General features: G+C 31.7%; 5 protein-coding genes and 2 non-coding genes across 11 annotated transcripts; 4 read left to right on the forward strand and 3 right to left on the reverse strand.

The window, feature by feature from the left end:
* Nucleotides 1-80,445: 80,445 nt before the first annotated feature.
* On the reverse strand, nt 80,446-151,984 carry LOC143072357 (uncharacterized). 2 transcript variants are annotated; one of them, XM_076247250.1, is made up of 26 exons: nt 151,868-151,984; nt 146,364-146,612; nt 138,574-138,675; nt 138,048-138,226; nt 133,551-133,635; nt 132,783-132,923; nt 131,899-131,982; nt 131,022-131,096; nt 129,411-129,494; nt 128,600-128,816; nt 127,668-127,816; nt 99,203-99,301; nt 98,531-98,672; nt 97,649-97,716; nt 96,561-96,670; nt 95,277-95,366; nt 94,694-94,817; nt 94,195-94,341; nt 93,494-93,556; nt 92,733-92,908; nt 91,263-91,334; nt 90,223-90,373; nt 89,529-89,619; nt 88,399-88,503; nt 87,068-87,100; nt 82,280-82,417 (listed from the first exon to the last, which is right to left on the reverse strand). In XM_076247250.1, the coding sequence occupies exons 2-25, from the start codon at nt 146,550-146,552 to the stop codon at nt 87,081-87,083; spliced, it is 2,763 nt and encodes a 920-aa protein (XP_076103365.1). In that variant the 5' UTR covers nt 146,553-146,612; nt 151,868-151,984; the 3' UTR covers nt 82,280-82,417; nt 87,068-87,080. The 2 variants fall into 2 exon arrangements, with proteins under 2 accessions (XP_076103364.1, XP_076103365.1); XM_076247249.1 differs by lacking the exon at nt 87,068-87,100 and having other exon boundaries at nt 80,446-82,417.
* An 87-nt stretch (nt 151,985-152,071) lies between these two features.
* LOC143072356 (limbin-like) lies at nt 152,072-209,967 on the forward strand. Of its 2 annotated transcripts, XM_076247248.1 has the most exons (31): nt 152,072-152,181; nt 154,751-154,895; nt 156,079-156,252; nt 159,516-159,738; nt 160,840-160,952; nt 162,507-162,584; nt 165,542-165,676; nt 166,464-166,549; nt 167,226-167,303; nt 168,233-168,476; nt 168,932-169,012; nt 170,805-170,915; nt 173,329-173,553; nt 174,700-174,779; nt 175,605-175,764; nt 181,428-181,500; nt 182,774-182,965; nt 183,974-184,083; nt 185,055-185,152; nt 186,672-186,764; nt 188,777-188,885; nt 191,122-191,268; nt 191,788-191,889; nt 192,558-192,683; nt 193,136-193,189; nt 194,460-194,629; nt 196,371-196,458; nt 197,369-197,529; nt 200,169-200,252; nt 201,101-201,149; nt 204,149-204,206. In XM_076247248.1, the coding sequence occupies exons 2-31, from the start codon at nt 154,758-154,760 to the stop codon at nt 204,200-204,202; spliced, it is 3,636 nt and encodes a 1,211-aa protein (XP_076103363.1). In that variant the 5' UTR covers nt 152,072-152,181; nt 154,751-154,757; the 3' UTR covers nt 204,203-204,206. The 2 variants fall into 2 exon arrangements, with proteins under 2 accessions (XP_076103363.1, XP_076103361.1); XM_076247246.1 differs by lacking the exon at nt 201,101-201,149 and having other exon boundaries at nt 152,073-152,181; nt 204,149-209,967.
* Nucleotides 209,968-214,328: 4,361 nt separating this feature from the next.
* On the reverse strand, nt 214,329-218,641 carry LOC143072358 (podocan-like). Of its 2 annotated transcripts, none has more exons than XM_076247251.1 (2): nt 218,494-218,641; nt 214,329-217,165 (listed from the first exon to the last, which is right to left on the reverse strand). In XM_076247251.1, exon 2 carries the CDS (start codon nt 217,159-217,161, stop codon nt 215,098-215,100), a length of 2,064 nt encoding a protein of 687 aa, XP_076103366.1. In that variant the 5' UTR covers nt 217,162-217,165; nt 218,494-218,641; the 3' UTR covers nt 214,329-215,097. The 2 variants fall into 2 exon arrangements, with proteins under 2 accessions (XP_076103366.1, XP_076103367.1); XM_076247252.1 differs by having other exon boundaries at nt 218,504-218,578.
* Nucleotides 218,642-231,070: 12,429 nt separating this feature from the next.
* On the forward strand, nt 231,071-231,288 carry LOC143073937 (small nucleolar RNA U3). The gene has a single exon (XR_012977707.1). It is a non-coding gene; the product is annotated as a small nucleolar RNA U3 (small nucleolar RNA).
* A 3,623-nt stretch (nt 231,289-234,911) lies between these two features.
* LOC143073924 (small nucleolar RNA U3) lies at nt 234,912-235,133 on the forward strand. The gene has a single exon (XR_012977695.1). It is a non-coding gene; the product is annotated as a small nucleolar RNA U3 (small nucleolar RNA).
* A 2,681-nt stretch (nt 235,134-237,814) lies between these two features.
* LOC143072361 (C-type mannose receptor 2-like) lies at nt 237,815-261,259 on the reverse strand. The gene is made up of 14 exons (XM_076247253.1): nt 261,151-261,259; nt 252,869-253,032; nt 251,758-251,888; nt 250,711-250,838; nt 250,228-250,391; nt 249,226-249,353; nt 248,788-248,915; nt 246,021-246,187; nt 242,180-242,301; nt 241,573-241,700; nt 240,647-240,819; nt 239,579-239,718; nt 238,556-238,707; nt 237,815-237,996 (listed from the first exon to the last, which is right to left on the reverse strand). Exons 1-14 carry the CDS (start codon nt 261,188-261,190, stop codon nt 237,932-237,934), a joined length of 1,830 nt encoding a protein of 609 aa, XP_076103368.1. The 5' UTR covers nt 261,191-261,259; the 3' UTR covers nt 237,815-237,931.
* Nucleotides 253,614-259,802, forward strand: LOC143070649 (uncharacterized). Of its 2 annotated transcripts, none has more exons than XM_076244866.1 (10): nt 253,614-253,739; nt 254,020-254,150; nt 255,674-255,788; nt 256,000-256,105; nt 256,475-256,699; nt 257,279-257,385; nt 257,698-257,800; nt 258,306-258,459; nt 258,762-258,851; nt 259,337-259,802. In XM_076244866.1, the coding sequence occupies exons 2-10, from the start codon at nt 254,066-254,068 to the stop codon at nt 259,708-259,710; spliced, it is 1,359 nt and encodes a 452-aa protein (XP_076100981.1). In that variant the 5' UTR covers nt 253,614-253,739; nt 254,020-254,065; the 3' UTR covers nt 259,711-259,802. The 2 variants fall into 2 exon arrangements, with proteins under 2 accessions (XP_076100981.1, XP_076100982.1); XM_076244867.1 differs by having other exon boundaries at nt 258,306-258,453.
* Nucleotides 261,260-278,838: the final 17,579 nt, after the last annotated feature.

Here is a 278,838-nt window from a genome sequence, read left to right on the forward strand (position 1 = left end):
CATTTAGAGAGAAAATTATTTCAATTGAAATATTTTCTATAGAAGGATAAATTTCAATCATCTCAATATGTTATGGTTCGCCTTGTTTTTGCTCACGTTATAAAATTCCATTTTATCATTGTCAAATATATTTGCTGTGGTGTTAACGGAAGCATGGTATTTGTAACTCATCTCAAAACAATTTACAAAAAGATACAGAAGATTATTTCTTTGACGTTGAAAAATGTACATTTCATTGAATAAAAATGAAATGGAACAAGCTCATCAAGATATCTGTCAAACTCAATTGAAAACATTATTCGAAGCAAATATTGAGGGTAATTTAGCATTTAAGACGATGTCTTCCGTATTTACACATCTTTTAGCTAAACAAAGACTCATTATATTTGTTTCCCCCTCTTTGACCATAGGTTAAATACGTTCAAATTACATTCCATCATTTGGTCTGAGATTTTTGCGATGTTGCTATTAATTTTTGTCATATTCAAATTGAATAATCGACATAGACGATTTTGTTTGATGCAATTTAATACCATTATATTGATAGTTAAGTCTTGCGTTTTTACATTCCGATACAATATATGTGTTTGTAAAATGTTGATGGAAAGATTTTATTCCATGCTTAGATGAATATTATTTGTCGGTTGACGATCTCAACTTCCACGTAGCAGAAAAAGAATTTTTAAGTGCTGGAATAAAATGTCTTGTTTTGTAAATCCTGTATACATATGTAGTTTGAATATAAGAAAGCTTTTTAGTTGAATACAAATAAATGCTTTCTTTGAAAAAAAAGTTCAACAAATATTTTTATCCTAGGATATATCATATGCGTTGCAAGTTGCGCAAACTTTTGTATTTTCGAGTTTATTTAAGTATTGATGAGTTTTTCCTATCCTTTTCCCATTTTTTTTTACATTGGTTAATCTTTTTAATGTTTCAAATATTACTTTCAATATGTATATAAATTCATTTTAACACTTAATTAAGGCTAATATAATTTTTGTATTGATACTTTTGACAATTAGTTATAAAATCATTGGTATATAATATGAGCATTTGAGCTATGACAAAGAGAAACAAGGGAAAATATTTAATCCTATTTTGTTCAGTATTTATTTAAATGACCTCGTATATTTCAGCAACAAGTAAGGATTTCACGCTGGTTAAAATTAAACTGAACTGTTTATCATATAAATATGTATTATATAACATTTGCTACTGGCAAGGGCAATCATTCAGGATACAAAATCAAGTACCTAAATACACGTTTGTAAAAAATTGATGGAAAGATTTTATTCCATGCTTAGATGAATATTATTTGTCGGTTGACGATCTCAACTTCCATGTAGCAGGAAAAGAATTTTTAAGTGCTGGAATAAAATGTTTTGTTTTGTAAATCCTGTATACATATGTAGTTTGAATATAAGAAAGCTTTTTAGTTGAATACAAATAAATGCTTTCTTTGAAAAAAAAGTTCAACAAATATTTTTATCCTAGGATATATCATATGCGTTTCAAGTTGCTCAAACTTTTGTATTTTCCAGTTTATTTAAGTATTGATGAGTTTTTCCTATCCTTTTCCTATTTTTTTTACATTGGTTAATCTTTTTAATGTTTCAAATATTACTTTCAATATGTATATAAATTCATTTTAACACTTAATTAAGGCTAATATAATTTTTGTATTGATACTTTTGACAATTAGTTATAAAATCATTGGTATATAATATGAGCATTTGAGCTATGACAAAGAGAAACAAGGGAAACATTTAATCCTATTTTGTTCATTATTTATTTAAATGACCTCGTGTATTTCAGCAACAAGGAAGGATTTCACGATGCTTAAAATTAAACTGTACTGTTTATTATATAAATATGTATTATATAACATTTGCTACTGGCAAGGGCAATCATTCAGGATACAAAATCAAGTACCTAAACACACGACAAGATTACTTCTCGACATTTTCTACTATTTTGTTTATGCACGAGTATTGATGCATCTCCTTGACATGAGTGTTTTAAAGTTGTTTGGTGGTGACTTTATAGTCACTTATTGTGTATTTATTGAATAATCTCGGTATATACTCAATCAAATGTATGTATTTTTACATTTTAAATATCTAATTTAATGATTATGCTTAACCTTATTATTGTAATGCTCGTCCTCCCGAAACCCGATTGAATGATTCAATGTCTATCTATGCTGTCATAATTCCATTAATTTGGTTGTATCATATATGCAAACATAGGGGGAGGGATGATAAATTTGTTTCCTGTCAACTAAAATGAGACGGATATTGAAACATTTCCAGAAGAGACAAAAATATGTCTGATTGAATAATGATAATGATAACGTGGTGTTGACGCACTTGTCAAAATCTAACGACCTATGTTTGTTGATGAAAACAAATAACAAAAGCGCCAAGATGAACAAGATTTCGAACTAAAGTCTACATGGCCACCAGATGTCTCTTTCTCTAGCTTGTCAGCCATATTTCCCGCCCTAGACACCAATGTGATTAATGAACAAATATAAAGTGTTATAACAGCGATTTATAGCATATCTAACATAACTTTGGAAATCGTATCCGTAGAGGGTCGCTCCGTATTCGTGACAACCAAGGTATTATCTAATCGGCTGTACAGTTATAAATTGAATGTTTAAGAGCGAAAGTTAATTACAAGGCAAGCTAACAAATTTATTTGCCGTGTAAATATAAAGCGACTCCGTTTTGACTATATCTCTTTCAACAAGATACACAAATTAAATCCCGCCTGGGTAAGTCACATTTAAGCTAAGAATGGACTCCAGGTCTCTATTAATATCAGACTTATCATGTATTAATAAGAATTTATTGGATATTGAAAACTAACGCGTGCCAAAGGATTAAGATTTCTTATAACTTTAGTCCAAACAATCGTCATAACATGTTCATCCTTTTGATGATTATCAATGAATGATTACAATATTTGATCTATCCCAGGAATGTTAGCAACTTCCGGTAGCCTGATCTAATATTGAACATAGTAAATAACCAGAAGGACGAATCAATCAATGTGGATAAAATTATCACGAGAGGACATTTATATCGTCGTTGTAATAATGGTATATATCTATATTTATGGTTTCAAAAACAGAATTTCAAAGGTATACAAAAGGTAATAACTTGAAGAAGATCAAGTTACTGCTATATCATAAAATATATTAAAACGAAACTGTGACACGAGTCTCTAGAATAACCATGAATAGTTACGCTGCATACCGAACATTTTGCATAGAAACACAGTATATATGTTCAGACCATATGAGTATTTGGACCGTATGCGTTAACTAGTACAGTCAGACCATACTCGTACGGTCGGACCGTATGAATATACTCATAATGTCTAGCACGACCATGACCATACACTTATTTGGACCACATGGGTTAATATTAGACAAACATTAATCAAAATCTTTTATTGAGTTTTACAAATTAATATTATGAATATTAGACAAAAAAAGTGAAAAAGTGAACATTCAATCATTTTTGAGATTACACATTTATTTAATTGGCTATTTAAATTCTATTTTGGCACTCTCGGGTGACACTTGCTGCCACGAGGGACGTCAGAATTGTTTTCATTTACATGTTTTTTGTTCATGCATGTTCCTTTGCGTCTTGATTCATTGCTATAAATAGAAAAACGTGCTTGTTTTACAGCAACAGGCAATGAAATTCTTTCAGTTTTGCAATGCCTTAAAAAATAAGAAGTTATCGTTCAATTTATAATTTTGGCCTATCAATGATAATACATTTCAACACAGAAGTGCTGACTACTAGGTTGGTTAAATGAAAGTATTCTGTAAATGCGTAAAGACATTCCTTTCCTGCATTTATAGACTGAAACTCATCACCAAGAGATAAAATGAGGCAAACTAAAACTTAGGGAATCGCATCAAATATAAGAGGAGAACTACTACACAACAGAAACACAACATTAAAATGTAACACAAACAGAAACAAACTATAATATAACAATGGCCATTTTCCTGACTTGGTACAGGACATTGTAAGAAAAAGTGGTGAATTGAACCTATTTTCAAATATAACTGTGATTTTCTATAATATCAACAATAGTGTACTGGTGTTTAGATCTAATGAATAGATTAAGAAATACCATGGTAACAAACACAAACTAAAAGAATCACACTCTACTCCAAAAGGACCGATACTGGGTTCTTTGACAGTGTGCGTGTCCTGCTATGCATGCATCACCCGTCACTACACAAATATTTCACAATCGGGATTAGGGCACAGTCAGAAAACGAAATTCTGTATGTGGTATAAAGTAGAGACAGAAAATAGAAAGATTGTTTATACCTTTCAACTATAACAAATGACGTTAATCATATAAAAATGGGTAAATAAACACAGCTCGCTATCAGACATGCAACTATAACTTGATATACTGGTATGCCATGAATGCCCTCGACCACAGCCTTAAGGCAAAAAGTCGTTCCACTGGCAATTAAGAAAAGTAAGTTTAATCTATTAGTCATCATTTTACAATAAAGTTCTTGAAACAAGCACGAGATTTACAGGCAATTATAAAATGAGGACAGAGACAAAAGATAATAGGAATTTTTTATAAACTAAGACAGTAGAGCAGACTATACAAAACATAAACGCCCTACAACTCTTAAGACGGACGAAAACAACGAACACCACTTGGTACAGACTATCTGACATGTTTCGTCATCCTTTAACAGTATGTACTGAAATCAGCTGCAAATCACCAGGGGATACATACTAAAGTCTGGAATGCAAAATATGCATATCCGAGATTCAGAAACAGAAGTGAAACACAAACTGAGTTTGTACATACTTGTACATAGAGGCAACAGTAGTATATCACTGTTCAAAAGTCATAAATCAATTGAGAGAAAAACAAATGCGGATTTAATGTAAGTCGTCATTATAATAATAATTTTATTTGCAAACTACACCCATATGGGTCGAACAAAAAAAAGTCTAAAGTTGCTTTTCCAAGTCATCAACTGCTATCAAAAGTTTAGTTTCAGAATTTACTAGTTGTTTTAGCTCAGTCGCGGAACACTATAACCAGATTTTGATTTTTTTTATTCCTAATTTATTGAAACATAGTTAAGTTTACAATCTAGCAAAACATATGGTATTTATCATCAAGTTTATTACTAAATTCCGCATAACCTTTGGTCTCTTTTCAACCTCTAGGTTATAGTCAGTTACTCAAAATGTAGAGAGTAACTATGGGTAGTCCACTATTTTTATCTCAGATTTTGTTTAGCTATAAGGAAATAGTTTATGTCTGTCTGTAATGGAAGAACGTTTGAATATTGAATATGTAGACGTTATGTGATATTTGTTTAATCTTCATCTTTAAAGGAATATTTGATTTTTGTATATGGTTTATCATAGGTTTCAAATATGCAGCTTCTAATCCTGTTTCTTTAAATATACCTAAAGCAAACCTTTATGAAATATGAATACCATCAGTATGCAGTGTATTTAATTCACGTGCTTCTTTTTAACAGAGGGTTGATGTAACATCAACATCAGCAACGTTATATATCACATGAAGGTAACATCTAAAATCCCTATTTATTTCAAAAATCAGTCTGTTCCTATTGTATCCTACAGTTACACCAAAACCATTGCACAACCAAAGTATTTAACTATAAATAAGCATTGCAGCATATTGATTTAGAACAATACATAACAAGAACCTCTGACATGTGATTGTTCCCAATCGTCTTATAATTACAGCCCCTATGGCCATGTTATTACTGGGGATCTAAACATACTGTTAATTCAATATTATTCGTTGGATACGAATTTTCGAGGATTTCGTGGATACAGGGAAGCCACGAATTCTAATGTACAACGAATTACAAATTTGCTGTATACTTAAATCCAAACTTTAAGAAAACCACGAAATCAAATATCCACGAAAATGCCAGTTTTCCTCAATCCACGAAAATTGGTACCCACGAAAATAAATGATACCACAGTAATTTAACAGGAAAATCCCCGAAAGGTGAATTATCATGGTCCTTAGTTTAGAGAACCCCAACACATCAATTGGAACCATAACTTCAAAATAATTATGAATTCCATTGAGGACTACGACAGATCATGTGCTAAACGAGAAGAATTTGAACTGGACACTTTGTCAGAATTGATCAAAACAATCAGGTCTCTAATAAATCGTCGCATGCATAAGTTGAAAAACAGTGTGAAAAGTAAAATCACAAAAATACTGAACTCCGACAAAAAATTCAAAACGGACAGTCCCTAATCAAACGGAAAAAATCAAATAATAAAACACATACAACAAATGGTCAACAACTGGCATATTCCTGACTTGGTACTGGCATTTTCATATGTAGAAAATGGTGTGTTGAAGCCCTAAACCTCTCACTTGTATAACAGTCGCATCAAATTCCATTATATTTACAACGATACATGAACAAAACAAACATAATAGGTAAATAAGTATAATTGTCAAAATAGGAGTACAACAATCATCACCATGTCACAATCATGTGACTGATCGACCAAAGTCCATATTTAGAGACAAAGAGGCTGTGAAATGTCTATCATTCCTTCATGATAAGTGTGTTGTTGTTCCTGCGGACAAAGTTTCAAATGATATTGTCTAAGTATGTAAGTCATATTAATATGAGTGTCTTGTAAAAGAATAAGGAATAAATGAGCACTCGTGTAATCCCCCATACAAACACATATCATTTGACAAGGATGGTATTTGGGCGAAAAATAAGTCCTTCATGGCTTTAATGAACATTACAATGAACAACTAATCTGAGGACTTACCTTGTTTGCATTGGATACCTCAGGTTTACAAAATTCCGTACAAACACCGTTACATTATAGGTACATCTACATGTTTGACTAAAGAATTTGACAATAATTCTGTTTGCTGTGGAATAATGCCTTCAGAAAAAACGTGAAACGGCTAACTCGCGAAGTGGTATTATAACCATATATGGATTCTAAAAATCTCAAAAGAACATCTGGTTAATTTGAAATCTCGATCTTATTCTAAAATAAGTTCCATTAAAACATTTGATTTTTCAACCCTGTATACCTGCATTTCCCATGTGAAATTGAAAAATCGTCTAAAAGAAATAACCCACAATGCTTTTTAACATAAAAATGGTAGCATTGACTATAAATTTATTACTTTGGAATACCATACGGCATATTTTTTTTAAAAGTGAACAAAAAGGTAAAACGTGATCAGTATGCTGGAGTTTATGTTTATTGAATTTGGAGTAGACTTTTTCGACAAATTGTCGGCATTCCTATGGGAACAAACTCTAAGCATATCCTCGCCGATCTTTTCTTATGTTCACATGAATAAAGACAACAGTAATATACCGCTGTTCTAAAATCATAAATCGATTGAGAGAAAACAAATCCAAGTTACAAACTTAAACCGAGGGAAACACATCAACTATTAGAGGGAAACAACGAAACAACAGAAACACTGAAGTGCAACAAACACAAACGACAATGCAACACACAGAGAAACGAACTATAAGATAAACTGTCATTTTTCTGACTTGGTACAGGACATTAAAATAAAATGGTGGGTTGAACCTGGTTTTGTCCCTAGCCAAACCTCGCTCTTTTAATGGCAATGTTAAATATAACACTAAAATGACAACATTACATAACAGGACTGCAGTACAAATAAATGCTAGAACATGCAGGACAGACGAATACACAAATAAAATTACAATAGTACATTTCGACATGCTAATAGTTATCAAAGGTACCAGGATTTTAATTGAATACGCCATACGCGCGTTTCGTATACATAAGACTTATCAGTGACGCTCAAATCAAAATAGCAAGAAAGTCAAACAAGTACAAAGTTGAAGATCATTGATGATCCAAAATTCCAAAAAGTTGTGCCAAATACGGATAAGGTAATCAATCTATGCCTGGGATTAGAACATTCTTAGTATTTAGAATAATTCATACTTTTGAATCGGAGTTCCTGCAGACACTTGTCAGGTTATTTAATTTCCCATTCATATATATTGATGAGTTTTTTTCCATTAACAATCCGAGTTCCATTGATATATCCCGCAGAACATGAAATTGAATAAAAAACAGACACGAATTCCTCCACCTCATTTTTAGACGTGTACCTGGAATTTGACATGCACAAACATCTCAGTACTATAATCTATGACAAACGACAATCATAATTTTAACTTCTCAATTTTACCCATCTTAGTTAGTAGCAATTTACCAATTTCTCCTGCATATGGAATATACATTTCCAAACTTATTCTGTCATCAAGAGTATGAAGCTCCTATTCAGACTTTGCTAAACGTCACCAGTGCCTGAGTAGATAGTTTATAAACCAGGGGTATGTCAAAGAACGTCTCGTCATTTTTCGGAAAAAGTTCATGTGAAGGTACCAAGACCTTGTTGATAAATATTCCGTATCAACTTTTCAAGTAATACACGATGGTCTTGAAGTATAGATTCTTAGTACTGACGTTGTTTATCATTTTAATATAAACGTCTCATAGTATTCTTTTATTTGTCTTTATTAATATTACTTTTACTGTGTAGTGTGCACTATTATTGTATTATAATTGTATACTAATTTTTCTGTAACTATGTATGTTTATGAGAATAAAATATTCATAAACATTCGTATTCTTTTTTGGTGATGTCCATTTGACGTGACTCTGTACTTATACATCCCATCATTGTGTTATTGTTCTAAGATATTTTTTGTATTCTTGTCTTTCGTGTTTGCTAATGCACTTGTCTATGTGCTTTTTTCTGCTTTTATACATATTTGTTTATTCTTATAGTGATTAAGATTAAAACACAACGTTGACTGCGGTTCCCCTATTTTTGACATTTTTAACATATTATGTCTGTTTATTTTATTCAAACATCGTTGTCAATATGAGGGAATTTGATGCGACTGTCATACAAGTGAGAGGTTTAGCTAGCTATAAAACCAGGTTTTAATCCACCAATTTCTATATGAGAAAATACCTTTACCAAGTCAGGAATATAATAGTTGCTGGCTGATTTGTTTTTGTACTCGTATGAAGCAGAATTCATTCAAAACCTTCTAAAAGACAAAAAGAAAAAGCACCTTGCGAAATTCTTTAATTTTACTTTCCGATATATTGATGATGTTCTATCATTGAATAACCCATACTTCAGCCAATACTTACATCTCATATATCCCAATGAACTTGAAATTAAGGATACTACTGATACTAGAAGGACTGCTTCATACCTTAATCTTTTCCTCAATATTGACGTAGATGGACGACTTCACACGAAAATCTATGACAAACGGGACGATTTCAACTTCCCAATTATCAATTTCCCATTTCTCAGCAGTAACATACCATCTTCCCCTTCGTATGGTGTTTACATATCACAATTGATACGTTATTCACGTGCATGTTCACACTATACGGACTTCATATACAGGAGTGTGCTACTTACGCAGAAACTTCTCCAACAAAGTTATGAGGAGGACAGATTAAAATTGACACTCCGTAAATTTTATGGACACCATCACGAATTGGTGGATCCATACGATGTGTGTTTAACCAAACTAGCTAAGGACATTTTTACCTCATGGTAGATTGTGGTTTGTCATTATGTCGTCTAATCTTTTAATTACCAAACGTGACTTATTCCCGATTGTGACTGTTTTGCTGAGTGTAAATTCGCATTACTATAAGACGTGTTACGGTACTTGTCTATCCCAAATTCATGTATTTAGTTTAAATGTTTAATGTTATATTTGTCGGATTTTGTCAAATGTGTTGACGTCTTTTCTATTATATTTATGTGTTATGGAAACAAAAATTAATCACCGCCGTCATTTATTAGATTTAATTTTGGTCAATATAATCTGTACGATAATTTACGTTTGAAGTTGGATTCATAACATACTGCACATATATATATATTATAGTTAATTGCTATTAATAAGTATTGCAATATGCATTGTGTTTAAATGCAATATCAGTATTTAGTTCTATTTTAATCTTTAATCAATCCTAATTCTATCTTACTTTTGAGATATAGTTTTTCATATGTTCAAATGTGACGTAATTTTTAATGCCTTTTCACCATCGTATGTGACGTAATTTTTAATGCCTTTTCACCATGGTATGCGACGTCATTTTCATAATTTACTGCGTTGAGGCCTGGACTGAATCGGGTGTGTCTATTCTGTGTTGGTCATTCATTATGTATTCGTGTTTGTTTTATGTAATGAGTTAATACTTCAGTTTCATTATGTATATCTGTTATATTCATTTGATAAAATTTACTGTTTGCAATAGCATTGATTAATTTAAAATAAAAATATCATAACATGTCATTTTTTATATCGCATGTATTATCAGCCCTCTGTCAATATCAGCCCTCGAGCCATACGGCTCTTGGGCTGATATAAAACCTAGGGCTGATAATACATGCGATATGAAAAATGCCATGTAATAATCTGATATTATCACATGGCAAAATTTATCATCTAAAGAGAATATATTACAAACAGAGCCATTTTGTTCTGAATGTGGAAAAATAATTTCCCATAAACCAGACCTATCATATTATACAACAGGTCTCATCGAATAGTTCGCATGATATATTAAGAGAGATGAAATGAAGTTTCAATTAAAAATCTACATTTCAATGTTTTTTTTTACCTTCAATCCATTTTTAAATAGCTCCTGGTTAGCCTTTCAGGTTACTAAAATTTCATAAAAATTCTTTTGTTTCATTTAATCCTGGTACCTTTGATAACTATTAATTGGATATTTTTTACAAATTACCACTAGTAATTCTGAGAAGTCGAAACTTTAAGTATTAACTGTTAATTACCATTCATCACTATATTAAAACACAATGATGTCCAGCAATGATTATTAATATCTGCAGTTGTACAGAAAAAAAGGTCGGTTAAGAGTTTGATTCAAAATGGACGGAATGATGGACATCAATGGGTTTAACTTTGTGTCAATGATAATTAGTTGCAGCGACACGATTCAAAAGATCATAATGTTAAAAGGACAAATTTAGATATATGCTCTCTTATGAATAAAAACATTTGAGTACAGGGTTGGTGCTATATTATGCAAACAAATAGACTGTAAGTTTTATAGTTAAAATCTAGATAGTAAGCCGAGATGGGTGTAGGAAGAACAGTTTGAACTGTCACCCGAAATAATTATATATACGAAAACCCAGATTAAACGATTGGATGTGGCTGCTTATGTTAAAACACAGCGTAGTGGACAGGTAGGTTTTTTACATTAATTAGGCCGTTAGGTTTTCTCGTTTGAATTGTTTTCCATTTGTCATTTCGGGAACTTTGTAGCTGACTATGCGGTATGGGCTTTGTTCATTGGTGAAAGCATAGGTGATCTTTAGCTATTAATTTATGTGTCATTGGGTCTATTGTGGGGAGTCGTCTAAATTGGAATCATACAAAATCTTTTTTATGGATAGAATCTGAGAAAGAAACAAGGACATATTGCTTTATCTTTAAGTTTCCTAATTAGAAACATATTCGTTATCATGTGCGAAACAGATATTCCAAAACGGTCACCCAACTCTTTGTGGCGTCCATAATACTTGCGAAGGAATGATTTCAACTTCACCATTCGGAACTCTTGGTTTAATACTTCATTGGCAGTAGCAACACTCTATCAAGGAAATTTGAAGTCAGCAATATACCGATGTTATGTACCCAATACAGTGATGAAAGACACACTTCTTCATCTTCGGTTAAATTACAAACGAACACAAAACTAACCTATAATTATACAGGATTTCCTCTTCAGTATGTGTTGTGTTGAGTTTCAAAGTGAATTGTCAGTACCTAATTCATTTAGCAAGCAGTTTCTGTAATGAGATTTACAAATAAAAACGATGTTGTTTAAATATAACAAATATTTGGCGTGAGCGTTCCTGGTGAGGGTAAATCCAGATTTGCGCTTCAAGCTCATATTCAAGTCAGTATTTTTATCTCGCAAAGAATTTAAGAGATTTTACATTGGTAAACTTCTGTTGCCGTTATATATATTCACATTTCTCTACAAATGATTTGAAACGTGAAATAAGACATCTCAATTCAAGCTTTTAAAACAACTGGGGCATCGTCTTAATGTCGTACCTTTTCGACATCATGTCACATAAGTAGTCCCATGGTCAGCAAAAGGTTGCAGTCAGTACTATGGTAATACAAAGGGTATCAACACAATTACTGAACTCCAAAGTTGATTCAAAAGAGGAAGTCCACAATACCTGACAAAATCAAGCACTACACTATATCAACCAGCGAAACGTATGTAAAACAACTGCATATCGATTCCTGACTTGGTAAAGCTGTACAGGCATTTTATGAAGAAAATGGTGGTTTAAACCTAGTTTTATAGCTAGACCTTCCTCTTGTATGACGGTTGTTCATACTTTCGTTATATTACAAATAGGGTAATAGATGTTACAAATTAAAAAAATTTGTTAAACAGCATCAAAATAACTATACCACTTAAAATTAATTATAGGTTGTGTATTTCTGTTCTAATGTGTGTGTGTTTTTTTAAACGATTTATGCTTCTTAATTATAGCGCATTTATGAAACGAATAGAAAAACCTTGTAATCCATAATTTTTAGATGTTTCGGTATACTTCAGTCACAAAGTTTATTTAATTTTGGTTTTCGGTCTTTACATAAAAAAAATGACTTTGCAAGCAAATTCTTTTATCAGTGTTTTGCACTAAATAATGTTCATGCAAGAAAAAGCATTATACTATTTAAAGCTAATAATTTCTTTATATTAGCCTCAAAGATGTAACAAGGCAAAATGTCTGTCCCTATCCAATATACCCTCATTGTCCAGTGGCAGTCCAAATTTCTCCGACCATCATCCCAGATGACTTCTATTATTACAAGACCTACTTGTTGTATTTATTTTTAACTTGTTTTCGTCCTCAACATTTATGAAATTTATTTGCCACTGGACGTTAAGCAACCAACAATCTGAGTAAATCAATCGTTATTGTATCTTAAAAGCGTTGTTTTTAATATTTTTAATATTTTTAAATAGAAATGTTTTATACGGGTCTATAAACTTTAATGACAGCATATATATTTTCTATAAATGTAAGGTGACCAAGAGTTGTGTTTTGGGCTTTGTCTAGGATAGATGCCGTCAACAAATAAAGAATCTTCTATTGTGATAAAAAATAAAACAAAAGAGTAATAAATCACATTTTCAATGCTAAAACATACAGTTTTTCGCCTTTTTATGTAAAAATAATTATAAAACACTTAAATTGATGTAGAAGGTCAATCATCAATCAATACTAATATGTTTTTGAAACTGCTTAATTGTGGTAATCATTCAACACTAATGTGTTTTAGAAGCTGCTTAATTGATGGTAATTATAGACAAGTACATCATAATAACAGCAGCAGTAAATTTAGATGTTATTAAGACTGTGTGATGTTTATTTGTTCTACACGTCAAATAGTTTGGAATGATTCTAGTATGGCTTTTCCATGTGTTTATAGAACAATAATGTAAATTCTTTATTAGCTAACTTATAAAACACAGACCGCCAATGTAGATGTAGTGAAAAAGTAAACATTGTATTCTAAGGATTTTGTTTTTCCACGTGTCGCATGGAATACAAAAACATAACTATCGTTAAAAAGCCAGTTGAGGAATCAATTACACAGGTTGAAGAATGTTTCTTATGTCATATGGTGTATATTCTAGCCATTTGATCTCCTTGCCTATAGTATTGTGTATTCAATTCCCAGTTAAAGCAACAATATATAGAGTTGTTTTGTTGTTTTTTCCCTATACCACGTTCCTATCATTACACAATTTGTACATTTTCATTTAATAGTGATGACAAATACAAGACTTCAGGGTGTTAATTATAAAAGCATATGGATGGCACAATTAAATTTTCATTGTTTGGTTTAAAATTGGTTACATGTGGGGACTATAATGATGGTTTGATGTATTCATTTCTGAAGTGAAAGCAGTTAGTGATGAATTCCAACTCAAAAGTATGATCATTTAACAAATGCCGTTAATGTTAGCATATATTTCTGTCCGAGAGTTTTTTAAACGGATATATTTTTTTCATAAATATGCCAATATCGTAACAATTTGCTATATTTGTATGTATTTCATTTTAATGTGAATGGTTCATCTTTAAACGGAGTTTAACCAGTAAACAAAACAAAAAGCATTCCGGGCCCAAATAATAGAATTTTAATATCGTATTTAACAAAATTAAGACGTTGACACAATAAAAATATGTTATTTAGAGTAGAAGTGTTTATAACAATGATAAAAAGAATCTATTAATATTTAACAATCTTTACTTAAGAAAAACAGAAACACAGTTTCTTCAAAGGTTCAATACATCGAGACAATAGAATCCCAGGAATTGTTTTTAATTTTGTATTATTAAAGAATTATTGAGATTCATTAATACTGAGGAGTAAGTTTATCTCGTGAAGCTGCTGTCGGTTTTGGGAATGGGACATGGTTTAACAGAATCACATTGTTCCATTTCTAATTTTGACTTTTGATTAGGGACTTTCCCATTTGAATTTTCCTCGAAGTTCAGTATTTTTTGTGATTTAACTTTTTTCCATTGATATAGCGCAGTAAGAAATTGTCGGGTAAATCCCTGATGTGTGCTAGGTAAGGGATTAGTTAAGAATACTTTAGAATATGTTGTAACAATAGAAGCAACAAAAACAATTTTTTTAAGTTAGCTCTCTAATAAAAACTAAGGGGTCTCGGTGACCAAGTGGTCTAAGTATTACTACTGTAACCACTAGCCAGTCAACATTAAGGTTGTTAGTTCGAACGCCGCGTGTGCGTGTGCACTCGACTCATGCAATCTTAATTGATTATAGGATTGTCAGTTTTCCTATCGAAGGTCGGTGGTTTTCTCTGGGCACTCCGGCTTCCTCCACCAATAAAAACTGACCGCCACGACGGAAATATTTCCGTGGAGATTTCAACCAAATCAAAAAGCGTTCTCATACATGTATCATGATATTGATTCATGTAGAAAATACTACAGATGTAAAATAAACATAATTGGCTGTCAACTAAGGAAAACGGTTTGACATAATAAGCGTGTACAATTTTTTGTTTGTAACCGTTTTTGCAGCTTTAGATTCAAAACGAAAATTGTTATGCTCAAAGAGCTGACTATGTGTGTCAATTTCATTTTGTACAGACGGTCAAAATATGTATTGATTAAAAGAAGAGGCGGAATAGATGCAATAAATTGATATCTCATCTAGCAAATGAAATTTAAAAAAATCTATTCTTACAAAGTTAAAACATTTATTGAAGGTATGAGTACGATAATGAAGTATGATGACTTTTGTGCAGAAATGTTATTTTTTTATATGTCGCTGTGACGTTACAAGCATTACATAATGATATCGGAGTAACAAGATTATTTTTTTGTATATTTTTTGGTAATATAAAATATTAACCGAACTCGAATTTTCTTGTTTGCATATGAAATAGTGTCGTAATATTTCAAAAGAAAAAAAATTGTAGTTTTTGAATGAAATTCTTCAATGCAAAAATTAAGTTTGAACCACACCAACAAGCGACAACCACTGAACAACAGGCTACTGACTTAGGACAGAGCCATATAAATGCAGTAATATAACAGGTCATTACCATGACCCGGGACTGTAGTGTAACATTATAAATATGAGTTTGTAAATACGACGACGAGAGTTGTTTTCGATTTGAATTTATAAAGGCAACAGTAGTATACCGCTGTTCAAAACTCGTAAATCGATGGAAAAAAAACTCGGGGTAACAAACTTAAACTGAGGGAAACCCATTAAATATAAGAGGAGAACAACGGATTAAGCATTAGACAAAATCCTGTGAGAATAACATACATAACATCAAAACCAAATACATGAATTTGAGATAGAAAAAATACCGTGACACGTCTTATAGTAATGTGAATTCACACTCAAATATAAGAGAAAACAAACGACACAACGGAGCGGAAACACAACGTTGAAATATCAGATTTGAATATATCTGGTTAATGAACATCTGAAGAATAATTTCGATTTTTATCTAATTTTAAGAAGTCAAAACAAATGATTCTCCTTTCCTAGAAATATAACTACTGGTATATAATTTAAGCATGATAAACTGACAGTGATGATATGCACTTTGGGAATTATCTAATGCCTGTTGAGTCGTCTCAGTATAAAACACTGCCAAAAAGTTTGACCTGTACGTGAATTAACACTTCAGTTTTGTTTTATTTCATCGGTTTCAATATTCTTAAATCTGATGTCACTTTTTGAAAGATGGTTTGTAGAGTATCTTGTAGTATCTTATCATAATATACTGTGTACTCTTATTTCGTACTAACAAACTTGAGGGTATAACATGCAAATATATTGTGATTGTTTTTTTGTTGTTATTTTTTGAGTTTCGTCAAGTGGCAAATTGTTTTATAGAGCTTCTCTTTGTCGTAAACGCTTCAACAAAAGATCAACGAGATTAGAGAGTATACTATTCTTCAATTAGATATTTAATCACAATGAACATGCCTAACAAATTATTTAATGATAGACGCACACGGTGCATAAACACATGAAAACATATCTCGAATTTTAAATGATTTTTTTTTTATCTGCAAGTATTTTACCCTTCAAGAGGATATTGTCAAAAAACATAAAAGCGTAGTTGGGTAATTTGTAATACTTATTTGTAAGATATTAAATGGATAATATAATCTCATTTTGTAGATTTAAGCCAAGAAATGTAACTCGTAGAGTAAAATGAAAATATTGAAAAAATAATCTATATGGTCCGAGAACACAATTATTTCGTAGTGCATTTCTTTTAGAACATAAATGAAAATAAAAAAAATCCCACCTGCGCTTTCTCGAAGAAATTTTTACAGTGTGTTGTACTACTTTTGGGACAAATTATATCAAAATCATAGAAAACTTCATCGGCTCTAACTCAAAATATGGACAATTCTATTTTTAGGGCGTCTTGAAATGGTTTGACAGCTTCCGAAGTGCTAATTTTTAACCTTTTTCAGCTGGACCAAATCACTACTTTCCTTTAAAATTATGGACCCAAATTTTTTTACAGTGTAATTTCACCCCCTTACTTGCAATTTGAGGCATTAAACATGGAGAAATAAATTTGGAAGGGGTATAAAAATTAATGGCAAGTAATCCACTGTCAACACTAGGGATAATATTCGTGAACAAGGGACGACAATTGTGGTCTCGGACCATATGGTGTTTTAGAAATGTTCTCAAGCAGTAAAAATCATACTTCACATAGAAATTGTTACACAAAAAATGTTAAACAAAACATTTTCTTTTAAAATGCACAATACTCAGAAAGACGAGGAAACATATTCGGATTTTTTTTTATGAAAATATAGATAATTATGATGAACTTGTAAAAAGAACTAAATAGAGTTGTTAACTGTGTAGCAGTTTTTGGTAAATTGCTAACAGCAAAAAAATATTTATCAAGTCTGTTTATGAGTTATCATCTAAGAAAGGTAACTCCGAGTAAAAATGTATATGTAATTGTAAAATGATTAGAAATAATTGTTCTATTGTTATTTGCGTGGTGTCTTGTTGCTATTTGTTTTTGTCCTCAAATCCTCAACAAATAAATGTTCGCAGGAAAATTAAGATCAGTGAGATTTGGAGAATATATGCGTCAAGAAAATACTTTAAATATTTTTTAAAAAGCCGTAATAGCTTCTAAATTTTTATGAATAATTTACAATCTGATTTCATGGTTACTACTAGATAAAGTTGACTAATTATTTTGATTAGAAATAGAAAATTCATTGTGTGTCATTAAACAACTTAAGAAGCACTCAGATGAACTAATAAACCTAGTAAAGATCCGAGTGAGTTTTAAAAATATACTATGCTTCAAAAAGAAAGAAATTAACCATAATTTGTCGAACAAAACATTAAACTTGCGATACAAGCTTTTTAAATCCAGAAAGTATAGCTTAAATATTCAGGATGTTTTTCACTCCAAAATTTAATCATCAAGTTAGTTCTTTAGTTATAATAAGCTATGTAAACAGTAAAATCACAAAAATACTTAATTCCGAGGTTAATTTAAAACGGAAAATCCATAACCAAATGAATCAAAAGCTTCACCCGGAGTAAAAACAGTAAATATTGTAAAATGATTTGTGTATTGTTTTAGAAATAATTGAGGGATTGCTGTTTGCTTAACGTCCAAAGACAAATTGTTTTGATTAGAAAGTGAGAGATTCTTTGTGTTTTTAAACTCATCATCTAGCAAATGTCTTTATACATAATAAGGTTCACTGAGCTTTGAATAAAATTTGCTTCAAAAAGATTTTGAATTGACAATAAATTGTATAACAATGTTCATAAATACAAAATGTATCCTCATTTTTTTTTTTAAAGAAAACTTTGAAATCTGATATCATTTTTACCATTCGAGATGATTACCAAGTGTCGTTCATGCATTACAGTATAATTAGTTATCATAGATACCAGGTTCATAATTAAATACGCCAGACGCGCGTTTCGTCTACATGAGGCTCATCAGTGACGCTTAGATCAAAATGGTTAGAAATCCGAAAAAGTATAAAGTTGAAGAGCATTGAGGACCAAAAATTCCAAAAAGTTGTGCCAAATACGGCTGCCTGGGAAAAGAAAATTCATAGCTTTTCGAATTATTCATACATTTGCAAACAGTAAATTTTTTTTTAAAATGAACATATAATTGATATTCATGTCAACACAGAAGTGCTGACGAAACGTCCACCACCAGCAGTGGCATCGAACCAGTTGTGTAAATAGTTGATGACCCAAAATTCCAAAAAAAAAAATGTGCCAATTACGGCTATGGTAATCTATGCCTGGGACATAAATGTGGGCAGATATTAACAAGATAGAACATTCTTAAAATCAGTTATTTACGAGTTGTAATACAAGAAAGGTAACACAGAGAGGGAAATAAATTTTAAAATATCTGTATATTGTTGTTGAAATGATTGTTTAATTGTTGTCCAGTGACATAATATTTTGATTAGAAAAAGACAGATTTTGTTTATACTAAACACTTCAAACAAATGGTCTCCTAAATAATTAAGATAAATTAATTAAAGAATAAACTATGCTTCAAATAGAACTTAATTCACAATTGTACAACATAAAATCATAAAAAAAAACCACAGAAAATATGTTATTGGTTGTGAATAGTTATCGAAGGTACCATGCTTATAATTATTGAAGCTTCATAAAAATTGAAATCTAAAATTGTTGGTACCCTACAAGATAATTTTGTCAAGAAGTCTAAACCAGGTTTGATTGATTTGCAGCAAATTAAAAAAGTACACAGTGAGCAGTGGTCGTTACATACAAACGGTCACCTAAATTGTCCCAGTCAATGATTAATTTAATGTGTCAATCAATGGCCACAGCCACGCTGTTTTGAATTTAATTCTATAATAGTCAGTTATAAGCCAAGAAATGCAACTCAAAGAGCATAAAGTAAATATTGCAAAAGGGATATTCTGAGTCTCTTTTTTACTTTTGTTAATGTGTGTGTATGTGTGTGTGTGTGCGTTTTGTGCCAATAACACAAGTCATGCCTTTTCCAACTTTATAGCACAAAGTGGGGTTAATTTTTTGAAGATTAGAGAAAAAAAAAGTGAAAATTAAATGTTTATAGAATATCAGAACCCCCTTCCTCCCCCCTCCCCCCATCCAGACCCTCATATATGTATCCAGTGTAGGAATGGATACATTTTATCCTACATATAGATCTGGGCAAAAAAAACAACATTTCTTAGAACTTGCTTTACCGGTAAGTTGTAGCGGCAGTGAGATTCGAACACCCGACCTTTCCTACTTGGGATAGTCAGCATACCCCTGTACCACTGGCATCGTAATGAAAATTGTTGAAATTTAAGTACTTAAGTCTACTACTCAAAAATAAACGAAAAAACTTAAGAAGATCCTCACCCAGTTTGCTTTCTTTGAGAAATTATGTGTTCAGATGATATATTTTTTGTTTCTAAATGCATTATTTTTACGCAAATATAGGAAGAATCAACTCCTTAGTCTGTCGTTTTCCCATTGAAATATACATGTTATTTTATCTGAACAAAAGTGTTTTTCAACTTTATCATATCCCAACACTTACGAAACTCTGTTTTTGTTACATCTATTTTAACTTTGGCCAAAAAAATCACGACATTTTGTGATTTTTGTCTCTTTTACCATAAAATCTTTAAAAAATGACTTCGAAGTTTTAGCGTATTTCAAGTTTGCGTTTGCGCTGGTTCACTAAAAATACATGTCATTAGAGTAGACATGACTGTAAACCGATAGTGATAGAAGTTTGATGCACTGTAAATCACACTTCTGGTTATCTGGGGATTAGTTTGAGCCTTATCTTACGTCAACAAATGGCGATGAAACAAGTCTAAATGCCCCCTCCCCCCCCTTCCCCCAAAAAAATATATCTTAGAATTGGCTTTACCGGTAAGTTGTAGCGGTGTGAAAGAGATACATGTAGGGTTTAACACAAATCTGTGTTAGTTCCTATACTCCGAAATATAAATTATATTTAACATCGGAGCTGATTTTTCCACCACCGGCAGTGAGATTTGAACACCCGACCTTTCCTACTTGGGATAGTCAGCATACCCCTGCACCACTGGCATCGTCTTGAAAATTGTTGAAATTTAAGTACTTAAGTCTACTACTCAAAAATGAACAAAAAAACTTAAGAAGATCCTCACCCAGTTTGCTTTCTTTGAGAAATTATGTGTTCAGATGATATATTTTTTGTTTCTAAATGCATTATTTTTACGCAAATATAGGAAGAATCAACTCCTTAGTCTGTCGTTTTCCCATTGAAATATACATGTTCTTTTATCTGAACAAAAGTGTTTTCAACTTTATCATATCCCAACACTTACGAAACTCTGTTTTTGTTACATCTATTTCAACTTTGGCCAAAAAAATCACGACATTTTGTGATTTTTGTCTCTTTTACCATAAAATCTTTAAAAAATGACTTCGAAGTTTTAGCGTATTTCAAGTTTGCATTTGCGCTGGTACACTAAAAATACATGTCATTGGAGTCGACATGTCTGTAAACCGATAGTGATACTAGTTTGATCCACTGTAAATCACACTTCTGGTTATCTGGGGATTAGTTTGAGCCTTATCTTACGTCAGCAAATGGCGATGAAACAAGTCTAAATGCCCCCTCCCCCCCAAAAAAAAAAATATATCTTAGAATTGGCTTTACCGGTAAGTTGTAGCGGTGTGAAAGAGATAGGGTTGAACATAAATCTGTGTTAGTTCCTATACTCCGAAATATAAATTATGTTTAACATCGGAGCTGATTTTTCCACCACCGGCAGTGAGATTTGAACACCCGACCTTTCCTACTTGGGATAGTCAGCATACCCCTGCACCACTGGCATCGTCTTGAAAATTGTTGAAATTTAAGTACTTAAGTCTACTACTCAAAAATGAACAAAAAAACTTAAGAAGATCCTCACCCAGTTTGCTTTCTTTGAGAAATTATGTGTTCAGATGATATATTTTTTGTTTCTAAATGCATTATTTTTACGCAAATATAGGAAGAATCAACTCCTTAGTATGTCGTTTTCACATTGAAATATACATGTTCTTTTATCTGAACAAAAGTGTTTTCAAATTTATCATATCCCAACACTTACGAAACTCTGCTTGTGTTACATCTATTTCAACTTTGGCCAAAAAAATCACGACCTTTTTGTGATTTTTGTCTCTTTTACCATAAAATCTTTAAAAAATGACTTCGAAGTTTTAGCGTATTTCAAGTTTGCGTTTGCGCTGGTACACTAAAAATACATGTCATTAGAGTCGACAAGACTGTAAACCGATAGTGATACTAGTTTGATCCACTGTAAATCACACTTCTGGTTATCTGGGGATTAGTTTGAGCCTTATCTTACGTCAGCAAATGGCGATGAAACAAGTCTAAATGCCCCCTCCCCCCCCCCAAAAAAAAAATAATCTTAGAATTGGCTTTACAGGTAAGTTGTAGCGGTGTGAAAGAGATAGGGTTTAACACAAATCTGTGTTAGTTCCTATACTCCGAAATATAAATTATATTTATCATCGGAGCTGATTTTTCCACCACCGGCAGTGAGATTTGAACACCCGACCTTTCCTACTTGGGATAGTCAGCATACCCCTACACCACTGGCATCGTCTTGAAAATTGTTGAAATTTAAGTACTTAAGTCTACTACTCAAAAATGAACAAAAAGACTTGTCTACTACTCAAAAATGAACAAAAAGACTTAAGAAGAACCTCACCCAGTTTGCTTTCTTTGAGAAATTATGTGTTCAGATGATATATTTTTTGTTTCTAAATGCATTATTTTTACGCAAATATAGGAAGAATCAACTCCTTAGTCTGTCGTTTTCCCATTAAAAAATACATGTTCTTTTATCTGAACAAAAGTGTTTTCAAATTTATCATATCCCAACACTTACGAAACTCTGTTTTTGTTACATCTATTTCAACTTTGGCCAAAAAAATCACGACATTTTTGTGATTTTTGTCTCTTTTACCATAAAATCTTTAAAAAATGACTTCGAAGTTTTAGCGTATTTCAAGTTTGCATTTGCGCTGGTACACTAAAAATACATGTCATTAGAGTCGACATGACTATACACCGATAATGATAGAAGTTTCACACTTCTGGTTATCTGCAAAAAAAAAAAAAAAAAAAAATAATCTTAGAATTTGCTTTACCGGTAAGTTGTAGCGGTATGAAAGAGATAGGGTTTAACACAAATGTGTGTTAGTTCCTATATTCCGAAATATAAATTATATTTGATAGAAGGGACCGTTCAATATTTATCAGATGGATGGGCCGGTGCAAAATGGGGCGGGGCAAGAACTTTTTTTGTGGAAATAATTGGATGGGCAAGAACTTTTAAAAAAATATTTAGTGGATGGGCCAGAACATATTTTATAAGAAAAATTTTGCTATCAATTTTATTAGTTTGTAGGATATTTCTTTTGCGGGCACTCAAAACATGTCTCAACAAACTGGTAGCTTGGCTCATTTCTGTCAATTTTTAGGATTTAATTAAGGAATAAAAAGCTAGAATTTTCTGTTCAGACTATCTTTTAAATTATTTTGACCTTATAGAATACCAAATTGTTTAATAGTTTGGTGTATTGCGGTAAAATTTATGGATTTAAGTAATAGGTAAGAAAAAAAAGCTCAAATTTTTAGATAAGGCTAAATTCAGATAGTGAACTTTAAATTTTTTTATAACTTTTTCAAATCAACTTGGAAATTCCTAAAACTCTACAGTTATTTCATTTATATATTGATCTTATAGAAAGTCAGGTTGCTTGGTAGTTAGGTGTATTGCTGTTAAATTTATAGATTTAATTAATAGGTAAGAAAAAAAACTCAAATTTTAAGTTTAGGCTGAATCTAGATAGTCATCTGATTTTTTTTATAACTTTATTTAAATCAACATGGACTTTTATAAAACTCTACAGCTATTTCATTTATATATTGATCTTATAGAATGCCAGGTTGATTGGTAGTTTGGTGTATTGCTGTCATTCTTATGGATTTAATAAAAAGGTTAAAAAAAAAGCTCAAATTTTCAGTTTAGGCTAAATCCAGATAGTCATCTTTAAAAAAAATTTAATATTTAAAAAAAAAATATTACTCAAACAACAGTATTTGGGAACCATAGAAAAACACATTTAATGATCAAGCGCGTAGCTACGTTTACGTCAAAACGCCCGGGCGTACACTTGAATTTTGAAAATAAAACAAATAAATAATCGACATAGAATAAGAAAAACTGGTCAAAAGCACATCAGCCTTGTGCTTCTTTTTTCAATGGATTGTAATTTTGAATAAAAAGGGACTAAATTTACTCAAATAGATCATTTAATATATTTGTTCGAATCTTTTGTAAAAGTTTTAATCTACTATGAATTCTACGTACTTTTCTTTTCAAAGCAATTCACTATCTGCTCAGATTCGATATGCTGTTTGTATTTTTGTCGAGCCTGTGATTTATGTCCCAAAAGCGAGACAAAGCGGCGTCAATATTTAGGTTCCGAATGTGGATAAAGTCTTTTGGATGACTCTCCGTGAAATTTTACGAAAGTTGGACAGAAACTGTTTATGATTTTTTAGAAGGTATGAATGAGAGCTTACCAAATAAAGATATTATTGAAGTTCTACATACTATAGAGAGTGACCACATTAGTCAAACAGTATCTTTAAAGAATAATGTCCAATCAGTGCAAATTGGAAATAACCAAATTCTAGAAATAACAAAACAATTTGACACTAAACTTGAATCACTAGAAAAAAGGGTTTTTGAATCAAGTAATGGGAAAATACTAGAAAGAATAAATAAATTGGAAGTAAAAGTTGATCAGCTTATTTTACTTTCTGAGAAAATAGAACACAACATAGACAAAAATAATGTCAATAGTACAAATCATAAATGTGAAACTGACCATGATGACTGTGGTAAATTTATTGAAACACTGATTGAATTAACAACAAAAATTTCAGGCTTAGAAAGCAAATTTGAAAAATTTGACTTTAAAAATAAAGCTTAACAAGATATAGAAGATGAAACTGAGTCAAACATTCAGGTAAATGTAGACCTGCATAATAAATTTAGTATATTAGAAAATGAACCTGAAGAATCAGAACCAGGAAATAATCATGTTTCTTACATAAGCGAGAAAACATTAACAAATAATGAAAATGAGAGTTCAAAGACAGAAGAAAGTAAAAAGAATGAAAGATGTGACTTAAATGACAAATACATCACAACTGACTTATGGATCATTGGATCTTCAGTTACAAAACACATAAATCCTAAAGTCATGTACAAAGACAAAAAATTAATAGTTGCAACGCTTAAAGACAAAACAGTTGGTGGTGCAAAAAAACACATAGAAAATGAGGGTATAAAAGCTACGGTAACCCTTTTTCAAATTGGTTCCAATGATTTGAACAAGAAAGTCCCAAGTGAAGTATTACAAGAAGTTGAAGACCTAGTTTATTTATACATACCAAAAATGTATACCAACAACAAAAATTGTACTTTGTGAATTACTTCCTAGATTCCAGAGGAACACAATCTGGAGAAAGATGTATGAAAAAAGGAGGGTAGAGTTCAACTTAGGATTAAAGGAAATAAGTGATCACTATAATTGTAATTTGGTTACTAGTCCACCTCTAAAAGAAGACGATATAATCGATGGAATTCATCCTTCAATCGAAACTGGTGTCCCAAAACTAGTTAGAGCATACACAAAAATTCTAAATAAAATGATGGGGCTGAAGGAGTACTTTGATAATTGGCCGAATAAATATACTAATCAAAATTACCAAAACAGAAATAAACATGTAAATAAGCCAAGATACGATACAGATAGATATGGAGAACCTTACATGTATACAAGAGAACAAAGAAATAACTATAATTATGGAAAGAATGAACAGCAAAATAGCTATATGTACAGCCAGTCTGGACCCTCAAATCAGAATCACAATTAATATTGGCATGATAAAAGTAAAATGCAGGAATCCTTCCATCATAAGGATGAAAATACTCAGGAAAAGCTTAAATGGGTTTTAACATCTCTAATGAAAGAATTGTACAACTAAATAGTTAGATATTATATTTTATTATATATGTTATAGCTACATAGAAATTTAAACTCATTATTCATAGTTTCTATTTTGGACTTGAAAATATAACAGAAAAATAACAGAAAAATAAATAAAAATGTTATTGAGCTCAGTATCATGTGGTATTGGCAATAATTTTATCATCTAGTCATAATATGAACAAATATTAACTTACAAATAAATAGAATAATATTTATAAAAATATATATCAATATAATTCAACTTCAAGTACTCCATTCCTTATGAATTTGCATTAAGTACACAATATAAGACATTCATGTGAGAGCGCCCATTACCCACTTCTGTCTAGCCCGCCATCACTCCCGGTCCAAATACCTGAATATAATTATTATTGTAAGCAAAGAACTAAAGCTAATAAAGCAAAAAGTAATAGTGGTGGTATTATTGTTTACTATAAGAAAAAGTTTGAAAAAGGAATTACTTATCTAAAAAATGTAACCAAATCTCAGAATAGATTGTGGATGAAACTTGATAAGTCATTTTTTGGACTTCAAGATGATTTGTATATATGTGGCATTTATATTCCACCAAAGAATTCCCCGCATTACAATAATGAATATGAAGGTTTGGAATCAGAAATAAGTTTTCTTTCTAGTAAAGGAAATTTTTTGTTAATGGGTGATTTTAACTCAAGGGTATCTAATTATTCTGATTTTGTAGCAAATGATGAAAACAACATAAATTTGACTCATATTTTACAAGATAACTACAAGTCAGATTTTCAACTGACTAGAAAAAGTCGAGATAAAATCATAAACCCACAAGGGAGGGATTTACTAGACCTCTGTGTTTCTGCCCAACTCCGTATTCTAAATGGGAGATTTATTGGAGATTTGTTAGGAAATATGACATTTTTTAGCATGAAAGGATGCAGTGTAGTTGATTATGCAATAACTAGTGAAAGTCTACTCTCCTCAGTGAATTATTTTATAGTTAAAACTCCATCATACTTTTCAGATCATAATCAAATTGTTACCCATTTAAAATGTGATGGAAAACTGCCAAATATAAATAACATTTATAAAAAAATAGATTTTGAATTATAGTGGACAAACACTTCAAAACTCTTGCTTGAGAATGAGCTTAATGAAAAATATATATATGAAAAATTAAACAATTTTCAACAAACAAACTTTGAAAATACTATGGACTGAACAGAGCTACAGACTTAATTTCAGACATTTATATAACTTTATCACATAAGTGTATGAGAAAAAGATATTTTAAAAAGAAAAGAAAAAGAATATCTAACTGGACAGACTCAATTTTTTTTGCATTAAGAAGTACTTTTAATATGTATAGTAAAAAAATAAAGTTATCTCCCTTTGACCAATCTATAAGACTGAAATACTTCTTTTATTCAAAACAATTAAAAACAGTTTCTAAACTTAAAAAAAGAGAATTTAAACTCAATGTTCTGAATAAACTAGACAACATGTCACCAAATGAAAGCAAGGAATTTTGGAAACTATTAAGAACAATAAAAATTAATAAGGACAAGAATGATGATAATATGCTGGATTTAAGTCAGTTTGCAGATCACTTTAAAAATCAGTGTAAACCTGAAAAGATAGATAAAAATTTTGAGAAAAGTATTTTTGAAGTATTATGCAAAACAGAGAAGTTGCTAACATCAAAAGAAAGTGATACACCAATAACTATATCTGAAATAAAAACACAAATTAAAAGATTAAAAAGTGGGAAAAGTTGTGGACCAGATAAAATATGCTATGAAATTATAACTATATCCTGAAAATTGGAATAAATCATTTATAATTCCTTTATTTAAAAGTGGGGATCATCTTAATCCTTCAAACTACAGAGGAATTTCTCTGATGAGCTGTCTGAGTAGAATTTACAGCAATATGGTTATAAATTGTAGGTTACTTACTTTATTTGAAAATAATATATGTCACCATCAACTAGGCTTTAAGAAGAATAGTAGGACTTCAGATGGTATCTTTATTGTAAAGACTCTGTTTAATAAATATATAAATTATAAAAAGAAAAAGATTTATGGTTGTTTTGTAGACCTAAAAAAGGCATTTGATTCAGTGTGAAGGTTAGGTCTTTTGTACAAAATAAAAAAAAAATGAGAATATTGGTGTAAAATTTTACAATTTGATAAAAAATATGTATAAGAATACTGAAGCTTCAGTGAAATCAAAGGAGAATATATCTGAATATGTCTCTATTGATAGAGGAGTGAAACAAGGGGATAATATGAGTCCAAACTTATCTAATGTTTACATAAATGATCTACCAGAAATATTTGATGAAAGTTGTAAACCAGTGACTCTGCAAAATATGTCAATGAACTGCCTTATGTTTGCAGATGACATTTTGTGATTATCTGAAACTCCTGAAGGTGTTTACAGAACTCTATAAATAAACTAAATTCTTATTGTAATAAGTGGCAGCTCACAATTAATACACAAAAAACTAAAATAATGGTCTTTCAACAGAAAAATATTTTATATAATAAATATGATTTTTACTCAAATGGTGACAAACTAGAAAAAGTTTCAAAATATAAATATCTTGGAAATATAATTGAAGCATCTGGGAAATTGACTTCATCACACACTGAATTGGCTAAGAAAGGTACTAAAGTTTTGTTTTCTATTTTTAAGTATCTTTCTCCTTTAGAAAATGTGTCTATAAAACTATACAAAAAATTGTTTGAATCACTAGTTAAACCTATTCTCATGTATAACTCTGAAATTTGGTATATGGATTTTTATTAAAAAATAATAAAGCTGAAAGACGAGCACAAATTAAAGACACGAGTAGATTTGATATTCTAGCAATGATTGATAGTAGCCAAGTGGAGAAGACACATTTAAAATTTTGCAAATATGAAAACAATCTGTCAGTATAGCTGCAAGAGCAGAACTAGCTCAGTATCCCATAGATGTCTTTATTAAAGTACAATCATTGAAGTACTTAGCAAGAATTTCTAGTGATGAAAATAACCCTTTATTATATGATGCTTTCTGTTTATCTAAATGGCTTAGCACTAACGGTATATTTTCATGATTCTCATATGTAGAAAATATAGCCAATGTAAATAAATTAGACATAAATAAAATACAGGATATAAACTATAAACAAGAGAAGAGTTCATTCTCAAAAAATATTAAAAAAGAACTAAAAGATAGCTTTGAAAATATTTTCTTTGAAAAATTAAAATTAACTAATGAAACCAGTAAAATATTCTTGTACAGTAAAATAAAAACAAAATATGAAATAGACAAATACATTTCTAAAAATAGTTTTGAAAATAGAAAATTATTATGTAAAATGCGAGTAAGTGACCATTTCTTGGAAATAGAGAGGGGTAGATATAAAAGAATTCAAAGAGAAAATAGAATATGTAAACAGTGTAATATAAATGCGGTTGAAGATGAAACCAACTTTTTCTTAAAATGTAAAATTAATAAATCTTTACGTAATCAGCTTGAAAAAGATATAAATAATATATGTCCAGAATACTTTACATTGTCTGAAACAGATAGATTACAATTAATTCTATCTTCATTTGATATTATGCAGCTTACTGTTCCGTTCCTTAAAAAGTCATTTGCATTGAGGGGAATGGACACAACACCTGCATAAATATTACTGTTTTATCATTTATATATGATGTTTAATATGTTCATTTTTCCATTGTGTATATTGTATTGTATAATTGTTTGTATATGCCTTCAACCCCCAGGGGTATAAATGTGCATTTCATGAATAAAATAAAATATGATCAATAGAGTATTCAGAGCAATATATATAATAATGCAATTACATCTTTAATTTTCCCGCATTTTAGGGAGAAAATGTATATCTTTCTGCAATTAATAAGTGGTTGCAGTTTGGGCTTACATTTTGTTATTTCTCAATTACATTAACTACTTGTCGAACCTTCATCGAATTTTATGAAAATGCCGAAGAAGCTTTTTCTATGACAAATGTCTAAAGCTAAATTTTGAAAGCATTTGTTTTCGTTCATTTTTCTGTTCTTTTCTGATAGACAGATAGCCGGACTCTTCTTTACGCAATTAATTTTTTTACATACTCAATTTATAAACCTTCGTAGATTGTCGTGAAATATTCCAGATAAAAAAAAATATTAAAAGACAATTTTAGATTTTTTTTTTAAATCCCTGTAAAGGAATGATAAATTGATTCACTTTTTGTGGGAAGAAATCCTAGGTGTTCCAGAAGGAATATTTTTTTTCGTGTTCATTAAAAGATGCTTTTGTCGATTGTATGCTCACTCACGGCACCATTTAAACTTATTTAAAAGTAATATTTGTTTTGACGTTTTCTCTAAAACCAATGACCATTAGGCTAGCTTCCAGTTTAACACGATGAATAAGCTAGCCGCTTAACATATTACAAAATTTAAGCAAAACAAATAAACCATTTAGATTCAAAAGTATGTTGCTATCAATGATTTTTTACTGACAGGAATCATTACGGTATCTCATTCTCGATAGCTTTCGGGGGCTTCGTCCCTTTCGAACCCACTACCAGCAGGTACTTAAACATTGAGCGGTTGGCTACCCTCATATCCCTCGTCAAGGTTCGGGCGTACACGTAAAAATGGTTTATTCCTTGAATGCCAACATCCTTTGATCTACCGACAATTTACCTGTAACATTATGTTGGCGTTCAAGGAATAGGTGCAAGTAGTTATCACAACAACAGTGCATGCTTATCAAAACAAGCATACTAATTAAACAGATACGTAAATACAGGTAGCTATATCTAGTTCATGTTTGGACTTTGAAGGGTTTTTTCAATATTTCTATAGTTGTGTGTGCTGTAATATCCTGTAATATCCTACTATATCACAGATTAAATTTCTTGAAACTTTGTATCTCGTGTTAGATTACTATTTTGTTTATTTCAGTTTCGTCCGTCGTCGTCGTTATCTTTTACAAAAATATTCTCCTCTGAAACTACTGGGCCAAATTAAACCAAACTTGGCCACAATCATTATTGGGGTATCTAGTTTAAAAAATGTGTCCGGTGACCCGGCCAACCATCCAAGATGTCCGCCATGGCTAAAAATAGAACATAGGGGTAAAATGCAGTTTTTGGCTTATAACTCAAAAACCAAAGCATTTAGAGCAAATCTGACAAGGGGTAGAATTGTTAAACAGGTGAAGATCTATCTGCCCTGAAATTTTCAGATGAATCGGATAACCCGTTGTTGGGTTGCTGCCCCTGAATTAGTAATTTTAAGGAAATTTTGCTGTTTTTGGTTATTATCTTGAATATTATTATAGATAGAGATAAACTGTTAACAGCAATAATGTTCAGCAAAGTAAGATTTACAAATAAGTCAACATGACTGAAATGGTCAGATGACCCCTTTAGGAGTTATTGCCCTTTATAGTCAATTTTTAACCATTTTTCCTAAATCTTAGTAATATTTTACAAAAATCTTCTCCTCTGAAACTACTGGGCCAAATTAATCCAAACTTGGCCACAATCATCTTTTGGGTTAGTAGTTTTAAAATGTGTCCGGTGACCCGCCCACCCAACCAAGATGGCCACCATGGCTAAAAATAGAACATGGGGTAAAATGCAGTTTTTGGCTGATAACTCAAAACCCAAAGCATTTAGAGCAAATCTGAAAGAGGTAAAATTGTTTATCAGGTCAACATTTATCTGCTCTGAAATTTTTAGATGAATCGGACAACCCGTTGTTGGGTTGCTGACCCAGAATTGTTTGTTTTAAGGAAATTTTGCTGTTTTTGGTCATTATCTTGAATATTATTATTGATAGAGATAAACTGTAAACAACAATAATGTTCAGCAAAGTAAGATTTACAAATAAGTCAACTTGACCGAAATGGTCAATTGACCCCCTTAGGAGTTATTGTTCTTTATAGTAAATTTTTAACAATTTTCATAAAATTTGTAAATTTTTACTAACATTTTCCACTGAAACTAATGGGCCAAGTTCATTAAATATAGATAGAGATAATTTTAAGCAGCAAGAATGTTCAGTAAAGTAAGATGTACAAACACATCACCATCACCAAAACACAATTTTGTCATGAATCCATCTGCTTCCTTTAATATTCACATAGACCAAGGTGAGCGACACAGGCTCTTTAGAGCCTCTTGTTTTTTTTGTGTAAGTGATTCGTAAAATAACACCGTTTAGTTGTTTGTCATGTTTGCAACTCATCTGAATTCTTGTTGCCATATTTCATGAATTTTCTTGAAACTTTTGTAGAGTTTCCAGCTTAGATGTTATCAAATTAACTTGATTATTTTTATAATTTAATTAATTGTACAACTGAAATCTTCTTTTAGTTTATATTAACTAATAAAATATATAAATTGATATGGAACTTAAACAAATCTCTTATATCCTTTATTTAGTTTGAAATAATCGTATTAAACTAAAATTTCATTAAAATTTTTAATATTTCTTATGATATTAACATATTCCTTCCAAACATTTTTTTTTTTATAAAAAGTAATAAAACGTTTTAATTTTCTTTATTTCTTTAAAATTTTTAATAATTTAACCCTAAAATCTACTATTTTTCCTTATGAGAAAGTGATAAAATGTTGCATTTCTATAAAATTCATTAATTATTTTAACAGTTAATAAATACTTATAAAAACACCTATTGTTATTACTTAAACATCTATTGAAATATTTTTGTTGGCATTCAAGGAATAGGTCACATATAAAATGTTGGCATTCGCGGAAGACACCGTAAAAATGACCCAGCTACGCCACTGGTGAGGATTAAAACTTACTGATACCATTAATCATTGTTTGAGGGTCGACACAGGGTTCAATGAATTTGTTCCGTTAATTAAAAATATTATCTTGTCAACGTATCTCTGGGAATTATCGATTTTTATGTACACAAAATGTAACAAAGAGTCATGTTCTGACGGTACAGAGATGGGAGAGTGAATAAGATTAGTTAAAAACGTATATCCTACATAATTATGCATTTTAAATTTTAAATGACAGTTAACCACAAACATTCGAATTGTATTCTAAATTTCCCGGGTGGCGCTCTTAATAAAAATATATTTTTTGTTTTAAACTTAGAAAGCCACAAAATCAAACAAGATACCGAATAATCGAGTATCATTTTGGTAATCGATACTACCGAGCGATACTCTAGTACTCCCTAGAAATTACGTCAAAAATATAGAAGAGAAGATGTGGTATGATTGCCAATGAGACAACTATCCATAAAAGACCAAAATGACACAGACATTAACAACTATAGGTCACCGTACGGCCTTCAACAATGAGCAAAGCCCATCCCGCTTAGTCGGCTATAAAAGGCCCCGATAAATAAAGGCAACAGTAGTATACCGCTGTTCAAAACTCATAAATCTATGGACAAAAAACAAAATCGGAGTAACAAACTAAAACTGAGGGAAACGCATTCAATATTAGAGGAGAACAACGACACATACGGGAAGGATTGTGCCTGATGTTCATATGATGAAATCATAATCTTTCAGTCAGTTTAATTGAAGTCTGGAGCTGGCATGTCAGTTAACTGCTAGTAGTCTGTTGTTATTTATGTATTGTTGTCATTTTGTTTATTTTCTTTGGTTACGTCTTCTGACATCAGACTCGGACTTCTCTTGAACTGAATTTTAATGTGCGTATTGTTATGCGTTTACTTTTCTACATTGGCTAGAGGTATAGGGGGAGGGTTGAGATCTCACAAACATGTTTAACCCCGCCGCATTTTTGCGCCTGTCCCAAGTCAGGAGCCTCTGGCCTTTGTTAGTCTTGTATTATTTTAATTTTAGTTTCTTGTGTACAATTTGGAAATTAGTATGGCGTTCATTATCACTGAACTAGTATATATTTGTTTAGGGGCCAGTTGAAGGACGCCTCCGGGTGCGGGAATTTATCGCTACATTGAAGACCTGTTGGTGACCTTCTGCTGTTGTTTTTTTTCTATGGTCGGGTTGTTGTCTCTTTGGCACATTCCCCATTTCCATTCTCAATTTTAAATTTAAGAACATTAAAATGTAACACACACAACAACGGACTAAGCATTAGACAACATCCGATGATAATAACCAATATAACATCAAAACCAAATACATGAATTTGGGATAGAAAAGTACCGTGACACGTCTTATAGTAATGTGAATTCACACTCAAAAATAGGAGAAAACAAACGACACAACGGAAACACAACGTAAAAATGTTACACACACAGAAACGAACTATGATATAACAATGGCCATTTTTCTGACTTGGTACAGGACATTTTTAAAGAAAAAAAATGGTGGGTTGAACCTGGTTTTGTGGCATGCCAAACCTCGCACTTTGATGGCATTAATTGTTAAATATAACATTAAAATGACAACATAATAATACAGGACTACAATACAAATAAATAGCAGAACGTATTAATAGGCATAGAAACACACGAATAATAGATAACAAAAGGCATCAGGTTTAAAATTCAATGTAAGACAATGTAAAACAATTCAAACGAGAAAACACTCGGCCTTATTTATGTAAAAAAATGAACGAAAAAAAAAATATGTAACACATAAACAAACGACAATCACTGAATTACAGGCTCCTGACTTGGGACAGGAAGTTCGAATGAAAAAAATGAATGCAAGGTAACCTATAGTTGTTATTGATAATTTCTGTGTCATTTTGTGTTCTGTGAAGAGTTGGCTCATTGGCAATTTTCCCACATCTTTTTTTTATGCTACAGACATTTCTAGACAATGACAAATACGGACAGACAAAACAGAAAATAGCCCATAAAACAGGTAAAATATAATTTTGATGTTCTTATAAACCAACTTTGAAAAAGAACTTAGTCATTAACAGTCTAACAATGAATATTATTGCACAATAACTTTAATATTTGAAAAATCCGCCAGTGCCAAAATTGCAAAATTGATTTTCTTCCCTTTCGGAACATCTGAGATCATCCCAGGTTTTGTTGGGTTACGTGTTGCTAAGTTTTTTGTTTTCTATGTTATGTGGACTGCTGTTTGTCTTCTCGTCGGTTACCATTTTCTCTATGGCTGTGTCGGTTTGTTTTCGACCTCTGAGTTTGATTGTTCCTTTGGTGTCTTTTGTCTCTTTTAAAATGTAACCTCTCCTTGCAAAAGTAAAGACACGTATTGTACATGGAGGATTTTTTGTACAGTTAAAAATAATGATGCCAATATATTTTTTGCCGAAGCAGAGTTATGAGAGTTAATCAGATCTGCACACAGTTTTAGAGAATCGTGTAGCAGTCATGTGTTCTCTTGTATGCTCTAGTAGAGATCGAAGAGTGGTCGAATGTGGTTGCGAAGATATCGGGTATTGGTCGGGTTGGTCTGGGATAAAAGTCGCAGTGTTCTGGAAGCGATCGGGCATTAGTCGAGTTAGTCTAGAAATGATCGAGTACTGATTGGTAAAATGTTTGTATCCCGACCAAACTCGATCTCTACACAATCCTTTCCCGATCAATTCTATCGCTACTCGACGAATTCTCGATCTTCTCTCGAGTGACTTGCTTCTCGATCCTTACTCGAATGTTATTGACATGTCAAAAACTCTCGTCAGTCAGATCGATAATGAGCTAGGTAGACTATCCCGAATATTCTTGTCGATTGAGTCAGACCAGTCTCCCGATCACGTAATATGTCTTGATCGGGCTTTATCGAGTTGATCTGATCGGCAGTGTGAATCTAGCTTTACCGTAACTTTGAAAGATGACCGCAACTCGAGTATTTAAACGAACTTTTATTAAAGTATTTTAAAAGTAAAAGTAATAAACTCAGATTTCATACTATTATATGGTTTGCTACAAACAATAGTATGTGTAACTCTGATCATGGAGATAATATTTCATATAACCTCCTTGCTCTGATAATGGCATTCAGAAATTTCGCTAAAGAATTATGTAGCATACACAGTTCTGATGAATTCAAAACGGCCATAATTTAGGAGTAACAGTCGACTAATCAACTCATATTAAGCCAAAACGTATGTTAGGGTTGGTATTAATATATATTTTACTGCACGTTAAGGCATAAAATTGTTAAATACACGTGTGTATTCCCTCATATTTGTTTTAAGGTTGTTTTTTTTATTTACGACTTTTTATTATCTACAATAATGTCGGTAGATGATTATTGAACGTACAATTTTGAACAATCATCTTAAACTTTTAACCAGCTATTGCAGTTCTTGTTAACCATTGGCTTCAAATATTCGGCTTTTGGTCGTTCATGATGAAATTAAATCCAAAAATGCAATTCGGAATCCTGGAGTTTTTAAGGGCGCATTACGTTTGCGCGCATTTGGGGATTAAAATGTTTTACGTTTGCGCGCAGCTTTTGATTACATTTGATTACTTTTATAAGGGTATATAAATATAAATAATATCAAAATATAAATAACTATAATTTTCATAGAAGATATGACTAAAATCATTAACTTTGAATTTTTTTATTTATATATTGTTTATATTGAATTCTAAGACAAAATAAAGTGTTCATGATAAATTCCGTTATAACTTAAAATCATTAGTATCTGATAGAATTTAATGCAACCGACTTATCCTGCTTGAATCCCACTTCCACATCCTCGTGGGTGAGTAGGTGACTTAGACTAACAGAAAGGGTACTTTTACTTAAAAATAATTGAATAAATTTATAAATAAATAGATAAATATTACCTGAGCTTACCTGAGTTTTCCTGTCAAATAAAAAGTTGTAATCAAAAGCTGCGCGTAAACGTAATGATTTTTGCGCGCAAATGTAATGGTAATGCGTGCAAACGTAATGCACCGGTTTTTAACGTGTTGTCTTAATTTTTCATCAATTATATAACGAGTGGGAATATTATATCTTTATTGCAAAATTACACCCATAAGGGTCAAGCAATACAAACAAACATTTATACATTTTAAACACAATGCAATATAATGAAATACAATACAATATAATAGAACATATTTTAAGAGTTCAAATTATAAATTGATGTATAAAACACAATCATGAGCTTGTCTGACATGGGTCTGACCCCTCAGTTCTAAAGACTGCTTAATGAAGACTCCAATATGACAAACAAGTTCAGGGATGGGGTTTAGAGTGTGTTTTAGTTTATTAAATGTATCAAGATGTTGAAATAATGGTACATATTCTTTTAGATAAGCAAAAAAAATAGAATAATGATATGTTAATGTCACAATAAAATTGTTGATATATATTTAACACTGCTAAAGTTCTATCTTTTAATATTATCCTGGTTACAAGCTAGTCATACATGTATTTGATTCCTTTCTTAAGTTCAGTCTGTATAGTGGATAGCAGTGTAAAATAGATAGATATCAACAACCTCCTTCGTTCGAAGCCAACACAAGGTTGATTTCGACTCCATGGATTTTCAGTATTACAAACCCATGACAAGAAATGACTAGTGCGAAGCTAGCCGGCGTTTATTATATTCATGAGGAGTGCTGTCGATGTATTGACGATGCATGAGAGCAGTTTTTAAACGGCTGTCAACGCTCGGTGTGCGCACTACAGTGTCTTCATGGTGGTTCCATTCGAATACTGTTTTTACGAAAAATGAGTTAGAATATTCTGTTTTTTTCGGCTCGTTGAGATCTCAAACTCTTTGTGTAGTTTTTGATCTGCATGTTTTTTCACAACATTTCTTGACTGATAATTGTTAAATCGGGCCCTTGGCAGCAATTCAGTGTTCTTTTTTGACGAGCTTTTTTTTAAAATGTCTGGTTCTATAGCACTGAGAAACTAGCCCTTCGGCCACCTCGTACAGAAATATTAGCTTCTGGCTTGAGCGTCTTGCCTGTATGTCTTGTAGTTTCAGTTTGGAGAGCGTGTTTGAGACGCAACCTACTTTGTTGGATTTGTAGTCTCCTGTTATAAATGTCGCAGGTTGTCGCTGTATTCTTTCAAGCTTATTGATGTTTGAAGATGTGTACTGGTCCCATACTATTGACCATATGATATCACTTTATTGACCTGACCATTGAAATATATACGGTTTTCTTGCATTCCGATGGACAATATCTCAAATTTCTTATCAGGAATCCTAGTATTAATTTTGCCTTCTTGGCTACGTTGGAAATATTGGTAGTCATTTTAGGTCCTCCTTTAGTTTTCTGATTCCTTTAGATTTTATTACAAAATAGTGCATACACAGTTTTAATATATAGTATACATTAACTAAGTGACTCATTTAAGATAATTTTTCATTCAGTTTGTTTTGCAAAGTACAAATATGATAAAATAAAAGATTTTTATTTTTCTTAATCAGGAGCCAAATAAATAAAGATTGTTCGTCCATTTGCTTCTTGTATTAAAACATATCATTAGATGCAGGGGCGGATCCAGCCATTCTAAAAAAGGGGGTTCCTAACCCAGGATAAAAGAGGTGGGGGTTTCCAACCACATGTCCCCATTCAAATGCATTGATCGTCCAAAAAAAAAAGATGGGGGCCAATGCATTCAATGAGGAAATGGAAATCATCTTCAATTCCATCCTTTAAAATTGGACAAAATCTCTGTTCTAAAGGTATATCTACCAACTTCTATTAGTAATTTGCTATTATCATTTTAGAAATAACACTTTTGTTAAGGTCCAGTAGAAGATATTTTTCTAATTCAAAATTATCTTTAACTTTGTGATATGTTTTTAGTATAGTTGTATGTGTGAGTGTATGCGAGTGGGAGAGAAAGGCTTTTTATTTTTACTTTATGTGATTACATGCTTGTTATGAGCCCTATGATTAGGAAATAAAATATCTTTATCTTATCTTTATCTTTATATTACCATGACTATCTTTATATCTTTATGAGGATTTTACGAATTCCTCTCAGTCTACTTTCTTTTGAAATGAAAAAAAGTAATTTTGTCTTTGACACAGTATTTCGATTTTCCCAGACATGCTGAAAACCAAGTTTACATAATAACACTTTTAATTTACTAAAAAAACAATTAGGAAAGCCTGAGTTTAAGTTTTCATTGTATGCTTTCTTTACCACACTCACTGAAATAGATGCACATTCAAATACACAATTAAAAAGTACATAGAATACGCATACATGTATTATAAAATGACACAATTATTCTACAAGTATTTTTTTACGTAATAACATTCAAAACGACAACATAGTTTTGTTTGTCTAGACAGTTACTTCAATTTGATTGGTTGTTAGAACAAAAGATCACATTCCAATGTAAAATTATCGATCGCACCTAGGTGTGTTTGACTTTTGAAAATATTTTGGAGTTGTCTCGCTTTCAATATATAACGTGTATTGAATTTGTCCACCGTCATATACACTGTTTTGAAAAATGAATCACCATAAAATAAATACAAGGGACATGTATGCTATATATTTTTTTAATTTTTAAACGTGTATCATCTAGATGTATTTTATGTTTTACTAATTTAGGAGGATAATTTCTAACAACTCTGTATATAGAAAACTTCTCACCAATGAGGGGTGTCTCATGGTGACAGTATGTATTTATGTAATATATTTTTGTTTAATATTTACAAGTGTGGACACAGATGAGTGTGGATAGTTTGGATGTTTGACAGTGTCTTATGACAAAAGGAGTTCTATGTTTTTTTCCTATATGGTGTTATTAACTGTCTTGCACGATGACAACAGAACTGAGCATTAGGAGTGTTATCTATTTATTTTTTTTATGTTCAAGACGGGCATGGAGGAGACAGTAATAACATTAGTTACCAAATGATTATGATAGAATATGCTCTACATCTTTGATTTTGGATACATTTTGTAGCTAGGAGAGCAACACATAATAGGTTCATTTTTCAAATCTTTTTTTTTTCTAAATGGGAGATGATATCTAGATTTGAGAACATGATATAAGGAGCCTGTAACTCAGTGGTTGTCGTTTGTTTATGTGTTACATATTAGTTTTTTGTTTATTTTGTAACATAAATAAGGCCATTAGTTTTCTCGTTTGAATTGTTTTACATTGTCATTTCGGGGCCTTTTATAGCTGATTATGCGGTATTGGCTTTGCTCATTGTTTATGGCCGTACGGTGACCTGTAGTTGTTAATTTCTGTGTCGATTTGGTCTCTTGTACAGAATTGTCTCATTGGCAATCATACCACGTCTTTTTTATATGTATTTGCTTACTATTGGTATGGTTCTATTTATATACTTTGTGGTGGATCATCAGTATCATTAGTAAATTTGTTTGTTAAAATGTCGAATTGTTCCTCAGATTAGAATAGTACATTTATTGGTTTTTAGTAATGGCAATGCCTGACATGATGCTTGGGGCTAGATGAGCTAGGAAGTAAACTTCTGTGCTGATTTATACCAATTCTTTGATTATATCTCCTCCAAAGCTGGTCGAAGCAAAGACAAATTTTGACCAATATGAAAATGATTTCACCAAAAGAACCTTTGTGATCATGCTTCAAAGACTCATAAGTGCTCCATAAGTAATCTGATACAATTTCAACCATGTCAAGCAGATATTATCAACATCTACTTAATTAGACTTAATATGTCTAAATATCTAAAAAGTTATAGTATTCAAAAGGTATTGCAAAATTATTCTTTTCATATTTTGTTTTGTTAAATGGATACAAATATAAGTGATACATGTACCAATACAATATTTGTTGTGGTATGAAAGTGTAGTAATTAACATTTACTGTAACAATGATAATTCACACAAATTAAGAAATAAACAAATGAATGGAACAGATGCTCTGCAGGGTACAGCTTTATACGACCGCACGATTCCCGAACGGTTGGGGCTAGTATGGACACAACATTCAAGCTGGATACAGCTCTGAATTTGGATTGTGATTAAATATTTGACACAGCTTAGGTTTCTGACACAGAATGGATGTGGTTTAATGAACTTAAAATATTTTTTTTTGCTTTTGAGCAATTCACCAAGCTATTGAATATTAATCCTTTCAAAAGAAATATACTTGAAGAAATTTTCTTTTAAATTTCTGAAATCTGAAATGAGAAAAATTGACCCCCATCTCCCCCAATGTTTTTTTACCTCCCCCTTTCCCTTATTCCAAAAATGATCTCTATTTAAATTTCTAATGGAGTTTGCAACAATAACTACTCATTTAAATACATCATAAAATATTAGAATATAAAATGTCATACAGTCATGGTGATGATGCCCCCGCTAGCATATAACGTTATAAAGGGACATAAATCAAGAACTGTAAAAGTGAAGCTGCCAAATATTGAACTGAAACCAAGTTTAGAGGTAATAAGCATTATATAACATACACATTTCACTAAATTGAGTTGAGACAAACTTAAGTTAAGAGAACAGAAACTTAATAATTCTTCAATTTTTTCATTTGTAAAAGGGCATAACCCTAGAATGATAATTAAAGTGCTTGTAATTACTGAATGGTTATTAAAGACTGCTTTAATTTATCAGTTGGTATCAAAGTTAATTTTGCAAATGTATATTGTATATAGCATTGATTTGAGTTGATTCAACTATCATTCTGGACAAAGAAAGATAACTCCAACTTTCAAAGAAGATTTCATTAAGTATTGGTTTTAGGTAATTCAACAACCATTCTAGACAAAGAAAGATAACTCCAATTTATTGTCTTGAATCTACAAAAATGCTTGTTTTGGCCCTTAATTCCTAGACTGTTTGCCCCATAACCCACAAAATATACCCCAACCTTCTACTTATGGTATTAAACATTGTAATACAATTTCAGAACAATTAAATACTAATACACAACTTTTTGTACTGACACTAGATTAAAGCTTGCTTTGGGCACCTTTGGAACACTTATTCCTACACCTTAGGGACCATAACCCCCAAAACCAATCCCAAGCTTCCTTTTGTGGTTATAAACATTGTGTTATAATTTTATTGATTTCTTTTTACTTATACTAATGTTATTATCCGAAAACCATCCGTCTTCGGACGACGCTGACGACGACGACAGGATACCAATTTACCACCGCAAAATTTATGAAATATAGTTTTAGAAATCGATTAGGCTAGATAGGCCTTATATTTTTTTTTAACATAATTGAAGGACCATTTACACTCATGACCAAGTCATCAGTAGGCAGTACAGATGTATTAAAACAACCTAGCATCATATTGCTAGTAGCGGGAGTAGCATTCTCGGGTAAATTTGTTCTTTTTTTATAATATGTTTGGTTCAAATCAAAATAGATTGCGTTTATCTCCCTAATACTTACATTGTACATAGAGGTGATACTACTTTGACAAATCCTTGTGCATGAGAATTGTCGGTCAAATCTTTATTTCACAAAGAATGAATTGCATAACAATGAACTGAGCTCAAAGCAAAGTACTTTAATAATACACTTAGACAAAGAGCTAAATCCAGTGATATACTTTGTCCTTCAGGTCCTTCATGAAAATCCATCGACCAAAACCATATCTCAAGAACATTCCATACTACATGGTTGGATTCAGAAGTCCTTAAAAAGACATGATTTTTTTTTTATCGTATTTTAAGTATATATGCACAGGTCAAAACTTTCTTGTGGTAAAATCATTCAGTATCTAGCAACTATCAATTTGCTTCATGCACATATTGATATAGGTTGAGTGTCCCTCTGTTGGAAATAAGAACACACCTCCATTGGTAAACAGTCAGAAACAATCGCTATTGATAATCCTTCCACGCATGACAATAGTCAAAAGCACAATCTTCTGTGTTCCTCTGATATAAATAACAACGAGGCCGAGATTGAATACTAACTTTTGTGCAAGCTCGTGTCGTGACGTGGTTTCGTTAATTATTCTATACTACACGAAACACTCAAAATAATTGATAACTGAAGGATGGCTTGAATATAGAAATACGAAATATGTTGTATAGTTTTAAATAACACAACTGTCCGCCAAAGACAAAACGACGGTGATTCAAACAAACAAGTTGATATAAGGCTTCAACAATGAGCAATATACATACAATAACATGTAGAAATGTTTAAAGTTTGACGGGTTAAGATGCAAACATTATATACACATGTAACAAGAAACATAAATACATATGTACTTGTACGACAACGAGAAAATTTCACTTAGGACTACGTACGATTGGGCATCTTTGTTAAGAGTATCTTAAGATTGTCTTAATATATACATTCGATGGACAGTCTGAGATATATCATAAGGCAGTTGTAGGGCTGTCCTATAATTTGTCCGAAGATATATCTTAAGACAAATCTTAAAACACTTTCGATGACACGGCACCAGCCCCAATTTCTCAGTCCCATTTTAACTGCATATTAAGTTTCAATACTAAATATTGTGTTTATTACTGAAATAGTTTTTCCTTCATCAATAGCTAATATCCAAATTTATTAAATCGAGCAAAAGGGTTACCTCCTCCCCCCGAACCGGTTAAACAGAAAAACATAAAGGGTCGGTGCTTTAATATTAACAAAGTGTTAAAAAAGTTCTTGAATCTTTGGCTAGATTGGGTATCATTCTGCAATAATTGACACTGTATAGATGACTGACTTACACACCTGCATTATAGGATTTTATAATTGGCATGAATGTATAATAAATAATTCATTGTAATATCAATTATTCATTCTTTATTTCATGCAATATTTCACAATTTCATAGAATGAGTGGATCATATATTCAAAGGAGTAAGTCCGGTAAGACCCCTTTTTGGCCCCAAAATATAACGGTTTTACAAAATTGTTAAAATGTAAACTTTTAGTTATTTATTGGACAGTTGAATGCTTCTGCCACATAAATATGAGCTGTTTTTGACTATACAATGCACATATATCGGGTTGTAGCGCCATTAAGTGATGCTAAATTACTGAAATCTTCAAAATTCTAGCATTTTAGTTAAATTTTAGACGGTTTCCGTGTAAAACGAAAGTGGCCGCATTCGTGTTCATCCTTAATATTGAAATGTAAGTTGTATTTTATGATAATACATAACATATATAAAGGTTATGGATGAACACGGATGCGGCCACTTTCATTTTTGACAAAAACCATCTGTAAAGTGACATTTTTCAGCATATTTGGTAGATTTTTCATATTTCAGCTGGAATCGGATCGTTTTTAATGACTAAATCAGTTAAAATCTTTCACATAAACTAATTGAATCAAGTAGAATAGACACTTAAGTGTTTAAAAAGTGGTCAAAATCTTTCGTCAGATGAAACTGAAATTTAAGGCCAAAATGAGTCCTTACCGGACTTCTCCTTTATGCCAATAAGATATAACCATTTAGCAAAAAGTAGGCTGCTATTGTAGATCATTGTAGATTTATCAATTTATTCTAGCATTAAATATAATAGTTTTAAAATAAGTGATACGAATGGAAAACAATGTATATACAATTACATGCATGCCATACACGAAATTTCTGAGCTCCTCAATACCCCCTCAATTTCAAAGACATGTCATTAATTACCCTCTGTATGATTCTTACAAAGACCAACTAAAATGCATTGGTCACTATTACATGTATATATGCATAGTTTACAAGAGTATAATGCAGGTTCTCGGGGTTGAAGGTTTTACTGTCTTACATGTAGATTAAAACTTTTACTTTAGGGGTATGCTTTAATATCTGAACCAAATCATGTTTCATAAGTTGGTGAAATACCTTTGTACGACTTTGCACCCCCCCCCCTTCCCCCGCAGAGCTATAGAAAAACAGTACATTAACGGGTATTGTCAAATAAAATTATTTTTGTACACAACCAGAGTTACTCAAGTGTGAAGTGAGTAAATGTGAGTGAACAGATTAATTACTAATTTGATCATGTGATCGAAAGGCTAGAAGAAGGCCCCTTTTTAGTTTGATCTTTATTGGACAATTAAGATATGCATTTCATATTAAGAGTATTTTGAGGAGTTAAAGGTAGTTACAATATAATATGTATAATGAGAGGCTTCAAGTTAACTGTTAAGAATTTTAAACTGTTTAGTTTGAAAAAAAAAATGCTTTTGAATAAACAAAATATTTCACAATTTGCCTTGCCCCTTATGAAACTACATTTATGGTTAATGATAACTTTTTAACAGTTCTACTCCATTTTTTTCTTGTTTTTGTAGTGGTTAAGAACAACCTACTGAAAAAAAAATATTTTGACCTTTTTTAATATTTAACAGTGGCAGATCCAGGGGGAGGGTTCCGGGGGTTGGAACCTCCCTTTTTTACACGATCAAAGCATTTGAATGGGGACATATAGTTGGACCCCCCCCCCTTTTGTCCTGTTTTGGGAACCCCTTCTTAAAATGACCGGATCCGCCCCTGAAACATTTCTGTAAAGGATAAAAGCCAATAACAGTCCATTCTGTAAAAAAATGTTTTGGGAATAAACTTTTTATCCTACATGTTGGCCCCATTTAAAAAATACAGTAGCTCGTCTTAAGAGCCAGTCTGCCATAAAACCATGCAAAATTGTCCAAACCCAAAATATTCCAATCAGACTGATATTTTGTATTTTAGATACCTTATATGTAATAACTATTTGTGCAAAATATTTTGAAAAAATATTCAGCCATTTTTTGTGTATGCCAAACATTCGATAATTGTCCATTTCTGTACTGACAAAAGGTCATTTTAAGCCTATTTTAGGGTATTTTGACCTGATTTTTTTTAGTTTTATAGAAAAATTACAGCTTAAAAAATATCTTAACAAAAAAACTTAAAATGAAAGGAAATTATGATAATTCAAAAAGTTGTGAGGTTTCTCAATACCCCTACTGACAGGTTGAAATTGCATGGTTTTGAAAAAGTGCCGGTTCAGCAAAATTTGTATATTTTTGAAGACTTGAATCTTGTAAGATCATGTTTTATTTTTAATAAAATGTAATATTTCATGAAGCTTATATATCTATTTACAAAATGCAAGAACATGGTGCTCGGCAAATGATACCTTCTTGCGATAAAATAATAATTAAAGATAGGCATGATGGCAATTTTGCCGAATTTTTGATTTTTTTATCTGTTTCAATAGAACCTTTTCAAAAGTATGGGATAGTCAAAATATAAGAAAAATAATGACTGAACTAATGTTTACTGGTTCTATTAATTGAATAAACCAAGTTTAACTTAGTTTAAATTAGAAAATATACTGAAGAAGTAAACCCGGGGAGACCCTTTTTTTGCCCCTAAACTGCGCATTTTTACAATATGTTTAAAATATAAACTTTAAAGATATAAAGATATAGCTTTATGCCAAATATAAAGAGACTACTCCTAATAGTTCCTGATAAAACTGCAACTGAAATTTTGTGTCGCTGACATGAACCAGTTAGAAATCCCTATGTCAATTCTGGGAGAACAGTGGACATAACAGTAATGTTAAGTTTCCTCCTAGAATGTAATCTCTAGCAATTTGAGGCTTGTGAATAAGACATGTAAAATACAGTTGGCCTAATACTACCAGCTGAGACAAACACAAATATTTCTAATTGCAATAAAATTTATTTCATAACCACATGTAATAACCAGATACTCCGCAGTGCGCAGCTTTATACAGCCGCAGAGGTCGAACCCTGAATAGTTGGGGCAAGTATGGACACAACATTTAAGCTTGATACAGCTCTGAATTTGGATTGTGATTAAATAGTTGACACAACATAGGTTTCTGACACAGAATGAGTGGGGTCTAAGAACTTAAACTTAAAAACTTGAAAAAATTTGATTTGACATTTACCTGTTATGGTCCAATAAATACATGATTAGATTCAGCATATCATAGAACCCCAAGAATTCAATTTTTGATGAAATCAAATAATGTTCAATTGTAGACCCTTAAGACCTCAATGTGAACCAATTTGATAACCGGGCCCAAATATTAAAAATCTAAATACATGGTTAGATTCAACATATTGAAGAACCCCAAATATTCAATTTTGTTGAAATCAAACAAAGTTTAATTTTGGACCCCGATTTGGACAAACTTGAAAACTGGGCCCATAATCAAAAATCTAAGTACATTTTTAGATTCAGCATATCAAAGAACCCCAAGAATTCAATTTTTGTTAAAATCAAAATAAGTTTAATTTTGGACCCTTTGGACCTTAATGTAAACAAATTTGAAAACAGGACCAAAAATTAAGAATCTAAATACACTGTTACATTTGGCATATTAAAAAAAACCCAATAATTCATTTTTGTGATGAAATCAAACAAAGTTTAATTTTGGACCCTTTTGGTCCCTAATTCCTAAACTTTTGGGACCAAAACTCTGAAAATCAATCCCAACCTTCCCTTTGTGGTCATACACCTTGTGTTAAAATTTATAGATTTCTATTTACTTTTACTAAAGTTATTGTGCAAAACCCAAGAAAAATGCTTATTTGGGACCTTTTTTGTCCCCTTATTCCTAAACTGTTTGGACCAAACTCCCAAAATCAATCCCAACCTTCCTTTTGTGGTCATAAACCTTATGTTAAAATATCATAGATTTCTGTTAACTTGTACTTAAGTTATTGTGCGAAAACCAAGAAAAATGCTTATTTGGGCCCTTTTTGGCTCCTAATTCCTAAACTGTTGGGACCAAAACTCCCGAAATCAATCCCAATCTTTCTTTTATGGTCATAAACCTTCTGTTTAAATTTCATAGATTTCTTTTTACTTATACTAAAGTTATAGTGCGTAAACCAAATGTCTTCGGACGACGACGAAGATGACAACGACAACGTCCTACCAATATACGACCAAAATATTTCAATTTTTGCGGTAGTATAAAAACAAATATATACAGATAAATGGTTAATCTGTTGAGCAGACATACAATTACCCGGCCACGACCACTTGTATTCTTGTCCATCTGATTGTTAAGCCTTTTTCAACTGATTTGTATAGTTCGCTCTTATGTTTTACTGTTATACCACTGTCCTAGGTTAGGGGGAAGGTTGGGATCCCGCTAACATGTTTATCCCCGCCACATTATTTATGTATGTGCCTGTCCCAAGTCAGGAGCCTGTTAATCAGTTGTTGTCGTTTGTTTATGTGTTACATATTTGTTTTTCGTTCATTTTTTTAATATAAATAAGGCCGTTAGTTTTCTCGTTTAAATTGTTTTACATTGTCTTATCGGGGCCTTTTATAGCTGACTATGCGGTATGGGCTTTGCTCATTGTTGAAGGCCGTACAGTGACCTATAGTTGTTAATGTCTGTGTCATTTTGGTCTCTTGTGGACAGTTGTCTCATTGGCAATCATACCACATCTTCTTTTTTGGATTGTCATTAAAATAGTTATGATTTTACTGTTTATATACATGTAATATTATGGTGGTCTGCCGTAAAGAAAAACGTGCAAAATGGTCTATATACAAGTTTTTAGTTATGAATGAACATGATGAAGGTATTAGCAAAAAATAGTAAAAGTTTGATAGATCTGAAAAAAAATAACATAATAAAGTCATCAATATCTATTTTAACTAAATATCAAACAATTTTGCAGCATCAGAGTTGAGAAAATTTTGATAAAAACAAGCATTCTGTGAGAAATGCATGGCAATACATAGTCCCCATTGGCCAACTCGTTACACATTTATTGTAATGGAACACAATTTTAACTTGATCTATAATTTGTCATGGTGTAAACTACATAAAAATATCTACACAAAATCTATAAGCAAAACGAAAAAAAACTTGTTGAATTCTGACTATCTAAGTGATTTTTTCTATGTCCAAAGACCACAAATCTGCACACAAATATATCCGACTGGGACAAAATTGAACCAATAAATACCAAAGAAAAGAAAAAACATCCAAAAATGTCATTTTGTCTTTAAAAAAATGAGTTATTTCCGTTTGAACAGAAATCTTCTAATGAATAAGCATTTCATCTAAAGTGTAATTCTAGAGAAAGGGCTTTAACTGAACATAAAGAAAAGCTTAAAGCGTGAAAAATGAATTTGACCTGTAACTTGTCATGATAAATCGAAGCACAAAAAAGTCTCATTTGCAGAACTGACAGATAGACAGACCGACAGACAGACAGACGCAGTGCAAACCTAAGTCCACTTCGACGTTAGCTGTTAGGGGACTAAAAATCAAAATCAACAGGAAAGAGATAATATTTGGAGAGGGGACATTCAAGATAGTTTTGGAAAAGCTTTCGATTTTGAAGAAGTAGGGTCACCTCAACTGTCTTTCTTTTATCTGGATTTAATCTGAGATATAAATCACAAACTTTTATATGGCTTATTATTTATGCACATATAAACTGTTTTCGTAGATAAAAAAATAGCCATTTTTTTTTACATACGCTCTAATAGCCAACTTTCTAATCTAGACACTCAATTAGTGATTGCCCCTATAATTGGTTTCATTCCAATCAAAAGTTTCAAAGAGGAAGATATTTTGAAGTACAAGTATTTTCACAACTCTGTTTCATATAACAAGCTTTTTAAAAGACTATCATCAATTGAAAGTATGTGAAACCCAGGTGCTCCGCAGGGCACAGCTTTATACAACCGCAGTGGTTGGATCCTGAACAGTTGGGGCAAATTAAATTTGGTCACAATGTTCAAGCTTGATGCTGTCTGAATTTGGATTGTGATTGAATTTTTGACAAAATAAAGGTTTTTGTTACAAAATATATGTGGTCAAGGATCAAACAAATCTATTGCACAATACTGTGCAATTGAAGATTTCTTCTTGAAACTTTTCAAAATTTGAAATTTGAAAATGTTGGAAAAAAAAAGAAATCCCTTAATAGAATTGAAAACAAATCCCCCCACTCAACTTATTGAAACCCTCCTTTAAGCAATAACCCTTAAACTCAATCCCATCCTTTCCTTTACAGTATAGAACCTTGTAGTACAATTACAGAGAGATCCATACACTTAAACCCAAGTTATTGTTTGAAAAATAGAAACATGCTTCTTTTTGGCCCTTTCTTGGCCCCTTATTCCTACATTTTTTGGGCAATAAATCCAAAACTAGTTCCCAGCCTCCCGTTTGTTATATGGAGCATTGTGGTATAATTCTAGAGAGATCCATACAATTACACTCAAGTTATTGTCTTGAAACTAGAAAAATGCATGTTTTTGGCCCCTTTTTGACCCTTAATTCCTAACTTTGAACCCATGACCCATTAAATGAATCCAAACCTTCTACTTGTGATTTTGAACATTGTGGTACAACATCAGAGCAATTGAAATACTTATACACAAGTTATTATCCTTAAACTATAAAATGCTTGTTTTGGGCCCCCTTTGGGGCCTTAATTCCTAAACGGTTGCGACCATCATCCCCAAAATCGATCCCAACCTTCCTTTTGTGGTATTGAACCTTCTGAAGAAAAAAATCATTAAGATCTTTTCACTTAAACTAAAGTTATTGTCCGGAATATAAGTCTACTTTGATCAGTTTTAGCTAAAATATTAAGGGACAAAACTATTACAATTAGTGCATTTTATAGATACTTTGGGAGCATTTTTTACTAGCTTCCCATTATTTGCCAGGCTAAAGTTTTTTACTAGTCTTTAATAGAACTGACATACACCTTTAAAAAATTCCTAAAAGTAAAAAAAAAATAAACATGATCTTAAGAGAAAACACCCACTGAGTACTTGTACTACATACTAGTTATCTAATACATCTGTTGCACGAACCTCTCTGGCAACCTGTCAAAAGGTAAAAAAAATCTCAAAATGCATTTTTAAATTTTTTTTTATGATGTTCTTTGCAAAATATAACAAGATAATGTTATATTTAAGAGATACATCAATTATCCAGACCTTTAAAAAGTACCTAAATATTGTGATTTTTTTTGCATTTTTTTTTTAATAATTCACAAATATGCAAATTAGGCTGTTAAATTGAAAATAGTGTGAATTAACAATTTTTTTTTTTAACTCCTAAATACCCAAATATTTTGGAAATATATATAATGTTGCCAAGTTGTAGCTACCAATTTGGGCGAAATTTGAGATTTTGCATGGTTTTATGGCAGACTGGCTCTTAAACAATAGACAAAAAGAAATTACAACTGAAATTTAACAACATGAAGATTAAGGATGTACGTCGCTTAATATAGGTAGATATCCGAACACACCCTAAGACACAAGGTATGTTTATATAACTGCGTGCGCAAGGACTTCAATATTTTAAGTGAATACCTTTACGTGCGTTTTATGTTTTAGAATGGATATAGACAATGGAATTATATTCTTAGTGCAAAAAACGAAGAAAGTAATGACGTTATCAGTGATTGTGTTGATTCAAACTGTGGATTAATTTCAAATGTGTGTTCAGATATATTCGATTTCATTGTGGATTACAAAGATGATATTGTTATCTGTAGCAGCTAATAATGGTAAGTTTTTTAAATATTATTTTTGACAATGCAGTCGTCTGCTATTAGTTTCTTGTCTTCTCGGGTTTTATTTCTTACAAGGTGAATGAGTGACAAAAAAACCGTGAATACATGTTCACGTTCAAACCATATCGAGTGCACCGCAGTTTTTTTTTAATTTCAATTATAATAATGAACAAATGAAGATATAAAAACTAAAAGTTGCAATCATTTTGAATTATTTTGCTGTTCATCAGAATTTTCGAGAGCCTGTTAATGTTTTCAAAAACAGTACCAACTTAATATACCCCCTTTTTAGATCACCTTTTCTCATCACTTGGAGTCCGTCGTCTGTCAACAGTCGTCTGTCATTGTAGTCCCTCGTCTGGCGTCCGTTGTCTGGCATCCGTCGTCTGTCGTCCAGCATCCGTCGTCCGGCATCTGTCGTCTGTCGTCCAGCATCTGTCGTCTAGCATCTGTCGTCTGTCATCTGGCATCTGTCGTCTGTCATCTGGCATCTGTCGTCTGTTGTCCGTAAAATTTAACAAAAGTTGCCCCCATTTTCCTCTAGGTTGTGAGTCCCTATTTTTTTTCCTTTAGGTTGTGCGACCCAGGACTTGGCCATACCAGATATATATGTTATTGTTAAGGTTTTTGTGTATATGTCTTGTCTTTTTTTTGTCCTTATTTTTTTTCCTTTAGGTTGTGCAGCCCAGGACTTGGCCATACCAGGTATATATGTTATTGTTTAGGTCTTTGTGTATATGTCTTGTCCTTTTTTTGTCCTTATTTTTTTTCCTTTAGGTTGTGCGACCCAAGACTTGGCCATACCAGGTATATATGTTATTGTTACGGTCTTTGTGTATATGTCTTGTCCTTTTTTTGTCCTTATTTTTTTTCCTTTAGGTTGTGCGACCCAGGACTTGGCCATACCAGGTATATATGTTATTGTTAAGGTCTTTGTGTATATGTCTTGTCCTTTTTTTGTCCTTATTTTTTCCCCTTTAGGTTGTGCGGCCCAGGACTTTGCCATACCAGGTATATATGTTATTGTTAAGATTTGTGTATATGTCTTGTCCTTTTTTTGTCCTTATTTTTTTTCCTTTAGGTTGTGCGACCCAGGACTTGGCCATACCAGGTATATATGTTATTGTTAAGGTTTTTGTGCATATGTCTTGTCCTTTTTTTTCCTTTAGGTTGTGCACCCCAGGACTTGGCCATACCAGGTATATATGTTATTGTTTAGGTCTTTGTGTATATGTCTTGTCCTTTTTTTGTCCTTATTTTTTTCCCTTTAGGTTGTGCGACCCAGGACTTGGCCATACCAGGTATATATGTTATTGTTACGGTCTTTGTGTATATGTCTTGTCCTTTTTTTGTCCTTATTTTTTTTCCTTTAGGTTGTGCGACCCAGGACTTGGCCATACCAGGTATATATGTTATTGTTAAGGTCTTTGTGTATATGTCTTGTCCTTTTTTTGTCCTTATTTTTTCCCCTTTAGGTTGTGCAGCCCAGGACTTGGCCATACCAGGTATATATGTTATTGTTAAGGTCTTTGTGTATATGTCTTGTTCTTTTTTGGTCCTTATTTTTTTCCCTTTAGGTTGTGCGACCCAGGACTTGGCCATACCAGGTATATATGTTATTGTTAAGGTCTTTGTGTATATGTCTTGTCCTTTTTTTGTGCATATTTTTTTCCCTTTAGGTTGTACGACCCAGGACTTGGCCATACCAGGTATATATGTTATTGTTAAGGTCTTTGTGTATATGTCTTGTCCTTTTTTTGTCCTTATTTTTTTTCCTTTAGGTTGTGCGGCCCAGGACTTGGCCATACCAGGTATATATGTTATTGTTAAGGTCTTTGTGTATATGTCTTGTCCTTTTTTGTCCTTATTTTTTTCCCTTTAGGTTGTGCGGCCCAGGACTTGGCCATACCAGGTATATATGTTATTGTTAAGGTCTTTGTGTATATGTCTTGTTCTTTTTTTGTCCTTATTTTTTTTCCTTTAGGTTGTGCCACCCAGGACTTGGCCATACCAGGTATATATGTTATTGTTAAGGTTTTATTGTATATGTCTTGTCCTTTTTTTTTCCTTTAGGTTGTTCGGCCCAGGACTTGGCCATACCAGGTATATATGTTATTGTTACGGTCTTTGTGTATATGTCTTGTCTTTTTTTTGTCCTTATTTTTTTTCCTTTAGGTTGTGCGGCCCAGGACTTGGCCATACCAGGTATATATGTTATTGTTTAGGTCTTTGTGTATATGTCTTGTCCTTTTTTTGTCCTTATTTTTTTCCTTTAGGTTGTGCGACCCAGGACTTGGCCATACCAGGTATATATGTTATTGTTTAGGTTTTTGTGTATATGTCTTGTCCTTTTTTTCCCTTTAGGTTGTTCAGCTCAGGACTTGGCCATACCAGGTATATATGTTATTGTTAAGGTCTTTGTGTATATGTCTTGTCCTTTTTTTGTCCTTATTTTTTCCCCTTTAGGTTGTGCGGCCCAGGACTTGGCCATACCAGGTATATATGTTATTGTTAAGATTTGTGTATATGTCTTGTCCTTTTTTTGTCCTTATTTTTTTTCCTTTAGGTTGTGCGGCCCAGGACTTGGCCATACCAGGTATATATGTTATTGTTTAGGTCTTTGTGTATATGTCTTGTCCTTTTTTTGTCCTTATTTTTTTTCCTTTAGGTTGTGCGACCCAGGACTTGGCCATACCAGGTATATATGTTATTGTTAAGGTTTTTGTGTATATGTCTTGTCCTTTTTTTCCCTTTAGGTTGTTGAGCCCAGGACTTGGCCATACCAGGTATATATGTTATTGTTAAGGTCTTTGTGTATATGTCTTGTCCTTTTTTTGTCCTTATTTTTTCCCCTTTAGGTTGTGCGGCCCAGGACTTGACCATACCAGGTATATATGTTATTGTTAAGATTTGTGTATATGTCTTGTCCTTTTTATGTCCTTATTTTTTTTCCTTTAGGTTGTGCAGCCCAGGACTTGGCCATACCAGGTATATATGTTATTGTTTAGGTCTTTGTGTATATGTCTTGTCCTTTTTTTGTCCTTATTTTTTTCCTTTAGGTTGTGCGACCCAGGACTTGGCCATACCAGGTATATATGTTATTGTTAAGGTTTTTGTGTATATGTCTTGTCCTTTTTTTTCCTTTAGGTTGTTCGGCCCAGGACTTGGCCATACCAGGTATATATGTTATTGTTATGGTCTTTTTGTATATGTCTTGTCTTTTTTTTGTCCTTATTTTTTTTCCTTTAGGTTGTGTGACCCAGGACTTGGCCATATCAGGTATATATGTTATTGTTTAGGTCTTTGTGTATATGTCTTGTCCTTTTTTTTCCTTTACGTTGTTCGGCCCAGGACTTGGTCATACCAGGTATATATGTTATTGTTAAGATTTGTGTATATGTCTTGTCCTTTTTTTGTCCTTATTTTTTTTCCTTTAGGTTGTGCGACCCAGGACTTGGCCATACCAGGTATATATGTTATTGTTACGGTCTTTGTGTATATGTCTTGTCCTTTTTTTGTCCTTATTTTTTTTCCTTTAGGTTGTGCGACCCAGGACTTGGCCATACCAGGTATATATGTTATTGTTAAGGTCTTTGTGTATATGTCTTGTCCTTTTTTTGTCCTTATTTTTTCCCCTTTAGGTTGTGCGGCCCAGGACTTGGCCATACCAGGTATATATGTTATTGTTAAGGTCTTTGTGTATATGTCTTGTTCTTTTTTTGTCCTTATTTTTTTTCCTTTAGGTTGTGCCACCCAGGACTTGGCCATACCAGGTATATATGTTATTGTTAAGGTTTTATTGTATATGTCTTGTCCTTTTTTTTTCCTTTAGGTTGTTCGGCCCAGGACTTGGCCATACCAGGTATATATGTTATTGTTACGGTCTTTGTGTATATGTCTTGTCTTTTTTTTGTCCTTATTATTTTTCGTTTAGGTTGTGCGGCCCAGGACTTGGCCATACCAGGTATATATGTTATTGTTTAGGTCTTTGTGTATATGTCTTGTCCTTTTTTTGTCCTTATTTTTTTCCTTTAGGTTGTGCGACCCAGGACTTGGCCATACCAGGTATATATGTTATTGTTTAGGTTTTTGTGTATATGTCTTGTCCTTTTTTTCCCTTTAGGTTGTTCAGCTCAGGACTTGGCCATACCAGGTATATATGTTATTGTTAAGGTCTTTGTGTATATGTCTTGTCCTTTTTTTGTCCTTATTTTTTCCCCTTTAGGTTGTGCGACCCAGGACTTGGCCATACCAGGTATATATGTTATTGTTAAGATTTGTGTATATGTCTTGTCCTTTTTTTGTCCTTATTTTTTTTCCTTTAGGTTGTGCGGCCCAGGACTTGGCCATACCAGGTATATATGTTATTGTTTAGGTCTTTGTGTATATGTCTTGTCCTTTTTTTGTCCTTATTTTTTTTCCTTTAGGTTGTGCGACCCAGGACTTGGGCATACCAGGTATATATGTTATTGTTAAGGTCTTTGTGTATATGTCTTGTTCTTTTTTTGTCCTTATTTTTTTTCCTTTAGGTTGTGCCACCCAGGACTTGGCCATACCAGGTATATATGTTATTGTTAAGGTTTTATTGTATATGTCTTGTCCTTTTTTTTTCCTTTAGGTTGTTCGGCCCAGGACTTGGCCATACCAGGTATATATGTTATTGTTACGGTCTTTGTGTATATGTCTTGTCTTTTTTTTGTCCTTATTATTTTTCGTTTAGGTTGTGCGGCCCAGGACTTGGCCATATCAGGTATATATGTTATTGTTTAGGTCTTTGTGTATATGTCTTGTCCTTTTTTTGTCCTTATTTTTTTCCTTTAGGTTGTGCGACCCAGGACTTGGCCATACCAGGTATATATGTTATTGTTTAGGTTTTTGTGTATATGTCTTGTCCTTTTTTTCCCTTTAGGTTGTTCAGCTCAGGACTTGGCCATACCAGGTATATATGTTATTGTTAAGGTCTTTGTGTATATGTCTTGTCCTTTTTTTGTCCTTATTTCTTCCCCTTTAGGTTGTGCGGCCCAGGACTTGGCCATACCAGGTATATATGTTATTGTTAAGATTTGTGTATATGTCTTGTCCTTTTTTTGTCCTTATTTTTTTTCCTTTAGGTTGTGCGGCCCAGGACTTGGCCATACCAGGTATATATGTTATTGTTTAGGTCTTTGTGTATATGTCTTGTCCTTTTTTTGTCCTTATTTTTTTTCCTTTAGGTTGTGCGACCCAGGACTTGGGCATACCAGGTATATATGTTATTGTTAAGGTTTTTGTGTATATGTCTTGTCCTTTTTTTCCCTTTAGGTTGTTGAGCCCAGGACTTGACCATACCAGGTATATATGTTATTGTTAAGATTTGTGTATATGTCTTGTCCTTTTTTTGTCCTTATTTTTTTTCCTTTAGGTTGTGCAGCCCAGGACTTGGCCATACCAGGTATATATGTTATTGTTTAGGTCTTTGTGTATATGTCTTGTCCTTTTTTTGTCCTTATTTTTTTCCTTTAGGTTGTGCGACCCAGGACTTGGCCATACCAGGTATATATGTTATTGTTAAGGTTTTTGTGTATATGTCTTGTCCTTTTTTTTCCTTTAGGTTGTTCGGCCCAGGACTTGGCCATACCAGGTATATATGTTATTGTTATGGTCTTTTTGTATATGTCTTGTCTTTTTTTTGTCCTTATTTTTTTTCCTTTAGGTTGTGTGACCCAGGACTTGGCCATATCAGGTATATATGTTATTGTTTAGGTCTTTGTGTATATGTCTTGTCCTTTTTTTTCCTTTACGTTGTTCGGCCCAGGACTTGGTCATACCAGGTATATATGTTATTGTTAAGATTTGTGTATATGTCTTGTCCTTTTTTTGTCCTTATTTTTTTTCCTTTAGGTTGTGCGACCCAGGACTTGGCCATACCAGGTATATATGTTATTGTTAAGGTCTTTTTGTATATGTCTTGTTCTTTTTTTGTCCTTATTTTTTGTCCTTTAGGTTGTGCAACCCAGGACTTGGCCATACCAGGTATATATGTTATTGTTAAGGTTTTTGTGTATATGTCTTGTCCTCTTTTCCTTTAGGTTGTTCGGCCCAGGACTTGGCCATACCAGGTATATATGTTATTGTTACGGTCTTTGTGTATATGTCTTGTCTTTTTTTTGTCCTTATTTTTTTTTCCTTTAGGTTGTGCGACCCAGGACTTGGCCATACCAGGTATATATGTTATTGTTAAGGTTTTTGTGTATATGTCTTGTCCTTTTTTTCCCTTTAGGTTGTTCGGCCCAGGACTTGGCCATACCAGGTATATATGTTATTGTTAAGGTCTTTTTGTATATGTCTTGTCCTTTTTTTGTCCTTATTTTTTCCCCTTTAGGTTGTGCGGCCCAGGACTTGGCCATACCAGGTATATATGTTATTGTTAAGATTTGTGTATATGTCTTGTCCTTTTTTGTCCTTATTTTTTTTCCTTTAGGTTGTGCGACCCAGGACTTGGCCATACCAGGTGTATATGTTATTGTTAAGGTTTTTATGCATATGTCTTGTCCTTCTTTTTCCCTAAGGTTGTTCGGCTCAGGACTTGGCAATACCAGGTATATATGTTATTGTTACGGTCTTTGTGTATATGTCTTGTCTTTTTTTTGTCCTTATTTTTTTTCCTTTAGGTTGTGCGGCCCAGGACTTGGCCATACCAGGTATATATGTTATTGTTTAGGTCTTTGTGTATATGTCTTGTCCTTTTTTTGTCCTTATATTTTTTCCTTTAGGTTGTGCGACCCAGGACTTGGCCAATCCAGGTATATATGTTATTGTTAAGGTTTTTGTGTATATGTCTTGTCCTTTTTTTTCCTTTAGGTTGTTCGGCCCAGGACTTGGCCATACCAGGTATATATGTTATTGTTATGGTCTTTGTGTATATGTCTTGTCTTTTTTTTGTCCTTATTTTTTGTCCTTTAGGTTGTGCGACCCAGGACTTGGCCATATCAGGTATATATGTTATTGTTTAGGTCTTAGTGTATATGTCTTGTCCTTTTTTTTCCTTAAGGTTGTTCGGCCCTGGACTTGGCCATACCAGGTATATATGTTATTGTTACGGTCTTTTTGTATATGTCTTGTCTTTTTTTTGTCCTTATTTTTTTTTCTTTAGGTTGTGCGACCCAGGACTTTGCCATACCAGGTATATATGTTATTGTTTAGGTCTTTGTGTATATGTCTTGTCCTTTTTTTGTCCTTATTTTTTTTCCTTTAGGTTGTGCGACCCAGGACTTGGCCATACCAGGTATATATGTTATTGTTAAGGTTTTTGTGTATATGTCTTGTCCTTTTTTTTCCTTTAGGTTGTTCGGCCCAGGACTTGGCCATACCAGGTATATATGTTATTGTTATGGTCTTTTTGTATATGTCTTGTCTTTTTTTTTGTCCTTATTTTTTTTCCTTTAGGTTGTGCGACCCAGGACTTGGCCATATCAGGTATATATGTTATTGTTTAGGTCTTTGTGTATATGTCTTGTCCTTTTTTTTTCCTTTAGGTTGTTCGGCCCAGGACTTGGTCATACCAGGTATATATGTTATTGTTACGGTCTTTGTGTATATGTCTTGTCCTTTTTTTCCTTTAGGTTGTTCAGCCCAGGACTTGGCCATACCAGGTATATATGTTATTGTTAGGGTCTTTGTGTATATGTCTTGTCTTTTTTTTGTCCTTATTTTTTTTCCTTTAGGTTGTGCGACCCAGGACTTGGCCATACCAGGTATATATGTTATTGTTAAGATTTGTGTATATGTCTTGTCCTTTTTTTGTCCTTATTTTTTTTCCTTTAGGTTGTGCGACCCAGGACTTGGCCATACCAGGTATATTTGTTATTGTTAAGGTTTTTGTGTATATGTCTTGTCCTTTTTTTTCCTTAAGGTTGTTCGGCCCAGGACTTGGCCATACCAGGTATATATGTTATTGTTAAGGTCTTTGTGTATATGTCTTGTCTTTTTTTTGTCCTTATTTTTTTTCCTTTAGGTTGTGCGGCCCAGGACTTGGCCATACCAGGTATATATATTATTGTTTAGGTCTTTGTGTATATGTCTTGTCCTTTTTTTGTCCTTATTTTTTTTCCTTTAGGTTTCGGACCCAGGACTTGGCCATACCAGGTATATATGTTATTGTTAAGGTTTTTGTGTATATGTCTTGTCCTTTTTTTTTTCTTTACGTTGTTCGGCCCAGGACTTGGCCATACCAGGTATATATGTTATTGTTACGGTCTTTGTGTATATGTCTTGTCTTTTTTTTGTCCTTATTTTTTTTCCTTTAGGTTGTGCGGCCCAGGACTTGGCCATACCAGGTATATATGTTATTGTTTAGGTCTTTGTGTATATGTCTTGTCCTTTTTTTGTCATTATTTTTTTTCCTTTAGGTTTTGCGACCCAGGACTTGGCCATACCAGGTATATATGTTATTGTTAAGGTTTTTGTGTATATGTCTTGTCCTTTTTTTTCCTTCAGGTTGTTCGGCCCAGGACTTGGCCATACCAGGTATATATGTTATTGTTAAGATTTGTGTATATGTCTTGTCCTTTTTTTGTCCTTATTTTTTTTCCTTTAGGTTGTGCAACCCAGGACTTGGCCATCCCAGGTATATATGTTATTGTTTAGGTCTTTGTGTATATGTCTTGTCCTTTTTTTGTCCTTATTTTTTTTCCTATAGGTTGTGCGACCCAGGACTTGGCCATTCCAGGTATATATGTTATTGTTACGGTCTTTGTGTATATGTCTTGTCCTTTTTTTGTCCTTATTTTTTTCTTTAGGTTGTGCGGGCAAGGACTTGGCCATACCAGGTATATATGTTATTGTTAAGGTCTTTGTGTATATGTCTTGTCCTTTTTTTTGTCCTTATTTTTTCCCCTTTAGGTTGTGCGGCCCAGGACTTGGCCATACCAGGTATATATGTTATTGTTAAGGTTTTTGTGCATATGTCTTGTCCTTTTTTTTCCTTAAGGTTGTTCGGCCCAGGACTTGGCCAAACCAGGTATATATGTTATTGTTACGGTCTTTGTGTATATGTCTTGTCTTTTTTTTGTCCTTATTTTTTTTCCTTTAGGTTGTGCGGCCCAGGACTTGGCCATACCAGGTATATATGTTATTGTTTAGGTCTTTGTGTATATGTCTTGTTCTTTTTTTGTCCTTATTTTTTGTCCTTTAGGTTGTGCAACCCAGGACTTGGCCATACCAGGTATATATGTTATTGTTAAGGTTTTTGTGTATATGTCTTGTCCTCTTTTCCTTTAGGTTGTTCGGCCCAGGACTTGGCCATACCAGGTATATATGTTATTGTTACGGTCTTTGTGTATATGTCTTGTCTTTTTTTTGTCCTTATTTTTTTTCCTTTAGGTTGTGCGACCCAGGACTTGGCCATACCAGGTATATATGTTATTGTTAAGGTTTTTGTGTATATGTCTTGTCCTTTTTTTCCCTTTAGGTTGTTCGGCCCAGGACTTGGCCATACCAGGTATATATGTTATTGTTACGGTCTTTGTGTATATGTCTTGTTCTTTTTTTGTCCTTATTTTTTGTCCTTTAGGTTGTGCAACCCAGGACTTGGCCATACCAGGTATATATGTTATTGTTAAGGTTTTTGTGTATATGTCTTGTCCTTTTTTTCCCTTTAGGTTGTTCGGCCCAGGACTTGGCCATACCAGGTATATATGTTATTGTTAAGGTCTTTTTGTATATGTCTTGTCCTTTTTTTGTCCTTACTTTTTCCCCTTTAGGTTGTGCGGCCCAGGACTTGGCCATACCAGGTATATATGTTATTGTTAAGATTTGTGTATATGTCTTGTCCTTTTTTGTCCTTATTTTTTTTCCTTTAGGTTGTGCGACCCAGGACTTGGCCATACCAGGTGTATATGTTATTGTTAAGGTTTTTGTGCATATGTCTTGTCCTTCTTTTTCCCTAAGGTTGTTCGGCTCAGGACTTGGCAATACCAGGTATATATGTTATTGTTACGGTCTTTGTGTATATGTCTTGTCTTTTTTTTGTCCTTATTTTTTTTCCTTTAGGTTGTGCGGCCCAGGACTTGGCCATACCAGGTATATATGTTATTGTTTAGGTCTTTGTGTATATGTCTTGTCCTTTTTTTGTCCTTATTTTTTTTCCTTTAGGTTGTGCGACCCAGGACTTGGCCATACCAGGTATATATGTTATTGTTAAGGTTTTTGTGTATATGTCTTGTCCTTTTTTTTCCTTTAGGTTGTTCGGCCCAGGACTTGGCCATACCAGGTATATATGTTATTGTTATGGTCTTTGTGTATATGTCTTGTCTTTTTTTTGTCCTTATTTTTTGTCCTTTAGGTTGTGCGACCCAGGACTTGGCCATATCAGGTATATATGTTATTGTTTAGGTCTTAGTGTATATGTCTTGTCCTTTTTTTTCCTTAAGGTTGTTCGGCCCTGGACTTGGCCATACCAGGTATATATGTTATTGTTACGGTCTTTGTGTATATGTCTTGTCTTTTTTTTGTCCTTATTTTTTTTTCTTTAGGTTGTGCGACCCAGGACTTTGCCATACCAGGTATATATGTTATTGTTTAGGTCTTTGTGTATATGTCTTGTCCTTTTTTTTCCTTTAGGTTGTGCGACCCAGGACTTGGCCATACCAGGTATATATGTTATTGTTAAGGTTTTTGTGTATATGTCTTGTCCTTTTTTTTCCTTTAGGTTGTTCGGCCCAGGACTTGGCCATACCAGGTATATATGTTATTGTTATGGTCTTTTTGTATATGTCTTGTCTTTTTTTTTGTCCTTATTTTTTTTCCTTTAGGTTGTGCGACCCAGGACTTGGCCATATCAGGTATATATGTTATTGTTTAGGTCTTTGTGTATATGTCTTGTCCTTTTTTTTTCCTTTAGGTTGTTCGGCCCAGGACTTGGTCATACCAGGTATATATGTTATTGTTACGGTCTTTGTGTATATGTCTTGTCCTTTTTTTCCTTTAGGTTGTTCAGCCCAGGACTTGGCCATACCAGGTATATATGTTATTGTTAGGGTCTTTGTGTATGTCTTGTCTTTTTTTTGTCCTTATTTTTTTTCCTTTAGGTTGTGCGACCCAGGACTTGGCCATACCAGGTATATATGTTATTGTTAAGATTTGTGTATATGTCTTGTCCTTTTTTTGTCCTTATTTTTTTTCCTTTAGGTTGTGCGACCCAGGACTTGGCCATACCAGGTATATTTGTTATTGTTAAGGTTTTTGTGTATATGTCTTGTCCTTTTTTTTCCTTAAGGTTGTTCGGCCCAGGACTTGGCCATACCAGGTATATATGTTATTGTTAAGGTCTTTGTGTATATGTCTTGTCTTTTTTTTGTCCTTATTTTTTTTCCTTTAGGTTGTGCGGCCCAGGACTTGGCCATACCAGGTATATATATTATTGTTTAGGTCTTTGTGTATATGTCTTGTCCTTTTTTTGTCCTTATTTTTTTTCCTTTAGGTTTCGGACCCAGGACTTGGCCATACCAGGTATATATGTTATTGTTAAGGTTTTTGTGTATATGTCTTGTCCTTTTTTTTTTCTTTACGTTGTTCGGCCCAGGACTTGGCCATACCAGGTATATATGTTATTGTTACGGTCTTTGTGTATATGTCTTGTCTTTTTTTTGTCCTTATTTTTTTTCCTTTAGGTTGTGCGGCCCAGGACTTGGCCATACCAGGTATATATGTTATTGTTTAGGTCTTGTGTATATGTCTTGTCCTTTTTTTGTCCTTATTTTTTTTCCTTTAGGTTTTGCGACCCAGGACTTGGCCATACCAGGTATATATGTTATTGTTAAGGTTTTTGTGTATATGTCTTGTCCTTTTTTTTCCTTCAGGTTGTTCGGCCCAGGACTTGGCCATACCAGGTATATATGTTATTGTTAAGATTTGTGTATATGTCTTGTCCTTTTTTTGTCCTTATTTTTTTTCCTTTAGGTTGTGCGACCCAGGACTTGGCCATCCCAGGTATATATGTTATTGTTTAGGTCTTTGTGTATATGTCTTGTCCTTTTTTTGTCCTTATTTTTTTTCCTATAGGTTGTGCGACCCAGGACTTGGCCATTCCAGGTATATATGTTATTGTTACGGTCTTTGTGTATATGTCTTGTCCTTTTTTTGTCCTTATTTTTTTTCTTTAGGTTGTGCGGGCAAGGACTTGGCCATACCAGGTATATATGTTATTGTTAAGGTCTTTGTGTATATGTCTTGTCCTTTTTTTTGTCCTTATTTTTTCCCCTTTAGGTTGTGCGGCCCAGGACTTGGCCATACTAGGTATATATGTTATTGTTAAGGTTTTTGTGCATATGTCTTGTCCTTTTTTTTCCTTAAGGTTGTTCGGCCCAGGACTTGGCCAAACCAGGTATATATGTTATTGTTACCGTCTTTGTGTATATGTCTTGTCTTTTTTTTGTCCTTATTTTTTTTCCTTTAGGTTGTGCGGCCCAGGACTTGGCCATACCAGGTATATATGTTATTATTTAGGTCTTTGTGTATATGTCTTGTCCTTTTTTTGTCCTTATTTTTTTTCCTTTAGGTTGTGCGACCCAGGACTTGGCCATACCAGGTATATATGTTATTGTTAAGGTTTTTGTGTATATGTCTTGTCTTTTTTTTGTCCTTATTTTTTTTCCTTTAGGTTGTGCGGCCCAGGACTTGGCCATACCAGGTATACATGTTATTGTTTAGGTCTTTGTGTATATGTCTTGTCCTTTTTTTGTCCTAATTTTTTCCCCTTTAGGTTGTGCGTCCCAGGACTAGGCCATACCAGGTATATATGTTATTGTTAAGATTTGTGTATATGTCTTGTCTTTTTTTTGTCCTTATTTTTTCCCCTTTAGGTTGTGCGGTCCAGGACTTGGCCATACCAGGTATATATGTTATTGTTAAGATTTGTGTATATGTCTTGTCTTTTTTTTGTCCTTATTTTTTTTCCTTTAGGTTGTGCGGCCCAGGACTTGGCCATACCAGGTATATATGTTATTGTTTAGGTCTTTGTGTATATGTCTTGTCCTTTTTTTGTCCTTATTTTTTTTCCTTTAGGTTGTGCGACCCAGGACTTGGCCATACCAGGTATATATGTTATTGTTACGGTCTTTGTGTATATGTCTTGTCCTTTTTTTGTCCTTATTTTTTTTCCTTTAGGTTGTGCGGCCAAGGACTTGGCCATACCAGGTATATATGTTATTGTTAAGGTCTTTGTGTATATGTCTTGTCCTTTTTTTGTCCTAATTTTTTCCCCTTTAGGTTGTGCGTCCCAGGACTTGGCCATACCAGGTATATATGTTATTGTTAAGGTCTTTGTGTATATGTCTTGTCCTTTTTTGGTCCTTATTTTTTTCCCTTTAGGTTGTGCGACCCAGGACTTGGCCATACCAGGTATATATGTTATTGTTAAGGTCTTTGTGTATATGTCTTGTCCTTTTTTTGTGCTTATTTTTTTCCCTTTAGGTTGTACGACCCAGGACTTGGCCATACCAGGTATATATGTTATTGTTAAGGTCTTTGTGTATATGTCTTGTCCTTTTTTTGTCCTTATTTTTTTTCCTTTAGGTTGTGCGGCCCAGGACTTGACCATACCAGGTATATATGTTATTGTTAAGGTCTTTGTGTATATGTCTTGTCCTTTTTTGTCCTTATTTTTTTCCCTTTAGGTTGTGCGGCCCAGGACTTGGCCATACCAGGTATATATGTTATTGTTAATGTCTTTGTGTATATCTCTTGTTCTTTTTTTGTCCTTATTTTTTTTCCTTTAGGTTGTGCCACCCAGGACTTGGCCATACCAGGTATATATGTTATTGTTAAGGTTTTATTGTATATGTCTTGTCCTTTTTTTTTCCTTTAGGTTTTTCGGCTCAGGACTTGGCCATACCAGGTATATATGTTATTGTTACGGTTTGTGTATATGTCTTGTCTTTTTTTTGTCCTTATTTTTTTTCCTTTAGGTTGTGCGGCCCAGGACTTGGCCATACCAGGTTTATATGTTATTGTTTAGGTCTTTATGTATATGTCTTGTCCTTTTTTTGTCCTTATTTTTTTCCTTTAGGTTGTGCGACCCAGGACTTGGCCATACCAGGTATATATGTTATTGTTAAGGTTTTTGTGTATATGTCTTGTCCTTTTTTTTCCTTTAGGTTGTTCAGCCCAGGACTTGGCCATACCAGGTATATATGTTATTGTTAAGGTCTTTGTGTATATGTCTTGTCCTTTTTTTGTCCTTATTTTTTCTCCTTTAGGTTGTGCGGCCCAGGACTTGGCCATACCAGGTATATATGTTATTGTTACGGTTTGTGTATATGTCTTGTCTTTTTTTTGTCCTTATTTTTTTTCCTTTAGGTTGTGCGGCCCAGGACTTGGCCATACCAGGTATATATGTTATTGTTTAGGTCTTTATGTATATGTCTTGTCCTTTTTTTGTCCTTATTTTTTTCCTTTAGGTTGTGCGACCCAGGACTTGGCTTTACCAGGTATATATGTTATTGTTAAGGTTTTTGTGTATATGTCTTGTCCTTTTTTTTCCTTTAGGTTGTTCAGCCCAGGACTTGGCCATACCAGGTATATATGTTATTGTTAAGGTCTTTGTGTATATGTCTTGTCCTTTTTTTGTCCTTATTTTTTCTCCTTTAGGTTGTGCGGCCCAGGACTTGGCCATACCAGGTATATATGTTATCGTTAAGATTTGTGTATATGTCTTGTCCTTTTTTTGTCCTTATTTTTTTTCCTTTAGGTTGTGCGACCCAGGACTTGGCCATACCAGGTATATATGTTATTGTTAAGGTTTTTGTGTATATGTCTTGTCCTTTTTTTTCCTTAAGGTTGTTCGGCCCAGGACTTGGCCATACCAGGTATATATGTTATTGTTACGGTCTTTGTGTATATGTCTTGTCTTTTTTTTGTCCTTATTTTTTTTCCTTTAGGTTGTGCGGCCCAGGACTTGGCCATACCAGGTATATATGTTATTGTTTAGGTCTTTGTGTATATGTCTTGTCCTTTTTTTGTCCTTATTTTTTTTTCCTTTAGGTTGTTCGGCCCAGGACTTGGCCATACCAGGTATATATGTTATTGTTATGGTCTTTGTGTATATGTCTTGTCTTTTTTTTGTCCTTATTTTTTTTTCCTTTAGGTTGTGCGACCCAGGACTTGGCCATATCAGGTATATATGTTATTGTTTAGGTCTTTGTGTATATGTCTTGTCCTTTTTTTTCCTTTACGTTGTTCGGCCCAGGACTTGGTCATACCAGGTATATATGTTATTGTTAAGATTTGTGTATATGTCTTGTCCTTTTTTTGTCCTTATTTTTTTTCTTTAGGTTGTGCGACCCAGGACTTGGCCATACCAGGTATATATGTTATTGTTAAGGTCTTTGTGTATATGTCTTGTTCTTTTTTTGTCCTTATTTTTTTTCCTTTAGGTTGTGCAACCCAGGATTTGGCCATACCAGGTATATATGTTATTGTTAAGGTTTTTGTGTATATGTCTTGTCCTTTTTTTCCTTTAGGTTGTTCGGCCCAGGACTTGGCCATACCAGGTATATATGTTATTGTTAAGGTCTTTGTGTATATGTCTTGTTCTTTTTTTGTCCTTATTTTTTTTCCTTTAGGTTGTGCGGCCCAGGACTTGGCCATATCAGGTATATATGTTATTGTTTAGGTCTTTGTGTATATGTCTTGTCCTTTTTTTGTCCTTATTTTTTTTCCTTTAGGTTGTGCGACCCAGGACTTGGCCATACCAGGTATATATGTTATTGTTAAGGTTTTTGTGTATATGTCTTGTCCTTTTTTTTCCTTTAGGTTGTTCGGCCCAGGACTTGGCCATACCAGGTATATATGTTATTGTTATGGTCTTTGTGTATATGTCTTGTCTTTTTTTTGTCCTTATTTTTTTTCCTTTAGGTTGTGCGACCCAGGACTTGGCCATATCAGGTATATATGTTATTGTTTAGGTCTTTGTGTATATGTCTTGTCCTTTTTTTTTTCTTTACGTTGTTCAGCCCAGGACTTGGTCATACCAGGTATATATGTTATTGTTAAGATTTGTGTATATGTCTTGTCCTTTTTTTGTCCTTATTTCTTTTCCTTTAGGTTGTGCGACCCAGGACTTGGCCATACCAGGTATATATGTTATTGTTAAGGTCTTTGTGTATATGTCTTGTTCTTTTTTTGTCCTTATTTTTTTTCCTTTAGGTTGTGCAACCCAGGACTTGGCCATACCAGGTGTATATGTTATTGGTAAGGTTTTTGTGTATATGTCTTGTCCTTTTTTTTCCTTTAGGTTGTTCGGCCCAGGACTTGGCCATACCAGGTATATATGTTATTGTTACGGTCTTTGTGTATATGTCTTGTCTTTTTTTGTCCTTATTTTTTCCTTTAGGTTGTGCGGCCCAGGACTTGGCCATACCAGGTATATATGTTATTGTTAAGGTCTTTGTGTATATGTCTTGTCCTTTTTTTGTCCTTATTTTTTTTCCTTTAGGTTGTGCGGCCCAGGACTTGGCCATACCAGGTATATATGTTATTGTTAAGGTCTTTGTGTATATGTCTTGTCCTTTTTTTGTCCTTATTTTTTTTCCTTTAGGTTGTGCGACCCAGGACTTGGCCATACCAGGTATATATGTTATTGTTAAGGTCTTTGTGTATATGGCTTGTCCTTTTTTTTCCTTTAAGTTGTTCGGCCCAGGACTTGGCCATACCAGGTATATATGTTATTGTTAAGGTCTTTGTGTATATGTCTTGTCCTTTTTTTGTCCTTATTTTTTTTCCTTTAGGTTGTTCAGCCCAGGACTTGGCCATACCAGGTATATATGTTATTGTTAAGGTCTTTGTGTATATGTCTTGTTCTTTTTTTGTCCTTATTTTTTTTCCTTTAGGTTGTGCGACCCAGGACTTGGCCATACCAGGTATATATGTTATTGTTAAGGTCTTTTTGTATATGTCTTGTCCTTTTTTTGTCCTTATTTTTTCCCTTTAGGTTGTGCGGCCCAGGACTTGACCATACCAGGTATATATATTGTTAAGAACTCATGTTGATAGAAGCCGTGTCCTTGGATTGTTATCATGTTTAACATTTGTTAAGAACTCATGTTGATAGAAGCTGTATCCTTGGATTGTATGTCATGTTTAACATTTGTTAAGAACTCATGTTGATAGAAGCTGTATCCTTGGATTGTATGTCATGTTTAACATTTGTTAAGAACTCATGTTGATAGAAGCTGTATCCTTGGATTGTAGTGTCATGTCTAACATTTGTTAAGAACTCATGTTGATAGAAGCTGTATCCTTGGATTGTATGTCATGTTTAACATTTGTTATTAGAACTCATGTTGATAGAAGCTGTATCCTTGGATTGTAGTGTCATGTTTAACATTTGTTAAGAACTCATGTTGATAGAAGCTGTATCCTTGGATTGTATGTCATGTTTAACATTTGTTATTAGAACTCATGTTGATAGAAGCTGTATCCTTGGATTGTAGTGTCATGTTTAACATTTGTTAAGAACTCATGTTGATAGAAGCTGTATCCTTGGATTGTTATCATGTTTAACATTTGTTAAGAACTCATGTTGATAGAAGCTGTATCCTTGGATTGTTTGTCATGTTTAACATTTGTTAAGAACTCATGTTGAGTTCTTAACAAATGTTAAACATGACTTACAATGTTGAGTTCTTAACAAATGTTAAACATGACATACAATCCAAGGATACAGCTTCTATCAACATGAGTTCTTAACAAATGTTAAACATGACACTACAATCCAAGGATACAGCTTCTATCAACATGAGTTCTAATAACAAATGTTAAACATGACATACAATCCAAGGATACAGCTTCTATCAACATGAGTTCTTAACAAATGTTAAACATGACATACAATCCAAGGATACAGCTTCTATCAACATGAGTTCTTAACAAATGTTAGACATGACATACAATCCAAGGATACAGCTTCTATCAACATGAGTTCTTAACAAATGTTAAACATGACACTACAATCCAAGGATACAGCTTCTATCAACATGAGTTCTTAACAAATGTTAAACATGACATACAATCCAAGGATACAGCTTCTATCAACATGAGTTCTTAACAAATGTTAAACATGACATACAATCCAAGGATACAGCTTCTATCAACATGAGTTCTTAACAAATGTTAAACATGACACTACAATCCAAGGATACAGCTTCTATCAACATGAGTTCTTAACAAATGTTAAACATGACATACAATCCAAGGATACAGCTTCTATCAACATGAGTTCTTAACAAATGTTAAACATGACACTACAATCCAAGGATACAGCTTCTATCAACATGAGTTCTAATAACAAATGTTAAACATGACATACAATCCAAGGATACAGCTTCTATCAACATGAGTTCTAATAACAAATGTTAAACATGACATACAATCCAAGGATACAGCTTCTATCAACATGAGTTCTAATAACAAATGTTAGACATGACATACAATCCAAGGATACAGCTTCTATCAACATGAGTTCTTAACAAATGTTAAACATGACACTACAATCCAAGGATACAGCTTCTATCAACATGAGTTCTTAACAAATGTTAAACATGACACTACAATCCAAGGATACAGCTTCTATCAACATGAGTTCTTAACAAATGTTAAACATGACATACAATCCAAGGATACAGCTTCTATCAACATGATCCTTGGATTGTTATCATGGACATGTTCCCATCTTTTCTACAAAACAATTTTAATTATTGGAACTTCTATTGAACTATTGAAAATAATAAGTAAATAATTTCTTGAATACAACCAAAATTTGGAAATCTAACTTCACTTGAAGTTCTCTTAATTATCAACAATATAGAGAACAAAAATATTGGTTTGACCATGTAAGTTAAATTTTTGAAATTTTCCATTACCTGATGCAGACGATTCGTACACATTACATCCCTTAATTTGAGAAATCAATTTGGCTCTCCATCAGGGTATTTATACTTAATCATTTATTCTTTATCAGGGTATTTATTTTATGAAGTTGAAGTCCAATCAACTTGAAACTTAATTAGTATACATGTTCCCTATGATATGATCTTTCTAATTTTAATGCCAAATTAAAAATATTGACCCCAATTTCACTGTCCAATGAACATGTAAAATGATAGTGTGAGTGGGGCATCCATGTACTATGGACACCAAACTCCAATGGCTTGAGATATGATAAAATGAAATCTAATAACAAATATGATAAACAGCAAACAATGACTTTTTCCATCGTTTTGTGCCAACAAAGACGGATAGTTTAAATGATATGTCAACATGTCACTTAAAGCATTAGTGAACTAAGTAAAGAAATGTTAAATTGTTTATTTACTCAGTTAATTATTCTGCATTAAATATTGTTTCAATTATTTTTAAGATAGATTTTCCATGTCGCAGAGCAATATTCCATTGAAGATGCATGTTAAAGAAATCTTCAACCAAGTCAGAAATTAGTCTGCAGCTTTACCTAGAAAATAAGAGAAGCAAGTTTATTTAAGCCTAACAATTTCTATACATGTACCAGGTATATCAACAAGATTTACTATTAAAATTATAAAAAGTAAGCCTGCAGATTGGAATATTACATCCAAGGGGAGACAACTTCAACCAAGTCAGGAATTAGTCTGCAGCTTTACCTAGAAAATAAGAGAAGCAAGTTTATTTAAGCCTAACAATTTCTATACATGTACCAGGTATATCAACAAGATTTACTATTAAAATTATAAAGATTGGAATATTACATCCAAGGGGAGACAATTTCAACCAAGATTTGTTAATTCAATAAGAGATAACTCAGTAAAATAATGAGATTTTTGTGCAGTGGAAATTCAAGTCATTATTATTTTACTTTTTTTTTTTTGGATTTAACATCGTTATATGTATTTTACAAACTTCAGTGTTGATATAATACTATTCTGATTATGTATTAAGAAATCATAACAATATTTAGTAAATTTTTGTTATGTTGATAATAAAAATGGATTTGTAAAATATTTAATGTATCCATTTTATTTTATTTTTGTGTTCTTTCAGTGAGATGTTTTCATGGTGTTGGCAATAAACTTGGTAGTCTTATACATCTAATACAAAGGTACGTAGAAGTTTTTTATTTTGTTAAAAAAAAAAAAATATATAGTTGGTGAGAAGTCTACTCGCATTTATCAGTACCATTATATTAGTAAATTAAAGGATATCTTCTAATTGCATAAATAATTGCTGTGTTGCTGGATAGCTGTCTAATCCATATATTCTCATCATTTATTACACCTTTATATACTAATCATTTTTTTATGATTAAGCATGTCATTTATATTTTAGGTTATCATCACAGCTTGTCTATTAGGATTGAGGCTGGATATGGCCATTGGAGCTGACCTTTATCAGGTGAGAATCAGTAGATAGATTTATGAACTATTTATCTTAAATGAGCATGTCAATGATGATTTTTACCACTATAATAAAATTAAGAGATGCAGTGTGATTGCCAATGCAATGAGACAGTTGACACATATGACAAGGATTTTAGCAACTCCTATCACTTTACCAACTTTAACAATGAGAAAAATCTATACTGTATTGTTAACTATAAAAGTGCACAACATGAAAAATGTGAAGCATTCAAAGGTAAAACAAAAGGCCTGATGAATGATAAATCAAATAACTTGTTGTTCATGCTATTTTGCTAAAAAAGACTGGTGATTTAAAAGTTAATAATGCTACCAAATCATTTTAAAAAAAAGTAAAAGAAGAGTTATGTGTAAATATATTATTCTTATTGTTATTATGTCCAGATAATTATTCTCTTGAATTAAATAGTGTTTCAATTATATAGTTTTGTTAGAGATATGTTTAAGAATCTATATTTCTTTTTCAGGTAACTTCTACTGTGGCTGCATAAAAGGTTTGTGTCGGATAACTATAACAAAATTCAATGTAAATCAGACAATTTTTGTGTATGCACAACAGACTTCATGGAGAAAACTCTGACCTAAAGCCGCAGCAGAACCAATAGCCAAATGAATTCCACCGGTTGAATCCCTCACTAAACAGGAAATCGTAGCAGCACCATCTAAATACCCAGCCTCAACTCTGGTTAACACACAAAAGACACCAGAAAAATTAACCATAGATGTACTGACAGAGAATACTTACACCTCAGCAATCCTGAAGATTAAGATGACGATGTAATATGTGTTGAAACCGCAGGATCGCAGAAATACAGTACAAACCACTACTGCTATTTAGTGGAAGAAGAACAAAAATACCAGACTACCAATAGTTATAAAAGATACAAGGGACCAGTTCAAAGCTCAAGCCCGAAACAGTATGAAGAGATAACTCTCCGAGGATAATTAGATGACACAATAGTAACAGTATGAGGAATGTATAACATCTTCATCATTTGAAAACATTGGACAATAACATTTTAATTTCTAAATTATTTTTATTTAAAACTTTGCAACTTTATTAAAATATTTTTCAACCCAATACATTCAACACATAAGTAACCCATAATAATAGAGACAATAGATGGAACATTATGATGTAAAAAACTTGATACCATTTTTATAGCTTTATGATTTTACAATAGACATTTTTACATTTTGTTTTTTATGACTAATATGTTTGTCATTTTATTACACATGTTACTGTATAATGTTTATTTTATATCTTTTTTCATTTCGTCCCTTTATTTGTAAGTAAACAAACTAGCATCTTTTCTTATATTAATTTAATATAATTTTATCAAATTATTTCTCACAATATCTTTTTATTGTTGCTTTAAATCAAGCACCAATTGCTTTAATTTGTTTTAAATTATTCCACATTTAGTAACTGTTCCGTGAAAAGTAATACAAGATAAAACTTTCAATAAAACTAGACTACAATGTTCTTTAAATGGGGACTAGCTACGAGATATATAAAAAACTATAGTAAGATTTTTTTTTTGTTCAATCAATAATGAAAGTGAAATAGTGAAATAATAATACGCTTTTAGCATCCAAAATGGTTCAATTTTGTCAAATTAAGCGAAGAAACATTGATAATTACTCAATCACTTGCAAGTGAATTAGTCGACCTCATTAAATCCGTATTCATGTGAACTTCAATTTAACCCCTTGCTAGAGACTGACAACGCATGCATTGTATGTGTACTGGTTATTTAAAGAAAAAGAATGTCAACAATGAAAGTGAAACTACGGTAAATCATTTGATTACTGATTAGATCCATATAAAATCACTCTTGTACGGTTAAAAACAATGATAAACATATATTTTTAATCTATAAAATAAACTCAAACAGCCCCAAAATCATCCTATTGCACGTGTTGGTTTAATCTATTCATATCTTTATTTATGTTTACATCGCTTATATTGTCATCTGAGGTCAAATCGGTAGTTAATTAGATGGGGTCTGGGCTAAAATACACACGAAACGAACATTCATATTATCTACCCCATGCTCTGTTAACTGTTTATTTTAGACTTTCGGTAGTTAGGATAAATGTTTTACATTATTATAAATCAAATATGAAAATTTGAGTCGAATCAGTGACCATGAATTTGACAGCTAGTGCCCCTTTAAACTCTGGAAATCTCAAGCAGGTAGATGTAAATTACGAAAAAATTACGGACATATAAATTACAATGTCAAATAACATATTAAAGGTACCTAATTGTCTACAGAATATAATCCTTTTCCTTCTCAAATCCCAGTATAATCGTACTATTTAAAACACAAATTATGCAGAATGTAATATAATTTTTAGTTCCAAAATTTTCCTGCCACTTCGACTAACTGGAACTGAAGTGCCTTTTGAGATCATATGACATGATCAGGGAAAAGTATAACTATAGTATTTGCGTTTCTCCCTAATAAGGACAAAGAGTTATGCCACTTTCCATGACCTAGTTTGCCAAAAAATAATTTTTAATAAAAATTAGCATATACCATCAAGCTTCAGTTTCCACAGAACTTCCTTGAAATTTTATCTCTGTGCCATTTATCATATATATTATCTCAATTTTTGGCATCATGTCAGCATTAATTAATATCACTTCCCCTAAAAAAATTGATAGTCCACCATGCCAAAATTGATGTTACTTGCATTTTTAAATAAAAGTTTAAACAAAATGTTTAGATCAATAAAATTCATTTAAGATAAAATTATGCCTTTCAATGAAATAAAAAAGATTGGTCATTATTTAAAAAAAAACATGCATAAAAAATTCTGCTTATTTTTATAAAAAAAAATTATAAACTGCATGACTACTATGGCAATCCTATCAATTAATAATTAGAAATGCATTTTACTAGGAACAAAATATATCAAACATTACAAACTATAACCATACAAAATCAGAACCTTTAACATATTTATTGAGTCTTTTATCTTTTGATCAGTTAGCAACTTAGCAGTATTATTCCTTCAAAGAAAATTTGAATTATTCTAATCATATTCATTCATTTTGTTTCACATAAACTCTTATTAAATCATCCACAAGTTCTGCTACAATCCACTATTCAACCATATTTTATGTATACAAACCACGATTTGGTTCAACTAAAAACTTAACTTAATGAGCCATTAATACATGTCTAATCTATAAAAGTATTCAAATGTTAACTTGAAAAGATGTACTAAAGGGACGAAACTCACAAGGCCATACCGACATATTAAATTGATTTTTTTCGTTAGAATATTTTGTTCATTATAAATGAAATCTATGTTTATTAAATATTCAAAACTATCTCTAAAACAATTTTTCACAATTTAGACTTAGTCAACCTGGCCTTAGGGGTATAGGCAGTACTAACTTTTCAAAAATCACGATCAAATTTTTATTTGAGCAGTCACCAGAAAGTCATTCTCTGGATTTCAACTAATTGAGTTTCATTTTTTTGTTTTTGATAATATTGATGTGTGATTAACACCTACTGATGAGTCCTAAATTCACACATCCATATTACAATACTTTGTTATCAATTTCTATTCATTCCAGATTTTGATCTTTTACAACCTTACTTCCACCCATATAATTAACATTTTGCAATTATTTTCACCAATCAGGATGTCGAATTTTGTGTTACTATATAATGGTGTTTTTTCAATCGCTTCACTTTCTAGCCATTGTTCAACATAGTGATTAAGTATAAGGGCCTTTTTATAATTGTTGATTGCAATATTACAGTTGTTTTTCTAATTTTTTTTATTTATATACATTTTTGCTAAATAAAGGTGTGGTCCGACACTTTTATCCTGAGATAGGCTCGGATATAGGTTTCCTTTCATATTCATGTAAATATAGATGATGATTGTTGGTTTTCCTGGACAAATTGACTATTTATGAAGGGTAAAAATTCAAAAAAAATAAGCAAATACACTATTGATACATTGATATTGTTTGATATTTGTAAAATGTGTGAGTGCTGGAAATTATTTATGATATAAATTAAATATTGCGTCTATCACATTCGACGGGCTGTCAGCAAATTTACATTTGGGTTTTAGTTTTATTTAGTCATGGAATATAGGTAATTCTCATTAAAACCCTGTGTCCTCACAAGCTGTCCAAATTATCAGAATTATATACACTTATGCGCGCAGCATAAGTGACTTTATGGTACAATGAAAGATTGTAATTTTTAATTGTATCCAGTCATGTGTTATCATGTTTTGTAAATTTTAGAAATATGTAGAAAACAGTTTTGGTATATATGTGCTTATCTAACTTAAAACTCATTAGAATTTTGTAATTGATAAGGGGGCACTACTGTAAGCACATGTTTTAATATCGAGCCTATTGTCTAAATAGTTGCCGAAGGAAGAACACTGAAATTTGGTGACATTTAATTTCATAAAAGATTTTATAAAAAAAAAAACTTGAAAAGAGGTTGGTTAATTGTTGAATTAAAAGTGATAAAAAGAGCGGTATCTGCTCCAAAAAGTTGAGGTGTTACACAGTTACACTATTGTTAACAAATTTGTAGTCAAGGGGAGATAACTCTAAATTGATTGACTTTTAAAAAAATTCAATTTCAATAATTGATGACATTAATTTTGTCATTTCATTTATTACATAATATGCTCATTGGTTCTGACTGTAATGAAAGTATTGTATATTTAAATTCACAATTGGTACTTATAATTGTAGTGTATGCAAATTTTGTACATGTATCTTTTGATATGATTGATTTTGAAACATAAACTGTCACATCTGTGGCCTGCAGCATCATAACATGTGTTAGTTTTTATTTAGACTTTAGCAGACCATAAAGATATATATTGTTTGATTTGTTTAAGCCTAAATATTTTAGGGGTAGAAGTGATAGTAAATAGATATTAGAAGATGTGGTATGAGTGCCAATGAGACAACTCTCCATCCAAGTCAAAATTTGTAAATGTAAACCATTATTGTAAAGCTTTCAACATAGAGCCTTGGCTCTCATTCAACAGCAACTATAAAGGGTCCCAAAAATGGCCACTGTAATATAATTCAAACAGGAAAACCAATGGTATAATCTATTTAAAAAACAAGAAATGAGAAACAATTATGAATCACATCAACAAACAATGAACATCAGGTTCCTGACTATGGACAGTTGCAAACAAACGCAGCAGGTTTAAATGTTTTAATTGGCGCATAAAAATACAGGTCCAGTCAAATTTGTATTTTACAATAATTGTTCAAGAGTTGTGGCTTGCCTTTGAACATGGTATTTCTTATATTTCTGGACGATAGTTATAGTCCTACTTGACCCAATCCTTTGGAAATTGTACTGTGGATCATCGAATGCAGTTTAAGGTCTTTTTTTTATGTCTTTTGTACAGCCTGTTACTTCTATCGCAGCAAGCTTGACATCATAGTGATCTGGCAGCAGTTTTAGTTAACTATTAAAAGCTCTATATTTTAGAAGGTGGTTGACCTGGATGCTAATCTTACTAAACAGATGTCTTATGTTAGGAAGTTTCCGTCTGTCACATGTCCATTGTCCTTGACCTCTTTTACATGGTTCAGTGACTACTTTCATAAAAATTGTTTTTTGTAATGTTAGTTTGTCTCTTATTATGAGAAATATGTTAACTATCTTTGGTATGTGCGTACCTTGTAAGGTATCATGCCTGTCAAACTTTTTTCACTTGACCCTGACCTCACTTCATGGGTCAGTGAACACTTAGGTTTAGTTTTGGTTGTCAAGTCTCAGATACTATAAGCAAAAGGTCTAGTATATTTGGTGTATGAAAGGATTGTACAGTGTACATGTACAACTGGCATGTGTAATCTGTTTTGATCTCATTTTCTTGGTTCAGTGGTTATTGTCAAACTTTTGTGTTTTGGTCTGTTTTTCTTAATGATGCAATTATTATAGTGACCAAGGTCTATAATGTTTGGTGTATGGAATGATTGTAAGGTGTACATGTCTTAACTGACTGGCAGGTGTCATTTGATCTTGACCTCATTTTCATGGTTCAGTGGTCAAATTTAAGTTTTTGAGTTTTGGACTTTTTTCCTAATACTCATATGCAATAGGTCAACTATATTTGGTGTATGGAAATGTTTTATGATGTACATGTTAGTATCACAGGTTTTATTTGACCTTGACCTCATTTTCATGGCTCATTGATCAGTGTTAATTTTTTGTGTTTTGGTCTGTTTTTCCTAACTACGGGTATAAGCAATAGGTAAAATATATTTGCAACATGGAAGTAATGTAAGCTGTACATGTCTGCTTGGTATGGTTCATCTGACCTTGACTTCATTTTCATGGTTCATTGGTCAATTTTCAGTATTCTTGGTTAAGTCTAAGACTAGTATTGCCACATGTTTACATATTTATGATCATTCAATTAAATCCATAAAGGATATCCAGTACAGAAATTGCTAACAAAAGCACATGAGATTCACATGTGAAGCACATGAGATGCACATAAAAATTGTATGCAAATCTGATTGCTCACATGATCAAGTCCAGATTTCAGAAAGTCTTGATTTGCAGATTTCCATTTTGTATAAGAATATATAAGTATTCAAGTAACAGGTTGTTTATAAGTGTTTGATCTGAAAATGTATAAATAGTTGACAAAGGCTCATCAGTGACGCTCATATCAAAAAATTTTATAAAGCCAAAATAGTTCAAAGTTGAAGAGCATTGAGGATCCAAAATTCCAATAAGTTGTGCCAAATATGGCTAAGGTAATCTATGCCTGGGATTAGAAAATTAGCTTTTTTCAAAAAATCCAAAACTTGGTAAGCAGAAAATTCAAAAAATGACCACATAAAACAGTATAGCATGATCACATGAAACTAAATTTCAGGAAACTCTTATTCTTAGTCTCTGCAATAATGAAAAGGAAGGATTGACAAAAACATGGACGGACAGAAGGATTGACAGCCAGAAGGAAAGAATGACAGATAGACAGACATAAACCTGAACTTATCCCTCCTCCTTTGCAGTAGGGATATACAAATCAATTCACTAACTAATTTGTTTGTTGCACTCATATTCAGTAGCTGTGAGAAAACATATATACAATATCTCATGTGTAGACTTTATTTATTAATACAATGACAAGTACACAAAATGTAACAATATTAAACAAAATAACTAAAAAAATTGTCCTGTACATATCACAGACAATAGAAATAAATGGACGGACATAAGATGTAATAACAAAGGACACGATGTGTCAAGAAATGTCCCTGATACATGTACCCTTAAATATTAAAACTTTTTAGTTTTGAGAGAACATGGTGCATTAAATATTTAATTAACTGTTACCCTCCCTCAAAATTTGGCATTTTCCAAAAATTCTTTTTTTTTTTATACAAGTATCAGGAATTTCAATTACTTTTCAAAACATAGACATAAGTTAATCTAAGAAATATATATAAATTAGAGAGTGGTGTGTTTAAAATAAATCACTGGTTTTGTTTGTGGAATAATATAAATAATACAACAGTTAAAAATTGATATCAAAATCAGGTTTTTTTGTGTGGTATGAAAAAAAACCACACATTTTCAGCATTTAACAAACAAATGAAAATACTCAGAGTCCTAAGAAATATTGCATTTTGTCAAACGTTTACAAATTTGCCAACTTTTGCAATTTATTTATAAAAGGGGTTAAATTGCTCCTTAAAATACCTTATTCCTTCTTTGAAATGAGAATGAAGAATTTCTGCAACACAGTTTTACACTTACTTTGTAGTATATGTAGACTAGTTTAAACTTTCAACATAAACTTTCAAAGAAACAGAAATACAATTTGTCATTTTTCTGTCAGTGCTATGATTTATAACATGCATTTTAACAAATTCAATGTTGATAATTTTGTATTTTTTTACAAAATACTAATATTCCAATTTCCCCTTAGCAAAACCTGATTTTGGACAGATTTGAATACCTTTTTTTTAATGTGTCAATCAAATATTAGCTTGCCTAATTTCTATAATTTTTGGTTTTATTCGATCACTTTTAACATACACATACATATATACAGAATCAGTACAATAAGTAATAATAATTTGATTAATTGTTGATAAATTTATACCATCATAGTCCATTATGAATAAAGTGTGGTGATATTTTGATCAGTAGCATTAACAGTGGGTCTTATTGGGGTTTAAGCGTGATGCGGGATTGCTGATTTTTCGTAAACGTGAAAAGTGAAAGTCAAATTATTGTGTTGTGAAAACGGGAAATGAGGTCTTGCATGACCAGGAAACGACAAAAAAAAAATTGCTTACGCACATAGTGTATGCGGGATCCGGGATCGGAACTGCCGATGAGACCCCCATAAAAAAATATGTATAAATGTTTATCCATCCCATGCGTGTCCTGTATTTTGATTATTTTTGTCTGGCAAACTTTCTATTTCTCTACTTTATTGAATCACTAGAGAAAACCGGGTTTATTTATAATAGTATAAATTTAAAAGGATGAAAAATAAAACAATATTCCTGAGCAATAAAAATATTTTTCTTAAAAAAATATTCTAGAAGTTTTGTAAGGGGTGCAATTACCAGTAAATCAAATTATGATCTTCAGAAAAAAAATTAATGCCATGCAACTTAAACATGTCATGATGAAAAAACAACTGCATTGTATATAAAACAATAGGATACAATATGCCATACTTAACAATATTTGCAAAGAGAGATTGGTTATTATATGTTTATAATATCAACCTCATTTGACTTTTTGCATAACTGCATTTCACGTCACAAGTTTTATTCCTCACTATAATTTTTATTTTTTTACATCTTAAACAATCATTTATGATTTATAAAGAGAAAGTAAAAACACAACATACATTTGATTTTTTTTGTTTTATAAAAAGAAAAACGTAAAAAACATTCTCAATCAAGAATAATAATTTCATTTATCTGTTTTATCCTATAAATGTAAAAGTATGTAAAAAAGAAATAAACTTGCTAATGAAAATAAAATCAGCTTTGTAAAAATGTCAATGTTGTGGTCAAGATCATTTAATTAGACAATCTTCAATAATGTCTTTCAATAATATATATAAAAAAAAAACAGAAGGGGAGATAATTGAGCAGTAAAATAAATTTGAGTACAAATCCTTATAAAAATCAGTCAAACACCAGTTAATGTAATAGAAGTCACAGTAATACAATTAAAATACATTTTTTTCAATTTTCATAAAATCTATAACCTATAAATTAAAAATCATTCAAGTCTAAATGTTAAAGCTTATTTGAACATTAAAATCAGAATTTAGAATTTACTAGTTTATCTCCCTTTTTGTGAACTAATCTACATATAAATAAAAAAAATGTGGTATAATTACAAACTAGACAATGAGACAACTATCAATCACAGACGAAATGATTTGGATGTTTACAATAATAGATCTCTATAGTCAAGACCATATGAGATCCTCATGGGTAGTTGATTAGGTCACTGTACAGCCTTCAACAATGATCAAGAGCTGTACCATATGATATGTTATAAAGTCCTCAACATGACACCATGTGAAACAGTTCAAATAAGAAAACAGCCTGATTACTCTTGTACCGGTATTTTCTTGGTTTATAAATTATCTAGATAAGTTCATCTTTATTTCTTACAGTGTGATGCTGTCTAGCAAATCTGTAGGCAGAATTGTATTAAAATGTCTATGCCTATACTAATGCCCTTTAACTTCTACATATGGTAGATAAATGTCAATGTGGCACAATCAAATGTATAACTAAAATATACACATTCTTACAAGTTTTGGTCATCAGTCCAGTTATACAAACACTGAGATTTATTTATCTACAAGCAACGATATAGATTAACCTAAAAATACTATCTATCTAATAAAATGATGACAATATTGAAATGATCAGAGTAAAAAATATAATAATAATCTATAAAAAAAAAAAATCTTCATCACCTACATGTATAACAGACAATGGCAAACACTCAGTCATGATAAGAATGTTTCCATGGGAAATAAATATTCACAATTTTACAATAAAAAGGAAACCAAACATTATTAGGTGACACATGCTTCTTAAATATTTAGCTGAGGTCAACAGGTTATGCATGAAGATTTTTAAAATGACAGTAGATATGATGATGATGGACTTGCAATGTGCCTTTCAATTGTCAATAGCTATTAAAGCAATTTCTTAATTTTCAAATGCGAAAAAGAACTGAATTTTGGCATTACATGTTTAATTAGTATAAAAGACTTATTGGAAAAAATTAATAAAAACAGTGCTATTGGGTAAATGTAAAAAAAAAAAAAAAGAAAATGCAGTATAAAAAATATTTTATATTAAATGTCCAATTTATATAGTTGCCTTTCCTATATAGTAAAAAAAATATGAATATCAAATAATAAGCTTTTTTTAAAATCTTTCTTCTTTTTTTGTCTGGTAATTTTTTACTGAAATCATACTTGTAAATATGGAATGTGAATGTACAAATCAAAAAGTAATGATGAATGTTTATCAAAGTAATTCATCGCTATCATAATAGTCTTGATGCGTCCAACTTTCCTTTGGTTCCCTAGGATACACAGAGGTCTGAGACTTTTTCCCTTTTTTCTTTCCTTTTTGTTTTATAACTGAACCTGACATTGGTCTAATAGTGTCTCCTTGGTAACCAGAACTAGGTCTTCCTCTTATGTAATCTAAAAAGTAACAGTATAAATGTTAATAATGATATTTTCAATACTATTCATATGGAATTATAATATTAAAAAAATAAAGGTGAATAAAATACTCCACAGGGCACAGCTTGATACGACCGCAGAGGTCGAACTCTGAACAATTGGGATCAGTATGGATACAACATTCAACCTTGATACAGGTCTGAATTTAGATTGTGGTTAAATATTTGACATAGCATAGGTTTCTGACACAGAATGAATGTGGTCTAATGAACTTTAAAAAATCAAATTTACCAATATCCAAAATCAAAATACATGGATTGATTCAGCATATCAAAGAATTCCAAGAATTTAATTTTTTATGAAATCAAACATAGATACCCTGTTGACCTCAATGTGGACCAATTTGATAACAGGGCCTAAACATAAAAAATCTATAGACATGGTTAGATTTAGCATATCAAAGAACCCTATATGTACATTCAATTTTTGTTGAAATCAAACAAAGTTAAATTTTGGACCTCAATTTGAAGCAATTTGAAAACTGGGCTCATAATTAAAAATCTTAATACATGTTTATATTCAGCATATCAAAGAACCACAAGAATTCAATTTTTGTTTAAATTAAATGACGTTTAATTTTGGACCCTTTGGACATCATGTGGACCAATTTAAAATCCAAGCCCAAATTCCAAAAAAAAATATTACACGGTTAGATTCAGCATATCAAAGATATCAAAAACCAAAAAAAATCAAGAAATAAGCAATTTATACAAAGTATTAGAAAAGTATTTTTTCAGGCCCTTTTTGGACCCTAATTCCTCAACAGTTTGGGCCATAACCCCCAAATTCCATCCCAACCTTTTGGTATGGAACCATGGTACAATTTCAGAAAGATCAATACACTTACACACAAGTTATTGTCTGGAAACTAGAAAAAATACTTCTTTTGACCCCTTTTGGGCCCCTTGTTCCTAAACTGCTGGGACCGTAACCCCCCAAAATCAATCCCAACTTTCCTTTCGTGGTTTCAAACCTTGTGTTTAAATTTCATAGGGATCTATTCACTCAAACTAAAGTTATTGTCCATAACCTAAGTGTCTTTGGATGACACTGACACCAAATGATGACAACAATGTGATACCAATATACGACAAAATTTAAAAAAAAATTTGCTGATGTATAAAAGCAAATTCTTTGATTTTAAACAATATATTATTTTAAAAAAGTCAAAGGATAAATAAACAACTAAAAACAAGAACAATTTATATAAACCTATCTCCTTTATGAAGATTCTTACACAGAAAATTTCTGCAAACATTAGAGTTATACTTTTAAAAGTCATTATTAATAAATGTCACTCAGTTCATGCATTTTTGTAGGGCTATAATGTTGTTTATGTACAAATTTCACTAATACCATTTTCTGCTCCAGATTTGAGCAAACAACTTTATTGTACAAAACTAAAACAATTGAGCTTTAAAAATGTAGAAATTACAAACTGAATTTTTGTTTATGTGACATATGAAATATTTTAAGCAAATGATGTTTCTGCTTTTCATTAGTTTTCATATACATGTAATAACAAGAATGTGTCCACAGTACACGGATGCCCCACTCACACTATCATTTTCTATGTTTAGTGGACCGTGAAATTGGAATAAGTTGTCTAATTTGGCATTAAAATTAGAATGATCTTATCAAAGGGAACATGTATACTAAGTTTCAAGTTGATTGGACTTCTACTTTATCAAAAACTACCTTGACCAAAAACTTTAACCTGAAATTTGCACTATCATTTTCTATGTTCAGTGAACCGTAAAATTGGGGTCAAAACTATAATTTGGCATTTAAATTAGAAAGATCATATCATAGGGCACATGTATACTAAGTTTCAAGTTGATTGGACTTCAACTTCATCAAAAACTACCTTGACCAAAAACTTTAACCTGAAATTTGCACTATCATTTTCTATGTTCAGTGAACCGTAAAATTGGGGTCAAAACTATAATTTGGCATTTAAATTAGAAAGATCATATCATAGGGCACATGTAAACTAAGTTTCAAGTTGATTGGACTTCAACTTCATCAAAAACTACCTTGACCAAAAACTTTAACCTGAAGCGGGACAGACGGACGAACGAACGGATGAACAGACGGACAGACGGACGAACGGACGCACAGACCAGAAAAAATAATGCCCCTCTACTATCGTAGGTGGGGCATAAAAATCAAGAAACTGCCATCAAATTAATATAAATAAGAACATAAGGAGCTGTAGCATAATTGTTAAGTAACCCAACAACATAATAAAACCAAATCTATATTATTTCAAAGTCAAACTGCATCCAATAAAATAAGCTACAAATTTACCCTTTAAATTTGAGCAAAAATAGAAATGATGTGTACATGGTTATATGATGTGAATGAAGTAAAATATATTCTAATGCTTTTTTTCTCTCAGATATTCTTGAACTTAGTGGTGGCTGCATATGGAAACAGTATTATCGCTATTTTGTGCATTTTTCCTTTGATCTTTTTTTGTGATAATTTTTCATATCATGCTACTCGCTTGAGATGAAAATTATCGCTAGAAACTAAGCAGTCACGTGGCGTTGCTAAGGAAATTGACATGAAAGATCGTGAAATTGACAACTCCGTCATAGGTAAAATAGCGATAAATAGATTATCATTGGTCATCTCAACTTGATTGACTTTCTCGCTTTCGCGGTCCCGGCTCAAGCGAGAAAATCAATCTCGTTGAGATGATCAACGATAATCTATAAATATCGCTAATATTTAAGACAAAATCTTATGTCAAGCAATAATATGTTCTTTTACAGGGATCTGCTCTTCTAATTTTTTTTTAATTGAAATTAAACTTATTATTAAACAAGAATGTTTGCATAGTACACAGATCATTTTCTAATGGGGTGAAAACTCTAATTAGGCATTAAAATTAGAAAGATCATATCATATAAGTTTCAAATTGTACGGACTTCAACTTCATCAATAACTACCTTGACCAAAACTTTAACCTGAAGCAGGACAGACGGACAGACAAACAGATGCACAAACTTAAAAACTATAAACCCTAGATAGGGCTTAAATTAAAAAAAAATTGTTGTTCAAATTCATTAATGACTGTTTATTATTAAGAATTGTGTCTAGGATGATACTATTCCATTTCAAGCATATAAATCTATATACATGTTACCACTGAACTTTCTTTTCTTGACTGAATAAAGTTTTGAAGGATGGATAGATGGCTCTTTAATGCCCAGTGTCAAATTAAAATACATATTAAGAATGAGATCATGTTGCTGTGAGATGAATATGAACCCTGCTTTGTATTAGACTGACATGCTGAGCAACTTTTAAAATACTAGTTCACAGGAAGAATTGTCACCCTACTTAGAGACATTTTATCTGACTTCTGGTCAACTAGTCTTTTTTTTTCACTGCTAAAATGTGGCATGCTTAGCAAATACCAAGATTTGACCTGACCAATGGTCTGGCCGAATAACTCCTGCACCTGTAAAGCAGGCTACCACAAGACCATCAAGGTGGTTATTTAGAATTTGAGTACTAGAGTACTATCCTATATATAAACAAGAATGTGTCCTCAGTACACGAATGCCCCACTCGCACTATCATTTTCCATGTTCAATGGACCGTGAAATTGGGGTAAAAACTCTAATTTGGCATTAAAATTAGAAAGATCATATCATAGGGAACATGTGTACTAAGTTTGAAGTCGATTGGACTTCAACTTCATCAAAAACTACCTTGACCAAAAACTTTAACCTGGAGCGGGACAGACGGACGAACGGACAGACAGACAGACAGATGGACGGACGAACGGATGAATGGACGAACGGACGCACAGACCAGAAAACATAATGCCCCTCTACTATCGTAGGTGGGGCATAAAAAGCTATACAATGCTTGCTATGAATGGTTTGATTAATTCCAAAGTTTACAGAATTAAGATAAAATTTCTACGCTACATACAAAATATGCTTCCGTCAACACTTTTACAACCCTATAAAATTATAAAGAGAAATATTTTATTATTAAAAAATATGCTTGATTTCATTTTTATGCTTTAATATGAGGACCATTATCTTTTTATTTTGTAAATTCCTCTGAAAATCCACAAATTTGGTTAAATATATATATTATGCACTTTTTAAGAAGAAACTTTGGGCGATAGAAAAACCTAGTTTTTAACAACATCATATGAACTTGACTTATTCCTATTTTTATACTTATCCCAATTTACCTTTTTTCAATATGAATATAAGGGGAGAAAAGAAATGGGATGAATATCACACAACCAGCAACCAAACAATGATATATGACCTTGAGATGAATACCAACCAAACAATGATATATGACCTTGAGATGAATACCAACCAAACAATGATATATGACCTTGAGATGAATACCAACCAAACAATGATATATGACCTTGAGATGAATACCAACCAACTAATGATATATGCCCTTGAAGGCTTACCCTAATGAAATGATGAAATGGTTTGAAAATATATAACTGAATGCAAGGATTAAGTGTTATATTACAAACATGATACAGGAACCAAATCAAGAATATAAGTAACACTCTGTGCAGTTTTATATTCACCAACATAAAAAACATTAACTTACAGAAATAAATATATTACATTGAAGGAACTGGAACTGTAAAAAAGTGGCATTATTTATTGTTAAATTCATTCTTTAACGAAGAATTGGTTTCACAAAAAAAACTTCCTACTGAGATTGATTTGAAGTAATGAACAATTTAGTATACTTATGACTAATCTTAGTCGTAAGTTTTTTTGTGAAAACAACTCTAGACTTTAACTCATCTTACAGTAAATATGTGTAAACAGATGTTCTATTTTCTACTGGGTGTTTCTATTTCCATGGAATTTAATTTAGGAAAACAGTAACCAATAAAACTGTACTGCATAAATTATCTCCCTTTTTAACTATCTGAATTCTTTGTGTTACCATTTCATGCAATTTATTTCTAGTCTTTAACATTTTTGCTTTTGTTTTGAAAAAAAAACAATATATGAAAAACAATATGTGGTAAGATTGCCAATGAGACAACTATCCACAAAAGACCAAAATATCAGACATTAACAACCGTAGGTCACCGTACGGCCTTCAACAATGAGCAAAGCCCATACTGCATAGTCAGCTATAAAAGGCCCTGATAAGACAATGTAAAACAATTCAAACAAGAAAACTAACAGCCATATTTTTGTAAAAAAATGAACGAAAAACAAATATGTAAGGCATAAACAAACGACAACCACTGAATTACAGGCTCCTGACTTGGACAGGCACATACATAAATAATGTGGCGGGGTTAAACATGTTAGCGGGATCCCAACCCTCCCCCTCACCTGGGACAGTGGTATAACAGTACAACATAAGAACGAACTATAAAAATCAGTTGAAAAAGGCTTAACTCATCAGATGGACAAAAATAAATACCTACTACAAACTACACAAGTACAACCAGATGGTTCAAAAGTTAGAAGGTGTGTTTAATTCTTACAAGTAAGCCATCACTCGTATACAATTTGGTGGAAAACTATTTATAGCATAAGTTGAACAAAAACTGCTATTCCTTCCCTATTCACTTCAGTCTAACCCTGGATATTGGTGAGGTGGGAATTACTCAATCTTTAGTTTTCCATTTAGTATTATTTATGGGCTGTCTTTTCCATTTCTTTGATTATGATCGTTCATTGGCCCTCTGTATATATCCTCTCCTTTTCCCAATTTGATAAAAAAAAAAAAAAAGAATGAGGAATCTAACAAAAGGGTCTCCTCACTTATTAATTACCTACATTTCAAAATAGTCCAATTAAAGATAAAAATTGCCTCTGGCAATCATGTTAATTTGCAAGATTGAAAGTATTGCAAGATTGTCATTCTTTTGAAAGAATGAAGCAATTAACAGTAATATAAGTTAATCATACCTATTTCACCATCTTCATCTAATGTTAAATCTGTTTTGGCACGTTGCAATCCCTGACGTAATTCTTTGCCTAATTTCTTTGCAGCCTGCTCATTGCCACCAGTATCTTTAAACACAAAAATCCAAATTTAATATAATAATTTATTTTAAATTACAACCACCAACAAAAAAATGGATAAGATTTCTTGCATCATTATCATTTGAAGCAAATTTCTGTTTGATCAATGTACATACTTGCTTCGTCTACAAAAAATAAAGTTTGATAACATTGACAAATATGCATTTGCAAATATGGTTTAATCTATATTTTACTTATTCAAAACCATCAGGATGTTAAAACTGACTTGTCTGTGACACTTATAACAATTATTTTGTTCGGGTAATGCAGCTTCATACTTTGTGTGATCAAATGCTATCAACTAAAAGCTTCTGTTCCTGACTGCATACATAAACATATTGTTTATCATATCATAAAGTACTTAATTTTTATGGAAACTAATTTTCTCATTTTAGTATTATTTTATTTTTTTTATTTTTCAAGTACATGTATGTCTTTCATTAGTGTTTCCCCTGTCCCTATTTAATATTTATGTGCATACAAGCATTTACAGGAGCACATGCTTACAACAGTACCTACTGATAAACAGATAAATACCACTCTCATAATATATAAAATATAGATTTTGGAGAAAACATTACCAAGTTGAAAAAACTTGTGTTTAATCCATGTGTCATTTTTGAACAATAAAATATGTTTAAACTAAAAACTCCTACTCTCATGGCAAAGTATAAAAAGTTCATCTAAAGTGTAGCATTAACTATTTGTTTCACATCTGGTAAGTTTCCCTTTCCACTTTTACTCATTCTTAGTGTGCCTGTACCAATGAGCCTGTAATTAAGTGGTCGTTGGTTCATGTGTGTCATATTTGTTTTTTGTTATAAATTGGGTTGTTCCTTTTTTACTTTAATGGTTAGCATGCAGGGCCTTTTACAACTGACTGAACTATGGATACTCCTCATTGTTGAAGGCTGTGCAGTGACCAAAATTACTAACATACATGCAATTTAGACTTCGGTACAATCATAACCAAACTAGTAAATTTTAAATTCATTTGATAACAATCAAATTACCTCTAATAGCAGTATCAACTGCATCCTCTAATTCTCTTTTTGATAAGTCTGAAGCTGTAGCTAACTGAGCCAAAAACTGCTTCTTTTGTTGCTAAAAAATATGCCAGTAATTATTATTGCAGTTTCATTTATTTCAAGGATGTATATTTTGGTCTTCAGGAAAATGGTCAATAAAAGGGTAATTAAATGTTGTATCATTTGATTTGTTAGATATTTTGTTGAGTACTTGAATATATATATAGTGGCTGGCTTGCCGATTTGAAAATTAAAATTTAACTCATTATAAGTTAAAAAGTGACATTTTTAGATAAATGAACAGGATCTGTACACGGTTTTCATGGACCCCAAACATTCTTACCAACTCTCTGTGCTAACTACTAATTTCAAAATTTTATCATTAAATGTGAATTTCAGAACATTTTTTTTTCTGTTTAGCAGTGACTAGTGATATTCTATCTATACTACACTTTGAAATGTATAAGCAATCAGTAGATTTAATAAGCTGCTGTTCAAAAATATCAAGGTATTTTTTTGAAATTTGAATCCAAAGTCTTGATTTTTCATTTTTAAAGTTTATCATAGGTACCAAAGAGAAAAGAAAATGTCAAATGTCATTTGTTCAGCTATTTACCTTCAATTCTGTAGTACCAAAGAGAAAAGAAAATGTCAAATGTCATTTGTTTCGGCTATTTACCTTCAATTCTGTATCAAGAGTAACTTCTAATTCTCTATTCAATGCTTCCTTGCTTTTTTCTAGCTCAGCCTTCATTTCTAAGTCAAGCTCATCCCTGTGTCTTTTGTGTTGTTGTTCTAGATAACTTAATTTTAAGACTGATGCAGCTTGTCTAAAAAAAAATTAGACTACTTTAAATTCAAAAATTATTGTGTGCATTTATTTTTGTGAATTTGTCATTTTGCGATTTAATTTTTTGTGACAGTGAGAAAAATCCTGTTTAATTCATATAAAAACTTTTAAAAAATGCGAGTTTAAATTAATGTGATTATAACCCTGTCGCATTTTTCGCAATAATAAAAACATCGCAATAACTCCTGAATTTACAGTACACCTATCTCAAGCCTTTTTTATATGAGTTACACTGATTGACCCAAGGTTAATCAGCATAACCAACTTTATTGAACAGTCAGGTCTTACTGTGATGTAATTACATAAGTATTTGTGGCACAGGAATTTTACAAAACAAGAACGTGTTCATAGAACCCCCAATCGCACTTTCATTTTCTATGTTCAGTGGACCGTGAAATTGAGGTGAAAAATGGTATTTGACATCAAATTTAGAAAGATGATATCATAGTTAACATTTTTACTAAGTTTAAAGTTGTTCATCAAAACCAAACTTGACCAAATTTTAACCTGAAGCTGGACAGTTTATTTTCAATGTTCAGTGGACCGTGAAATTACGAGTCAAAACTCATTAAAATTAGAAAGGTCATGTCATAAGGAACATGTGTACTAAATTTCAAATTAATTGGACTTCAACTTCATCAAAAACTACCTTGACCAGAAACTTTAACTTTAACCTGAAGCGGGACAGACAGACAGATGGACGAACGTATTGTTGACTGAATGAATGAAAAAGCAGACACATAGACTGAAAAACATAATGGCCCTGTAGGGCATAAAAAAATGCAGAAATTTGAAAGCTGTATATAGTAGCTTTTTTCACTTCTTTTTGGCTCATTTATGTTAATGTGAGATCGTTTAAGTAAACTCACCCTGCACCTCGTCTTTTTATAGAAGCTGATTTAACTACCTCTCTTTCTTCATGTTTTTCTTCTTGAAGTTCTCTGAAATCAGATAAAATTGTTTACTGAAAAATACCTTGTCTGCTTGAATAAAAAAACCTTTAAAATAATGTTTAACATCCATTACCTTTTGTTGCATTTCTTTCTTCTATTGTAGTTTTCCTTTAGATATCATCCTTTTGGCCAGGACTTTATACAAATTATGATTTTATCTGTCATTGCAATTAACAAAACATTTTTGAGGAATTTGGTAAAGTGAAACACAATACGAAAACATCACTTTATGCTTGCTCCTCATCCTTTGGCCAGGACTTTATACAAATTATGATTTTATCTGTCATTGCACTAAAAAAAACATTTTTGAGGAATTTGGTAAAGTGAAACACGATACGAAAACATCACTTTATGCTTGCTCTTCATTGTTAGAAGCTAAGAAGTCACATATTTTTTTTTTGAGAACCAAATTTATTATATGAGGCAAATAATTTTCAAGGAGAGGGAAAAGACTATAGGCATATTTACAACCAGTTGCATGCATTTATCATAGTTCCAAAGACATTTAACTTTTCATAACGGCAGAAAATAAATCCCAGGAATATGTTTTTATGTGACTCCTAAAGATCCTGTATGTCAACAAATTGTGGTACTACCAGTACAAGTGCCATTCAATTTTTTTTTAAAGACTATCGTTTCAGAGAATAAAGTTTAAATGATAATTGTTCCACTCTTTCTACAGAAATGAGATCTTCCTTCTATATACTGTTGATTCGTTATTATTTGTTGGATATCAATTTTTGGTGATTTCGTGGAAACAGATAAACCATGAAATTAAATGTTCAATGAATAACAAATTTTCTATAGGCTTGTATGCAGATTTCAGCATATCATCAAATTGAATATCCATGAACATGTAAGTTTTCCTTAATGCACAAAAATTGGTACTCAGGAAAATAATTGAATCCACAGTAGAATGAAATTCAAAACAGTGTGGCTGTGGCCATTGATTGACACATTAAATTCATCCATTGACTGGGACAATTTACGTGAACGTTTGTCTGTTATGACTGCTGTTCACGACGTACCTATGATAGACATTTAAACTGTGGGGTCACCAAAGGTTTCTTAATGCCTTTAATTATAAATTAATTCGAAAAATTAATCGGGAATAACCTTTATGTTTTGATTTATATAATTGATATAAATCAAAACATCATGTTATTTCTGATTAATTTTTCGAATTACTTTATTAAGGTGTTGAGAACCTTTGGTGACCCCATAGTTTAAGTGTCTTTAAAAAGTACATAGTGTGAGCAGTGGTCGTTACATACAAACGTTCACCTAAATTGTCCCAGTCAATGGATGAATAATGTGTCAATCAATGGCCACAGCCACACTGTTTTGAATTTCATTCTATGTAAATCCATATAAACAAAAACTTACTGTTCCTTCATCAACTTTTTAGTCTGGATTTTATCTTGTATAACTTGTATTTGATGTTCACGTTTATTCTCTATCTGATCATGGACATATTCCATTTGATTTTTGTGTTGCTGTAAGATCTGATCGACAGCTGATGTCTTCACTGTACCATCGGTTAACTTCTTTTCAAGTTGGTCCTATAAGTAAAGATATTTACATATGTATTTCATATTACTAATTTTAAATATTAAAAAGATGTGTTTGGTAAGAACTCAATTTGTAAAAATTCTTGAGAATTTGGGTAAAAAAAACTCCACACCTTCATCTACAGCAGTTCGTACCATTTTTGCTAAAAACCTCAGTGTTGGTGAACATCATTTGTGCTTTTAGGGGCATCAGCACTTCCTTCCCATGTTTAGCAAGCCTTGAAAAATATGATGCTACATTGCATGTATTATTGTGTAAATTAAATGCTTATCATTGATAATCAGGACTGCTGTCATTAGAAAATTGTGATTAAATATCTACTGAACAAACATTATTTCTTGTTTATCCTGCATAATAACGATCAGAATAAAGCTTGATAAACTTAAATAGTGCACAGATTCAGAAGGTCCTCTCTATCTGGTAAATTTTGTCATAAAGGCACACATAATGGACGAACTTTTCCAGTAAAGGATATAACTTGAGTAGTGGTCTCTGTTGTCTTTATCTTTTATTTTGAGTATATAATCTTAAGAAAGATTTGTACATCTGTACATTCAAATATTTTGATCTCATACCTGTAAGCTCTGTAGCTGTGTGTCTTGTTTTGTTAATAAAGCTTGTCTTCTGGCTGCTCCAATCTGTAAAATACAACACATTACTATGTATATACATTAATCGTAATGTCTAAGTTTGTTTATTTAGAAACAGACATCCGTTACATTCTATGCGGGATACTATCTACCAACATCCATGCAATAATCCTTTTATTGTATTATCAGCTCTTGAAAAACTTAAAAAAAAAAAATATATTTTAGTGATAATATATGTATATTTGAACTAGCGCATTAAGACAGAATATTGCAAGCTGACTTTTCATAAAATTCTGTAGGATATATCATGTTGGTATAAAATAAAACTTCTTTGTCTTTATTGAATATAGTGTTGACAGCAGATCTTTGATCATTTTTGTTAAAGTCATATGCAATTTTTTAGATTTAATGCCATACTGTATAAAAACATGTTATTTGTTGAAAACTTTGTTGACCACAAGATATCTTTCGACTTTTAGTGTTTCACAATGTCTATATTTAGTATCATAGCACATGCTCTAAACAATACATCAATACATATACACTTCAAATGCAGCATAGATTTTACTTTGATTCATGTGATTTACACTTTTGTCACCCTATATAATCATGTTTTAACATTTTTAATAAATAATAATCTTTGTAATGTTTATCATTATATCTAATGCAAATATTAATCCACACACCTCTAATCTACCAATCAAAACTCCTAATTCCTTCTCCTGCTCCACCAAAAGAGCCTCTGTTTCAGAAGCCATTTTTCTTTTGAAATCTATCAAAGCTTGTTGTCTTTCCATTTCTATTTTTACCTCTTCAGCTGCAAGTTCATCTTCCTATAATGAAAACATTGCTGTTGGGGTTTGCTGTCTTATTTAAAGTTTCCCATACATCTCATTTTATTCATTTAAACAAATATTCATAAAGCGTCTATTTTAAATTTACTTAACTATATGAACAACTACATGTTGTACGTCTGCTCTATGGTCAGATTGTTGATTTTTTGACACATTCCCCATTTCCATTCTCAATTTCAGAATCTTACAGAAAAAATGAAAACAAATGTTCTACTTTACAATCCCCTAAAAACTGACTCTGAAATGAGAAAGCAATTAGTTGCAAGTTTTTTAAAATCTATTTTTTATTTTTTATACAATAGTGTGAAATGGTTATTATTCAATATCTTACCAGCTGTTTTGTAAGTTTGTCAAATTCATCTTTATTCATTTTTGATTTGCTCAAAAGTTCATCTTCACGTTTTTGTCTAATTTCTGCAATTTTTGTTCTTCTTTTTGCCAGTTTAGCTTCCATACTAAAAATTAAATTAATAAACAATATTCATAAGAAGAAAAAGTTGGAGAGTTAAAAGTCTAATAATTATCTATTAGTCTTCATATAAATTTTAAACGAAAACTAAGAGCTCATTTCAATTGTCTGATGTAATATGTAATAATTTTGAGTATCAAAAAGTTCATTTTTTTCCTAAAATGTTACTGACATCAAGTTTGATGTTTGATTTTTCTTGACCAATGGGAGTGAGACACTATAAGGTCAAAATGTCTACATCACTGACTTTTCAAAGTAAAACAGTGATAAATTCCAAACTCTAGGATAATTCTCAGCTGCCATCTTATTTCAAGGTTGTCTGTCTTCAATGACAATGCAGTTGAGAAACATCCTTTTGTTTGAAAACACATTGATAATCTATATCTACAGAGTCATTTCTAAGCCTGTTGTTTAACATATAAAGTAAAGTTATAAAAGTTTTTACCTTTTTTCTTGTCTTAACTTTGACATCTGTAACTGGTTGTTTAAGACTTGCATGTTATGTCCGTGTTCTTTCATAATCTTCTTCTTTGCTCTAAAATGTACAATATCTACAATGATCATCTCTATCATTTTCATCCTGTATAGGGGGTCTCATTGGGGGGTTCCGATCCCGGATCCCGCTTACTGTTTTGTCAGATTCCCGTATCCCGCTTACACTATGTACGTAAGCAATTCTCATTTTTTTGTCATTTCCCGGGTCCCGCTAGATCTCATTTCCCGTTTTCAGGACACAATAATTTGACTTTCACATGTCCCGCTTACAAAAATTCGGCAATCCCACGTCACGCTTAGACCACAATGAGACCCAATGTATACTCATATGGTTAAAAGTTTGCATTTGTTAGCTGGTAAAGAATACTTATACTGTAAATCAACTTATTTTCACGGATACTCTATTTCACGGCTATTTAATTTCGTAATTTTCTAATTTATTTGATATTGTTAAATAAGGAAAGATCCAAGTGTTACATATTTGCGACGATTATATTCATGTTCAATATTTTTCATTTCAAAAATCATGAAAAATAAGTTGGTTTACGGTAATTTTTTTTACATGTGACTCAGACATTTTCATATTAATGTAGATTGTAATGGGGTATCAAACGTGACAAAGCAAGATGAATGTTTCCTCAAAATAACAGCATCTTAAAAAAAGAATATAATTTAAAACTAACTGTAGCAAGTAAATTAAGTAATAGAAAAATTTTGCTAAAGATTACAGATTTGATTCTTGATGGAAACGGGCCTTCTCATCCTCACTAACATAATGAAGAATTGTCTCCTGGCTATCATACAACATTTTCTTTTTTATATGTACACCTTATAATGATTCCATAGACCAAATATTGTTTATCATTGATAAATCCTGACAAGGCTTTGCTCATTGTTGAAGGCCGTACGGTGACCTATAGTTGTTAATGTCTGTGTCATTTTGGTCTTTTGTGGATAGTTGTCTCATTGGCAATCATACCATCTTCTTCTCTGGATTCTTTCTTTATTGTAAATCCAATCTATAAGAAATTTCCACAGAAAAAAACTATTGTCTGTAAGGATTCTACACAAAAACAATTTTACAGAAAGGTAGCCAGATTTAGAAAACCAAGTAACAAATGTTTATATTAGGAATGTCCTTTTCAGATTTTAAACAACTTTCAAATTTTTTAAATCTAAGCTTTACATATTTTTTGTTTCAACTTAACAAAATACATAATAATTGAAGACTTACTCTTCATTTAATTCCAGACTGCTATTTAACACCCTATTAACTGTTGTCAGTTGTTGTTCAGCAAGTGTTTCTTGTTCTTGGTTAGATTTCTCTTCATCATCTTCAAGTTGCTGAAAGAAAAGCAATATTTTTTTCTTAAAAAGTTATAAAAAACAATTATATTAGCAATTATAAAAAAAACAAACAATATATATCAAATGATACAGTTTAAAATATTTGTGAACAATATCACTGCATTGTTTTCATGCACTCACCTATATCTCTATCAAAATCAATACAAAAACTGTTTTTATAAGAAATTTCAAATTTTGCTAAAAAATTGATATTAACACTGATTTAAAAAAAAAGACATCTAAATAAATTCTGTCCAATGATAAAAATATTTTTTGTTTTACACTGCACTTGGTTCATATTTACAGTCTTTCACCTGTTTGTTGCAAAACTTGTTTCCTAATCCACTATAAAATAAATATATTCTAATTACACTAAACTAAACCTATTTGTCAAAATGAATCTAGGTAAACCATTTTAGCAAATTGATACTTTTGTGATTGGATAAGCTTTTTGAATATATATATGCATTGAAAGATTGGTTCAAAAACTTTTTAATACATTGTTTGCTGTAGAAAAAACTGCTAAAGTGAGAGAACTAGATTCCCTTTATTTCAATAAATACTCATTGAGTTTCAACAATACAATTTTGCAATGACTAACAATTTTCAAAAGACTTTGTAACAATATATTTTTCTTCTATCATATTCAAGAAAATGTCTAAACAATTATTAAGTTTCAGTGCTAATTTTTCAAACAGTTTTTGATTTTTTTTTAATTTAACTGATCAGTAACAAGAATGTTAGTGTTTTTATATGGTGGTTTTTCATGATAATAGTAGTCAAAATGTAACAGATGTGTAAAGGGTTATTTTTGTGCAACATGTTTTGCCATTAAAAGATCAATGTGCAAGACATTTTAAAATGAAATGCTCATTAATAGTGAAATGGCAATTTTATTTCGCATTCTTTTGTGCAGATACCCCCCCTCCCTTGTACGCCCCTCATGTAAAGCTAAACAGTTTCTGTTGACATTACCATCATTTTTTGTTCCCATCTTGCTTGAAGCATAGCTTTCATTCTGTTTTGTTCCTGAAGTCTAGCATCTGCAAAATAACAATATTGACCTTTATAAAAATTATAAAAAAAATACCTCACATATTATACACATGTATCATATCCAACCCAGGACCTCCAACACCCTAGGCAAGCATACTTTCACATGACCAGCTATGCAGTACTGACATATAATTTGACAGAATTGTGTTTTTAAGTCTATTACTTTTACTCGATCAAAGTGCTTGTAAACACTGAGAGGTAAAGGTTGCATTTATTTATCAATGGGAAGTAAAATTAAATATTGCCTTGTATAAAGGATTGGTTGTAGTTGATTCAACTAAAATTCTGGACAAAGGAAGATAACTCCAATTTCTAAAGATGACCTGATATCATTGATATTTTTGGAACAGATATAAGATTCCTGCACCTTGCAAAAGTAATGTTATTTTCTTGACAAGTATAACATAATTTTGTGACCTGAATATCTTAGCATAAGTTTCATTGATTAAATTTGGGAAATGTTCATAAATAGGATGCATAGAATGCTATGATCAATGTACTATATTTTGTGAGATATTAGTGATAAATCTTAGAAGATTTAGTAATCAAGTCAGTACCATAAGGTTTTGATTGTGTTTCATGAAATCTTTACACAAAAAAAAAAATACATGGTATCAATTTCTTTGCTAATATATAACATCTCTTGTAAGTGTTTATGGAAAATTGCTTCCTAATAGAAAGATGTTTTGATTAGATAATATCTTCAGATTTATATATTATATATTGCTATTATATTTGTGTACATTATGTTGTAAATTGGAAGTTATAAATAATAAAAAAAAAAAGTGTTTATGGACTTACCTTCAAGTTGTAGCATTCTTTGTTTATGTGCTTTGATCATTCTGTTAACGTCTGCTGGATCAGCTGATGATACAGAACCAATAGCTTTGTTCATTCTTTCTCCTCGCTCTTCTATTGATTGCACTTTATCCCGATTTATTCTCTAAAATTGTATTTCATGTTTTAAAACTTCATTTTGGATATAAAATACTGAAAAATGAGAATTGGAGTTATCTCTCTTACCATGGGTATTAATATATCTAATATAAATCGTAACTCATTTATCTTTTTTTCTTTTGAAATACTCTGTATCATTTCTTGAATGTGAGACATTTATAATTCATTTGTTCCATCAACATTTTTAGTCTTTGCCTGTAATTTTGACCTTCCAAATTATTATACTATATCGTAGTTTAGAACATACATCATGTTTTATTGTAATGTCAAATCATAAAGGCTTCATAAAAATATAGTTTTACATACTGTGGATTCAGTTATTTTCATGGAAACCAATTTTCATAGTTTGAGGAAAACTTGCATATTCGTGGATATCTAATTTCGTGGTTTTGGCAAAGTATGCATTCATTCCTTTGGAAAATGCACTATTTTTTTAACATTGAATTCTTGGTTCTCCTGTACCACAAAATCCAAGAAAATTGGTATCCAACGATTTTTTTGAAGGCTTTACAATACCTGTCTAATCTGATCCAGTTGCTGTAGTTCTGTTTGATCAAGTTCTGCTTCTGTTGATTCCAGTTCTGTTCTTTGTTCTTGTAGCAACTCATGGTAACTCTGAAAATATATCTAGTATTAAGTATGATGTTTTTACCTAATTTCTAATATTGAGTATGATGTTTTTACTTAATTCTTTTTACAATAAATACTTTTTAATTTTTAGACTCTTTTGACTTCAAATAATAATCAGAATTCATAATAGGAGCTAGAACAATCATATCATTATTCATGATTTATATGAATTAAATATTTTAAAGAAGAAAAACAGTTTCTAATATACCCCACTGGGTTCCAAGTTCAACAATCATCGTGTTCTAAGATGGCCATCTTTGATTTAAAATCAGCAATAAAATTACAGACTTACATACAACCATTATGTCATCATAAATCTAATATTTATTCAATAAGTTTAACAGTTTCCAAGTTCCAACAAGGTTGTATGCTCAAACAAGTTCCTATCAGCATCAAAAATGTAGTCTTGATGTATGACCTATTTTTTTCCCCCACAGTTTAAAATCACTTGTCTGGGGGCATGTAGTTTGTGGGAATTTCCTATATATATGTTCTAATTTCACAATACTTTTTGTTGTGCTAGCGATATTCAGTTTTAGGCAGACACAAAGCTTGCTGACTTGTGCAGTATCATTATCTGCCTATATATATTCTTATTTGTTTTGATATTAAAATACAGATTCAATCAAGATAATGCATGAATGTGCATATATATTTTTTTGTCATTCAATGACATCCAGTGTGCCTGGATTACCTTCTTACTAACTTGGATCGCTGTTTCAATGTTTTGACATATCAAATGTTCTGTATTATCTGCACAGACATGATAACTTTGAGGTATTGTTCTTTACTTAAAATAGAAACCAGAGAACAGTCCAGGCAATTATTGTTATTCGTAATATTCCTCAAACTTGTAATATTACAACAAATAGTAACATTACAGCATTGTGTAATATAAGGCCTATATTACAAAAAAGCGTAATAATCAATATTACGAATATCTGTAATATAGTTTTTCTATATTACGAATATTTGTAATATACGATTAACCGGCTGTATCTTAAAATTCGACGTGTCTTACCATGACATAAAGTAGTCTTTCTAAAAGATATACATACGGTAATCATTTTTATATAAGCAGAAAATTTAGTTTTAAAGTCGAATTTTGTTTTTTTACAAAATTAATGATTTTCTTACGAAATTTCTAACTTACATTTGAAGTTTGGACAAACTGGTCATTCCCACAATCTTAAAACTAATTTCCTATGAAAGAATTACATTTTTCCTTAACAGAAACGTTTTATTTGTTGTGGTTTGAATGCTAGTATCACGTCGAAAAATCTTTAAAGAAACATGTGTATCGATTCCAAACCACATTTCAGTGGAGATAACTCTAGGTCGCTTAGAAGTGGCTGAAAAGTAAAAATCGTTGTCTCCCTTAAAATTGATCTCGTGCACTTGAAATTACAATGTGTGTTAGTAGCTGGTAAAATTAGGACACAACTGATGAACCAAATTGATTTCAAGTCTTTTTTGGAATAATTAAAATAATATAACATATCACAGAAAATGAAATAGAGGTGCATGACATCTTTCACACGAGACGAAGACAATCATGTCCTATGTAATAATATAAATTTAAATTTTCCGCAATAAATGATATTAGGCATCGACTTTTTTTTTTATTAGGGTGATTAGGGTGGGATATTTTATTTTTTAAAGAATTGTTAAAATAAAAGTTTCTATAATATAAAACTTGTTTCAGAACGGAAATAAGACGGGAAAAAACTGTTTTATATTTAAAAAAAACTTACATGAGGGCCTTGATTAGGATCTTCATATCTGTATTCTAGAATTTGTGTCTATTATTCTCGCCCGTTGGTTGCCAGGACGTCTGCTGATGCCTGCATTTTCCCATTGATAGACCGCGACTTAAATTTTATTCTTTTAATTTTAACACTCGATTTTTGAGAACAAAAAAAAAAAAAAGATTTTGTCCTATTATATATTCTTTAAATTTGGTCTATTTTCCTCTTTTCAGTAAACCCGTTCTGATCATAATTTATTTAGATAAGTGTTGTTCGTCACACTGAGACCCCATCATAAAGAAAAAACAAAACACACAAATAAAAAAAAAAAAACACACACACACACACCGAAATGAATGGAAGTTGTCCGAGTCGAACCAAACAAATATTTTAGACACAATCTACAGGCATGCAGGTGTAATAACTGATAATTTTGATAAGAGGTTCTTACTTCCCACAAAGCTACCTATGTCAAACAATATTTATTTCTGATTACAGTAATATGAACAATCGTTTTAGTTCAAAATCCCACAAACAGATTGATTCATCGAAGTTTTTACCACTGAGAATTTTGTTCACACATAAATTATACACAGTATTTTTTTTTTCTCATAAATGTTATATCAAAAGTATAATTTAGATACTTATAACGTCAGTCAATCATGCAATGCTTCCATCAGTCTTTAAAAGGAAATATAAATGGCAGTACTGGAATATAGTGTGTTACACGGTTGAAAGGGTAGAAAACAGGTTGGGGGACTAGGTATCATCCACATTTTGGCAAAAGAAAATTAATGACAAATAAAAAAAAATGGAAATAAAAGAGGACATTGACAAAACAATAGACTATTATACTATAGAATATATATTTTAGATTATAGAAGACTTTTAAATTTTTTGTTTGCTTTCCAATGACAAAGCCTTGATCCCTCACCTTCATTCTATTCTTAGTAATTTCTTACGTATACGCCGCTAATATTTTCGTAACTTGAATTTGTCCCTTTGTTTATAAGCGGTGCTACCAAAAAGAAAGTTGAAGATGCTGGCTGGTAAATTGTTTTTGAAAAGATTGGAGACGTTGTAAATTTTCTTTTAACATGGTCAGCACTCGTTTACCCAGCTGTCATTCTGTATTATTTCATTAAGGTTTGGAGAAAAACTGTCATAAAACATTTAAGACACAACAAAATAAGTATTTGTATTTAGAATAATTGTGTTCTATTACAAAATACGGAACAAAAATATTGATTTGACGACTTCAATAGCTTATATAAGTGTTTCTATTAATGAATGTTTTTACATATTGTGTGTCGAGAATGATATATGATTTGTTTTGATTTTTGTTAACAAGACTTGTAAAGTTAATCACCTCCCATAAAAACCACACAAAAAAAAAAAAGAAACAAAAAGAAACAACGGCATACCGTAAAACCTGATATGGTAAGATGATAGGGTATGCGGTATGGTACAAATGCTACCATGACGTGGTAAAAATGTATGTTACGATGATATTGGGGTATGGCATGGTCATAAAGAATATACTACAATACCAAAGTAAAATTAAAAAAATTGTAAATTAAGAAAGTTTTAGTATAAACTAAACTCATTTCAGATCTCTATAATGTTGATAGCAGAGATTGAAATTGATAATAACTTGTTGAATCCATATTTCCTGTTAAACAAAATCGAACATCGGAATGGTAATAAACTGTGGCGGATCAAAAAGAGGGGTTCGGGGAGTTGGAACCCCCTATTTGTTTGACCGATCAATGCATTTGAAGGGGGACATATAGTTGGAACACCCCCTTTTTTGCCCTGGGTTGGGACCCCATCATTTTCAAATGGCTGAACCCGCCCCTGATAAATGTTGAATTCGGTATACTACCGTATATATTCATGATTCACAAGGGTTCCTATGAAGCTTATATTTAACATATTATGTGCCCTAAATAAGGTGCACAGATAACTTTACAAATGCACGGTGGTATTTGTACCATATCAATTGTGTATACATGCTACGATTAGATTTGTACCTTATAACCATTATATTGACGTTACAATACCACATATCATACCATTATACCATACCATGTTTTTCAGTATGCCCCCAAAAAATGCATCAGACTGATTAATAAAAAGAACTGATTATCACAGCTTCATTTTGTCATTCTAAATACATTTTGACACATGTTTTGAATTTGTGATCACCTACTTACTTACAACAACATATAACAAGGTTATTGCAAAACGATAAATTTCAATAATTTAGGAGGGGCTCTTCAGCAAAGCAACCTTATGTTATCGATGCAAGATATAAAGTTTTAAATAATGACATCTTGGTTTAAATACAATATTGTTAAAATAATACACATCAATTATATCACTTGATTCTCTTAGTTTTAGTTTGGTTCGTGTTGCTCAGTCTTGGGTTTTCTATGTATTTTGTTTGGCTGTGAGTCTTTTTCTTTTCTTTTTTAGTCATAGGGTAACGGTTGTCAGTTTATTTTCGACTTTTTGAGTTTGTCTTTTTGGTGTCCTTCGCCTCTCTTTTATAACTTAACTCGTGTGTTATATGTGTATATAACTGTAATTTATGTTAATATGTTTACTAGTTAACCCTTTAAGTTTTACTTTTATCAATCATTATAAATTATTGTTGTTTATTTTTTAATCCGAACTAAAAGAAATATTCAGACACTAGACTAGGTACATGTATATCTGTGATAAAAATTGTGCTATGCAAGAAGAATATTGATTGATTGATTGATTGATTGACATTTAACACCACTTTCAACACTATTGTGCTATTTTGTGGCGATCAGATTTTATTGGTGGAGAAAGCCGCAGTGCCCACCGAAAACCACCGACCTTCTGTAGGAAAACTGACAATCCTAGTCAATTAAGATTGGAGTCGAGTGCACCTGCTCCGTGCGGGATTCGAACTCACAACCTAAGTGTTGACTGGCTAGTGATACAGTAGTTCGACAACTTAGACCACTTGGCATCAAAGCCCCCTACAAGAAAAATAAAAAAGATTTTTTTTTGGGGGGGGGGGGGGGGGGGGGGGGGGCGCATAACAAAGTGTTCCATAAGAATAATTTAAGAAAAATTCGTAAAGGATTCCATGAAACCCTGTGCTTCGCCAACGATTGCTGCTGTCCGATTAAAAGTGTAATATCGACATAAAAGTGAGTGAATTTATCAGTAAAAAAAAAGACTTTAAAAAAAAAATTTGTCTTCAGATGCTATTTCTTGGAGATTAGCTTATGGCTAAGTTTCAACAATCCATCAAGTATTACAAACTTATCTTGTCCGGACTGTCTGTATATATATATTAACTACTAAATTAATTACTTGTTAACTGCAAAACTAAGTCCATTTATCAGTAAATGACGGAAAATGAAAATACTTATTATCAAAATTTGTTCTGGATACTGTTCTTTGGTCATTAAAAAGCTTCTGTCCACATTTAATAAAATTTCGTGAAAGTTTTGCAAGATTATTGAAGACTGAAAACCTTAACCTAAGACTTAATCTGAATGTTAAGTTAAAACTTACTGTATTTTGGTCATTGACAGCTTCTTTCATTTCTTAAAATTCTGAGAAGATTTGACTTAGTTATTGATGACTGAAAAGAATTAACTTCAGTCGGACTGAATCTAAAGTTAAATGAAATAAAAATTAAGTCCTACTCAATTTATTAGTAGAATACGGAAAATGAAAATAAATGTTTCAAATTTTGCTCTGAAAACAGTTACTCTATTCACAAAAAATCTTAAGAGTAAAAATACTCTTAAGACATAAATATTTCATTTTAACTTACGACCAATTTTAATCCTAAGATTTTCGGGGAAAAGAGTCGCTGTATTTTGGTCACAAATAAGCTTCTGTCAAACATTTTACAAAATTCCATGAAAGTTTAATAAACTGTAACCACAGACAGAAACTAAATGTTGACGCCTCTGACATGTAGGATCGCTATGTTTCTTTCGCGACATAATGCTGCAGGCTCGACAAAAATAAAACTGAAACTAGAGTTAGTGCATGATCACATCTACCCCGCCCCGTAGAAACATAGAGATCATGATTTTGTTAAGTGGTCAAAAATATATCATTTACATATCAATAAATTTCAAAAAGGATTTTCTATTTATAATTAGGAAACCACAAAATTAAAAGAAATCTCAACAAAAAAGTACTGTTACAATAACTCTGGAATGGTAACATTCAAAGAAAACCGAACTAGTCATTAAGAAACTACAACATTTGGATTTTTCAAACGACGATTTGTTCACATTAACGACCGATTTAAGAATTGTAATGAGCTTTTACGAGCTATATACGGTTTACTTTCAATTATTAAAAGTTATTACGATGTATTAATACCAATATTCTACGATTTGATACGAGTTGTCACGAATAAATAAGAGCAGCTTCGTTCAGTGGCTCCCGGGCATGTTTTGATAATATATTATAGCTAGTAACGTATGGACATATTACGAAATTTTGCTATTCATCAAATCTTTTACGTGTTAGTTACGACCTGTCAATGTGTTGTTAAGAATAGTAACGAGATAGTGTTACGAGTATTTACGAGCCCATACAATTTTGTAGCTTGTATACTAATACCTTACCAAAAATCGTAAATAGTACGCGAGAATATACGCAAAGAGAACGTATCTATTAGTAGTATTAACTACGCATAAAGTGCTCGTGATATAAACTCGTAGCAATCCATAAAGCCGTCGTAACATGAACCGAAAGAAATCGTAAGCAACACTCGTATTAATATTCCATCAATAATTTGTAAAAATATCGTTTAAAAAAAGAATTACGAGTCATAAACGGATTGCTACGTTCTGTTGCGAGCGGTTAACGTACGATACCTTCAGAAGGTTAAATACCGAAAAATCGATCCATGGACAATCGTGAAAAGATTTTTGTCATGAATAAAAAAGTCCTCTCCTTATGAGTGTCTGCGAGTTGTTGTGAGTTCTAACCAGTTATTTACGGGTACCAGCGAGTCATTCACGGATGCTTACAATCGACAACTAGCAAAGCGTAAGGACTCGTTAAAAAATCCGTGTATGTGAGGGGGACATTTAAAAGTTTTCGACGGTTCTCAAGGACGACGGAAGCACATTTTGATATTTTGTCTAGATGAGCTAAATATAAGAATGACATAATATTGGTATGCAATTATTCCATGTACATTACAAGTCAAATAATTACTTCAATTGGAAAAAAGTAAGCAAGTATCTCCAAAAAATAACAACAATGTGTTAACCAAGCATATTAACTAAGGTTATACTTCTCTAAAGCAAGGAGCATTTTTGTTTGATAAATATTGCGGCACCATATATAAAAATTATCTAGGAGCTTATATCATGGAAAAGTCATATCTTTTAATTTACTTTGACTTACAATGTTAAATATTTGACCAAATACAGATTATATATACACGCACTAAAATGTATTTGCATTTGCGACCAGGATATGTTTATGACATGTTCTATAATAGTATTATTTTACTATGCCGGACGAGCACGCGTACCATATTCAAATCATTATGTAAAAAAATGTACAAATACACCACAAAAGGCTAAAAAGGCACGGAAAAAGAGAAATAGGTATTGCTTTTCTGGCGGGGTTGGCAGCGACAGAGGAGGATGAGTCAACAATTCTTTAGTTTTCGGCGTCAGTCAGTTTGATAGGAACTACTTGATCAATGACATATTTTTACAAAGTTTGCATTAGTATCAGATCATGTAAGCTACTTCGAGACCCAGTCCCCTATGTCAAGGTCAGGCGAATTTTAATTAGTAAGCAATTTTCAATATTTAAGTTGCCTGCTTATATGAGTTTGATAGGAACGACTTGTGATAGATCACTGACATTTTCTATAAAGTTGCAATACTATCAATACTTAATAATTTAAAGACTATTTTGAGGCCCTGTCTCTAAGTCAGGGTGCAGTGGTTTTAGATTGGGAAGCAATTGTCAATGTTAGCTTCTTTTCTGCTAAAGTCAGTCTGATATATTATGAACTACTATATCGGGTTGTTGTCGCTTTGACACATTCCCCGTTTCCTTTCTCAATTTTACTTGTGATAAATGAATAACATTTTCAAAAGAGTTGTGTTATTATCAGTACATACCAGTTTGACGACTATTTCGAGGCCCTTTCCCCTAGGTCATTGTCAAGCGACTTTGAATTGATTTGATTCTAAATTTCTGCAAATAGGTGAAACATTTCTTAGTGTAAAAAGTTTTTTTTACTATGAAGATAAAAAGTCTCAGGCTAAAGCTTGAACGTCGAACGCTGAGGAATTAAAGTTCGGCGCTGAAATTTAATTAGTCTAGCGCTGAAATTTAAACTATACCGCCGGGGCTGTATATTTGCTCTGAAGATGTTAGGATCAGCGCTGAAGAATATAAGTCTAGCTCCGACGATATTGAGATCAGAACTGAAGATATAACGTACAGCGCTGAAGCTGTAAACTCAAGCGTTGCAAATATAAAGTTGGTCGCTGTAGATATATTTAGAATTTAGCAATGGATATGGAAAGACTGGCGCTACAGATGTAAAATGTGCGGTGGAGATAAAGTTCAGCGTTAAAGATATAAACCTATGCGCTGAAATTGAAAAGGCTAGTGCTGGAGATTTAAAGTCTAGAGCTCGAAATAGGAGTATGGTGCTCTAAATGTTACGCAGTGGCGGATCTAGGAGGGGTCCGGGAGTTAGATCCCATTTTTTTTGGACGATCAGTGCATTTGAATGGGGACGAATGGTTAGAACCCTCCTTTATCCTGGGTTGGGACCCCACCCCCTTTTTGAAAATTGCTGGATCCACCCCTGTAAGTTGTAACGTCTAGCGCTAGGTAATTAACTTTATTTTTTCTAAACTGCAATGTATATGTTCCAAACCATATGAGTATTTGGACCGTACGCGTACGGTTCGGACCGTATACGTATACTCGTACGGTCCAACCATACGCGTACGGTCGGACCGTATGACTATACGCGTACGGTCCAGTAAGAGCTAACCATACATGTTATTCTATCATATGGGTAATTAATTAAATTGAAACAAGCATTTTAATTTCACAATCTTTATTTTACTAGTGATTTTAGTTTTACAAATTGTTATTGATCATTTATTACAATTGAAATTAAGTATTTGTTTAATTGTAAATCAGAATCCTATTTTGGTACTATCGCCCAAGGTTACACAATTCAAGTAACGTAATATTTTTTACATTTTCATGTATGCAGTTCATGCATGTTCTTTTGCATTTGCATTTTGTGGTAAAGTTGCTAAATATTCCAAAACAATTGACCTCCCACATGATATTTTCTTCCGATATCTTCAATTTCAGTGATCATAATTCAATTAATGTATTACGGGGGTCTATTACTGATCGACATGCTAGATACAAGCGATTAAGATTTAATAAGGGGGAATTTAAAAAAAAGTTAAAATATAAATTTTTTGTTTCAATTACAATTGAACTTTTTTATATTAATTTGATAGATAAGTTATGTTGATCTGCTATATGCATTTGTATCTAATAAACCTTACCATCTTTTTTTAATATTAGTCAGACCGTACGCGTACGGTCCGCCCGTATGAGTATTTTTTTAAAGTACGCATACTGTCCAGACCGTACGCGTACGGTCCAAATACTCATACGGTCTGGAACATATAATTAAGTAGTTATATAAAATCTACAGTCCGAGTTTATACCGTGTTCCCTCATCACACCATTTGTTAAAAATCAAATAGTAAAAATCCATAAGTATTTTGTTGTTTGATTGCTGTTTCATCGATGTACAACCCACACCTTCTTTTATTTGGATCTGAATTCTGAACAACATTGAAAGAAATATTTTTAATATTCTAAAAAGGTCCTGTGTATGAGAGGTCACCTTAAACAAATAAGTTAATAAACAAATTAGAAATACAATTGCGAGATCAAGTGATTTAGTTAGTCATCGTGGTTTTAGATGGCATTTCCCAGTACAAAGTCTTGTGTAATACCCATATCCTTTTACACCAAAACGAAGCGGGAAATATAACTGCTTTAACCCAACTGACATAATTATTTAGATGGCGAAAGAAGCGGGAAATATAACTGTAAGCTATACATAACATGCTGATTATGCATTTCTCACGGATATTTGATACAGAGAAGGTCGTTGTTTTATCATCACACCTACATTCCATCCTCTAGTTTCCGCCGTAATTTATAATTAATCTGACAGTGCTCGACATCATTTTAAAGTCACTGCTACACCGACAAAGGAGTTTGTTGCATTTTAGATATGACATAAAAAAAAACACATTTTATCAAAATAATATTGTATACAGTTACTATTTGTAAGACAACGACCATCTTTTAATTTTATAAAGGAACCATGAAGTTTCTAAAAAATGAAAAAAAATACCAGAAACAAGAAAATTGACTAAAAAAGTTTGTTCCTGTGTGTTTTAGAAAAAAGTTTTTTTCCTTTAAGTTGGAAAATAATGTTTGTCCCATGCAAGTATAACCATATCCCCTAGACTTGCTACAATGCCCTTGAGTTTCTTTTATTTCTTTCTTACTAATTTATATGTTTACGTCTACTGATTGCCTTCCTCCTTGCAGATGTCAGTATAATGGAAATCTCCTATAGTTATAGCAGAAAAAATGTTAAAGGGGCAAAATTGAAAAAAAAATAATTAGGAAGGGACATGTAGCAAGTCTACATACCCCCTTAAACAGATGAATTGTCAGGCCATTTATGCACTGAGAAGATTAGTCCATATATATAAATATGATTCCGTACTACAATCAGTATCTTCTAAGGGACGACATATTCAAAAGATAGATGTAGGATAAAAAAAAACTTAAATCAAAAATTTTGGGGTTGGGGGGTGGGGGGGTTAAAATTCTGCAATTTTTGTATATCTAAAATCGATTTTTACATAGGGCCTATATCCCTATTGTTAAATCAATTTTTCCCAAATCAAGTTAAGAAGGGGTGGTGTGGGGGGGGGGGGGGGGGGGGGGGGAGTTTTGTCAGTGAAAAAACTATGTGAATTAAGTTTTTTTCTACATTAAACTTTTGATGTCGTCCCCAAGGAAGCTAATTTAATATAGCGCAACACATATTTTTTTAATTTCTTCCTAGGTTTGCGATTCCAATTCTTAATTAAAAGTTTTTTATATGTTATAATCAGAAACTAAATTGGATTTACATTTACATTCATGATATAATTTTAAGTTTTATAAATTTAACAAGAAAATAGATATGGTATAGGCAAATTCTAATTGAAAGGTCAAGATTTTGAAAATTTTGATTAACAAAAAGCTAGGGGTATAGTAGATTAGAGCAAACATAATGTCATACAATTGTAAAATTATAAGTCAAATAGAAACTGATATTTTTGCTTTAAAATAAATTATTTAGAATAAACATTTTTTAAATTTTGATGTAAGAAATCGTTTGTTGTTTCAGAATACTACAGATTCTTTGTTTTTTTGAAAATGTTTGCGTTATTCCGCAAAAGTTTGCGTTAGGCAACAACCATTTTCTTATCTGGGAGGGGGGGGGGGGGGCTGGGATTTTTATTATGTTCATAAAAAAAATTCAGAACCTTCCTCCGATAATTCTTTTTTTTCTTATTAGAAGGAAAGCAAAAAAAAATTTCCTATAATGTGGAACAGAAATACATTTTTTTTTCTCAAAACCATAAAATTTACATAAAATTCATTTAAATTTTTAATTGACGTAAGATGTAAAGTGCATGGCTCGGTCTGTATCCTGGCATTGGCTGTTGTCTCTGTTGTTTTTTTTAGCCCACTTTCTACATTATGATATTCTCTGAGTCCGTCATACAGGTACCACAGTCCTTGAATTTTAATACTGCAATTGAAATGGCCACCATTGCCATATGTAATGGCAAAGAGTGAGTAGCTCCAAATTATAAACATCCACTGTTTCCAACTATGATAATTGACATTCCATTGAAAAAAAAGGTATAAAGAATGATACAGAATGATACAAAGGAAAATACTACCAGTATACAAGTCTGTGTCATACACAATCAGGGCTACTTTAAAAGACTGTTTTAATATGATACCATATCTATCCCTGTTATAAAATGACCATATCATCTTTATAATAGTTGCAGTTTTAAGTATGTCTTAATGTAGTAGCATACATGTGGGAGATTTGGAATGCTTTTAAATATTTCCGGATCAAACACTATTACAGGAAAATACAAAAAGTAATAAGGTATAAATATAAATCTTAGCTTAATCTGTAGACTGGACAGATGTTTATAATCTGCTGTTCAACTGTCTCAACTGTTGTTATTTTCACTATTCTCAAATTCAGCAGTGCAAATTATTTTTTTCAAGCAGGTGACAGCATAATTTTTTTTTCAGCTACAGTGCAAAACATAATTTTTTTTTCGTTCAGCTAGGCCATCAAAATATTTTTTTCAAAATGCTTTGGTTTTTGAGTGATAAGCCAAAAACTGCATTTTACCCCTATGTTCTATTTTTAGCCATGGCAGCCATCTTGGTTGGTCAGCCAGGTCATCGGACACAATTTTTTAACTAGATACCCTAATAATGATTGTGGCCAAGTTTGGTAAAAATTGGCCCAGTAGTTACGGAGGAGAAGATTTTTGTAAAAGATGACTAAGATTTACGAAAAATGGTTAAAAATTGATTATAAAGGGCAATAACTCCTAAAGGGGTCAACAGACCATTTTGGTCCTGTTGACTTATTTGTAGATCTTACTTTACTGAACATTTTTGTTGTTAACAGTTAATCTCTATCTATGATAATATTCAAGATAATAACCAAAAACAGCAAAATTTCCTTAAAATTACCAATTCAGGGGCAGCAACCTATCATCGGGTTGTCCGATTCATCTCAAAATTTCAGGGCAGATAGATCTAGACCTGATTAACCATTTTACCCGATGTCAGATTTGCTCCAGACCGTACGCGTACGGTTCAAATACTCATACGGTCCGGAACATATTATAATCATATATGCAATTAGGACTCAACTAATTTTGTTAATGAAAATACTTGTATTGGTATTACACGTACAAATTACCTACTTAAAATTTATATAGTTTGAATTAATGCTGTGTATTGATATTAATCTATTTATGAAATAATTACCACCTTTGAATCAATGATTGATTGATCGAGTGTTGGTTTCTGAACGTCCAGTGGCAAATATTTCATGCATGTTCAGGACGAGAACAAGTTAACAATAAATACAATAGGTAGGTCTTGTAATTGAGGCCATTCGGGATGATTGTCGGGGAAATTTGGACCGCCACTGAAAATGAGGATATATTGGATACTGGGGCAGAAATTTTGCCTTGCAACATGCCCCCTACGGATCCCTCAAAGAGCGTGGCACTATTTTTACACGAGGCATTGAATTTAACGTGCCCATTCTGACCGGACGTGACTGCAAACGTGTACATCCCGCACAGCCAAACGGACGCCCCACTTTGGCAAGCGTTTTACTGTCGGACGAAGACCTAGTGACAATATTTCTATTCCTCAGTCACCGGGGGAAAAGGGGGGTGGGGGTGTCAATGACACACGACATGTGATATTTATCAATTATAATTGGAGTGACAGTTTAATTTGAAAAATGGTGTTTTCTTTAGTGTTGCAGATAACAAGTTCAGATATACCGCCAACATCATTTTAATTGCGATTGATTGATTGTTGGTTGTCCAGTTTCAAAGATTTTGATGCTAATTCTTAGGAAAAGATGTAGGACTGTAAACCATGATAAAAATGTAAATCAAGCATAAAGACAGAATGCGTTATGCTTGATTCGATAAATACTATATATACAGTCCTACATATACATTGTAGTATTAATTCTATTTTTAAGGGTTTTTTTTCGAAGTACATTGGACTTGTAGATAGGTGATTATCTAACAAAAAAATATTCCAAACCTGTAGCGTTAACTATTGTTCAGTAAAATAACTGAATTCTTATTAAGAGGATGTTGATTTATAAGCAACAGATGGGATTATGGTGTATTAAATCTAAGACTAGACATGCTAAATTTCTGGGCCATTTTTTATATTATACAATCATTGACATTTGATCGTGGTTGATACATACTGTTACAGAATATCAGAAAAATGACAATGCTGAGATTATCAAGTTACTGTAAAACTAATGTGTAAAATTAAACTTCCTTTTCTATGTCTTTTATTCTTTTAAATACATAATGTGTATCAATAATCTATTGAAGTTGTCTCATCAGCTCATATAAAAAAGAAGATGTGGTATGATTGCAAATGACACAGAAATTAACAACTATAGGTCATCGTACGGCCTTCAACAATGTGCAAAGCCCATACCGCATGTACATTTTTTGATTTCTTTGGATGGTTATCAGAAAAACTTAAAACCTCTATTAACTAACGTTTATGTTTATACTTTACTGTTTTAACATGCCGGCATAACTGATTTCTTTGGATGGTTATCAGAAAAACTTAAAACCTCTATTAATAACGTTTATGTTTATACTTTACTGTTTTAACATGCCGGCATAACAGATTTATAGCTTTACTTTGCCATTTCAAAACTGGGAAAAGATACGAATTGTAAGCTGTTACATGTAGATTTTGTTTTCACTCTCAACGGCTTAGCAAGACTGTATACCATTGAAAAGTAAAAAATTTCAAAATACTTGACAAATCACAATACTAAATTACATCACTTCGCTCCTTTGATGAAACTGTTGCATATACAAAAATTTCAACACTGAAATGTAATTACCTTTGGCGTTTTGTCTGATGATATAAGTGCGAGAAATACTAGACGGTGCATCATTTTTAATTTTAACTGAATTGACCTGCGTAGGCGTAAAGGCAATAAAGCTGTCATTTCACTTATCAAGCATTTAACCACTTAACCATTCCACATGCTTGCATGATGTTGAACACGCGCGTCTTATCGATCAGTCCCTTTAACAAATACCGCTGCTATAAAAGAATAAAGCTACATTTGTACTTTCAGCTATCATTTTTAATCGTTTTAACTAATATTTATTTCTTCCGAATTATTTTTTAAAATGCACTTGGTCTTTGTTATAGATTGAATTTCTGTTATCAAAAGGTTTTTGTCGGAAGCTACTAAAGTTAAATTCAACTTTTCTTTTTATTGCAACAGGCGATACACGTATTTTAATTAATAAACGTCTCTTGATATTATATAGAATGTGATATGACTATTTTTTCTCCCTTTTCTATATATATTTTCTTCAAATATTACATCAACCCGTTTTATAGCATTGTTAATGGTATATTTTCTATCTAATTTTCTACGATGAATGTTTAATTATTTTGAGAACAAAATTAATGTAAGTTTGCGGGTGGCAATGAACATTACCCTTTCCTGGATCATGATATCTATATCTTTAACGGGAAGCTTAATTCCAAAATTTATGACAAAAGAGATGATTTTTCGTTTCCTATTGTCAATTATCCATTGTTTGATGGTAACGTTCCTTTTTCACCATCTTATGGTGTTTGTATATATCTCAACTTGTCCGATTCGCTCGTGTAACGTATTTGATTTCAACGAAAGAAATCTCTGTATTACTGAGAAGTTATTACTCCAGGGTTTTTCGATATCACAAACTAGTCTACATAAGTGTAAATTAGTATGCTGATCAGAGCTGGAACCGCTTGGGGTTTTGGAGCCTCTGGCCTTTGTTAGTCTTGTATATCTTTAATTTTACTTCATTTATATGTTTTGGAGTTAAGTGTGACGTCCATTTTCACTGAACTAGTATTCAATTGTATTAAGGGCCAGTCAATTAAGGACCACCTCCGGGTGCGGGATATTCTCGCTGCGTTGAAGACCCATTGGTGGCCTTCGGCTGTTCTCTTATCTGGTCGAGTTGTTGTCTCTTTGAAATATTCCCAAATTTTCATTCTCAATTTTATCATAATATTAAAATAGATATTCGTTTATTTATGATTAAATTGAGATTTAAAAAAAATCTAGTTTAGACCTTCAACATATTTCTGTGCCCAGTTTTTGTCTTAATATGATATTTAATCCGGAGAATATGGTAATGATGATAGATATTTGATTGTCTAATTTATGTTTAATTACAACCTTCATAATACTGAGGTAATTTGCATGTGTAATTGTTGAAAAATCCTACATTGATAAAAGCTGACTGACGACTTATGTCGCGTATTGTTTTAAAGTATTATGTTGAAACACTATAAATCAAACACTGCTTATCATATTTTCCGAAATCAATCCATTATATTATGCATTTATCTTTTTTAAATCGTGAACAACAGAAGTTATTCTTTTTAAATTTCTGATAAACAACTTCTCTCATATCACTGGTAGACCTATTTGGCAAATGACCGCGATTTTTGGCAAATCTCCGCGGAACGGATAATAAATAGAGGTTCATCGTAAATTTTCTGTTTTACAGAATATTTTGCGGTTCTCCGGAGATTTTCCGTGTCTCAGGGAATTATCCGCGTGTCTCAGGGAATTATCCGTTTGTCCGATTAAACTGGTGTGTATTGAGTCAGTGATAGAACCAGTGATGCGTGAGCGACGGTTATTAATAGATCGTTGTATAATCCGTTATCTGTGAGCAACGGTTATTAATAGATCGTTGTGATTATATACAATGTTTACAGTCAGATAAAAATAACCGTCTTATTACCCTTTTCAGTCGAGAAATAAAAAGCGGTGGTTTTGATATTAAAGTTACTTGCAATTTAAATATCGAATTTAGTTCAATAAAGAATAATCTATTTAAATGTGATCAATGAACAGGAAAAGTGCACGTGGTAACTTTGCAATACTACAAATATGTCCACCTTACAAAATTCTTCTTTATTGTCATGTTAAGATAAATCAGTTCCTGTAAAAACAGTAAAAACAGAGTCTTAATTACTGCAGATGCCGTAATCCGACATAATGTCATACTGATTTGACACTTGTCTAGTGTGAGTAACACCTGCTGTGATATTTTTGCAATACATGGACAAGCGGAAGGTCGTAAATCAATCTGTTGATCCGAATTTAACTTTACCTGTACAGATATTTATTTATGGAGGATATCATAGATACATTTAATAAATTGTATTGTATTCAATGGAGATAATTTAAATACACAATATAATTTATTAAGACATATTTGCAGGTATACATTGAACATGTTTTCTCCAACCAAGAAGGTTTGATATTGAATGCTTTTTTTTTTTTTTTTTTTAACAAACTTCGATCTGATCAGTTTCGTAGATTATAAACGATTAATTCGTTTATAGTTACACATTGTTACTCTTTTAACGTCTTTTTCTTTGTGCTATTAAAAAAAGCTCACAATTTTCCACATCAGATCGACATTTATATATATATGAATACTGGAAATCTTTTTTCCGTCCGACACCACGCTCCCCACAAGAGCCCCAAGATATAATCATACCTGTCAATCACTAGCCGCAAGTTGAACATTTTGGTCAGCCTTCCTCGTGCTTTCAATTATGACATCGTTGCGAATTTAATTTTTTTAAATTGACATGTGAAAAGAATAAAGTGATGGGAAGTTTATTTTACGACCTATCAGAACTTCTTGTGATTCTAATAAGATTTTTCTTAGGCCGCATTTCTTTCTAACAAGAATTTTGTAAACGTTGTGTCGCGTGTGTTACTGTTTTCTAAACGATACACGAGTAGAAACAAATACATCGTTTGATAAATCTTTAATGACCCTGTTTGAATTTTCAATAATGCATGCACATGTTGTTGGTAATCAGACTTTTTTTACAAACGTAGAAACAAATACTTCGTTTAATCAGGTTGAAGTTAGAAACAAATGCAGCGTTTGTACTAACAAACGACAAACTGCAGACGCATTTTTAGCGTTTGCATAGTTTGTCAAAGTTTATGTAAACTTTGCAAACGTATGTGTTTGAAAGAAATGATCAAAACATGTGCGAGCTTAGCCGTTTGCATCGTTTGTGTTAGAAAGAAATGCATCTTTAATGAGTCTGAATCCGTAACCGTCAAAATAGCATGCTTTACAAAGAGATCAGCCAATTCAAACGTTTCTTTACACAAAGATGATTTTAAGTACGTCATACATTACATTGTAAATTAAACATTTATTTAAGTAATTTTTTTTCGTATCTATCAATTTGGTTACAGGGTTTATGCAAGTAAGTTGTACCGTGTGGTGTGTTTTCAGATTCATTTCTCAACAACTTCCTGTGAACCGAAATATTTCGGCGGGGGTATCAACGGCGGCAAGCTTACAGTTTAACTTGCTTAAATTTTATTTAAGTCAGTTTATTGAAATAAAATTGAAAATGGAAATGGGGAATGTGTCAAAGAGATAGCAACCCGACCATAGAAAAACAGCAGCAGAAGGTCACCAACAGGTCTTCAATGTAGCCGAGAAACTCCCGCACCCGAAGGCGTCCTTCAGCTGGCCCCTAAACAAATATATACTACTTCAGTGATAATGAACGCCATACTAATTTCCAAATTGTATACAAGAGACTAAAATTAAAATAATACAAGACTAACAAAGGCCAGAGGCTCCTGACTTGGGACAGGCGGGAAAATGCGGCGGGGTTAAACATGTTTATGAGATCTCAACCCTCCCCCTATACCTCTAGCCAATGTAGAAAAGTAAACGCATAACAATACGCACATTTAAAATTCAGTTCTAAAGAAGTCCGAGTCTGATGTCAGAAGATTTAACCAGATAAAATAAACAAAATGACATTGTTTTTGCAGAAGATTAATCCAGACATTAACGTACTTTGGCTTCCCATTTGTTCCACTGTGTAGGATAACTTATTTACGCATTACATCATTAATAATTAGGCAGCAACCATTTGATTTTCTGGGGGGGGGGGGGGGGGGGGGGGCTATGGTTTTTTTTTCTGTGCAAACTTTTTTTTTCGCCTGCGGGCAAGTCGAAAACAATTTTTTTCTTTCAATTTTAGCATTACATATAGTGGCAGCTGAGGGTGAAACAAACAAATTTTTTTTCTCAGAATCAAAAACAAATTATTTTTTTCTCCAAAAACTGGAAACAAACTTTTTTTTCCAAAAAAAAACCATAGCCCCCCCCCCCCCCCCCCCAGAAAATCAAATGGTTGCTGCCTTATCAATATTAAAATGCTGGAATGCAAGTTGTATACTTATTATTTTATTAATTTGCGTTTTGGTTCCGTTCAAATTTGCTGTTATAGCATGTATAGATTCCTTGATTTTCATAACTTATCTAGTTTCAGTTGTTAAATACTAGTCAGTAAAGAGCTAAATATTTTGCCTTCCAGCAGAGCCAACAATTAAGCATCAGACGTATACGTGATACATTAATCATATATATATGTAATATCAGTAATGGACTCCTAGACTTTTTCTCCTTTTATAGCCGACTATGCAGTATGGGCTGTGCTCATTGTTGAAGGCCTTACGGTGACCTACATGTATAGTTGTTAATTTCTGTGGCATATGGTCTCTTAACGAGAGTTTTCTCATTGGCAATCACACCACATCTTTTTTTTAAACGGACTCATTTAGCATTTGTTATATTCTTAACGGTTGAGAAAAACTCCATGGATGACAAGTCAACTGGGGTTTTGAGTTGAACATTTTGATTGTGTATGTTTATGTTTATAAGGGTTTGAATAGGATTTATATAGAAGAAGAGAGAATATGGACAAAAAGTGCACAACAAAGGGCCAAAAAAGTAAATAAAATAGACACCAAGAAAACAAAGAATATAGAATAATGGGGGAAAATATGAAGACTACAGAAAAATTACTTGCAACTATAAGACAATATTCAAGACCCTCGTATGTGTTCAAATACAATCTGTATACACTATAGTATATATCTTGCTATAAAGTTCCGTTCTCAATGTTATTTGCTCGAGCATGACTGTCTGATTCTATTTAATTTTTAAATTGATGTCCAGTGAGTGGCAAACATTTCTAGAGTCGTGTCATTCAGGAAGTAAATACAAGAAAAAATGAATCTGTTCATGCGCGGGTTGGTTTAAAATAGAGCTCCCTACATATATCTTGTATAAAAAAATATTTATTTTACTCAGCTATCATCAAGGCACCATCTTCTTCTGTTACATGAAATTGTGATACTGTGAAATTGACTGATTAGATTTCATTTTAGATTGCCAAAGTTTGAAGTAGTAGAGACCATTTCCGTGACCTGTGTTTGTTGCACTCTGTGGGTAAAATCCAGTAGTTTTTTTTTTAGCCTACTGAGATTTTCCATATCAAAATAATAAATTGAACACGGGTTTGACAGTCAGTAAACTGTCACACAAGAAATAGATTGAATGTTGCATGTACACTAGTCCAATTTGTAATGTTGTCTTTACGTCCTTCCACATTCTTTTTTTTCAAAATCCGGGATCCGCTTTCGAATATATTATGGGAGTCTGTCAATGGAGCTAGAGATACATTTAACGACCTTGACTGGCTACACAACCCTTGCACGGTAGATAAATACATCATACACAGATACACTGGCTGGTTAAAGGGACAATAAACCAGAAGTGTAAATTGCCCCAGGTATTTTAAGTATATTGTGTGTAATGTGTCAACAGCCACGTGTTAGTGAATTCACAGTCGCTTGAATTTTAGTGATATATGTATGAAAAAAAAAATTAAAAAAATACTGTTATATATATTATACATATAACAGTATTTTAAAAAAAAAATTTCATACATATATCACTAAAATTCAAGCGACTGTGGTGAATTCAAAGATAATCAAAATGATCTAATTCACGTGGTAATCTACCATGCAGCTACGCATCATCGCACATCGCAAACAACTAGCTTTGCATTGCAAGATATTTAATTATACCCCCCGCTTTGAAAAAAAGGGGGGTATACTGTTTTACCTCTGTCTGTCCTTCCGTCAGTCAGTCAGTCCATCCGTCCGTCCGTCCGTCAGTCTGTCAGTCAGTCAGTCCGTCCGTCCCATGAATATTTTTCGTCACATTTTTTGTCAGGAACTACACTTCCAGGATTTCTGAAATTTGGTTTCAGGCTTGATATAAGTCAGCTATACTTGGAACTTGATGCGTTTTCAGATTCATCACTCAACAACTTCCTGTTTATCGAACACTTGTTTGATTTTACACATGATAGCCAAGTTGAAAATTTTTCGTCACATTTTTCTAAGGAACTACAATACAAGGATTTCTGTTAAGGGTTAATATAAGTCAGCTGATGCGTTTTCAGATTCATCACTCAACAACTTCCTGTTTACCGAACACTTGTTTGATTTTACACATGATAGCCAAGTTGAAAATTTTTCGTCACATTTTTCTCAGGAACTACAATACAAGGATTTCTGAAATTTGGTTTAAGAGTTAATATAAGTCAGCTATACCGTGGTAACCAAGGTATGTCGTTTTTAACTGTTTATATGGGAATTGGTGAAAAAGTCATAGTTCAAAGTCATAAATGAGCGTAAATAAGTGTTCCGTGAAAATTGTTTTCGAAAATCTAATTTGTTCATAATTCTTTTATGTAATAAACTTATTTAAATAAATGTGTACCTTCCCTTGTCTGATCACCAGCATGGCTAAAGGTATTACTCCCAAATGTATTGCGAGGTGACCCGTTCAGGTATTCAAGCGATTTCCTGTCGGACTTGCAAGTTCATGCATCGCTTCACTTCTAAGGGTATTGATCAGTGTATACGACCGATAACTTGAAACTTTCCATTTTGAACTATCAGGTGTATAGTATAAATCTCTGTCTTGCGTGGCCGATATACTAGTCATTACTAAACGCATAAGCTTGTTTATAAATTACATTTCTGTTGTAAAGAATATTATTTATAAAAATCTAAATAATTCCAAAAAAAAAGATTTGATAAAATAAAAATCTGTTTTCACATTTTTTCCAAGGGTAAATTTGGGGAAATGTAAGTACTCATTCTCAAAAGTGAAGGACAGTTTGAAACGTACAAGAAATATTGATTTAACAAAAATATACGCACTTATCGACCATTCGTTTATACGCCTGGATAGAAAGTTACGGAACTATAGATAGTTGCAATTCAAAATTGTATACATTTTTACATTGAACATAAGAAAGAAACATACATTTTGTTTATTTGGGTTAAAAGTTTTGTAAATAAACTAGTCCTCGTATGACAACAGTATGTTATCATGGGATGTCGATGGACGAAGAAGAAGAAGAGAACTTATTTGAATTAAATACAGGTCAATATTTAACATGCTTTGGGTTCATCGAAGTTATGGACATAGTAAAATCACAGATTTCTATTTCGACAAGATTGTTCTCGAACAAAGGAAGGAGTTGTCATCACAATTGTTGGCTATAATGTATAATGATGTGAACATGGTTCTGAAAGTACATTATGCAAAATTTCCTGTTCCGACATGCATGTTATATATGCCACTGGACAAACACTTATTATCCCCAAGGGATGTGAATATTTTGCTGGAAAACTATTGAGTATCAAAGTTTCAAATTAATTTCGGGATTTATTTTTCTTCTTGGTATTCAATATTCAATAACAGAAAAAAGAATAAACTGCTTGTCCGCTAAATAGGGGTATTCTTGTTATAGTTATATTAAAAAATAGGGATATATGACATTAAATTGGTTCTGTCTTTTTTTTTAAACATCGTTAAAAAGATGTGTGTCTAAGGTGAACGACACAAGAACCCTGTAATACTAGTACGAGAGCATGTAAACATTCCTTCTCAATAATATGGTTGTATTGGAAATCTTTTCATACAGATTGACAACTCATGGTCCGATATGCATGTAATATTTGCCACATGACGCCCATAGTTCTTTCTACCATCATCATCTTATTCTTTGATATTGCTGTAAACATCGATGGTTCACACCCAAACAAAATGGGAGTAATGTACCTTCTGATAGCTTCTCCGTGTTATACACTTGTGAAACTTAATATATAGACGAAATTTCGGTATTGAAATGAATCTGCATCTCACAAACAGGATTTTTAAATAACGATTTTGAGCAATCGTTGTAGGTTCATGAATATTCATATGGTGCTTTTCTTTAGCGCCAATTGGAAAAAACGTATCTTTAAATAAAGTTTACATTATTAAGCATATTCCTCAGAAATCAGTTATCATAAAACCATACGAGTCATGATAAACCTTGATAAAACACAGTTCTGTTATCATAAAACATAAAATAATGCACTATGTAAACTGGAGTAAAATTATGAGAGTTCTAAGCACTGTACATGTACTATAGTAAAGTTGTAAGCCTGTTCTGTCACAAAACTTGTAAGCGATGGTCCATGCAGTTATATTCATGTCTGGAAATGTCCTTGGCTGTTTATCCAAAAGATATAGTCTGTTTTTTTTCTGTTTCCCATCGGTTTTTGAGAAATGCATTTAAGAGTGAATCGTTAACTGGGTAAAGACCAGTGGCAAATATCTCTCTGTTCGTTCTGTCGATTTAGGAAGATATTTTCTAATTCATTTGAAAATATCTATATGTGTTTGCAATGTTCAATGCTTGGACTTTGAAAAGGCGCTAATAAAGCTAACTAAATATTATTTTGATAAAAGAGGTAATACAACAAATTTAATTTTTCAAACAAATAATTCTGTAAACATCGCGTGTGAGGGTTTACACGGAGTTAAAAGAAAAGACAACAGGGCAAATCTGATGAAAAAAAATCCCGAAAATTCGTAGTAACAGGAAATTAAACAGTAATTGAAACCCCCTCCTCAAACAAATGTACCTCATGACCTGTATTATGCTGAGGTACAATTTTTTTGGTGAAAAAAATATAGAATGCTGGAAGTGTTTCGATGTGCTATTTGAAAATCCTTTGAAAAAAATGGGTAGGGTTCACCAGGACACGGCTTAGGTAGCACTTCACAGAAAATATAGTTACAATTGAGCCACAGAATGTTGAATAACCTTCCAACCCTGGCCTTCTAATACGTTAGGCCAACTGTTAGTGTCATACATGCAAAACTACAGACCTATCTACGGAGTGCTACCATACTCACATGCTCCCGATACTAGTATGTTGAAGAAGTAATGAAATTAATAGAACCAGAGCCGGATTTAGTGGGGAATGGCGTTGATGGGAGTTTTTAATAGTCTTGATTTGATATACATGGAAGTTTTTAACGACACTGCCGACTCAATGACTGGCTATACAACACATAGAAGTTTCGACGACATTGACTGCCTAAACAGCCCTTTGAGTTTCTCAGTAGACTATAAAGGGGGAATGACACGGTGTCCGCCCCCTTTTGTTGAAAAATAAATATTGATTATATAGGGAATCACTTGAGAATGACTGGAGCTGGTCCTCTCATGACATTATCAGTTAGTCTCCCCTCTCCTTATATATAAAAAAAATCTGGATCTGCCACTGAGAACAAGTTTAATAAATTAAAAAAAAGAATGTGTCACTAGTATACACGGATGCCCAATCCGCACTATCATTTTTACTTAGTATAGAAAGTCCCTGAGTGGACTGAGGAAATGAGGTAATTCTAAATTAGCATTAAATTTAGAAAGATCATATCATTGTGAACATGTGTACTAAGTTTAAAATTGATTGGATATCAACTTCATCAAACACTACCTCGACCAAAAACTTCAACCTGAAGCGGGACAGACGGACAAACGAACAAACGAACAGACAGACCAGAGACAATGCTGAGAATGGAACATCCAAAGTATATATTTTTAATCTTTATTGCAAAATTACACCCATAAGGGTCAAGCAATATAAACAAACATTGTAATATAAGGTAATCTTATACACTCCCACTCCTGAAACACAAACAAAATTAAAAGTCATCTGATTGCAATCTTATAACTGTTAATACTGATGAAGTCACTTTATCATTGATTTATAAGATACAAGTTGTGACCTTCGAAATTGTTTTATATTATTTTATTTGTATATTTTCCTATAGACTTTTACCTCCGTTGTCCTTAAAAAAAATCCCTTCCATAATATCCAAAACTTCATCGTTGATTTGAAAAAAAAATGATTTTAGATTATCGATTATCAATTGAAATGAACCTACTAGAGCCTCAACTTTAAAGCGCACAATCATTACATCCCAGCTCCTTTGTTCTAACAGGGGTGATCTGAGCCGGATCACCCCTGCCAGATCACCCTAGTTTGAGTTTCTTTGTTATGCATGCTTTCCTTTGTTCTGTAACATTTTGGCGGGAATGTCAAATCCACTATAAAACTTATAATTAATTTTACGGAAAAGACTATCTATCAAAATTCACGTAGAAAAAATCCAGTAGATATGCTGGGATTCGAACTCAAGACCTTTAGCATATCAAGCCACGACACATACCACTACACCAGGACGACTTGATACGAAATAATAGTAATTTGACATACTTAAAGGAAGCAAGATATTTTTATTAGTGGGGCGAGTTGTCAAACCTTTATTCAGTGGGGTTTTAACCTTTTACATTAATTTGTGAGTTTTCAGACTGATTGTTCAATTTGATTTTACACTTTTTCAAAGTGGGGCAAGTCGGTAAACAAGATTGGGACGATATTTTTATAAAGTGGCGATATAGCGTGGGCCGATTGGCAAGTGGGGCGAGTTGACATTGTTTGATATCTACTCATCGTGTTTGGGGGTCAAAAAGGGTATACATCATATAGTAATATATAAAGTATATTGTTATGGTTGTGTGGCGTTCTAAACTAGATTTTATGAATTGTAAATAATTTTTCGTCTAATCTAAAACAGTTGGGATGTAAAATAGTTATCCCAGTCGGACTTGGTGTGTCAGTGTTAGATCACCCTCTGGCCTCCGGCCATCGGGGTGATCTTACACTGACACACCGCGTCCTTATGGGATAACTATTAATTACACATCACTTTAACCCTGAGTTGACATTCCACAATCGGTCAGTAACATCACCTGTGTTTATAGTTACAGGGTATTTCCCGCCGTTGGACAATCCCGTGCAGTCGACACAATTGATTTTTAACATTCTCTTTTATGAGCGAGGTCAAGTTTTAGATCAAGTTAATTACATATATTTTTAACGTTAATTATTTAATTATTAAAAAAAAACGTATCATCATTTCTTTTCTTTTCTTTTTTTTTGCTAGTATAGTAAATAAATCTCAATCCCGGGATGAAGATACACTTAACATTAGACCTGGAAGTGCCTTCTTATAAATGGAGAAACTGTCTTTCACATTAAAATTTAAAAGAATATTATCGCTCGGGCATATTTTAAATTTTGTAATAAGACGATTGATTGTTGGTTGTTTAACTTCCAGTGGCAAATATTCCATAAATGTCAGGACGAACTTAGTTTTAAGATCGAACTCTCAAAAAATAATTGAAAAACAGTAATGATGACAGAAGAACTTTGATACGTGTGAAATAACCATCCAATCTTTTAAATATAACTTATTTATATTTCAAAAAGTAACAGATTAGTTTACAAGACGTGCATTGACGTACTTTCATATCTTTAAAATGGAACTTCTTTGTCTAAAAGACAACCCACGAGTTGTCGAAATCCAGTTGCATGCATACTATATAAGTAAGTAAGTAAGTAAGTAAATTATTTATTATAGTGACATGTGTAAATATGTACAGATTATAAATATACAATATATGATGAATATTAATACACCCGGCCCAATGGACCTATAAGTCACCTCAAATGAAATTAAGTATATATACATACATATGCATATTATGCATCGACGATCGTTGTATTACGTAACATACTGCTATACCAATTAACCCCAGATATCAACTACGGTTAGAACTTCCTCCAGGCCGTTCATTATATTTTTGTTCCAATAAACGGTTCTTGAATCAATTATAATTTCTGAAGTATTTACGATGAAAGCATTATTCTCAAATCGTCTTACACAATGATAAACTTGTATTTATACCACAATTGAAAAGTAATTTAATAAAACAAATGACAGATGAACTGATTAATTATAAAGATGAATGTATGTCCATATGCTCATATATATACACATTCTGACTAAAATTCGCAACTTGTTATTATCTCATCGTAGCATATTGTTAATTTTGCTAATATATGCCTTCAACCCCAAGAGGTATAAATGTGCATTTCATTCTGAAAGATTAATGGATCAGCAGGTGATCAAGACCGTTTTAAAAATTCCTATTTGCCAATGAAGTTTAAATGATCTGCGGCCTCAGAAATACACATGTATTTTTCCATCATAAAAGTAAACCTTTCACCCCGAGAAATATATAATCTGTTTCTCTCTAAATTTACAGACACATTATGTGATAAATTTTTGAAAATTCCTTATATCTCAATCGATTAATGATACTAGTAGTTCTGTAAACTTCTACATATATCACAATCTGTACCTCAATACAACCGTCCCTCACACTTAACGGATTATACAACGATCAATTAATGATTGAACGTCGCTCACGCATAACGGATTATACAACCGACCTTTTAATAACCGTCGCTCACGCATCACTGGTTCTATCAATGACTCAATACACACCCGTTTTATCGGACAAACGGATAATTCCCTGAGACACGGAAAATCTCCGGAGAACCGCAAAATATTCTGTAAAACGGAAAATTTACGATGAACCTCTATTTATTTTCCGTTCCGCGCAGATTGTCCAAAAAACACCGATTTTTTTACAAAAATCACGGTGATTTTCCAAATAGGTCTGCCAGTGTATACATACAATAATGTTCCCTACAGTAGGTATATACTAAACCCTCTTCCGTTAATATTTGCTTGCGACCCGTCAGATACTGACAATATCAAATACGCTGCATTACATGTAACCTTTTATTGGCAGATCATAACGAAAAGAAGTGTTATATTTGTTAATTTTACTTGCTTTGTTTATCTGTACTAATATGTTTACATTTTAACCCGCCAGGGTTTCATGTTTTGTAATAAAGATTATTTATTTGATAAATTTCCCTTTTTTAACTTGCCTGTGTCTGTCGAAACATAGATGTAATAGTCGAAACAATCTATGATTAAAGGGAGATAACACTTTCTACTCGTCTATATTACAAATATTCGTAATAAAGGTAAAATTACTTGTTTAAGTAATATTACCCATCCAAATAATATTACACGAATAAATAATTGCCTGGACTGGAGAATTCAATTCGTTAAAAATGCTGATGAAAAAATATGAATATTGTGAATTTTATTGAAAGTTGATATTTGGGAAGAGAACTGAACCCTATGCATCAAACAAACATATGTCTACTTGACCACTTTTCAAAGTATTTATTTTGAATGGATATCTTGTTATGAATTGACCATCTTGCTTAACTTTTTTCCCCAAGGAAAACCTACCTCTATAAAGTTAGCAGTGTCTGTGGATTATTTCACCTACCTCTATAGAGTTAGCAGTGTCTGTGAGTAATTATTTCACATTACCTCTATAGAGTTAGCAGTGTCTGTGAGTAATTATTTCACCTACCTCTATTAAGTTAGCAGTGTCTGTGGATCACCTACCTCTATAAAGTTAGCAGTGTCTGTGGATTTGTCAGTTTTATGTAATAGCAGAGATTTTTCTTGTTCATGTTTCTCATTCAGCTGATGAATTCTTCTCAATCTTCTCTGTTCTAATTTACTTGCCAAATCTAACTGTTGTCTTTGTGAATCTAATAATAGAAATAAGATATAATTAAACATTATGGTTTCCCATTTTACAAGTAATATATGAGTAACTGCAAGGTTTCAAAGATGACCATCATATTCAATGACAAAATAAAATGGGATAGACAAATAATTGAATATTTTATATTCATAGCGCAATTATCAAAGAAAAATATAAATATCATGTTTTAATGACATTACAATTAGTCAAAACTTGCAAAGTGATCTCAGATTTTTCAGAAGTTAAGGTAAATGAAAAACATTGTATGGTAAGTGATGGCATCGTGGTAATAATTCACACTGAACCTCAGTGGTTTATTATTTGAAAATTGTTATGATGCATGCACATATGTATATCTACCAAACCAGATATGAATGTTCTATCAAACAATAGAAGATGAGTTACATGTACATGTTTAAGTATATTCATTTTTATACAGTTGAAAGTCCTATATCAAAACTGATTTAAAACTAAAAGTAATTCAACCTGACACTAGACAGTATAAACAAACATGTATAACTTCATCAGTATTGCAGGTCAGGCAAAAAAATTAATGAATGACCTACAATTTTATATTCTTTTGAATTTACAACAATTAACTTCAAGTTTAAAGATCTTAGCTTTAAATCACTTTGTTGAGGACACTGAAACACTTTTACATCTAAAAGGCAAGAAATTGTATGGCTTGCACATATATCAGTATTATACATTTTTTTAACATCCTATTTGAAAGCTCATGAACAAATGACAGAAGAAGAATGCAAAAAGAAAATTCAGTTGTCAATACCTTTCTCATGCTGTCTATTTAATCGTTTAAGATCCATCATGTATTCATTCAGTATTTCTTTTTTCTGTTTCTCTGTTAAGTTTCCATCTATAACAAGTTTCTTCATTTCTTCCTCATAACTGTCAGCACTATTATTGCCCAACTCCTGTGCTTGTTTGTCCTGGATATTTCTGAAATCTATAATCTGTTTTCTCTTTGCCAATCTTTCTTCTAAAGCCTAGAAGATAATGATAGAAGTGGAAAATACAGATTCATTCTATTTAAGGTGGTACCTAACACTACAGGGAGATAAGTCTGTAAAGTCAGCTAAACGTTTTAATTACGTTGTGTTGTAAAGGGAATATTAAGCTTCTCAATGAAGGGAATATTAAGCTTCTCAATGATCAAAATTAGTGTTTGTCAAACTGCTATATAAACAGTGTAATTTTTCTGATGAAATGCTTGGTTCAAATTTTTTGAAATGTTTATATTTTTATCAAAGGGCCAAAGTAAATACTTTGTCAAAATTTTATGAAAATTAAACGAGCCAAATTAATTTAAGTGAAAGTGTTGGGTACCACCTTAATTAAATTGTTAAAATTTCAAATACTTCTGTAGACATTTTTTTGGAATTACTTTTTTCTGTCAACTATAACCCCAAAAGTATATGTTATATATCTTATAATTGTACTATGATAATTTGATGATGATCTTATTTTTTTGTTACAAGAAAACATACATTTTGATATGAAAATGTGGATCATCTTAGGATATGAGAATTTCAAAGTTACACTGAAAAGTCTTTTGTGTCTAAAATAAAGTCATTACTAACCCTTTGTTGTCTCAGTCTTTCGTCATTTAGTTTTTTCTCCAGTTTTCCCATATCTTTGAGTAAGCCTTCCATGACTGCCTCTATCTGTCATACATTGTAATAAATCATAATAAATTGTAATAAATTGAAATGCATTGAAATAAATTGTCATAATTAACATTCAGTATGCTGTCTTCTCCAAATATATCTATAATAATAGACACATAAATGATCTGATATTTAACAATCATTTTTTTTTATTCCTTTGACAAATTTAAGTTTAATATAAAATAAGCAATTAATCATTTTTAAAATGAAAAGAAGTTGTAAAGTGGATGACATTAAGGTGGTACCAAACACCTTTACTGAAATTCATTTGGCTATTTTATTTTTCATAAAATTTTGACAAAATATTTACTTTAACCCTTTAATAACCCTTTCCTCCATAATGACGCCTTTGACGCCACCCCCTTTACTCCATAATGACGCCTTTTGACGCCTGTGTAGTGCCTCAGTTAAAACATTCTCCTACGAAAAATCTGTATTAGACCTAATAAAAATTTGTATCTAATTTAAAAAGGATATTCATGAGAATATACGACTGAAATTTCATTAATGAAATATTTGTTTTCCCAATGCATTAAGACTTTAAACCTGACGAATTTTTTTATATTGAAAAAATCCAATGCAAATCAAGTATGTTAAAAAAAAAATCTATGGAGGAAAGGGTTAACAAAAATATAAAAATTTCAAAAAACTTGAAACACATTTTATAAGAAAAATTTCATTAAATATATAGCAGTTTGATAAACACTTATTTTATTCATTGAGAAGCTTAACAGAACATGATACAAATGTTCAACTAATTTTTACAGAGTTATCTCTCTAAGGTGTTATGTACCACCTTAAAGTGTTGTTTACCCAAGATTCGAAATACAAGTTTATAGAGAACTATAAATATAAAAATCTTAAAGGCATTGGATTTCTATTAATTTTGTTTACTTGTTTTACAAGACTTAAAATCAGTAAATATATCTGCAATTATTCGCTTTTTTAGATTTACAGTTACAATGATAAATTTCCAATCACAAATCAGACAATTTAAAAATACTCTTTTCTTCAATTTTATTTTGTGGATTCCATGAAAATGGTGAAAATTCCATATTTTTGAATATCATTACAGTATTCTTTAACACAATCTTCTTTTATAAAAAAGCATTTCCCTTTAAATTCATGAAGACATTTATTTTTGCCACTGAAACCAATCACACTTGTAAGTTTTACCATCTAAATGTTGGCAGGCTAAAATACCTTTAAATCAAGAATGTGTCCCAAGTACACGGATGCCCCATCCACACTATCATTTTCTAGGTTCAGTGGACCGTGAAAATGGGATAAAATCTCTAATTTGGCATTAAAATTAGAAAGATCATATCATAGGGAACATGTGTACTAAGTGTCAAGTTGATTGTACTTCAACTTCATCAAAAACTACCTCAACCAAAAACTTAGAAGCACAATTTTTTATTTGAAGAAGGACAGATGTACGGATGAAGGAATGGACAAACAGACGAACGGACACAGACCAGAAAACATAATGCCCATAAATTGGGCATAAAAAATATAAATTACCTCAGCTTCTGACAACTTTGTATGTCTTCTCAAGTCTTGTTTTATCTTCTCTCTTTCTTCATCTAAAATTTTATTCTAAAATAGAAATATAAATTAAGTCTAAATATTATTCACAACTATTAAAACACAAAATAATTCTTTCATACTTTGAATAGAATTATCAGCTACCTTTAAAAATAATTTTTAACAGCATCTATAATGGAAGATATATGTTTTTGTCCCTTGTTAGTCGTGTGTTTTTTCTAGTTCATTTATGTTTTGGAATTTAGTATGATGTCCATTTTCACTGAACTAGCACACATTTGTATTTAGGAGTCAGCTGAGGCCCACATCTTTTTTCTCTGCAAAGAAGACCAATTGGTGGCATTGGATTGTTATCTGCTCTTTGGTCAGGTTGTTATCTCTTTGACATATTCCCAATTTCCATTCTCAATTTTATTTCTATACTAAAGTAGATATTATACAAAATATAGGTACTTCTTTCTCCTGGGATATACAGATATCAATAAACCAATAAAACCAGATCTAGAATTAAATCATACAAGTCTGGGCTTTAATCATGACAAATCTTGACGAAATAAAATACACTTTATTTCAAAATTAACTCTGATTATGAGAAGATTTTTTCATGAGGGTCTGGATGGGGGGAGGGGGTCTGTTATTCTATAAACATTTAATTTTCACCCCTTTTTTCTCTTATCTTCAAAAAATTAACCCCTTTTTCTGTAATCTTCATTTTTTTTTGCCCATTATTCTCTAATCTTCATTTTTTAAGGGCATTATTCTTTAACCATCTAACTCCATCCAAACCCTCTTTTAATTTGTTAAAACATGCAGTACCATACTTCTCAAACCAAGGGAATACACAAAGATTTACCTCCTTTTGCTGGGAAGCCATGTCTATTTTTTCTAACTCATTGTCAAGAGTTTGTTGATCTTTACTGTGAACCACTCTAAGTTCCTGAGAAAAAAAAATATTTTGAAATATTTCTAAAAACAGTAAAATGTAATATGCTGGACTTCATCCCTGCAATCAGTGATATCACAGGCAAAATAATGAATATTGAATAAAAGATTTTGATTTTTGGTGTTGTACCATAATTTTTTAGCATGGAATTAAGGCAATTTCGTGGTGGCTAGCTTTCATAAGTGGAGGAAGCCTGAGTGCCAGGAGAAAACCACCACCCTCCGATAGGAAAACTGACAATCCTAGTCAATTAAGATTGGAATCAAGTGCACCCACACTTGCAGGGTTTGAACTCACAACCTCAGTGTTGACTGTCTAGTGATAACAGAAGTAACTACTTAGACCAATCGGCCACTGAGGCCCCTTTGAATAAAAGAAGTACATTAAACATTGTAATGTTGCAATAATACAGTATTCTCATTCAGTATCAAGAGCTGTCTCATTGACATATACAACATCTCTCTTCATATATATGTCTTTACATGCAAATTATCACAGCGCAGATAACTTTTGATGAATATTTTTAGAAAGACCATTACAACTTTCTTGAGAGATTTCTATATTTAGATTAATTGTTACATTTTATTGGTTATTTTTACAGTAGCAAAATCTGATTTCAACATGTAACTTTTTTTCTGATTTTTCTTTTTTAGTGTTTCTTTTGTTTTGTTTCTATAAAAGATCATCTATATCAATAGTGTGTATATAGAATTGATATTTACACAAAATTTAGTGAAATATGAATGTATTTCTTACTTAAATAAGTCTTATAAAATGAAAATAACTATACATACTGCTTCAGTTTCTAGCTTATCATCCTCAATCATTTTCTTTTTATTTTGAATATCTTCCATGACAAAGTTGACAAGACGAGATAAGAGTGGGTCATCTATTTTGGCTTTCTTAAGTTTCATTCTTAACATGGCTAGGAACATCTACAATATAACAAGTGAAATTTCAGTATATGCATATTTAAGATATTCCATAAAAAAATGTTTTATTTAAATATTTTCTATTTACACTTTTAACATCTAGTTTCTGGTAAGATTTCATTCTTCTCTGAATTGTTGTTTTGCCTGTTCAATGGAGAGGTTAAATGTTAACCTCTATTCATACAGTTGCTTGTTTGGAAGTTTCATTTATTATAGAGGATATAAGGTAAACCACCAATATTTTCTTCAACTTCATACTTTATTTTGCCTTTTTAACTTATTTATGTCACTGATGAGTATATTGTAGAAGAAGGGCATGTCTGGTGCAAATACAAAATTTGATGAGTTTATTCAAAAGTGACTAACTTAGGTTGAGTGTATTTTTTTCTATTGGCCCAAATAATTCTCGTGTAATTGTTTGAAATATACATTTTCTAAATTACATACGGTCTGTGTACTTTTAATTATACTTTTCTAACAAAACACATAAATTCTACACTTCAGGTGATTGTAACCAGTACAGGTACTACTTTCAGTACATTTTTTGAATAAACATTTATACTAAAAACAAGCTGAGTAAAAATTACTAACAGAGTTATTTGAAACATATTCTGCTCTCATATTACTCACCGATTCTTTTTCTTTGCCAAGATCATTAGACAAGTGATCGACTCTGTCTAAGTCTTGTTTAGCTATTTCTGATTCGGCCTCTTCACTACAAATAGAACAATATTGTTTTAAAAATTCAAAATTAATTTCATATCTTTCAGTTGTAAAAACAGAAAATTTTATCATCTTAAAAATATATGATAATGTAACATAAAAAGGAGAAAGGTTGAGATCTAAGAAAGAGTTTTACCAATCCTCATTTTCATGTGCCTGTCCAAAATCAGGAACCAATGTCAGAAGTTGTTGCATGCTGTATGTTATATCGAGATGGCTTTGAATTCATTATTTGGAGAATTGGGTGTAACTTTTGAAATATGTAGAATATTTAGATATTTTTGGTATCAAATGAAAACTGAAGGACTGGTGATCATTGTAGAACACTTTTGGACTTTTAATTTTGAATATTAAAAATACTGCACCAAATTTTAAAAAGAGGGTACATTTTGTCTGTTTGTCAAATCTGGAGTACCTGTTTTGGTACATCCGAAGTTCCGGGAACCAATTCTTTCTTATATGCCATTAAAGGTTGTTGATTTTTTCAGTACAAGACACCATAAAGTGTTGCTTTGAAATGCAATGATTGCCACTTTATTTGAACTTAAAAAACAAAAGAGGTGTGCCTGCTTGAAACAGAGGAATTTAACATAGGAAGCAATGGGACCATGAGTTAGTGGTGTACTTCCTTAATATGGAACATGAAATAAATAAACTAAAATAGCACCATATTAACCATATGATGATAACAATAGGTGAATGGCTACTAAAAAAAACAATTTAATAATCATAAAAAAATATTTGTTTAAATCATTGAAATATCTAACTGCAAAACTCACGATCACATTAACAATGTACTCAATGATTGGCTGTCAATTTGACCATCACGTGAAGGGAAATAAACTTTTTATAAAATTAACAATACATGTTTACTTGAGTCTTCTGAAGAGGATTAACATGTGTTATCAAATAACGAATTAATTAAAAAGAATTAGGATTTTAATAAGATTGCCTTGAAATGGGATTTAAATTCCAATAATGTACTTTAGCAAAAGAATTAAACAAAGTATGACGTGACAATTTACCTCACAGCATGTAACAGGAATTATTGTCTATTTATATAGCTTAATCGCAAGAAATTAAAAACATTTCTTTCAAAATGAAAACATTTTATAAACATGGAATATATATATTTTTACGTCTTCAGTCACCAAATAGAGATAAAAATTATGCAAATATCTGAAATTTATCATAAAAAGTATCTTTTTTAAATCTTTTTTTTGTGTGGTAGTTTTACAATCAACACCCCTGTAATATCGTAAAAAAATGCATTTTTGTTTAACCTATCAGATAATGAAAATGAACCTCATGAAAATTATGGCCAAATAAACAGTAAAACTTTGGACGTTTCTACATCTTGTGGTATCTATTTTAGAGAAAACCACTCATACTTTTACTTCGTTATATTTTTTTGAAAAATATTGATTTTACTTGAAATGATAGGACACTTTTTTAGTGAGAACTGACTTTTGTTCTATGACTATTGTAGGTATTGGTCAAAGGTGCTATATATATTTACTTTATTTTATTGACTAGAAAATGATGGGTTAGCTCAGCTAACTGCATTTGTGTAGCTACAAAGTGAAAAGAAAATTATCTTGGAAAAATCTGCATATCAAAGACATCTTACAATATAAATGAGGGTACACTTTAATATTTATTTAAAGGAGAAGTTTACATTATTGAGCAGCTGTTTAAGATTTTGTTGAAATTTTTTTTGCATCTTCATCTTGCTGATCTGCATCTATATCCTACCGTAGTCTAAAATCGTTCATCTTGTCAGTTCGTTAGGTATTTGTGTTTGAACTTAACACACGGGGAAACTCCGCATTGACGTCACTATGCTACTTCCGGCGTAGAAAAACAATGTAGAATACGTTTTTTCTGCACTTTTGAATAAAAAAACATTTCTGAAGGTAAGGCCAACTAAAATTAATTAGTAGATTTTCATCCAAATTTTTGAAAAAAATGGGGCGGGTGGGAGGATTTTATTTTTTAAATTTTATTTCATATGAAACCTTCTGGTCACGGTTTATACGTCCTTGATATATGCAAGTGTATTGTAATAATAAGCTTATATCATGTAAATACATCCATAAGGTGTCTTGTATAAGACAGTAACAATTAAAACCAAGGAGTAACCAAAGACTCATAAAAGCAAAAGACATTTACATCAACAGTTACAAATAATAAGTAGGAAACAACACGAACTCCACTAAAAACCAGGAGTGAAATCAGGTGCTCCGGAAGGGAAAGCATTTCCAGCACCGTATACGGCTCCCGTCATGTTATTTCTTTGTTCAGTTCGGTAATGATGGAAGGTTATTATGACTGAGGAAGAATATCACTGAGATATGATTTCTGACACACTTTTGTCATAATGGCCAATCAGCTCATGATGGCGACCATAAAATTGCTTGAGTGATGACTTTAATTTGATTGATTCATAGCCCTGTCTTATCAACTTTTGAGAAAGCAGTATTCCTCGTTCAACAAATCAACGTACTTTGAGCTAGCTCTAGAGTAACGTATCAATTGAGACACATATACTCCATATGCTGGTGCCGCTTTTTCAAATTCGTAAATATATATCTCTGATTGGCAATCACTGTTATTCATGTAATTACCGCTTTAGATACCTATTTTATAGTAAACAGCAGAAATGAGGAGAAATGCTCTCTTCAGTTGGACTACCTCCATCAAATGTATTTTGCTTTCTAAGCAATGTTTTGTTGTCCTAATAAAATGAAGCAAATGCATTGGTATGCAACACGAGTACGATAAGTACAGAATAAAATGAAAACTTAAACAGTGTTGAAATAATAGGGTTGGTCCTTAGTATGCAAGATGCAAATATAATTACAATGTAAAACATAAAGTTGTTTAATGACTCTATCGTGGGTATTGTGACAGAGGATGTTTGCTGTTTTTCTACAAAAAACGAAAGGCATGGCTAAATCTAAATCTAAGAGCTTGCTATAAATTAATAAATAAAAAATGCGTATGTTTGTCGATTTTCTGAACTCAATATACCGTCACCAATCTAAAAAGTTCATGCTTGTGTCAATTTCTTTATTCCAGTCAAATGTGTTCCACGATTCTTACGCTTTTGGGTTTCATTCACAGTTCAAATTTCTTGACACAAAGTCATTGTATAAATAAAATAAATCCAAGGTGTTTTATTCACAAACATTTGTGTCATTTGTGACATACGCCGATTTGCGTTTTTGGACACAGCATATTACTCGTAACCCGAATATTTCATGCCCTTCTCGTAATCAATCTCTATTCTCGGTAAATGATGTTGTCATCATAGATCAGAATATATCGACTTAATGATTTTAGTAAGAATACTCTGAGAAATACGAAAACCGTATTTTAAAACAGGAAGTTTTACATGAAGCGAAATTATCGACGGTTACCGGTAACGGAAATGAACAAAATCCGGAAATCATATTTTTTTCAAAAATAAAAAAAATCGGGGCGGGAAGATTTCAGAGGGGCGGGCGGGGATGAAAATCTATCAATTAATTTTAATTGGCCTAAGTTTTCATTGTTGTTCTCAATTATGGCTAAAAAATGCCAAATTTCTAATGCCCGTTTCAATCCCGACTTCCGAATGTCTAAAAACATTCTAGAACTTCACAAAATCCCACTTCCGGCCTCCATTGCTTTGTGTACATTCCATTCAGCGTCATCAATCTTGTGGCAGGCAATACAGGTCAAGCAAATCGTATTTTTAGGAATTTTAAAATGACATGTTCCTTACGTCTTTCGCGATTTTCCCGCGAAAAAAGCCCAACCAAAATGAAAGGAAAACTAATTGAAAAAACGATGCCCATGCCATAATTTTGTACAGGAATATAGAGTAGGTTAATGAAAAATAATTTACATTTATTTTTCATAGAATTTTCTTTTTATTCATTATAAAAAGATCGATATTCTGACCATCATGACTGTAGATAAATATTCATACAGAATTCCATTGATGTCAAAAGGGATGGCAAAAAAAGAGTTTTCCTGTTGAATAAAACCGAAAATTATTGCAAACTATTTTGAAGCAATATCCCACAAAGAAATAACGTAATTGCCGTAGACTGGAAAATCCCCTAATTGACAGTAGAGCAATTTGATTGGGTAGAACGAATTGACATCACGTGATTTTGACGCCATTGAAATTTAAATGTAAACAAACAAGGTCAGAAGGTTCAGTATGGGACAGCATCGTACATTTAGTTACTGACAAATAATTATGAGTTACTAAGCTTGACAATGCATGGTAATAAAAAATGAAAGCTAAGTGTACAGAAAAAATAAGAAAAAAATAGCCTTAGGATAACGACTTATCATTACACCTGGATATATGAAAAAAATATATATTATGTAGTTTTTATTTGACCGTACCTTGTAAACTTGACAAGAATACCACCCATACCAGTTTGGAAAGATTTGTCAATTTTAACTTCTTTTCCTTTCTTTTCATGTTGATACTCATCATCTAACCCTAGTTTTCCCATCAGACCTTTTCCTTTTCCTTTCTTCTTTCCTGCACTCTTCTTTCTACCTTTTCCATCAGATACAATCTGTATAGAGAAAATGATTCATTCTAACATTCAATCACTTTCCACAACAAATAAAAATAACACTAATTTAAAAAAGGCTTTGTGCATAAGGTTCAAGGAATATTATCATGTAAAACATCTGTAATTCTGACATGACGTCCTTCAAATGCTTTGAGTACACACCCATTGTAAAATATGAATATATTGTTTGTGCTGTTCCGATCGTACTCCTATCTGCATTAAAGCTATTGGAACATTTGTTCTATGTTGGATATTCTAAGTTGTGGTACATGAAATCCATGAAAATCTGTATCACACAAATATTAATAAATACATGGTACAAACCTAAGCTATTCATTAAATCTTACCGTAACAGTATCATCATCATCATAGTCATCTATAATTTTGACTGTCTCTCCTCTAGTTCTTTCCTTTCTTCTGTCTTCTTCTATTTCTTCTTGGTCTTGTTGCTATAAAAAAAAAATCTGCATTTATCAAAAAGTGTTATGGACTTAGTAACTGTTATGTTAAAGTAATACATGACAACCAAAGATTTATGGTAAGTATAAGATCATGAATGAAATAATCAAAACTGTGAATACCAGATGATTACCTTCCACATCATAAATACTTTTTTACCTATTTTAAACTAGTTAAGAGGAAGGTAATTTTTAAGATGCTTGAATGTTGTATACAATACATAAAATTTCAACCTTTCTTATCATTCATTGACATTTATACCCAAAATAAGTCATAACTAGGGATAATAGTGAAAATTGACAATATATAGCATAACATTCTTTTGTCAGATTTATCTAAAATAAACCATTTCAACAAACATCATGAACATTGCAGTCACTTTAAAAATTCTGAAATTTTAAAAATGATTTCATTACTGTGGAAAATTGCAATCGTAGAGGTTTAAAATAATATAAACTTAAATTACTTGTACGCAGCTATATCTGAAATGGCAACAATCTATCTAATATGTTTTTCTCTTAATTTTTCAACAATCAAAAATAATTTCAGAATTTACAAAGATATAAGAAGATGTGGTATAAGTGCCAATGAGACATGTACAGTACATTTATTTATAATTTATGACTCATCCACATTACTTATATACTTATATTTGATGCATAAAAGATATTGGTAAGTCTTATCAATAAAATAAAATTAAATCATACTAAAATAAGTACTAATCACATTATGACTTTTCTGTATTTTGTATTTTATAATTTTTAATTAAGTTGAAGGCCTTGGCGAGTTATAAAATAAACCACAAAATAAAACATAGGTCACTGTGCTTGTTTTCGAGAAAGTTGAGGCTGAAAATTGGGGATTTGTGCAATTTTGTAAAAAACTAAAGGGAATGTTATAAAATTTTTGAAGCAAATATTCTTCATCGTAAATTGTTAAGATGGGGTCCAAACTGAAGCTGTGATAAGCAACAATAAGGAAAAAAATAAATCCCTACACGAATGACAATACAATTATTCAAGCCTTGCTTGACATTGCGGACCAGATGCTCAAAGTGGGATTTTTTTAAACCTAAAAATATAGAAATAAACTGTTTCTGAAATTTTATCATGCATTCTCCAAATCTTAAATAAAAAATATATGTCACTGTGCTCGATTCCATGATAAACACGATTTATCCTAAAAAATTGAGTCCCCCCTTTGTAACCTCAACGTTGGCGCTAAAGTGTACGACGTAGCTGGCAGACAATTTCGACGTTATCTCTACAAATTACCCGAGATATTTTTCAGATGTATAAATATTGCTTGTAAAGAGCTACCTACAAATTGGTAAAATTGTTTTCGGAAATAAAATCATGTGAATCATAATTACCTCTCTCTGTTTGTGGTCTAAGTGAGAAACATCTCAAGAAAAGTTATTATGGACTGTTGATAATTTCTACAGCTTTTAAAAGTTTAAGACTCTGCAATTTAGAACTTGACATACAGGTACATGTACTGTACACACTCGTGTATTATTTTATACCATATGTTGACCTATAGATAACTTTTTTTTTATTTTGTTTTTGTTTGTTTGTGGGCTGCTGTTTCATTACAATACGCCTTAAAATACCTTTATTCAGGTTTTACGTCAGGAATTGAAACGCTTAACCTGCGCCGAGAGTTAACTCCTTGAAACTTTAAATTCTAATCTATTTTGAAATTCAAAAATATGTCCACTGGGACCACTTAGGCACTATATCATCTGAAAACATGGCCTAAACTCGAGTTGTTTTCTTTATTACAATCAACATGTTAGGAAAGGTCACCAGTAAATGGGAGATCTATGGAATAGCATATTGTGGTTTATAATACGTAAACTAAATAATTAAATAATTAAAACTGAACTGAAATTTAACTGAAATGGATCAATATTTTTTGGTATAATATACATGTGAAGTTATGTTATAGTTCAACGAGCTTTACTGACAGAAAGTTGAAAGTATATTTATTGGACTGATTCATTTTATTGCTCAATATATAGATTTTATGAAAAATTGTCCCTCTGTAAAAATTTATAGTTTTAAAATTCCAATTGCTGGAAGTCCCTTCAATATACAATATTAAATCAATAATGTTTATCTAATTACCAACTGAAATATCTAATCGAAAAAAAATGCAATACTTATCCTGTCAAACTTTCAGCAATAATAAAAGCATTCATAATACAGTGTTAAATATAACATAATGCCATAAAAATCAAAACCAAACTTAAATATCAAGTAAACACATAGCAAAAAAAGAAGAAAAATAAATTGTTTAGTTATTAAAATAAATTTACTAAAAATAAAAAAAACATTGTATGATATTATTTTTTTCAAACATCTATGAAAGACTTTCAGAAAATGTGAAAATATATCAAACCTTGATGACACAGTTTGAGTGTAACCTCATAAACATAATTTTTCAGAATTTTAGAAAGAAAAAAGAGTTAATTTTGATATCATTGTTGGGAATTTGTGAATAAATAAACATTGATCACAAGTGTTTCCCAAATTAATTTTTTGAAGGGAATACACATCTTTTTGGCAAGAGGCTAGTTGTAATCTGCATTATTTCTAAGCAATTTCTTATCAAAGAATACAATTACTGCATTTAACTGAATTTACTGTTGTCTAATGGGTAACTCAGCTAACTCAGTACACAAACTACATGTACCAGTTAGAGAGGGCTTGAAATATATATTTTTTTTTTAGCAAGAATTTACTGTTGTCTAATGGGTAACTCAGCTGACTCAGTACACAAACTACATGTACCAGTTAGAGAGGGCTTGAAATATATTTTTTTTTTTAGCAAGAATTTACTGTTGTCTAATGGGTAACTCAGCTAACTCAGTACACAAACTACATGTACCAGTTAGAGAGGGCTTGAAATATATTTTTTTTTAGCAAGAATTTACTGTTGTCTAATGGGTAACTCAGCTGACTCAGTACACAAACTACATGTACCAGTTAGAGAGGGCTTGAAATATATAATTTTTTTTAGCAAGAATTTACTGTTGTCTAATGGGTAACTCAGCTGACTCAGTACACAAACTACATGTACCAGTTAGAGAGGGCTTGAAATATATTTTTTTTTTTAGCAAGAATTTACTGTTGTCTAATGGGTAACTCAGCTAACTCAGTACACAAACTACATGTACCAGTTAGAGAGGGCTTGAAATATATATTTTTTTTTTAGCAAGAATTTACTGTTGTCTAATGGGTAACTCAGCTAACTCAGTACACAAACTACATGTACCAGTTAGAGAGGGCTTGAAATATATAATTTTTTTTAGCAAGAATTTACTGTTGTCTAATGGGTAACTCAGCTGACTCAGTACACAAACTACATGTACCAGTTAGAGAGGGCTTGAAATATATTTTTTTTTAGCAAGAATTTACTGTTGTCTAATGGGTAACTCAGCTGACTCAGTACACAAACTACATGTACCAGTTAGAGAGGGCTTGAAATATATATTTTTTTTTTAGCAAGAATTTACTGTTGTCTAATGGGTAACTCAGCTGACTCAGTACACAAACTACATGTACCAGTTAGAGAGGGCTTGAAATATATATTTTTTTTTTAGCAAGAATTTACTGTTGTCTAATGGGTAACTCAGCTGACTCAGTACACAAACTACATGTACCAGTTAGAGAGGGCTTGAAATATATAATTTTTTTTAGCAAGAATTTACTGTTGTCTAATGGGTAACTCAGCTAACTCAGTACACAAACTACATGTACCAGTTAGAGAGGGCTTGAAATATATATTTTTTTTTTAGCAAGAATTTACTGTTGTCTAATGGGTAACTCAGCTGACTCAGTACACAAACTACATGTACCAGTTAGAGAGGGCTTGAAATATATATTTTTTTTTTAGCAAGAATTTACTGTTGTCTAATGGGTAACTCAGCTGACTCAGTACACAAACTACATGTACCAGTTAGAGAGGGCTTGAAATATATATTTTTTTTTAGCAAGAATTTACTGTTGTCTAATGGGTAACTCAGCTAACTCAGTACACAAACTACATGTACCAGTTAGAGATGGCTTGAAATATATTTTTTTTTAGCAAGAATTTACTGTTGTCTAATGGGTAACTCAGCTAACTCAGTACACAAACTACATGTACCAGTTAGAGAGGGCTTGAAATATATATTTTTTTTTAGCAAGAATTTACTGTTGTCTAATGGGTAACTCAGCTGACTCAGTACACAAACTACATGTACCAGTTAGAGAGGGCTTGAAATATATATTTTTTTTTAGCAAGAATTTACTGTTGTCTAATGGGTAACTCAGCTGACTCAGTACACAAACTACATGTACCAGTTAGAGAGGGCTTGAAATATATATTTTTTTTTAGCAAGAATTTACTGTTGTCTAATGGGTAACTCAGCTAACTCAGTACACAAACTACATGTACCAGTTAGAGAGGGCTTGAAATATATATTTTTTTTTTAGCAAGAATTTACTGTTGTCTAATGGGTAACTCAGCTGACTCAGTACACAAACTACATGTACCAGTTAGAGATGGCTTGAAATATATTTTTTATTTTAATTTTAGGATCAATTTGGCCTCAAATGAGACCTCTCCTTTTAGTTAATTTTATATGACAATTCTTCATAAATAATTCAAATTATAAAATCCAAAGTTTAAGCAATTCAGGGTTCTCGATAAGGATTTTTGAAGGCGAGTCCAGAGACTCATCATTTTTAGGTATGATGAGTCCAGCAGTAAGAAGAAAATATTTTATTGCAATATATAAAGTAATATTTTAGTCTCCATTTCCTAACAGAGCAATGAAATCAAATCAAATTCAGATCACTTTTAAACTTTTGCTATAAAATGATGATATTTGTGTTTAACTGTGTTCAGTTTATACAAAATATTTCAATCTTGATGCATCTGTGGACTCCCCAGTTTTGAAAATGGTGAGTCCAGACAGATTTTGATGAGTCCCGGACTCATGGACTCGCCTAGTGAGAACCCTGCAGCATGATAAGCCATACTAACAAAAGGCTTCCAAGAATCGATCATTTTATAAAAAAAAAAAAATCACCATTTTTTATTTATTTTTTCTCCATTGCAATCAGTTAAATGATATATTTATAAGTTAACTAAAATCCAAGCACAATAAGAAACACTAACAAAAAGCTTCATTGCTCACCTTATAAAAACATGCCAATTTGATATTTATTTGTTTCTTCATTGCACTCAGTTAAATGGTAAGCAATAAGTTAATCCAACTTTATAGCAAAATACTGTAAATTCAGAAATTATTGCGATGTTGTTATTATTGCGAAATAATGCGACAGGGTTATAATCGCAATTATTTAAACTCGCATTTTGAAATTTTGTATATGAATTAATTAGGATTTTTCTCAATATCGCAAAAAATTAAATTGCATTTAAGTCTAAAATGACAAAATCGCAATAATAAATGAACGCAATAATTTCTGAATTTACAGTAAGCTATACTTACAAAAAGCTTCCAACAGCATGAATTGTTAACCTTATCAAAAACATGCCATTTTGATATTTTTTTTATATATTGCAATCAGTTAAATGGTGTGCACATGTAAGAAGTTAAATCTTTCAAGGGCAATAACTTTTACCACAGGTCTTTTGACGATTCAGGCCAAGTTGACTTACTGTAATTTGTGTTTATTACAATTTTTCTCTTATCTTCTATTATAGCTAGTTTCTGCAAAAAACTAGTATAGTCTTTTGTGGGAAATAACTCCTATAAGGGACTTACGACAGATGCCAAATGATGGCAAAAGTACACATGGACTTTAAGATCAGTTGAGCTTAAAATGGATACAAATATATAACATATTATACTAGACACTAATCAATGATGAGATGAAAAAGAGTTATTTTCCAAGTTTGTTTGTATGCAACAGAGATAACGTTATTTGTAGTTTGGATTAATGTTTATAAATGCTAAAATACCATTACCAAATAGTTGAACCAAAGAGAATGCAACTACAAAACATTTAAGAATGAAACAGGTGAATCTTGCAACAGCATCATGGTATGTTTTCTAACATAAAAGAATATAATTTGAAATTATGTAGCTATGGTTATACAGTAAACAAATTAGTTAACTAATAATTTAATGCACAAAAAATGTGAATCATGCTTATACAGTGTAACCTGTCTAATCCCACACCTGAGTTTTCCAACATCCTGCATTAACTGACAAATTTTAATGGTCCCAAAATGTGCCTATCCTTGCAGAAAAAAAAGTATTCCGACACCCTTGTTTAATCCTACATTTTTTTATGGTCCCCCAGAGTATCGGATTAGGCAAGTTACATTGTATATATAAGTTAAGGGATGACATCAAAAGATTGATGTAGGATAAAAAACTTAAATCAAATAGTTTGGGGGTGGGGGGGTCAACATTGCTGCAAGTTTTGTTAATCTAAAATCTATTTTACATATATATCCATATAGGTAAATCAATTTTTCCCAAATTAAGTTAAGAAGGGGGGTCGGGGGGTCAGCGAAAAAACTATGTGAATTAAGTTTTTTATCCTACATTGAACTTTTGATGTCGTCCCTAACAGTAAACATACTGTAAATTCATTTATTTTTGTGGGTACCAATTTTTCTGGATAAAGATTTTTTTTTCTTTTCATGGATTCTTGATTTCATTGTTTTTCTAAAGTCTGCTTACAACTATTTAGAAAGCTTGGATGTCATTTAACCTTGAAATTTGTGGTTCAACTTTACCCACGAAATCAACAAAATTGGTATCCAACAAATAATAATGAATCGCCAGTATTTCAACTGGAATCAACTGTTGCAGAAATTCACCAATTTGTTTCTAAAATACTACAGAAAGAGCTTTTAAAGCAAGAAAAACTATATAACTAATGCAAGCAACTTACATTTTTTGCCTATAATTAGTATAATAAAAAAAAATCTATGTGCATGAACATTATATACTTAGAATTACCATAATCTATTAAGTTTCTACATCTTAGTATAAAGAGATCTTCAACAAATTGAAAATAAATTTTCTTAACTTTATTACCACTTAAAAATAACTTTAGGGTGTCATATGAATGACATTATTTATTTCATCTTAATTATTTTTAATTGAAATAAATGAAAACAACGTTAACATGTTAATATTTCTTATTTAATAAATAATTGTATTTACTTTCTTTGTGTAATACGAAGTAATTCGGTTCTAGTCCTTTATATAATTATTTTGGCGCCTTTTTCTAATTATCGAGATAACACCAAAGCAAGTTCTACAGTTATATTTAGATATTGTTTATTACAATGTTTTTGTATGGAAGTTTTTTTTTTTCTTGTTCTAATTCAAAATTTTTTATATATGTAGATTTGTGATTCCAGAATTGTGTCGATAATTTGGACTTTGAAATAATTTAATATAATTTGGATTAATATATTGAATATGAATGAAACATATTGTTGAAAAAAGTTTATTAAAACTGCTTTGGTGCATCTCTCAATTCACATAAGTCTTTAGTTGTCTTTGAAGTAATCAGAAAAGTTTTATGTTCGGATGAGCAAGCAAAGGAGAACATAATCAAAGTTGCATGCGTCTGAGGCACTTTCTGAGTTTACCTTTACCAGGAATGCTCAAAGCCAAAAATAAGTTTTTTCAAATGCTTACCCTTTTTTTAAAATAATCTCTGATACAGACTGGGACACAGAAGATTGTTACTAATATTCCAAAAGCAAGTCCTAAAGCAAAAGCACCTCCAATCCATGCCTTATTTATTTGAAATGATTCTGTTTCATATGTAACGGTTACTGGTAGGCAAATATCATTAAGAAGTCCACTTCTGATACGGTATGACATTGCTGGTAAAATTCAAATGATGGTCAAAATCGTTACTGTACTTTCTTTAGATCTTCATTCCTATTAAATATAAAGAAGATTCAATACTAACTGTAGACACCTCAAATTCTAAAGCATAAAGATAATTTATAATCGTTCTAAAAATCTTTTATAGATAAACTTGCATTTCGGTACAATATGGAAATAAATTGCTCCAGATAAGGTCCTTTCAGAAAATAATTGCCAAAACACATAAATTTGAATTCAGATCTTTTTAATAATCAAGTGCATAATTTTTTCCCCACATAATGCTAGATCGGAAAAGTTGTTTAAGAATATAGTTGACAAACAGGCCTCATGCTATTTCTGAATTTTAGAATGTCTTCAAGTGAATTCACCTTTATTGGCTTTATATTAACAACATGAATAAACATAATCTACTTATAATTGAACAAAAAAAGATATATTTAAAAAGGTCACTTCATAGAAAAGTTTTGTTTTTGTTTGCCCTGCACACGTAACAAGCTTTCATCATGGATGTTTTACATAATGGAGAAGACCATGGAAGTAGACAATTTAATTATATTTAATGTAGCAGTGATTTGACTAAAATTTAAATTATCATATTTTTACTATTTAATATGGGCATTTGACCAGGGGAACATCTGATGTTTACAAAAGTACCAAAAAACTTAATTACCACTTTTAAAGAGCCAAGATTAATAATCTGTTTTTGGACAATGATATGGTAATTTATGTAAATTTATTGATAAGACAATGTTAAATTATTCAAACACTAAGACTTTTATACCCCAAGCATACATGGCCATAGCCAAAGTAAGCATTTAGATCTAGTATTCAAAAAGTGTAACTATGAATTCTACAAAAACCTCTTTAAAAGCATGTTTTAGCTAGTCTCCTACAGAGCTGCTTGTCATCATCTTATCCTAGTATTGCCACATGTTTATACATATTCATGATCATTCAATTAAACCCATAAATGATATTATCATATGATAAATGGCAAGAAATATGGGTAATATGTTTCACTGTATGTAAACAGGATAATGATTATATATTATAAAGTTTTTGGTTGGGATAATGTTCTGAAAAAGTTCATAATAAATTTATGAAATATGTTTTTGGTGTGAATAGAAAGGCCAGTAACATGGCTGTGATGTCAGAGCTTGGTAGATGTCTTATTTAACAATTAATGCTAAAACTTTGTAATACTTGTAATAGCCTCGGAGGTTTGAAAGAAAGACTATGATATGCATTTTACATATTTTACATATTTCTTAATGTTAATAACTTAATAAATGGTACTCTAGTATAGATTATATTCAAAAAGGGATTAAATTATCTAATTTTGACCAACTAACTGATTCTTTATGTAATTAAGTATGTTAAAAACTTAAGGTCGTTAATTTCTTGTTAATGTATTCATTTTAAAAAATTTTGCTCTGTTTTAGTGTTTACAGACTATTTGTCATGTGTTTATGTGTATCATAATATAAAGTGTGCTTTTTCTAAAAAATTATGATATAGATCAATTTTAAAATTAAGAACATTGCTATATATCATTATTCATGTTATTTGAAAAACATAAATATTAATTCTCTTTTTGTCAAGAAATTGTAAACATGGTAAAGGAAATATGAAATGAGATCACTATTGATCAATATAAACATATCAAGTTGACAATGGTTGTGTTCAAGTGGATACACTAGGTAGAGAATTTATTGTAACAATACAGGCTGTTTGAGCAGTCAAAGTCATAATGGCTATAGGGATGAGTTATCAAAAACGTTAACTTAAAACAGTCTTCTACAAGTCAACGCAATCATAGGTATGAACGTTGTTTTCAATTTAGACTTGTATATATATATATATAGTCTAGATCTATTACGACTCTTTCAAACCATCAAACTTGTAAATAATAAATACTACAAAATCATATTTATGTTATAACCACATGCAATTGAATAAATACTTAGAGTATGGATGATACATATTTACAAGGTGTGGAGGATACATCCTAATGATGATGTGACGGTATGGCCAACACATCCTATGCACAATGTGGGAGTATGGCCGTCATGTCTTGATGAATGCTAGTCTTTTTCGTAACCTGGTTGTTTTGTACCTGGTCGATTCGTGACTAAGTTGATTTCAGACTGGGGGTAATTGTAATTGTAATCGTTAATCAGCTGTAATTGATTACAATTTTTCAAGTAATCAGTGTAATCATTAATCAGCCAAAAATCTGATTACATGTAATTTAATTTAATCAATTACTTTTCAAAATACCCTGTAATCATGATTACTTTTTGATTACATTCTGATTACAATGAAAAAAATCTAAAATTGTGTTTTTGGTCATTAAATGTTCATATTTGATAAATTTTTAACATACTAAAATGGTTTGGTTACTTTAAGCTTGTCTACTTCAGTAAAAAATAAACTGTTACAGTATTGAAAAGTCATCATTAGCCTAAGCAGAGACATATAATACAATTATATACCTTTTATCTTGGTAAAAGATATTGTACATACATGTATATTCATCGTTTTATAATGATCTTCATATTAATATTTGATAATAACTGTTATATATTCAAGTAATACTTTTCTTTAACCCTGAATTATAATCTTTTGTTAATTTTTGTGATTTTTGTCAACTTTGAATTGACAGGTAGGAGACTAATTAAGGTTTGTTTTTATTGCAATTACCAATTGAGTATAGCTGTAGGGAAATATATATGATAAAAGATAAATCAGACATGAAAATTTATCTAATTAGCACAAACTAAATTAAAAGTTGGACAAATATGTTGTTTAAACTTTTTTTTGTATTTGGACTGGACGTGTAAAATGCAATGGTTTTTAATACTTTAATACATATTGTTTACAATTTGATTAAACATTTCTATTAAAATTTAACATAGTTTTAACTGGAACAAATGTAACTTTATTTCATCCATATTTAAACTTCCATAATCTGCAACTTGGAATACATATATAGATTATGAAAATTATGAAAAATTTGTTCATTAATATAATACCACATTTTTCATTTGCATTTAAAAAATGACATAATAAATGTTCAAAAAAAAAGGACCACAAATAAATGTAAGATCATAATAGAATAATTACTGTAACAAACATACAGATATTTTAAGTTTTATATTTTTTTAAGTATGGAAATATTGAGGAATAAAATAAGTGAAATTCACAAAATGAAAAAAGAAAATGAAAATAAATATATATAATGTTCTGATGAATATTTTTGATGTTAGTTCACCAATTAACATTTTATCATGTTTTTCACATATGAATTATACTAGGACTATAATTACAATCAAACAAAGGAGTTAATTGAATCCACTATTTGTTGAAACTCTCAAGTTTATTGTTTCTTACGGCTATACACTTCTCTAAATTATAAAGATCTTTAATAATATTTTCCTTACAGCATGAATTGATAAAACTTTCTGGAAATATCTTGTATTATAAATATATAGTTTAAGACACAGAAAAATTAGGTTTGAAATTTCACCCTTGTATACATGTGAGACATCACCAAACAAAAAATTCTTTTTGGTGAATGAGATACTTATACCATTAGATAAAAACCATATATCTATTTCTTCTAATAAATTCTGGACATTTTCACAATTCCCTAGTACATGTTCTATAGTTTTAAATAGATGATGTTTAAATTGAAGTTATCATTTTATAATTGAACCAAATAAAATACGTTCTCAAAAATGCTATAGTTATATTAAACGTTTATTCATCCGCATCATTCAAAATGTTTTGTTTTTAAATTCATTGTAATCAGATGTAATCATGATTACTTTTCCAATGTAATCATTAATTTAATCAGATACTTTCAGAAATGATGTAATCATTAATTTAATTTAATCGTACAAATGACAAAGTAATTGTAATTTAATCAATTACATTGAAAGTAATCGGACCCATCTCTGGTTGATTTGTAACTGAGACGGTTCCTACCACGTGTAATTATATATAGATATAAAGTGTGTATCTATAAGTTTTGTCTGAATTGTTTATCTATATGAATTGTCTATATATTGAAGCCAAAATAAATTTCTTGAGTTGTGTTCTTATCATTTATATCTAAAAATAATCAAACTGTGCATCTAATAATAATAATATTGTAATAATTTTTAAAATTTTAAATTCTTGGCTATTTAGTGATTACGTTTAATGGTTTTATGACAGTTATTGACATTTGTGATGAAAAGTTATAAGGCATAAAGTGATTAAAAATAGGATTAAAAAAATGGCTTATGATTTGAAAAAAATAAATTGATTTACATTCCTCCTTTTCATGCGGGCTGGGGACTGGCAGGGTTTTTTTCATCAATGGTCTTCCTTTAGCATGTTTAGAACATTAACTTCACTATGTTGTCCTTTATTTGCATGTACATGTATATACTTGCATAAAACCTGATTTTTCTAGCTGAAAATAAACTGGTATAAAAAGGAAACAATTTAGTCTTAGTTGGTCGGAGCAGCAGTCACCAGCATTTGTTCCATAAACAAAAGCACATCTAATTAACAATGATATCTGGTTTTGAGTATATTTATCCCAGAATAAGAATATGCGTCTTTGTATAAAGTGGGACCTAACACGCTGATACCTTTTTAATTTACCTTCAGGGTACCTTCATGACAAATAATGGTAAATATTCTTGCCAAATGGTAATTATTGGTGCATGACAATAAAACCAACATTTTCTTTCAGACGCTTAACAAATCGACTGGTTTTGACGAATCACGTTCATTTTTTTTCAAAAATAACGGTAACGTTAATTATAGATAATGATTTGAAACCTCAGATTAATCACAACAAGGTTTTCTTGACAAATCATGGTTATTTTAGCTAATTTGATGCTAACGGTAGCAGATAAAAGCCATTTGACACCTGACTGTAAAGGGCATCACTTCTACCCTCATATGTACATCAAAAAGTCTTTTTATTATTTCCATAACCTACATCTCATATTATTAAATATTGTTAAAGTTACAAAAATGAACTACATTGTAGTTAGTTACGAATCAACGTGCACCCATCTTGATAGCATTAATGGTACTAGTTAATAATTCTACAACAAATGCATTCATAATTTATATGATTGACAGCTCTGGTTCTTGTCACTGATGTTTACTATTGTATTAATCAATTAAGTCAATCAATTTGTAACAACTGAATCTAGACTACATGCAGATATGTGATATATTTAACAGGAGTTTGTTTATCTTTCACTATTTTTCTTTACCAATTTATATAATCATTGCATTACCTGTGAAAAAGTCAGATGATGGAGATCACGTTTAAAAAAAGAATGAAAATGACAGTTATATTCAAGTTCAGTCATGCATGCTTGTTTACTTGTTTATCAGTCGCGATGGGTATTAATCGACGTTAATTTCCAGCCTAAAAAATGTGTTATCTGTTTTCGTAGTATAAAGCGCAACAACGACATAGACTCATTTTTTCTTTGGATTTTTCGTGTCTGCCGAGGTTTTTCGAAAGGAAGCTTGATTGGTTACGACAGGTGCCCCAAGAAATTATAATCAAATATGTAAAATTTATATTTTTATACACATATCAAAGGTAAGACAGTTGAGGTAATCGAAAATGCAATTATTCAATATCAGTTTGTAGGATACACTTTTTATTGTTTAGATACAATTTTAAATGCCCTGTATCGCATAAATGAAAATATTCACCAACCACATTTCACGCTGTACATAGCTATATAGCCTAATATTACTCAGCCTTTTCAGTTTTCCATTGACTACACTTTATACAGCACCTGCACTTGATGACATAACATCAGGAGAATTTGTTGATGACACAGCATGATCAAATTCTCCTTTGCTTTATAATATTTACAATGAAGAAGGAATCCAGGTCCGTTCGCACCCATTCACATTCATACCCTATCATGTTCACACCCTACACGTTCGCGCCCAATTTTTATTAGTTTAGTGTTTAGTAATTTTGTAATCAAGTTTTGGCAAGTGTATTTGTTGTCCTAAATTAAAGTGATACATGTTGTTGTTTTTTGTGTTTAATAAATCATAATCTTGTTTTGGATTTATTTTATTTCATTGTTTCATATTAAAGAGAGACTATGACTACGTATAAAAATTTTTGTGTTGAGTAAATTTAAATCGTGTTTTGGTCTGAGTGCGCATTGCTATGATTTTTTGTTTCATTGTTCAGATCAATTAAAGGGGCCAAGCTGTTAAAATCTTTTGTGTTTTTCATTTAACATCTTCAATGTTTTTACTCATACCAAGCGAAATACATGCAGTATTTACATCAAATCAATTAAAAACAACAATCTTGATTTTCTAATTATTCAACTGGAATTTTATTTAAAATTGGGTGCGAACGGACCTTGGGTGCGAACGTGCGAGGTGCGAATGTGTAGGGTGCAAAATTGTATTAGGCCCGACTTGATAACATGAAGAAGAAGAAATGTCATAAATGAACCCCCTGACTGCACTTTTCTTCTTAGAATTCTGTCCAGTGTTGAAGCGCTAGCAGTAACAACTAGCATTGTTTTATTTAATAATAACTGATACAATAACCATATGCACTGTAAAGAATCTACATTTTTAATGCAGTGCATCATCCAACAAGCAAGAGACGACAACATTCCAACTCATTCTTTCATATTGATTGGAACCCTTATAAATATATGGCACTGATGTTCACAATAGGAAATTTGAACTTCAAATCTGCTCTTGCTCACTGCCATTATATTCATGTTAACTGGCCATATATATCCCAATAGTATTAAAGTAAGTATTGGTGTCTACAATGTACCGGTACTCAAACACACCCAGGTATAGACAGCTAGTATTAGGGCAAATGTGAATCTGGGCGAATGGACCCAGATTTTATTTTTTGTATATTTTTGTATGTTTCAAATGTATTTTGGTGATTTGATGTATCTTTGTGTGTTTTAGAGTAAATCTATTTACTATGAAAAAATTTTCTTAGATTTTCTGCTTTTTTTATTTTAACCTGCAGGTCTCTTTTCTTCATTATATTAATTATTATCCCCCTTGTTGATTCAATGCTAAACACAAAAACTTATATATAATAAAACAAAAAGCAGAACATAAGTTCAAGCGCCAACATATTTTGATATATAAGTACTTCAGCAGGACAGTTCATTCATAGCAAATGTTATAAGCCAGGTGTTATTGATATCTGTATGTTGAATCCGTACTTTCTGGAACCGTTGTATTGTCTTAACCATGATTGTTGTGATGATTACATGTATCAGCCTCTTTTGGCGTTTGAATGAAAAGTAAAGGGATGACAATTTGAAAACTCTTCGTTTTATTTACAATACATGTATATACGCTTGTATTTAGTCCCCCAAACCTAAGTCAGGTATATCACACAGGTCTGGTCTGTGAACATTTGAAACTGAAAGATAAAATTTGAAAATTTAAGAATAGCATAAAATAAAATCTACAAAGGAAATATATATACATGAGTCAATGGAAAAAGCTTTAAGCAAACATTTTTCTTCATATCCAGATAAGACACACACAAAAACAATGTAATATTATTAAATAATAAAAATGTGTGTTCAGTTAAGATTTAACAGGTTTTATCCATAATTCCATTCAATGATTGTACATTAATTTATTATACATAAATTGACATAATTAAACACACAAACAAAGATAAAGAAAACATATACTATAAGAAGCATATACATAAAAAAGATGTGTATAATTGCCAATGAGACATTATATTAACCCTCCACAAAAGACCAAATAAAACAGAAATTAACAACTATAGTTCACTGTAAGGTCATCAACAATGAGCATAGCTCAAACTGCATAGTCAACTTTATAATGCCCAGAAATGACAAAAGTAAAACAATTCAAATGAGTAAACTAACGTCCTAATTTATGAACCAAAAAACTGAATGCAAACAAATATTGAGTAATTTTTTTTTTTTTTATAATTGTCTGTTTAATGTCTTTTAATTTGAATAACTTTGATATGTATAGTCATGTACTTTAACCTATAATGGTTTACTTTTTTAAATTGTTATTTGGATGGAGAGTTGTCTCATTGGCACTGACACACCACATCTGCCTTTATCTATGATGTATTAATATGAAAAGTTTCTTTTTTTCATTTCAGAAAAAAGAATGAAATTACTGTATGCCATATTTGCCCTTCTTGGATTTACATCCCCTGTTTTTGGACAGCAATACACATCAAATTTAAATTTAACTTATGAAGAAAATGCAGTTATAACTGTTGGAAGTCAAGTTATAAATCTAAATGTAAGTTAATAAAATTGTGTTCTTCGATTATAAAAAAAACCCCACAAAGGAAGTATCATATGGGTGAACATCAATGAGATATGGAACCAATAGAAAGAAAAAAAAGTTTGATATTAAGAATTTCTATATAAAAAGAAGATGTGGTATGATTGCCAATGAGACAACATACTCTCCACAAGATATCAAATGAGAAAGTGACAACTATAGGTCACCATCATTGTTTACTTTATGATATATTTCAATTCATGTATAAGAATCAACAAACAGAAAGAATTTATTTCCTTTCCTACATCTATATTACTCCAATCAACACAAAACTGGGCAACAGATTTCACTTGATAGCAAGATTGACCCAGAGATATCTTTCAACAACATTGTAATGATCTAATGAAGTAAAATGGCATTGATAATATCACTGCAAACTTCTAATGATTAAAAACAACCGTGCTTTCATTAAAACTAAAAGAAATATAATAAATTTTAAGTACATTGTGTAAGATATAAGAAGATGTGGTATGAGTGCCAATGAGATACTCTCCATCCAATTCACAATTTATAAATGTAATCATTATAGGTCTTCATACCGAACAGCAAGCTATAATTTAGGCCCCAAAAATCACTGATGTAAAATAAAATTGAGAATGGAAATGGGGAATGTGTCAAAGAGACAACAACCCGACCATAGAAAAAACAACAGCAGAAGGTCACCAGCAGGTCTTCAATGTAGCGAGAAATTGCAACCATTCAAACGGGAAAACCAACGGTCTTATCTACATGTATATAAAAACCGAGAAACACTTACAAACCACATCAACAAATGACAACTACAGAACAGCAGATTCCTGACTTAGGACAGGTGCAAACCTATGAATCGGGTTTAAATAATCTAAAACAATAGTAATGCATATTTAGTTATGAACATGCAACAGCCACAAAGAAATTTGAAATACCATCTTGTTTCTAAAAATGATAGCGTCACATCCATAACACAATCTATAAGAATATCAATTCAGATAGCATCACATTCAGAAATACAACATCACATTATCACGATGCAAACAGGCCCTGGGGAGAACACTGATTTTGTTTAAATGTAATAAAATATAAAGATATAAAATAAAATGAATTTCAAATTTTTTTCCTTCAGCTAACACATAGATTGGTATATTTACCTTTATTACAGGACACATATTATGTCAACTCAGCAGCATTGGATCCAGCCTATATAAATACAAATGATTATGTGCAGTATCCGTCCTTAATTACCGCCAATGGACATCACATAGAGATCATTGGACTTAATGACTCGTCTGGTACCTACCTTGCATCAACAATTATCTTTGAAAAAGTCATTGAGGTTTGTATTTTGCTGTAACAGTTAACCAATCAATTGTACAGTTGAACCTATCATAAAGGACACCTTGAGAAAACCACATTTAGCTGTAACAGTTAACCAATCAATTGTACAGTTGAACCTATCATAAAGGTCACCTTGAGAAAACCACTCTTGTCAGGTGACCTGTTTTGTGATAAAACCTGTTCCACTATAGTAATCCATACATTTTGAACCTGGATCCAAAATGGCAGTTTTTTTCTAGTCCAAAGGGTTATAAGTTTGACAGTTTATGCAACAAGATAACACTTTTTACCTAACAACCGATTAAAATTGAAATTTGAAAATGTTTTTTTCATTTGGGTAACAGTTAACACACAGTGTTTTGGCCTTTATTAAAAGTTTATATCTTTGGTATCAATCCTGTATCATGTGCATAAGAAGATGTGGTATGATTGCCAATGAGACAACTCTTAACAAGAAACCAAATGACATAGAAATTAACAACTATAGGTCACTGTAGGGCCTTCAACAATGAGCAAAGTCCATACCACATAGTCAGCTATAAAAGGCTTTACAAGATTCAGATCATCTGAACTTTCATGCAAGCCTCATATAGTTCAATGTTAAGTAGGTCATCAATTGAGTAAAAGTAGATCAGTTTGACTTTCTCTTTTCTTAATTTTTAGCTCACCTAGCATCAATTATTTATAAAAATATGAGGAGAGCGACACAGGCTCCTTAGCAAAATTTTAAAAATATATAATTTAATTTTTCCAAATTTTACTGATAAATTGACTTATTTATTTTTTACTGTTAAAATTCATATTTAGGTCAATCTGAGGTTGAAGTTTTTCTGTCATCAATTACTTTGTCAAAACTTCGTGGAATCTTATGAAAGGAGTAGGTTCAGTAAGGCCCCTTTTTGGCCCCAAAATATAGCAGTTTTACAAAATTGTTAAAATGTAAACCTTTAGTTATTTATTGGACAGTAGAATGCTTCTGCTAAATAAATATGGGCTGTTTTTTACAATACAATGAACATATATCCGGTAATAGCACCATTAAGTCATGCTAAATTACTGAAATCCTCATAATTCTAGCATTTTAGTTAAATTTTAGACGGTTTTCGTGTAAAACGAAAGTGGCCGCATTCGTGTTCATCCTTAATATTGAAAGGTAAGTTGTATTTTATGATAATACATAACATATATAAAGGTTGAGGATGAACACGGATGCGGCCACTTTCATTTTTACCAAAAACCATCTGAAAAGTGACATTTTTCGGCATATTAGGTAGATTTTTCATATTTGAGCTTGAATCGGATCGTTTTTAATGACTAAATCTGTTAAAATCTTTCACATAAACTAATTAATTCAAATAAAATTGACACCTAAGTGTTTAAAAAGTGGTTAAAATCTTTCGTGAGATGAATCTGAAATTGAGGCCAAAATCGGTCCTTACCGGACCTACTCCTTTGGACAGAAGCTTGTTTATGACCAAAATACAAAGCCTTTTTTACTGATAAATGGATTTAGTTTTTTTACAGCCATCATTCAGATTCAGTCTGAGGTAAAAGTTGTCTATTATCAATTACTTTGTCAAACCAGCATGCAATATGAAATTTGAACAGGAGCTTGATCAATATATCCAGAGGAAAATTTCGAAAAATATTATATTTTTCCATATTTTATTGATAAATGATCAACCTAGTTTATTTCAAAGTTAACAGGTAGATATATAAAAAATGTAGATTTAGTATTATTGCCAATGAGAACTCTTCACAAGAGACCCAATGACACAGAAATAAACAACTATAGGTAACTGTACAGCTTCAACAATTAGCAAAGCCCATACCAGATAGTCAGCTATAATGTTACACATCAAATACTTTGTCAAACCTTCATGGAATTTTATAAAACTCTGGTGTACTAAATTATAATCCTGGAACCTTTGATAACTATTTGTAAAATTTCATGGATTGTTATGCAACTTGGACAGAAGCTAAACCGAGGCTCTCCAAGACCTAGAAGTACATGTAAATGTAGCATATAAGAAAAACATATTTTTTTTTATTAAAATTCTTTATTTGGTAGATAAATGGACATTTTTTTAGTCAACATTACATTTTTAGGTGTAATACCACCATTGATTTTCCCCTATCAGTCGTTGTTAAAAATGCACTTTTCCAAAAATTGTGTAGAATTTATCTCTGTTTCAAATGAAGAATTAGTTGATATGAGTAAAGTTTTATCATGTTCAGTACTATAGAATTTGATTTGATTTTTGGTGTTATAACTCCATTTTTTAGCACCGCATTTACATGTAGGCTATTAATAAAATAACCATCAAATTTGCCCCCTTATTTAATCTGTGTACATGCTTTAGTAACCATGTAACTTCAAGTTTCCAAAACATTCTATAGAATCCCAAAATAAAAAAAATAATTGTGCTTTGAAATACCCAAGATATGAGTTTATTACCCAGAAATGTTATACTTTATAATAAAATGTAGGATTAATTACCTGCAACTGTCAAATTCAAGGGAATATTTTTTATGCCCCACCTACGATAGTAGAGGGGCATTATGTTTTCTGGTCTGTGCGTCCGTTCGTCCGTCCGTCCGTCTGTCTGTCCCGCTCCAGGTTAAAGTTTTTGGTCAAGGTAGTTTTTGATGAAGTTGAAGTCCAATCGACTTCAAACTTAGTACACATGTTCCCTATGATATGATCTTTCTAATTTTAATGCCAAATTAGAGTTTTTACCCCAATTTCACAGTCCACTGAACATGGAAAATGATAGTGCGAGTGGGGCATTCGTGTACTGAGGACACATTCTTGTTTTCAACCTATTTTCGTATGCAACCTGAAGTGATGTACTATGATTTGGTAGAATTACGCCTTTTACATTAACAGCAGCTATCGTAGATCAGACTAAGGGTTCTGTTAAACCCCTTACAAATGTTTTACTTGAGTGAAGTTAAATTATCATTTGAACTTTGGTGGATATTTGTCTCATTTGTAATCATAACACATCTCTTTATTTTTATATTTATATTTTCGTCCCATTTTTCTCAGGAACTACAATACAAGGATTTCTGAAATTTGGTTTCAGGATTTTTATAAGTCAGCTATACCGTGTGATGCGTTTTCAGATTCATCACTCGACATCTTCCTGTTTACCGAACACTTGCATATTTTTACACTATTAATATTATCCACTTGCGGCGGGGGTATCATCAGTGAGCAGTAGCTCGCAGTTTCACTTGTATTTTTATTTATTTCAGATGAATGATGACACTATTTCAACTTCTCAAACACAGATGTTAGAAATAAAATTGTGGATAGCAAACAATGATTCTTCAGAGACTATTAATAATGTGTACGTTGAAGAAGATTTAACTGAGGGATTAAAGGCAGATTACGGTACAGTTACAAAAGGAGTAACTACTACTGTTACAAGTACAAATGGAGAAAGAGAATTTGTTTATAATGTCGGAAATTTAGCAGGTAAATTATAAATAAACTTTGAGATGGAAGTCGGAAAAAATGGGACTTGTACTAAGTTCATGGCTATTTTACAATTAAAATTGGCCGTTTCAGAATCTAAAGGAGTCTTGGTAATTTCATTGTTCGGGAAGATCCATTTGACTTAACCATGTTAACAGGCTGCATTCTTAATGACGTATCAGAAAATCTAATCAGTCTTTTTGACTTTTCCCTTTGGAAAAAGAAATAATTTTTATTATAATATAGGTTAAAATTATTATGGTTTCATACATGTAGGTAAATTGAAAGTTTATCAAGATCAAGATCAAATACACTCTTAACCTTCATCTTTTTTGGTCTGTACACTGTTATTCCATCTGTCTCTTTTTCTTATTACAGTAAATTTAATAAACATGTCTATTTCATATACAATCGCTCAAGTCATTGTCTATTTTATGTATGTTAAGAAACTGTAAAGGGTAACCTAGAAATTTCCAATTCTGCAGTAGAATCCATGCTGGAGAATTAGAATAACACAGCCATGTCTATTTGGAACCTGAAATATAAATCTAATGCCTTGCATAAAGGGAATGCCACACAGTTACTGAATGTTAAAAAACCCTTGCAACAATTTTTTTAGGGGTTAGTAGGTTCTAGCAAGTTACAAAGCAAAATTTCTGCATCAATTCAAAAGATTCTGATTACTGGGGCAAAATTCATAGCAATATTGATAAGGTTGTTTGCTTGTTTTTAATGTTTAAATGTTGCCAGCTACTAAGGATTTTTGAAGGCTAGTCCAGGGATTCATAATTTTTGTCCATGGTGAGTCCAACAGTAAGATGAAGACATAATTTATCATCTTAGTCTCCATGACCTAATAGAACAATGAAATGACATGAAAATCTAGATTTCTTTTAGACATATTCTATCAAATAATGATATGTGTATCAGTTTATACAAAATATTTTAATTTTGATGCATCTTTGGACCCACCAGTTTTGAAAATGTCAAGTCCAGTCCAGACATATTTTCATGAGTCCAGGACTTCTGTACTCGCCTAACTGAGAACCCTGATTAATGTTATAAACTTATAATGTTGTTTCATTTATTTATATTTTAAAGCTAGTACAAGTTCTAGTTTGACGTTCATTGCTCGACCGTATGGAGATGATGGGACAGAATTAGGGGATGATATTACCTATTATTACAGCAACCTTTACTTTGATGCTAAAGATGTAAGTGCTTTTACTCTTTTTATTAAACAAAATAAAACAATTCTGAGATTGATAAAATTGAGAATGGAAATGAGGAATGTGTCAAAGAGATAAAAACCCAACCATAGAACAGACAACAGCAGAATGTCACCAATAGGTCTTCAATGCAGCGAGAAACTCCTGCACCCTGAGGCGTCCTTCAGCTGGCCCCTAAACAAATATATATACTAGTTCAGTGATAATGGATGTCATACTAAACTCCAAACATACACAAGAAACTAAAATTAAAAATCATACAAGACTAACAAAACCCAGAGACTCCTAACTGGGGACAGGCACATAAGACTTTACAGTAAGGCCATAGTGTGTTCACAAATAATAATTCTGTACTTAATTGACTAGATGTCATTATATCATCTCATTTATTTATCATTTAAAGTATTTTAAACTTATTTAAGGTAGCACAATACAAAGATTTTTTCCCTCCAAATCAGACAACTTTAAACTGATGTAATTCATTTCATCCTTCTTTATATTTTATAAATGAGGTACCAAAAGAAAGAAGAAAGATTAATCTTTCAAATTGTGATAATTTCATTATGACATAATTATTACATAATTAATTATTATGTAATTAGTTGCTATATTGTGATGTCCACACTTGAATGAATTTAGCGTCTTTGTTCTTCATAGCATCCCAAAATATTTTATAGATTCTTGTACAACAGTGTGTCAGCTTGACCTCCAAAACTGTGTCTCAGATTTCCAAAAACATCAATAGAACAAATGTTATACCCAATTGAATTTGGTGGTCTCTTATGAATTGATGTTGCAAACTTCATTGAAGATTTATGAGAGAATGAAATGCAATAGGAAAAATCTGAGACACAGTTTTGGAGGTCAATCTGCATTGTGCAAGAATCTATAAAATATTTTAGGATGCTATGAATAACAAAGAAGCTAAATTCATTCAAGTATGGACATCACAATATGGCAACTTATTACATAACAATTAATTATGTAATAATTATGTCACTATGAAATTATCACAATTTGAAAGATTAATCCTTCTTCTTTCTTTTGGTACCTCATTTATAAAATTTAAAGAAAGATGAGTGGAATTACATCAGTTTAAAGGTGTCTGATTGGGGATGAAAAATCTTTGTATTGTGCTACCTTAAAAGGATAAAAGGAGTACTAGTTTACTATTGTAATTTCAAGGGTCCAGAGGATGACTCTGTTTTTTCTTCTTTTACTTTAATCATTTTTATCTTATAAAGCATATTTTCTTTTCTTTGGAAATATGTTATAACTAGTGTTCATCATGTGTGTGCACTGAACGAGAAACTGACCACCCAACAAAAATACAATACAAAAAACACAAACAAAACAAAACCTAGTGCCTGAAAGTTGATAACAATGTATTTTGTAGGTTGATATTTTATTGGCACTATATTAAAGGCATCCTTGCTTTAGTTATGAAATATCAAATAATCAATCTTCATTATCATCCTTCGTTTTAATAAAAATTAACTTTAATAGTTCTTTGCAAAATATTGTTTATTTGTTGAACAGAACAGTGGAACATATCGAACTGTTGGACCAGTGCCAATATCTGTATGTGTAGTGAGGGAAAATAATGAAATATCTAATGTAAGTAATGCTGTAAATTTATTATTATTATTGCAAAAAGTGGTGGAATCATCATATTATTAACTCACTGGAATTCACATTTGAAATACTTTTATAACCAACTTTTTATGCCCGACCTACGATAGTAGATGGGGCATTATGTTTTCTGGTCTGTGCCTCCGTTCGTCCGTTCGTTCGTTCGTCCCGCTTCAGGTTAAAGTTTTTGGTCAAGGTAGTTTTTGATGAAGCTGAGGTCCAATCAACTTGAAACTTAGTACACTGGTTGCTTATGATATGATCTTTCTAATTTTAAAGCCAAATTAGACTTTTGACCCCAATTTCACGGTCCACTGAACATAGAAATGAAAGTGCGAGTTTCAGGTTAAAGTTTTTGGTCAAGGTAGTTTTTGATGAAGCTGAAGTCCAATCAACTTGAAACTTAGTACACTTGTTGCTTATAATATGATCTTTCTAATTTTAATGCCAAATTAGACTTTTGACCCCAATTTTATGGTCTACTGAACATAGAAAATGAAAGTGAGAGTTTCGGGTTAAAGTTTTGGTCAAGGTAGTTTTTGATGAAGTTGAAGACCAAACAACTTGAAACTTAGTACACATGTTCCATATGGTATGATCTTTCTAAATTTATTGCAAATTTAGATTTTTTTATCCAATTTCACGGTCCATTGGACATGGAAATTGATAGTGCGAGTGGGGCATCCGTGTACATAGGACACATTCTTGTTATATACAAGATGTAGTTGATGTTTGCATAACTGCTACTGTGTTAAAAACAAATTTATTGAAATTTTTTAACTCACTCTCTTGATCTCTATGTTGTTTACATGTATATAAGTAATTTACTATATGTTTATTTTCGTTTAATTCTAATAATAGCAAATCTTTTTCTCATTTTGTATATATGAATTTCATTCACTGTCCATTGTTCTAGATTTGTGGACAAATAACACTGATAGACTTAATTTCAAGATTTAGCTTGAAATGAGTATATAATGTCATTGAAAATGAGGCTTTCCATGTTAGTAAAATAGTTAAGGGATAACATGTTATTCCTTCTCTGACCAAGAAATTTGTGAATCAGTACAAGATAATTTCATATGACAATTTACTCATGTGAATGCAATGCATATCCCCTGGATCCCAATGTTACAATATTATAAAACTTACTTTTGAGTTAAATAGCTCAGATTAAATAAAAAGTTACACTGGCCAGTTGCAAGTATCTGGGCCAACCTTAAAAATATGTTTGTTTGCAGTTTTCCGACTGTACCTTCAGACTGAAGGGTCGGTAGGTAGGAAAAATATTTTATTTTATCAGCCAAAATACAGTTTAAACAAGCAGTTACACTAAACCAAGTTTCTTGTGAAGAAAAAAAAAACATTTTAAACAACAAACACTGGACATGCTGAAAACCAACATCAAATGAACAGGCATTTTTCAGATAAAAAACTTTTTAACCAAAACTGAAACTTTAACATAGTGTCATTATCCAATTTATGACATAAAATATGGTATAATTATTAAATACTGGAACACTTATAAACAAGGAATGTCATTATGACTAGAACTGTTCAGTTTAAAGAAATATATTCAGACATGTATGCTTCTTGACTAGAATGTTTTCATGAGTAGAGTATTTTCATCAGAAAAATGTAGATATTAAAGATTTATAAGACAATGTATTAAAGAGTGTATTTTTAATAAAAAAAAATAACCATTGAATCTTCAATTGAAAAAAATACAACTTGAAAAAAAAGTATTAAGACATTTGACTGTTTTCATATTTCTAACAATATTTAATTATATGTGATAAGGTTATATTTTTGCCAGGCTTTAATGAAAACCAAAGAAATCTAAAGTTTGGGGTGAAATCCATAGCACCCCATTAAAAGTAAATGGTCTGTACTGAAATGTTTTTAATGCATAAAAAAAATTGGCAGCATAGCTCCTAAGGACATGTTTTAATTGAATTCACACAGGCCACACAGTTTGGGTATATTTAATATTGTAAGAAAGAGAATAATTGCAATGAGTGGGGCAGCCCCCCCTTATCCTAAAGGAGCATACTCATTGCAATCGAAGATAGATTTAATATAGAGAGAGTATAATATTTATTTTTCAAGCTAACCATTCATTTTCTCTACATCTTTGTGTAGTTAGGGTTCAATGCTTCTTATTGATTTGGCATGATCTATATCCATTGACATTTCAAATGAGCCCTTCCTCCGTACACTGAGACGTGTTTACAGATATCCATGTAGATTTAAGTCACGGAGGAGTGGTTTCATCTTTGTCGTCTTCACAACGATTTGTAGAAAATATGCCATACCTCAAGCTGCTGTCGAATTATTTAACCACTGAAATTGGTTCCATAAAGTCAGGCTCAACAGATTCTGTACCCGATTTGTTTGAGACAGAATGGTTATCGTGTCAGTTATGAATATCCGCTGCATCATCGTCAATGATATCATCACACATCATTACATGTGCCTGAATCTGTATAAACAGTTTACTAATAAACTTTTTTGTTTGTTATTTGTCTTAAAATTGACACGAGACGACAGCGTAAAGTACTCCTCCGTGACTTCATGGATACCTGTAAACAATTTCCATGTGCTTTATCATTAAATGGTCACATGAACGCTTGACGGAAAGCTAAGAAAAACCGAACTTGTAATGCGTAATTGACCCAGACTTTAAATCATTTACGGAAAGGACCCAAAGTTCCGGATCGCGTAAATAGAAGTATTAAAAAAAAATTCTTCAAATTCAAAGCAATAAAATTTTCACAGTCGGGAGGATTTTCAAGGGTCGGTCGGTAAACTGCAAACAAACAATATTTTAATTTAAGCCCTGGTTAACACATATATTGATTTGGTTGCAATATTCAGACGTAAAATTAAGTAGATTAACTGTAAATATTTTTATATTATTTGTATTTTGATTTCTGTTACAGCTGTTTTACCAACATGGATTTACAGCATTGGCCTTCTTCATGGCCACCCTCCTTGGAATTTTATTAGTTGTTTTGTTTGCAGTGTTGTATATCATCTTCATTTCAAAAAGAAGAAAATCTGTAGTTGGAATAGAGGTTAGTTTGATAGACATACATTTTATTTCAGAGACATTCTTTCTGTGAAATTATGAACTTCAGGACACAAAATATTGAATGAAAATTGTTCTTTTGTAGACCTTTTTTTCATTATGCTGATACATATTATGTAACTTTATGTTGATTGTTGGTTCATAAGTGTATTATGGTGGGATATAAGTGGAGTTTATATTTTAATCAGTGATTTTTCCCTACTTTTTGAAGTTCTATAGTCATTCTGCAGATGTTTAAAATCTTATAGTCCATATTTATACCCCCGCTTTAAAAAGGTCTGGAAATACTGTTTTACCTCTGTCTGTCCATCCATCCATCAATTCGTCCATCCCTCCCATGAATATTTTTCTTTACATCTTTCTCGGGAACTACATAACAAGGATTTCTGAAATTTGGTTTCAGGTTTTATACAAGTCAGCTATACCCTATGATGTGTTTTCAGATTCATCACTCAACAACTTCCTGTTTACTGAACACTTACATATTTTTACACTATTGAAATAATCCACTTAAGGCAGGGTTATCATCAGTGAGCAGTAGCTTGCAGTTCCACTTGTTCATAAATAGTTTTGCATTCACTTTGAATGTTTAAAAGAAGGAAAAATTATGTTTTTACAGAATTTGTAAAAAAATGATTGAATGCAATCAAGTTTTCCAAGAAATTGTGATTTTTATAAATGTTATATAACATTAAGCAAAATGCATACATAGAAGATTGCTGAACCATCCTTTGAACAAATATTTTACAAAATCTTTTTTTATTTTATTTTAGGATCAAGTTATGATGGAGAAAGGGAAAAATATTATATTAAATCCTGCTGAAGTTATGAAGACTGGGAACACAATTCTTGATTATAGGTATTAAATATTCTCCCTATCACTTTATTTATGACTGGCGATCACCTGATACGTTAGAAAAAAATGGTGGTTTATCTTTTCAAAATGAGCGTGGTTTGTTCAATTTTCATACACTTTTCCTGTACTATTCCATGATGAACAGATACAAAAACTGTAAGTTATAACAACAAGGAACACAATAGATTAATTTTACGAACAAAAGCTTTATTGTGTCTTTATTAATTATATATAAGACATGGCAAATTTCTGGATTGCAAACAGAAGGATAAATTTTCACAATAGACTACAGAGATATGAAATGAATTTTATTTGAATAAAACATGACAAATCAAGAACAATAAGATACATATTACAAATATAACATGTAAAATATAAAAACAATTGAGGTTTTAGCAAAAATATTCTGTATGCTTCACTTCACCTGGAAATTTCTTTGTTGGAGTTTGGATCTGAAAAAAAAACTAAGAAAATGTTTGAAGGTAATTATAACGTGTCCCCTCTCACAAGAAACATGACCCAGGGTATGAATATGTGCACTATACATACTTCAAAGGACGGTATTCTCTTCTTGTTTTTTTGTCAAAGGAATTCTCTGTGTATATGACTTTATTACAAGTACAAGCCCATGTTGATCTTTTATCTTATTTTTTATAATTGACTGTTTTATATCTGACAGCTCAACAGCAGCAGATGATAGTATTGTTGGAATTTTATCTATGAAAGACAGACTCAAAAGATACAGAGAAATCGACGGGTAATTTATTTGTTAAGTTTTGTATGCATGTTAAGCCATTTGTCTGGTGGTTTTTTTTTATATGTCTTTCCTAGTATTACTGTTAATCTTATAGATATCTATAATTGCTGTTTTGTTTTATTTATCCACACTTTTGTAACAATTTTACAATAGTCCATTCTTATTATGCATTTTGTATATTCCAGTGTATGTATTTTATGTTATATATTTTAATTGCTAATTTTCAAAATTATACTTTTATGTACGTTATGCAAGGTTTCAGTAGATTTAACTTTTTCACTGGATGCATAATCAGTTGCTGACTGTGTATATTGTGACTGTTGGGTCTATATGTTGAACTATGTTGAAAGACATACATAATGGCAATTATGAAAAACATCACCTTTTTTACTTTAAGAAAACCTGTAAGATTTCTACTGCTGTTCCTTTTAAATGGGTGCAAATTCCGTACTCTCTGCAATTAGCATTATATTAATATACAGAACATTGCTTGTTTTGTGTTACATTTTTAAATTCATTTGTAAAAGATGACCAGCTAGAAGCTGAATTCCTCACACTTTTCAACAGATCAGAACTGTACTAAGCATAAGCAAAAGCAATTCTCTTTGTCTTTATCTAATGAAGTAACCATAATCTATTTCAAATATATCAATAAGTCTAATGTGGAAAGAAACACATGAATGGTCCTGTGAACATGAGAATGCAAATTATTTTTACCTGGATTTGATTTTGATTTTTGGTGTTTTAACGCCACTTTTAAGCACCTCATTTAGGCTATTTCGTGGCTGCCAGTTTTTATTGGTGGAGGAAGCCAGAGTGCCTAGAGAAAACCATCAACCTTCGATAGGAAAACTGACAATCCTAGTCAATTAAGACTATCAGGGTTCAAACTCACTTTTTTACCTGGACCAATTTCTTTTAAATTTCAGTTTGGATATTGTTTCTTCAATTAAAGTGGACACAGACATTGAAACAGAGAGAAATGACGCTACGGTTCAGGCTACAGTGCTGCTTCTCAATGGACTTCATCAGAATAAAGATTTATCATCAGCCAATCAACAGCAAGTTGTAAATAACTTTAAAAAGAAGAGAACAAACCTAGACAAGAACTTAGATGATGAATATAAACGTGAAGTCAAGAAATTGTACAAGAAACTTGGTGCCAAAAATAAGGTCAGTTGGACCAGTTATGTGGTCTATTTAATGCTTAATACTGCGAAGATCTGTTAAATTATTGAGAACTTTTAATGAAATGTGTTGTACAGCAACAAGAGAATGCAGAAAAATTATAAAGGAAATTATTTAAGGTCTCACATTAAATGATTAAGAAAACAAAAAGGCAAAATATTTTTATTTATTTTTTTCATTTTCTAGTAACCATAGTTGTAAGACTGAATGATTGATTGTTGCTCTCTCAACTGTCACTGGCAGGACAATATATATAAATATTTAATTTTCTTCATTAATAAAAGGGAGACAATCTAAGTATTTGAATAATATGTTTAACTTCACCCTTCTATTGTTCAAAGTTATTATGGTAAAAGGTGGTGCTTGATACTTATACATGGAGGTTACATATTACATACAGACAATATGCTTGTATAATGTTATAAATAAATATATTTTAGGCAAGAATGTCTCATTTGCTGCAGAAACAGAAAGATGAGAGGAAGAAGATTGTTAGCGAGATGTATGATCTAGGAGACAAGGTACAGTAAACTAGACATCTTATGTATAGATATCTTATGAGTCGCACATATTAAACAGCTGCTATCAAAGGATGAAATGGAAGCCCAAGTTGTTAAACTCTTCAGTTTTTGTATACTGTGAATTTATTTATTTTCATGGGTACTAATTTTCATGGATTAAGAAAAGCTTGCATGTTCGTGGATATTTAATTTCTCGGTTTTGCCGAATTCTGTATACAAGCCTATATAAAAGTTTGTATTTGTTGAACATTCAATTTCGTGGTTCTGCTACCAATTTTCGTGGATTAAGAAAAGCGTGCATGTTCATGGATGTTTAATTTCTCGGTTTTGCCGAATTCTGTATACAAGCCTATATAAAAGTTTGTATTTGTTGAACATTCAATTTCTTGGTTCTGCTACCAATTTTCGTGGATTAAGAAAAGCGTGCATGTTCATGGATGTTTAATTTCTCGGTTTTGCCGAATTCTGTATACAAGCCTATATAAAAGTTTGTATTTGTTGAACATTCAATTTCGTGGTTCTGATACCAATTTTTCGTGGATTAAGAAAAGCGTGCATGTTCATGGATGTTTAATTTCTCGGTTTTGCCGAATTCTGTATACAAGCCTATATAAAAGTTTGTATTTGTTGAACATTCAATTTCGTGGTTCTGCTACCAATTTTCGTGGATTAAGAAAAGCGTGCATGTTCATGGATGTTTAATTTCTCGGTTTTGCCGAATTCTGTATACAAGCCTATATAAAAGTTTGTATTTGTTGAACATTCAATTTCGTGGTTCTGATACCAATTTTCGTGGATTAAGAAAAGCGTGCATGTTCATGGATGTTTAATTTCTGGGTTTTGCCGAATTCTGTATACAAGCCTATATAAAAGTTTGTATTTGTTGAACATTCAATTTCGTGGTTCTGCTACCAATTTTCGTGGATTAAGAAAAGCGTGCATGTTCGTGGATGTTAAATTTCTGGGTTTTGCCGAATTCTGTATACAAGCCTATATAAAAGTTTGTATTTGTTGAACATTTAATTTTGTGGTTCTGCTACCAATTTTCGTGGATTAAGAAAAGCGTGCTTTTCGTGGATATTTAATTTCGTGGTTTTGTCGAATTCTGTATACAAGCCTATATAAAAGTTTGTATTTGTTGAACATTTAATTTCGTGGTTCTGCTACCAATTTTCGTGGATTAAGAAAAGTGTGCATGTTCGTGGATATTTAATTTCGTGGTTTTGTCGAATTCTGTATACAAGCCTATATAAAAGTTTGTATTTGTTGAACATTTAATTTCGTGGTTCTGCTACCAATTTACGTGGATTAAGAAAAGCGTGCATGTTCGTGGATATTTAATTTCGTGGTTTTGTCGAATTCTGTATACAAGCCTATATAAAAGTTTGTATTTGTTGAACATTTAATTTCGTGGTTCTGCTGTACCCACGAAATCCACAAAAATTGGTATTCAAGGAATAATAATGAATCTACAGTAGTTGTATTCTGCTAATTTTTTATTGAACCCTAGAGGACTTTAAAGTTTCTGATTTGAAACTATAAGCCCTTTTCCATGAATAATAAGTTTAACTCTCAATTTTAGAGATAATTTATTTGTTTGAAGGTGACAACAAAAACTAAAATAATCTTGTTTGTAGTCATCCTGTATAAAAATATTGACCATATTGAATGAATAGTTAACAAAAATCATCAATCCTGTTTGTAGTATTCAGATGGGTGATAGAAAGAACAAAAAAGATCTTAAAATATATTCAGAAGAACAGTTTTAATTTCACAGTATGTTAATATTTAGGAAAGAAACCATTTGTTAAAGATGCTAGACAAACAACACCAGGCTGAACAAACAGAAGAAACATATAAGCTTAAACTAGAACAAGATGAAGAAACTGAAAATCTGAGAAAGGTAAATTAAATTATTTGAAATATGAATATCAAAGTTGGGTGAAGGTGTGATATAAATATTTTATTCTTTCAAACCTAGACCTGCCAACTTTCCTGCTTTATAGGGGAGATCCCCCATGAGAGGTGTTCTGACCTGACCCTTATAAAACTCAATTATAATAGACATAGTACTTTGAAAAAAACACATTCTGAGGAGAAAAAAGTACATTTTTAAAACACATGTTTTCTTATTCAAAACCCTAGTTGTTTGAATTTAGAACTAATTACTATTGTGAATAAAATCCACCAGGTAGATTATTTAAAGTTTGCAGGAATGTACATCAAAACCTGTTTACCTTTAAAAATATACCACTAGATAATTTTCAAAATAAAATCTAAGACGGCCAAAATTGATTTTAATTACTGTGACTTGACTGTTAGTGTTGCTTACCTATTGCACCTCATTCAAAATTCTGACCAAATCCAAACTGTTCAACTGGTCAGAATTTTGGACAAACTGTTCAGTCAAAATGTGAAAGTGTAAGGTGATGAAATAAAACATACCTACAATCCTATGTTATTTTAGTCCATATTATTGATGTTGTGAAAAATCAGTCTCACAGTTTGTATAGAAACTTTATTGTCATTGTCATGCTAAAGGTGATATGTAGTTATTTTGAATTGCTATAAAAATGTCCAAACTAAGCTTTCATATAGTTTTTTTTTCGAAAAGTCTTCTTTATTCATAAGAATCAGACATCATTTAAATTAAAACATTTCATATTCAGTAAAATAAGTGTGAAATTACAATACTTTGTGTAGTTAAGATTAAAATACATCAACATTACATGGACGTTAATCAAGAACTAATCAATCAAAAGCAAACAGCTGCCTGGTGAGCAATACAAGTACCCTATTTGATGTTAATATTTGCCAACTGTTCTCTTTTTTACTAGTAATTTCTACACAGAAATTGAAACAAAATTAGTCTCTCAAAAGGCTATACCAAAGTACTATCAATAATGGTTTTTACAATACAATGGGTTTGGTCAGTTCATGGTTATGATATGAACATTCTGATAAATGTACATGTTTTTTCTTTTTATGGTTATAAAGAATATGGTAAAGTTAGAATGCTTGTTTTTTTTTCCATTGTCTTGTGCATGTAGTGCCAGTATAGACATATTAATATACAGTGATAGTAATGTAAAAAACTTAAATTGTTCATAGTATTTTTTACTAACTTTTATCTTTTTAGAAATTTATCAGGATTTTTTGTAAAATTACTTGCATCAAATAGATAGTTAGGAAATTTATAAAGATTTAAAAAGATATATGTATATGTAATCTATATGTGTTGGCCTGAAAAATGTATTCCTTGCTTGGCTGTGAGAGTATATGTTTAGTGTTTTGAAACAGATAAATGGCAGTGCATGCTGAAGTATAAACAGATTAACCATAGAGTAAAAGTGTAGTACAAAAATGTTTACCATTTCAACTTTGTAATGTTTCTAAAAGAGTTTATATATTGAGGTACTATTCAAATTTGGAATTATTAGTTAATTATATAATATATGTTCTTCTTTCCATCATATTTACATTCAATGCATATAATATAATATTTAAGGAAAACACTGTGCACTTTATGCACCAGGGTTTTTTAACCAATTCCTATGCAGAATTGAATTTTTCTGATTTTTTTTCAATTTATTTTTCACAGATCTTTTACCTTTTGTTCCCGTATTGCACATAAAAAAAAATCATCTTTTATAATTCCAAATGAAGTAACCTTTCAAAAAGATTGAGAATTAAGCTCCAATCATTCAATTAAACAAAGAATTGAGAATTGTTGAATAAAATTAAGCTATGCATAATTTAATATTGTAAATGACTTTTGCAATTATTTTTTTTAATTAAACATTATTTTGTAAAAAAATCTGGTGTATAGAGATATAAGATCATAAAGGTCTCCATATACTTGTATCATGTTGGATAGATTTTTTTTTTCTGCCAGTATATATAGAAGTACAGTTGGTTTTGTAATTATTTGAATGATACCAAAGACAAGATCAATATGGATTTTTTCCTATAGGGAAAAGCCACAAACAGCTTCCACTTTTATTACATAATAAATAAATTTGGTGTATTTACTGTCTTCTGATTGGTTAAAAGTATTACTTTTATTTTCAATGTTGTCAATTTTTATGGCGACAAGCCCACTCTGATGTTGTGTATTCATACTCAAACATGTGTGTATGTTGTTATTGTTAATATAAATAATATAAAAAGTTCTTTGAGCCTTATTTTTTATAGAAATTTATTTTACATAATCCACCTCACGAATTATTCAATGTGAAGAGTCGAAAATTAATTTTATGGTTCAATAAATTCAAAATAAATAAAAGCCATTCATTAATTGTTTTTGCTATCTTTAGGAATTTGGAGCCAGAAAGAGGGTTGGTCTGAAGGAATTACAGCAGGTTATGCTCACAGAAGCAGGAGAAATAGGTCTGCTAGATCAACAGAAAATGAATTGGATGTTGGAAGAACACAGAAAAACACAAGAAAAGTTGGAGAAGACTTATGATGAAGAGATTTCAAGACAGCGCATGTTGCTTGAGGAGAAACTAGAAAGAAGAAGAGCTCTTGCCAAATCAAGTGTAAGAATATTATAATTATTAGAGATGTTCTTTATAGCATGACACATACCATCATATAGCATAGTTTAATTCAATATGATTTTGATTTATGTACTGTGGATTCATTTATTTTTGCGGGTACCAATTTTCGTTGATTGAGGAAAACTTGCATTTTCATTGATATTTGAAATCGCTATTTCCCAAAAGTCTGCATATAATCGCACAGCAAATTTGTGATTCAGATTTTTATACTGTTGATTCATTTATTTTCATGGGTACCAATTTTCGTGGATTAAGAAAAGCGTGCATGTTCGTGGATATTTAAATTTCGTGGTTTTGCTGAATTCTGTATACAAGCCTATATAAAAGTTTGTATTTGTTGAACATTTAATTTCGTGGTTCTGCTGTACCCACGAAATCCATGAAAATTGGTATCCTGCTAATAAAGATGAATCCACAGACCTTTTACAGTCATTGCTATGTAGTTTTAGCTTAGTTTTCGACAAACACTTACTGTACTGTGAATTAAAACAATGATGGTTTTTTATAACAACAAAAATATGTGACTGGATCATTGTCTCATTTATTAGCAGTCATATTTAAAATTCTTATTGAATTATTTGTGTAAATTTCTAAATTTCTAAAAGAAAACATGACTGTCAAGAACACAATGAATTGAAATGGATATGTTTCAACATTTGAGAAAAGAGTTGAGGGTTTTAGAGGATGGCTATATGCATGTTCTAGGAGAAAATAAAATAGCCAATTTTCACGAAAATCAAAATTAAATATGAGTGATTTATTTTCACGACTTTGGATTAAAAAATAAAATGAATATAAATTGTTATTAATCTGCAAATTTGAAAATTGTGAAACTAGATATCCATGAAAGGGGCTTGTATAAACTAGATATCCATGAAAGGGACTAGTATAATGGCCTAACTCGAAATAAAGTATCTGTGAAAAATAAGTTGGTTTACAGTAAATAGCTTATAACCAATTTTCACAAAACACTGAATGATTAGCATCAAGCAAAAAAACACAGGTATTAAAAATTGCAAAAATGTCTAAAAAAAAAGACCTTCCAACCTTCAAAGTTTTTCAATATTGCATGGAAGGTATAATTTTATTATTTGTAATGATTTATTTTATATAATTATACAATAGGAGACTCAAGAAGATGACCAGAGTTACTTACTGAATACCATGGCTGGACATCAACTGACCCTCATAGAAGAAACTCAAAAGTAAGATTCATTAAGAACAAAAGTATATTAGTGACTATATGACATTCATTCACTATTGAAATATAAATTCACATGATGTAACCATGGGGAGTGGATGAGTATTGCAACTCACTGTGTAAGAAAGCAGTTTCTGATTTAATTGAAAAAAGATTACACACCTGTATTAAAATCAATTGCAGTATTTAGATAGAGATAAGAATATGTGATAAGAGTGCCAATGAGACAACTTTCCATCCAAGTCACAATTTGTAAAAGTAAACATTCAGGTCTTCAAAACGAAGCCCCACACTGAACAGCAAGCTATAAAGGGCCCCAAAAATGACTAGTGTAAAACCATTCAAACGGGAATACCAACGGTCTAATCTATATAAAAAATGAATAACACTTATGAACCACATCAACAAACGACCACTACTGAACATCAGTTTCTGACTTAGGGCTTCTGCAAACAAATGCAGCTGGTTTAAACATTTTTAATAGGTACCAACCTGTACCCTTATCTAAAATTATTGTAACATCACAACATAGAACATATAGCCCATAATATACAACATTCCGTGTATAAATGCACAATTCTTTAATTGTATAAAAATTAAAAACAACCAATTAGTGGAAAATTTCAAGTTAATTTTTGTGCAATTTTGTTGACGCAATTATGTCAAATTCTTTTGATATAAAACATGTACATTTAGAGGCAATTTTTAAAATTTGTCCAGGATTTTCATATTTCAACTACTGAGAACTCTTATTGTTTTAAAATCATTAGCAACGATCAAGCTATCTCTGAGTAAAAAAAGGCTTACACATATTTACCACATTTTACAGATCTTCTGGAATGGGACATGATCAAGCTCAAAAATACATAGAAGAGGCCAAGGCAGAGTTAATGGCTTTAAATGAAAGGAGAGAAAAAGAAAGGGAAAAACAAGAAGAAGCATTGCACAAAAAACTCAGTGCTTTGAAGAAACAACAACTTGATAATAAGGTATAATAGTAATTCCAGTGTTTTATCCAGGGCATTATAAATTCAGAGTTTGCCAAGAAGCTTTTATCTTTGGTAGGAGTGTTTTCCATCAAATGCAGTTGAACTTGACTATATTATTGTCATTTTAGTAATTATTGGTAGAGTTATGGGCCTTTGACCATTCTTTTACTATTGTAACATCTGTGTTCCCTCTGAGACTCTTTGCCCCATTACTTTCATGCTTGATAAGATTGTTTGTCATCATGTGAAGATGACAATAATATATTGTAATTTTATTGGAGGCATTTCGCTTCTGGCAAAAGTTTTCAAAATTAGAAGCACTATATATGTTAAAATTAGATTAGTGGTGTCATCTGCTGTAAATCAGGCTGTTTTTGTACATTTCCTCTTAAATAGTTCATGACATCCAATTGACAGTCAATGTTTTACTTCTGATATGCCTTCTACTTTTTTTTATCGGTAATTTGGGCATTTTTCCTTTGATGTGTACTCGCTTATAATGTCAGTATCAGTGTACTGTCCTTGATATGAAAATTATTGGGTCAGTTCGTAATTGACATGCGCTAAAGTAGTGCGGAAGAATATGTTTTTTTTGGTAACCAATGAAAACGCGTTACGTCACGCATATCATTAACCGCTTTGCCGGAACTATAAAGTTATGTCGTTCTCGCAACTAATGTAAACAAATCGAAACATCGTGTTACTTCCAACGAAGAAAAAAAGTATTTAAATAAAATGCTTCATGATACGAAAACGATATTTTCTGTAAAATTAAACACCAAAAATACTGATAATTAAAAAAAACTAAATAGTATTGTAAGTCACGTTCTAAAAAAATCGTCTGCTTTCATAAACATGGATCCCTACTCTGCCGTCTTTAACGAATATCTTGACCCATTATACTTGGAAGATGACTATGAAGTTCCACAATTTGATGTCCAATATACACAACCACAAATTAATTATTACACCTTTAAACCAGCTAAAACCCCCTCGCCAATAAAACCAAATGAAAATAAAGAAAATGAAGTCAATATTACTGAAACTGAAACCCAGCCACAAACATTACAACTCCAACAAATACCTGATCTAGATTTCCTTGATGATAGTTTTACAGCACAAATTTCAGAGCTACCAAATTGTGATTTTGAAAAGTTTTTAAGCAATATATCTGAAGAAAATCTCAACAGTATGGCTGAACAAAACACAAAATTTCACAGTAGATTTGTTACAAATGATGAAAATGAAAGGGCAACTTTTATTGAACAAAGAGAAAATTCAAATACCATTAGGAAAATGAACTCAGCTGTTAAAACTTTCCAACAATATCTTATAAATGTCAAGGCAGAATTTAGAGAAATACATACGATGCAACCGCACGAGTTAGACCAGTACCTGCAAGAATTTTTTGTAGGTATTCGGAAAGAAGTAAAAGTAAAAAACAATAATGACATTCAAGAAATTGAAAGAGAATATCAACCTGGAAGTCTTGATGGCTTTCAGTCAATGATCAACAAACACCTAAAAATGAAAGAATATCCATTGGATATCATGAGGGATGACCAATTCAAGAAATCGCGCGATTGCTTAACCGCTAAAAAAAAAGCATTTGAAACAGCTAGGCCTTGGAAACCACCCCAATGCTGCAGAAGCTTTGGAGTCTGAAGACGAGGAGGAATTGTACAGATCAGGGGGTTTTGGTACTGATGATCCGGACAGTTTGTTAAGTACAATTTGGTATATGAATACCATTCATTTCGGACTACGTGGTTCTCACGAACATAGACAATTGAAGTGGGGAGATTTGAAACTGGAAACTGACAGAAATGAAAACCAGTGCTTAAGCTACAATGAAAGACTAACTAAAACAAGAGATGGCTCAAATACAAAAAATACAAGAGCATATGCTCCTAAATCCTGGAGCAATCCCGAAGATGAGAGGAAATGTCATATATCAACATATCTAAAGGTCATTATTATCAATATATTTCAGTAAAAAAATTATTTGCCAAGGTATGCATACAAAAAAAAACATTCATAAATATAAATAACACAAAAAATATATATGTTATGTGAATACAAATAAGACAACTAGTCATCACGTAAACCACAAAAATCCAATGAATATCCATATCCATTAAACATCAAATTTAAATCAAGTAGAAATTACATGTACATGAAATGACCTGTTGCTACGTCCTATTACTCAAACCAATACATTTGAAACTCCATTTATTATCAACATATAACTCCTTTGATGAAAAATTGCAATCTATCCAGTAACTGAGAAGTACTACAATCAAATATAAATGCAGCACATAAACAGTAACCAGGAAGAATTGACAATTGTAGAAGTTTGACACAAACTTGTGAAAACCATTTATATTCAATGTTATATAATTATGCAACCAAAAGAAAATTTAGAAAACTGACAATGATTAGATTTCAAACTTTTCATTCATTATAAAAAAATATATGTGGTATGATTGCAAATGAGACAACTGTCCACAAAAGACCAAATGACACAGGCATAAGCAACTATAACTAACCTTTCGGCCTTCAACAATGAGCAAAGCCCATACCGCATAGTCAGCTATAAAACACCGCCGTATGACATTGTAAAACAATTCAAACAAGAAAACTTTCATTGTTGTTTTTCTATTACTAGCAGATCTGTGATACATGTAGTGCAGACCAAAAATGTAAAGGTGTTTACTGTAACCTTATTTTTATCCCCTTCCATATTATTTTTTACTGTTTTTGATTCAAATTACTATTATAACACCTTTGATCACATAGTCGAATGGAAAAAAATCACTACCAACCCTCTTTTTCTCAGGTTGTAACAGTAAACACTTATAAAAATACTTTTTTGTTTGGCCTAAAAACTTTATCCTTATTTGGAAAGCTGTGACACTCACAGTTGAAAACCAGCACTAATAAAGAAACAATTTTGCTCCCAGTATAAAAAAAAATTCCTTCTTGTCACATCATTGTTGTACAAACATTATTATGTGTTATCGTAACAATTCTGACAAGTACAGAAAATCTAAAAATACCATTAAAATTATTCTTTATGAATGCCCACTTATAAATATTTCTTCTTTTTTAGTATCGTAGCAATAGACCAACAGAAACCTGCCAACCTGATTCACCTTTCTATTTAGGTGTCAACAGATCTGATAATGCAAAACATTGGTATAAAAATCAACCTTTGGGTGAAAAATCCCTGAAAAATTTAATGAAACAAGCTGTGGCTAAATCAAATGTTGAAAAAAACAAAAAATTGACCAATCATTCTGGCCGAAAAACTGCCATTACAAGACTATTGGATGAAGGTGTGCCGATAACTTCGGTACAGCAACACACTGGCCATAAGTCAGTTCAAAGCTTGAATAATTATGCCAAAAACAGTCTTAAGACCCAAAAGAAAATGTCGTCCATCTTGTGTCGAAATATATCATCTACATGTACTTCAACCAACACCAATGAATGTACTGTATCAACTCTCACTGCACAACCAGCTTGTCCAAATGAACAACAAACTGCACCTGTCTCAAGTTGTAATAAACCATGCCGGCCATATACTGCAACTAATGAAAATGAAACGGCTGTTCTTCCAATTCAAGATAAGACAATTTTTAATGTACAAAACAATGGACAAAATGTTGCCGATAATATGGACAGCTCAAATACAAATACATGTAACAATAACAATAATTTTCAACAGAAAATGAAAAATTCTAGCCAAATGAACTATAATCAACTTTTTCCAGCTGGTACTATAATTCAAGGTGGCACTTTCAATATGTATTTTGGACAAAACCCACAAATGGCACAACCTGACAAAGAAAATGATCCTTCTTATTCCAAACCTTTGAAACGCAAGAGAAAATTTGTTATCGAATCTGACAGTGATGATGAATAAAAAAATTGTGTTATAATTAGGGACCAATATTAGTTCTGACTTCTGTTGATTTGCAAAAAATTTATATAATTACTGAATATTGAAAATGAAATACCAGTTAAGAAAGTTTATTTTTATTTACACTGAAATAACTTGTATTGTGTTTTGTTTTTTTGTGAGGGGGAGGGGGACTATCTAAATAATAATATTTTCCTGTCGTTTAAAAATAACATTTTGGTCATTGCTTTTTTAAATAGTGACCTTATTAGACTTTTTAAAAATGTGATGAAATCTATAGACTATAGTGGCTAGCCATTTTGTAAATACAAACAAGTATGTTTGCCTCTCGTCTGATTTTTAATGCAAATGTTCAAATTCTTAATTAAATTATCTTTATATTATCGCCGTACATGTCACATGTGTACATTTTGGAGGCAAAAATGCCGATGCCGATGGGGAAGTAGGTCAACTCAAAGTGAAAATTTGGCATTGTTGGATTTGAACGTGATATTTACTGAATAAAGGTTGCTATGTTCACTTACATTGATGCTCTTCTTCTTTTTAATTCATATTGTGCTGCATGACATTACCGTTCAATGGATAAAATCTTGTTTTTCTCTGAAAAAAATCTCCGACAGCTTCTTCCATCTTGTCAGCAAGGCAGTTTAAACTTGATTGACGTCACGCGCCAAATGAATGGGCGACGCACTACTTATAAAAATGCGCAATAAAATAGTGCCAAAAGTTATTTGCTTATTAAAACAGATTTTTGTTATTTTTTTTTACAATTTTGATAAATTACTATAAACAGAATAAAGGCCTTTTTGTTTTTGATACTGACTTTATCACGGCGAATATCAGGCTCGCCCTTCGGGCTCACCTGATATTCGCCGTGATAAAGTCAGTATCAAAAACAAAAAGGCCTTTATTCTATATATATCCATTCCCTCCTTTTGCTATGTTTCACTCTAAAATTTTAGCAAAAATGGTGCATGGTTAGATATTAAAGAAACCTTGTCACTAAGCTTTACATACCAAAATCTAATATTTTGCATGCAATAATTTGTATTGTGCAATTCTCAGTTTGATATTACTCCATTTTCTAATTAGGGTGTTATAAAAGTGTTCTTTTGTTCCCATTTTGTATGCTCTAAAACATTTGTCGTCTGTTTCATTTTTTTATCATTTTTTCATACAAACCATGAAAACATTCATATCTAATTAAAAAATTATTATTAAGGAAATACTGCAAACTTGTACACATAATGCTATCAGAATATAAATTGCTACCTTTAGTTATGTAACATATCCTTAACAATTTTCACAACAATAAAAACTTCTTAAAGAAACCTGAATTTACAGTATTTAATTTTTCAAAAAACTACTTTTGCAATTGTCTATATTTTTTAATGCATGTTGTCATTAAAAAAAATCTAATAATAATAAAAAAAAAATAATAAACATTATAGTAAACATGAAATCAAAGTCAATGTCATGAAAATAGACCAGAAATATGAAGGTCTTGAAAATAGACCAGAAATATACGTTTTAAAATACTAGCTTAAAAGTCTTGAGAGAAACAACTTCAAAAGTCTATATGAATAAAATAAACAGAAAATACAACAGCATAAGTAACAATTAAAATGGAAAAAGTTTTGATATAGATCGTTTTCTGTTGTTATAATGAGATGGCGGAAAATCAAATTATGATTTTTAATATGGCCTTGTTAAATTTTACATAAAATCTGTATTATAGAGGAAAGAACAGAAAACAAAAATGGATGATTTTGAAGCCAGATCTATAGGGACCCAGTCTGAAGGGCCTGTTGGTGAGTTGATTAGCACATCTAGCTTTGAATTAAAACAAAGTCATAGCCTTAAAAAAAAATCTTTTGTCAAACCAGTCACACATTTGAACAAAACTAAAAGCATTGGAATTTTTTCATGAATTCTGAATTCTGAAATATGTCGTTTGTTGATGTCACCATCAGTAATGACAATTGAATTTGTCTTTGAAAGTAAATTTATCTCTAAAATATTCTTTTTCAAAATGTTTGACTAAATAAAGGGGGAAAGTAGTCTTGACACACACTTTTTCTACCTTTTATAACTTGCTGCAGATATTTTTACATGATTTGTTATTTCAAGTTTTTGTTTAATCTGATCAACTATGCATCTGCTTCATTTAAAATGGTGGATACCAATTTTTGTGGATTGAGGAAAACACATTTTTTTGTGGATATTTAATTTTGTTTTTTTGTCAAAGTCTGCATACAAGCCAATAGAAAATTAATAATTCATTGAGCATTTAAATTTGTGGTTAGCCTGTTCCCATGAAATCACTGTAAATAAACTCATCATAGATACCAGGACTAAATTTAGTATATACGCCAGACGCACGTTTCGTCTACAAAAGACTCTGTCTCATCAGTGACGCTCTAATCCAAAAAAGTTAAAAAGGCCAAATAAAGTATGAAGTTGAAGAGCATTGAGGACTAAAATTCCTAAAAGTTTTGCCTAAAAAAGGCTAAGGTAATCAATGCCTGAGGTAGAAAAACCTTAGTATTTCAAAAAATTCAAAAATTTGTAAACAGTAAATTTATAAATATAACCATATCAATGACAATTCATGTCAGCACAAAAAGTGCTGACTACTGGGCTTGTGATACCATCGGGGATTTTAAACTCCACCAGCAGTGGCATCAACCCAGTGGTTGTAAATAAACTCATCATAGATAACAGGACTAAATTGGTATTCAACTAATACATATGAATAATAATGAATCCACAGTTATTCTACAATCATTGCTATGTAGTTTTAGTTTAGTTTTAGACAAACACTATCTGGACCACTATCTCATTTATTACCACTCATATTTAAGTTCTGATTGCATTATTTGTGTAAATTACTAAATTTCTACAAGTATGACATATTACATGACTGTCAAAGAACACAACAAACTAGAACATTATCACTAACAGTCCCTGTAAAATGAAGACTTTGAAGGTTAACAGAGTACCAATTAATCAAGGAATCAGAAATAGAAAAATGAAAATTTTCTCATAATGTTCAATTGTCTATTTTGTTAATTTTAATTGTAGACCCAGAAAACTATTTGACAGAAAAAGCCCAGCTACAGTCTAAAAATAGACAAGAATTATACAATTTAGAGAAAGAAATAGATGGACAACAAGCTACAGAACTTGAAGAATTCCGTGAAGAATCGTTGGATAAAACTAAAGAGGAACTACATGTTCATGAAGAAAATTTAATCAAGAAACTAGAACAAGAAGGTACAGTGTAAATCTGTTCAAACTTTACACACTTTGGACTGAAGGTTTTGTTGTGTTTCTGTTGTGTCGTAGTTCTCTTATATTTGATGCGTTTCCCTCAGTTTTAGTTTGTAACTTGGATTTGTTTTTTCTCTATTGATTTATGAATTTAGAACAGCAGTATACTACTGTTGCCTTTATTGTTCATGCTTAAAAGGTGTCTGGCTTATAAAATTTAAAAATAGAGATATTTTTGACTCACAGTAATTTAATAAACTAGAAATTGGTTAATAATAACAACTGCATCAATAATAATTTATTTTAAGAGTGTTACACAGTTTTTTGTATACAGATTTTTGTTAATTTGCTCTGCCTTTCTTGTACAGTTTTTACTGACTGTACATATATCAATACATTTATTTGCAAAGAAAGGATATTAGAATTGAAAAAAAAAGAGTCCATTGCATTTATTTTAAATGATTGAAGTTATTGTGTTACAAGTAATTGTTTTGCTGAGAGATTTTCAAAACATTCATAGTCTCCATATTCTGTAATTCAGAAAGTCTTGTGTACATTAAATAATACTGGGAGTGTTGAACGATGGAAAAAATATTCTGACTAGTATTATTCTGTTGTTTTGTTTCCATTTTAATTTTCTTTTGCATGTAGTCATTTTAAATATGACAAATGTATTGAAACACAATCCTTAGGCAGAAAATTTAAGGGCTGTTCCAAAATTAAATGTATGGGGGGAGGAAGGCACTTTTTATTTGACCCCACCATACATACAATTTAAATTGGATATTTCATTTAAATGTTCAAGCAATCTTTCCACCACCCATCAAATTTTAATAAAAGTGCTTTCCCCCACCCCCTGCAATTAATTCTGGAAAAGCCCTAAGGTGAGAATTATGCACATTTCTTTCTAAGACTTCTAGCTGATGCTTCAAAATCTAGAATTCATTTCTTTTCTTGATACCTTGTGATTCAGAAAGTTTATTTCTACTACATAATTATAAATCTTTACAGGTTTGGACAGATCTAGAATCAACAGTTTATTGGATAAACATGAGAGAGAAGTTGATAGGTTGGAATCTAAACAGAAAGAACAACAGCAACTACAAAAACGACATATAGATGTATGTCTATAGAATATTAGGATTATTGCTAAAACATGTCTCTCTTAATGTAAATGTTTTTAATATTGAACCCCAATTACAGGAATAATTATGTGTAGTGTTGTAAATAGAGATTAACAAAAAAAAAACACTTTGAATTTTAAAAACTAGTGCTTATGATGTATAAGCATCTGTTCATTAGATAAAACAAAAAAAAATTTTTTTAGGGGAAAGCTTGAAGTGAACAAATTTATAGCTGTTGACTTATTTGAAGTAGAAGATTTAAAAAATCAGATAATACCATGAGACCACATTTATCAGCAACTACAAGTCAGAGCTTCGTGATAGATAGCAACATTCTCATCTGATTACACCATACCATGTGTAATGTTTTATGCCCCATTTATGGGCATTATGTTTTCTGGTCTGTGAGTCCGTTTTTGATGAAATTGAAGTCCAATCAACTTGAAACTTAGTAAACATGTTCCCTATGATATGACCTTTCTAATTTTTAAGCCAAATTAGAGATTTTATCCTATTTTCAGAGTCCACTGAACGTAGAAAATGATAGTGTGGATGTGGCATCCGTGTACTTGGGACACATACCTGTTTTTCCAATTCTGTAGATAATCTACTTTCTTTTCAATGATAATTTGTATCTTTTACGGAAAAAGCAGAAAGATTGAGCAGGGGGTTAATCAGTGAGCAAAAAATTACAGCACACCTTATTTTCCATGATTTTGATAGATTATACATTATCTATTGAAAAAGACAATATATATTTGACATGTTGTTATTTTGAATTCCAATAGTGAACGTCCTCAATCAAAAATGTAAATATGCAAAACATGGTTTATTTCATTCATTATTACAAACAGTATATATTGATATTGAATAATTTGTAGATCACTTTTAATGTCATCCAGGTTTTAATAAAACAACAGTGAACTGTAACACTCTAACACATATATATATTTCTTTTTTAATTACAGGAAGTTCTTGCCCAAAGAAGACAGGAATGGGGAAGAAAGAAAGAACAGGAGAAAGTTGAACAAGAACAATTAAGAGATTATGAAGCTAAAGTTGTCAAGTATGGATATTTTATACAATTTTCACTATCTTAAACATTAAAGTATATATTCATTATGGTACTGACTTCTGACTAACAAATTTTAATCTCCTGACTTAAGATCTCTTAAGTATTCTTGATTCTGTTTAAATTTTACTTGCCACGAATGCTAAAAGATATAAAAAAGATATTTTAAAGTTATGAATGCACAATAAGCTATTGTTCTTAGCCAACTATGATAAAATTAGGGTCATATGATCATTTAAAATTGACTTTTAAAAGGGATATTCAATTCTTTTCCCTTAAATTTGAATAATTTAGGTCATAATTATTTGGTCTTTGGTCACTTATCAAAAAGGTAATTTACTTATAAAACAAATGAAATATTTAAAATTACTTAGGAAATTGAAATAGCATGTTTCTGTTATAATTTTATTAAAATTTATTGAAAATATCCTGAAACAGATGGTTTCAAAATATAGCAAGACTTATCTCCCTTTCACTGTTATTTTTCTACTGAAAATATGACACAAAGTATTGCCATCTGATTTCAGATGAGATACTTTGATTTGTTCTTTCTGGGGCTAAATTAAGCTTTGAGTAGCATAATTCATGATTTATGTAAGGCATCATATGTAGATTACCCAGTAATTTGCCAGTTTGATATGATAACTATCATAAAATTGACACATTTGATCTTACTGCTATTTACGTTAAAAGTTTTGCCTCAAATATGAGCCACACATTTATTTAAGTTTGAAACTCTTGGGAAAATCTATAAAACAAAATTTAAAAATATGAATTGAAGACTGATATCTTAAAATTGAATACTGATATTAAAATTGAATACTGATATCTTAAAATTGAATACTGATATCTTAAAAATGAATACTGATATCTTAAATCTAAATATAGTATGAAAGTTTTTATAGTTCAATGATATTTTTTTAAATTTTGTATTCAAAGATCCATATTGTGGCCCTAAGTTATCTTCTACTTTCTGGAGAAATAACAAAAAAAAAGTATATTTTTCATCCATTTATATCGTGAAAGTGAGACATAGCAAAATTAGATTCTGTGGTCAGTGGTGGAAGCGACATTCACTTCTGTGGTAAAAGTTGTTTTATTCATCAATAACTTTGTCCTATTTCATGGAGTTTTATAGAATCTGGACAGAAGCTTGTTTATGACGAAAATACTTCTTTTTAAACAATTAACATTAATAGACATTAATGGATTATCGTTTTTTTTTTACATTAATTTGTAAACTTTCATGGAATGTTATATATAAATTGGATAGAAGCTTTATCTTAAAACCAAGAAATATCATTTAAAGAAAAAGATTTTTTCAATTCTGTATTTTACTGATAAATTGACTCACTTTTTAAGTCAGCATTACACTTTTACACTGACAAGCATCAATCCGTGGAATCCCTTACTAATTTTCAATATTTCATTCATAAATATGAACACTGAATGTATTGTCCTATTGTGAAATCGTTGATACTCTACTTTATAAAACTTTTTTTACTGTTTACAGCAAATTGATTTGTGGTCAAATGAGCATTTCTGATGAAGAGAGAGACAGAATAATGAAGGAACATGAAAAACAAATGGTTAAACTTGAAAACAGGTAAAAAATTGCATATTTATATTTGTTTTCTGCATTTGAAAAATAATAATCTTTTAAAAGGGTAAGGTTTATAAATGAGTTTATATTGACCATGAAAAGTTTGTAGCACCAATTTCACAGACAATTTGTCTGATTGACATCACATTCCACTATAAAGTTGAATTCTGCACTAAATTATTCAAAGTTTGGTAACTCAGTTGAACAGATCCATCAAGCTTGAAATAAAATATATACAGAATAAACCGGTAAATCAGCCTCATATCTTGATTTACATCTACAAAATGGACAATGAGTGTAGTTTGGAATAGAACATTACTACAAAAGTGATGATTTCATCTTCCGAATTGTTAACTTTTCATTTCTATGTATAGTCGCCGTCACGTAAAATTGGCACCACGTTTAAAAAATTTTAAATATCAGCCGCGTTTACTCAAGATGATGTTTTTCTTTTAGCGGAAGTAAAATCCTGTCCAAATATCCACTACTGTCCTACCTTTTAGTGTGTTTGCACTGTATAATCCTGACCTTCACATTTTTCAAGATTATTTACATTGTATAACCGCCATCTTGGTTTCTATGAGGGTCCCTTATTCCATAACATTCGTTACTCTCCGGTAATATCATTGTCATTGATGATACAATTTCCCGCGCTTTTTACGTAAAGATGAAGAAAAGCTCCGAGAGACACAAGAAAATGGAGAGCACGTGGAACTCCACGGCAACACTTCCGGTAATAACAATGTCGGATTACACCATACAAATTAATCTTGGATTATGTGAAGGTCAGGATTATACAGTGCAAACACAATAAAAGGTAGGACAGTAGTTGATTTTTGTAATGATATTTGATTCCGCTAATTGAAAAACATGATCTTTAGTAAACACGGTCAATATTTAAGAAAATTTTGACAAAAAACATGGTGCCAATTTTACGTGACGGCGACTATAGTAATATTCTGCCAGCTTATTCGGTTGGAGCATATATCTTCCTGTTGTTATGATATTTCACAGATTTCCTTACCTATCTTGATTTCTTTGATAGTTGATTGCTGCTTACAGGGAAGCCATTGAACCTATGGTTCTAAGAAGTTAAGTTGAAGTCATCCTTCAAAAGTTTAACAGACACCATCTGTTTGTTGGCCATTATGGACTATTTGTGTCACAGATGACTATAAATATGAATAAACTGTAGTAATGGCAATCCCCTCGTCATTTCCTCAATTTTCACATCAATGAATGAGACTTATAACTTGATTTGTACTTGCAATACTGTGGATTCATTATTATTCGTTGGAAACCAATTTTCGTGGATTTCGTGGGCACAGTCAAACCACGAAATTAAATATTCAACGAATGATAATTTTTGTATAGGTTTGTATGCAGACTTCAGCAAAACCACGAAATTAAATATCCCAAATATGCAAGTTTTTCTTAATCCACGAAAATTGGTACCTACGAAAATTAATGAATCCCCAGAAGTATGTGTTACACTACAGGTGGAGTCAGAACTGCTGACTCTGCTGACTCAGAACTGCTGACTCAAAACTGCTGACTCTTTAGGAAAATTTGAGATAACTCCTAACTTTTGTTGGGATTTGTGTTGCAGTGTTTGGTTTTCTATGTAGTTTTTTGGTTGTTTGCCTTTTTTTTTTTGGTTATTAACCATGGCATTGTCAGTTTTCCTCAACTTATGTGTTTTTAATGTACCCTTGGTAACTTCAGTGATTGGGATTTTGTCAGTTTAGACTAAAATGTGATTTTAAATTTTGCGATACTGAGAAAAATCCTGTTTAATTTATATAAAAAAATTCAAAATATGAGTTAAGATTATTTCCATTGTAATAACCCTGTCACATTTTTAGCAATAGTGAAAACATCCCAACACTTTCTGCATTGACAGTGCTTCCATACAATTTATCTGGGAATAAGATATGTCCTCTTTTTCTGAAAGTAGAACTATAAAAAAAGACGTTTTAAACAAGACTTTTATGATATTATGATTATTTTTTAAGCTTGACTTTGAATAAGCTAAGACAGAAAAGAATGTTGGAAGAAAAGTTATCCCAGAAGAAGGCTCTGTTAATGCAGAACTTACAAGAAAAACAAGTTATGGATCGTGAGGTAAATATTTTAATACAATTTAAAAAAAATGTTTTGCTACTATGAATTAATATTTTTTAATATGAAATTTGGAATAAAGTTTCATGTGATCATGCTATATCATGTGATGCATCTCACATTCATTGCTCATTTACTTCCTGTTTACTGAAAATTTATAAGTGGTATCATTTGTGAAAAATAGCTCACAGCTCAAATTGTACATACTAAGAATTGCACTCATTCATTTGACAAAGGATGATTTACAGCTGAAACAGAACATTTTCAACTCAAATATACGAATAGATACATAGAGATTAATACATGGCCTTTTCCATATCAGCCTGGGTATCATCCCGAGACCCCCATATCAACCCGAGACGGAGTCGAGGTGCTGATATGGGTCGAGGGATGATACCCAGGCTGATATGGAAAAGGCCATGTATTAATCGCTTTATCATATACTTCCGACAATAGTTTTATGTAAGGCAAATAAACTAATGCAATAACTAAAACAGTCAAACACTTTATAAAGAAAATTAAAATTATGAATCAAATATACCATAGTTGTCCAACAACAGCATCATTAACTCCTGATATATTTATGGTAACATTTCCTATAGAGGCATTTTGAAACATTGAAAATTTGGAAGAGTTTTAAGATCATTACTACTCCATGTTTGTTGTACTATAAAATGATTCATAATTGTCAATGGCATTTGTTAGCAAGTATTAAACTATCCCCACAAAAGTTCCCGTAAATTTTGACGTCGTCATAAAAAACATCTGACGTCACAATGGAAAAGTAAACAACCGATACCGGAAACACCGGAAGTAACTTGCACGAGAGGCACTATTATGCGTTTTGTGCACGAGATGCACCTGATATGGGTTATCAGCCCGGGTGGGAAATTATGGCTTGTGTACTTCCGCTCATTACACATATGCAAAAGCTATCATATCAATGCTAAGTATATGATAAATGTCAAAAATCATCATTATTATTCAAAATATAACCAGGGGTGAAACATAAAAACATAGAGATACACAAGATAGCCTTTGTAATATGTTGATTACTCTTTAATTCAATTAGGATCATGATAATTATGTTTTTATGCCCCACCTACGATAGTAGAGGGGCATTATGTTTTCTGGTCTGTGCCTCCGTGCGTCCGTTCGTCCATGCGTGCGTCTGTTAGCTTCAGGTTAAAGTTTTTGGTCAAGGTAGTTTTTGATGAAGGTGAAGTCCAATCAACTTGAAACTTAGTACACATGTTTCCCATGATGTGATCTTTCTAATTTTAATGCCAAATTATAGTTTTGACCCCAATTTCATAGTCCACTGAACATAGAAAATCATAGTGCAAAGTTCAGGTTAAAGTTTTTGGTTAAGGTAGTTTTTGATGAAGTTAAAGTTACATCAACTTGAAACTTAGTACACATGTTCCCTATGATATGATCTTTCTAATTTTAATTCCAAATTAAAGTTTTGACCCCAATTTCACAGTCCACTGAACATAGAAAATGGCAGTGCGAGTGGGGCATCCATGTACTATGGACACATTCTTGTTTTTATCAGTGCCTAAGTTTGTATGTATGTTTGTTCATCCATTCATAAGTGTGTTTTTTTTTGTCTATCAGATAAAAGTTTATGGATAAGTTATTTTTCTCAATAGTTGCGGTCACATCAAATTGAAACTTCTTGTCCTGTAGGTGCTGATCTTGTAATTTCAAATACTGTACACCAACTAGTTTCGGCAAGCAATTATTTTCTTGACTTCGCCAGTAGAACAATAATGTGAATTTATATTGTCATGAAATATGTATAACTTGGATCTTTCCTTATTAAGTACATCAAGTAAATAAGAAAATCGTGAAAATAAATCGCAAAGTGGACTAGAGTGATATAAGAGCAAAATTAATTATCTGAAAATTAAACTTGAGAATGGAAATGGGGAATGTGTCAAAGAGACAACAACCCGACCACAGAACAGACAACAGCAGAAGGTCACCTATAGGTCTTCAATGCAACAAGAAACTCCCGCACCTGGAGGCGTCCTTCAGCTGGCCCCTAAACAAATATATATACTAGTTTAGTGATAATGGAAGTCAAACTAAACTCCAAATTATACACAAGAAACTAAAATAAAAAATCATACAAGACTAACAAAGGCCAGAGGCTGCTGATAGTTGGTTTACAATAAACATAGTAAACATTAGTTTAAAAGACCAAAAACTTTTTTTTCTCTCTTTCATATAGAATCTTAGAAGAAAACTGGAACACAATGCTGAAGAAGATGATGAAGAAGGACTAAAAAAGAAAATGTCTCTAATGAAAGCTCAGGCTGATCATCGTATGGCAGTATTACAAGGGAACAGACTCAATATGGATGATGCTATGGATGAGGTATACAGCTGATGTTAAAAAACACACTTTTCATAAGTACACAATAGAACTCAATTTAGATGGATGGTACACTGTTTTTGTTTAAAGTCCTATTTCATATCACTTTGCATATTTTTACAAGCAATACCCTACCGTCAAAACTGAAATATTTTTATGCCTGGCCTTAGATAATGGGAAATTAAGTTTTACCCTTGTCCGTTTAGATGTCTGTCTTTTCTGTCCTTAAATTTGTTTCCATTCTCTAAGTTTAATTTGCCTCTACCAAATGATATCAATCTTATACACAATGCTTATTACCACATAACACAGATCAAGTTTCACTTCAGGTGTCATCACTTTTACTTGTTTAGAGTTATGCTCCTTGAATATCAAAAGGAATTAATTTATCAATTGGTTTTTGAAAACAAATTTAAAAGAAGAATATTAAAATTAGAGTTCAAACATGAGAAATGATGAAAATTTGACAATTCTGTATTGTGTAAAAATTGTAATTTAAAAATTTGATTTTCTGTGGCACAGGTACGAATAGAAATGATGAAAGAAAGAGCTCAAGCTCTTAAAGACCAGGAAGAAAGATTAGGAGCTATGGTAGCATCTCTTCAGATGTCAAAGGCCAAAGAGGTAAAAATTCAGAATGAAACAAAAAAAAAAACATACAAAAAGAACACTAAAACAGATTAATTAATGTACTGGAAGAATTTCACTCCTCTCTTTTTAGGCTGTTAAGAAATCAGATCTTAAAAAAATTTAGTTTTAAAAAGATCAATGGCATTGCTATTATTGGAAAATTATTAGTCAATTTTCATTGATTCATTTTTGTTGAGTCTGCAACATGATGTTGTGAAAGCGAGATATAGCAATCTTCGATTTCATTGTCAGTGTCGACAACATTTAAATTTAGTCTGGTTGAATTTTTTTTAGTCATCAATAACTTTGTGAAACTATTTAGGAATTTTATGAAATTAAGACAGAAAGACAATATCTAGAATAATTATCTAAACCTCTATGGTATGTTATGAAATTTGGACAAAATCAAATCTTCAAGATTAAGAAATAGCATCTAAAGAAAAATTTAATTAATTTTAGATCTGTATTTTACTTATAAATGGACTCAGTCTTTCAGTTAACATTACACTATTACAATGACAGCAGCAATGACAGCTTAGACACAGGGTTCCACACAACCCTTAATGAAGTTTAAATGTTTTTAAATTGCACAGAACACACTTAGAAATATATATATATTTATGAACATCGTGGTTTTAGAAATCTGTTTTCTTTAATTGCAGCTTGCCAAAATAGAGCAGCAACAGAAAGCTATTAACAATCTGAAATCTAACTTGCTAGAGGATTTGAATTCCAGGGATCTGTTGAATGATACTGAAACACAGAAAATAATACAAAGTCATAGACAGGTTTGTTAAAAAAAAATTATCAGGAAATTTTAGAAATACTTGACTTTTATGATAAATTGAAATTCTGTTTGTGGAAAAACTATTCATGCTTGAAATAGTTTGTATATATTTTGAAGATGATCACAATATGACTACAATTATTTATGGAATCTAGTATTGATAGTTGCATATTCACAAATGTTTAGACATGGTCAAAAGGTGGAAAAAAATCCCTTGTTGAAAAAAAAAGTTTTTAAAAGTTTAATGCGTAGGCTTTTATGATAAGATCTTCAATTAATTTACAGTTGAATGTTATGAAGCTTTCCCACAATTGAAAGCAAAAATGTTAATTTTATGAATGGCTTTTTTGTGCCATGGACATGCACTGTTTTTTTTTGTTTTTTTTTCTTTACTATGTTCACATAAAATATGTGATTTGGTTAAGTCACCAATTATTTCTTGTCTTCTTTTAGGCACAAGATGATCTGAACAAACAAATGGAAGAGCATAGAGTGAAACAAGAAAAGGTATACAATATAAATTTTTTATAAACAATTAGTCATTCACAAAAGTATATCAGATACCATGTTTTGGGATAGTTAAGCTTCCCTATGCTTGCACACTAGATTTGCTTTTTTCCTTGGGAGTACTGAAATAGTATATAAATAACACGTTGCTCACATTATCCAATCAAAATCTGGTATTTTGTCGTGATTATAATAATTACCATTGCCTTTATAGAGTATTTATAACTAATTGGACATTTTTTTCATGATTTTAATGCTGAAATCAGAAAACAAAATTTGTCAAAAATAAGTACCCAAAATAAATGATGTTGCACATAGGGAATAGAGCTCTATGGAAAGTCTTTTGATTTATATTTTCACTTCTTTTTGTAAGGATGTTAAAAAAACAATTGTAAAAAATACTGAATTGCTGAAACATTCTCTTTACATGTTATTTATATTTGTCAAATGGCAATAGACTAAAAAAATTGTTTGGTGGTAATTTTAACTTAAACTTGGTTTAACAGTTACTTGAACTTGTAGAGTAAATTACAAAGATTTATAACACTATGTGTATCTCAGAAGTAAATTCCTTGTAATTTTTAGCACCCATGCATTAATCAATTAATGCGAGAACCTCATTGATCTTTCCGTCCTATATATATCACACTTATGTTTTATGAAATAACTGGCCCTGTCAAATCTATTTTGTTGGATGGTAAACTTATAAGGTCATGACATTGGTCACATGATGCAGTAGAGTTGTTAAAAAGCACCAAACATGATAGACAAAATGTTGCAGGCCAAGTGACAAACATGAAGCTATCATGTCTGACCCTTTGTCTGGTAAACAAAATTTTGATCTTCGAGGTCCAAAACAAGTTGTTTTAAAAGCCCTATTTTAGTGTTAGCTAATTAATTTTCACTGGTCCTTCTGTCACTTCATAAGCAGACCCAGACAAGTAAAAACAGACGGTGCCAAAGTTGAAATTGGAGTATCAGTGCATCAGGTGACTGCCCATGATTAATCCATATGTACACTTGAGTTGTCCCTAATCACAGGTCATACCTACGTTCTTGTAAATCTTTCGTACGTCTCCTCGGCACATTATATTAAAGTGAAATTCAGGTTTCAATACAGAAACAATAATGATTCCAGAATTGAAACATCATACTATTATTTTATGGAATTAAATGAATTTATAACCAAAAAAAAGCCAGAAATTGTTGTAGCTTTTGTACCCATTACAGGCACAAGTGATACTTTATGAATAAAACTTGCTCTTTCCAGTTGTTGAAAAAGAAACTAAGAGATAGACTAGAAGTACGTCAGAAGGCTATGGAAGAACAGCAGCGAACAGAACTGCAAGACATATTAGTTACCTGTAAAAATAAGACTGCTATGAGAATCAGAGAAGCTCTGCTGCTACACAAACAAATGATAGCAATGGAACAGTTTAGGTCAGTTCATATGATGCAGGGGCAGATCCAGCCATTTTAAAAAGGGGGGGAGTTCCCAAATCAGGATAAAGGGGGGGCGGGTTCCAACCATATGTCCTCATTCAAACGCATTGTTCGTCCAAAAAAAGGGGGGTTGCAACCCCCAGAACCCCCCTGGATCCGCCACTGTTGTGGTCACACTTTTTCAAATATTGTATGTGTTATTATAAATATCTGCAAACAAAGAATCATCTAGTCCATTCGTTCATCTCTCTGTTTGAGATTCTTTTAGAATAATCCTGAATTATTGAATGGATTTGTATGAAACTTTACATAAATATTTTTAGGAAGCAAAACATTTCTTCAGCCAGTTTGAAGAAGAGGTAAAAGAACAATATCTTTCATGTAAATGTGATATGGGCTCACTTACAGTATCTTTGGTTTTGATTTATTGTTATGCCCCACCTACGATAGTAGAGGGGCATTATGTTTTCTGGTCTGTGCCTCCGTTCGTTCGTCCGTCTGTGCGTCCGTTCGCTTCAGGTTAAAGTTTTTGGTCGAGGTAGTTTTTGATGAAGCTGAAGTCCAATCAACTTGAAACTTGATACACATGTTCCCCATGATATGATCTTTCTAATTTTAATGCCAAATTATAGTTTTGACCCCAATTTCATGGTTCACTGAACATAGAAAATGATAGTGCAAAGTTCAGGTTAAAGTTTTTGGTCAAGGTAGTTTTTGATGAAGTTCAAGTTACATCAACTTGAAACTTAGTACACATGTTCCCTATGATATGATCTTTCTAATTTTAATTCCAAATTAAAGTTTTGACCCCAATTTCATGGTCCACTGAACATAGAAAATGATAGTGCGAGTGGGGCATCCGTGTACTATGGACACATTCTTGTTTTAAACTTGTTTTTAGCTGCTTAAATTATGGAAAGATACTTGTTAACAAGACTATGAAAAATAAACCGATATTAAAGATTTCACAGTAAAAAGGAGTTTATAAGAAGACTACTACTTTTGTCAGACAACATCATTAAAGTGAGCAGATTTTTAAAGATAATTCTTCCTGTACTCTTTTAGACTGCTTGAGAATGATGTATAAACTATTTTGTATCTTTTAACTACTTAGTCACACCTCTTCAAAGTTGAAAATCTGATGCAAGGGGGGGGGGGTTACTGAATATCTTTTCAGGTATAACTGTGCCAACAACATTTGCCAAATCATACCCTGTTCTAACCAGAAAACATTGAAAAACATACCCTGTTCTAAACAGAAATATTGAAAAACACCGTGTTCTAGACACGCTCAGAAAATGTTTCTAAAATATGATCCTGTGCTAGACCGTATAAACAGTTGAATAACCGATCCTGTTCTAGAAAAAAAAGTCCCAGTTCTCATCAGCAGGGCATAAAAAAGCCACCCTGTTCTAACCAGCAGGACATGTAAAGGGGACCCTGTTCTTACCAGCAGGGCATGAAAAAGCGACCCTGTTTTGCAGCACACTCGTACCACTAAAAATATAGGAAGACAAATCTATGTGTCAACACCATGAATTAAGATTTCCTAAATTTTTAAATGTAAAAAACAAAAAATCTTCATTTCTTTAATTTTGTTGACTGGGAAAGAAATAGAAAATTGATACATTTGGAGGAAAATTTTTCCAAATTTATTGAAAAAAAAATTATGAATAATTAGTATAACTTAAACGGATTTTTTTCATAAGAGGTAATTGTTTTGTAATGATATTAACAGGAATCAGTTAGACAGAGAGATTGCACAAACCCTTGAGAATGTTAGACAAGAATATAATCTGAAACGCATGCAGAAAATGCAAGAACAGGTAAGATATAATGTTACTACTGTAAAGTCAGAAATTATTGCGTGCAATTGTTATTTCGATTTTGTCATTTTAGGCTTAAATGCGATTTTAATTTTTACGATTTTGAGAAAAATCTTGTTTAATTCACATAAAATATTTCAAAACGAGAGTTTAAATTATTGCATTTAAACTCTGTTGCTTTTTTTTCACAATAATAAAAATCTCACAAAAATTTCTGAATTTACAGTATTTCAAATAATTGTTTCTGTGATGCCATAGAAGAGGGGTGAAAGATACCAGACGGACATTCAAACTCAGTTAAAAAATAGACTGACAACGCCATGGCTAAAAAAAACCAGACAAACACTAGTACACAAGACACAACATAGAAAACTGAGGACTAAGCAACACGAAGCCCACCAAAAACTGGGCTGATCTCAGGTGCTCCAGAATGGTAAACAAATCCACTTGTGGAAAAGGAACAGGATTGTAGTTACAACAGTAGGAACATATCTGATGTCATCTGTGGAGGTCAACCAACTCGTGATGGTCTCTGTAATAGAAGTGGAGACAATGAACTTCAGTTTTTATACATGAATTTTCCTGATGTTATTTAAAAAAATTATATTTTTTCCCATTTCCACATAACTTGTAAATGAAGTATACAAACCATTTCAAATTATTCATGTCATTGGCTCCTTCATTAAAGAACCATCAAAAGACTTTCATTGAAGGAGACTACCATACCCAGTTGCAGAAACATCTTTGAATAGTTTTTCAATGCCGCAACAATTTTGTATTTTTTAATAAAAAGAAGTGTTTTGCCTTGTATCATTGCCTGACAAACTGAACTTTTAACCTTACTGCCAACAATCAGTTATTTTGTAAGAGTAACTATTTTGCCATTTACTTTATTACTGCAATTTTGTAGGAATATGAATTTATTGGAGGTTTGGTGAAGTATAGCAGTCTACAGCAGAGTGAATGTGTTGCTGTATTGAATATGTTGTTCCCTTCTAAAACAGATGAAGAAATCAAAAAGATAATGGCAACAATATATGGAGAACAAGCACTTGGTCAAAAGGATAAAGAGTAAATATTTTCATTTATTGTGGTATTTTTTTCCTAAAAGTAATAAAGAAGACTCAAACTTAATTTGACGTCATCAAGATTCACCTGAGGCCCACCAGTTCAGGTGTGTAACTTTCACTAACAAGTCCTAGTCAAACTACTGTATCACTAGCCTATCAATGCAGAAGTTACAAGTTGAATCTGGCATGTGGCAGGTTTGTTTTACTCCTATCTTAAATGACTAGAATTGTCAGTTTTCCTACTGAAGGTCTGTGGTTCTCTCCAGGCACTATGGCTTTCTGACCGCCAAGAAATGGCGCAATAGAGTTGAAAGTGTTGTTAAACATCAATCAATTAATCAGTCAATAAATTTTCACATACAGGTCAATATTAAAATTGTGAATGGAAATGGGGAATGGAGAAATTCCCGCAAATATATACTAGTTCAGTGATAATGAACACCATACTAAACTCCAAATTGTACACAAGAACCTAAAATTAAAAATAATACAAGACTAACAAAGGCCAGAGGCTCCTGACTTGGGACAGGCGCAAAAATGCAGCGGGGTTAAACATGTTTATGAGATCTGAACCCTCCCCTTATACCTCTAGCCAATGTAGAAAAGTAAAAATGTCTTTTAGAACAATTGCTAAAATAGAGTTTGGACATGTAATAAAATGAGTTAAAATTTTAGTGGAATCTGCACATTGGATATCTATTTAAAAGAGAAAACTATATTTTATCTTTTTAACCGGATTTTTGTGACAAAAATGTCGGTTATTGATTTGGGGATGTACGGCGGGCGGCCGGGCGGGCGGCCGGGCGGGCGGTCGGGCAGTCGGGCGGGCGGGCGGGCGGCAATCAAATGTTGTCCGTGCATTAACTCATGAACCGTTCAATCAAAGCTTTTAAAATTTTAATATGTTGTTACTGACAACTAAATGAAGGTCAAGTTCAATAATGGCGATTTTGACTTTTACCGTTCAGGAGTTATGGTTCTTGAAAGATTGAAAAATGAAGTTTCCAGTCGTGTCTGTGCATTTACGCATGAACTGTTCTACTAAAGCTTCCCAAATTTTAATATGTTGTTACTGATGACAAAATGGAGGTCATATTTAATAATGACGATTTTGACTTTTACCGTTCAGGAGTTATGGTTCTTGAAAGATTGAAAAATGGAGTTGCCAGTCGTGTCCGTGCATTTATGCATGAACTGTTCTACCAAAGCTTCCCAAATTTTAATATGTTGTTACTGATGACAAAATAGAGGTCAAGTTCAATAAAGACGATTTTGACTTTTACCGTTCAGGAGTTATGGTTCTTGAAAGATTGAAAAATGGTGTTTCTAGTCGTGTCCATGCATTTTCTCATGAACCATTCAACCACAGCTTTTGAAATTTTTATATGTTGTTACTGATGACAAAATGGAGGTCAAGTTCAATAATGACGATTTTGACTTTTACCGTTCAGGAGTTATGGTTCTTGAAAGATTGAAAAATGGAGTTTCCAGTCGTGTCCGTGCATTTACGCATGAACTGTTCTACCAAAGCTTCCCAAATTTTAATATGTTGTTACTGATGACAAAATAGAGGTCAAGTTCAATAAAGACGATTTTGACTTTTACCGTTCAGGAGTTATGATTCTTGAAAGTTTGAAAAATGGTGTTTCCAGTCGTGTCCGTGCATTTTGTCATGAACCATTCAACCAAAGCTTTTGAAATTTTAATATGTTGTTACTGATGACAAAATAGAGGTCATGTTCAATAATGACGATTTTGACTTTTACCGTTTAGGAGTTATGGTTCTTGAAAGATTGTAAAATGGTGTTTCCATTCACGTTGTTGCATTTACTCATGAACCATTCAATCTAAGCTTTTCAAATTTTAATATGTTGATACTGATGACAATATGGAGGTCAAATTTGAAATTGACGATTTTCACTTTCCCCATTCATCAGTAATGGTTCTTGTGATATTGCCAGGACACAAATGAATATTAATAAATCCGGTTTGCTGTCGTTGTGACAGCCTCTTGTTCTTTTTTTATTGTGTTAGTCATAACAACAAAACCTTGATTGCACAAAAAAGTTTGGTAAAACTATTTAAAGTATATTACTATGTAAAAAGGAATGTTAATCAGGTGATGACAGCATTAACTACTATAATGTTTTCTACATCAGATAGAAGAAAATCTTGATTTTTTAATATCTGAGTACATATACCTCATGGTCTGAAGCTTTATCTTGTATGTGTAGCCTCATTCTTCAGCTACTGCTTAAGATACATTTTTTTATTAAGTGATTTTTTCATGTAACACTAACACCAACAGAAAAAGTAGAAAACTTTTGTCAAGCTTATTTTGGATCCTATCAAAGGGAATGGTTTTATATTTCTACAATTTATTACTGTAAATTCAGAAATTATTGTGTGCATTTATTATTGTGATTTAAATTTAAGAATCAAATATGGTTTTAATTCAATTGATATTGAGAAAAATCCAAGTTTAATTCACTTAAAAAATTTCAAAATGCGAGTTTTAATTATTGTGATTATAACACTGTCACATTTTTTTGCAATTTAAAAACATCACAATAATTTCTGATTTACAGTAACTGAATAGCAAAGCAATGATTTAAGTATAATATTTGTTTTCCATTTCAGTAATCAGAGGAGGAATAGCTCTCTACTTCGACGTGTTCAAGGATTAGAGAAGTCCTCTGCACCTTGGGCACAGCTCTCAGACAGGTAATTGATTATATTTTATTTTTAACACTAGGCTTTTTCATTTTCTTAGAAAGCTTGCTTCACTAAGTGTTCATGTCTGCTTTTTAATCAGTCTTTCATAATTAATTACAGACAAAATTAAATTGAACATGTCTTATACAGGAGTTACCTTGTTTTATTACAGATTTACCCATTTTAAATTCTTGAATAATGTTGGAGACAAAAATAAGGTGATTTATAAGAGCATATAAATCAAAATAGATGTTTTCCACCTAATAAATAATCTTTTAAACCTTGGGTGTGTTTGGATATACGCCTGAGGCATCCTGTGGTTACCCATAGGTACCTATGGTTTGATATTTTGTGTATAAAATATCAAACCATAGGTACCTATGGGTAACCATAGGCCGCCTCAGGCGTATAACCAAACACCCCCTCTTATGTTGGTAAAATATTTTTGAAAATAATGGTATTGCCTTAAAGCAAAATTCTTGTGGGTGAATATCATGAATGAAACCAAAAAACAGCCAAGAGCATATCCGTTGACCATTCTGTACTATAAATTGTTCAAGACAATTATGTTAAATTTTGTGTAAAAGTTATTTCTTTAATTTTAATGTGATTTATACCTAGCGGAATATTTTCATACCACTGTTTTATACAAAAGTGCAACAGAAGGACAAATTGACAGAGGAAAGAACAAAAAGCAAATGAATTGACATACTTCCTAATCACTTTAGTGATTGGGAAATCTGTCCATATATATACCCACAATAGAAATATAATCCAAAAACGAATGTAACTTATAAATGTTCTTATTTTTGAAATATTTTATTTAAAGTATAGATTCAATATAAAATGTTTTTCAGTGCAAAACAAGCTGAAAATTTGCTGATCGTAAAACAAGCTGATAACTTGGTGAATGACTTATATGCATACACTGTAAACTAACAAATCAAAAGTTCTTTAAAATTGTTTACCTTACACTCTAATGGCAGTTGGTCTCCTTAGGTCATCTTGTGATCAGAAAACAAACACTGAAAATTGAAGAAATTTTTTTCAATAGCCATAATGAAATCTTACTAAACCAAACTCCGTTTTAAAAGGTATTTTAACCATTTTTGAAGACCAGTAGCCATAAAGTTCAAATTTCAATATCTGACTATCTGTGGCATTTTGGTTTGCATGATTTACCTCTGTTTTTCTTTCTATACATAATCTCTCTATGATGTACAAAAGTTTTGTTAATATAAAAGTACAATTTTTGCATCTATTATTTTGTTGTTTGTTGCACCTTTTTTGTACTTTGTATCACTGTGTAGGTGTTTTTAGATGTGATCATTATTTTTTAAATATATTTTAGTATATGTTGGGTCAATGTGTTAAAACAACATTTATTCAAAACTATGCAATCCATTCTATCAATAGGACCAAAAATTGTTTTTTGTTGCACTATATTTATAAAGGGATGCAATTAACAAATCTTCAATATAAAAAACTCTGAAAATTGGGGGAGGGTTTTTTGCAACGCACAGGTATTATTTAAAATCTATTTTCTATTTTATTGTTTGAACCATATTTGAGGTACCAAATTCAATAACTTATAAAGTCTTTCAAAAATTGAAATATAATGTATCTACAAAATTACTATCTTACATGACTTGTATTAAAAATAAATGTCTCCAAAGTAGACTCAACATTTTAATCATAAATTATTATACAAATAAAATATTATACCAAAATAACAGACATTGAATATTTGAACTAAGAATAACTGATATTCAAAAAAATCTTTGTGATAACCTTTTCCATTGATTAATTCACATCAAACTATAATATATTCAAACTCTTTTTCTTAGTTTTTGTATTATTTCAATGTTTTGTACCTTGTGTTGATAAAAAATGAAATCCTCTGAAGTTCTATCAGGTATTCAGTATAATATTGATCTACAACAATAAGTGACCTGTCATGTATCATCATTCTAAAAATATATTTGTTACAAGTCAATCCAATTTTACAGGATATAAGTATCGGCTAGCTATAAAACCAGGTTTAATCCACCATTTTCTACATAAGGATATGCCTGTTTGTCAGTTTTTTTATGCATTCTTTTGATGTGTTTGAGCTTTTGATTTTGCCATTTGATTATGGACTTTCTATTTTAAATTTTCCTCAGAGTTTAAGGGCCAAGTGAGCTTTTCTCATCACTTAGCATCCGGCGTCATCCGGCGTCGTTGTCGTTAACTTTTACAAAAATCTTCTCCTCTGAAACTACTGGGCCAAACTGAAGCATACTTGGCCACAATCATCATTGGGGTATCTAGTTTTAAAAATGTGTCCAGTGACCTGGCCAACCAACCAAGATGGCAGCCATGGCTAAAAATAGGACATAGGGATAAAATGTAGATTTTGGCTTATAACTCTGAAACCAAAGCATTTAGAGCAAATCTGAGAAGGGTAAATTTGTTTATCAAGTGAAGATCTATCTGCTCTGAAATTTTCAGATGAATTGGACAACTGGTTGTTGGGTTGCTGCCCTGCATTGGTAATTTTAAAGAAATTTTGTCGTTTTTGGTTATTATCTTGAATACTATTATAGATAGAGATAAACTGTAAACAGCAATAATGTTCAGCAAAGTAAGATCTACAAATAAGTGGGCATGACCAAAATGGTCAGTTGACCCCTTAAGGAGTAATTGCCCTTTATAGTCATTTTTTACCAATTTTTCAAAAATTTTTGTAATCTTTTACAAAAATCTTCCCCTCTGAAACTATAGGGCCAAATTTAACCAAACTTAACCACACTCATCATTGGGGTATTAAGTTTAAAAAATTTGTGCGGTGACCCAGCCAACCAACCAAGATGGCCGCCATGGCTAAAAATAGAACATAGGTGTAAAATGTAGATTTTGGCTTATAACTCTGAAACCAAAGCATTTAGAGCAAATCTGACAAAGGGTTAAATTGTTTATCAAGTCAATATCTATCTGCCCTGAAATTTTCAGATAAATTGGACAACCGGTTGTTGGGTTACTGCCCCCTTAAGGAGTTATTGCCCTTTATAGTCAATTTTTAACAATTTTCATTAATTTGGCAAAGTTCATTATAGATTAGAGATAATTGTAAGTAGCAAGAACGTTCAGTAAAGTAAGAACTTCAAACACATCAGCATCACCAAAACACAATTTTGTCATGAATCCATCTGTGTCCTTTGTTTAATATGCACATAGACCAAGGTGAGCGACACAGGCTCTTAAGAGCCTCCAGTTATTGTTATTTTACTTTTTGCTGCAATTTGTTGTTTTACAATATAAAGGATTGTGGGTAATCAGTGGTGGAGCCAAAAAAGAGGGTGGGGGTTCTAGGGGTTGGAACCCCCCTTTTTTTGGGGGACAGTCAATGCATTTGAATGGGGACATATAGTTGGAAACCCCCTTTGTCCTGGATTATGAACCCCCCTTTTTAAAATTGCTGGATCCACCCATGGTAATGTCATTGTGAGTACACCAAAATGAACTTAAAAAAACAACATTACACCATTGTATTGACATTTCATTGAAGATGATAATGATTGAGTAGGTATATAATTATTCTGTGAATGTCAGACATTAAATTATCTGTAAAAAATATCAAGGATAGTTCATCAATTATGCTATGAATAACCGTGAAAGCAAGTCAGATATTTTTTTTTAAAAGTATCAAGGATAGTATATCAATTATGCTATGAATAACAGTGAAAGCAAGTCAGATATTTTTTTTTAAAAGTATGATGACTTTGGAACAATTATAAAATATATGCTGGATAGTTATAAATTCACTTTTTGAAGATTTTTTGTTTCATCTGAAATATTTTTATAAGTTGATAATGAATTATCAGGAGTGGTTTATAGTAATAAATATTAATCTTTTTTCACAGCACTGGAAGCCGGAAATCCCCCAAGAAGAAGGGGAAGAAGAAGAAGATGGTTGACGAGGATGACTACTATGACAATGAACAAGATTTTGGTGGTTATGGTGAGCGACCAGAGCCACTGGGAGGGCATTCTGATAACTATTATGAAGATCATTCATTTGACACGCATCAAAGGTTTCGTAACTATGAAAATGATTCTGATAGACCAACTTCAAAATCCAATAAAAGGCGTTCGTTTGGTGAGGATATTCATTTTGAATCACCTGTAGCCTCAGCGCCACGTCAACTACCTCCATTACCAGCAGAAGCTGGTGGAAGAAAAAAGAAGAAAAAGAAGCTCTTGAAAAAATTAGCAGAATCTACCTATCATGATGAGGACAATTTTTAGAGATTTAATAATAATACCAGTTCAAAACTGTTTGTAGAAATTACATCATAACCGTCCATAACTATTTGTAGAAATTACATGATAACCGTCCATAACTATTTGTAGAACTCTTACTTGTTACTCATCTAGAGTGTAGATTTCACCTATAGATAGCATGATATGTTTCCACTTTCTTTGTTCTGTTTTGAGAAACAAGAGTTAAATTTTTCCCGGTAATTTCTATAAAAGAAACAAATGGAAAAAAATTAAGAATTGTATATATTTTTTAAATGATTTTTAAATTATTTAGATAATTGAAAACCATAGCAATATTGGTTATTGTGTTATTATTTTTATTTCTGTGATATTCAAGTCTGTGATTTTGCTCAATTTATAAGTCTTTTATATTTTATATTTTTTCATTTTGATTAATACATAGGATTTTGAAGCTTTAAATTTTATATTTCTCAGGCATTTGTTGATTTCTTATCTAATATTTCAATAGCTTTTCACCAGAAAATGTCATTTTAAAATGCTATTTAAGTTTTTTTCAGAGACATATTTGAAAGTATATGGTTACTTCTCAATTTACTTATCTAATATATGCTATTTGTGTAGACATTTAACCTAAAATGCCAAAAGAGTTTGATAAAAGCATGTAAATGTTTTAGTATATTTTCTCATCCATAAGGTACTCTCCAGTTTTATTAACAAGTCAAGATGACACAGCAATAAAAAATAAAGTGATGTTGTATGATTTCCAATGTGATAACAATCTAATAAAGACACAAGATATAAACAATTACAGGTCACCATACACCAAGCACTTTTACAGAAAAAATAAGCCTATGATCCTGCCTCAATCTTTGCTCTTCATTTAAGAACTCATCTGGTTTCAAGGTACTAGGCATTTGAAAATAAAGTAAACATTTGATTAATCGATCATATTATAAATTAGAATTTGATTAATAAGGAAAACCAATTTTCACATTTTATAGTAATTTGGAATTATTTTTATTTAGTATTTGCAATGAATTTGTAGGGTAATAAATATTCTCTGTCATATGTATGAAATTGTTCCTTCTCCACAATATATTGTTCTAGTGTCCAGTCATTGTAAGCATCTGTACACCTGACCTTGCTGCTAAGTAGTAAGTGAGAATACTTGTGGCCTTGGGCATTAGGTTATTTTATATTAACCAAATAAAAATTTATTGTTCATGTTGAACCTTTTATGGTAAATTTACTGATTTAGTAATAGTTGTTAACATATCATACAAGAAATATTCACTCTTTAGCAGTTTCAAATTAAAAGCATATTTTGTAAAAAATTGTGGGCAAAATCGCTCTTTAAAATTTTCCATTTGGGAGCTCTCATTTGGGGAAATTCCCTGCAAATAGTGACAGTTGGCAGGTATGCAAACTATTTTTAAAAAAAAACCCAGCTTTGATTTTTTAAAGAAAATACGTTGGTTTTTTTTTTTACTAAATCACATGATATTTTAAAATGTTCATCTCTGTCCTGTTACCAATACCCTTTTTTGGCAAGTTCATGAACTATTTTACATTTTTATAATAACTTTAAAGAAAATCTACTATTTGTGAAAATATGAAACAAATAACTTTTCCCTGCTTCCCCATATTTTATGCAGAAGTAAGACAACCAAATCTTCTTTCATTGTGGCCTATGGTTTCAAGGAAATTTTAGGGTTAAAGGTTCTAGAAGTCTGCAGTGTAAATGCATTATGGGTACACAAACTTAATTGAACTTTTTAAATACATCAGTTGTAACTGTCATTTTTATTTGCTTGTTAAATAACAAAACCATTTTCATCAGCAAAATCTGTTATCTCAAATTTTAACAGTTTCTTTTGCACAATATTCAGTTTAATAAAATTAACATTTTCTTTTTTCTTTTCCATGTTTACATCCATTTTTATACTAGTATTATATATTTGTTTAGGGGCCAGCTGAAGGACGCCTCCGGGTGCGGGAATTTCTCGCTACATTGAAGACCTGTTGGTGACCTTCTGCTGTTGTTTTTTGTTTTTTTTTTTTTTTCTATGGTCGGGTTGTTGTCTCTTTGGCACATTCCCCATTTCCATTCTCAATTTTATTATACATGTATATATAAGTAAAGTAACCCTTCATCAAATGTAAAAAAAAAAGCAGAAAAAAAAAACAAAACAGAATAATCTACATATTACAAAATGTATTGCTAAAGTAACTATTAACTTCTCCTGTTTATTTGCCAAGCATAAGTTGATTCCAGTTCAACTGACCAGTCTATGTTTTAACAAAACCAGTTATGGGTGTAATTTAACTCCTATATTGTCAGTTTCTATTTTGTCATATTCTAAACAGATTTGTTTGTATGCAGGTGGATGGAAAACAGAATCAAAACATTTTACGTAACTTACATTCCTTATTTGTTGTTGTTAATTGCTATCAGTTATATTTATGAGTAATTCAAATTGTTTTTATGTGAACCTTATATATTTATTGTTATGATACCTTATACATTCATTTGCCAATTTTGTGAACCTTGACTTTTATTAATTTAAATGATATCTTGACATCAGGTTGCAAACCATTTCTGCTCAAGATTCTTCAGTTTTAGATTTATACTTATTTAAAAGAAAAGAAAAAAAATCGTCTATATACAATTATAATACATAGTTCATTATCACGGTTATGGAACAAACTACTTGCATTAATAGATAGCCAATTGTCAATTTCTGTCATATTTTTCATGTTTATCTCTTTACATTAGTTTCAAAAAGATATAACTAGTTTGGCATGAGGTTTTGTAATTATCAAGTGTATTAATTTTTTGTTATTATAGTTGAATTATGTTTAGAATATATCCTTATTCCGTCTATGAATGGCAGCCATTTTTATATTCATGTTTACTGTCTTGCTCTTTATACCAAAAATAAAAAATCTTAGAAATACAAATGTATTATCTTGTACCACAATTTTACCTGGCCATATCTGACTAACATGATCTAACATGGAATATAAAGTTCAAGGTCATATATCAAATCAATCATGACTGCATAGTCAAATGTATTGTCAATTCAATGCTCAATAGGTATTACGAAGATTCAGGGTTTAGTCAAAAGATTGGTGAAAGATACCAAAGGGACAATCTCAAACTCATTATATAAAAAAGAAGATGTGGTATTATTGTCAATGAGACAACTATCCACAAAAGACCAAAATGACACAGACATTTAATAACTATAGGTCACCGTACGGCCTTCAACAATGAGCAAAGTCGAAATAATAATGCAATGTCATGACAAGAAAAGAAAGACTAAAAGCAAACAACAGTATACAAAAACAACACAGAAAACTATAAAGACTGAACAACAGGAACCAACTAAGTAGTCTTATCTTATCTTGTGTTAAATAGCCTGATAGATACTAATTATAGTACATGAAAATACCTCGCATCATCTATTTTCATACATTAAACAGGTATTCCTACAAAAAATAAGGCCAAGACTATTGATTTTTTTATATTGATTTTGTTTAATTGTTAAAACCCTTTATTCAATTGTGGTGATTTGTTAATTTTATCTAAACATGTACTTCTATCCTCTGAATTAGTCGTATTTATATCTTTAATTTGTGCTTGTATATCATCCGGAGTATCTATAGGTATAGCTACTGACGAAGTTGACGATTCCCGATCTGTATCCCGATCTGTATTCAACGATACATTATCTTTTATTGTGTTGTTATTTGGATTTGATATTTGAATGGTACATGCATTACTAGGGTTTAATTGTTCTGTTTTTTTTTAATCTATTAAAGAGTTGTTCTTGCAATCTTCTTTTCCTTGTTTTTCCATTAAAATCACCTCTTCGAAAATTTTGTTAAGCTCATTTAAATTTACATCTTTCCCATTGAGGTGCCTACCAGGGTTGAAATTTGTATTTTGCTGCTGATCTGTCCTCTAAGATCATTTATGTTATACCTTATAATGAATACTTTGCCAAATTTAACATGAATTTATTGTGTTGATCAAATTAAAGCACTGTTTATTATGTATTTTTGATGTTTCCTATGATTAACATAAATCATAATTATGTTTTAATTTGTAACCTCAACCGAACATAAAACATTTATCAATATAATACAAAACTCTCACATGGGAGTAGCCACTTGCAAATGTCAAGTGCATTTTTATTCAGGTAATAAGTACACGTAATTCATTTTATATCAATGAGAATTGGCTCTCTCTAACTAGCACTGCCCCATCAATATTTGCGACTCATCTTGGACTATCAACCTGTAAATAAATAATTTTTATAATTATTCATTTGGAAAAAAGCATCTTGAGCACTTGACTGCAATGACTCGAATGACTAACCACTATCAAACCACCAGTGCATGAAATTCTACCTGCATACTTTATATATCCAATCAAACAGACCTTTCTTTAAATAGCATAAACACATGTACCTTTATACCAAACATAACAAACTAGCATTGATATATGTACAACTTTGATAAATCATAATGATACTCTTCAAGTCTATACATTTTCTGATTGCATTTTATCACAGTTTAGTACTATCACAAGTGTTCATTTGTTTGGAGTAGGAACAGTAAAGGTCTTTCTTTGACCTTAAACTTTAAAAATATTCAACAAAAATAAGCAGTTGTTCAATTTTAAATTGTACAAATTTTCATAAATGGAACGTTTTTTTCTCTATTTGCTATTCAGGATATGGATATATTCAGACATATGATTTTTTATATTATTAATTGTTGCTTGCATGCTTGCTTGCTTAAAATGGCCACTGGCCAATGGCAAATAGTTTAGTCATGTTGATGAAGAGGATATCTTATATTAAAATTTCAATTAGATTTACATTTCATAATTCAATTAAAATAGCTTTTAACCTATGTAAAGTTTGCATGTCAAGTAAATGTTTGCAATGGTATGATACACACCTGACAATTAAAATCAGCCAAAATAATGTTTTTTTCTTTCATCTAAACTACAAAATGAAACCATTGGGTTTCAAACATTGTGCCAAAACTTACTTTTTGTTTTGATTATTCAATCAGATAGATACCAAAATAATAGATATCAAAATAATAGGTAAAATCCAAAATAAATGGGATAAATCTTCATTAAAGGGCAATAACTACTATAAGGAGTTGTCTTATCTGGAATTTTTTTTTATTTTAAGGGTAGTATAGACCTTTCATGAATCTACTAGTACCTCCACATATGAAATATATTAAATTATGTAATTTCTCCATATTTCATATTGCACAATTGTCATTAAATATCACAAAGAAAGATTTACATTATGCAATTTTACCAATACACATATATGACTTAACACATACAACTTGAACACATTTTTTTAAAAGTGGCTGGGACAAGAATTCACCGTTTTTATTGTCTTTGTATATTAAATATGAAACTGTTTAGTGATTCTTGGTTATTTGTTGTTTGAGCAAATACATTGCTTAGCAAAATCGTCATCTCTGGGTTTTTTCTTGTTTTTTTTTATACCTGTCATTTTTTTTAATTTATTGTTTCCTTTTATTGCCAGTATGCTGTCAGAAGTACTGGACCGAAAGCACAGGTCCAACTCTCTCTACCAGTAACGTAAACGGCTAACGGGGTAAAACGTCAATGACTCAGGGCCGTAACTGGGCAAATGAGGCAAATGCCTCATGCTGGAAATTTCAAAAAAAAAAATAAAATAAAAAAAGATTGTCTTTATATCAAATTGTTTTCATGGAAAGTGTCTTGCAAGAAGCAAGTTCTCTTCACTCCCTGATGTCGCCCCTGCATTTTTTTCGTGATCTATGTTTCTGTTTTACTTTTGGTTTTCGGAGTTGATGGTCTATTGTTTGTACTTCTGTGTCTCGGGTTTGTCTTTTGTTCTTTTATTGTCCTACTTTATGACTATAGTCTGAGTGTTGTTTTTCATTTGTAAACGTGTGCAATGTTGCATGTCTACCGATGTCCAAATATTGTGCGGGAAAATATTTTAAGAATATGCTCTCGTTTTTTATATAGATTACACCGTTGGTTTTCCCGTTTGAATGGTTTTACACTAGTAATTTTGAGGCCTTTTATAGCTTTTTGTTCAGTGTGAGCCAACATGCGCGTAGCCACGTTACGTCAAAACGCCCGGGCGTACACTTGCATTTGGTAGAAAAAATAAAATTAAAAGAATTGGTTACCAGTACATCAACCGGCTTCTTAGTCTTTCTTCAATGGAATGTAATTTCGAATAAAACTGGCAAAAATTAGTATCATATTTTATGTTTATTCATTTTCTGTCAAAGTCTAAATCTACCGTGAATTCTATAATCATTTCCTTTTTATTTTTAAAGCAATCCATTAAGTACTATAAGTTTCGATATGTGGTTTGCATTTTTTGCCGCGCCATTGACATTTATGTTGGGAAACGAGACATTTTAATTCTTAATTTCGGCGGCGGTGCCAATATTAATAACTATGTACATGTAGGTTCAATATGTGGATAACGTTTTAAGATATCATTAACTTTGTCAAAACTTCGAAAAATTCTACGGTAGCTGGACAAAAACTATGTTTAAGGTCAAAAGTGACATAATGACGAAATTATATATGATGAGTTTTCCCGTATTTTATGGATAAAAGGAATTTCTTTTTGCATTTACAGTCTGAGGTTAAAATTTGATATCATTTACTTCGTCGAATTTAATTAAACTTTCTTGAAGTTTATATTTGCATGGTTAAATTCTGAAGCAAATTTTTTTTCGTTCATTTTTCAGCTTTTTGATTGAGATACTGCAATTTAAGTCCGACGATCTGAAATTTTTGTAACGTTTGTTTCGAGCGACATGATGTGTCTTTTGTAGACGAAACGCGCGTCTGGCGCAAGTAAAAAATTTCAATCCTGGTATCTATGATGAGTTAATTTACATTGATAAATTTATAACCTCAATATTTTGCTATGAAACTTGTGCAGAAATTAATATTCCAGAAGAAGAAAAAATATTTAATGAAAAAATTGCATTTGTTTAAAATCCTATATAATAGACTGATAAATGAATATATTTTTCGCGGAAAGAAATCCCAGGCGAGAACCAGGGTTTCATAGAGAATCCTTTACAAATTTTAATATTGCACCTGAACAACTCAGAAGATTGATTCTTTCATTTTCATCTACGAAACTTGCACATTCAAATGTGTTTTTGTATATTGAGTGCTTTACCATGGTTTCCTTTAATCATATTTTAAAGTAACTGGTTTGGACGTTTACTCCAAATCCAATGACCGTCATTAGATTCAAAATAAACACAATGAAAAGATTAAACTTACAAAATAAACCATTTTGAATGTAAAGAATATTGTTATTGATGAGTTTTCAATGACAGTAATGGTATGTCATTCTCGATAACTCTTTAAACGTTCTGTGGTTTCACCCCGTTAATCCACTACCATGCAGCAGGTTCTTTGGCCTGGACCCGCTTTGGCCCGCTTCAGGCCTTTCACTGAGGTTCGGGCGTACATGTAAAAATGATATAGCTACGCCACTGGCAATTGTTATAGTTCAATTATATTTGGTGAATGAAATGATAGTTAAGTGTACATGTCTATTTGGCAAGGTTTATCTGACCTTGATGTATTTTTATTGTTATCTCAGATACTATATTTGGTCCTCGGAATGATTTTAAGGTGCACAAGTCCGTCTACATCAAGGTTTTTACGGTAGAATAGATAAACTCTCAGATAACAAGCAACCGGTCATTTTCATTTGATGGACACAAATATTGTAATTTGATCGTGTCCGTATGACAGGGTCCATGTGACCTTGACCACAGATTCCTGGTTCGTTAATGTTTTTTTTTTTTTTTTTTTTTTTGGGGGGGGGGGGGGGGGAGTCCGTATCTCAAATAATACATTTATACTTTTTCGGTAAACTGTATATCGTTTTAAGGAACGATTGATAGGTGTGCATGTCCATCTGGCATGGTTCGTCTGACCTTGGTAGCATTCAGCCATGACTATTAAAAGTAGGCAAAACATTTCAGCGTGCACTTTCTCGTTTATGTTTCAGCAGGTGGTCTTATTTTGGCCAACACAGTTTATCTTCGGACAGACTAGTAATATTTGACATGTACATAAAATACTATAACAGTACCTATGGCATACTATTGTGAAAGGCATATTAAATTATCTGTTGTGATTCCTGATAACAATTGTTGATTTTATTCTCTTCGTGTAGCATTGTCTGTTCAAAATTGAAAATTGTAGGGAGAGAGATGTTTCAGTTTATTTCTACAAGTATAGGTATTTATTTTTTCAGTTGTTTAAGGAAATTTGCGCAAGTTGCAGACTGGATTTATAAAAAAGAAGATGTGGTATTATTACCAATGAGACAACTATCCACAAAAGACCAAAATGACACAGACATTAACAACTATAGGTCACCGTACGGCCTTCAACAATGAGCAAAGCCCATACCGCATAGTCAGCTATAAAAGGCCCCAATAAGACAATGTAAAACAATTCAAACGAGAAAACTAACGGCCTTATTTATGTAAAAAAAGAACGAAAAACAAATATGTTACACATAAACAAACGACAACCACTGAATTACAGGCTCCTGACTTGGGACAGGCACATACATAAATAATGTGGCGGGGTTAAATTTGTTGACTTTTTCAAATTTTATTTACAATAAGTTCAGTGTGCCCAATTCAGTGAACAATAAAGGTTCATCTGAGCCTCTGCATGCTCACACACATCACGCCCCTATAATATGATAAAATTTACAAGTCTCACTTACAAGGAGAGGTCCACCATTTCATATGTTCTAATAATTGTCATTATCCGCGTTTTCAATAAGTTTAAACTTTTTATCTAAATTTGAAGAAACTCCGACATATATGTAAATATATATTTTTTTTTATTTCGGGTAAACATCTACTTGCACTGCTACTGGTGTTGTTTACTTTTTCATGAAATTTGATGCAGAGTGGAGTATAAGGAAAATGGCAATAGTCACCAGTTAGAATCTCAATACTGGGAGGCGTGGCACACTCGAATAAACTTAGTTTGATCAATCAAAATGTGTATTCTGTGCTCATTCCCGAACCTCTCCCAACCGGTGGCGGCGGAAGAAAAATATATGCTTTACATTTGTCTGTATATACCAATCCATGTCGGGCCTGGATGTGGACGTTTAATGCAAAGCCTCGTGTAGAGAGAGTATCACTCACTCAACACAAGAAAGAACTATTTTAATAAGCTAGGGGTCCGTAGATAGCCTGTTGGAACTTGGAGGTGAAAAGTTCTGCCACTACCCAACATACTCTCATGTTCCAGTTTACTTAATCGGAATGTCTACCTTAAAAAAGTTTAATCCACATCGATCTTCTTAATTCGAAGGACCAATAACTATTGGGTTTATTGTTAATTCCATGAATATGCATGACATATTTGCCACTGGACGTTAAGCAAAAAAGCAATATTTGTTTTATAAACAACACGATGACATTTAAAACCCTTTCATCTTTTAATGAGTAGTACTTTTAAATGATAACCGCGATGACATGCAGACCAAACAATTTCTACGTCAAATAAACTTTCTACGGCGGATGTAAGATGATGTGATTTGATCAAGAATGAGGGAAGCCTATCCAAATATTAAAAGACTATACATTAAAAGTCAATAAAATATACGAAATTTAAATTGAGTCACTTTGACAACATAAACCTTCCCATGTTTACCTTATGTATTCATAGTAAATTATCGGACAATAAAATCACATAGCAAAACATCAAATGAGTCACATTTTTTATTGTATAAACACAACCTTAGTAGATATGATTTATTAAAAATATACAAAATATAATAAATAAATAGAACACACAATCAGTAAAAAAGAGTATTTCAAAAGACTAGATATGTATAAAAAATTCTACAACTGTCGTAAAAAAGACAATTATAGATTTAATGAATAAACAAATGGATTTCTTTCGAAAAATAATAGGAACTATGATTAAAAGGACTCAATACGGGTAACTCCACAATACAGCATACCCCCAATGACAAAAAAAAATGGAAAAAAAAATGAAAAAGCCAAAATTAAAGATCTATTTTGTTTTAAACGTTTGCACATAAATGCTATTTTGTAGAAAATACTTTGTAATTATATCAGGATAATGTTTAAACCATAGAACAACACGTGTGTTACCATTATATTAACCAAAATTATATACAAAAGCTTATATCATAAGTATATATATATTTAAGTTAAAATATACTTGCCAATAAATGATTAAGACATTATCGTTAAACAAAGATATCATAAAAAATTCGAACACAGGAAATGTAATTGTGGAAGAAAATTAACATGTTTGAAAAAAAGTCACTGTGGTTTAGATTTTCATTTACCACAACATGTGCAAGTAATTGTTACAAGAAGATTGATTGTTGTAAGTGTCAGTCTTGATCCAATCGGCAATACTCGGTTGGATTCACTACTCTTCTTCTACATGAAAGTACGGAATCGGCCGAGTTGTGACGAATCAGTTTTTATGGTCAGTTATCTAAAGTGTTTTGATGACAACGCATATTCTTTCTGTTGGTTTTATTGCATCGTACAGTTCCGAGTACATACATATCAAATACTGACTGTCTGATTCTACATTTTGTATTTTGTAATAGTCTGCGTATTTTGGAACATGCACTGGATAAATCGTTGGGTAAGGTCCTAATTTCTGATATTCGAGTTTCATCGTTGACACCATGCTTGGAACCCTTATTTCCCACGTGATTTCTATAGTGTGGTCAGTTTCAGACACTTTTGTAAATTTAAAATTGTTGCTTTTGTCCACAGCTGGTTGTTCTGTCGTTCTAACAGTAGGCGTAGGAATAGTTTGAGCCGTATTTTCAAAATTTTTGCAAACTGGTATTTGATAAGATGGACCGCAAGTCAATCCGCCTCCTTGAATATTCCAAATAGGCACATTCTTAAGATGCTCAGGGGATTGACACATGCCATTTACCATATATCGGAAAAAGGGTTCTGATGCACTGCGCTCTCTAATCCAATCTTGTAACCATTTGATTTCGCAGTCACATCGAAGAGGATTTCCATATAAGAACATACTTTTCAAGGCCGTAGAATTGGCAAATACGCATCTATCAATAGTTTTAATGCTATTTTGTTGCAAATTTATTGATTCAAGACTTTTCTCCGTGCCATACAATTTAGCCTGTGTTAAAATCGAAATAGAATTTCTTTCAAGCATCAAATGGCTTAATCGTCTATTAAATGTAAACTGCAAATCAGGAATTTCTTTGATGTCTGTTCCACCTAACTCTAAAACAACAAGATTTTCTAAATACTGAATTGTTTTCCACAATTCAGCTTCATCAACAGTCGTATCGGTTAAAATAAGTTTTTGCAGTTGTTTTAAGCCGTTTACACTATCCACAGTTAGTTTAAAAAGTCCTGTGGAAGATTTGCCATTTTCATTCCTAAGATCTAGCACTCTCAGTCTGATCAACGATAAAAACGTATCTTTATTAATTGTGTCCAACGTGTTGTAGGATAAATCGAGATTTTCTAGTTTATCCAGTCCCTGTAAAGCCCCTTTGCTTATCGTTGCAATTTTATTGGAATCAAGATTAAGAGTATTAAGGTCTCTCATATTAAAGAATAATCCATTCGGTATGGTATTCATTTTGTTGTGTCCGAGGTTTATCTTTTCCAACTGTGACCAAGAAGTCGATGCTAAAGGGCCTAGTTTTGTTTCGTCTAAATTGTTCAAATGGAGTCCAAGTACTTTTAAAGATGAACCAATTCCATCAAAGCATCCTGGATAAAGTGTCTCAATTTTGTTATGAGATAGCACTAACTCTTTTAAGTTTGTCATCGTTTGGAAAGCCCCGTATGGAATGTTTTCGAGCTGCATATATACAGCATATAGTTTTTCAAGATACTTTAAAGGTTTCAGTTGTTTCACTGGAAATTCTCTCATTGGCAACCCCTCTAAATGGAGTTTGGTCAGTTTTGGCAGCCGATACAAAAATAAATCATTGGAAAATACGGACACGTCCATGTATTTTAATTCTAATGTTTCCAGGTTAACTAAAGTGTCGATCATTGTATTTTGTCTGTTCATATGTGCTTGATTAAAATGACGTAATGAAAGACTCTTCAAGTTAGAAAGTCTTGACATAGCACTGTACGGTGGGGATATGGTCTTATCCCCATCAATTGCTAATTCTTCCAGGTAGCTTTCCAGTCCTTCAAACGCTGTGTCGGAAACTTGTGATATCTGATTTTTACTAAGATCTAGTCCTTGTAATCGAAGTCCTCTGAATGCAGTAGGAGGAAGAAATGTAATTTTGTTGCATGACGGACATTGGGCGCCGTTCGATAATAGAACTGGGTCGTAGCTATTACTAAGTGTGAGTTCAAGAAATATTTCGTCTGATGGTTGAAACTTTGGAACGGACGTAAGACTTTTATCTCTGCAGTTAATTATTCTCCCTTTTCCGATTGGTCCATTTTCGCAACTGCACTCCTCTACTGGACATGGCAAATCTGCCTTTGTCACGATGATCACAATACAATAAACGACAATCTTCATTATAAGCTTCATGTTTCTGTAAAGTAGAAAAATGGTACTAATTACTTGATAACACAAACAATCCGTCCGTTATTTTACAATCAATTTTAGACTATGTGTTACACATTTCGGAAATAGTTCATCCTATAAGCGGAAACACATTTCTCCTATGATCGGAAACCCATTTCAATGAACGACATATTTGGATACGTATGTCAATCAATTATTTCATTATTATTAATCTAATGGGACTCATCAATGACGTTTGAACAGAAAAATTAAAAGGCCATAAAAAGTACAAAGTTGAAGAGCATTGAGGGCAACAAATTCCGAAAGGTTTTTCAAAATGCAGCTAGTAAGGTTATCCGGGGTAGAAAAAAACCTTTGCATTTGAAACAATTCAAAGAGTTGTAAACAGTTGATTACATTATAAATATGAAAATATGAGTGATTCTGATATAGAAAAAAAAGCAAATCATTTCAAACGCAGCATACATATTTTGCTAAAATCCTGGCATTGTTATTGAATGCATACATGTTGAGTTGTAGTTGATTAAATTATGTATCATGAATGCAAAAATTTACAAGAAAAATGCGAAAATAAATATGAAATGAAAGAAGTGGATTGAAACAAGAATTTGTATATAATATAGTAATCTTACTATACCGTTCAAATCGTTGATTAAAGTATATGATTTTCAGCTCTACCTCATATATAAGAGTCGCGCGTCTATAACAACCGCAAAGCGTACCATATATATTCGTGCACTTATTTAATAGGATATCAATGAAAACTCAATTAGTGTACTTGGACAACCTACAAAAGCTTAACCTCAAAAATGCGTATCTCTTTGACCTGTCACTTTTAGCAGGAAACCTATAAGATGAAGGTATGTACTGAAGTGAAAATCAAACGTTTAAAAATAGCTAAGACCAATCTTATAGTACATCATTTTGACTCGTTTGCAAACATCTTAAAAACTGTCTGAATAAGTATTATCATTCATTGAATCGGGTCCTTAACAATTTCTAAAAGTGAAATTTATAATGAACAAATCGTGTATACTTCCTCTATATATCAGTTAAAAAAACAAACGAAATAAAATATATAAAAATTCAGAGATTACTTTATGGTTCTCCGCCATAAAATATCTGAGCTCTAAACATTTTCCTATTTGAGAAATCCAGTGTCGGTAATTTCTTAAAAACATAATTTTGATGAAATACAGTCACGCTTAAAAGATCAGATATACTAGACTACTATATTAATGATAGCAAGGATGTATAACTACTATATACGTCCTTGATGATAGCTAGTTTCTTTTAAATAAAAAGCTATCTTTGTTATTTTAACAGTTGTCTTACCTTGAGTTACCTGTAAATTGCTTTCTTTTATAAACTTGTATCTCTTATAACTTTTACAAGTGTTAGTTTCCTGTATGTGTCTCCTTCTAGTTTTCAAATATTGATAAACATGTTTCCGGTAGTTCCATATATATAGGGTGAACATTTCCCGCCTATAAATAGTTTTCAACGGCATAATTAGCCTATTAGATCACCGTTCTACGCCCACTTATTTCTTGTTCTGCAAATAAACATGTAGTAAGGGCTGTCTTTTAAACACCGATTATCAAATTCCGTATTTTTTTTTTAAACCGATCAAGCTTTTATTTGTCATTCCTTTTAAAGGTAATTTTGATCAGTCTAGAATGTTTATATTTCTGTGGTATTATAAAATTTATTTTTGACGTAATTTTTGGCGTGGTTTCATTTAATGTTCAATCAAAGACATTCAAAATTAATTAATTTATTGGAGCGTTTTATGCGATTTATATCAATTGAAACCGAAACGGATGTAGTTCGATTAATATTTTCATTGTTCTAAACACTTCAAACGATCGATCATGATGAAATGTGCGTAATTCTTGAAAAGGCGGTAATATTTCGAGAAATGTATATCCTCATGTAACAACACACACACACAAAATCATGATTATCGTCACGACCAATAATGTTCATGTGTTAATTTTCATTGGCACGATATTTCAAATATTTTTTTATTTTATTCAAGATCCGTTCATCCAGGTTTTTAAATGTTGATGAAATTAAGAAAATTAATTATCATAAAACCACAAATATTAAATGGAAAAGCTACAAGTATTTAAGTTAGAAATATTTTATAATTATTTTGATCGCAAAAATCATATCAATTACATATTGTGGTTCAGATTTGAATTACAAATATTTCGATTTGAATGAATAGAAAGATATCGAAATCTGATCTGTCGTTTTAATATCGAGTCTGCATTAATTTGAGATTATTTATTGGTGTGACTCAGTTGACACGAAGGCATAACTTGCGCTCTTTGTAGATTTCGTCAACAGGTGTGCCTATACCCATTCTAATATAAAAATAATTGAATCTCATCGAATTTGAATACAACGAAATGCAATAAAGGTATCCCGTTGCAAGGTTACTACCAAATATGGTTAAATAAACATTCTTAGTTATGCATTCTTATACAAGCTCGTGATAAAAGACGTTTTGACATCTTTGTTACACCCTGGAAGAAATTATAAAACAGACGTATAGTATTATCTAAATTCCATTTTTGTTTGTTCATATTAAAGTTCAATTGTGTTGGGTATTCCAGTCTTGAAATGTTTTCACAATGCATTTTATATCTAAATCCATTTATAAAAGATCATGGCTTTTTTGGTGATGTTAATACAAAAAGTAGCCAGGATATATTGCGTCCATCATGCGCCTTGACTGCAGTTGAAAGTGCCTTTGAACAGTTGGTTATCTAACAAAAAATGCATGGCATGTTAACCAATGTGGTATTACCGACTGGGGGACTTAAAGTCACCCCATGAAGGTAAATGATCATTCCAAGTAAGCCCCTGCTAAGGTATCTTAAAATTCACCAAAACATAAAGGAAACAGTTCAGCAATTTCATATTATGCCAACACAGAATAGTGAGTGGCACAAGCCATTAAAAAGGTGCTACGCGTGGTGTTCCAATATACTAGTATTTATACCGTATTAAAACTTTCTGTTGCCTGATTAAAACTTAAATCAGTGTATTTTTCCAGACACTAAATGTGGTATTTGTCCGAGTATACAGTTATTGTCTACAAATAACTCTTTTTTTCACACACCATGGCCATATACCTCTCAATGTATAAATACTTTCTTTATATTTTAAGCATAGGATGGCAAGAAAAGCCAGTTTCTGCATTAGCCAATGTATTTATTATGCTTTTATGTTTTGACCGATGATGGAAATATTTAGTACAGTCTATGCTCATGGTTTGTTAAATATTGTTTTAACTGTTCATGTTTTTTGGTCATATAAAATACCGGTATATGTTTTCATTGCCCTTGAAATACAACTGTCAAAGCGCATTAGAGAAAATAAAAAGTTTGTGACTTTAAAATCTCATCCTATACGTGCCAGATGGTAAAACAATACAAACAATGCAGTAGGTTAGATTAAATATTTTATTCCATTGCCTTAAAAAAAATAATCGTCAAGCTCATTAGAGAAAGTAAAAAGTGACGAATAAATATTTGCGACTTTAAAATCTCATCCTATACGTGGCAGATGGTAAAACAATACTTTATACAGACAGCAGACAAGGTTAAATTATATATTTTAGTTATGTAATATATACAGTCAGCTTTGTCAGGGGTAAACCTTGGCATACCTACGTAATGAACTGGTATATTTAATGATAACAATTACCTTGGACTTTCATTCAGATCAGAAATACATGCAGACATATAAATGTGGTCTCTACTAAAATGCAGATGACATTTTTAAAATATTATCAATCTGTTTATATACACAGCTACTTTTGCATAGGTACTATTTCTGTACTAAAAATATGTAGTACTGGAAATTTACTTTTGATATTAAGTACTATTTCTTTACTTTAAAATTATTGCAATATTTAGGTACTTGTATTTTATAGTACTTGATTTGTACTAAATATTTTGGTACAGAAATAATACAATATTCCATGTTTGAAAATCATAATTTTAAGAGATTTGAAATAGAAAAACTTACTAAATGCTGAAAAAATAACAGTAATAACCAAAAATCTGTAGTACCTTAATTTCAAGTACAAATTAAGTACTGTAAAATACAGGTACCTAAATATTACAATAATTTTAAAGTAACAAAATAGTACTGAATATTAAAAGTAGATTTCCAGTACTACAGATTTTTAGTACAGAAATAGTACCTATGCAAAAGTAGCTGTGTAAGATAATTTTGACACGATAAAGTTACTTGATATAGTTTCGATACTTTAAAGCTGTACTTAACAAGACCGTCGTTGCCTGCTTTTACTGTGGTACAATTTGCAGCTTTTAAAAAATTTTAAAAACACAAATTTTCTCTGGTAACGAACGCCACGAAAGCTGCAACGCTGCATCTTATACAGAAACAGTCAGAAATGTATTCAGTCAAGCTTTATCCGGTATCTATATTTATTTCTGTTTCAATCAAAAACTTACTGCATGACCTATCAAAATCTTACCAAATCTTTAAACAGACATACCCACAAGGGATAGTTACGATACAGTTGTCAAGTCTTTAAACAGGTTTAAAAAAATAATGTTGATTAATTCTTAAAGGTTCTTTGCATTGGAAAAACTGAATACATTTATTGTTAAACCAGTTGTTAGCATGATGCGAATTATATTCTTCTCGTCTAATCTATGATAGCATGGCACTAAACCCTCGTATGAGAGGGATTGTGCTTGATTTTCATATCACGAATCTTTCGAATAGTTTAATTGAGGTCTGGTTCTGGCATGTCAGTAACTACAGACTACTACTAGTAGTCTTTTTTTAAATTTATGTTGATCTTGTCATTTTGCTTATGGTTTCTTCTATTCTTACATTGGACTCTGACTTCTTTAACCGGAGTTTTACTGTGCATACTGTTGTTGGTTTGTTTATTCCACATTGGCTTGAGATATAGTGGGAGGGTTGATATATCATAAAACATGTTTAACCCGCCTCAGTTTTATGTCTGATTGAAGTCAGAAATCTCGGAATCTTTGTAAGTCATTTGTAGTTTTTTTTTTATTTTGGTTAATCCATATGTTTTGGAGTTAAGTGTTGGATCGATTATTGGTTAGTGGCCGCTGCGTTGCAGTCCCATTGGTTGCCTTGTGCTGTTTTCTGCTCTTTGATTCGGTAGTTGTCTCTCAAAAAAAGTTGTCAAAGTCATTTGATGTTACAATCAAAGTTTTGCACCAAAAAGCTTGATCAAAGGAACGATTGAAAGGAGTTTAGTGTTTACATATAGAAATATGACTGTTCTTTTTCACAGAATGACTACATTGCATCTTCGCTGTGTATTATGTGTATTACCATTTAGAAAAGGCGAAACAGAGATAGTACACGAGCGAGAAGAAAGAAACTGCTTGATAAGAAGGCACTCTCTTTTAAGAACACAATAGTACTCGAATTCACTTTTCGTTTTCTCTTGAGGGAACTCATGATATACTAGTAATATCTTTACAAAACTGCACCCATGACTGGCTTATTCCCATCAGAGTCCACAAAAGTTTCAAGAAAAATAGGATATGATTATATTCCATCTAAGTCCATCAAGTTTTAAAAATTAAAAGCTTTCTTGTCGCAATAAAAAAATTTCACAAACGTTGACAATTTTATGTCTTAGTAAAATAGACAAGCGAATCAAGTCAAGAAAATGCCAAACTCTGTTTCTTCATAAATTGATAGGATGTAGTATTTCCAGACACGCCATTACGTGGGCTAAATTCTAAAGATACTTTAATGTGTCAAAATTTTTGACATAACCTTAGGTAATCTAATGAAGAAATCATTACGAATACTAACAACAGTCTCATTCCACATCTGTACATAAACAATCCCAAAGAACATAATTTAATGGTACATCACTCAGCTCACAGCGGTAACTAATTCATTTGTGGTAAATTATTTGTGAACTTTTCTTGAAATAGAACTCTCTGATAGATATAAATAAACTAAATGATCAATTATTACTATGCAATAGACACAACATCAAAAATTTTAAAAACTTCCGGAATTTTTTTGATCGTCCTTGATATTTATTTTGACAAACTGATAAGATTGGCATTTCAGGAGCAGATTGTTTAGTGATGATCTACCATCAAAACGAATGCCAATTCAGAAACCGGAAATATACAATGCATGCATCAGCTGCAATTGATAATTGAAAATGTCAAAACAGACATTTTAAAAATTTATATAAAAAAATGGAGACAAAATTTGTTGAGAAAACATAGAATAGAACTATTTTACTATTTAATTTCCGGGGAGAGGCACAGGCACTTGTCTCAATTTCTATAAATCTTAACATAACACAGGTTAACTGAAAAAAGACAAATGCCTGTGGGAGGGGGATTTAAAAAGATGAATTATTTGGCGTTGGTAAGCAGGATGAAAATGAAAATTCTGCACAAAATGCAGGAAATGTAAATTAGTGTGAAAACAAGTGAAAACAAATTTTCGTGCGAAAAAAAAAACAATATGGTTTTCGCTCATTGTTGAAGGAACTAAAGGTTGCATGTAGTTCTCCAACACACTAAAATATATGTAGATCTGCGCCGAAGATAGTTGCATGTGGCCTCTTTTTCGAATAACACGTACTTGTGTTGCTGTTCTATTATTAAAGGAAACTTCATTATGCCACTGCATCCTGACGTGAAACATCGCCAAACACAATCGTTCTCGCTTAGTTGACAAGTATGTAAATTCTATATACTTTGGCATTTCAATGGTGAGAAATCGGAAAACTAGCTGTAGCGTACGATAAAAATGACACCACCGAAATCGTATCGTTAAAAATCCATTTCTGTTATGGACATACACTAGTTCATGTGTTCTTTGTGTTGTAAATGTGTCGAAACATATAAATTCAATCTAAAACAATATAAAAACAGATATACGTACTTGAACATATTATCATGCAACTTAAGAATTTAAGTCAAACGAAATAAAATTGAGAATGGAAATGGGGAATGTGTCAAAAAGACAACAACCGACCAAAGAGTTAAAAAAAAAAAACCAACCGAACACCAATAGGTCTTTAACACAGCGAGAAAATCCCGCAACCGGAAGCGGATTTAGATGACCCTTAATCAAACATGTGTACTAGTTTAGTGAAGATGGACCTCGTACTAAACTCCTAAACATATTTATACTTAAAAACATACACGACCTTTAAAAATGTCTGGGCTCGTTGACTTGGGACAGGCTCAAAAATTACTTGTCGAACTTGCCTTTATTTTCATATGAAAGGTTATTTGACATTCCATCAAAGGAAAGCATGGTCATCTACTCATTGATCATAGCATACATGTCTACTGTTTATGTTCATACTGCATTTGTTCATGAATGAACCAAACATATATTATCCTCATGCATTCAATCATAGTGCACCACAATTGACATCCGTCGCCTCGAGTAACAAGATATACAAACATGACACTGTATTAAAATACTGCAAGTTTATGTAAAGGCGGGATGCAAAGAGACGATTTAACTTTTAAGAAGTTAAACCCCATTTATTTACTATAAAGTGAACTCATTTCAAATGTTTGCTATTCAAATGAACCGTTAAACAGTAGGTCAATAATTGTTCAACTCTCACTACACCCTCTTTTTTCTCTATCTATTTTTGTTAGTAAATTAAATGTCTTTTAAACAATTTTACTTATTTTAATGTGTTAACGATGAAATTAATAGATAATGTATAAATCTCAAGAATATATCGTCCTGAACATGCATGAAATATTTGCCACTCGACCTTAAGCAACCAACAATAAATCTATCTTACGATTGTACAATCATTTCAGTTGTCAGTACGTATAAACTGATCGTATGAATAGGAGCAAGAATACACCAATTAAGTAAAATTCGGTTCAAGTTAGAAGTAAATTTAAACAAATAAAGTAATTTAAATACTGGAGAATGAAGAAGTTAATTCCCCAAAAGCCGGTGGTTTCACTTGCGGACAAACACAAACCGAAAGGATACAGGTGCTAAAATTAACTCTAGGGAGGAAACAGATACAACAAAACTCAGAAAACATCAATTGGTAACTTGTGTCAATTTTTGTTCGGAGAACGTGTCGTGTGTTATGGAGGTTTTATTCGAAAAATACATATCTGGTCTAACTACTCATACGATCTGGCCCGTTTATGACCAATTGAGTAGACGCAAATGATCATGGCCTAAATACACGTCTAAAATACACGTATGGTCCGGAACATATACATTATGGAGTTATTTCTCTTAAACATGAGTTTTGCAAGTGTAGAGAATTATCAATGAACGATTATGTAAAATTTACCCGGGTCACGTTTTAAAAGAAACAATCATTACAAGCAGATGTGTAAAGTCGTTAGGAGCCAATATAAAAATAAGAACTGGTACATGAATTATTGCAAATAGGATAATTATTCCCAAGGACCAAAGAACAAAAAGTAAATTATGGATTTTGCACAGACGTTCAGCTATGTGTTTAACTCAGACCTGCAAGTTATGGTAAATGCGGCCCTGTTACCGTGTATTGTTTTAAGTTACAATTTATGACTATAACATCAGCTCAGACTCATGGAAACAACATCTGATACACAAATTTGATAACTCCTTTAGACATTTGACTGATGCATTAGCTCTCAATAATGACGACATCAGTATGTACAATAAAGAGATTTATCCTGATGAACTGACTTAAAATTTAGCTAATACTTTCAACAAACACTGACTTTCCTGGATCTTGATATCCATATCTTTAACGAGAAGCTTAATACCAACATTTACGATAAAAGAGATGATTTTTCATTTTCTATTGTAAATTATGCATTTTTAGATGGTGACGTTCTCTTGTCACCATCGTATGGTGTTTATATATCACCACTTGTTCGATTCGCTCTTGTATGTAACAACGTTTTTTATTTTAGCGATAGAAATCTCTGTATATCTGAAAACCTTTTGCACTAAGGTTTTCGATATCACAAACAAGTCAAATTATCTACTAAATTTTATCATCGGTACAAGGACATCATTCGTAAATATTTATAAATCAACATGCACACATCTTATACGTTCAGGTATTTCATATCCAATCATTTAATGTAATATTCTATACAAAGCACAAAAGCTAACCAAACCTTTCAATAGACTTATTCAGAAGGGATATTGTTGTTATTTTGCTTATTTTTTTTTTTGTTACCTTTTCTGACATCGGACTTTTAAACTTGGTTGACTGTGCACATTGCTGTTTGTTTGTTTATTCTACAACGGCTTCAGGTATAGGAGGAAGATTGAGAACTCACTAGTCATGTTTAACCCCACCAAAATTTTACATCTGTCCCTGATGCTGGCCTTTGTGAGTCTTGTGTGTTTTTTTAGTTTAATTTTATTAACATGTTTCGGAATTAAGTGTGACTTTCATTTTCACCAACTAGACACATTCCCCACTTCCATTCGGAATTTTAAATTTCATTTTATAATCTTATGTTTTAGGACATACAAGTGAATTTCAATGTATCAAACTATGATTTTAACTTAGACAATTTGAATTAGCAAGTCCTGTCCTCGATCTTAATTTAAATGTTTTACTCCAGTGCCTTGTGCCAATAACACAGGTGATACAATTTGAACAGTAAAATATTGTTCTATTAAGTTCAATTGAGGAATCTCTGCTATTATCAATCATCGTACGTTCGCTACGGTTTTTCAGCACTAGGAGGGAGATGGAATTAAGATATCGAAAAAAGATAAGGCCATAAAAATAAATATATGAATACAAAACTATATCTGCAACTTTTGTTTGCATACAAAAAAATATACATTTTTGATCATCTATTGTGACAGAGAATCTTCTTTCATCTATTAATACATAATGATTATATTTTTTTCGTCAATGTGATGTCATGCAGGGTTTTTTTTTTTTTTTTTTTTTTATATATTTCATAGCTTTAAGTCTGCTTTGATGAATCACAATACTGATTCACAATACTGATTCAGTTTTTTGCATTTTTGTTCTTTGTTTATCTTAGCTTTGTCATCGTTTTTAATGAATACTAACAAGCATATCATTAACATGTGTATGCATTACATTATCACAAATACCTAAAAGTTAGTAACACAATTTTGGTAGAAGTAAAGTTTCATTATACGTCGAAATATCTATTGTTAATAGCATGTAGTAATTGGATTATTATAAACCCTTGAAACATTAGACGTAAATGATCATTCATATATCTATTAGTATGTTTTGTCAGTCATATGTGATGATAACATGCAATTTGCTTATTAAGATTCTTTTGTTGTTACACTTCAAATCATCCATCGCCCTAAAAACAATAAAGGTACAAGTGTTTTTTTCTGGGATTTTAGGTTTTAACTATCTGAAGCATATGATATTTAGAGAGTAGTACGAAAGAAGAATTATTCTCGTGGGAGAAAAACCAAGTACAAGTTGATCTATTTTTTACAATGGAAAATAAACTCATCATAGATACTAGGACTAAATTTAGTATATACGCCAGACGCGCGTTTTGTCTACAAAAGACTCACCAGTGACGCTCGAATCCAAAAAAGTTAAAAAGGCCAATAAAGTACGAAGTTGAAGAGCATTGAGGACTAAAATTCCTAAAAATTTAGCCAAATACAGCTAAAACAAACTTTGATTGAAGCGTAACAACCATAATGACCTTACATAGTATAAAATGCAAGGTATATATAGATAACAACAACCAGGTTGACATGTTGACCACCTGTTTTTTTGGTCTTATATCTCTTTTCGTGTTCGTGTCGTTATACCTCATTGGTCTTTTTTTATGTTTGTTTGAGCGTTCCATGTGATGGTAAACCAGAAATGCGCTTTGGACATTAAACAATATAACTTTTCAAATTTCGTGTGTCCGAAGCACTTTTTTTGATTTACATCATAATTGATCAGAATTTGAAAGCTTAACCCAAATATTCAAAGTCAAAGGATGTGTAAATATCCGAATAAGATACTGGTTGTTATATGACCAAACGAAAACTGTTAATTCTATATTCGTTTTTATGATTCAAAAACTTCCATTATTACAAAAAAAATATCAAATATATCATCGTCCCAATAACTGTTTAATAAAGAATACTGTTACTTTTGCCTGAAAACATAATGATGAATTTATTATAAAATACATATTTAATTAACATCAAAGAGGGGGGGGGGGCAATAGGGTGTCCCTTTTTGTCAATTTTGGCAAAAACAGTTAACAAAAATGCAAAAATGCTGATAACGGTTAACAAAGTGGGTTGAAAACAGTTAACAGCTTTATTTTTTCTCAGATAACATTTAACAACACCTTGAAAAGGACCAAAACAGGTAAACAGGTAAACATAACTAGAGGCTCTAAAGAGCCTGTGTCGCTCACCTTGGTCTATGTGAATATTAAACAAAGGAAGCAGATGGATGCATGACAAAATTGTGTTTTGGTGATGGTGATGTGTTTGCACATCTTACTTTACTAAACAGTCTTGCTGCTTACAATTATCTCTATCTATAATGAACTTGGCCCAGTAGTTTCAGTGGAAAATGTTAATAAAAATTTACAAATTTTATGAAAATTGTTAAAAATTGACTATAGAGGACAATAACTCTTTAGGGGGTCAATTGACTATTTCGGTTATGTTGACTTATTTGTAAATCTTACTTTGCTGAACATTATTGCTGTTTACAGTTTATCTCTATCTATAATAATATTCAAGATAATAACCAAAAACAGCAAAATTACCGATTCGGGGGCAGCAACAGAACAACGGGTTGTCCGATTCATCTGAAAATTTCAGGGCAGATAGATCTTGACCTGATAAGTCAGATTTGCTTTAAATGCTTTGGTTTTTTGAGATATAAGCCAAAAACTGCATTTTACCCCATATGTTCAGTTTTAGCCGTGGCAGCCATCTTGATTTGATGGCCGGGTCACTGGACACATTTTTTAAACTAGATACCCAAAGATGATAATGGCCAAGTTTGGATTAATCTAGCAAAGTAGTTTCAGAGGAGAAGATTTTTGTAAAAGATAACTAAGATTTACGAAAAATGGTTAAAAATTGACTATAAAGGGCAATAACTCCTAAAGGGATCAACTGACCATTTCGGTCACGTTGACATATTTTTAAATCTTACTTTGCTGAACATTATTGCTGTTTACAGTTTATCTCTATCTATAATAATATTCAAGATAATAACCAAAAACAGCAAAATTTCCTTAAAATTACCAATTCAGGGGCAGCAACCCAACAACGGGTTGCCCGATTCATCTGAAAATTTCAGAGCAGATAAGTCTTGAGCTGATAAACAATTTTAGCCCTGTCAGATTTGCTCTAAATGCTTTGGTTTTTGAGTAATGAGTCAAAAACTGCATTTTACCCCTATGTTCTATTTTTAGCCATGGTGGCCATCTTGGTTGGTTGGCCGGGTCATCGGACACATTTTTAAACAAGATACCCCAATGATGGTTGTGGCCAAGTTTGGTTTAATCTGGCCCAGTAGTTTCAGAGGAGAAGATTTTTGTAAAAGTTAACGACAGACGACGGATGCAAAGTGATGGGAAAAGCTCACTTGGCCCTTCGGGCTAGGTGAGCTAAAAAGGTATTCCCCCCCCCCCCCCCATCAAATATATTTCAATTGCGTTGAATTGACATCTAACATTGATCTCAAGGCTGAACGATATACATTTTATATATAGTATAATAATGTATTTTTGTTTCACTAATTATGCAGTAATTAAGCATTATCTTGGTTTTCATCAAGTTTGTTTGCTAAATCTGAACATATTCAATACATTACGTATTTGTTCATAATTTCAAAAGTGTCCTTCTTGTATACACATATCACCATAACTAAGTGTGTCTTAGCTATTGGTCAATTGCACTAAAATTTAAAACAGTTTTCAAATATAGTAGTCTCTACAATTTTATTAATAAATCATAACAATATGAATTCTTAATTTCTTTTAATAACTTATCCGTCCTCGGAGTTCGGTATTTTTGTCATTTTCTTTCTTCATAAAATTCAAAATGTTAACTGCAGGGTTCCGAGTATTATTTTACAGAGCAAAAAAGGTAAAAGAATAAAACAATGAATCATACAATGTAGGCGTTTATCAAGTTTTTTAAAAAGATAAAAGACATTAGTAGAAAAAAAAACTGCACTAAAAATCCAATTCAAGTGAATAAATGAGTTTGTATGTAAATATTCCTTTGCAATAATAACTGGGAACTGTAGATATATTTGCTTGATCAATTATTGCATTTATTTACTGATCCGTTGCACTGTTTATCTTGTGTTTTTGTATAATTTGTCAAAAGCTTGCTAAGCCAAGGGGAAACAAAGACATGAATTTGACTTCAATTTGAAATAATCTTTCAAAAACTTGAAACGTTAAATTCAAAGTAATGTTTTTTTTTTTATCAAAGAGATTTTAAGCGATTAAATCAATCATCTTTCAATCCTACATTTAATCTATCGACTATTTGAGGAGAGATAACACGTGATTCAGTCATTCTTGTATGTTTTGAATAGGATAGTTGGTTTCCACACGTTCTTTTGGTTGATAAGATTTATTTTGTCATTTTGGATGGACTCCCCCTTTTTGCATTTACCTTGGACTTTTTGTTGAAAATTTCTCATTAAAACGGAACGTTTGCAAACTAAGAATGAAATTTTAATGACTTCACCAAAATTTATAATGAGTGAGTTTTTCATTTAAATTGTAACACTATAATTTTAAGCACAAAGACCAGTCTCTTCTTTTGTGTTCCATTCAAATACACAAACACATCAAACACTTATATTTCGGGACTAAAACACGTTAACTAATTCAAAGTTATATCTTAACCAGATAAGATCATACTTTTAGATATAACTTCTGTAGTATGCAACACCGGGACTTCAGAAATATATGTCTGAACCTAAACCAATGATGAAAAGAAAATACATTTCTCAGCATGAAAGTGGTAGAGGCTGTTCTCGGCTTAGTGATGTCATGCTTTTGATCATTGAAGACTGTTACTGTCCTCCTAATGTAGGTAGTAGGAGAAATCAGACACATTTTGCATGGTAACATGACAATTATAAAAATGAAATCATTTCATACGCAACATTTCAAATGTGTTTTAAGTAACCAGATAAGATCATACTTTTAGATATAACTTCTGTAGTATGCAACACCGGGACTGCATAAATGTATGTCTGGACCTTAACCAACGCTGAAAAGAAAATAAATTTCTTAGAATGAAGGTGGTAGAGCCTGTCCTCAGCTTAGTGGAGTCAATTAGGTGCCATGTGATTCAAATTATGATATTAGCAGATGCAAAGTAAACTTGTAAATATTCGATATCAACCTATGCAAGTTTTACATTTTATCCTTAAGCTTCCTTGGTTTATGAAGAGGCAAACAATTCATTGAAAAAGAACAAAACTGATTTAAGCAAAATCTTACACTGAAATTATCAAGTTTATTGATTTTTTATCGACAAATTATTGGTCACGTTTTTTAAGCATTTAAACGTCATTTCTAAGGGAACCAACTGCAATCTTCTTTCCATCCAACTTTATCCTTTATTCAAATGGGGTAGACATCAGACAGGAGCTTCTCATGAAGACTGACAATAAACTTGCATTATCCTTTTTCGTGTTTCGCTATAAAAATGATATATTTTCACTGAAAAATTCAAGTTTCGGTGACCATCAAACCTATCTAATTGGATTGTAAGAAAGGATACAGATACACACTCTGTACTTATATTCAGAAATTGACAATGAATGGGTGAACATATATACTATATGAAACAATAGAGACGTTTTTAAATTTCCAATTGTTAACTTTTAGTTTCTGTTAATTAACAATCCGCAAGCTTATTGCGTATAGACCCACAAGTTGATGCGATATCCCAGGGCTTGTGTTCCATGTATTACATTACCATTTCGTGCTCAGCAAAAAAAGTATTTTATTATTTTAAAGATACCACTATCTTTATTTTAAAGATACCACTATCTTTATTTTAAAGATACCACTATCTTTATTTTAAAGATACCAATATTATTTTAAAGATACCACTATCTTATTCAGTTTGATACAATTTTTTGTAGTATTTAAAACAAAAGAGTCTGAATATACATGTAGTATATGGGATATTAAACTAATAAGTATAAGACAAACTAACAATGCCATTGCATATACATAAGTCGACAAAAAGAAAATCAACAATCGAAAAACACAAAATTGAAAATTAAAGAATTAGTTTTCGTCCTGAAGCAAGAGTAAATATTTGTTTACAAGAGTACCAAACTCTAAGGTAGATTTAAACAGGTGAACTGCTGGAAAACAACTGTAACATTCCTGACTTGATATGAACATTTTCCGAAGAACATCTTGTGTTAAATCCGGTTTTAAAGTATTCAAACCTCTTTCTCCCATGTCAGTTGTATATATATATAGTTTAAATATAAATCACAAGAAGGAAATGACACTTTTAAATTGATGTGTCAAAACACCCACAACCAGAAATCTTAAAGCTTAATGAACACATACAGGGCCATGACAAGAAACATTCGAACGATAGTACATAAACTGCAAAAGTATTCAAATTGATCATTATTTTGCTATATAGATTGTTTGCATCTTTTCTTAAATAAGAACAATATGGGAAATTGAAGGTGAAGAATTTCGTTTTTTTCTTAGATGTACGGAGATTCATAATTTTTAAGCCATGTTTAAAATGAGTTGACTTGCTCGTTTCACCCTATTTCTGAAGCTTTAATAGCACAATTAAAAAGTCACTTAATAGTTATCAAAGGTACCAGGATTATAAGTCAACACACCAGACGAGCGTTTCGTCTACATAAGGCTCATCAGTGACTTAAAAACTTTTTAAAAATTTATCTATTTTCTTAATATTAGAAACAAATAATACGAAATAGCTTTAATTGGTCTAGGAACCAAAAACCGAAAGAAAAAACCCATCCCCCAAACCAAAAAAAATAGATTAAAAAAAATGTAAAAAACTTAGAATTAACAACCAGAACTGATCAAATTGTCAATTATAAATCTTGATAAACAGTGCAAATCGTATATATATTTTATCATTATAACTATCTCAACATTTTTTTACTTATTAGAACACTTAACTCTCGATCACTTAACCTTTTCATATCATCGACGGTAAAATTCCAGAGGATTAAGTTATCTACATCTTTGTGAAGTTATATTCGTTTAATTTGGTAAAACAAAATTTGAATCCAGTTCACGTTAACAGAAAAAATGAAAAATAGTCAAACACTGCCATATATATCGACTTTTTTTTAATTAGAGATACAATGTTTTTTTATTTATTTATATACTCTATGTTTTGAACTGCATGTACTGTATGCTTTAATCTGTAGATTATGTGTGGTTAAATTTGCCTACTTCTAATGATCTTTGAACTATTACTAAAACTATTTTTTTATTCTTTGGTTGAATTCTTTCATATCCCTGGTGTCATGGGTGTTGTCTATTTATTTTCGACTTATGAGTTTTCAATGTCCCTCTAGTGTATTTCGTAAATATTTTGTCATTACAACGGAAATTATTGATATTTACATTTTATCTCATTGAATATAAAAGACGTAAGTACATTCAACCGATCGACTATATAAAGAGAGATAACTATGACTTAAATCGATTATTATCAATACTACACTAGTTATTTCCCTTGAATTTGAATAAGAATATACAAATTTTATTTAAACATTATTGCAGAAAAAAATCACAAATTAAAAATACCATATAGGTTTTTTTCTTTGTTAAAAGACATTACAAAATATAAACTGTATTCAAAAATCCGTAAAATCAATTTAAGTGATTTACATGGTAAAGAAATTAATTTCAATTAAGGACTAAAGACTGGGTTGATCTAGGCTGAGGATCTAGGGATAGATATGTTTGCTTTAACTTTTATAGTATTTATTTACAGTATCCGTTATATTGTATTTTTGTGAATTCATATATTATTTGTGACAATCTTCTTAGTCTACATTGTAAAAAAATATGGATTTTGAAATCAATTTGATTTAAACTGTCAAAAACATAAAATTTTAAATGAACTACAATAATAATAAAAAAATATCATAGAGATTTATAGCGATTACATTATTAATCTTTCTTACCTATATTTAAATAATCGGCAATTCATGTAGAGATGAGGAACCTATAATGGGGTGACAACGTAATCACATAATCGGAAATTATTTGCCAAAAAATAATACAATCACATATAAATCATTAATTATTTTCTTAATTAAGTTAATAAAAAAAAAATACAATCCTAGATTATCAAAGATCATCAAACAATCAAATGATCATGATATATTTGGTCTGTAATCACAGTAAAAACGGCCAAGCAATCGCATGATCAAAAAGATGACCATGGATTCATTCGCACAAAACAAACATACGACATCGGTTATTTCCCTTGAACCTAAAAGTTTGCAAACAAAGAACGTACACGTTTAATGTCTAAATTACAACGAAAAATTATGATATTTTCAGTTCTCATTTTCCATTTCTTTTTAAATAATATTATTATAAGCACACACACTAGTCTCTTTGTTTTATTTCGGTGCAACTGTTAAAACCATACCAAACACCTACACTTAGTGACAAATACAGGTAAACAAAAACAAAATGTTATCTTAACCAGGTAAGATCATACTTTTAGGGATCATTTCTATAGTATGTATCGCCGGGACGTCAGATAAACCTGACTGGACCTAAACCCACGATGAAGAGAAATAGCGTCTCCTTCTGAGCGTGAAGGCGATCGGGGCTGTCCCTAGCTTGGTGGGACATAGCCTTCGGTCATTGATGACCGTTCCTCTCCTCCCTAAGTGGGGAGCAGGAGGAAGGAGACGCATTCTGAGTGGTTCCCATGTAATATAAGAAAGGTTGTACTTTAAATGTTATATAAAATAAATATAATCCTCTTATCAAAATATCTATGTTTATTTTGACTTCATCATATATATGATATTATGATTATGAGTTGTACTTTTATTATTAAAATTGAAAGAACCGAATAAATAATTATAAAAATATGAGTTAGAACAACCAATCTATGAATCAATGATAATCACAGGTTTGAAAAGGTGGAACGAAATCTAGATTTTTAGTTTTCAATTAAATTACAAACAGGAATAACTACTTGTTTTACTTTTCTATTGTTACACTTCAATTCCTAAGTAGAACAAATTGTCATTTTGATGATGAAAACAACTATTATGGACTACTTTGATAACTGATAGAAAATTCAAAGAAAAGTATAAACTTAATTTTTTAAATTAAGATAAAAATGTTATAAACAAAAACAAAAATATTCCAAAATAAGAATAAGTAACATCACGTTTACTATTGAACGTGGAAGATGAGATAAAACATCTTTAGAAGAAATATATCGAGAAATGGAAGATTAATTTCAATTCGCATTGATGTGTACACAACTTTATAACTCTAGAATGAAGGTGGTTAAAGTCATAAGAAACCTCAAATTAAAAAAAATAATGCATATGTTTTTTATAACTCAATAAAATTGAGAATGGAAGGATAGTTTTCATTATAAAACTTATGTACATAAACTTTTTTCTGAAGAAAACTCTTTAATTCATTCATATTTAGAAGAAGTTTACTTTATTTTAATTGCTGCACCTTAACCAGATACGAATACCCTCTTTTTTTTGTATTTTGTGATAAAAAAAAACTGTGTATAAAATTTAAGAACAGTGTGTCAGTACAAAAATTTATAAATCAAAAATCCGAACAATCGGATTGCTATAATATAACAAATAAGTAATAACCAATACATATGTGTAATATGTCTACAAAAAATATAAAGAACAATCTATTCTCTTCTTCTTTTTTTTTTTAAGTGCTTGACAACATGCCATACCTCAAATTAGCATACCAATCATTATAATTAGAACAGACATAAACAGATAAGAAATGTTGCTGACCTCTATCATATGTACATTCATCATATATTATATTGAGATGAAAAAAGATAACACAATAATAAACCATATATCTAGAATCAACATTTTATGCAAAATGTTAATTTTGTTTCAGTTATTATACATTTCAATTATGTCATTAACAATAATTATTGATATGTCATATTCCTCACAAGAAAAAAGAACCATTAAGGTTTTTTTCCATTGCTCATTGAAAATAATACTAGGAACACTATCATTAAAGTCATAAGAAACAAGTGACTGGTGAAAAATAATGTTCTTCCAATTCTTGAACCAATGCATACAAACATCATAAACTTAGTCTTCTGTTCAAGAATTGTTCATTTTTTTCGCATAAATTTCGTATTATCGTCAATTTTTTTTTCAATCGGTCAGTGTTGTTGTGAAAATATGGCAGGTAATTAAAGTTCGTGTTTTGAAGCCGAAGTTTAACGATTGTCACCTGTTTGTCAACAATCCACAAAAAATCAACAAAAGAGCATGGAAATTGAGCACGTGTTTAACATTGAAATTCAGATAATAGTTTATTTTAAGGACATCCATGCGTATTGCGATCACCGGATTTTTACGAGATGGGTCACACTGAGGTCACTTTGAATACGGAAAATATGTCGGGGGAATTGCTTCCTGGAAGGAAGCAATTAAAATAAAGTAAACTTCTTCTAAATATGAATGAATTAAAGAGTTTTCTTCAGAAAAAAGTTTATGTACATAAGTTTTATAATGAAAACTATCCATTGAGTTATAAAAAACATATGCATTATTTTTTTTAATTTGAGGTTTCTTACGACTTTAACCACCTTCATTCTAGAGTTATAAAGTTGTGTACACATCATACTAATTCAAACAATAGATGTTTAAAAACTTTTATTTTTATAATGAGGAAGTTTTGATTCGGCGATGATAGAATTAAAAACAATCCAAGATATGAAATAAAATTTCACACTTCTTTTGAAAAAAGCGTTATTCAATTTATCCATACAATTATGTATCTGGCATCGGGTATTGAAGTTTTCAAGTGTGTAGTAGTGTAAATCTTTCAACCTGAACTAAAACTCTCAATCTACGACTGGGGAAATATTTTTCCCCATTACAAACGGAATATATTTCATATAAACAAAATAAGATCATCAAAAATGTTATCAACGGATTACCCTTTCATTTCAAAAGTACCAGAAAGATAGGTTCGATAAAAGCATATAAAGATAATTAAACATCAAACATAAACAACATCAACTGAATGCAAGATTAAAAAGATGTATTTTTCTAGCAATACTGTGTTATAGGGCTGTAGTCTCTAAGCAAAATAAATCACATCTCCTTGTTTAGTCCTATACTCAGGCTATACTAAAGAAGCTAAAACAATCAGAAATTCATTAAGTTGTGTGTCAAATAAAGGCAATTGCCAACAGTAGTATACCGCTGTTCAAAAGTCATAAATCGATTGGGAGAAAACAAATCTGGGTTACAAACTAAAACCGAGGGAAACACATCAACTATAAGAGGAAAACAATGAAATAACAGAACACAGACGTGCAACAAAGAAAGATAAACAACATTAAAAAATAAATGACATTGCACTTTGATTATAAAGCTTTTTATAAAACATTGTGTAATCGTACAAAATAAGCCAGATAAATAAAATGCATTAAATGCACAGTAAAGGTTCTATTGTCAAATTATGGCTGCTACAGATCTTTAATATAACCAACATATGATCACCATCATTGCAGTGTTGAGATAAAATGGCAGGTTTTGAAACCCTGTAAAATACACAACAGTTACTTTAGTTACAAGATGCCTTAAATTTGACTTTGATTTGATAATTTGTTTGACACAAAATATAAGGGGCAAATTTTTATAATACCAATAATGACGTTTTAGTTAAGAATATTTCTTTATACGGAGGTTATTTTACCAGCACCCTGTTGGTCAAAAGGTTCTAAACTTTATTGTTACCAAAATGATAAATATCAATAGAAAAATTGTTTTGATCTTAAACAATTAAAACATATCGTATTTATACGTAAACTGTAACATAATCATATCGGTTTTTTTCATTCGACACATACACCTTTCATATACGGACAGACAGCTTTGTGTATAAATAACTCAGATTTTGAACTTGAAGTCCAATGTTTTTACTTATTCACTTAATGTTAATAATATTTTCGAATATTTCTGCTGTTTGTACTTCTTGGTGTAAACTAAAAGGATACATCTGAGTTACTCTAACGTATTGAGTGTTATGCCCATCGGTTAGTCTTTTGACATTGGAAGCAATATAATTTTGTATATCCTTATTTTGTTTTTCAAACTTACCATGCGATGTCTGGGAATTATAAGGCTGGTGAGCATCTCTCTCACAAATATAAGAAACATTGTTGTTACACTTAACATCATTGTATCGTCCTCCATAATAAATAACAGCACAATTGTCTGTAACTGGGTTACTAGGTTCTGAATTCCAATTTCTGCAATATAAAATATTCATAGAATGAAATTCAAAACAGTGTGGCTGTGGCCATTGATTGACACATTAAATTCATCCATTAACTGGCACAACATATACTATACGACATCATTTACAAAAGAGAAAACCTGAATAAAAATGTGTATGTTAAATGTTTCTTTGAGAAGTCCATTACAGACTTAGTAAGAACTAGACTATCTAAGTGTAAGTGCCCTTTGTGGAATATTGTAAAAATATAGACTTTGATATCCTTTACACAAGTAATCCTCCTTCTAAACTCAAAACAGATTAAAAAAATTGGTCCAAAATTGTTTCACAAACGTAGATCTTTTTTTCGGAAGGGACAACTCATACTTTGAACCAAAGTCTCCGAAACTAAAATCATCGGACGCCTGAATTTGTTTTTTTTAAACCATATTTGTGAGTTCATGTTTTTTTCGCCAATAATCGGCATTCAAATGGGAACCAACGGTATTCCTCTTCTTTCAGAATAAGAAGACAATGTATTCAAGAAATCCTCAACAGCAACACAAACAAGATGGTATTGATTATCCTTTAAATTCACGTTACGGAAAATACTTATAGTGATGATGTCCTTTCACTACATAAACCTATGTTTGGTGATATTTTTGATCGCAACTATCAAGTTTTTTTGGAATAAAGGATACTACAAATACATTAAGGTCTGTTTTATCTCTGGATTTGTCAGATAAAAACATATCACTAAGTAGGATGAAAATATAAACTTCACAAAACAATGGAGATTATTTGGATTTATCATTGAGAACTTTCCATTTAACAAATTTTTGTCACAACAATCCTTCCTGAAATTATTAATGATCATTACATTAAACCATTGAAATATTACTTACATTTTTACATTTGAACCCCCAGATGGGTTATCAAAAGAAGTGTAATACACCCAATTCCCGTCCTTTTTTCTGTCATTCAAACCAGTCCACCAACCAAATGGATTAGGATCAACTTGTTTTAAAAACTGAACTACTTTTGTCTGGAATTTAAATTATAAGTTTAATATTTTTTAAAGCACATAAAATTATAGCTTCATATAAGACAAAAAATTAAAAAAAATTAAAGGATATTTCAGAGTTCGAACTAGGAAAAGAGTTTTTCTTAATTTATTTTATAAGTGAATTTATTTTTTGTAATATATTTGAAAAGAGACAACACAAATTAAAAAAAGGTGAAGATACCAATCGAAAACAATAAATCGAGAAAACAAAATCAGACAACATCATTATTTTAATTATTTTAATGAAACTTCGAATGTTCTTACTTGACACATTAATCCTTTGGATTGATTTCAGATCGTATAACAAACCATCACTTTGAAGATAGCAAGAAAAAAGTAAGATCACAAAAATACTGAACTTAGAGGAAAATCAATTCGGAAAGTCCATAATCAGCCCCAGTTGCCATTTTGTTATTTTTTAAAACCATATGAATGAACGACATAAGTATCTTGCCAATTCACTATTGCATATCGCAACTGTAAATGTACAAGACAAAAGTAATAACGATTACTCTTGCAATGGAAAAAGATGCGTCGATAATAAACGCACTTCAGAAAAAAGTAAAATCACAAAAATACTGAACTCAGAGGAAAATCAATTCGGAAAGTCTATAATCACATGGCAAAATCAAATAACAAAACGCATCAAAAACGAATGGACAAGAACGGTCATATTCCTGGCTTGGTACAGGCATTTTCAAATGTACAGTTGCATATTCTTTAAGAGTAGCATGTTCTTTCTTTAAAAATCATATTCTTTAATTTGAAGTTATGTTTCCCAACCAGGTGGCTAACTCTTAAGTAACAATACATTTTAGTTGATATTTTAACAATTCACCACCTTAAGTAACAATACATTTTAGTTGATATTTTAACAATTCACCAGATTATTTAAATCAATACAAACCAATTCATCCTGAGAATCGAAAGCAACTAAAGCGCCATCATTCGGTTGTGCACGTTCTTTACACTTGTCTATGGCTTCATCCCATGCTGCCAAATCAGTGCCATTGCTGATAAAGTAACAGCTGTTGAAATCGGCACTAAATATCTTAAACCACCCAGATGGACAGTCTGCATCTATAATGATAGATCATTTAATAGATTAAGAAATTGAACAATAGGTTCAGATGTAATAAGTGCAACATCTGATATAGTGAATACTAATGCTATTTAATTGGTGTATCAAAGTGCTGAAAAACCTACCAATTTTCAATCCTTCAGCAAATCAGCTACATAAATGGTGAAAAACAAAATATTTTGTAGTGATATCTTATGATCTGTGATGATTTTTACTGGTACCACGTGTGCTTATATTATTTTTAAAAGTAAAGTACTGTTGTACTGTTAAGAGAGAAAAAATGTGATCATCATATTAAATAATAAAAAATATTTAAGAGCTTGACATTTTGTATAGATAGCTGCCTATGGTTGAAGGCTGTAGGTTATCTCTAAATGTCTTTTGGATACTTTTTCGCTAGGTTGCCGTTTCATTGCGTTTTAATCGTTTGATATTGAGTATTTCCTTTTATTGATATTTAATCCATAAAGACCATTTGGCATTAGAAAATATTACTACAAAATTATGAAGTTTTTCTGTCATTAAATATACTGAGTCTTGTGAATTTCCACACTAATCTACGTATTGGGTTTGTATTGGAAAAGGAGAAGGATGCAGTGTTTACCGGCAGTCTTTAACAATCATGTTAATCGAAATTTTGACAAAAAAATCTGAGTTTCGTCTTTGTGAGTCTGATTTGCCAAACAACTTGATTTGTTTTAAAAAAATTTCACCACAAAACGAGGACTACCCAACTGAATATTACTACATACTTTCTAAATGAACTTCGCATATGTATTTTGCTTTTGATAAACAGCTCATGTCATTAAATCCTCCGTCTTGAAATATTTCTCCACAATCTTCGTTTCCGGCGTAATTATTGGGTTCTGAGTTCCATTTTCTGAAGAAGAAAACAGAATATTCATTTATCTTTTTAATACTTGAAAAACTTGGAGAAAACAAAATAAATTGTAAATATCTTATGGTCTGTGATGATTGTCACTGGTAATCGTGCCACGTGTGCTTATATATTTTTTATGCTAGTGAATTAACACTGAACTTGAGTAAAGTACTGCTGTTGTACTTTTAAGAGAGAAAAGAGTTAATCATAATGCTACTATTAAAGTTTCGTGTCTGTGATTTTGATTTATACCTTCTAAACATATTAAAAATTTGTAGTTTCAAGATGAAAATAACGCTGCTATTCAATGTAAATAGGATGTTGCGAGTTTCAAAAATAAAAGAAACGAAATGAAAACAAAGGTTCAGGTTCGACCGGAGTTTGTGTTTATTTCTACATACTGTACAAAAAACCTATGGTATGCATTGAGCCTCAGTTGAATGTATACTTAAAGTATGTAACACATAACGTGTATTTACATGAGATTCATATCTGCCTGTATACCAGTGGACCAAAACCATTTGTTATCATTTACATGAAACGTTAGACCAGACCAAAATGGATACGTCTTGTAATATCTAGTTTGAAGTTCTATCCAGTTCTGTAAATAAAAATGACCGTATTTAAAATAAAACTATCACAAGGCATGACGTAATATGTGCTTGGCCCTGCAAAGTATTTATCAAAATTAAGTTTATTAATGTTTAGATTAATGTTCCGGATATTTTACGATAACTTTACGAAGAAAACCCGATTATCTGTTTATCGTTCTATCACTGGTGTTTTCCTCCTCCCCAAGACAGTTTTACACTTGACAAAATCAAGTTTGATAACGTCTCCTCACACATTGTGACGTCGTTGAACTTCTTCACGCTGATAGTGCCTGCTCTCGTCTTAAAGCCGTGATATGAGAATTACGGAGCGACTATGCAGGGTGATATAGGCGTAGGGAGGGACGATTATGGCTGTTTTAGACGCGAGATTGTAATTGAAATATGAATATTAACTCTGCTGGTCCGAGTACACAGTTATTGTCCTTTGATTTTTAAATAATAGTTCTTGAAAAACTAGTCATTATCTTGATATATGGACTGCCCACAGGACCGTGGAATTGACTAAGATAGTGATAATGACTGAGCCGAAGGCGAGGTCATTATCGCTGTCACAGTCAATGCCACTGTCCTACGGGCAGTCCATGTATCACGATAATGACCAGTTCTTTGCTAACTATTATGTTTATTTCATTGAGGAACCATGTTTTTGAAAATTCAAAATGTCAAAAACAAACTCGAGTAGTTGTTCGATCTCTATGGCAAAGAGTGAAGACCAGTCGTAGCAATACTGCCATTCATATAAGTACAATGTTGCAGTGTATAAATACTAAATCAAGTTCTCTATAATTTTATAATTTACGAAAACATATGGTAAACAATTCAACAACTTAGATATAATATTAAAAAAGGAAAACGTTTGATTAAAGGGACATTTCTCTAAACAGAAAAACAACGCCCCACCAGTCATTAATAAGGAAACCCCTCCCCACCGGTCATTATCATGTAAAAGTCCGTTAACGACCGGTTTTCTGGTCCGTTTTGTTCTGTTAATGACCGATGGAATTTTTTACTGAAGAATAATGAATGTCATGTGGCCCCTTTTTATCCAATAAGAGAAGCCTATTCTAAACCGATATGAAATAATCTAATTTATTCCCTAGTGTGGACAGTGTGTTGCTTGTTTTTTTATACCCCTTCCAAATGTATTTCTTCATGTTGTAGGCTTCAAATAGCAAGTAGGGGGATGAAAATACACTAAAAACATTTGGGTTATGAATTTTAAAGTAAAGTAGTGATTTGGTCCAGCTGAAAAAGGTTAAAAATTAGCACTTCGGAAGCTGTAAAAAAGACCCCCTTCACATAGAATTGTCCATATTTTTAGTTAGAGCGGATGAAGTAATCTATAATTTTGATATAATTTGTCCCAAAAGTAGTACAACACACTGTAACATATTATTGAGAAAACGCAAGTGAGATTTTTTTTTTATTTTCATTCATTGCCTAAAAGAAATGCACTACGAAATAACTTTGTACTAGACAGACACATCGATCCTGGTTTTACACGTGCAATTTCACAAGGTACCAGTTTATAGGAATTTAAGACATGTCACCCTACCATGGATTCATTGTTCTGACCCCGAGCTAACCTGTCTTTGCTGTTACTCCTTAATGCTGCATTGCGGAGAAAGCAAATACCAATTTTAAAGTTTGACCCCTGGCTGCCGTGGTTCGAACCCTCGACCTCCCACATAGTAACTGGGGCACTCGATGCGAGCACGAGACCACCGAGGAGGTTTCTTTATGCATATATATTTTTCTTGTATGTGTTGTTTGTAAATTTTGTTTTGCATCTTTGTGCTCAGTTTTTTGTTATCATATCTCTCTTTTTGTTGGGAATATTGTTTTGTTCAACAATAAGAGGAGTGTTTTACACAAAAAAAGACCCGCTCTAATATGAAAAACTCCTTAATGTCTTGATAATATGCCTCCTTTAAATTATGGTTAGACAGAAAACGAAAAATCATGTGTAAATTGTCAATATGTTTTTTCTCCATAAAAAACCATACTGTGTGAAACATTTTAAATGGTGTCAAGTTTAAAATGTGATCGTTAATATCTAAGACAATAACAATCACAACCAAGGAGTAAAAAAAGACTCACAAAACCAAAGGACATTTACATCAACAGTTATAAATAATAACTAAAAAACAACACGAACTCCACTAAATACCGGGAGTGAAATCAGGTGCTCCGGAAGGGTAAGCATTTCCTGCAACCGTATACGGCACCCGCCGTGTTATTTCTTTCAGTTCGGTAATGCTGGAAGGTTATTATGACTGAGGAAGAATATCAGATATGATTTCTGATATCTAACTCTAAATCATATTTCTTACAGAAAAGTGGAGTTGTCAATTTTTATATTTAGAATTTATTTCTCCATACGCAAACCAAACTTTTTCAATGCCTGATCAGAGTTCGAAGTATTTAACTAATATCAGGTCATTAAAGATTGCATATTTTGGCTTTAATATTGATTTACTTATAGGGTCATTGCATCGGAATTAAACATATTTATTCTTAAAACACTTGTTGGCATAACACAGGTTATGTTTTTCTCATATATTTTATGATGGTATGATACTAAACCCCTAACGGGAGGAATTGTGCTTGATATTCATACGATGAAGACACAATCTTTCAATCAACTTAGTTGAGGTCTGGAGCTTGTATGTAAGTAACTGCTAGTATTCTTTGGTTAATTTATGTATTATTGTCATTAGTTTCTTATATATGTTACCTATTGAATTCTGTAATCGGACTCGGACTTCTCTTCGACTGAGTTTTACTGTGCGTATTGTTGTGCGTTGTTTTTTCTACATTGGCTAGAGGTATAGGAGGGGGGGAGATCTTATAAAAACCATGTTTAACCCCGCCGCATTTTTGCGCCTGTCCCAAGTCAGCATCTAGCCCTTGTTAGTCTTGTATGATTTTTAATTTTTGTTTCATGTGTTTAATTCGGAGTTTAGTATGACGTCCATTATCACTGAACTAATAACATAATGGCTTTCGGCTGTTGTCTCCTCTATGGTCGGGTTGTTGTCTCTTTGACACATTCCTAATTTCCATTCTCAATTTTATTGTTATAAGATAAAAATTTGTAAGAGTTCCGCGGCAGAACCCAATGCAGTACCTCGCCTTCTTTGACTGTTCCGACGAGGACGGAATGTTTGATCGTTTTGTCTCCCTTTTGCGACAAAAGTAAAAGACAAAAGTGAGGAAAATTAAAAACAAAAATCTTCAAGATACTAGCTTTTGATCATAAACAAGCTTCTATACAAGTTTGGTACAAATCCAGGATAGTTTAAGAAAGTTATTTAAATTTCAAAAACTGTAACCACAGAGTGAAAAGTAAAATCACAAAAATACTGAACTCCGAGTAATGATTTAAAAATGGCAGAAAAACTAAGTCTATTTAACAGTAAAATACGTTAAACAGGTTTCTTTTCTTACAAAACTAACTTCTGAATACTATTTTATTATAGACAAGCTTCAGTCCGAGTTTGGTAAAAATCCAGGATAGTTTGAGAAAGTTATTAAAATTTCCAAAACTTTAACCACAGTTAATGTTTGTGGACGACGCCAACGGAATGTTGGATCACTATGTCTCGCCTTTGCGACAAAAGTCGCAGGCTCGACAATAAATTGCATCCTTTATAGATGTCATGTAATACTTATATATGACATTTATACCATATAGGAAAATTACCTTTTCATCTTGACTTTGGATTTGCAGAAGTCGACCGCCGCCAGATGTACACGCTGTAGAAGCGTCGGTCCATGATCTTAAATCAGCAGTTTGAAATAAGTAGCATTTATGACCACCTCGTATCCAATTTGGTGGACAACCAACTTTATCTAATAATTCACTGTCCCCTAGAATAATATTTAGTTTAAAATGTACAAGCCCTGAACTAATATTGACAATCAATATTAAAATGAAATGTATAAAACAGAACAAAACTGAAACAGGAAATGGAAGAAAAACATGTATATACTTGGATGGAGAGTTATCTCATTTGCACTCATATCACATCTTCCTACATCCATACAGTCCATAAACATAAAGAAATAAACCAGATCCATTTTCTTATTCTAATAAATAAGAAACGAAAATTAAATATTTTCTGAATTACTAAGCAACAATCACTAAAAGCAGTGCATAGTGTCAATGCTGAAGCCTTGAAAACTAGATGGGTGATAAACACAGAGAACTAACAATCCGCAAGTCGTGATATTTTCCTATTAAGGTCTTTCCCTTTTCTATAAGGAAAGACCTTACTGTATTTCTTCTGATTATTATTATTCTTTCCGCCAAACTTTAACGAAATTTCCCAAAAAAAGTACGCGACATGTTGAAATAATATTAGGTATCTAGTATCGGTTGACCAAAAGCTATCTTGTGGTGAGGGCACGACCCCGTAACATTTCCTTTATAGCGGTTATCTTCCCTAACACCGAAAACCTTGTTATCATTCTAACTCCAATACCATAATAGGTAGAAAAAAACAAAGGGTGGAATTTGTTCAGGAACAGACCTTGGTTCTTCGTTACATATAAATCGAAAAGATTCAACGACTCATTGGTAGGGTTATGCCCCTTTGTTGGCCACTAAAATTCAGAAACCGTAAGTTGTAGCCACCTAGGATCATCACCAATGATCATCAATTCACGTGACCATGAAAATTGACATAGGTCAAAGGTCAAGGTCATGACCTTGATTTTGACCTTAGCTTGTTATCGAATTTACTCAATAACCGTAAAAGATGGCTGATAAAATGTAACGGGGAAAATGTGTGTCTTGTTGAGATCTACATTTGTTATGATGAGTTCAAAATTATTGGACCAACTGTTATGGAACTAGGGCACCAAAGCTGTTTTTGGGGTCCGAAATGATGATTGTTTGCTTATAACTCTAAAGTGGTTAGATATAGAAAGAAACTTCGAATTGCAAAAATGTTCAGCATAATAAGATCTACAAAGTTAGGTCAAGGTCAGAGGTCAAGTCCCTAGCAACGACATAGAACACCTTAACAACCATATATTTTTGAACTTAGAAGGCTATGAATAATATAAATATGAAATGTTTAATACTGGAAATGACATTTTTGTCCCTAGCAACGACATATAAGTCCTTATCAATCACTTATTTCTTTAACTTTAAATACTGTGAATAGTACATAGGACATGTTTAATACTGGTAGTAATATTTTTATCCTTAGGAATGATTTATGTCCTTAGCAACCACTTGTTATGAACATAAAAGTCCTTAGAAACCATATATTTTTTAACTAAGAAGGCAATTAATAAAAGAAAAAATTAAAGACCTTTCAATTGTTCATGAACAATTGACTTTTTAATTCTTAATGTTTTGCTTTTATAAACCCTAAAGGGGTCTCGCAGCTCTAAATCAACTTTTTTTTTATAATATAGGATTTTGCTATTTTTTTCTATGATTAAATTTTATCTTATACCTAATAGAAATATAAAATAAAAATATGGGGTCACCATTCATTTAAGCTCACAATCTGCCTCCGAAAGAAGCATACATTTTTGTAAATCTCCTTTTTTCTGTTGAACTAATAGGAGAATTTGGTAATATCGAAATAAAAAAAAGAACTAAATTACAAAAATCCCTAAAATTTTACAATTATTTAGTTTATGTACAGCTTGTTTAAAAACAATAATAAAAAATATAGGTCACCAATGAGTTGAAAAAGATATTTCAATTTAAACGTCAAAAAATGACATTTTTGCACCAAAGGGAGATAATTTGGAGCTTTTTCAATGATATAAACATTTTTAAAGTTATCTGTGGCCAAACCAAATCGATTTGTATGAGTGATTTTTGTACCATATTATAAAGTAAAAGCTAATAGTGTAATAAGCCTCCTTAAATGAACTTATTGTGTTAAAAACATTCATGTACATCAAAACCAGAATGAACAATCCATAAACCTATACCTAATGAAGAAACCACAATTTTATTTATTCTTTATATACATCGAGTGTTTTCTTCATGTCGTTATTGTATAAAATCAACTTGGTGTCTCCGAACAGTCTCGTCTGTGATACAAGTTTCACTGAGTTCAATTAATTGAGGTTATCTAAACTGATTTTAAAATACATGTATCACATCTGTTCCTTTGTGTTATCCAAATGTTCAAGATAAACTATAACCCAGTAATAGATTGATGAAACTGTTCGAAGTCAGAACTGTCTATTGTTGCCCATTGAGTGTTTTGTCATATTATTGTCCATTGAGTGTTTTTATGGTGTAAATTTGGTGTTAAAGGCAGATCTGTTGTCGCGTTGGATGCATTTATTTAATTCCTCAAGTTTGACTTTAAGTAAAGTCTAGATTCTTGCCTTATTTTTGTAAACTAAATGTTGATCTGTGCTTTTTTTAATGTATTTTCTTGTTGCATTTTCGTGTCATTGACTTGTATCAGTACATCTATTATTCATGGTAATACCTATTTGAGATGTGGTGCATACGTAGTTCGCTAATGTGTCACAAGACTTGTCTGAGAAGACACCGCTGTTATACATCATGGCACAATGTTCTTGGCCTCCTAAGTTGTCAGGCTCGATCTCCCATTGTCTGATTATAGATACAAAAAAAGGAAGATATATTACGTCAAATATCATATGTACTAAATATAATTGCTGAGTAGCATTAAAGTAATATGACGTTTAATTTCTTTTGTGAACACGTACAGCGAATGCATATCAATTTCTCGTCTATTTTATTGTATTTAAAGTCTTTCAGGCTTGGATGGTAAAGAATCAAGCTTTTTTTTAAATTGAACTATCATCTATCATGCATTTTCTTTAGATTTTCGATATTACAAACAAAATACGGTTGATTATAATAATGACATATCGAAATATACATAGGCAATATTACCTACATGGATTGTTGATTAACAAGACTACCGTCGACCCATAACCATCGACTCTCAGCAATTTGATCCGTCATTCCTATCCACCATAGACCGGATGTTGTTTTGATATAAGGCAACTGGTTCACCAAAAAAGCCTGCAATACAACAAGACGATAGTAATATGTCAGCCAACTCAAATGTGAAACTCGTAATCTACGAGCCATAAATGCAGAAACTACTCTTTACTAGAATGAAATATGTCAACGTATGTTTTGACAATTTTTGAAATTCTCATTTGGCTCGAGTAACAAAAACCAAAACATAGAAAAAAAACTTTTCCCTAACATCAGATAACTTGGGCTGTCATAAATTAAGAGATTCACCGTACGTGTGACATTTTCTTTTTGAAAAATCATCATAAACGTTTTCAATAAAGGCAACATGATTCTATATTGCAGACTATTGCAGACGACACAATGAGAAAACGTATTTCACTACAATCTGCATAATATGTAAGAAGAATCTGCGTACCCTTCTGAAGCACCTGACATCACCCCTAGTTTTTGGTGGGGTTCGTGTTGCTTATTCTTTAGTGTTCTATGTTGTGGCATGTGTACTTGTGTTTGACTGTTTGTCTTTTTCATTTTTAGCCATGGTGTTGTCAGTTTATTTTCTATTTATGAGTTTGACTGTCCATCTGGTATCTTTCGTCCATCTTTTAATCATCAAAGTTACCGTTTTAGCATGCTTAATATATTAGATTATTCAGTTTTCAACAGAAGTCTTCATTTTTTATACCGTAAGCGGACATTTAATAATACAAGTACCTATGCATAAGATAGTATATCCATGAAGATAGTATATCCATGAAGAAAAACTTGTGACAATATATAAAGTAGAAATATGATATAAAACTAAAATATTAGACTTGATAATGCGAGTTTAAAATGATAAAACATGCAAGACATCTTGACATATACATAGGAAATAGGTAAATATGATTTGTATTTTGACTTGGATGATAATTACCTGTTCAGTATTGGTTTCTAGTTGGAGTAAATGGGCGTTTGGCGCCAAACTATTACATTTAAGTTTTGCATCTGACCATGGTATATTATTGAATGGGTCTGTTATATAACTTATATAGTAACAAGAGCTGTTAAACAATTTCCAGCCATTTAGACAAGTTTTACCTGAAATGAACAGAAAACAAATAAAAGTCCTTCGCTGCAAAATTTTCTACCTTCCTTTTTATCACTGACATGATTCGCTACATTCTGTATTTAGAAGATAAATCATGAGTCTTGGTCAAGAATCAAATTGTAAAAATACCATGAGACAAGTACCTATGCATAAGATAGTATATCCATGAATGTTTGAATGTATTTGTCTTCAAGTTTAATTCAAACCAAAAATTCAAAAACACGCAAACCTGCAGATTTTTATGCATTTAATTGTAAATGGTTGGGGTAAGTGAGCAGATGCCCACAAAGTTAATTAAAATAAACATACCAGTAAGAATATATTCACATATATAGCCATGCCGTTCCTTACAATCTTCATCACTGATTGTGGCTTGGATACTTATAGCGCCACAATTTTCTAAATGTTTGGTATCATCTGGTTCATAATTCCATACTCTGCAGCGTAAAGAATATATTGGAGTTGTGTTTATTAATGTTATAGCTTTAAGTAAGATAAATAAACTCCTAGTAGATATCTGATGGTATGGAATTTTCGCAAGATAACTGGTTAAGGTTTCGTTCTTGGAAATTTATGAGTATTATATGTCCCCTTCATGTTTATGATCCAGAATTTGAACTGACAAGTTGTTGGTAAAAACTGTAAAAACTGTAAATTATTGTCTCAAGTTCAAATCTTATGTGTTTGTTCTTTTTAGAATATGATATTGATGGTACAGTTTAGTCTCTGTTAAATGTAATGACATGTATTATAGTATAGTCACGTGTCTATTGATATAGGTCGTATATTGACATGTAGATATCTTGTGTGCCTTTTACGTTTTCTGGGGTTGCTGTATCGATGACATATAATACCCCACTTTTAATTTTACTTGTTTAGTCTTCATAAATAAGACTGTTTAGTTTATAGATGCATTTTACTGTAAAAAAAAAGTCTAATTTTTATTTATAAAATACTAATTAAAAACGTGAATTATTTAGAAAAATAAATAGTGATTAATAGAATTACTTATTTGGAAATTAATATCTCAAAAAAATTTAACTGGTGATCGAAAAACACACGAAATTCAATTCACGATATGCCAAACGAGAAAAACAGTATCCGCGATAAGAAATTAGTTTCTGCTTCTGTCAGATAATGGCCATATAGTAAACTGATTGTATTTACTTTGACTTGTTTTTGTGCGCATATTGACAGTTTGTATGTATATATAAGAAGCAATCTTTTTTCATAGTTAGTCAAACCGAAGTTATCCTGCAGTTTTGCAGGATTCAAGGGGCTAATTTCCTATAAATTTTCTGTCGGAGCTTCTCGTTAAGCAAGTCTGATTAAAATTAAAATTTAGAATATGCATACAGTATACCATCGCCTGGTCTTAAAGACGAATCTGATGTCCCCCATACATATGTTCCCGGAGATGTCAGTTCGTTGAGTGATGTCCACCAGCGTTCTATTCTCATTACTTTTGTGGCTTGTAGAAAAGCATCCTACAACAGAAATGCTATAGTAAAAATGCATTAATTAACAGAAGGAATATATCTTGCAAATTTTAATACTGTTTCTCTTTTAGAATATGCGTTTGAGCTATGGGATAATTGCTGTATAAGAGATTCTAAAACAAATGAACGCTTGAGGCAGTCAGGATTTTTATTAGAAATCAACGATTGGCTGGCAAAGAATCACCTTTTTTTAGCTAGATAGGAAAAGTTTAGTTCTAGAATAAATAGATGTAAATTATGATTATGTCATAACTTAAATACACATTTTAATTTTCTAGAAAACGTTATGAATTGAATCTCAGATTGTGCAGACAATCATAATATAGTTGAAACCGTTCTCAATATATAGAATACCGAGATGTTGATTTGGCATATTTTAAAAATCCTTTTCCCCTTTATTCGTGCATGGTTTTACATTACTAGTTTTGGGGGTCTTTTATAGCTGGCTGTTCGGTGTGAGCCAAGGCTCCGTGTTGAAGGCCGTACCTTGACCTATAATGGTTAACTTTTATAAATTGTTATTTGGAAAGAGTTGTCTCATTGGCACTCATACCACATCTTCCTATAGCTATGGAACTTATTGACGTTAGATATCAGATCAATCTAGTCTTGTTTGAGATAAATTTTTTTCAGTTAACCGGCTGAAGTACTAGAAATAACGGGATTTTAATCATCAAACCCTAGATCAACACCAATAGTATGCCCATCATGTAGAATTGTTTATTTGTACTAAACGCTGAACTACTATGAAAGACTTACCAGTATTTCATCTGGTTTGTGTTATATACCAGTAGGCCTATCTATAAAATGTTACAATGGACAATGATGAATTCAATTGTTATTCCAAGAAAACTTTAACATTCGTATTTTTATGTTAATGAACTACCTACCCTCTATTTTCATCATTCTCTGCATAGATTTGAACATTAGAATTGCAAAACGTGCTATTCTATTTCATGCATACATACCTTATCTTGTTTGGAATAGAACTGTAATGACGTTACAGACTGTCCGTGTTGTTGACATTCATCTATTGCCTCTTTCCATTTCAGTTTCTGAGTACTAAATAAATAGCACATTCCATTGACTTTTATCCAATTTCCTACCGGACAATGATCTGCAATAACTGAAACTAAGATTTGTACAGTGGGTTTAATAAGTTGTACAGTCATAAGTAGTGCCAAATGACTCTTCAAGAAGAAGGCGAAAATTTGAATTTGATAACTTTCTATTTTGATAAGGGATACGCAGGGTCTTACTTTTCCAATATTTTTTTGTTGAAAATTTATTATTTTTCTTTTTTTCCCTTTAAAAAAATAAACACAAATGCAACGCATTTTATTAATACGCCAAATATTTTTTTTCTATTGTGTATAATAACTGATAAATCGTAGCTTTCAATTAAACAGTTTCTAGATAAGTTAAATTTTGCGCTCCATTTATCCATATGTGTCAGATATATATAGAATAATAGGTAGTTTCGTTTTTGATACTGACTATATCATGTGGAATAGCTAGACGAGCCCGTTACGGGATCAAAATATAGAGTAGTCTCGTGCTTATGCATGGATCATTTATTCAGAGCATACGCAGTGGAAAAAGTTAATGGAAGAAATCGGAAGAGTCCAAGAGACGACGAACAACATCCGAATGTCAACGTTGCGGTCTCAACATTGTGACCCAGCTGAGGTACCTTGCCGACGTTCAGTAGAGTTTTCGTTTTAGTAGTAAAGAGAACGCTTATAGTGGGACTTAAAAAAAAAATTGAAAAAATCAACTATTCGTAAATGAGAGTATTTCAATTTCAAGACTTGACTTAATCTTGAAGCAGTTTATTAGGTATGTATTTTGTAACCATTAGTTTGTGGATATTAACTTTATATAAGTTTGAATTTTAATATACTATTCTTCTTCAAAGACTAAAGGCGATAAAAATGAACGTAGTTTGGTATGGTTTTCGAAGTAAAATGTATCAGAGGCTTCAAACAAGATAATAATGTTTTACTCGAAAAAAAAAATATCATTGATATGATCATATGATATAAACACCGGTTATTCTTCCGTATAACTTTATTTTATTTAGTACGAATTATTGATTATAATAATTGTTTTCGTTTAGAATTGACCAGTACAAAGGGTACTGTAGGCTTCTGAAGGAATATGCAATGGAAGCATTTACAGTTGATGGAATGCAAGCACCAATATATGTATCGAAGAGAATGGCATATTCCCAGGAAGATGACAATTTCGGTATTCTTGTTTATCATTGTAATGTTACAAATATTGTTTCGAATCTAATAAGTTAATAATTTTCAGCTTTGAGCATATATCTTTCATATAATTCATATATTATAAAAAAAAAAAAAGTATAAGTGATGATAAAATTGAGAATGGAAATGGGGAATGTGTCAAAGAGACAACAGCAGAAGGTCACCAATAGGTCTTCAATGCAGCGAGAAATTCCCTCTTCCTTTAACCTTGTTCAGTCTTTATGGCTAAAAACCGTTTTTAGTACCAAAGAATTGATCCGTCTTATGTTTGGAATCTCTTAAATTATATAATGATTTGGAGATGATTTCTAATCTTTGATTGTATAAACATACTATCCACACTGATTTGTGTCCACACTTGTTAAGTTAATTATATAAAAAAAATATCCACTTGACATGCTTGAAATTCTATCAGATTACTTTTTGAGCAGTTATGTGTATTTGAAGCATGCTCACAAAGGTTGTTTTGGTGAAATCATTTCCATATTGGTCAAAATTTGTCTTTGCTTCGACCAGCTTTGGATGAGATATAATCAAAGAATTGATAAAAATCAGCACTGAAGTTTACTTCCTAGCTCATCTAGTCCCAAGCATCATGTCAGGCATTGTCATTACTAAAAACCAATAAATGTATTCTTATCTGAGGAACAATACAATTCCACATTTTAACAAAAGATTTTTACTAATGATACTGACGATCCACCACAAAGTAATATAAATAGAACCATACAAATAGTTAGCAAATACATATAAAAAAGATGTGGTATGATTGCCAAGGAGACAATTTTCCACAAGAGAAAAAACGACACAGAAATTAGTAACTACAGGTTACCGTACAGCCATCAACAATAAACAAAGCCAATACCGCATAATCAGCTATAAAAGGCCCTGAAATGACAATGTAAAACAATTCAAACGAGAAAACTAATGGCCTTATTTATTTGAAAAAATTAATCGAAAAACAAATATGTAACACATAAACAAACGACAACCACTGAATTACAGGCTCCTTATATCATGTTCTCAACTCACATTTAGAAAAACAACATCATGTGAAAAAATTAACCAATTATGTGTTGCTCTCCTAGCTACAAAATGTATCCAAAATCAAAGATGTAGAACATATTCTATCATAATCATTTTGGTAACTAATGCAATTACTGTTTCCTCCAATGCCTGTCTTGAACATAAAAAAAAAAATTGAATATATAACACTCCTAATGCGCAGATTAGTTGTCATTGTGCAACACAGTTAATACACCATATATATAGAAAAAACAGAACTCTTTTTGTCATACTGTCAAACATCCAAAAATACTATCCACACTGATATGTGTCCACACTTGTTATATAAAAATAAAGATAAAGAAAAAGAAACAGAACATTGCTATAATTGAATATGTAGACAACTCTGCAGTCTATATGAAATTATTTCATATCTTTTGTATGGACTCTGGATTATTGATAGGTTGTTTATGTATATTATATATTATCATTTGACAGGTATGGTTGAAATGAAGGACTTTTTGGTGCCACTTTGTAATACCGCCTTTCTTCTGCACTGTCAGACACCAGAAATTGCTGTCATGAAAGAAAGGAAACCAGACTTTGACGTGACGTGAGTACATGTATAAGATGAATATACAATCACAAATGGTATATTGTTAACGTGTTTCATTGTATATTATTAAATGTTATATATAAGCTAGCTAAAATGTTGTAAGAACTTTGCTTTAACAACACATTCAAGAGAAAGTCTTTAGATACAGATGGCAAAATATCATTGACATCACCAAATTATTTTAACCCGCATTTCATTCTTCTTTCAGATTTGATTCTAGTATTTGTCAAGATATTATGATAATGGAGAAGGAAGTTAGTCGTAAAATAAGGAGTCACATCATATGTCTGGAGGGACTCAGGGATTTACAGAAAGTAAGTTATAAGAACTATGCATAAAATAAAGAAAAAGAAAACACAAGACTGGATATCGTACGATTATAGATTCGGACATTTATAAAACATCAAATGAATTACATTTATAGTGAATCAAGTTGCCATCATTTAACTAACTCCCCTTTAAAAATTGGACTTATACTCTGAATCTGAAACTTTATCGGAAATTTTTAAATGTATCATAAAGAGAAATATTGTGGAAAAAAATCCTCATGATGACGTCATCAAAACGAGCTTGGAATTAATTTGGGATTTCAATGATCTTAAATATGTATGTAGTTAATATTTGGATAAAACCCTTTATTTCTTAAACTTATGTACAGTGTTTGATTTTTTATTTTTTTTAAGGATTGTTGGTCCTGGGAAAAACGCCTGAAACACAGGAACAATAGAATCGACACTTTCTTGAAAAAAAACACAGATGAAGGACAAGATGTTACTAGTAAGCGTCAAAGCAAATATGATAATCTAGTATTAAAGCAGAGTGAGGCAGCAAAACGTTACAGAGCTATACTGGTTTGTTTTCAAGAAAAAATGGAAGGTGAAAAGAAACTGAGGACAGCTGTTTTGCAGGTAAAATATGTTTAATTTACTGTAAACTATGTCCATCAATTTTCTGTTCACAGATTATTTTCTTTTTCTTTATTTCTAATGACGTTGATGGAATCCTATTTAGTCAGGTTGTTAAAATGAACACCAGGCAACGAATTTGGTGTTCCCATTTAAAATTTGTTGGTCCTTCATTTGTAGAAATATTTACCAATTACTTGTTAAAGATGAGAAAATGAAATTTTAGTCACTAGTAACTAATCAAAGTTCAAAGGCGAAAGCAAATTCGTTAGTAAACCATCTGAAAATATTGACTCGTTTTGACATAGTGAAGGAACTTTAGGATAAATTCGTTCCTGTCATTCTAATGTCGGTACCAGTATTATCGAAGAAGGGCGGGGAGGGAGATAGAGGCCATTGAATACAAATGTTAATAATGAATGGAGCTGCAGCAGACAACACACATTTTTGGTCAGAGGAAGCCTTACCAACTGTTTGTTGTAATCCCTTTTGAGTTCGTTAGTTACTATCAGGTTTCCTAGGTTATATGTATCATTAAAAGTTTGCAAAACACATATTTTAAAACTTATTATTTTCTTATAGAAAGTGACTGCCATCCGAAAAAAGTTGTCATCTGTCATGAAAGAAAGCTTAATCCATGCCTACAGTGACATGATACAGGCTGCATACATGGCAACGGAACAAGACGGGTATATTGAACTTTCATTGTTTTTTGTGATAATTTCCTCTAGAATAGTATGCGACAGTGGTAGAACATATCTTATATTGATGTATATCTAATAGTAGTATGCTTAAATATGGTGTTTAATAGTTTTTGAATGTATTGCCCAATGGACAAATGTCTAAACTCGATGCTTTCTATGAACCGTTTAAAAAATATCAGGTCACTCTACGATGTTGCATGACATAAATTTAAAGAGTACAATAGAATCAGTAAGACCTCCAGTTTCATGCGTTGAACTGTAGATGAATTTGATCTTATGCAATGATTTTTTTTCCAGATTTAAATTGGTTGATCAACAACTAACAGCAGTTAACATTGATGTCATCGTTGAGAAGTTATATGAGATAACATCAGCCACCTACAACACACCAGTACCTGAGGTTTGTATACTTCAAGTACGACCCCGAAGTACTTATCTTCACATAAACATTATGATTCACACAGATACAAATTAAATTCAAAAACGTTCGTATTTTTTTTAAATAGGCGGGTCCAGGGGGGGGGTGGGGGGGCTGGGGGCCCGACCTCCTCATTCGTGGGGAAAATTTGGTTGATTAAATAGGAAAACACTGAAGCAATACTGGAGCCCCCCTCTTTTACATAACCTTTTGAATCCGCCAGTCTTATAATATTTATCGGAGATTATTTGTATGAGAATTCAAATGAAATTTCTTATATGGATCAGTGTTTAAATTTGAGATTTTTTGGTAATTGTAAGCAATGACTATTTGTTATCAATATAACGTGATGTACAGAAATGCATCAAATTCTTACAAAACTAACTGTAAAATAACTTCTTAACTTATATAGTGTTCTCAAAAAAAAAAGTATCATCATGCAGTTTTCAGTTTAAATGAAAGATAATATGCAAGATTTGTTTTGTAGGATTTTATCCAAGCCACTGGATCCGACGAAAAGTTGTCCGAGATATACTACAAGGAGTGTGATTATGAAGTACTGGGAATGAAGAAGGGAAACTATTTAAGAAAATTAAAGACTGAGAAAAAATCTTTGTTTGAAAAAAAGGAGATAGGTAAAGGTAACTCTTCTTTCTTGTATATTTACAATATTTTTGGTTTTGGTTTTATTCATATTTTATTTATATTTTAAATTGTAAGTAACTGTTAATAAAGAAAATAATTAATTCGTCCAAATATTTCGAACTGTCGTTTAAGAGAAACTACATATGAAATTTACATAGTAGTATATGTTAGTTGTTATTAACAGATGAATACAGCTAGATTTATAGTGCAAAGATATTCAAGCTGTTCAAAGTGGGTAAACATTTTAACTACAATTTAGTTTCGTCTATTTAATATTTCGTTTTAATTATTATTTTAGAAGACTGTTTCTTCCCCATAAATGGCGGAATTCGAACAAATCCAGTCACACGTGATGAAAAAAGCAGAGGAATTATCAACATCAAAACAGGTTTGTTAAGTATTTACTATCAGGATGGAATGCTCCAACCGACCGATTTTGAATTATATCCCGAACAAAATCGAATTGTTAAATCAATTTTCAATTATTTATTTTTGTTAAACTGAGAATGAATTATTGTTCTGATCACACAAATCACCTATACTTTCATACAGAAGAATATGCCATGAAAAAACACAATATTTTTTTAGTTCAAAATGCAGAACCAAGAGTTTGGAAAACCTACATCTGAAGTAAAATAAAATTAATCAAAGTTTTCCTTCTTTTCAAATTAAAGATTGCCAAATTATAAATCATGTAAGATTAAGAAGATTTGGTAAATAAATAAGAAGATGACTTTGAAGAAGATGTGGTAAATAAATAAGGAGATGTGGCATGATTGCCAATTTTACAACTCTAATTACTTTATGCTTGTCAATAGATAAAATATATTTTAGTTTGTAGAATGTATCTTATGTTTTTTTTTATTACAACAGGTTACCAAGTCAAATTAAAATTAGCTTTAATGGAAGGAAACGTTGGATTTGGTTGGGTGAGACAAAATGCATTCTTTAGAGGGAAGACATGGGGTTTTTATTTCCTGACATCAGAAAATTCAACAACAACATCAACAAAAAGTGTGCCATCAGTATCACCCCTCAAAGCTAATCCAACAATTGAAGTAACCGATTATTCTGACGATTTTAGAGGACAGGGGTATAATCCATGTGTTATAGCCCAGGAAAACGACAAGCACGAAAACACAGAAAAGAAAGAACAAGAAGATGCAGTTGTAATGCCTATGATCGAAAAAAATACTGCTCAATGTATTCACGAGATTAAACTTGAAGAAAACATATTGGTAGTTTGAATTGGAAAAAACAATTATAAGCCAAATGAATGTTTGAATTGTACATATAACTTTTTTTATTTTTATCAATCTAATAAAATTTTGTTACTGTTTATGGAATCTTAGATTTATATATAAGAATAAGGAGATGTGATACGATTGTCAGTGAGACAGCAGTTGAACCCAAGAATCAACCAAAAACCAAAGGACAATGATGTAAACAACAACAGATCATTGAACGCTTTCAACAATTAGAAAACGCATACCGTATACTAGTATAGTAAGCAAAACAAGACCGTACCATCTTTAACAGCGAGCTAAATCATTCCGCATCGCAATAAAAGGGCAAAAATAAGAATCTCCTGCAACATGATCTGCATTTCCGAACGAATGATTAGAAAAATGTATGATTACATAAAGACAAATTGATTGCACATGCTGTTTGGGCATGAACCCTCTTTTTTCTCTCTTTTTTTCTTGTTCTTTTAATGTCAAGATTGTTAAATTAAAAATTTAGGATGAAATTATTTCAAGTGTTCTTAAGCTTGCTTATCATTTAAATCTTACAACAACTGTAGCTAGGAGGAGACAGACAGTATGTACCAACTAGGATATTTTTTCTACCCTATAACAAAAAAGACGCATGTGGTTCCATGCCAAACGTTCTATTCAAGATTCCAGTATAAAGGCGAATGTCATTGGGTACTCATAGGAGATCTTGTATGAAAAACATAGTGGTGTCTTATGGTATGCAGTTCTTGTAATAAATATACCGAAAGGAATAATACGATGTTCAGAATGTACAATGTAGCTGTAAACATACGGAAGTCATCAATAAATAGTTTTAAATGGCACTTGGGAAGGGGTACCTGTGTGGTGGACTCTCAGTCTGTTCTTAATTTAGTATTAACCATTATAACTTAATGTTAACTTTGATTTTCCATTTTTGATAGTGCATCTTTCATAGCGGCGAAAAGCAATATTTAAATTCATTTGTCATAGTTATGCATACAAATACGATTTTAATTTGGTTAGAATAATAGCAAACTTTTCATGAAATATTCTTGGTGTTCATCTCGTCAGAAAATTAAAATGAGCATGAATAGTATTATAACCAAATAAACAATAAAACTTCAGACATTTCTACATCTTTTGGTATCTATATTATGAAAATCGCTCATACAGTTACTTCGTAATAATTTTTTGAAAAATATCGATTTTAGTTGAAATGATAAGACTTTTTTTGTCTGGGAAATCACTTTTGTCCAATGACTGTATATACGTACGGTTTATACCTATAACTGTAAATTTCTACTTCATTTGGTCTCTTGTGAAGATCTTTCCCATTGGCAATCATACCATGTCTTCTTTTTTATACAGAGAAAATACATTTTTTTTAAGGAAAGCGAAAAAACGATGTACGCGATTTGTCTTTTAAATAAGGCTTTTATATAAACTTACCGGAAATAAATAAAACGGTAAAAATTTGAATCCACTCCATTTAACTTAAATATATATGTATACCTCCAAAAAGATAACACTTTAGTACATGTACTTTGATCTGATAGATATCATATAATATCTCATGTGAAAATTAATTGAATATCGTGTTTAAAAAAGGTGATCAGTAGAAATTATCTCAACATAATTGTTTGTAGTACACTATAAACTTGAGAGGACTTGTTTTTCAGGAGATTGCTTTCGGAGTACTTTTAATAAAAATAGAGCAAGACAGTCATTATTCATATCTACCTTTTTTTTTTATTTTAGTTTAAATATACTGTTTGACTCCTTTAGATAAAGTTTTATTTTTATTGTCACGTACTCTACAAGCCTCACTTTACAGTATTTCATTCCATTTGAGATACTATAAAATTGAGAATGGATTTTTTTTCCCGGACATCTTTTTTTTCGGCGAAAAACAATCTATTTTTTTTGGCGACAAGTCGAAAACATTTTTTTCTTTCAATTTTAGCATTACAGATAGATAGATAAGATAAGATAAATTTTATTTTCCAAATTAGGTCCCCAGGGGGCATATACACATAACATATATAATTGATACAACATACAGTGTTTTACATAACATTGTAAAATAAACTATTGAAATAGTCATACAGGTATTATTTGTTAAATAAAAAAGTATTTGAGAGTTGCTACTCCAGAGATGTGGCAAACCCCATTTATTTATTTACTTGATTTTATAATATTTTGCTGAAAATGTAAAAATTTAAAATGAATGATTATTTAGCTGCAACAGACACCAAGGGACGATGCTCTAGGATTGTGATCTTAAAAGCTCTAACAATCCTCCTCGTATCTGGTGCAGAAAAACAAACACAAATGGAAAAAGTTCATGTATATTCACAGCAAATAACATGCACTGCAGTAAATAGGTATTGAGAATAGTGTAGGTTTCCCTACTGCAACAGACACCAAGGGGCGGTACTCAAGGAGCTCCTCGTGTCTGAAGCAGACAAGAAAGCCACATAATTAACAAAAATTACATATATAGTGGCAGCTGAAGGTCAAACAAACAATTTTTTTTCCTCAGGGTCAAAAAAAAATTTTTTCTCTCCCAAAACTGGAAACAAACTTTTTTTTCCAAAAAAATCCATAGCCCCCTCCCTTTTCCCCCTAGAAAATCAAGTGCTTGTTGCCTAACACGAGAAGCCCTCATTATACCTTATACCTTTATACCTTTATCTTCGGGTCGTTACATAAGCCAAAGGCTTCTACTGACCCCTCATATTGGATTGTCGTATATATGATTTGAAATTAATTTTCAATTTTTAAGGGTTTACAATTTTGGATATTCACCTTTTCAACGGGCCACAATTGTTTTATTATACCGAACTAACAATGGAAGGGTCTTTTGATTGCTTACAGCAATTTGAGTAAATGAGACAATATCTGAAAAAGTCTAATTTCCATGTCCCGCACTTCACCAGCAATTATTTTTTTATTCAACCATCTTTTTTGAAAATTTTAAGTTTCAGTATAAACTAAATTATATAATGCACCATGTCCTGTCAATTAAACACTCATTCTTATATTTCTTCCAATAAAACATTGTAATTTAAATGTTCAACCCCCCCCCCCCCCCCCTAAAATCATGTTGTCCCCTGTGTTTTTTTGAAAACTAAATCATTCTAATAATATCCAAATTAATTAAACAGGCGTCCGATTCTCACATATATGATATATTATATAATAAACTTGCCCCTAATTTGTCTTTTTACATTATAACTATAGCATGTAATAAAATTTTGCAAATTTTAAGAGAAAAAAAATTTGTCCCCAGGGGTGATTTCCCTCCTGTTACCACTGGTTTTTTTTTACCTGTGGAAACGTTTACAAGACCAAGAGTTATTTTCCCATTATGTATTGTGAAGAGCATCATTTCCTGAATGCATTAGTACAAAGAAATAGTTGGAAAGGCAGCCAGGTTTGAAAATTCAAGCCCATCCAAGGTAAGAATTTATAGAAAAATACTTATTGGTGTTCTATCCTGTTACAGCCTTTTCTTACACTTTCTGAGAATATTTTTAAGTGTGCACCACAGCATTAAGTGTGTTTTTATATCATCTTTTTAAAAGTTATATGTCACAGGAAATACACTTACATTTAATGTGATAAAAAGTACAAAAACTATCGCGTAATTCCTTTCTGTTACGTTCTGTCATGTTACCTGATAAAAAGAACAGCATAACCATCATCAGTAACAGGAAGGATGTTAAAGACAATTGCACCGATAAATCGAAAAGTTAATCTACTATATGCCAACCATTTCATTTAATATAAGTTATCACCACCATATCAAATAAATTTCAAAATAATATACAGTATATTGAATAAAAAAATAGGTTTTTTGCTTTTGATAACAGCAGAGAACATTGTGCAATTCTAGTATAGTAGATAGTAACAGAAAGGAATTTATTTTAGAATTTTTCATTACCTAGGCAGATTTTTCATCTTACAAATACAGTTTCAAAGGATAAATGACATTGTTTGCTGTTATCTTCCAATTGTGACCAATTTAAAATGATGTATTTTTCTTAAACTTTAAAATAAAGCAGAAAAATCCTTTCTGTCACCAACTCTGTCCTGAAACCGTTGTGCTGTTACTCAAGATTCTTTCATGTTACCGACATATCTGACTATATTTAAGTATATTTCTAAACCTTTTGTATTGCAAATGCTAAAATCAATAATTGGCATTTGATAAACTATTGCAGGATATACTAGTAAACCACAAATAGTGTCTTAAACTTATTCCTTATTCCCATTAGAAACTTTTTAAAATTGATTCACTTTGGCAACAGGAAAGAACTGGATTTTTTTTGTACCATTTTTAAAATTTCCATTGTTTCCTTATTAAACAATTGTTCGAATTACAGACAACAGTTCCTAGAACCCCAATGTGTGTTCTTCGATTTGTGCTATTAAAATACTGGGTATCCTACCGTAGTCTAAGATCGTTCATCTTGTCAGTTCGTTAGGTATTTGTATTTGAATTTAACAAACGGGGAAACTCCGCATTGATGTCACTACGGTACTTCTGGCGTAGAAAAACAGTGCAAAATACGTTTTTTCTGCACTTTTGAATAAAAAAACATTTCTAAAGGTAAGTTTTCATTGTTGTTCTCAATTATTGCCATAAAATGCCAATTTTCTAATGCCCGTTTCAATCCCAACTTCTGAATATTTAAAAACATTCTAGAACTTCACAAAATCCCATTTCCTGCCTCCATTGCTTTGTGTACATTCCATTCAGCGTCATCAATCTTGTGGCAGGCAATACAGGTCAAGCAAATCGTATTTTTAGGAATTTAAAAATGACATGCTCCTTACCTCTTTCGCGATTTTCCCGCGAAAAAAGCCCAACCAAAATGAAAGGAAAACTATATGAAAAAACGATGTCTATGCCATAATTTTGAACAGGCATATAGAGTTGGTTAATAAGAAACAATTTACATTTATTTTTCATAGAATTTTCTTTTTATTCATTATAAAAAGATCGATATTCTGACCATCATGACTGTAGGTAAATATTCATACAAAATTCCCTTTATGTCAAAAGGGATGGCAAAAAAAGAGTTTTCCTGTTGAATAAAACCCAGAACTATTGCAAACTATTTTGAAGCAATATCCCAGAAAGAAATAACGTAATTGCCGTAGACTGAAAAATCCCCTAATTGACAGTAGAGCAATTTGATTGGATATAACGAATTGACATCACGTGATTTTGACGCCATTGAATTTTTAATGTAAACAAACAAGGTCAGAAGGTTCCGTATGGGACATCATCGTACATTTAGTTACTGACAAATAATTACGAGATATCAAGCTTGCCAATGCATGGTTATAAAAAATTAAAGCTAAGTCTACAGAAAAAATAAGAAAAAAAATAGCCTTAGTATAACGACTTATCATTACACCTGGATATAAAAAAAATTTTTTGTTTTTTCTTATTTCCAAAAATTAGACTTTTTCAGATATTGTCTCAAATACATTTTTTTACATGACAAACAAATGACGTTTGAGAATACCTCATTTGTGTTTTAGAATTTCTCGAATGTACAACAAAGGTATCTAGAATCTATTTGTAAAATATTGATGGCCCTGAAAAGGATCCGTTACTCTGTGAGAGATAACATCGGCTGCTGGCACTCCACTTCCAACGCCTTATTTCCTCGTTTCGATGGGCTGTCAGTGTAACGTGAACGCTGACATTTTGTTTTTTTACGTATGGGACGTCATTTTCATGGGAGGTTACTCGAATGCAAATCTAGACACTCAAAAGGTTATTCGACGGTGAATAATAGGTTAAATGAAAATTAACTGAATTATACCATGTCACGTGATAAGGTGTTATCCAATAGAATTGTTTGTTATATTTGTAAGGTGTAAAAAATAACAATATGCACAGTAAAAATCAGTTCAAGAGAAGTACGAGTTCGATGTCAGAAGAGGTAACAAAAGAAAATAAACAAAATGACAATAATATGTATAAATAACAACAGACTTCTAGCAGTTACTGACATGCCAGCTCATTCAATGTATGTGCCATCGGGATAGGATAAAACATGCACTTTGGCCATGAACACCACTTTTTTTTATTGGTGTTTTATATTTAAAAAGTGAAGAAAAAAAAAACAAAAAAAGAGTGTCCAAGCCCAAAGCGCCTTTTGGATAAGAATGAAACTTTAAGAGATAAAAGTGTTTTTTTTTTACTTGTTCATCGAAAGAGTAAATGTAGAAAATCATCATATTTCAGAATGTAATCAGCAAGAAAATAAAAAATGTCTCACGAATGTCATGATTTTTTTAAGAATCAAGGTAGCTTTCTATAAATTTTTAGCTTGATTGATTCTACAATTTAAAATATCAGAACACACACTAACTAGCATAATTATATAGGTTAAGAATTTCATTGTTTGGTCGGTCCTGAGATATTTTAACCATCTGTCCTAACCGCCAACAAAATAAGTTTGAAAAAAACACGACCCTTTTTGATAAGTATGCCAAAGGTCAAGGTCAAGTTGTTTTCTCCCAGACTGAATTAGTGGAAACCGGACTGTGATCAGTCTTTATTGAGTTTTCGTATTTTGGTTAAACAGGTTGACCTACTTTGATATTGATTTAGGTCAAAGATTAAGTTAACAGCAGTATTTTTGGGCATCGATTCGTTTGGTCTCCGGATATCTTTTGAACAATCCGGCTTACGAACAATATTTCTCGAGCCATGAACAATATCTTGACCATACTTATTTGATGATTACAAATGGAGGGAGAAAGGTTCCAATTGATTTAGAAGACAAAATATCCGGCACGTCAGCAAATCGAGACTGAAAACAAAGTTATGTTTATCCGTATATCTTTTTGACTACATGTTAAACTTCCACAAAACATAGCTTGAAAAGCATCTTTAGAAAGAACAAGACTCATTGGATGTTGTGGATTACCAGGTTTAAGGTCAAGGTCACAGTTTGCTATAAGGACGAAATTGTTTAGGTGAAAAACAAGCAATTATAACAGTTAGTGCCTTCGATTTTTCTCAGTTCAATGTGTTTTTATCGTATAAGGACAAAAAGAGTATCCAACAGCTTCCCAACACTAGATTCTCATCATACAGATAACGAGATGCGGTATGATGGCAATAAAGCAACTGTTTACCAGAGTCCAAATGACCAAAATGTACAATGCACTCAATTTGCCAAAGAAAACTGGGTTATCTGAGATTTCTCCTAGACATCCATTCATTTTCAAGAATGGTATCAAAAGATCGAGAGATGAAGAACCATAAGTTACTTAAATATGTAGGACTCTAAAGTGCGATGGGGAAGCTAAAGTACGATGGTCACGCTAAAGTGAGATGGTCTCCGCTAAAGTGCGATGCCTACACACGCTAAAGTACGATGGTTCACAAAAGTATAGACGTATGGATTATGACGTGAACAGTCTTTTATACAAACAAAAAATGAACATGCCGAAAGATAAATGTAGAATATTTGATTAACAACTTTAAACAGATGTCCATGACTTAGAAATTTAGAAATGATCCATGTAAACTTGCCGCTCCTTTAAATAAACTTATTCTAGAAGGTTACCTATTCAACACTGTAATTAGATCATTGAATATTGTTTTTATTGGTATAAATATTGTTTTTGTTATCAGTAAATTAAAAGCTAACTAAATATTACTAGTATGTTATATGCATATACATATTCATGGATCTACAATCTGTCGATACCTGTAACTTGGCATTGCACAAGGTCATGTCTTTCTCTGTTTATGACGTCTTTACACTAAATCCATGGGATGTTGGATGTGTACGGATTGATAGTTTAGTCTTAGTTGCATGATTTTTTTATTAGTTGTTAGTGGCTTTGAACTAGCTGTCAGATAACTGCGAGTACTCTCAGATCTGTTCATTGTTTCTTTTTGTGTCAGGATGTATAAGTAGGGGGCCACGTCCACTTGTATTTTTGTTCATCTGATGAGTTAAGCCTTTTTCGACTGATTTTTATAGTTCGTTCTTATGTTGTACAGTTATACCACTGTCCCAGGTTAGGGGAGGGTTGGGATCTCGCTAACATGTTTAACCGTGCCACATTATTTATGTATGTGCCTGTCCCAAGTCAGGAGCCTGTAATTCAGTGGTTGTCGTTTGTTTATGTGTTGCATATTTGTATTTCGTTCATTTTTTTACATAAATAAGGCCGTTAGTTTTCTCGTTTGAATTGTTTTACATTCAATTTGTCTTATCGGGGCCTTTTATAGCTGACTATGCGGTATGGGCTTTGCTCATTGTTGAAGGCCGTACGGTGACCTATAGTTGTTTATGTCTGTGTCATTTTGGTCTTTTGTGGATAGTTGTCTCATTGGCAATCATACCACATCTTCCTTTTTTATATTACTCAATTTAAACATGATAACCGTATTTTGTCGGCTGCAGCAAATGTGGCTTTTTTTCGGTGGTAGGAGAAGGACTTTTGTCCTGCAGTCTACCATCTTACTATACAGATACAAAAGTATACACATAAGTATCCTTTATCCTGTTTCTATTTGAAGCTAACGGATACATTGTTGCAATCATTGTTTATGTTGCAGTTTACTTTGCCGTCCCCGTTCAAATATTGTCAATTTTGATGAAAAGTAAAGTCGGTAAAATAAAGGTACGTCATGTTTCCATGCGTAAATCATAAATTGTCTGCCAAAAAATTAGAACTAATTTTGTATTTGTAATTTACAATGACGACTTTGCGACGAGATGTTCATATTAGATATACTAGAACACACCCGCGAAATCGCGGGCATATACAGCTTGTGAGCTGTTGCAGGATGATTTTTTGTAAAAAGATTTTATGTATGGAGAATTTCATAAAAGGTATCAAAAGCCCTCTGTCTTTTTCCAAAGTCCGCTATTTGTTTCCTTTCTGTTAAATTCAATTATATTCGTGTTTCTGGCCTCAATTATTCTTCTCCTTTGCTACAATGCATCTTTTGGTAAAAGTTAAATTAAATTAAAAATTTGCACTGCTTCAAACATGAAATAAATGTAACTGCTTATATACAGACAATTATTAGTATAATAAAATATGCTTCTAGGATTTCAAAGAAAACAGTAGACAGAATACAGAGAGTCTCTATATATAGTAAAGTGGTTTAATCGTAGTTTACATGTAGATAAACGAAAAATAATTGTCCTCTCTAAGGATGTATAATAGTTGTGGTTCTTGTGATGTAAACACCATGATATGGAGAACGCTCTGATTGGCTTATTTATTTTTTCATTTTTGTTATCTATCATACGATTGGTTGCCGTGACTTGTGCATGTTTCAAACCGGAAGTCTTATATATGACTAAAAGTCAGTCTGATGACGGAATCAAGATCCGGACTCCTTTTTTGTCGTTTTCTCCAAAAATAACTCAATCTGAATAATCATAAGAATGGATGACAAATGCGATTATGCATCTATAATACTAAAATTACGAGGTCCAATTTGTCAGCCGTCATCACGTAAAAACGACGAATCAAAGAATTCAACTTTATATATAACTAATATAGTACAAAGGTGTAGATTAAAAATTACACCACTCCAGGCCCTTTTGTTTTCCACGTAATTAATATTGCCAATAATTAAGAAGTTCCGGGTCGAGTCCGATACCGATACCAATAGTATATTCACCTGTTACCGATTACCTTATCTGTACGTTCCGCATCTGACAGGCGCACCACCAAACGGTGTATTCAGGATTAATATGCTATATAGTATTACACGGGTCTTAATCACAGGGTTGACACTACTTAATTGTCAAATTGTTACCTATTGTAGTATTTTAATCAGTTAAACTTTCTAAGATAATAATACGAATACTAAAAATCTGGACTAAAATAAGGCGTATAGGTACAGTTTTCAATTTGTTAGCGGGCATGACGTAAAACAGCGAATCAAAGAATTCAATATTTATAACTAATATAGGACAATGCTGTTGATTAAAATATACTCCATTCCAGGACCTTTTGTTTTCCAAATAATTAATATTATCAATAATTGATAAGTTCCAGTTCGACGGGTTCAAACAGAAAGATTTGAAAGCAGAGAAAACTGTGTATCTTATAATCAGCATGACTTTATCAGATGACAATACTAATACTAAAATAAGGCTTGCGCATAGTTATATACTTTAATTCAGTCACGGACCCGCGATATACGGGTGTGTTCTAGTGTTACCTAATGCTATAGAACACCGAGACATGATGATTAATTTATCGTGGAAGGAAGAGAAGCGACACACAAAATGAGGTCTTCTCGTTTAATAGTATAGATAGAAGATAGATATAAACTTTGTGAACGGCAAGCTACACCAATTATTCAAATATGTGATACCGGCCTGAATTAAAAAAAAAAACCATAATAAACAGGATATATTAATTTTTGTCACACCTAAATTACCATTTTAGCAATAATTACGTGGTCGTTCTTCTTAATTTAAAACAATGATCACTTAAGCCTACCAGTAATTATAAAGCCTATTAAATATGTCATAAAACCTTGTACTAGCTTTCGCAAGAAACTATTTTTTAAATCCGTGTTCTTTAATACTTTAAGCCCGTTAACATTACCCTTTGAGTCCATCGCACTTTAGCAAACAAACAGCCGTCGCACTTTAGCGTGATAAACCATCGTACTTTAGCAAACAAACAGCCGTCGCACTTTAACGTGATAAACCATCGTACTTTAGCAAACAAACAGCCGTCGCACTTTAGCGTGATACACCATCGTACTTTAGCGTAGACCATCGCACTTCAGCGTGGACTTCGCACTTTAGAGTACCAGCGCACTTTAGAGTCCTACAAATATATATGACATTTGGACTAGCCTCCTTCAAGTGTCCTTGAACATGTTGAACACAGAAAGTATGGTTAAGTGAAGATCAAGACAAAGTTTGAAGGTTGATCTGATTTGAGTCAATAACTAACGGATATAACTCAAATAATAAAACATTCATATATGCTCACGATGCTTGAACATTTGAAATGCAAGGGTATTTCCCAGGTTTTTGTCATTTTGTCAAATATAAAAAACTTTTCATGTCATTGCAGGACTATTATGAAATTCCGTATTTTTACCACTTTTCAAAAATAGTGTGAAGGAAGTTCAATCCTGACTCTCAAAATATCATGTATTTAATCATTCTTAGTAAATCAATTTGCAATCATCAAATAACATGTAAAAATGTCATAAATGTAGAATAATAAACAAGATTTATATAATACATTTTTTGTAATGAAAAATTAGTCTGATTTTTATTTTTCAGGCTACATTCACTGCAGTCAAAAGCAGTAGTTATAGACTAAAAATGATATTTACATGAAAAAAATAAATTGGGAATGTGTCCCAGGGACAGTTTGATAGTTTAGTCTTAGTTGCATGATTTTTTTATTAGTTGTTAGTGGCTTTGAACTAGCTGTCAGATAACTGCGAGTACTCTCAGATCTGTTCATTGTGTCTTTTGGTGTCAGGATGTATAAGTACTGTACCAGGCCACGTCCACTTGTATTTTTGTCCATCTGATGAGTTAAGCCTTTTTCAACTGATTTTTATAGTTCGTTCTTATGTTGTACAGTTATACCACTGTCCCAGGTTAGGGGGAGGGTTGGGATCCCGCTAACATTTTTAACCCTGCCACATTATTTATGTATGTGCCTGTCCCAAGTCAGGAGCCTGTAATTCAGTGGTTGTTGTTTGTTTATGTGTTACATATTTGTTTTTCATTCATTTTTTTTACATAAATAAGGCCGTTAGTTTTCTCGTTTGAATTGTTTTACATTGTCTTATAGGGGCCATTTATAACTGACTATGCGGTATGGGCTTTGCTCATTGTTGAAGGCCGTACGGTGATCTATAGTTGTTAATGTCTGTGTCATTTTGGTCTTTTGAGGATAGTTGTCTCATTGGCAATCATACCACATCTTCTTTTTTATACAGTTGATGCCCCCACTTGCATATCATATACGAAAGGAACCATAAAAGTGACACTGACTACCAAAATGTATACTTGATATGAATTTTGTGTTAACAAGTACTGTGTATAAAGTTCCAGTGGCGGATCCAGGGGGGGGGGGTTCCGGGGGTGCGGTTTTCCTCACTGCAAAAATTCTCATTACAAACTTTACAGGTCAAACAGAGTAAATCTTTGTGTTTCAGCTCATGTCTTTTTAATGAAGATTTATGTTTAAATTCTAGACCACACATCAAACATTTGTATAACATTCCTTGAAAATGTACTTTACTGTGAACAAGCAGACTTTGTCTGTATTTATATTTCTTTCCACAAATAAGGCATACAAATATTGCTTCTTCATTATGAACACCTCTTACGTGGCGATGTACTAAACGCATAGAAGAAAAACTTTTTCTACACACTGAGCAAGAAAATGGGGTCTCACCAGAGTGAATTCTCATATGAACTTTCATGTCCTGACTTTGTGAGAATGATTTATCACAGACACTACATGAGAATGGTTTTTCACCGCTGTGAGTTCTAATATGGCGAATTAAATCACCTTTTCTGACAAAACTCTTTCCACATAAATCACACTGATGACTTCTGATACTGCTGTGCACTGCCATGTGCCTTACTAAAGTTGGGCGAGCTGTAAAACATTGTCCACATGTCATACACTTATGTGGTTTTTCGCCAGTATGTGTCCTTATATGATTAATCAATGAATTTCGCTGCTGAAAACATTTACCACATTTATCACAACTATGTGGTTTTATACCAGAATGAATTCGTTCATGTCGCCGCAAATCGCCCTTATGGCCAAAACTTTTCCCACATTTATCACAAATGTAGGGTTTTTCATTGAGGTGAGTTTTTTCATGCTTTTTCAAATAACAAGGTACAGTGAATATTTTATCACACACCTTACACTGTAACAACCTATCTCCGGTGTGAAGTCTAATGTGTCTTTTCAGTGTAGCACTTTGTACAAAACATTTCCCACACTCCTCACACCTATAATGTTTACTTCCATTGTTATGTACAATTAAATGGGATTCTGGTTCTGATTTCTTCCAAAATGAGAGATCACAAATTCCACATACATAATTCAAATTCTTTGACTGAATACCTGAAAGGAAAAAGACATAATTGAAGTTTACATTAACATTCTAGCTATGTTTTTGTTAGATATCATACAATTTCATGAATATAACATGTACAAATGTACATATATACAATATAAATATAACACTCAGAAACGTGTCTAATCTTCAAAAAGTGTCCATGAGTTGTCACTGTAAGCCCAAACATATGTGTAGGAAGTCTAATTTGTGTTCCTTTTCATAAACGCCCAACAATGTCCAGTTTTTTTTTTAAACAGCAAAACATGTCCATCTTTATGAAACAGTGATTGTTTATCACAAATGCTGTTTGAAAAAAAAAATATTCAAATAACAAGGTACAGTGAATTTTATTTGTTATTTGAAAAAGAGATTATTACAAGCAAATCCACAAAACCAAGGGTTTGTATAGTTGTCTTATTAATATTGTACCAATACTTGATAGAACTGAATATTCTGTTTTGGCATCAGAAAAATATTTTTTTCTAAATAGATTCAAAATCATATACGCTGACTTGACTTATGTATTGCTCTCCAATAAATTAAAAGCATTGTGAAAAGACAAATTGTAATTTTGTCAGAATTTTGAATAAAATGAAATAGATGGAGAGGAATACTTACAGTCACGTTACAGTAACCACTGGTAACAAAATCCAAATTTGTAGATAATACATTGAAAAGTGAAAAATATATTGCATCTGAATAAATGGAGTATGGACCATAATATTTTCAGGTCCATGTTCAGGTCTTTAGTGTACATGCACTTTTTTTACCATACAAATAAAAAACAACATATCACCGAAAACAGTGAAAAGGTTATAGCATAATGGAACTGTTCATTGTGCTTTATAGATGTGCATATAATAAATGGACCTACATGTACATATATTATTAGTTACATGATGTGTTAGTGACCTTATATGATATATATGGGGTCTGTAAATTCCATATGGGGTGAGAGCGAAGCAGTAAATTCCATATGGGGATTTGGTCTTTGCTCTCACCCATTATGGAATTTACTGACCCCATATATATCCCATTTAGATCACCAGCACACTGTGTAACAATTTATCTTACCAATTATCTTCACATGTGCTTTTTATACTAGCAGCCAAACAAAGTGATTAAGTCTTCAATACTTAGTTTCAAAAACCTACTTTCATTTATCTATACAAAAAACAAATGCTAACAATAACAACTTGTTAGCTTAAAATTTGTTTCATGATTTTATTTCAATTTCTTCCTGTGTTGAAACCTTTCAGATTTCTTTCTTGTTTTGAAAGGATAGTAACTCATTACTAATCCCATATGCAGTGAGATTTCCAGTGAAGGAAACACAAGACAATTCACTCTTCTTATGATAGAGTCGAAAAAGTCAATAATAAAATAATATACATAACAGAAATATACTGTACATGCAAAACACAATGTTTTATGTTCAGAATTTATCGAGATGTTAAATTGTGTTAGAATCTTGTAAAACTGAAATTTAAAAACTGTCAATCTTTGCTGCATATTGATAAAAAAAAATGAAAACAAGAATGTGTCCCAAGTACACAGATGCCTCACTGGCACTATCATTTTCTATGTTCAGTCGACTGTGAAATTGGGGTAAAAACTCTAATTTGGCATTAAAATTATAAAGATCATATCATAGGGAACATGTAAACTACAATGTAAGTTTCAAGTGGATTGGACTTCAACTTCATCAAAAACTACCTTGACCAAAAACTTTAACCTGAAGTGGGACGAACTGACCGACGAACAGACAGACGAACGGACCCACAGACCAGAAAACATAATGCCCCTCTGCTATCGTAGGTGGGGCATAAAAACCATGTGAATACAAAATTGAAACTCTTTTGTATCACCAATTTTTAGAGTGTTCCAAAAATTCGTAAGCATGTTACAATTTCCCAAACTATGCTTTTTTTCTACACTCCTAAGTTATCGAGCCAACTGGTCTGCTCTTGTCTCATGTACATACAGTAGACATGGTAAAGAACTATTGTCTTTTCGTCAATATAAACGTTTAAAAGTGCAGGTTAAAAAATTTAAAATAACTATCATGGCTATTTCTATAGTGTACAAATGTAGTTATCTTTCTTCTATTTTGTATACAATTGTAAGAAAAAGTTGTCTCAAATTTTGTACAAGTATCTGCTGTCTTCTGGATCTATTCACATTCAATGTTTACATTGAGATAAAGTCTGTTTGATTTTGTTAAAGTAACTTAATTTTAAAAAAGCCAATCTTTGCTGCATATAAATCAATTCCTTTAGAATGTTTTTCCTGGCTTTCTCTTATCTAGCTGTTTGTCAAACTTATCAGATCTAAGGATCCCAAGATTATTAAACTTTTAAATAAATATCTTGTCTTATTATTTAAAAAAAGACAGAAATTCCAACCAGTACCAAAGTCAATCGATATATTGGTTTTTTTTTTAAAACAAAGGTTGTTTTTTTTTTCAAATAAAACTATAGTTATCTCTTATTACAACATGTACGTATTATAATGATATATATATATATATACATGTATAGTTAGAAATGGCAGGTCAGTTTGGTCCTGCTTGTCAGTTTCACTGTACAGTATCACATGATCATATATTATTAAATGTATCAGCTGGTTTTTTTATTGCTAGTCTAATTGAATAGTTTGATTTATTATTTGATATTATATTTTGTTGTTGTTGATTTTATATTTGTATTGTTTTACTTGTGTTTTTTTTTTCTTCATCTACATTTACAATCATTGTAATTATTTTAATCTTTGAATATAAAATTAATGTAGTTAATTATACAGCTCAGCTTTGGGTGCTGTGATAAGCAACAAAAAATATTCTATTCTATTCCAATTTGTGTTTCTCAGAATAAATACTGTGTGCTACTATGTGCTGATATTTGACATTGTTTTGATATACATGTATGCCAATCTGTTTGAATTGTAACTGTACATGTTAAAAGTTGAGACTTGAGTATGATTGCTTCAGGAGTCCATGTATTACCTCTAGTAAATTCCTGGCTACAGGCCTAATACATGTATAAACAAGAATGTGTCCATAGTACACGGATGCCCCACTCCCACTATCATTTTCTATGTTCAGTGGACTGTGAAATTGGAGTCAAAACTTTAATTTGGAATTAAAATTAGAAAGATCATATCATAGGGAACATGTGTACTAAGTTTCAAGTTGATGTACATTTTTGTAACTTTAACTTCATCAAAAACTACCTTGACCAAAAACTTTAACCTGAACTTTGCACTATCATTTTCTATGTTCAGTGGACCATGAAATTGGGGTCAAAACTATAATTTGGCATTAAAATTAAAAAGATCATATCATGGGGAACATGTGTATTAAGTTTCAAGTTGATTGCACTTCAGCTTCATCAAAAACTACCCCGACCAAAAACTTTAACCAGACGGACAAACGGAGGCACAGACCGGAAAACATAATGCCCCTCTACTATCGTAGGTGGGGCATAAAAAGAAGATGTGGTATGATTGCCAATGAGACAACTGTCTACAAGAGACCAAAATAACACAGACATTAACAACTATAGGTTACCGTTCAGCCTTCAACAATGAGCAAAGCCCATATTGCATAGTCAGCTATAAAAGGCCTCGATATGACAATGTAAAACAATTCAAAAAAGAAAACTAACGGCTTTATTTATATAAGAAAATGAAGGAAGAACAAATATGTAACACATAAACAAACAACAACTACTGAATTACAGGCTCCTGATTTGGGACAGGCACATACATAAATAATGTGGCAGGGTTAAACATGTTAGCGGGATCTAAACCCTCCCCCTAACCTGGGACAGTGGTATAACAGTACAACATAAGAATGAACTATAAAAATCAGTTGAAAAAGGCTTAACTCATCATATGGACAACAAGAATGTGTCCATAGTGAATGCCCCACTCGCACTATCATAGGGAACATGTGTACTAAGTTTCAAGTTGATGTAACTTTAACTTCATCAAAAACTACCTTGACAAAAAACTTTAACCTGAACTTCGCACTATCATTTTCTATGTTCAGTGGACCATGAAATTGGGGTCAAATCTATAATTTTGGCATTAAAATTAGAAAAATCATATCATGGGGAACAAGTGTACTAAGTTTCAAGTTGATTGGACTTCAACTTCTTCAAAAACTACCTTGACCAAAAACTTTAACCTGAAGCGGACGGACGAACGGAGGCACAGACGGACGGACGGACGGATGAAGGGAGGCACAGACCAGAAAACATAATGCCCCTCTACTATCGTAGGTGGGGCATAAAAATACAAATGTGTATATCTTGCTTAGCTTTTATTTTGCAAGTGCTATCTGTGTATTGTCTGTCTGTATGTTTGTGTTTTATATATGTATCTGATGTTATTAAATAGGTTGTTTTTTTGTTTTTTGTTTTTTTGTTCTTGGTGTCTTAATATTATATTAATAAATATACATTGGAGTTATCTCTCCTGCACCAATTTTTTTTTTTATAAATAATAATATAATGTTAAAAATTGTCTTTGTCTTAAATGATGTACATGTATGCATGTTTGTATTTCATTTTCTTGTTTGTAAATGTAATTGACATGCCCTTACGGGTATACTTTAAGATGCTCCCTCTCAGGTAAGAACTGGTTTGTCTTGTATTGATTGTCCTTGATTGACATGGACAATAGATATCTACACATTTATAGGTGAGTTAAAGAGTTTATCTGAATTGACAGTATCAAAGTAATTGAGGTGTTTGTTTATTTTTACATCTTCTGCAGGAAGGAAAAAAAAAATGCCAATCGAAATCCAAAAATGATTTTATCTTTTTGAAGCACAAAATGCATTTAACTTAGTGGCTCAGTCTAGTGGATGCCAGGCCTTAAAACTTTCTAAACTTCACAGGTAATGCTGTACACTGAGTCGTTTTAGATGTGAAAATACGGCCATATTTGTCGATTTGTTATGAAGAACCTTAATATTGATGTGATTTCCGAGTATTATAACTTAATACTGATATTCGTCATACAATGCAATGCTCCTAATTGTACTAACTCACCGAATATCTTCTACTATAGCTCTGGTTTCTCTTAGTACTTGCGTTCTCAATCCCGCCAAAAACGCCAACTCTCGTTACCTGGTAACTGTCCGAGATCTTATCCTGAGTTGGGAAGTTATCAATGGATCATCCCGGGAACCGGACTACGCGGTATATCTAACTACCGTACTGTCTACATAGTAATGTCACGTCCATTATACTATATTACACAACACTCCTCCCCACTTTGAAAGGAGTGAGTTTACTTCCTATTTGAATTTTCACTATATTCCTTTAGTCCACCCCGTCTGGTTGCACCACGGGGATAAAAAAAAAAAAAAAAAATTAATCTCCAACTTTCTTGAATAATGCATATTCCAATGTTGATCGACATATTAACAACACACCTATATATATATATATATTTTTTCAAAATTCACATTTTCTCCGTAATCGCTTTGCGGATTCACTTTGTAACTAGCATATCATTCCTTGATATATGTAAACAATCTTCACTGATGATCTAATTCAGGCGCGTAGCTCCCTATACGCTAACACGCTGTTGCGTGCACATCGATTCGGCAAGCAAAAAAAAAATGCCAAAATAAAAATTTATAAATTAATTATGGTTAAAGGAAACACATATGTTGTCACTTTTTTAATTGATGAACTGTCATTAAATAACGGCATTTCAAAATAAACGTTTTATTGGAGATCGTGTAAAACTCGGACAGTAACTTGTATCTTTTGCCAGATTTGATCGGTCTAAAACGTGTAGTTTCTGAGCACATTTTACATAGTACGGCTTATCTGTTTGCGATGCGATATACGGTACTACCAATCGACTATTAGATTTATCGAAACCCTTTGATATTATTGAAAATATGCCAAGGTGATGTATTCGAAAGACTACCAAAGCCAATCACCCTGAAAACACGCCAAAACAGCATTGGAAAGTCTCATTATATT

The sequence above is a fragment of the Mytilus galloprovincialis genome, chromosome 4 (genome assembly GCF_965363235.1).
Source record: "Mytilus galloprovincialis chromosome 4, xbMytGall1.hap1.1, whole genome shotgun sequence".
Classification (NCBI taxonomy): Eukaryota; Metazoa; Mollusca; class Bivalvia; order Mytilida; family Mytilidae; genus Mytilus; species Mytilus galloprovincialis.

Bases quoted from the DNA above. Each gene is read 5' to 3' on its own strand.
- LOC143072357 (XM_076247249.1), bottom strand. From the start codon at position 146,552: ATGTCATACCGTATCAGAAGTGGACTTCTTAATGATATTTGCCTACCA. The intron at 97,717-98,530 runs GTAAGTCCATAA...GTTATTTTGCAG, and splicing joins AAGAATGCTACAACTTGAAG to ATGCTAGACTTCAGGAACAA. The intron at 95,367-96,560 runs GTAAGTCTTCAA...TGTACATTTTAG, and splicing joins AGTCTGGAATTAAATGAAGA to AGCAAAGAAGAAGATTATGA.
- LOC143072356 (XM_076247246.1), top strand. From the start codon at position 154,758: ATGAAATTACTGTATGCCATATTTGCCCTTCTTGGATTTACATCCCCT. The intron at 167,304-168,232 runs GTAATTTATTTG...TTTAAATTTCAG, and splicing joins AGATACAGAGAAATCGACGG to TTTGGATATTGTTTCTTCAA. The intron at 196,459-197,368 runs GTAAGATATAAT...GCAATTTTGTAG, and splicing joins TGCAGAAAATGCAAGAACAG to GAATATGAATTTATTGGAGG.
- LOC143072358 (XM_076247251.1), bottom strand. From the start codon at position 217,161: ATGAAGCTTATAATGAAGATTGTCGTTTATTGTATTGTGATCATCGTG.
- LOC143070649 (XM_076244866.1), top strand. From the start codon at position 254,066: ATGGAAGCATTTACAGTTGATGGAATGCAAGCACCAATATATGTATCG. The intron at 257,386-257,697 runs GTATATTGAACT...TTTTTTTTCCAG, and splicing joins ATGGCAACGGAACAAGACGG to ATTTAAATTGGTTGATCAAC. The intron at 258,852-259,336 runs GTTTGTTAAGTA...TTATTACAACAG, and splicing joins AATTATCAACATCAAAACAG to GTTACCAAGTCAAATTAAAA.
- LOC143072361 (XM_076247253.1), bottom strand. From the start codon at position 261,190: ATGGAGTGGATTCAAATTTTTACCGTTTTATTTATTTCCG. The intron at 250,392-250,710 runs GTATGTTTATTT...TGTTCATTTCAG, and splicing joins ATGTGAATATATTCTTACTG to GTAAAACTTGTCTAAATGGC. The intron at 249,354-250,227 runs GTAATTATCATC...GTTGTATTGCAG, and splicing joins TAGAAACCAATACTGAACAG to GCTTTTTTGGTGAACCAGTT.